The sequence below is a fragment of the Malaclemys terrapin genome, chromosome 3 (genome assembly GCF_027887155.1).
Source record: "Malaclemys terrapin pileata isolate rMalTer1 chromosome 3, rMalTer1.hap1, whole genome shotgun sequence".
Classification (NCBI taxonomy): domain Eukaryota; kingdom Metazoa; phylum Chordata; order Testudines; family Emydidae; genus Malaclemys; species Malaclemys terrapin.
Genome location: NC_071507.1, coordinates 163,766,050 through 164,054,407, shown reverse-complemented (window position 1 = coordinate 164,054,407; position 288,358 = coordinate 163,766,050). Strand labels below are relative to the sequence as shown.

Sequence of the window (288,358 nt, the reverse complement as noted above, 5' to 3'; positions counted from 1 at the left end):
AACTGTGGAGCGCTGCTTAGCTGTTCTCCACTCTCCCTAGCTTAGTTAGATCATTCGCAGTTATAGTTATAGTTCTAGTTCTAGTGTTATAGTTAAATAGTTTTAAAGTTGTTTTAGTTGTTATTGTAGTTCAGGGGATTAAGGGGGTCGTCTCCCCCTTTCTCCCCCGGCCGCGGGGCCGGGCTCATGCCCAACGCTCCCGGCTTCAAGCAGTGCGCCTCCTGCGCTAAGCCTATGCCCACGAGCGACCCGCACGACTCCTGTCTGAAGTGCCTGGGAGAGTCCCATCAAACAGATAAGTGCAAGATCTGTAAGGCCTTCAGACCAAGGACCAAGAAGGAGCGGGACTTTCGGCTCCGGCAACTCCTGATGGAGGCGGCACTTAGTCCGGACGCTCCATCTACAAGCCAGGCCCCGGCACCTAGCGCCTCGGTGCGCAGTGCCCCGGCGGCACCGGCTACGACGACCACGCGAGTGGCGTCGGACAAGCCTCCCCGGCACCGGACCTCGTCGGCACCGCAAGCACAGCAAGTGCCTCGGCGCCGGTCATTATCCCCAGGGCATAAAAAAGCCCATAAGACGGGGACCTCCGTGCCGAAGACGCCGGCTCCCCCAGTGCCGGGGGTAGAGCCGCGTCCGCCGGTGGAGCACCGGAAACAGGTGCCTCCAGCACCGTCGACTCCGGCGCCGAGACCGTTGAGTCCGGTGCAGATAACGTCTCCACCGAGGCCGGCGGTGATACAGTGCCTCCCGTCGACTCCAGAGACCTTCGCGGCGGCGAGAGACTTAATAGCTCTCACGGAGCCGGCACCGCCCCAACCACCGGCACCGTCGGCACCGTTGACTCGCCCGGTCCAGTCGAGGGGGAAACCTGCCTTGATGCGCCCTCCATCCCAAGGGCTGGAACCTCGGCACCGATCCAGGTCCCGAAGCAGGTCCCCACGCCGCTCGCAGTCCCGGCGCCGAATATCACCTCGGCACCGGTCGTACTCGCGGCCAAGATCTTCTTCGCGGCACCGCTCTACGTCTCGGCACCGCTATGATCGTCGGCACCGATCAACATCGAGATGTAGTTCTCGGCACCGCTACGGTCGACGCTCGACGTCGAGAGGCCGCTCCCGGCACCGGGCATACTCCAGGTCCTCGTCGAGGTCCAGATCCGACTCCCGGCACCGACGAGGTCATCGGCACCGGTCGCGGTCCCGGCACCGATCGCCGGCACCGCGTAGAGATAGATCATCTCCGGACCGGCACCGTGCGGCACCGCAGCCCACGGGGATCGTCTCGACGCTCGCGGCACCGCCGTGGCCATCGAGATCGGTGTCTCGCTCCTCGGAGGACCTCTCGAGATCGGCATACCCCCCTCAGGGGCAAGCCGAGGAACAGGATTTGGGCCATTGGCAGGACACGACAGAGGACCATTCTCATGGCCCATCTCACTGGTCGTTTTGGACCCCGTGGGCGTACCATCAGGCGCAAGGGGCTCCAATTGCTTCGACCTCTCGCTCCGGTCACTCCGTCAGAAGAGCCCCGGAGTCCACCATTTCTCGGCCTCCGCCAGGGGGCATGGAGGCTTCTGTGTCCGCACCACCTGACGCCCTGGACCCAGGCGCAGGTGATGCTCCGGCCCAGGAACAGGGAGACCAGGACCAGCCCTTGGATCCTGTGCCACCGGAGGCATCTTCCTCTTCTTCTCCGGATGAGGCAGTGGCGGGCACATCGTGCACAGGTCCACCTCCAATAGATCTTCGGGCTCACCAGGATCTTCTGCGTAGGATGGCCCGTAATATGGACCTGCAGGCGGAGGAGATAGTGGAGGTGCACGACCCGATCGTGAATATCCTCGGAGCGGATGCCCCATCGAGGGTGGCGTTACCCCTGATCCGCACGATACAGGCCAATGCTTCTACGATATGGCAGACTCCTGCCTCTATCCCACCCACAGCGAGAGGGGTGGAAAGGAAATACTTTGTCCCGTCTAAAGACTGCGGGTACTTGTATACCCACCCCTAGCCGTGTTCATTGGTGGTGGCATCAGTTAACGCAAGGGAGCGCCACGGTCAGCAGGCCGCAGCGCCCAAATCAAAGGAGGCTAAGCGCCTCGATTTATTCGGCCGTAAAGTTTACTCAGCCGGAGGGCTGCAACTTAGAGCGGCTAACCAGCAGGCGCTCTTGAGCCGCTATAGCTTTAACTCCTGGAACTCTATGGGGAAGTTCAAGGAGTTGGTTCCCCAAGAGTCCAGGGAGGAGTTTGGAGCCCTGATAGAGGAGGGTAAGAAGGTGGCTCGGACCTCCTTACAGGCCTCCTTAGACATAGCGGACTCTGCTGCGAGAACCCTGGCCTCAGGTATCGCTATGCGGAGGATCTCCTGGCTCCAGGTCTCGGGTCTGCCTCAGGAACTGCAGCAAACCCTGCAGGATCTACCCTTCGAAGGTCAAGGGTTGTTTTCAGAAAAGACGGACTCTCGCCTGCAGAGCCTCAAGGACTCCAGGACGATCATGCGTTCCTTGGGGATGCATGTTGTGGGCCCTCAGCGCAGGCCATTTAGACCGCAGCCTCAGCGCTTCTACCCCCCCCCGCCTCGTCAGAGACAGGACTCGGCCCGGAGGCGAGGGCGAGGTGGTAGAAGAAGGTGGACCGGCCCTCAACCTGGTCAGAACCAGGGGCCACCTAGACCACCTTCAGGCCCCAGGCAGAACTTTTGAAGGTGCGGTCGAGGACGGCGCCCCAGTCATCCCCCAGGATCCAGCCCCATCCTTTCGGGATCGCCTTTCCCATTTCCACCATGCCTGGTCCCTTATAACCTCGGACCGTTGGGTCCTTCGCACGGTGGACAGGGGATATGCTATCCAGTTTTCTTCAATTCCCCCCTCCTCCCCCCCTTCCCCGTCCCTCTTCAGGGACCCTTCTCACGAGCAACTTCTTATACAGGAAGTTTCCACGCTCCTTGCTATGGGGGCCATAGAGGAGGTTCCAGTGGAGTTAAGGGGCAGGGGATTCTATTCCCGTTACTTCCTCATTCCCAAGTCCAAAGGAGGTCTGCGACCTATCTTGGACTTGCACGGACTCAACAAATTCGTAGTAAAGTTGAAGTTCCGCATGGTCTCTTTGGGGGCCATTATCCCTTCCCTCGATCCTGGAGACTGGTTCGCCGCCCTCGACATGAAAGACGCATACTTTCACATTGCAATTTACCCGCCTCACAGACGCTTCCTGCGATTCGTGGTAAACATGGTGCACTACCAATTTGCAGTCCTTCCCTTCGGCCTATCCTCGGCCCCAAGGGTGTTCACGAAATGTATGGCTGTCGTGGCAGCGTACCTTCGTCGGCAAGGGATACAGGTGTTCCCGTACCTAGACGACTGGCTGGTACGCGGTCGCACCAAGGAGCAAGTTCAAGCTCACGTCCTCATAATAGTGCACACATTCAACAAGTTGGGTATCCTACTCAACAAGGACAAATCCACTCTAGAACCTACCCAGAGAATAGAATTCATCGGCGCAGTTCTAGACTCCAGACGTGCACAAGCCATCCTGCCAGACAACCGATTTGGCACCATCACGAGCCTCATTCAAGGACTCAAGGCCTTCCCAAGTACCACGGTGAGGTCGTGCCTTACCCTGCTGGGTCACATGGCTTCCTGCACGTACGTAACCAGGCATGCCAGACTTCGGCTTCGCCCACTCCAGACCTGGGTGTCGTCAATATATCGACCAAATCGGGACAGCCTGAACATGGTGGTCACGGTCCCGAACTCGGTCCTGACCTCCCTCACATGGTGGCTAGACCACAAGGTGGTTTGCGAGGGGATGCCATTTCACGCCCCACAACCCTCTCTGCACCTGGTCACAGACGCTTCATCCCTGGGTTGGGGCGCCCATCTCAACGAACACCATACCCAGGGCCTGTGGACTGTACCCCAGATAGCCCTGCACATCAATGTTCGGGAACTGATGGCGGTGCGCCTGGCGTGCCAGGCATTTCTCAATCTCCTACGTGGCCGCTGTGTGTTAGTTCTCATCGACAACACCACGGCCATGTTTTACATCAACAAGCAAGGAGGAGCACGTTCGTCAATTCTATGCCAAGAGGCCATTCGCCTGTGGGACTTCTGCATCGCCCACTCAATCCATCTCACGGCATCGTTCCTCCCTGGAGTCCAGAACATTCTGGCGGACCGACTCAGCAGGTCCTTTCAAACACACGAGTGGTCTATCCGTCCGGACATCATACATTCCGTTTTCCAGAAGTGGGGGTTTCCCCAGATAGACCTGTTTGCATCTCGAGACAACAGGAAGTGCCACGTGTTCTGCTCCCTGCAAGGTCGAGCTCCGGGCTCCCTCTCGGATGCGTTTCTCCTTCCCTGGAAAGACCACCTGTTTTATGCCTTTCCTCCGTTTCCTCTGGTCCACAAGGCACTGCTCAAATTGCGCAGAGACCAGGCACAGGTGATTCTGATCGCCCCAGCGTGGCCGAGACAACATTGGTACACCACGCTGTTGGAGCTCTCGGTTCAGACACCGATCCCGCTTCCATTATGCCCGGATCTCATCTCTCAGGACCACGGCCGCCTGCGTCACCCCGACCTGCAATCACTCCACCTCACGGCGTGGCTGCTCCATGGTTCACCCAGGCAGAGCAGCAGTGCTCGCACTCTGTCCAACAGATTCTGCTGAGCAGTAGGAAGCCCTCAACACGGACCACGTACCTGGCCAAGTGGAAGCGGTTCTCCTGTTGGTGCGAACAACGAGCCATGTCCCCGTTGCAGGCACCCATTCCTCTCATTTTGGAATATCTCCTCTCCCTAAAACAGCAGGGGTTGGCGATATCTTCAATTAGAGTTCACCTGGCCGCTATATCGGCCTTTCACCCAGGGGAACTCGCGTCCTCGGTATTCTCTAACCCGATGGTCGTTAGATTCCTCAAGGGCTTAGACCGGATGTACCCACAACAACGTCAGCCCGTTCAGACGTGGGATCTCAACCTGGTTCTCTCCAAGCTCACAGGTCCTCCATTCGAGCCACTGGCCACCTGTTCACTTTTGTACCTATCCTGGAAGACAGCCTTCCTTGTAGCCATCACCTCAGCAAGGCGCGTTTCTGAACTCAGGGCGCTTACATCCGAGCCCCCTTATACAGTTTTCCATAAGGATAAAGTGCAGCTTCGTCCACATCCTGCCTTTCTCCCTAAGGTGGTTTCTCCTTTTCATATCAACCAGGACATCTTTCTCCCGGTCTTTCATCCCAAACCACATGCCACTCGCCAGGATCAACGTTTGCATTCCCTGGACGTACGAAGGGCCCTGGCCTTCTATATTGACCGCACAAAGCACTTTAGAAAGACGACGCAACTCTTCGTTGCAGTGGCCGACCGAATGAAAGGCTCACCGGTCTCCTCACAACGCCTATCCTCCTGGATTACGTCTTGCATCCGGACTTGCTATGACCTGGCAGGTGTCTCAGCACCGCACCTCACCGCTCACTCCACGAGGGCCCAGGCTTCCTCGACGGCTTTCCTGGCACAAGTTCCGATACAGGACATTTGTAGAGCAGCGGTTTGGTCATCAGTCCACACATTTACAGCTCACTATGCACTAGTGCAGCAGTCCAGAGACGATGCTGCTTTCGGATCAGCGGTTTTGCACACAGCAATGTCTCACTCCGACCCCACCACCTAAGTTGGGCTTGGGAGTCACCTAATGGAATGGATATGAGCAAGCACTCGAAGAAGAAAAGACGGTTACTCACCGTTGTAACTGTTGTTCTTCGAGATGTGTTGCTCATATCCATTCCAAACCCGCCCCCCGTCCCCACTGTCGGAGTAGCCGGCAAGAAGGAACTGAGGGGGCGCCGGGTCGGCTGGGGTATATATTCAGCGCCATGAAGGCGCCACTCTAGGGGGCTCCACAGCCGACCCGCCGGTGTTGCTAGGGTAGAAAATCTTCCGACGATCGTGCACGCGGCGCGCACACACCTAATGGAATGGATATGAGCAACACATCTCGAAGAACAACAGTTACAACGGTGAGTAACCGTCTTTTCCAAAGCATGATCGGAGGTGTCACAGAAACACTAACTTGGCTGAATAAGCTAGAATTCTGTGGTCAAGAAAAGTTAACAACTCAGAAATAGAAAGAAGTCTGGCTGAAAACTGGAGAATATGGAAGTTTGAGTGTCTGTGGTAACTGGAGTCTGGTTTGTTCATTGAAAGGGCGAATAATAGGTTAACAAATTGCAAGCTGTGTACCACGTGTGTTAAGCAGTGATTTTTTTTCTCTTAGTATTATTCTCCATTTTTAGTTCTTCTTATGGTGAGAGTACCTGGGTGATTCTTCTGGAACGTTATCTGCATAGTACAAACATTCAACTTTATGGTATTTTAAAGCTTTAGGTGGGAACTAGCAGATGGTATTTTAAACTTGTTAGCTATGCTTTCTGTATAGAGCTCTTACTGGGAGCGGCAAAGCAGAGCATAGTTCTCTAACTGGCAGCTTAAACTCTTGCTCAAGACTGAGGAGTTGATGGGGTACCACTAACGGGGTACCAAAGGTTTGTTTGAAGTTTCTGAGGTGGCTTTCCTTTGCAGAGAGGCATTATCTGGTGGTTTGCAGCGTGTTGCTGGAGAGCCAATGCCCCAAAGCACTATCTGATAATTGTTGTGCAGAGGCCTTTTCTCTAAATTGTACAAAGTAACAAAAGTCCAACTCTGCCGGTTACATAAAATTGCTTTTAAAAGTCAGCAAAAATTAAATACAGAATGAATTAGTCCAAACAAAGGTCTCTCCCAGGACTATGTCAAGATTGTGAGTGGTAAACAAAGGAGAATGGAATGGGAAACTATTGGACCAAAATTGGGGTGTCAGAAATTAGGCCTAATTGGCGGACAAAATAATGAGAGGGTGGCCTATACTACCCACCAGCCCTTTTTGCCATCTTTAAAAAAGAAACGTTGGGAAGGGAGGATCAAAACACCTGGGATAGCTGGACTGAAAGAAGCAAGTTTCACCATCATGGCTGCCACCCCCACAACTGTGTGACTGATTTGTGTGTTCCTAATTAGTAGTTTAAAGATAAGGAATAGCACCAAACTGAACTCTTTATGGTTTGATCCTGCAGGGTGGTTAGAGATCATTTAATTTAGTTATTCCTTTTTTTTTTTCCCCTTTAATATTTTTAAAAAATATTTGAAATGCTAAGGGGCCAAAGTCTCTGTACTCAAAACTCAAACCATATTTAACTGGTTAGTGTTGGACAGGGACAGGCTCATGTTAACACCTTTGACTCTCTGGGCCCATTTATGCCATCAAATTTAACATGACATAGTTTATGGTACATTGCTAGGAAATCAAAATCTGGGGGTTGTACCAAATAGTTTTATGGTTACTATACAGCTTGCAACTTCAGTCTTCTCAGACTGTGAGGGTGGTTTCTACTGTGTGGATCGCACTTCAAGTATCATTAAGGAGATCTGAGGAGTTTTATTTAAAAAACATTCAGCACTTGCCAAAATGTTAGTATTTCTTTATACAGTGAAAATAAGAAAATGGTTTCACGTGTGTATTTTCCAGCTCTAGGCTGCTGGTGAAAATATGTTTTCCTCCTCTTCATGGGTACACTCAGAGGTTGGTGTTGCGGGCCAAGATGAGTTTGGGGTTGTTGTTGTTGTTGGGTTTGGGGGGGAGGGGTTGACAGATTTGTATGAGACCATCTTATTATGGTTCTGAAAAGACACAAAAAGTGGATTGTTGAAGGAAGTGCTTTGCCCTGAGTTGTTCAGGATGAAATGCCCAGAGGGGCCTGATGTCTGCTATAACCCCCCATTGTGACATGATTTTTTAATAACAGGCAAAACTCCTGAACTGGGAACTTTGAATCTCTCCAGTAAATAACCAGCTTCTGAGGCAGGTGAGACTTCTATAGATGCTACCCTTTAAGTGGTAGCAATCAAAACGTCATCATCTGATATAAAGTAAAATTGTTAAAGAAATATAGTTACTTTAACATTATGACCAGTGGAAATTAAATTTTGTCTCGTGGATAAACCTGAAAAAGCAGCTTTTCAATCTGAGAATTGTGAACTTCAATACATATTGGGTACAATGTGTAGAAAAGGAGACAGTAATAAGCTTACTCCATGCTGTTGCACACTGAGAAATTGTCTACTGATTCCAAAGATGACATCATGTCTAAATTATAATGCAGGATGTTTACATCTAAATATCAAAAGATCACAGACTGAAACACCGGGTAAACAAGGAAGAATTTGCCTTGACAAAGGTGGGAGAACTTCCTTTACATAAGGATGTCACACAGACCCTGCTAACAGAGAATGAGGACTTGTCGACAAAAGGGCAGGTTCATTCACATGGGTGCATGTGTATACACATACTCTCTTTTGCTTAAATCAAAAGGAATTATAACCAGTATATCCTATTCTGTCAGGCCCCACCCTCTCTTCATTCAAATTGCTCCAAAACCCCATTTTTTCCATAATGCTCACAAAATTCCATGATCCTCTGTCACTCAGTCCTATAATCCTGGCTCCATCTTGGACTCATCCCTCTCCTTTGAATCTTACCTCCAGATCATGTTTAAATCTTGCCCCTTCTTGCACAGCATCTGTAAGATCTAATCTTTCCTCTCTGTCAAAACGCTTGTCCAAACCCTGCTTACTGGGGTTGGTACCTGGAATTGCTCCCCACTCAAGTCCAGTTGAAATGATGCTGTTTAAGATCATTTTTCTTGGCTCATTGCTCTGACTTTGCTATGAGCTCACCCTTTAAAGTCCCTCTTACTGGCTCCCTTTCTTCCAATTTATCAGAGACAAATTTCTTGTCCTTACTTACAAAGCTGTCCACAGTTTAGTCTGACCCTATCCACCTGGCCAGTTTCTTTATCGCAGGTCACCTCCCATTTTTGATCCACAAGGATGCCAACCTTGATCACCTGATTCTCTGCTTCTCTGCTTTCTTACACACCACTTCTTGTGCCTAGGAACAGCTCCCTAATCCTTAGAGCCACCACCTCCTTCAAGTCTCTCTTTAAAAATCAGTTCTTCCTTAATGCAGACAGTAAACTGCAACCTGATAATGGCTAGGCAGGTGGAGAGCTGTGATCAGTGCTACTGACTGGCTAAGAATTGTGCACATTCTGTTAGATCTGTTGATTTGTCTACCCCATTCTCACCCCCATGACTTGTTTGTATTCTCTGCCTGGGGATGTAGCAGACATCTGGCCCCTCTGCTTAACCTTTAATTGAATTTTCTCCCTGTTTTTTATCTTGCATATGTCTGGTTGTATTGAAGGGAACTTTTCAAATGTTGACTGCCATTTGGGGGTAAGTACTGCAAGACATTTTTTTGGTGGGGAGGGTCGGAAGGAAAGCCACCCTTCAGATTTTGATGGCTCAGAGTGGAGACATAGGTATCCTTCTGGTTTAGTCACTCAAAGTCAGGGGCACAGAAAGCTCAATCAGGAGAAGTGCTGAGAGTGGTCACTTGAGTCCTGGAATAAACCTAAAGACAAAGAATGATGTGCATGGGGGACTGAAAGTGAATTGACCTGTAACACTCTGGATGCTAAATGAAGATGTCTGTCCCTACACTAAGTAAACTGAACCAAAGTCTGAAATTCTGCATCTGAACTTTTAGATGGAGAAAATTCAGGGGCATAAGTTATAACAGACAATTCTAGCAGCGACATAGCGCTTTTCTTAATGACAGTGGGGCAAATTCAGACCTGCTCTGAATTTAACCCAGTATGTTACTGCATAGGAAAACCAAGACATTTGAGACCATTACAATAAACTGTAACTTACATGTACTTGACCTTTGTGAAGAGGTTTGAAAGAGTTAATTCTTATGCCACTTTTAATGGACACTTGAAGAAATCTGATACACCCCCATTGATGGTTCAGTCTCCCAGAATAACTTTTAAAATTCACACCCATTTGAAATTCTCCTGACTAGAAATATGCTTTTTGGACACTCTCGCCATCATATTTCAGTAATACACAAAGATAGCCATTTCAGAAGTTTGGAGACAGAACACTTCCTCTTTAAAGAACAGAATTTATATTTTTCCAGACATTGCCCAGGCAACACAGGCTTGAATAAAAAAATTGTCACTAAAAGCAGAGTTCTCTAGTCTGGGAATCAATGCTGTTATTTTGTTCCCAGCTAAGTTCTGTTTCTTGCTTAATAAAAAGAGGAATGTCTCTAATGACTGTAATGATGCTGAACATTTTGATGCCCCACATAAAAGAGATGGGATGCAAATAATGGAGTCTAGACTTTTAGAAAGGTGGAGGTGGGGGGCGATTCAGTTTTCCATGTTTTTTTCATTTCCACATTTGGGTATCTCTTGAAGATAGTTATTCAATTGAATCTACAGGTCCATAATTAAGGAAGTTACTGAAAGATTTTGGGGTGCAAATTTGAATCCAGAAAGACCTCAGACTCTTGAAGATTTCAATGGTAACACTCTGACACAGTTTAACTGACAGCTAGAATCACAGTACCTTATTTATAATAAAAATAAAAAGCAAAATAAAAATGTGGAACTATTAAGACAAATGCTAAACATCACCATTCAATTATGTTACCTTGTCAATTTCCACACCCTCTTCCTTATGTTTGTTCACTGTCTATTTAAGTGGAGTCTCTGGACTGTAAGGACTTTGGGGTCTGGAGGTTGTCTTTATATCCATCTCTAAAGTGCTTGGCACTCTACTTATGCAATACAAATAATGTTAAATCAGACACTTGTACATGTATAAAATTATTATCACTAGTTAAACTTTTACATTTATAACTTAATATACGTTGTTTGGAATGTGGCAGACTTAACTTGCTATTAGAAGCTCAAGTTTGCATCTCCTGACTTTTGTCTGTGCAAATTTGCAACTTTATTGTCGTTTTTGCAGCAACGTGGTTAGAGCATATGACTGACAGGTGTTCTGTGTCCTATTCCTGATTGTGCCACTGACTGTCTGTGTGACTTTGGGGAAGTCATATATGTTTTCTGTACCTCAAGTTTATCCATCCATACAATGAACTTAATTATCGTGCTTGTAAAGTATTTTGAGATCTTTGGATGAAAAGCATTACCGAAGTGCACTGACCTTACTGTTACATTAACACACGTTTCCTGTAACTGCAACACAGTGGGGTGTTTCTTTTGGGATTATTTGTCATTAAATTTGTATTTGATTAAATTAATATTAGGGCTGTTGATTAATCGCAGTTAACTCACGTGATTAACTCAAAAAAAGTAATCACAATTTTAAAAATGTATCACAGTTAATCGCACTGTTAAACAATAGCATACCAATTGAAATTTATTAAATATTTTTGGATTTTTTTTTACATTTTCATATATATTGATTTCAATTACAACATAGTATACAAAGTAGACAGTGCTCACTTTATATTGTTATTTTTATTACAAATATTTGCACTGTAAAAATGGCAAACCAAAGAAATAGTATTTTTCAGTTCACCTCATACAAGTAGTATAGTGCAATCTCTTTATGGTGAAAGTGCAATTTACAAATGTTGATTTTTTTTGTTACATAACTGCACTCAAAAACAAAACAATGTAAAACTTTAGAGCGTATAAGTCCACTCAGTCCATTCAGCCAACTGCTAAGACAAACAAGTTTGTTTACATTTATGGGAGATAATGCTGCCCGCATCTAATTTACAGTGTCACCTGAAAGTGAGAACAGGCGTTCACCTGGCACTTTTATAGCTGACACACTACTAAAGGTCTTTACGTGCCAGACATGCTAAATATTCATATGCCCCTTCATGCTTTGGTCACCATTCCAGAGGACATGCTTGCATGCTGATGACACTCATTAAAATAATAATGCAAGAATTAAATTTGTGGCTGAATTCCTTGGGGAGAATTGTATGTCTCCTACTCTGTTTTACTCACATTCTGGCATATATTTCATGTTATAGCAGTTGTCATAAACATACAGTTAAGGGTTAATTCCTCTTTTACCTGTAAAGGGTTAAGAAGCTCCCATAACCTAGCTGACACCTGACCAGAAGGACCAATAAGGGGACCAGATACTTTAAAATCTGGAGGGGGGAAAAAGTCTTTTGTCTGTGCTGTGTGTGTGCTTTTGCCTGAGACAGAGAAAGAAGGAGCCATCCCACTCCCATAGGGTAGTGAATATTTAGAGAAGGAATGTATTAGATTACTTTTATTTTCTTGTTTGTGAGTACTTTTGCAAGTAAGAGGAAGGATAAATTTGGGTTCTTTGTAGAACTTTAAAGTTTTGCCCAGAGAGAAACCCTCTGTGTTTTGAATCTGATTGTCTGTGAGATTATCTTTCATTCAAATCTTACAGAGGTACTCCTCTTACCTTTTTTATTTAATTAAAATTCTTCTTTTAAGAACTTGATTGGTTTTTCATTGTTTTAAGATCCAAGGGTTTGGATCTGTGTTCACCAGGACTAAGTGGTGAGGGGATATTCTCAAGCCTTCCCAGAGAAAGGGGTGTAAGGGCTTGGAGAGGATTATTCTCAAGCCTGCCCAGGAAAGGGGGGTTAGGGACTTGGGAGATATTTGGGGGAAGGCAGAGTTCCAATTGGCTCTCCCTAAATATTTGGTTAACGCTTGGTGGTGGCAGCATACTGTTAACCTAAGCTGGTAAAAATAAGCTTAGGGGGTCTTTCATGCAGGTCCTCACATCTGTACCCTAAAGTTCAGAGTTGGGAGGGATCCTTGACAGCAGTCTTGGATGATGATCCAGCACATGTTCGTTTTAAGAACACTTTCACTGCAGATCTGACAAAACGCAAAAAAGGTACCAATATGAGATTTCTAAAGATAGCTACATCACTCAACCCAAGGTTTAAGAATCTGAAGTACCTTCCAAAATCTGAAAGGGATGAGGTGTGGAGCATGCGTTCAGAAGTCTTAAAAGAGCAACACTCCGATGTGGAAACTACAGAACCAGAACCACCAAAAAAGAAAATCAACCTTCTGGTGGTGACATCTGACTCAGATGATGAAAATGAACATGCATCAGTCTACTCTGCTTTGGATGGTGATCTAGCAGAACCTGTTATCAGCATGGACGCATGTCCTCTGGAATGGTGGTTGAAGCATGAAGGGATATATGAACCTTTACTTAATCTGGCATATAAATCTCTTGCGATGCTGGCTACAATAGTGCCATGTGAATGCCTGTTCTCACTTTCAGGTGATATTGTAAACAAGAAGTGGGCAGCATTATCTCCTGCAAATGAAAACAAACTTGTTTATCTGAGCGATTGGCTGAACAAGAAGTAGGACTGAGTGGACTTGTAGGCGCTAAAGTTTTATATTGTTTTATTTTTGAATGCAGGGGTTTTTTTGTACATAATTCTACATTTGTAAATTCAACTTTCATGATAAAGAGATTGCACTACTACAGTACTAGTATTGGGTGAATTGAAAAATACTATTTTGTTTTTTACAGTGCAAATATTTGTAATAAAAAAAATATAAAGTGAGCACTGTATATTTTGTATTCTGTGTTGTAATTGAAATCAATATATTTGAAAATGTAGAAAATATCCGAAACTATTTAAATAAATGGTATTCTATTATTGTTAAACAGTGTGATGAATCGTGATTAATTTTTTTAATTGCTTGACAGCCCCAAAATATATAAAAAAGTAAGTATTTATAACAATTTGTGTGGATAGTTGAGGGTTTAAATAGGAAGCTGGTGAATTGATCAGTCAGATCAGATATGTTTTAAGATGTGGTCATCTAAAGCTAGACACCTAATCTATAATTAAGCACCTAAACCAGGTAATCAGTATATATTCACACTTTCACCCTCCTAGGCACCTACATAAATTATGGATTTAGATGATTCATTTTGGGCATCTAAGCTTGAATACTTTTGGCTAATGTTTCAGAACTCAAGGTACTGAAAATAATTAATGTGGGAATTACTAGTGAAATAGCACAAAGGGGCTGGCTAGGCATAAAATTTTCAGAAGTGTTTAAGTGACTTAGCAGCCTAAGTCCCACTTTCAAAAGTGATTTAGGCAACGAGAAACTCAAATTCCATTGACTTTCAATGAGGGGCCCTACTAAATTCACATATGTGAAAAATGCATCACGGACCATGAAATCTGCTCTCCTCCATGAAATCTAGTCTTTTGTGTGCTTTTATCCTATATTATACAGATTTCACAGGAGAAAACCAGTGTTTCTCAAACCGGGGGTCCTGATCTGAAAAGCGGTTTGGGGCGGGGGTCGCAGTATTGCCACCCTTACTTCTGCGCAGCTGCCTTCAGAGCTTGCAGCTGGAGAGTGGCAGCTACTAGCCGAGGGCCCACCTCTGAAGGCAGCAGCACAGAAGTTAGGGAGGCAATACCATACCATACCATCCTTTCTCCTGCACTACTATGGGCAGCAGCTCTGCCTTCAGAGCTGGGCTCCTGGCCAGCAGCAGCTACTCAATGGCTGCCCAGCTCTGAAGGCAGCACCACCGCCAACAGCAGTGCAGAAGTAAGGGTGGCAATACCACAACCCCCCTACAATAACCTTGTGATACCCCTCCCATAGCTCCCTTTTGAGTCAGGACCCCTACAGTTACAACATCATGAAATTTCAGATTAAAATATCTAAAATCCAGAAATCTATTATTATTAATTATTATTATTATTACAATCCTATGACTGTGAAATTGACCAAAATGGACTGTGATTTTGGTAGGGCCCTATCAATGAGACTTAGGCCTGGTCCACACTAACCCCCCACTTCGAACTAAGATACGCAACTTCAGCTATGTTAATTACTAAGGTACTTCGACTTCAGTTAATAACATAGCTGAAGTCGAAGTACCTTAGTTCGAACTTAGCACGGGTCCAGACGCGGCAGGCAGGCAGGCTCCCCCGTCGTAGTGCCGCTCTCTGGATCAGCTCTGCTTGGCACCGCCCTGGCCTTTGCTGTCCCAATCCCAGTCTTTGGACTCGGAGGCAGGATCTCAGAGTGGGGCCAACACCGGTCAGGCCATGGACACTCTGAGGTGGGGGAAGGGCCGTGGCCTGCGCAATGGCAGGGACCAGCGCAGTGGACATTTTGGACGCCCTGGGCATACCGCCAGGCGCAGGGCACCCAGTCTAAAGACTCCCGATTGGTCACCTCTGAACCACAGATGCTGAAGGCTTCCACCAGTCGCCCTACCCCTAGGGGTGCCAAGGAGGCGCCATGTCCCCACCCCCCCATGGAACCAACTCCTGAGCAGGACCCTGGTCTACCTGGTCCAGCCAGCGAGACAGGACAGGAGGTTCCTGATGAGCAGGAGGGACAGGAGGACCCTGTTCCCTCCACGTCCTCCACCCAAGACGAGGCTGTTATGGGGCACTTCTGTCTCCGAACTGCCCCCATACACAGCTGCTCCCACCAGGATTTCCTTCGCAGGGTGACGCACAACATGGGAGGTTGACATTTTGGCCCCAGAGGTCCTTTGAGGGTTGCTCTGCCTCTCATCAAGACCATACAGGCCAATGCCAAGACCATCTGGCAGACCCCGGCCTCCATCCCGCCCACCGCCAAGGGCGCTGAGAGGAAATACTTCATTCCATCAAACGGGTACGAATACCTCTTCATGCACCAGCAGCCTTGTTTATTGGTGGTTTCAGCAGTGAATGAGGAGAGGCGGAGGCAACAAACCCCAGCATCTAAGTCAAAGGATGCCAAGTGCCTCGACTTATTTGGGCGTAAGGTGTACTTGGCGGGAGGGCTACAACTCAGGATTGCCAATCAGCAGGTAATTCTGTGCCAGTATAACTTCAACTCCTGGAACTCAATGCTCAAGTTCAAGGAGCTGGTGCCAACTGAGTCCAGGGAGGAGTTTTGAACGATAGTGGAGGAGGGCAAGGCGGTGGCATGGACCTCCTTACAGGCTTCACTGAATGCTGCAGACTTGACATCGCCATGAGATGCAGCTCATGGTTGCAGGCCTTGGACCTTCCACCTGAGGTTCAACACACGATGCAGGATCTGCCTTTTGATTGGACAAGACTGTTCGCGGAGCAGACTGACTCTCGGCTGCATAGCCTAAAAGACTCAAGGGATACTATGAAATCTTTGGGTATACAAACCCCGGCAACCCAACACAAACATTTCAAGCCCCAACAGCAGCATCAGCGCTCCTACCCTCCTCAGCTGAGGCAGGATTTTTACAGGAGAAGGGGCAGGAACAGCAGAAGAAAGCCTTCCAACCCCCCTTCTGGGCAGGGCCAGGGCCCAACTAAACCACTGTCAGGTTCCAAGCAGGCCTTTTGAAGGGGCGCTTGAGGACGGTGCACCATCCTCAATTCTGGATCCTTCCCCATCTTTTTTGAATCATCTGTCCCACTTCTATTGTGCTTGGTCCCAAATAACTTCGGACTGCTGGGTCCTCCGCATGGTGGAAGTGAGATAGTCTCTCCAGTTCTGCTCCTATCCTCCCTCCCACCCCCTTTCCCTGTCCCTCTTCAGGGACCCCTCTCATGAGCAACTCCTTATCCAGGAGCTGCAGATGCTCCTCGCCATGGGAGCTGTTAAGGCTGAATCTCCACTCTGTCACTCTGAGTGCAGAAGGTAGGGGCCTGCAAGGATTCTAAAAATTAATATGTGCCACTCCAGGCTTGTATTAAACTCCCAAGGTTACAGCTTTTCTCTGACCTTGGCTTGATAAACGCTGCCACCACTCAAATGCAAAAAAAACCAAAACCAAAACAAAAAAAACAACCTTGGACCCAGGAAGGCACACTTGGGAATTCCTCCCTGTGGAGTACCCTCAAACACTGGCACACACCCCTCAACCCGGGGAAGAGCTGAGAAAGAAAAGAAAGAAAATTAGCTGTTGCCACCAGCTAATCAAACAGCATATGCACAAACCAATTAGGACACCAAAAATCCAATACTGTTCTAAAAAAAGGTAAATTTTATTAAAAACAAAAAGGAAAAAAATACATCTGGAACTTAGGCTTTTCCTAGATTTTAAAAGAGCAGTTCCAAAAATTAAGCACCCAAACTAGCTTTCTTGGGGGTTCAGCTTAAAGGTTACAAGCAAGCAAAAGCATCTGGGGTTAGCACAGAGAAGATCCACAAGCCAAAATCAAAAATAAACCTGATTGTGTCTAACTAAACATTCCCTATCCAAATAATTTCTTCTAGGTATGGAAGATGAATTTTCAAGCCTTACACAGCATTGCTGCTCTGTGTCTCCTTTTCTGGAGAACAAGAGACAAAGGGAAAGTTTATTTCCCAATTTTAAAAGTTCTAGCCTTCCCATTGGCTCTTTTGGTCAGGTGCCCACTCCTTTTCTTTTACCTGTGGGCTTGTTAACCCTTTATAGGTAAAGCAAGCACAGAACAGACACCGAGAGGGATTTTTACAGCTAACTGGCTGGCGGGGTGTTTATAAAAGGGAGGCCTCCCCCCTTTCATTTATCACATGCCCCACAAATCACAGATGGTGCTGGCCAGCCTGGTTCAGGTCAGGTCCACACCGGCTGGGATTTCTTCCTGGAGGTTTAGGAAACAGAGTTAATAAGTTACATGCACTGCTAATTTTACTATTAATTTCATGAAGAACTAAACAGTACTTTTTACATTTCAAGGACTACAATGAGTTAGAATGCAGGGACATTTTTACCTGACTGATTTTGTGAAACCTTCCCTGGAGAGTGTATCAGCCACTTTATTAGAGGCTCCTGAAATGTGTTGTATCTTTAAATCAAAGTTCTGAAGAGCTAAACTCCACCAAAGAAGTTTTTTATTAGTCTCTTTGACTGTGTGAAGCCACTTCAATGCAGCATGGTCAGTCTGCAGGTGGAAACGCCGTCACCACATGTATGGGCATAGCTTTTCCAGAGCATACACAATGGCGTAACATTCCTTTTCTGAGACTGACCAGTGGCTTTCCCTCTCAAAGTTTTTTGCTGTGAAACACAACAGGATAGAATTGTTAATCTGGTCCTTCCTGCATTAAAACTGCTCCTACACCACACTCGGATGCATCTGTGGTTACAATGAATGGTTGGTTGAAGTCCAGGGTCCTCAGTACACGGTCAGACGTAAGGGCCGCCTTAAGCTGGTTAAAGGCTTTTTGACACTTTTCAATCCACTGAACTGCATTTGGTTGTTTTTTCCTGGTCAGGTCTGTCAGTGGGGTGGCAATTTGGCTGTAGTTTGGTACAAATCGTCGGTAATACCTGGCCAAGCCCAAGAAAGCCCTGCTTCTTTGACTTAGGGACAGGCCAATTTGGAAAACATTTACCTTAGCTTGTAAGGGGTTGATAGTATCTTGACCCACCTGGTGTCCAAGGTACGTTACCCTATTTAGGCCTATTTGACACTTTTTGACCTTAACAGTTAATCCTGCCTCCCTTATGCGTTGGAAGACAGCTTGGAGGTGTTCCCGGTGTTCTGCCCATGAATCTGAGAATATAGCCACATCGTCGAGATAGGCAACTGCAAATTCCCCAAATCCAGTCAGAAGGTTATCTACCAATCTCTGGAAGGTGGCAGATGCATTTCAGAGTCCAAAAGGGAGCACATTAAATTCATAAAGCCCTACATGGGTGATGAAGGCTGACCTTTCCTTGTCAGGGTCATCTAGCAGCACTTGCCACTACCCTTTAGTTAAGTCTAAGGTAGAAATGAACTGGGCATGTCCCAGTTTCTCAAATAGCTCATCTGTATGTGGCACTGGATAGTTTTCTGGGCGAGTTTCAGCATTTAGTTTACGGTAGTCCACACAAAAGCGGATTTCCCCATCTGGTTTGGGAACCAGAACCACTGGAGAGGCCCATGCACTCTCAGAGGGGCAGATTACACCCATCTGTAACATGTCCTTGATCTCCTTTTCTATTGCGATTTTGGCTTTGCATTGGGCTCTAATTGGGCGAGCATCACCTGTGTCAATGGAGTGGTACACCCGTTCTGTCCGTCCTGTGGTGGCTGAAAACATTGGTGTGAAGCTGGTGCCTAGCTCCTGGATTTGCTGTCGCTGCTTACACCCAAGGGTCATGGAAAGGCTCACCTCTTTCATGCCACCGTTGCTTTTTTCGTCATAGTAGACTCCTTCAGGGCACTCAGCGTCGTCTCTCTCCTGGGCTGAAAACTGGAGAACCTTGAGTTCTCAGGAATAAAAGGGCTTTAATTAACATGGTATACTTTAGGTTTTAGGGTAGGGTCTGGGAACGCTATGAGGTAATTAACAGCTCCCAGGCGCTCTTGGACCATAAATGGCCCCTCCCATGACGGTTCCATCTTATTGGCCTGGAGCGCTTTCAGGACTATGACTTGGTTACCTACTCCGAAGGAACGCTCTCTGGCATGTTTATCATACCAGTCCTTTTGCTCTTGTTGAGCATCCTATAGGTTTTCTCGAGCAAGGGCTAGAGAGTTTTTGAGGGTGTTTTGCAGGTTGGTTACAAAGTCCAAAATGTTAGTTCCTGGAGAAGATGTAACCCTCTCCCATTGCTGCTTTACCAACTGTAATGGCCCCTTAACTTTATGGCCATAAACGAGTTCAAAAGGTGAAAATCCCAAACTGGGATGCCGTACAGCCTTGTAGGCAAAGAGCAACTGCTACAACACTAGATCCCAATCATTGGAGTGCTCATTCACGAATTTATGTATCATAGCTCCCAAACTCCCATTAAACTTTTCCACTAGGCCATTTATTTGATGGTAGTAAGGGGTGGCAACCAAGTGGTTTACCCCATGAGCTTCCCAAAGGTGTTTCATGGTCTCTGCCAGGAAGTTAGTTCCCGAATCTGTAAGGATGTCGGCGGGCCAACCTGCCCTGGTGTTGCTTAGAGCTACTGCTTCCGGCCATCAGGTGGCAAAATCCATGATGGTCAGTATGTATAACTTTCCTCTGGAGGTCTTCTTAGGGAAAGGACCCAGAATATCCACAGCTATATGCTGAAATGGAACCGCAATGATGGGGAGTGGCTGGAGAAGGGGCCTTGACCTAGTCTTGGGACTTTCCCACCTTCTGGCACACCTCACAAGACTGGACATAGGTAGAAACTTTCTTGCACACTCCCTCCCAGTGGAATGACTTCCCCAAACGGTCCTTGGTCCTGTTCACCCCAGCATGGCCACTAGGGTGATCGTGGGCTAAGCTCAAGAGCTTTTCCCTATACTTAGTTGGAACTACCAACTGTCTCTGAGGATGCCAGTCCTCCTCCTACCCACCACAAAGAGTCTCCTGGTATAAGAGTCCTCCTCCTATAACAAACCTGGACCTGTTAGAAGAGCTGAGAGGCGATGAGTCGCTCTCTGCTGCCGTCCAAGCTCCCTTGAGTCTCTCATCTGCTTCCTGCTCTGCCTGGAACTGTTCCCTTGATGCTGGAGATATTAGTTCCTCGCTGGGTTGTGGACTTGGGCTTGGTCCCAGTGGGAGCGATGCAGGTGATGGTGTTGTTTCTGTTGACTGTGAACCACTTTTCAGGCTCCAGTTGAGCCTCTTGCGCTGGTCTAGCTGCTGCTGCAGGTGCTGGCTCCCCTGACTCTGGTGGGATTGCAAGCACGGGTTCTGGTGCTGACTGCTCCGCCAGTTCCGATCCTTGGGCTGGTTCTGGCTGGGTTCCAGGAACTGGATTTACAACAGCTGCCACGGACTCTGGTCTGGAGTCCCGTTCCAACACCTCTGGCTGGGTTCCTGTAGGAGGCTCAGGAATGGAGTTAAGTGTGGAGGCCTGTTTAGCCTGGCTGGGGGTGACCATCCCCACCCTTTTTGTTAGCCTCTCATGGTTGGCTAAGTATTCTCCCAGCAGCCTGGGAAAGGGATAATCGTCATAGATTCATAGATTCTAGGACTGGAAGGGACCTCGAGAGGTCATTGAGTCCAGTCCCCTGCCCTCATGGCAGGACCAAATACTGTCTAGACCATCCCTGATAGACATTTATCTAACCTACTCTTAAATATCTCCAGAGATGGAGATTCCACAACCTCCCTAGGCAGTTTATTCCAGTGTTTAACCACCCTGACAGTTAGGAACTTTTTCCTAATGTCCAACCTACACGTTCCTTGCAGCAGTTTAAGCCCATTGCTTCTTGTTCTATCCTTAGAGACTAAAGTGAACAAGTTTTCTCCCTCCTCCTTATGACACCCTTTTAGATACCTGAAAACTGCTATCATGTCCCCTCTCAGTCTTCTCTTTTCCAAACTAAACAAACCCAATTCTTTCAGCCTTCCTTCATAGGTCATGTTCTCAAGACCTTTAATCATTCTTGTTGCTCTTCTCTGGACCCTCTCCAATTTCTCCACATCTTTCTTGAAATGCAGTGCCCAGAACTGGACACAATACTCCAGTTAAGGCCTAACCAGTGCAGAGTAGAGCGGAAGAATGACTTCTCGTGTCTTGCTCACAACACACCTGTTAATGCATCCCAGAATCATGTTTGCTTTTTGTGCAACAGCATCACACTGTTGACTCATATTTAGCTTGTGGTCCACTATAACCCCTAGATCCCTTTCTGCCGTACTCCTTCCTAGACAGTCTCTTCCCATTCTGTATGTGTGAAACTGATTGTTCTTTCCTAAGTGGAGCACTTTGCATTTGTCTTTGTTAAACTTTATCCTGTTTACCTCAGACCATTTCTCCAATTTGTCCAGATCATTTTGAATTATGACCTTATCCTCCAAAGCAGTTGCAATCCCTCCCAGTTTGGTATCATCTGCAAACTTAATAAGCGTATTTTCTATGCCAATATCTAAGTCGTTGATGAAGATATTGAACAGAGACGGTCCCAAAACAGACCCCTGCAGAACTCCACTTGTTATACCTTTCCAGCAGGATTGGGAACCATTAATAACTACTCTCTGAGTACAGTTAACCAGCCAGTTATGCACCCACCTTATAGTAGCCCCATCTAAATTGTATTTGCCTAGTTTATCGATAAGAATATCATGCGAGACTGTATCAAATGCCTTACTAAAGTCTAGGTATACCACATCCACAGTTTCTCCCTTATCCACAAGACTCGTTATCCTATCAAAGAAAGCTATCAGATTGGTTTGACACGATTTGTTCTTTACAAATCCACGCTGGCTATTCCCTATCACCTTACCACCTTCCAAGTGTTTGCAGATGATTTCCTTAATTACTTGCTTCATTATCTTCCCTGACACAGATGATAAACTAACTGGTCTGTAGTTTCCTGGGTTGTTTTTATTTCCCTTTTTATAGATGGGCACTATATTTGCCCTTTTCCAGTCTTCTGGAATCTCTCTTGTCTCCCATGATTTTCCAAAGATAATAGCTAGAAGCTCAGATACCTCCTCTGTTAGCTCCTTGAGTATTCTAGGATGCATTTCATCAGGCCCTGGTGACTTGCAGGCATCTAACTTTTCTAAGTGATTTTTAACTTGTTCTTTTTTTATTTTATCTTCTAAACCTATCCCCTTCCCATTCTATGCATCCGAAGAAGTGGGCTGTAGCCCACGAAAGCTTATGCTCTAATAAATTTGTTAGTCTCTAAGGTGCCACAAATACTCCTGTTCTTTTTCCCCTTCCCATTAGCATTCACTATGTTAGGCATTCCTTCAGACTTCTCGGTGAAGACCAAAACAAAGAAGTCATTAAGCATCTCTGCCATTTCCAAGTTTCCTGTTACTGTATCTCCCTCCTCACTGAACAGTGGGCCGACCCTGTCCTTGGTCTTCCTCTTGCTTCTAATGTATTGATAAAAAGTCTTCTTGTTTCCCTTTATTCGCGTAGCCAGTTTGAGCTCATTTTGTGCCTTTGCCTTTCTAATCTTGCCCCTGCATTCCTGTGTTGTTTGCCTATATTCATCCTTTGTAATCTGTCCTAATTTCCATTTTTTATATGACTCCTTTTTATTTTTTAGATCATGCAAGATCTCGTGGTTAAGCCAAGGAGGTCTTTTGCCACATTTCCTATCTTTCCTACTCAGCGGAATAGCTTGCTTTTGGGCCCTTAATAGTGTCCCTTTGAAAAACTGCCAACTCTCCTCAGTCATTTTTCCCCTCAGTCTTGATTCCCATGGGACCTTACCTATCAGCTCTCTGAGCTTACCAAAATCCACCTTCCTGAAATCCATTGTCTCTATTTTGCTGTACTCCCTTCTACCCTTCCTTAGAATTGTGAACTCTATGATTTCATGATCACTTTCACCCAAGCTGCCTTCTACTTTCAAATTCTCAACGAGTTCCTCCCTATTTGTTAAAATCAAGTCTAGAACAGCTTCCCCCTTAGTAGCTTTTTCAACCTTCTGAAATAAAAAGTCATAGACTGCAACAGTCCATATCCCTGACCAGCCCTTGTACTGGACAGGCAACTTGGCTGTAGGCAAGTTAAAAGAGTTGTCCTTAAAGTGTTGCACCATCACTTGGGCCTCTGGGTCAATGAATTTGTGGTCCACCAGGGATTGGTGAATAGCTGACACCTGTGCTCCAGTGTCTCTCCACGCAGTAATCTTCCTCCCACCCAAACTCACAGTTTCCCTTTGCTCTGTTAGTATTTGCAAGACATCTGGGTCTGAAGGATCTTGGTAGGACTCTGGGGTGATGAGCTGTAGTCGGCTGGTGCTCTTGGGATAGTTGGCCTTCACATGCCCCACTCATTACATTTAAAGCATTCCTCAGCTGACTGTGGGCTGGGGCGAGGTGAGCGGTTGGAGAGTGGGGTGGTGTGGAACAAGAAGGCATCAGGGGTCTCCCTGGCTGTGTGGAGGGCTCCTCCTTGCAAGGTGGGGCTTTGGGCTGACCCCGATGGTGGGGTGTTGTCTTGGGTTGCCCCTTCTGCTACTAGCCGTCTTCTCCGCCACCTCCACCCATTTGGTTCCGATCTCCCCCCCCCTTGATTACAGTTTTGGGGGTTCCGTTTAGGATGCATCATTCTATTTCCTCAGGAACACCCTCTAAGAACAGCTCTATTTGCATTAGGAGAGACAGATCTTCCAGAGATTTAACACTTGTTCCTGATCTCCAGGCATCTCAATTTTTTACAATGTGGTAGGCGTGTCGGGAAAATACCATGTCTGGTTTCCACCTTAAGGCTCTGAATCACCAACGGGCATGCTCAGGTGTTAGCCCCATTCTAATTCTGGCCTTTTGTTTTAAAAGGTCATACTCGTTCATGTTTCAGAGTAGCAGCCGTGTTAGTCTGTATTCGCAAAAAGAACAGGAGTACTTGTGGCACCAAAGCTTATGCTCTAATAAATTTGTTAGTCTCTAAGGTGCCACAAGTACTCCTGTTCTTTATACTCGTTCATGTGTTCTTTAGGCATTTCAGCTACCACTTCTACTAAGGGTACACTGTGTTGCGGCCTCAGCTCCACCATGTACTAGTCTATAGGGGTGTTGTACCCAAGACAGGCCCTTTCAAAATTTTCTAAGAAGGCCTCTGTATCATCGCCTACCTTGTATGTGGGGGATTTCTTGGAATGGGGAGCAGTACATGGAGAAGGACTGTTAGGGTTACCTGGGTTGATCCAGCTTAGTCTTTTCCAGCTCTAAGCGCTTAAGTTCTAACTCCACCTCCAAACGCTTTGCCTGCATTTCCGCCTCCAAGCGTTTTGCCTCTCTTTTGTCCTCCGCTTTCAAGCGCATCATCTGTAGGAAGAAATCCCTGTCTTCTGTAGTCAGAACTCCATCTGGGTTAAGGGCATCCCTCCAGCTTGGCACCTGGATCTTGGTCAGGGAGGGCTGACCCTTCCCTCTTGGGAAGTTCCCGATCCCCCATCCAGTCCCTTCATTTCCATCATGAAGCTGGATGTCTGGGCTTGATCTGGGTCTGTCTTCTCCGTGGCATGCCGCTTTGGGAAGACTGGTTTTTCTTGGGTTTCGGTGCCTGACCTCAACCTCAACCCTCAAGCAGTGTGCAAAGGAGTCCCCTTCCACAACCCTCAGCCTTCCTTGTCCCTGGTTACGGACATGTTGGCTCTGGGATAAGGTGCGCATCTGGGAGACCTCCAAACACAAGGCCTGTGGTCGCAGGATGAGCTCTCCCTACATATCAATATCAAGGAGCTGAGGGTAGTGCGCCTAGCCTACCAGGCCTTCCAGGCCTGACTGCAAGGCCAGTGCGTAGCAGTTTTAATGGACAACACCACCATCATGTTTTACATCAGCAAGCAGGGTGGAGCCCATTCCTCTCTCCTATTCCAGGAGGCCCTCTGGCTGTGGGAGTTCTGCATAGCCCACTCTGTTCACCTGGAAGCATCCTTTCTACGAGGAGTTCAGAACATGCTGGCGGACCGCCTCAGCAGGTCCTTCCACACACGAGTGGTCCATCTGGCCAGATGATATACACCCTATTTTCCAAAGGTGGGGGTTTCCCCAGGTAGTTTACCACCTGACGCAACAAGAAGTGCCCAATGTTCTGCTCCTTCCAGGGTCACAGCCCAGGCTCACTCACGGACTCATTCCTGCTACCCTGGAGAGGTTTCCTGCTCTACGCCTTTCCCCAGTTCCTTCTCGTGCACAAGGTCCTACTCAAGGTCCACAGGGAGGGGGCAATTCTGATAGCTCCAGCATGGCCTCGACAACACTGGTACACTACGCTACTGGAACTGTCAGTGGACGCACCGGTCACGTTACCTCTGCTCCCCGACTTACTCTCTCAGGACCACCATGGTCGCCTCCATACTCTGAAATGTGGTCCCTCTAACTCTCAGCTTGGAAGCTTCATGGCTGAAGCCCATGGAACTTCTGTGCTCAGAACAAGTAAGGGAGGTCCTCCTCGGCAGCAGGAAGCCCTTTACTAGAGCCATGTATCTGTCAAAGTGGAACAGATTCTCGTGCTGGTGTGACCAATATCGTACACACACCCCCCTCCAGGCGCCTGTACCTCCTACACTTGAAACAGCAAAGCCTGGCAGCATCCGCCATAAGTAGCAGTACACCTCGCTGCTATCTTGGCCTTCCACCCAGAAGCATCTGGTCGATCCATCTTTGCCAAGCCTATGGTTGGTCGCTTCCTCAAAGGTCTGGACTGCCTACCTATCTGATCCCCAGATCAGGCAGCCTGTCCCTGCGTGGGACCTTAACCTGGTCCTCTCTAGGCCCATAGGGCCCCCATTTGAACCACTGGCAACTTGCTCCTTCCTGTATCTGTCATGGAAGGTAGCTTTCCTGGTCATCACTACTTCTGCAAGGAGGGTGTCTGAGCTAAAGGCCTTCACCTCTGATCCACCTTACTCAGTTTTCCACAAGGATAAGGTGCAGCTCAGGCCACACCCAGCCTTTCTTCCCAATGTGGTGTCACACTTCCTCCCCAGCCAGGACATTTTCCTGCCTGTCTTTTACCCTAAGCCTCAAGGCAGTAACTGTGAGCAGAGGCTGCAGTCCCTCGATGTTCGGCAAGCACTAGCTTTCTACATCGAGCACACAAAGCCGTTCAGAAAATCGAACCAGTTGTTCATAGCAGTGGCAGACCGGATGAAAGGGCTCCTGATGTCATCTCAAAGAATATCCTTCTGGATCACGTTGTGCATCCACATGTGCTATGAGCTGGCCAAAGTACCGGCCCGGGCTCTTGGCACACTACATGAGGGCCCAGGTCCCAATCCAAGAAATCTGCAGGGCAGTAACTTAGGCCTTGGTGCATACATTCACCTCTGACTACGCCATTGTCCGGCATGCCAGAGATGACATGGATTTCGGCAGAGCAGTGCTGCAATCAGCATTTCCTTAACTCTGACCCCACCACCTAGGTAAGGCTTAGGAGTCACCTAATTTGAATCGATATGAGCAATCACTCAAAGAAGAAAAACAGTTACTCACTTCTCGTAACTGTTGTTCTTTGAGACATGTTTCTCATATCCATTCCAAACCCACTTGCCTTACCCTCTGTCAGAGTAACCGGCAAGAAGGAACTGAGGAGGCACCAGGTTGGCAGGGTCATATATTGAGTGCCATGAAGATGCCACTCCAGGGCACTCCACAGCTGACCCGACGGGTGCTGCTAGGGGAAAAACTTTCTGACAACAGTTACGAGAGGTGAGTAACCGTTTTTTTCAGGTAGTGCCTGAACACCACTTCCTCTGTCACTGGAAATTGGTGAAGCAGAACTCTGTTCCACTGTGGCTCTGGTCCTGAGGAAATCTGGCTAATAGATTGTTGAATATGATATATTGTCACAGACTTTAGATCATCTTTCTATTGAGCATCAAGAGCAAAATCTATCGAAATCTGCAAGTACATTTTCCCATTTAAATTCAATGCTTTTCTGTGGTCAGATCGAGGAAAACATTAGTGTCTACTTATTTGCACATGAGTTATCACCTTTTCCCTTTAATGATGTCAGCTAAGTGGCGCTAATTTTTGCACCCAAAAGAAAGCTGATGGAATTCCATTTAAATTGGCTTTCCTCTCTCCACTAATTCTTTTTTCATCTGGTGTCTCCCTCCCATTGGCTAGATAAAGGAGACTTTCCTTCCACAATAGATGGCCTGTGGTGTCTCATCCCTTCCCAGTACCACTCACCTTGTGGGCTGTCTCCTCATAAAAGAGGAGTCTATAATTGCAAAATGTTCAACACAAACTACAAGTCCAACCATTCTAATTAATTGCTGGGAGAGTCATACTACTTATTTTCTGCCCTGAATTTTCAGTGACTGGCACTAAAGTTTTACTTTTACTATTTTTAATAGGTAGAGTTGATTTTTAGAATGTATGGGGTTAGTTAAAATTGTCCTCTACATCAGTGGTCTCCAAAGAGGGGTGCGCAAGAGGATCCCTTGGGGATGTGCGGCAAGAGGAGCACTTTTTTTTTTTTTTTTTTTGCTTAGTCTTAATTTCCGGCGGGAGTCTGAGTGGCTTTTTTTTTTTAGCTTTGGCAAAAATGGTAGAGCCGGCACGGCCAGGGGTGCGTGCTCAAAATTTTTTTACTGATAGGGGTGTGTGATCAAAAAAGTTTGGAGACCACTGCTCTACCTAGTAGACAGCTGCACCCACAAGGGGTGGTTTGCTTGCAGTTGGTCCTTGTGAATCACTCAAATCTCACTAGTGGCTCCTATTAGCTGTATGTTCACTGAGACCTTGAGACTTTGCTTTGGCTTGCATACTAAACCTAGTGAGGGTAGCTAACGGTAAAAGCAGCCAATGAAAGGGCATATCTGGCCTTCCGACTGCACGAAGTCTCCTATGGTGAATCTGACCAAAAAACAACTTCTAAAGTATTATAATGACAGAAACAGTGCTGGAACAAACCAGTGGATAGCTTAGAGGAGTGTTGCAGATGGACTATGATACACTGGTCAGCACAACCAAGGAGTGAACACTTGGTGAATACTAGCCCATAGAAACTGAATGAAGAATGGAAAGAGAAACAAAAGCATGTCAGTTCAGTCATCGCCAGACAAACAAGGGAAATTCACAACTCAGAAACTGAGGTGGGGTGAAAAGTCTGAGATCAGAATGAACACAGCAACATGCAGAAACAAACAACTGGATAAGTGAACAGTGTAAAGATGAACAAAGACATGAAGCTGGAACAAGACAAAGTGGTGGAAAGACTTCATTTGGCCCCATCATTGCTGCTGAACTAATGGACGCGAATAAAAAAAGAACCGTTGATTCTCATGAATATAGGGGGAAAGTGAAGTATATACTGTACCAGTACACTGGGAGAATACCTCTCCTTTGAAAAATACCTAATGTTGTCTCAGATAGTGCTCGGAGCAGTATATATATTGCTGATAATGAGGCAATAAATGGCTGCACTAGTGTCAATTAGGAAGCCCTCTGGTAAGTCAGTCTTTTAGAACACACGACTATCTAACTCCCTTTAAGCCTGTTTTTAGTTTCTTTAGAAGGTTGTGGAGCTGTTGGGAGAAATGCAGAGATATTAATAAAATGATTCTATACACTGAGGTACTTTGATAGAGAGAAAAATATATTTTTATTGCAAACATATTTGTATAAAGCTATTTGTGGGTGAACTCCTAACTCTTGCTCTTTTCAAAAGTAGAGGAGACTGAAGCTAGAACCATTTACTCACACTGACTTGTGGGGAAATAAGGGGTGAGACAAGAGTTAGATAAAATGGGACATGGACCAGAATGATGTTGACTTTGCAGAACAAAAAACCTAAGCAATGAGGTTTTGCCAAAGGCTAACCCACAGCAAGTAGTGTCCAGCTCGCTCTGAAATAGAGATGGACCACACCATCATTTATTCAACTCTCCCACATTTTCCCAGTTTGGATAAAACAGAACCTGAATCCAAGCCAGCATAGGTTTGGGCTTTGATTGTGCAAAACTAAAACTTACCACAACTTAGTTCATCTGTACTTCAGTGTTAATAGTGCAAATATAGCTGTGATGGGCTCATTCTTTCCAAATTCTGCTCTGTTACCTCCATTGACTTCCAGACCGGCCTTCAGTGCTTAGTGGTAGCATAGTCAGCTCTGGGATGAGCCTAAGCTAGAAGATAAGAGAGAAATATTATTGCTGCAAGCCACAGGGTGACCCATCAAGCCAAGCAAGGCTGCTAAGACAATGAAAATGGTCTTAATGTTAAAGATAAAAATCATTTGCATTTTAAAAGAAAACATATAAAAATAGATTTGTTCCAACTTCACTTATCTGCTAACTCCTGAGTTCAGGGTTCTATTTCCCCTCCCTTCCATTACTTACTGACACCACAGCCATCTCAGACAGCCCAGGGAGCATTCTGGGGCCCCAGCATAAATACAATAACACAAATTTCAACATTATGACTTCACTGCAGGATCCAGCAGGAAGAGAAGATTGGCCTAGAACAATAATAATCAGATCCATAGCACACTTTCATCTATATCCATTGAAATATTTTATAAAAACCCTTTTCTGACACAACCATCAAAAATAGAAAATGACGCACACAAAAGGTGAATGTCTTGTTTCAAGTATAGGTGGGTCCAAATTAGGACCCCAGATCCAATCCACTTCACCCAAACTTTGGGACAGTACAGATCTACATGGGACTTTGCATCTCGCTCTTATCTCTAAAATGGGCCAAACTGAAACTCCCCGATCCAAATGCTACCCTCAAACTTGAGGAAAGTTTGACTCCAAATCCAAACTTCACTGATCACAAAATCTCTAGTTTTTTAATTTCAGATATTTGAAATCTACCTCCTAAGAATGAAAGTTCCTGATTTAAGACACCTACTTACTGACACTTGTGTGTCTCATTTTTGGGTACGCATAAACGTTCATTGGTAAATACTAATGTGATAAGTGGGCCTACAAATTTACTCTAATTGTGAGCTCAGCTGTAAAAAGTATGTGAAAATTTATAAAATGTCACAGTAACCGATAACAAATGTTAATGGGAAAGGGAGAGACAGACTGAATTAGTCTTTTTTTTTTTTTTTAAGGACTACTGGTATAGTTCAAGGACTGTGTTGAAATCGTGTTTAGTAATAATAGAGGATGTGGAACCAGACATTAATGAACAAAATGAATATGTATTAGGTCTAACTGGTGGACAAATAACAAGGAGATGGGCTACCCACCCATCACTCCCTTTTTGGGTCCTTAAAGAAAGAGACTGGGGGGGGAGGGAGGGGCAGATGGAATAACAGACCGAGGCTCCTGAAGCGAGCTTCGCCATCATGCTGCCAGCCCCTAGGACTCCTATTTATTCTAATCCCGAGGGATGTCCTGGCCAGACCGGGCCAAAGAGAGGGATCCAGATGACATTGCCACCCCACCAGCTCCAGCTGAATCCCAGTGAAGATAAAATGGGATCGGACTTTAACAACAGCAGTTCCAGCCTATCTCAACTAACTTATTTTCTTTCCTCCAAAAGGACAGTTATTACCATCTTTAATACCATCTAAAAGACTGTCAAACAAGGGTTTTTTTTCCTTCTAAAAACTCTCTCCAGGGAAAGGAAACAAGGGATATTGTTAAAATAAAAGCCTTACTTAATACTTATATTTCATATCCTTTAACTGTTTTTCCTTCTTTATTTTTTTATCTTCATTAAAATCATTTAAACCTTTTATTGTGTGTTTGTCATGGTGCTAAGCAAGCTGAGGTCTCTTTACACCAAACTCTTGACCTTTGTTGAACACTGTTTAACGTTGGACAGTGACTGGGTTATGTTTACCCTTTGACCCATTTATTACATCTAAATTAATACAACAATACTAATAGAAGGATGTTGTGGAGGTGCTTGGTAAAGTGTTGGATTATGAAAGGCGAATCAGGTTGTATTTTTTGTATATTATATCTTCACAGTGGGGAGTAACTGAAGGCACACATTTGTCATAGTATGATGTAGTTGGCATTTTGGCAACAGAACTGATTTTGAATTGTCACAGTGATGGACAAGTTTGCTTAGTATGTTCACAAGCATTTATTATTAACAGTATTACAATATTATACATATTATAATGGAGGAAAAATATGCATGAAGATTATCAGAATAACAATATGCTATATGAGACTATTCTACTAATAAACTATATTTTGCCTTCTTTCTGTGTGAATACAACTTTTCACTTAATGCTGAGGTTACACTTTGTGTCTGATTATTTACATCACTGTTGTCAATTGTGTACTAGATAAGTCATTGTTCTGTAGTGTACTGTACAGCACTGAATGACTGGAGTTGTTGGAGTTAAGAGATGCCAATTACTTAACTGTGGCAAAATTATCACAAACTTTACATGAAAAAAACTTTTTTAAATTGAGTATCAGCAGCCAATGTGATCTGTGCTGTACAAAAATGTAAGAAGATGAGCACCTTTCTTCAATCTGTGGTCCCAATCCTGTAAACCATCTAACTGTGGAATTTATATTCCAGGAGTTGTAGGATTGGACCCTAATTTAAACAAATAAAACAAGATATAATACACGTGGTTATGCTGCAAGCACAAATCAGCAGTGATATCTAGAAAAGATCACCAACTAAAAGGCCTCCTCGAAAAAGTTCAAAAGATTTAAACAGAGAGAGGATTTGATGTATAAAAACAAATAGAGACTGTAATTTTGTTCTTAATAATTTGGGGGGGCTATTATACTATAGTTCTGCAGCTTTACAATAAAATAGTTCATTCAGTCACAATTGTTTAGGTAATTTCAGCTGGAATAACTCAGTTTACGGCAGGGGTTCTCAAACTGGGGGTTGGGACCCCTCAGGGGTTCACAAAGTTATTACATGGGGGGTCACGAGTTGTCAGCCTCCACCCTAAACCCTGCTTTGCATCCAGCATTTATAATGGTGTTAAATATATTAAAGTGTTTTTAATTTATAAGGGTCGCACTCAGAGATTTGCTATGTGAAAGGGGTCACCAGTGCAAAAGTTAGAACTACTGGTTAATGGTAACTCAGCAATAGTGGCAGTTCACCCGATATGTGGATTTTCTGTAGCAGTTGGTATAAAAAATCCTGAAGCAAAAAGCCCCCATCAAACAGTCTAATTTGCAGTTATTATGAAAAAACTGAAACCACTTGGGCCCTGATCCTTCAAGGAGCTGATCAGGCTCAACTCCTAGTGAAATCAACAGGAGCTCAGGATGATCAGCACCTCAGAGGATGGGACCCTCCAGCAGTATGGAAAAAAAAAATACTTCTTTCCAAATGTAAAGTGTATGTTTGCTCTGCTGAACACCATATGCTGTATTCATCTTGTTTCTAGAGTTATTTTTATTAGTTATCACTGTTTCAAATAGCTGTTTCCCCCTTCCCTCCATACCCTTCCTCCCCCCCCCACCCCCCCAAAAAACAAACTCTCAAACAAAACTTATTAGTTTAACTTGGATAAAAATATATGTAGATTTTTGAATAAAATTTCTGGGCTTTACCCTTTTAACCCAAAGAATATCTATAAATAGATGATAATGTCTGGGATTTCCACAGCCTATGAGCTGCTATAAATAGTTCTAAACATTTTCCCACTTCATGCTTTTGAAAAGAACATTCTTTACTTCCTTTCTTGGAGAACCCCTGGGAATAATGCTAGATCACAACTCAGAAAATATGTACATTAGGAGAGTTTAACAAAACAGAGCTAACAAACTTGCTAACAGCAGCTCTCAAATTGATTTCACAGAGGAGAAAGGGTTAAATATATTCTGTTGCAAATTCACATTCATAATTCATACCAAAATGTCCCAGCTAATCATTTGTTACTTGTGTCTATTCACTTAATCTGCAACTATCTTTTTTTTTTTCTTTTCATTTTACTAAGGAATTAGGTTTTTTTTCTGGCCTCACAAGCGATAGTAGAATTTATTTGTATTTACTTGATATATGTGCGTGCATTTGACATTCTGTAGATCTAACACTAAAGCAAAACACTTCCCTTCATATTTTTTTAAACATAAACTGGATAGCCTTCTAGAGACATCTGTTTGACTTCAACGTTGAAGTCAAACTGTTCAGACTAGATGTAAAGTTTCTATCTAAAATCTCTGTTCTCTAAGTTTTTCCCATAGCAGCAGAATCCCTAGCTGCAGGCTAAGTGCTTTGTGAAACTGCTTAAATCTCTAGAGAAAGGTGCCAACTGCCTGAATTGCAGCACCCCCTGCAGGAGGTAAGCCATGTAGCAAAGAACACTTTGAGTGTAGAAGAAAATAGTTGCAGTTGCCCTTCTGAAGTGTGACAGGGCAATGTAAGGACAGAAAGGTATAAAAGAATTGCTCTGTGACTATTTATAATAATGAAAGCCAGGGCCTTGTCTTAATATAGCATTGGTGTCACAAAATGAAAGAAAATGGACATTCACTTCCTGTGCAAATTAATATAGCTATAAAAAGGGCTTGTAAATCTGAAGCCCAGGAGGAATTAATTCTAAAGAAAAACTGTATAATTGGTGGGTGGTAAATGTGACAAATATAGCTCCCTGCCACTCTGCCCCTCACCCTTTTAGAATATCCTCTTATCTGACCCTTAAACTCTACAGTCCTTTTAATTAGACAAGCTCCAAGTATCTGTGCCAGTCTTGACTTGCAGTTATTTGAAGCAACTACAGTTGGTGACCTGAGAAGACTGAAATTTACTGTTACAGAGGACAGTAAGAAATTATTTGTCTAGGAAAGCAAATCAGGCATCCTCTCCTAATGGACGGTCCCTTGCAACATTCAACTATACAGAATAGCTTCCAGCTGAAAAATGTGGCAAGCAGAGCCTGATAGAGCAGTTCAATTTCAGTGACCGTGAATGGCTCAAAAAGTGTACATATGAAAACAAAAACTCCCAATGCTTTTAAACCATTACAAAATATAGAGCTATTTACTGGAAGTGTTTCAAGCATGGCTTACATGTATGCAAAGATCGAGATAAACATTAATGGAAGACCAGATTCAAAACACATATTTGAAAATGGGGTCTAAAAACTGGCAGCAATGTGGAGTTCCTAATGTTAGATGGCAGTAAGTTCTGTAAACAAGAAGCATGAAAAGAGAAAGTCCTAACCAAACAGGACCTCCAGTAAAACAAGAAAACCTCTGCTCTTTGAGGTGCAAAAAGTATGATCATAGACAGGGCCGGCTCCAGGCACCAGCTTAACAAGCGGGTGCTTGGGGCGGCCAAGGGAGAGGGGCGGCACATCCCTCACTCCCTCTAGGAGTGAAGGACCTGCCGCTGAATTGCCGTCACTGATCGCAGCTTTTTTTTTTTTTTTTTTGCTTGGGGCGGCAGAAATGCTGGAGCCGGCCCTGATCATAGAGATTAGCCAGTCAAAAATATATACTGGATACACCCCCCGTGGGAAATGCCTTGCAAGTCATGAGTAAGTCAACAAGGGATGCCTCGTGAATCCAGGTTTGCTTTGTTTTGTTCTGTGAGTTTTAAAAAAATGTATTGTACTGAGCGACAGAGGGTCCACCATGCTTTCAACAGCTTCCACCCCACCATCAACCTCAGCCTGGACCAATCTACACGGGAGGTCCACTTCCTGGACACCACCGTACAAATAAGCGATGGCCACATTACCACCACCCTATACCGAAAACCCACCGACCGCTACGCCTACCTTCATGCCTCCAGCTTCCACCCCGGTCACACCACACGATCCATCGTCTACAGCCAAGCACTGAGGTACAATCGCATCTGCTCCAACCCCTCAGACAGAGACCAACACCTACAAGATCTTCACCAAGCATTCTCAAAACTACGATACCCACACAAGGAAATAAAGAAACAAATCAACAGAGCCAGACGTGTACCCAGAAGACTCCTGCTACAAGACAGGCCCAGAAGAGAAACCAACAGAACTCCACTGGCCATCACCTACAGTCCTCAGATTAAACCTCTCCAATGCATCATCAGTGATCTACAACCCATCCTGGACAATGATCCCTCACTTTCACAGACCTTGGGAGGCAGGCCAGTCCTCGCCCACAGACAACCTGCCAACCTTAAGCATATTCTCACCAGCAACCACGCATCGCACCATAACAACTCTAACTCAGGAACCAACCCATGCAACAAACCTCGATGCCAACTCTGCCCACATATCTACACCAGCAACACCATCACTGGACCTAACCAGATCAGCTACAACATCACCGGCTCATTCACCTGCACGTCCACCAATGTTATATATGCCATCATATGCCAGCAATGCCCCTCTGCTATGTACATTGGCCAAACTGGACAGTCACTATGCAAGAGGATAAATGGACACAAGTCAGATATCAGGAATGGCAATGTACAAAAACCTGTAGGAGAACACTTCAACCTCCCTGGCCACACAATAGCAGATGTTAAGGTAGCCATCTTACAGCAAAAAAACTTCAGGACCAGACTCCAAAGAGAAACTGCTGAACTTCAGTTCATCTGCAAATTTGACACCATCAGATCAGGATTAAACAAAGACTGTGAATGGCTATCCAACTACAGAAACAGTTTCTCCTCCCTTGGTGTTCACACCTCAACTGCTAGCAGAGCACCTCACCCTCCCTGATTGAACTAACCTCGTTATCTCCACACTGATATATACCTGCCTCTGGAGATTTCCATTACTTGCATCTGAAGAAGTGAGGTTCTGACCCACGAAAGCTTATGCTCCCAATACTTCTGTTAGTCTCAAAGGTGCCACAGGACCCTCTGTCGCTTTTTACAGATTCAGACTAACACGGCTACCCCTCTGATATTGTACTGAGTCACACTTGGAGTAGTGTTTCTGAAAGTTACATATGTCAGCCAATTTCTCAAGGAACGGCTGATTATCTTTATATTTTTCATACCTCAAGAACCATAGTTCTTTTTCAAATCCTTAGTTAATTCATAATATGGTGTGTGAACACAACACTCACTTAAATAGTGAAGAAGTGAAGGCCTACATATTCCAAAGTGGCTCTATTTTGAGTATTTCTGACTTTGGGTACCCATGTTTATACACCTTAGGGATTCATTTTTCAGAGCTCCTCCAAATGTGATTGATTTGGATTGCAAAGATGGAAAATTCTTAATAACAAAAAAGATTTGACTCTGTATGTGAGCAGAGAAAGCCCTTATTCACTAGACTGGGGATCTCTCAGGACACTGCTCTAAACTTTGCAAATGCTGTGGTGAAAGGAAAACTTTCTTAGACTCCACTGCAGCCAGAACACGGGCACATAAAAACTCTCTCTATTACAGCTGATTGGCCACAGAATAGAGCAACTGCTAACTGCACTCTAGTCCCCTTCCAAAATACTTCATCTGTCACAGCTTACCTATACACTAAGGTGCTGTGAGGACGGTATAAAGAGAAGAATATCTTAGAACCACAGTATGGCTGGACAATGACAAATGATGATCATGATGTCTTACCAGCTCACTGGGTGAGTAGCCCAAAGGCTGAACATTATTCTCACTCAGTATTTTGCAACAACATTGGGTCTATTGGTCTACACTGGCAGACCAATATTATAGGTCTGCCATTTTGATGGTAGCAAGGTAACCCAGAAATAGAATTGGTGATGTAATCAAGACAATGCTTTGATCATCACTCCCTCTAACTTCCAACCCTACCCCGAAAACAATACAGAATATACCAACCAATGTGTTGCACCAGAAACCACCTGGGATAGTGTTATGTTTGTCCTACAAACTGTGTAGGGTCAAATAAAAACTACAGTAGAACCTCAGAGTTACACACTGACCAGTCAACCACGGACCTGGAACCAGAAGTACACAATCAGGCAGAGACCAAAAAAAAAAAAAAAAGAAGCAAAAACAGTACAGTATTGTGTTAAACATAACCAACAAAAAAAAAAAAAAAGGAAAGCAGCATTTTTCTTCTGCATAGTAAAGTTTCAAAGCTGTATTGTCAATGTTCAGTTGTAGACTTTTGAAAGAAAAAACATACTGTTTTGTTCAGAGATACAAACCATTCCCGAGGTGTTCAGAGTCTATCTGCAGGATGCACGTCACATGTAATCAAACTGGCATATTCAGTGCCAAGTTTCCCTCTCCCCTCTTGCAGAACCATCTGTCTGTCATCTGCCTATAACTAGAGTGGAGTGAAGAAAGGTAATTCCTTTGTGCAGAGGATTTTGGTATTTTGTAATCTGGTTTCATTCTGATTAGGAATGAAAACCAAAAATTTAGACATTCTCCATGAAAAGAAATAGAGCCCTGGCTCCAGAGCAGTCCACATAACGGGCTGCCCTAGAACTGCAGAGCCTGGAAGTAAGGCTCAGTAGCACTCCACTGGGGCTACCAAGGTGCTTGGCAGGTGAGCTGGTAGGAAACCAGGTAGGTTTCCATCAGAATGTTGGTGAAATCGAACCCATCTCTGAGACTAGGTTAGATTTCACCAAATTGGCGAATTTCAACAAAACAGTGTTTTATCAGAGTTTTTCTGACCAGCTCTACTACCACTTCTAATCTTTCTTTGATGCTGCTGTCAAGAGAGAAGTAATCACTAGACATTAGTAAATTTCACCTACTCCTCTCTTCCACAACCCCAGCCCCCTCAAAGCAGAGGACTGTGTACCCCACACTTAACAGGGGAAAGATGGAACGTTCCTGATCCTACAGAAACATGCTGACTCACTGAAAACCAAAAAAGTGTTGTTAAAGAATTCCAATTTACATTAAGAACTAGCTATAAGAACAAACCCCAGAACAATTTAGTGGTCCATTTAGCTCAATATACTGCTGATAGCAGTGACCAATGCCATATACTTCAGAGAAAAGCATAAAACTCCTTTATATATAAAACTGGGCAAACCAAGATAAAGTGAAAACTTCCTGATTCAGCTATAAGCCCAGTAATTTTATCCTAAATAATGTAATTGCAGAGGCTACCTAACAATTTCCTGTGGGAACAGGAATTGCAGGTGAGTTTTCAGAACTTGTAAATTACACAGGCTAAAGTAGAGCTCTTCCAAAGAAGATTTTCCATAAGCTCAAAGATCAAAATAACAAATTAATAGGATACTATTTAAAAATTCATCCACTGAGTAAAATATGGGGATAGTATAATCTACTGGTAATTTGTTATTTTGACCCGTTATATTTTTGCAAATTTCAGGAGGCAAAGTTAAGTTTGGGTGTGTGATTAAGTCAGCTGGGGTATCAGTGAGTGAAGGATGATATGGCAGTGACCGATTATTGAGATTGTTTAACTGTTTATTTCCAGACTTTCTAACTTTGGATTTTTAAACAGGTATTTAATTTTTAATAAAGAAAGGGTAATATTGTGGGTTTTTTAGATATTAGCTGGAATCAGAAGCATACTTTCAACCTTAGCAGTTCTTAATGAAAGTTTTTGATTATGAATCTTGGGGTACTGTTTTGAAGGAACTGGTTATGCGAAATGGGCTACTGCACTTGTCTGGCTGCATGGGAAATGTCTTGCTTTTAATGAGTTGCCAACCTGTGGGATTTCAACCCGTGGGATTCCAATGACCTGTGGGATTTCAAAGTTCCCTTTTTAATTTAAAGGAAATGATAGATAGATATATCTTTAAATATGATGGCATTATTGTGAAAAAGGAATTCCATTCATTCATTTTGTTTCTAATTTAAATGGGATATATTGTGGAAGTTAGACTATATTCTCTTAAAGGACTTGCCTTTACTAGTGATGCACGGCACTTTTCAAGCTGGAGAACAATGAAAATGATTATACAGTTGTGTATTTACTCAAAGTATTTGAATTCTTACTATAAAAATGATGAACATGTTTAAACAATTGTTTGACTGAATAATGTCCTGAGTGTGGAAATGAATGTAATTGGATACTAACATTAGTTTCAGGTCTCTATTAAAGTAATATTGTCCTTAAAACAAAACCAAAAAATTAACGGTCTAAAAAAGGAAAAAAGTGGTAAAATAGCAATCTTCTCGGTATATTTTTCATTGATAATGTAGCTGGCAATCCTGGTCCACAGAAGAGTATCTAGGACAAATTTGCATTGGCTGTGATATACAACATATCCAATTAATTCTTTTAGGCCCCACATCCTGTGCACAGCCCAGGTAAATGGGCTACAGTAAGGATTTTCCAATTTTGTAAATACCATCTAGTTTCTATAATACTTTTTGTTAGTAATTAGGAAATTAAGTTTGTCTTCCTGACCTTCTGTAAATGACCTGACTAAAAGATGGAACCATCTTGAGAGTATGAGTGGCCAAAACGCATCACCTGTTTCTGCTGCATCAGTTGGACCAGAAAAGCTCCTCCCATTCCAGCTGCTGTACATCAGCCCTGATTTCATGTTGTGGCTCAGATGCAATGGAACCAGGAGTTTTTCCTATCCCACTGCTACCAGACAAATATCTTTCAAGCATTCATGCTTCTCTGGAAATAAGCTATTTGATTTGACCAGCCCTTATATCTTCATGCCAAGGCCCTGATCCTACAAAAGAGTTTCACATGGGATGAGGCCTACTCCCTCACAGGGCCACACTGACCTCAGTAGAGTGCTGTATGGGCCCAGGAGTCTGCCTACAAAGAGTTCATTGCAGGATCAGGGCTCAAAACTGAAATTGCAAAATTAACACATTTTTCAGTTACACAAGCACAGAAAAGTATTTTTTTTTCTACACTAGGAAAGGGGAACACCAGCCTTATTCCCACAGTTGGATATCTCACATGCCACCTAATAGAATTTTACCAAACACCCCAAAATAATTCCCAATCTAGTTTTAGGTTGTGAAAGGTCTTTATAAGAATAGTGTTTGCCTGGTTTTGTGTGTGTTTAAAGGTACTTGTCTGCCACAGTGATAGGTGGGAAATCCTGGATTCTGCAAATATTTGCATTATGCACAGCAAGGAGCATAAAGATGTTGCTCCAGTGCAAGTACAAGTATTCTTGTATGCACTGTTCCCCCATTATCCACTCAGCTATAACATACCCAGCACCCCATGTGAAACTTTCCCAGAGCCCCATTCTTTGGGGCCATCATTGTGGTCCTATAAATCAGTGTAGCTCTTTTTGGTAAAGGAAATGTGTTCTCTGCCTGTGTCCAAAATAGGCCATGAACTATGTTAGAGGAGACAGAGCTGGCAGTGCCGCCTATTATTAAAGTTGCCTAACACTTCTCATTATAAGTCCCTGTTTTCAAATGCTTATAACTTTGCCAAATTTTAACTGTTTGGACTGAAGTTTTCCATGCCAGATGCCTGTCTCAGGCTGTTTTTGGAAAGTTTTAGCCAAAAAGGTTCAACCAGTTCCAAGAAAGTGGTTAGGGAAAATACATTGTTCTGCCCATGTTCAAAAAATGCTGGCAACCTTTTCTTTGAGCTTTAGCAACCCCATGCTTTGGAGCAAAGATTTGAAATTTGGCAAGGGGGAGGCCTTTGTATCAGAGATGTGCCTGTTGCTGTTACTGTGAAAATCTACCCAAATTTGGCCAATTTATAAGCCTTTGAAAAATCTGTGTGCACATGCTCAGTAGAAACTTTTTAGAAGTTAGCAGGGCACCAGAACTTAGAAGAAGGAACTTGTGTCTCCTGTACCCCCAATGGCCCCTCTTTTGCAGCCTAAACAGAGAAGGAGGAAGCTGCTTGACTTGAATGATGGAGTGTCCCATCAACTTTGATTGATGAACTACAGTTACTTATCGTGGCTCCTGAGATGAGATCAAAGACCAACTTCAGACCTGCAGCCCTGTCTGCAAGTGTCAGAGATGAAGACAATTGTAGGTGAAGGTGCTCTGCTTTTAACTTTATGCCTTGCACATCTTTTCTTGATTTCAGCAGTCTGTGAGCTCTCAAAATCTTTCAGTCTGAGCTGGCAGAGCTGCTGCCATGGGATCTTGTCATGAGCTAAGAGCTCCCAAGTGTTGAGGGCAATATTGCAAGACAGGAGGTTGATCTTGAGAGTCTCTTTCTAACATTTTCATGGTCTTCCCCTAAAACAAGTTCCTGTCTGTAATTCTCCATAAAAGGCAGCCTTAAGTATTCTTCTGTCAGACCTATAGGCTGCACTATTTCAGCTGTTCTCTCACTACAAAAGCTTCAATGCCTGTGATGTTGCAGAATTCAAGGACATTTTTGGAAACAAATCTTACCATTTAATTCTCATTATCCACCACAGACATAGTAGGTCAAATTGGTCCAAGCATTTTATGAGGCGTTGATAAGTATTGCAGCTGTATAAGCATGGTGATGCCGCGATAAACATCAGTTTTTGTTAGCAGTCTGACACTATGTTCATTCCAGAGATGATGCTGAAGTTTTCGGAAGGCACTGCTGGCTGCACCAATACTCTTTGTAATGTTATCATCAATCCTTGCATCTTGCAAAACTACACTGCCTAGGTAGCAAAATTTGTCAATGACCTTGAGTGGTTCATCATTGATGAAACAATTGGAGTAGTTGCAGTACTTCCCGGTTGAGGCTGGACCACGTCTTCTCTGTCTTCTTTAGGCTGATCACACTGGTCTACAATTTTTGAGAAGTCGTCTGCTTCAGAGATAAAATGTGCTATTTATTATGTATTTTGATGTGCTGAATTCAAATATGACAAATAAAACAACTGATTGGCTACTGTTTCTAAGATATTTAAGTTTTTACATTTTATGTCTATGTATATTGTGTAGATAGTTTTAATCATAAATTGTAAACCTAGGTCTTTTCATGTGTTTATGGTTGCTTTACATGATCATATTTCACCTGTCCTGTTTATGTAACACTTTAAAAATCAGCAAAAGGGTTATATAAATAAAATTTATTATGAAACAAAAGGCAAAAAACTATTATGTACATAGTTCAGTGTCTACTCGGCGCTTCTTGGCTTGTCTCTTGTATTCATTAAATGGAGCATCTCTTGTCACTGTCCAGCAATAGTCTGCAAGCATTGATGGGCTCCATTTGCCCTGATAGCGTTTCTCCATTGTTGCAATGTCCTGGTGAAATCGCTCGCTATGCTCGTCGCTCACTGCTCCGCAGTTCGGTGGAAAAAAATCTAGATGAGAGTGCAAAAAATGTATCTTTAGTGACATGTTGCAACCAAGGCTTTTGTATGCCTTGAGGAGGTTTTCCACCAACAACTTGTAGTTGTCTGCCTTGTTGGTTCAGAGAAAATTTATTGCCACTAACTGGAAGGCTTTCCATGCTATCTTTTCCTTGCCACGCAGTGCCTGGTCAAATGCATCATCTCGAAGAAGTTCACGAATCTGAGGACCAACAAAGACACCTTCCTTTATCTTAGCTTCACTTAACCTTGGAAATTTTCCATGGAGGTACTTGAAAGCGGCTTGTGTTTTGTCACTGGCCTTGACAAAGTTCTTCATAAGACCCAGCTTGATGTGTAAGGGTGGTAACAAAATCTTCCTTGATTCAACAAGTGGTGGATGCTGAACACTTTTCCTCCCAGGCTCCAATGACTGTGGGAGTGGCCAATCTTTCTTGATGTAGTGGGAATCTCTTGCACGACTATCCCATTCACAGAGAAAACAGCAGTACTTTGTGTATCCAGTCTGCAGACCAAGCAAGAGAGCAACAACCTTCAAATCGCCACAAAGCTGCCACTGATGTCGGTCATAGTTTATGCACCTCAAAAGTTGTTTCACGTTGTCATAGGTTTCCTTCATATGGACTGCATGACCAACTGGAATTGATGGCAAAACATTGCCATTATGCAGTAAAACAGCTTTAAGACTCGTCTTCAATGAATCAACGAACAGTCTCCACTCATCTGGATCGTGAACGATGTTGAGGGCTGCCATCACACCATCGATGTTGTTGCAGGCTACAAGATCACCTTCCATGAAGAAGAATGGGACAAGATCCTTTTGACGGTCACGGAACATGGAAACCCTAACATCACCTGCCAGGAGATTCCACTGCTGTAGTCTGGAGCCCAACAGCTCTGCCTTACTCTTGGGTAGTTCCAAATCCCTGACAAGGTCATTCAGTTCACCTTGTGTTATGAGGTGTGGTTCAGAGGAGGAGGATGGGAGAAAATGTGGGTCCTGTGACATTGATGATTCAGGACCAGAAGCTTCATCCTCTTCCTCGTCTGACTCAAGCGAGAATGATTCTGGTGCATCAGGAACCGGCAGTCCTTCTCCGTGGGGTACTGGGCTGATGGAATGTTTGGATAATGCACAGTCCACTTTTCTTCTTTGACACACCTTTCTCAACTGGAGGCACCATGCAGAAATAACAATTGCTGGTATGATCTGTTGGCTCTCTCCAAATCATTGGCACTGCAAAAGGCATAGATTTCCTTTTCCTATTCAACCACTGGCAAAGATTTGTTGCACAAGTGTTGCAGCATATGTGTGGGGCCCACCTCTTGTCCTGATCTCCAATTTTGCAGCCAAAATAAAGGTGATAGGCTTTCTTAACCATAGTGGGTATACTGCGCTTTTGTGATGCAAAAGTCACTTCACCACAAACATAGCAGAAGTTATCTGCACTGTTCACACAAGTACGAGGCATCTCTGCTCACTTTGGCTGAACAGAAATGTGTCCCTTTGCAAAATCAAACACTGACAAATAAGAGAGCACGACACTTTTTGATTTCTAGAGCTGATATAGGGCAATTTGTTCAGCAGAGTGCTGTAAGCTTCGTTATGAATGCATCATCCATGACTTCTAGGAATAACATGATGCAATTCATATCATGTATGACGCAATACCAGCTTCAGATTGCATCATTCATTGTTTTGCCTAAAAAGCAAGTACCGTCCAAACCCAGTCATAGATTTATTCATAGATCCAGTCAAAGATGTATTTTAGTCATTTCTGGTTTAAATTGAGATCCCTTCCCTTTATAACTCACTTATCCTCCGCCATTCCCAAGTCAAGGGTCGTATATACTGACCCAATAGCATATCTTGAAAACTAGAGCCAATCAACAATTTTAAGCATCATTTTCGTTCTCAGTGATCCAGATTTAGTAAAGTTTGACTACATTTATTTCAGAAGCATTTTGGCTGTAGAGCAGCATCATTAAACCAAAACGTTTTGCTGCATGCACAGAGCAGTCAGTGAGCAGCCATGCTCAGCTGATGTGGCAACTCATGGTGTCGGATGCCATTAGATGGTCAAGGGACATTTATCTAGAACACATCACTGGACACTGGCAATACTAGGAGAGATGAGAAACAAAATCTGAAAGTAACTTAAATATTTCTCTGATGGATTATTACTACTAAGGGACAACCTATCCTAAATGTCCAATTACTGATGGACAATCTACATTCATTTCTATATTTGCTTTCTACAACCAACTCTCTGTGTAACTTTTCATGAGTAATGTACCAGAATACTTCGATGTTAATATCTAAATTCAAGTATCAGAGGGGTAGCCGTCTGGATCTGTAAAAAGCAAAAGAGAATCCTGTGGCACCTTTAAGACTAACAGATGTATTGGAGCATAAGCTTTTGTGGGTGAATACCCACCTCGTCAGACGCATGAAATTCACCCACGAAAACTTATGCTCACAATATCTAAATTGTTTCATTAAATTTATTAATCTTATTTGGGTTATTGCTGATTATGTACTATATATATTGTATTAATTTTAAACCAACCTTTGTACGTTGGATAATTTAAGCACTATACCCAGATGTACAGACACTCTTTTCTTAACCTGTGTATTATATAATTTTAACATTAGCTTTATTTAAAAAAATGTATATCAGTACTACTGAAAAAGTGTATGAAGAATTTCATCAAGTTTTTTAACAAGCCTTATACACGTGAGCTCAGATTTTAACGCATGCACATGAGGTGGGTATTAGATATTTGACAACATGTGTGCTGTTTTAAATGGAGGCTCAGCATCATTTTACAACTCATGAGCTGATGATCAAACCACATGCATGCTCCCCACATTGCATGGGTGATTTTGATGTCCCAACAGTTGCGTTGGCATACAATGACATAGTCAATTAAATGCTAGTGACCGGAGTGCTCACTGGCATGCATTCATTTTGCTTTGTTGCTTTTGAAATATCTTATTTATGATGGCTAGCTGGTTCTCTGCACTTTTTGAGGAGTGTTGTGCCATTTGAGTTTTCTTTCACCAAATCATATTTACCGAATACTTTGGGCCAATCTTCATGATTGCAACCAATTCTAGAATTTAAGTTCCCTGGGATGATTAATTTTTTATGAAAATGAGCTGACTTTATGGTGGTGTTGAAGTCTTTGTAGAATTTTTCTTTGACATCATCAGCCCACATCATCATGGGTGCATATGCGCTAATGACTGATACATAACATGCAGATGCCAAGTTGAGGTGAAGGACTATCAAGCAATCATTTATTCCTTTGGGTACACAATCAAGTGCAATAGACATCCAAATAGTAAAGTCAACCCCTGATAGTCATCTCTCTTCTGTGGACTTGCCTATCCAGTAGAACATGTATTCAGCCCCAACCTCTTCAAGATGGGACTTGGCTGGGAAAGATGTTACGCTCAATGGAGCTACATCAATTTTGTATTTGGCCTTTCAACACAGCATCATCATAAAGAGTGCAGACATTCCATGATGCAAAGTTCAGCATTTTTTGTCTGTTGGTGAAGACTGGCCTGCCTCCCAAGGCCTGTGAAAGCGAGGGATCGTTTTCCAGGATGGGTTGTAGATCACTGATGATGCATTGGAGAGGTTTTAGCTGAGGACTGTAGGTGATGGCTAGTGGAGTTCTGTTGGTTTCCCACAGACAACTCGCCAACCTTAAGCATATTCTCACCAGCAACCACACACCACACCATAGTAACTCTAACTCAGGAACCAATCCATGCAACAAACCTCAATGCCAACTCTGCCCACATATCTACACCAGCAACACCATCACAGGACCTAACCAGATCAGCCACAACATCACCGATTCATTCACCTACACATCCACTAATGTAATATACCCCATCATGTGCCAGCAATGCCCCTCTGCTATGTACAGCGGCCAACCTGGACAGTCACTACGTAAAAGGATAAATGGACACAAGTCAGATATTAGGAATGGCAATATACAAAAATCTGTAGGAGAACACTTCAATCTCCCTGGACACACAATAGCAGATTTAAAGGTAGCCATCCTGCAGCAAAAAAAACTTCAGGACCAGACTCCAAAGAGAAACTGCTGAGCTTCAGTTCATCTGCAAATTTGACACCATCAGCTCAGGATTAAACAAAGTCTGTGAATGGCTAGACAACCACAAAAGCAGTTTCTCTTCCCTTGGTGTTCACACCTCAACTGCTAGAAGAGGGCCTCATCCTCCCTGATTGAACTAACCTTGTTATCTCTAGATTGATTCTTGCCTGCATACTTATACCTGCCTCTGGAAATTTCCACTACATGCATCCAACGAAGAGGGTATTCACCCACGAAAGGTTATGCTCCAATACGTCTGTTAGTCTATAAGGTGCCACAGGACTCTTTGTTGCTTTTTGAAATACTATGTCATCTGTGCAATATGACCATGTTAATGTTGCTGTGAGAACTTTGACTTTCCAAACTTTAAACGTTCACAGTTAAGTTGGTATTCACATAGTATTTTATATTTATGTGTTTGAATTTTGTGTGACATTATCTGGCTTCATCCATTCTAATTAATGTTTACTGGTTGTGGGTGATTAAATTTGCCAATACCATCATGTAATTAACGCTATGAGAAATACAATTTTAATATTTTAATCTGTTGCCTCTAGTGCTTTACATTTCAGGGTTCCTTCTGGAGGAAAAGGGTGAGGCTAGGCAAAATGCCATTGTATGGTATGAATTGTTTAGTTTGATTTGGTGGGTGGGGAAATTTATAGGTGGAAGAGAAATTAATACACACGCATCTGTGAACGAAACAAACCGCATTTGCAAGGCTGGAAGCCTAACCCAAATTCCTCTCACCAACAACCAAACTGCATGAACTTTAGGCACATCAGGTTGCCATCTCATCTTAAAAAAACAAAACAAAACAAAAAACACAATTTGTCAAACATGCTGTTTCATCTAAGCTGAAATGCTTTGCAGACACATTTTGATTTCAACAAAATTTTCAGCATGAAAGGGGAAGAGAGAGGGAGTGTATGGCTTTAGCCTGGTAGACACACACAAACTTCCTGAATTGAAAAACTCAGTCAAAAAATAAATTTTGACATAAGTTCATTTTCACAAAAATGTTCAAAAGCTTTGGGTTTTGTTCCAGATTTCAAAAGCTGTCATGAAATGGAATGGTCTTCTGGTCATCTCTAATACATAGCATCTGAGGGCTTGCCCCATGGGGAAATTTACTAGCATAATTATACTGATATACAATTATACTGATGTACATTCCCACATGGACACTTATTCCAGAATAAGTGCTTCCACATATGGAATTATACCAGAATAACTGTAGCAGTATAATTATATTAGTAAATTTCCCCATGTAGATAAGCCCTAAACATCAGTACAAGAATTGTACTCTTTAAATGATCATGAAAACTACATGGAAAAAGCTGAACCGTTTTGGCTGAAATTAAACAAACAACCAACCCCACAATCAGTTTGAGGCAGACACTCAGGATGTAAAATTTCAGGCTGAACAATTAAACTATGGCAGAAATATAAAGAACTGAAAACAGGGTCTTAGAATGGGATCTGTCAGGCACCTTGATAATAGGTGGCACTATCAGCCCTGTCCATATAAATGAGCAGCCCAGGTTTCCAGAAAATAACTTTTTTGATAGGTATAAACAATCCACTGACTGGGCTTAGTAAGAAATTTCCTCTGTGGGCCGGTTATTATATAAGCGTCTTCTACATGTTGTCTTGCACTTTTCTCGAAGCAGCTAGCCCCTGTTAAAGATAGCATATTGTTATTATTTATTTGTATTGCAATAATGCTGTGGACCCCATGGTGTTAGACACTGTACAAACATGGGTCAGACAGATGGTCACTATCCCAAGAAGCCTGCAATCTACTGTCTAGTATGGCAACTCCTATGCAACACAGACAGAGAAGGATCGCCAGCACCCACTGAAAACTGCATCACCAGCATCTTGCTACACTGGCATCCCAGCAACCATACGCTGGGGGAACCCTCACTAAACCTGCTCCCCTGTGAGATGAAAAGTGTCATGGTCCCTGTGCACTGCCTGGCTTCAGGGGGCTCTAGGATGGTGCTGGTGGGTGCCCAGAATAGGGGGCTGTGAGACCTGTGACAGGAAGGGGGTGAGGGTGCATGGCCTGGGGAGCTGTGACACACTGGATGGTGGTGGATAGGTGCAGCAGACAAGGGCTAAGGCTCAGGGAGGGCAGGAGGAGCTAGGTGCCCATGATAATGAGCCGAAGTGTACAATAGGAGGCAGGTACCTGGGACAGGGTTATGGGGAAGGCGCAGTGGGTGCCTGGGATGGGGCTGTGGGGGAGGGGGGACGCGAAGAGGCAGGTGACCTGGCCAGGGATTGAGACCATGGTAGGTGATTGGGAGGGGGTGGTGGAGGCTTGGGGTGGTGGACTCTGGGACGGGGCTGTATGTATGTGTGTGGGGGTGGTGGGCGCCCAGGAGGGAGGTATATCTGTGTGGAGGGGGGCAAGGGTCCAGAATAAGGGTTAAGGGAGAAAGGTGCGCAGGATGTGGGGGAGGGGGGCAGCGGGTGACTAGAACAGAGTTAGGAAGGGGGGCAGCAGGGCCCAAGACGGAGGGTAGGCGGGTACCTGAGACGGGCTATGGGGGGGGGGGGGAAACGGGTGCCCAGGATGGGGGTTGGGAGGAGAGGGTGGCCAGGATGGACCTGGGGGGGGAAAGGGAGAGTGGTTGCCTGGGACGGGGATTGGAGGCGGCGGGGGCCCGGGACGCAGCATGGAGGAAGGGGAAGGGCGGAGGCCCGGGGCGGGAAGGGCAGGAGCTGCCCGGTTCCCGCCGTCGCTACCCAGCCCTGTCCCGGGGACACACCTCACGCCGCCCAGGCTCCAGCCCCACCAGCACCCGCCGCCGAGCGGGGCGGGGCGGCGGCCTCCGGTCCCTGCCCGCCCCCGGAAGTCTCCCCGCAGCCACTGAGGAGCCACCTTGTTGCGGCCCGCGCCGCCGCCGCTGCTGCCGGGCAATCTGGTGGCCGAGCGGAGGCGTTTGAGGGGCAGCGCTGAGCCCGGCCCAGCCCCCACCGCCGCCGCGCTCGCCCTATCCCGGGCGCCGCCCCTGCCCGTGCCCGCCGCGCGGGCCATGCGGCTGGGAGCCCGAGGCGGCCGGAGGCAGACCGGACGCGCTCTCAGCCCAGCCGGGCGCGGCGCACGTGGGTGCTGAGGGGCGGCGAGGCCGGGCCGGGAAGATGCTGTTGTCCCTGGTGCTGCACACCTACTCCATGCGTTACGTCCTGCCCGCCGCCGTGATGATGGGCACCGCGCCCACCTACGTGCTGGCCTGGGGCGCCTGGCGCTTGCTCTCCGCCCTGCTGCCCGCCCGCTTCTACCGGGAGCTGGATGACCGGTTCTACACCATCTACCAGAGCATGGTGCTCTTCTTCTTCGAGCGCTACACCGGCGTGCAGGTGAACCCCCCGCGCCTGGCACCGGGGGTGGGCAGCGAGCGGGGCGGGGGCACCGGGGGGGCTGCATTTGGGGTTACTGCCAGGCTATCTGCCACGTGGAGGGCACGGGATCTGACCTGGCACTTGTGAATCCACCCATCGCCGTGCTGCTCGGGTGCCGAACTGTGCCACTACATGGACTGCTCAGAGCGGGCTGAGCCTGTTCACCCCGTGGCAAGCATTTGTTGCACTTAACCTGGTGCCCTCATAAATATACTTAGGCAGATCTTAGCCTTGCTCACCCAACTAGTTTCACTGAGATCAGAGTAGCATGAAGGCAAAGAAAATATACTCAGACCACCACTGGATCTTGTGATTGCCCACCTAACCCTCTGTTTGCACAACCTCTCCCTTCAACCTCGTTGTCACTCCTTCCTGGTCTTGTCTAGGTTTTGCAACTAAGCAAGCTGCCCTTGATTGCCGCCACTGACCTTGAAGCTCTTGAGCTGCACCCTTGGAAATCAGTGGTAAAACTCCTACTGACTTCTGTGCAGCTCAGGCCTTTCCATTGTAAGCTCTTGGGGGGCTCTAACTCTCTTATTTTGTAAAGAATCATCACAATAAGTTTTTATCTGGCACTTTTCATTCACCACTCTAAAAGTGCTAGTATTGTTATGCTCATTTTACAGGTGTGGAAACTGAGTCATACAGTGGGGAAGAAACATGGGCACAATAATGCTATGGAATCCAGACCACCACCACCCACCCCCCAGTTAGTGTTTTTAACAACTGAACCATGCTATCTCTTTTGCACAATCATGATACTAAATAGATAGTAGGTAATAAAATAATAGTTACATGAATAAGGCAAGCAGGTCTAATGAAACTACTAGATGTTGCTATTGCTACCCAAAGAAAAACTTGAGTGACCTTCCTTCAGTCCTTTGCAAATAATGGATCCAAACATATCTATAATGCTGAACACTATGAATACAGCTTGGGTCATAATTGCTCATGTCTGACTTGGATTTCAGGTTGGACTTTTTCTATTATCCCCTAATTCAAAGAAGAGAGAGTGTTAAAGGGACACCTTTGAGATAAAATAGTATGTAAAATGAAATTCCTTACTATATTGCAAATAATAGTTTAAATTATTATAACTAATGAAGTAAACATAACTTTTCAATATTTGTACTGCTCATTTGCCTAAGTTTTGGGCCAACTGAAGTTAATAGGAGCTGTGATCACTCAGCAGCTCTGAATTCAGGTTCAAGATCTCAAGTTAGAAACCCAGGATTGATGGCCTCTCTTTCAAGTTTCAGCCTTCTGTTGCCCCTGTCAATATGCATCTGTGTGCAAATAATTGTACTTCATATTTATAGAGAATCTTGTCTTAGAGAATCTCAAAACACTTTACAGATATTAATGAATGACGTCTCCTAATGCCGCTGTGAAAGGATTACATCTCCATTTAGAGTAGGAGAAACTGAAGTATAGAGATGTTAAGGCCTACATTTTCAAAAATGTCTTAGTTATGGGTCCCCATTCTGAGTCACTTATGCCCTGTTTTCAGAGAAACTGAGCACCCTTTATAGATCCAGCTGCGGTCAATAAGAGCTGCAGGTGCTCAGCACCTATGAATATAAGCCCTAAGTGTCTGAAGATGGGTAACCAAAATAACGGACGCTTCTGAAAATGTAGAACTAAATCATTTGGCCAGGTTCACATAGGAAGTTTGTTACAGAACTGGAGATGGAGCCCAGATCTCTTGACTCCAATCCTGTAACAAAACTATCCCTCCAAGTATGAGCATTCTTGGAGACTTCAGGAGCCAAGTAAGTGATGTGCATATTTTTATTTACAAGCTTGTTAGTGCCTTTCAGTGCTAAACTTGGACTTCTCCTGTGTGGAAGTTAAATGCATAAGGAGCATTAACTCATTTGATTTGTGATATAAACTAGAACAGGGAGGAAGGATAGTGCTGTGTTTAAGGCACAGGACTAGAATCTGGGAGTTCTATTCCCTGCTGTGCCACAAATTGTGTGACTGTGACCAACTCAATTAACTTCTGTCTCTGTTTCCACATCTGTACAGTCAAAAAAACAATACTTCCCTATCTCACAGGGTGATGTTAATTGTTCACTTTGTTCACAGCCTTGTATTGCCATAACATCTTCCATCCAAAGATCTCAGTACATTATTATTTATTAGACTTGATCTGGCAGAGGTGAAAGGCTAGCTGTTTAACTCAACCAATCTTAAGGACAAAATTCAAAATCAAGAATATATGTATGATATAAACCATAATAGAGTAAGTATTTGTTCACATGTCCTATTAGGAAGTTGCCCTGGGGTAAGTATTATGAACAGGACACTTACCATTGAAAAATGCCTGCTCTGTTGAAAATCTAGCACTAACTCATAAGAAAATAAGAATAGAGAATGCCAAGGAAAGACATAGAAGGGGAAGCATCAAGAAAACCACTGGCTATGCCAATACTGTGCTTTTTTCTTAATTTCCCCTGGTTGCTTCAGTGCAAGTCTATCAGTGATGGCAACATAGACCATCAGCTGCTATTTTTGTCATAGGATCAAGTAACCCTGCTAAGAATTGCAACAGTGGATGATCTTTGGAAAAAGTGCACTGCAGGCAAGGCTAAAAAGGAAGAGGGAACAGAAAGGAACCAAAGGCTAACAAAGGGGAGACTCTCCAAGACCAATGCTTGTGGGATAATGCTTGTGGCTTAAAACTATGGAAAAATAAAGGGAAGGAAGAGGGAAACAGAGTAAGAATTAGTCAGAGAAATGCCAAATACCTGGTACTCTCAGCATTTGCAGGTGTAGGAGAGAGAATCCCTGAAACTTGTTTTATGTATACATTTTACTACTCTTGATTGCATTTCGCTGAAAAATATTCCACAGCTCTTAACTTGGAGAGTGGTATGGTCATGGCATAGGCCCCAGCCCTGCAAACTCTTAAGTAGGTGTTTGCTGGATTGAGGCCATAATCTTGAAACTGCTACTTTGGGGCATATAATTAGGTTAACAGGGGCAGGCAACAATTTTTCCCTAAATGTCAAGCTCTGGTGCTTATAATAAAATATCACTAAACTAAAATCAAACAACAAAAATAGGACATAAGAATGTTAACTTTATACTTCTATAGTACTCTTCATCAGGGCATCTCAAATTGCTTTACAAACATTAAAGCATCCCAACATCCCCTCTGGGGGAGCTAAATTACTGGGTGATGAATTGCATAAATTAGCAGAAATGGAAAAGATCTAGCTTAAATCATTCTCTAGTTTTACAGACAGGGAAACAAGAGGTTAAGGACCTGATCAAGCAAAGCACTTAAGTATATACATAGTCTCATTGAAGTCAATAAAACTACACATGAGTTTAAATGCTTTGCTGGATTAGGGCCTTAAATTACTTGCTCAAAGTTGTACAGTGGGACAGTGGTAGAACTGGAAAAGATAATTTTATTTGAGACTGTGTCCTGTCCAGGATTCTTTGAAATTATTTGCATTATTTGTGGATTTTTAATGGAATAATATATCTATTCTGTTATAAATATTGGATGTGCCTGCTTTTAAAATCCTATCTGTCGTGAAATTTCCATTGCTATCAATGGGAGTTTTACTGAGTTAACACTGTGAGTTTGAGGCCTATATGTGGATTATTTTTTCAACTAAATTAAAATAATAGTGTATCTTATTTTTGCAAGAATGGAGAGGAGAGGAAAGGAGGTTTCTGTGTAGCAACAGCTGTTAATCCACAAAGAATCTAATTACGCACAATTTTTTTTCATTCCTCTAATTTAGTGTTTCTAATCAACTGAGTTTATAAAAACAAAACCCCTCCTCCATGCTGCATCTGAATTTTGACTTTACAGCAAACACTTTAAATTTAAAATTGTGAAATAAAATGGAAACTGGGATATATATTTAACTGTGTAGCAGAGCTAGTCCGATATCCTAATAACCTATAGGGATTGGGACTAGAAATTAAATTTAAATATAAAATTGTTATCGCAGAGCTCTAAAACTATAGGAACCACTGCTCCAACATTTTTGTTTTAGAGTGTGGTTCTGGTACCTTCTTACTCAATCATCTTTTCTTCCTATATTTTCTGAGTCATATCTGCTTACCTTCCTGCCAAAAATATGTTTTTTGCTCCTGTTAGCTTTGCAGATCCCATACAGCAATGAAAGAGAACTAGATTCTGTTGTGGCTCTCACGTAATCAACAAAATTGTTAATGAATTTTCAAATGCAGACTTATTACTGGTAATGATGCGTGGCTTGGCTTTCAGAACCCAGAGTGAATTTACAGAGCTGGCAATTAGAAAAAAACTTCCTAATCTGCAAATGAAGTCAGTTTAGACAGACACATTTTTGTGATTGTAAACATGAAATCCCATGATGCCACTTAGAGCCATTTTCAGAGTATAACTATATTTTAACTGATATTCATGCACTTTATTGAGAATCACATGCTATAAATATTTATTAAAATATATCCGTATGCTACATTCTGACAATGCCCAGGAGCACTAGCTTGGATTACAAGTGTATAATACTGAAATGTGTAAATGCAATCTACCGAAAAATGGGGCATGGATAATCGCCACATTCCTTTCCCTCTCACACATCTATATTGTTGCAAGATCATTGTGTTCTTAAAATACGTTTCTATTTGACTTGGCTGTTGAGTCCCCTTTGCTCTGCTGTGAGCTATAGCAGTGTTACAATATGTTTTTACTAGCTAGGACATATACAAGATGTTTAAACACTTTTTAAATATAGTTTAAAGTGAATAGAAAGTTTGACAGCAAAGGATGTTAACTGAATGACTTGATGGGTCAGAACGGCTACTGACACAAACAGGTGCAACTCCTCTGAGTCATTGGTGTAGCATTTGCTATGCTAATTGTGGATTTGGTCCCAAGTTTCTAAATCTTCAAACATATGTGGGCTGTTTGCAGTTGCTCACTTAGTGTATTAACTGTTAGGATGTCTATTGTTTCTTTTTGAATTCACCTTTATGTTGTGAAGGAGTTCTGTATCCTTGCCTTCACTTCAGGGATCCCGGAGTTTGTATGTTCTTATTTCAAGGTGTGACTGTGAAAACTAAAATGATTAAAAATATTTCTGTGATTAGAGTGCTTGAATGGCTGAAAGGATTGGTAATGGGATATGATAAAGCCTTTCACCTCTCAGTGACCATTTAGACCAGGGGTTCTCAGGACAATTTTTTTGGTGAACTGGCCTGAGAGTGTGGCCACCAACTCTTGCTGGTGGCCGGTCTCATATTTTTTTCCTAAAATACTTGTGGGCTGGAGCCGGAAGTCCTGTGTCCAGATCCTGAAGCCCCACAGACGGGGCCTGAGGATGGAGCCCGAAGCCATGTGGCTGGAGCCTGAGGCCTGCTGCCGCACAGCCGGAGCCCAAGGATGGAGCCTGAAGCCCCATGACCAGAGTCTGCCTCCCCTGGGCTAAAGCCTAGACTGAGCCTCACTGTCCTGGGAAAGTGGGGAACTCACTGGCTGCCTGCTCCTCCAGCATTGTATCTCCAGAAGGGGGCAGGGTCCAACCCCCTGCTGGCAGCCCCAGCAACCAACACCAAGGCAGTGCATCTAGGAGCAACAGGGAGGGGCTGCTACTTTGCCACTTCCCTGCCCCCCAATCACAGCACAGGAGACTGTGGCCACAAGTGGCCACGATGGCTACATTTAAGAAACACTGATTTAGACTCCTATCCCAGTTGCCATCAGGATGATGAAATTAATGCCTGTTGTGTTTATGCATGTTTTTCTGAGCTGGTGAGGGGTAAATGCTCTTGATTGTAATCTTTTCTAATTTTGTTTGGTATTTGTGTTGACTGGCAATGTAGAAATATTAAAGAAGAAGCCAGAGTGATGATTTCTTTAAGAATTATTTTCAAGCTGCAGGATTTTGACAATGATGTAAAATCTATGCCTGATTTACTCTGAATGGTTTTTTTCCCCTTGTCCAACATGCACACATCTGCCTTTCTTTCTTCCTCTGCACCCTCTTTGGAGCAGAAAATGTTAGAAGTGATGCTTCAGCTAGAAGCATTATGAAATTCTAATTTTAATAAGGCTCAAGTTACTAGGAAAATTGGATGTCTCTCATTGGTAATGCTTCCACAGTTATAGTCAGCACAACCATGTTGTTTCTAACATCCATTACAGAGTATGTGCTACACCACAAGTACACTACTTTGTGTAATAGCTTTCTGCAATGGGAGTTAAAGTTTAGTCCTGTATACATTAGTAGACAAATAGTTTTTAACACTTTGGCCTTGTCTGTACTGGGAAAACGGCAGGGTGTTAGAAAATGTGCTGACTAACACATTGTTAAAAAACAGCTTGGCATCTAGTAGACAAGGACAGCTGTGTTTAAAAATGTTAGCTGCTGATGGCCAGGAATGCCTTGTTTGTCCTAGAGCTCTCACTGATATTGCCACTGGTGATGCTATAGTAGCAGTCATGAGGCATGTTGGGGGAAAAGGTCCAGTATAGTCACAGCCTAGTATTTCTGTCTAATGCTAGAAGCTCTTAGTGAGGCAAATGGGTGGCAAAAGTTTGGGAATGGCTAAGGGGACAGGTTTGAGACTATAAAGAGTGTGTTGAGGGGAATGAAAGTTACTATCCCCAGAAAGGTTTCAGAGGGATAGCTGTGTTAGTCTGTATCAGCAAAAACAATGAGGATTCCTCGTAAGGTGCCACAAGAACTCCTCGTTGTTTTTATCCCCAGAAAGGACATCCCTTTATTGACAGGCACTATAGAGGAGTGCTGAATCTCATGATAAGGTAACGAAACAAGGAAATGTTGGGATCTGACCCTTAGTTTTAAGATTATGACCCATTTGTTTGGGTCTGACTTTAACAAACTTTAGAAAGGATCCCCACTTTTTCACAATTATTTCCCAAAAGGACATTCACAAACAGAGACTGGTTTTAGAATAAACTGTCTCACTAGGGATGTTAGATAGATCAGGTGGGTTCGGTAATATCTTTTATTGGACTAACTTAGGGATAGTCAGGAAGAGGATTCTTATTAATGAATATGTGCCTTTTATAGTACAATATTTCTTTGTGTATATTATTGTACAGGTGTTAAATGATGCTGCTTAAGCACAATGGATAAAGTTTCCAAACATAGATACCTAATTTTAGATACCTAAATCCAAAAATAGATCTAGATAGCTAAAGTTAGGCACCTGAGTGAAACTTTGGCCATACTCTGTATGTCTCAAACATGTTTTTGGATACGTGTTTCATGGTTTCATGCTACCAGATGCAGAAAATCCCACACTGGGTTGATGTATGCATGCAAGATTGTCTGTCTGTCTGTCTATCCTTAATTTCTATTCCGATTGCCTTTGACTGCCACTGAGGGTGAAAGTGGTGTCCCATTTAAACACACAGAGATAGTGTTTACCATTCAGTTGGATGCCAAGAAGAAGTTTGGTATATTGCAGCCTGTGACTGGAAGAGAATAAGTGCATGGCTACACTTGCAGATGTAAAGCGCTTTGAGTTAAACCAGCCTTTGTAGAGCGCAGTAGGGAAAGCACTACAATATGTCCACACTGACTGCTTCAAGCGCACTGGCATGGCCACATTTGTGGCACTTGCAGCGGCATTGGGAGTAGTGAATCTCAGTATGCAAGTGACTGCAATATGCTTTTAAAATGGGAGGGGTGGGGTGTAGTGTGACGGAGTGTGTTGTGGGGGGGAGAGAGAGTGGGTTTTTGGGGGAGCTGAGAACATGTCAGCATGCTGTCTTGTAAGTTCAGACAGCAGAAGACCTCCCCCTCCTCCCCACCTCTCTCTCACACACAGCATTCCACACTAATGGCTTGCATGCTGGCTGTCAGAAATGGAGCTTTGAAAGGGCATTTCCACATTCCTACAGGAGTTCAAAACAATGACAGGAGTGGCCACTTGATTTAAGGGGATTATGGGATGTTTCCTGGAGGCCGATCAGAGCGCAGCAATGCAACACTTCGTTCACACTGATGCCCGGGCATTGTAGCCAAGGCGCAGCAAACATAATTCCACTCACCGAGGTGGAGTACCAGCAGCGCTGTAGTCACGGAGTCAGAGTGCTCTACGTGCCTTGCCAGCGTGGACAGGTAGTGAGCTAGTGCGCCCGGGGCTCCTTTATTGCACTGTAACTCACAAGTGTAGCCAAGCCTTAAGGTAGGGGCCAGCGCTCAGCGCTGTGAGATTCAGTTAAACCATGCAGGACCTGACATTCGGAGGTGTTGTGTTCTTGTTGCTCCCATTGTCTTCGATTGAAGTTGTGGGTACTTAGCATTTCTAAAATCAAGCTTCTGTTGTCCAAGCCAAAGTAACCTAAAAGCTCAGGCAGTTGGCAAACTATTAAAAACTTGTTTGGATAATCTCGTAACTGCACTGTCTTTTTAATCTCCAGGTTATGACTGTACTTGATTCTTATAATGATATCAACGATCTATGGTTGTATCTGTGTCTAGTTCCAACATGTGGAATTGTCAGTAAATATAAAGTTATACATCTAAGGAAATCCTAAGAAGTCAAAAACGTATGTTGGCTATCACTAAAGAGAAAAGGATTTATGAATAATACATTGGGGGATCAAAACAAAAAAGGGTTTGTGTTTGAAAGCAGGTTCAGCTGCAAGAACAAGAAGATGAACTAGAAGGATTTGCATTTCTAAACAATCATTTAAACAATCCTGTTTGTGATTGAGAGTCAGGAGATTTAATTTAATCACAAACAGGATTGTTTAGATTGAGAGTCAAGAGATTTGACTTAATCTTAACAATCCTGTTTGTGATTAAGTCAAATCTCCTGGCTCTGTATCTAGTGCTCTGTCCTCTCAACCTCCATATAGGGATAGTTTCTCTCCTCAAATACATTTTACCCCAGTGGTGGCTGAGGAACTATCCCTTTCTGAAAGAGTGACCGATGTGTAACTGTTTGGTATAGTGAAACCACCTTCTCTTCGTTAAGCATCTGTTTTGCAGATTTTCCTACTTTGATTGACCTTATAACTCTTCAGGAATTGTTTGAACTACATTGCCCCTTTTTTGGCATCATAGTTATTAACTGGTGGATAATGGAAATATCTCCAACAGCTTTATATTTAATACAACTAAATAGTTTGTGTAAAGTCGACTGTTAATAGAATGAAAAAAGACATCTTTATATTTGGTATAGTGCCCCTCTTGCTCTGTTGTTGTGACTCACATTGTTTGAAAAAATTGGGAGTTACTCTGGATTGACAGTGAATTACTTCAGACTTAAAATGGTATAGCAGAGTAGAATTTATCCTAGGGTCCCTTAGTAGTGTTAGATTTGAAAATAGGCTTGGATGAAAGCGATCCTGACACTGCAGATATAAAGAAGTGTTCTGTTGCGAGGAAAAGGTGGATTCACCTTCTTTGACTTCCTTATCTATTTTGGATTATTTTCTAAAGAATTTTATGCAGAGTGAAATGGGGAAAATCTTCTCTTTCCCCTCCCCCTGCTTTTGTCACTCAGTATGTGCAAAGCAACCCCACTATAATAGATGGGGAGCTGGATGCTCATATGTATTGGAGGGAGAGACTAGTTTGTTTCAAGTTATTTTGATTTGCATTTAAAATTAGTCATTCATACTTGGATGAATTCTGCTTATTTGAACATATGCCTATATACTAAAAAAATAAATTTAAGACTGCATCATGTTTATAACATGAATATCATTTACAGAATCACACATTGCTATTAGACCAGAGAATTGTTGGAGAACTAAGTAAGGCACTTCTGAAAAATTTTAAGTAACACTTTCAAAAGTAACTTCGGAGCCTGAGTTCCACTGAAAGTCAATAGTATTTAGGCTTCAAAATCACTTTTGAAAATAGAGAATAGGTGCTTATGAAAATCTTATCCTGAGTCACAAATGAAGAAATTATAGCATTTTCACTATCTTCCTTTTCCATCCCTCATGATTCATTGATAAGTACACACCAGCCAAAGAGTTTAGGGGATCAGAGGTGGAGGTGGGGTTGGATAGAGGGCAGGGGCCGGGCCACGCCTGGCTGTTTGGGGAAGCACAGCCTCCCCTAACTGGCCCTCCATACAACTTTGGAAACTCGATGTGGCCCTCAGGCCAAAAAGTTTGCCCACCCCTGGTTTAGGGCATACTTTTATACAAACATTTGTACAACATTATAGATAACATTTAACCAGCTCCCTCTTCAAGTCCCTTGCAAGAGGTTAACTATAAGGTCCTGTACAAGAGTGTTTCTCTACCTAGAACTCCTAAAGATGTCTGTAAGAATGTCCCTGATTCTTGCTGTTAGAGGAGGGACTAAGGATAAAATTTTCAAAAAGCACCTAAGTGTCGTGTCGCTTTTGCAAATTTTGGCATTCTAATTATTCATTAAAGGAAGATGTGTTCTTGGGAAATAGTTCTTACATTGCATTTGAGTCACACCTCTCTTTTGAGGAAATCCCAAATTTTCTTAGGTCTTGAATGACTGTGCTACAGGATTATAGGGGAGACTATTTCAGGCATTTTTTCTATCTTAATGAAGTCCGTTGGAACAGCTTGTTCTAGGTGGGAAGTGGTTTCAAGTTTTTAAAAAATCAAGATGTTCACTTTCCAGGCAATACTCTTCAGCTGGTTCAGCAGAAATCTCTGCTTGTAAATAGATTTCCTCTCGCTTTTATATTTGCACAATGATTTCCTGGAGGGCATACTGCTGTGGTGTTCATGGAGCAGCTGCAAATGGTAGAGTGCTCCTTCTGGGCTGGAGAAGTGAGAACTGACTGGTGGGATTGCATCATAATGCAGACGTGGAATGATGAGCAGTGGCTGCAGAACTTTCATATGCAAAGGGCCACATTCCAGGATCTATGTGCTGAGTTTGCCCCAGCCTCCAGCTCAGGAACACCAGAATGAAAGCTGCATTGACAGTGAAGAAACAAGTGGTGATTGCACTGTGGAAACTTGCAACGCTGAGTTGCTACCACCGGTCAGTAGGAAATCATTTTGGAGTTGGAAAATCTACTGTGGGGGCCATTGTCATGCAGTGGTACGGGGCCATTAATTATCTCCCGCTACAAAGAACTGTGACTCTCGGCAATTTGCAGGACATAACGGATGGCTTTGCAGCAGTGGAGTTCCTGAACTGCGGTGGAGCAGTAGACAGCGCTCCTCTCACTATTTTGGCACCAGATCACCTTGCCACAGAGCACGTCAACAGAAGCTATTTTTCTATGGTTACGCAAGTGCTAGTGGGTCACTCGGGATGCTCCAGCAACATCAGTGTTCACTGGTCAAGGAAGTTGTATGATGCTTGCATCTTTAAGAATGTACGTCAGTTCAGAAAGCTACAAGCTTGGACTTTTTCCTTGACCAGCAGATTACCATTTGTGATGTTGAAATGTCAATAGTGATCCTAGTGGACCCAGCCTAACCTTACTCCCCTGGCTCATGAAGCTGTACACTGGTCACCTCAATAGCACCAAGGGAAGATTCAAATATTGTCTCAGCAGGTGCAGAATGACAGTTCAATGCACTTCTGGTAAATTAAAGGAACACTGGCATTGTTTACTAATAAGATTGGATCTCAGTGAGAAAAATATCCCAATAGTTATAGTAGTCTGCTGTGTCCTGCATAATATCTGTGAAGCAAAAGGTGAAAAGTTGTTGCCAGGGTGGTGGTCGGAGGTGGAATGGCTGTCTGCTGAGTTTGAACAGCCAGACATAAGGGCTATCAGAAGAACTCAATGCAGAGCTATAAGGCACTTGAAAGAGCATTTTAACAGCGAGCCACAATAATGCATCATTGTGTACAGTGCTCTACCTGACCCTGCAATTTGGGCACCTGTTAGGAATTGGTTGGTGCTTAGTGTACATCTGTGAATATAACACTGACAATGCACATATTAATTTTGTGGAGCTTGCTGTCCATTTTTGATTATTACACTGTGTTTGCCACTGATCCTATGAGTTGTGTCCCAGTGTGTAAAACAACTAGTGGGTGCTTTCACTACCATTAGGCATTCTGCAGCATATGTTGGGAACTAATAAAGATGAATTATTTCCAAACAATGGAATTTTATTGAGTAGCAAAAACACTTAAATTCTGTGCAAGTTAAAAGCATATACATTAAAACCTTAATAAATTTATGGAACAGAGCGTAAAGAAGAGGAAGGAACATTCATGTTCATTTTAGCTACAAATACATCAGTCATAGCTCTCACAGGTCAGTGTATGTGAAGTTGTGATTCTCCTATATTTAGTAGGGAAGGGATGCAGCCCTTGATGCCACATGGAATGTTGGAGGTGTAGGGGTGTAGGGAGGTGCTATACTGGGGTTCTCCAGGGACTGCAAAGGGAGGTGAGCCTGGAATTGTTGAGCCTATCTATCCACAAGAGTCTGCGGCATCTGTGCTGCTGCCAGAGAAGCCCCGTTGTGTCCTGGTGCATCTACCTCCCCTTTTCCTGCGGGTCCTCTTGGACCTTTCTCCTGTTTGCTGTTTCCTTCACCATATAGTTTGTGTTATTCATCTTCCAGGCCCTCTGTTCATGATCTGATGCAGCCCTGGCTTACAGAATCTCACTGAACATGTCATCCCAAGTCATCTTCTTTCTCCTCCTTTTCTGGCACAGGCATTCCCTGGGAACCCCTCAAGGCCTCAACAGCAGCAGCTACAGATAAAATACAGAGAGACTAGGTCTACATTGGGAGGGGGGGGGGGTTGTCGACCTAAGATACGCAACTTCAGCTACACGAATAGCGTAGCTGAAGTCGGTGTATCTTAGGTCAATTTACCTGGCCATGAGGATGGCGGTGAGTCGACCGCTGCCGCTCCCTTGTTGACTCCGCTTCCGCCTCTTGCCACGGGGGAGTTCCAGAGTCGACAGCAAAGCGATCGGGGATCGATTTTATCGCATCTAAACTAGACGCAATAAATCGATCCCCGATAGATCGATCACTACCCGCCAATCTGGCGGGTAGTGTAGACGTACCCAGACGTATGATTGTCAGTATAGTCACAATGGAAAGTGAAAGTTAAGATTCAGAACTCCCTTCCCTTGCTCCCCTAAAGTTTTAAACAAGACATGGTTATTACATACTTCTGCTTGGAGTGCTTGTGCATGGCGCCATAGCACCAGCCATGGTGACTGTGGGTGACCAGGGGTGAGGGAAATGTGGGGATTGCTCGGTTGCATGAAACTATGATTATAGGGCAATATACTGAATATTGGCATCATTTTCCATAGGCTGTGGTGACTTTAGCTGATATCTCACTCCTGAGAGTAACAAAGGCAGAGAGCACACAGCTGCTACAGGCATCCCGAAGCCACCCAGGCCCTTTTTACTGGAAGGTTTCCTGCCAAAATTATCGCTGACTGGCATGGGAAAGTCCTACTGTGAAGGAAGAAATAGGGCTGCCATCCTAGAAACCTTCTGGAGAGGATTGCAGAGTACCTTCATGAAAATTTCATCAAGATCTTTCAGGTAGATTCAAGGGACATTCCTGTACATAAACAAAGTGCTCCGCATGGCCCCTCCCTTGCCTAACTCTACAGAGGAATGAAAAGCAGATGACAAAGGTCTCTTTTTGTTCTACTGCTATCTCTTCTAGTACAAGTAAATTAATGAAAAGTTGATAACTGTGTCCTGCTAAGTTGGGGGTGCCATCACTGTAATGGGAAATACACTTAGCCAAAGTTCCTTTCCTGCATTGGGCTCACCCATGCTCAACTGCCAGGACTGACTGGACTGTGGTGGAGTCTCAAACAGGTCCTGGCTCATGGCATGACCTCTTCCTCCTTGTTCATGCCAACAGCCTGTGACTTAAGATTCGTGGAAATATCGGTGGTGTGCTGGTGGTAGGTATGCAGCTCTTTGTAAAAGTGGCAGATCTGTGGCTTGGCACTGGATTGATTCCCTGGCCTTTTGATATTTCTGACACAGTCTTTTCACTTTCACATGACACTGCTGCTGATCCCTGCTGTTGTATCCCTTCTCTTGCATCTCCCGTGCAATCTGCTTGTAATTTTCCATGTTTCTACGACTGGTCAGGAGCTGTGCTTGCATTCCCTCTTCTCCCCACAGGCCCAGGAGATCTTTTCTATTCCAGGGCAGAGCACATCTGGAGCATGTAGCCAGCATGGTCAGCTGGCAAGTTGTGCATGGCAAGGAAGAGCTGCTAGGTGTGGTCGCCAAGCTGGACAATCAGGACAAGGCATTTCAAAAATTCACAGGGTTTTAAAAGGCTTATGGTCTCCGTGACTTCTGGGCAGTGGAGTTCACAATTGTGACCAGAGCAGTCAGTGTTGGGCATTGTGGGACAGCTACTGGAGGACTATTACGATTGACATAGGTAACACAGCATCTGCATTTGTATGGTGTCAACCTCAGTATATTGACCATAGTTCAGCAGTGTTGGGGAGTGGTGTTACAATGTAGGTGTAATGGAAAGCTTACATCAGTGGGAGACAAATATAAGTGTAGATACATGCACAGCTTCGTCAATGCAAGCCATCTTAGGTAGACCTAACTTTGTACTATAGACTAGGCCTCACTCTTGATAGGACTCCAGTCCCAACTGCCATAGACTTTCTGAATGGCCTGGGGCAGGCCACTTGAGCCTTTATTTTAAAAAGTGTCCACTAATTGAAATTACTTGAAGATATTTGGCATGTGGTTGTTCAGTATCTCCAAAAAAGGCCTCAATTTAGTACACAAAATCAGTGGATATTTCTGAACATTTTGTTTTTCTCTCGCTTAGTTTTCCCATCTCTAAAATGGGGTCAATAAAGCACTTTGAGACTATTTAGGCAAAAAAAGTGTTAAAAGAAACTCAGGACTGTATTTTATATTTTTCTTCAGCTGCTGTACGTAGGCGCAGCAAGTAAATACTTCTGTAGCTAGCTTTCCTCCTGTGAACTTAGATAACTGAAATTAGTGGTTTAATATTTATAAAATAAGTCTTTCCTACTGTTATCATCTGCCTCTTATTATCTTCATCTTACTGAAAAAAACGAGCCTTTTTTCACTTTACATTTTCCCCCTTCCAACGGGTTATCTGCTGTGGAAATATCTTTTTACCCATTTTAATAGAAGCTTTATGATTCTAGCTGGGTAGACAACTATAGTTTAAGGCCTGAATATTTGAAAGTTTACATTTTTAGGGTCAAATACTAAAAATATATGTAGTCAGAGAAATATGAGCAGAATGAAAGATTCCAAAACTACATTTTTCATGCCATTTATAATATTATTTTATTACAATTATTTTTGTATGTTTTCTTTGTCTGACTAAAATAATCCCATTTTCTTTTAAAATGTCAATGATTCCTTTTAGCTAGGAATAGCACCTGCTGGCAAGACTAGATCAAATCCTTTGCAATTGAAACTCAAGACACATTTATGACTATGTCAGATGTTCCTGTTTAATTCAGGTGGGGAAACTAGTGGAGCAATCATTTATTTTAGTGCCCAAAACCCAGATCCTACAAAAACTTAAACATGTGCCTAATTTTATGCTCGGGAGTAATCTCATTGACTTCAGAGTGAATACTCAGGTGTGTAAATGTTTGCCCTGACTTTTATTCTTACACCCTAATCCTGCAAACATTTGAGATATGGAAGTTTAGTACTATACATCAAATGACATCAGAGTAAACAAAATAATAAATTGATAGCTCTAAATATCATTTCTAGACAGAGGAAATAAAATAAATCAAAATATCTTTTTATTAAATCCTCTGCCTCTCAATACAGCCAAGTAAAGGATTTCTCAGACATCTTAAATTATGCATAAGGCTTTCTACAAGGTGCCTGTGAAGTTCAGTCTCTAGGGTCTGGCAACAGTTTCCTTCCCTGAAGACAAACACAACACACAAGTGCACTCTATTTCTGAGTGAATTACCCGCATTAGTAATCTGGATTGGAAGTAAACTGTGACCTCATTGTCTGATGAGGCTTTCAAGCCAGGAAATTCCACATTGTGACCATGAAGTCTCTTTTCCCACTGTATTGCTATACCTTATATCTTATTAAGTGGTTGTATAAAAATATATGTGAATGTAAAGGATTTTTTTCAGGAAAAAATATTATTTAAAGCCAAGAAGTTTGGAGTTGCCTATTCATAAGAACAGCCATACTGGGTCAGACTAAAGGTCCATCTAGCCCAGTATCCTGTCTTCCGATAGTGGCCAATGCCAGGTGCTTCAGAGGGAATGAACAGAACAGGTAATCATCAAATGATCTATCCCCTGTCACCCATTTCCAGCTTCTGGCAAACAGAGGCTAGGGACATTATCCCTGCCCATCCTGGCTAATAGCCATTGATGGGTCTATCCTCCATGAACATACCTAGTTCTCCTCAAATTAATGGACTAAAAAATTAAAGGACTCTTTCCTTCCCTCTCCTTTCATCTCTTCTGTCAGATGGGGGTTTGAACAATACTGGGGGTGGGGGGAAAGGAGAGAGAGAGAGAGAGAATATTTTGTTGCTCTTGAAGCACTGGTCCAGTGGTAAGGGCATTAGCCTATGGACTGGAAGACCTGAGTTAAAATCCCTCTTCTGCCACAGATGACCTGTGTAACAAGTCATTCAGTTTCTCTGTTCCATAGTTACCCATGTGAGGGGGACAATGGGGATAATAATACTTCCCTACCTCACAGGTGTATTGTGAGGATAAATACATGAAAAGATTGTGAGATGTTCAGATACTGTGATATTGGAGGCCATATAAGTACCTGAGAGAGAGAGAGAGAGAGAGTTCTGTGTTCCAACGCCTGCAGTAGCATTCTCTCTCAAGCCCCATTACTGTCAAATGAAGGAGAAGGCTCTGTGGTGTGAACTACTTCTGCTGAGAAGCCCAGTATGGGGTATTCTTCTCATCAACTGAGTAAGTAGGAAAGAAAGAAGGGAGCCAAAAAAACCAGGATTTTTTTTTTAAGTAAAAATTTGAACAACCTCAAACATAACTATACAGAAGCTGTTGTGATTTAATAGTAAATAAGACTGACATCAAAATGGTTATAAATAGTTATTTGTTTCCTCCAGTAAATCCTTTTATAAGAGCAGTAACATCACAGGACCTCAGTACACACAGTGTATATTGGTTTCTGAATGCATACCTTACAGTTTGTTTGGTGGTTTGTGGGTGAGACTCCACTGCACACTGCTACAAAAATATCTCCATACTAATCAATTTCCATTTTAAAAGAAAGAAATAGAAACAAATGAAGTAATGCCCCCAAACTTACTGTATTGGAGTCTTTTTGTGGTAGGTGCTGTATTAAAATGAGCTGGGCTCTGCCCCAAAGAGCTCACAGCCAAAAACTACAGTATCATGATAAGCTGTAGTTATTTGGGCTGTTATTGTACAATACTAATGTACTTTTTTGGCTTGAATCTAGGCTAATGATTTTTTTTTTTTAATCATAATCGTGAGATTTTAAAAAATAGTTGCAATCGCAGTAAATTGAAAAATACGATTTCTTTTGTTTATCTTTTTTACAGTGCAAATATTTGTAATAAAAATAATATAAAGTGAGCACAGTACACTTTGAATTCTGTCGTAATTTAAATCAATATATTTGAAAGTATTTTATGTATTGAAAATATTTATAATAATTTTAAATTGGTATTTTATCATTGCTTAACAGTGCAATTAAAACTGTGATTAATCACTATTTTTTTAATATAGTTAATTTGTTTTGCATTAATTGTATGCATTAACTGCAATTAGTTCACAGCCCTAGTTAAATCTTTAGTAGATCTGATAGTTTAAAAGGACCTGATCCACTTTCCATTGAAGTAAATAGGAAAATTTCTAGGGACTAATTGGAAATTGGATTGGTACAAGTATCTCTTTATAGAAACATAATAACCTTTATATATAAACAAAAGGGAGATCAGGCAGCACTTGAAACTTACCACTGTGCAGGAAGAGAGAATAACCAGGCATTCACTTGCATGGACAGCTGACTTTTCCTATCTGGTTTATTCTCTTTTTCTTCAGCTCACTACTCTGACACTGTTTTCTCACTCTCTTTAGCCTACTCCCCATTATTGTTATGTTTCAGTGCCACTTCGTTAAACAGATAACAAAGGAGTCCTGGTGCCAGAGACCTCACAATCTTAAATTAGTAACACAGGAAAAGGAGGAGATGACAACTTAGAGCTGGGAGTTGTGGGTAGTGGAAGATTGAAAACAATAGGATCCTGTGGTTGTTTGGAGGAGAAATGCTGATAGCTTGAGTGTCTTGTGTCTATGAACTCTTTAACCCTAGACTGATTCCTAGTATTTTTATACTCTCAATTTCTCTTCCTCTCTAATTGCCATTCCCAGTGTACTCGAAACCTTATGTAACTTTCTGATTACACAGTCCGCCCTTTCTTTCTGTAAAAGGAGCATGGTGCAAAACACTTAGCTTGTTGCTGGAATAGCAGCAAAGAGGAGAAGACTGTTACTTATTGTGTATTTTAATGTGCAGCTGTCATCCAAAAGGCTAACAGAATGTTAGGAACCATTAGGAAAGAGAGAGATAATAAGACAAAAATATTATAATGCCACTGTATAAATCCATGGTATGCCCACATCTTGAATGCTGCATGGAGTTCTGGTCACCCAATCTCAAAAAAATATATATTTGAATTTTAAAAAATACCGCGAAGGACAACATAAATGATTAGGGGTATGGAACAGCTTCCATATGAGGAGAAATTAAAAAGACTGGGACTCTTTATGTTTCTATAAAGAGATACTTGTACCAATCCAATTTCCACTGAAGTCACTGGAAATGTTCCTATTTACTTCAATGGAAAGTGGATCTAGTCCTTTTAAACTATCAGATCTAGTAAAGGGTAATATAGGTCTATAAAATCATGAATGGTGTGGAGAAAGGGAATAGGGGAGTTTTATTTACCATTTCACATAACACAAGAACCAGGAGTCACCCCATGAAATTAACAGGCAACGGGTTTAAAACTAACAAAAGGAAGTACTTCACAAACACACAGTTAACCTGAGGAACTCATTGCCAAGGGTTGTGAAGGCCAAAAGTATAATCCAGTTCAAAAAATAATTAGATAAAGTTCATGGAGGATAGGTATGTCAGTGACCATTAGCTAAGATGATCAGGGACGTTGCCCCAAGCTTTGGGTGTCTCAACTTCTGACTGCTAGAAGCTGGGATTGGATGACAGGTATGAATCACTTGATAAATTGCCCTGTTCTGTTCACTCCCTCTGCATCTGGCACTGGCCACTGTTGTAAAACAGAATACTGGGCTAGATGGACTGTTGGTCTGACCCAGTGTGACCAGCCTTATGTTCTTATCCAGTTTCCTTTTACATTGGGGAAGAATTTCTGCAACTGACACTGCTGCCGTTTAACCTGTTGGGACTGACCTGCAAGGCTCTTCTACTAATGAAGATTTGCCTGTTGTGATAGATGTCTACTCTGAGCCTTTGTACCTAGAATATAATTGAGACCTGTTTATTTTCTTTAGCATATATGGGGTTTCCTATGTGCAAAGCTTTTTTATTATTATCTTTAAATATTTGCCTAAATGAAATGATTTCACATATTCTGTTAATCGTAGAAGTGTAGGACTGAAAGGGACCACAGTAGGTCATCTAGTCCAACCCCCTGCACTCAAGGCAGGACTAAGTAATAATTAGAACGTTCCTGACAGGTGTTTGTCTAACCTGTTCTTAAATACCTCCAATGCCAGAGATTCCACATCCTCCCTAGGCATTTTGTTTCAGTGCTTAACTACCCTGACAGAAAGTGTTTCCTCATGTCCAAACCTAAACCTCCCTTGCTGCAGTTTAAGCCCACTGCTTCTTGTCCTATCATCAGAGGTTAAGTACAATTTTTCATCCTCTTCCTTGTGCACAACCACCATTTATATACTAGAAAACTGTTATCATGTCCCCGCTCAGACTTCTCCACACTAAACAAACCCATTTTTTTCAGTCTTACTTCATGGGTGATGTTTTCTCGACCTTTAATCATTTTTGTTCTTCTCTTCCGGACTTTCTCCAGTTTGTCCACATCTTTCCTGAAATGTGGTGCCAAGAACTGGACACAATACTCCAATTGAGGCCTTATTAGTGTGGAATAGAGTGGAAGAATTACTTCATGTGTCTTGCTTACAACATGCCTGCTGATACATTCCAGAATGATATTCACTTTTTTTGCAACAGTGTTATATTGTTGACTAGTATTTAGCTTGTGATCCACTATATTCCCCAGATCCCTTTCTCCAGTATTCCTTCCTAGGCAGTCATTTCCCATTTTGTGTATGTGCAACTGATTGTTCCTTCTTAAGTGGAGTACTTCGCATTTGTTCTTATTGAATTTCATCCTGTTTATTTCAGACCATTTCTCCAGTTTGTCCAGATGATTTTGAATTTTAATCCTATCCTCCAAAGCACTTGCAACCCTTCCCAGCATGGGTATTGTCCACAAATTTTATGAGTATACTCTCTATGCCAGTGGTCACCAACCCGTCGATCGCGATCGACTGGTCGATCCTGGAGCCTCTGCCAGTCGATGGCAATCTCCGGGCCGCGAAAAGTCCGGTTGCGAGGCTGGGCTCAGGTAGGCTGCCTGCCTGCTGAGGCCCCAAGCTGCTCCTGAAAGCAAGTGGCTGCTGGCACATCTCTGCGGCCCGGGGGGGGAGGGAGGGGCAGCAGGTCTCCATGCCCCCACCCCTGCACTATCCCTGTAGCTCCCATTGGCCAGTTTATAATATATGGAGATATACCTATCTCATAGAACTGGAAGGGACCCTGAAAGGTCATCGAGTCCAGCCCCCTGCCTTCACTAGTAGGACCAAGTACTGATTTTGCCCCAGATCCCTAGGTGGCCCCCTCAAGGATTGAACTCACAACCCTGGATTTAGTAGGCCAGTGTTCAAACCACTGAGCTATACCTCCCCCCTGGGGCCAGATAGACATGCCAGCAGCCAGCTGCTTCTGGGAGCGGTGTGGGGCCCTGGCAGGCAGCAGGTAGGCTGTCTGAGCCCAGCTCCATCGCCAGCTGAGGCCACCTGTGGTAAGCAGCTCCTGGCCGGAGCCTGCACCCCGCACCCCAACCGTCTGCCCAGGGTCAGAATCCCCTCCTGCACCACAAAAGACACTAATAAAAAGTAAAATTCATGAAATGTCAAGTGGATTCTATGAGATTAGGTGCAGTGTGACCATATGACCCCTGCACCCAAACTCCCTCCCAGAGCTTGCATCCCTCACTTCTGCACCCCAACCCTCTGCCCCAGGCTGAGCCCTGAGCCCCCTCCCACATTCAAAACCCTTCAGCCCCAGGCCAGAGCCTGTGCCCCCTCCCGCACCCTAACCCAGTGAAAGTGAGTGAAGGTGGGGGAGACCAAGCGATGGAGGGAGGGAGGAATGGAGTGAGCTGGGCCAGGCCTCGGGGAAGGGGCAGGGTAGATTCTGAGTTGATCTTACGTTCAAAAAGTGATCATGTGCATAAAAAGTTTGGCGACCACTGCTCTATGCCATTATCTAAGTCATTGATGAAGATATTGAACAGAACCAGACCCAGGACTCATCCCTGCAGGACCCCACTTGCTATGCCATTCCAGCTTGACTGTGAACCACTGATGACTACTCTTTGGGAATGGTTTTCCAACCAGTTATTCACCCACCTTATAGTAGATCCATCTAAGCTGTATTTTGCTAGTTTGTTTGAGGAGGTCATGCAAGACAGTATCAAAGGCCTTACTAAAGTCAAGATATACCACATCTACCACTTCCCCTCTAACCACAAGGTTTGTTACCTTGTCAAAGAAAGGTATTAGATTGGTTTGACATGATTCGTTCTTGACAAATCCACGCTGACTGTTACTTATCACCTTATTATCTTTTAGGTGTTTCCAAATTGATTGGTTGGTTATTTGCTCCATTATCTTTCCAGGTTTGGAAGTTAAGATAACTGGTCTGTAGTTCTCTGGGCTGTCTTTATAGATTGGCACTATATTTTCCCTTTTCCAGTCTTCTGGAATCTCTCCCATCTTCCATGAGTTTTCAAACATAATCGCTAATCGCTCAGATATCTCCTCAGCCAGCTCCTTGACTATTCTAGGATATATTTCATCAGGCCCTGGTGACTTGAAGGCATCTAAGTTGTCTAAGTAATTTTTAACTTGTTCTGTACCCTATTTTAGCCTCAGATCCTACCTCATTTTCACAGGTGTTCACCGTGTTAGATGTTTGATCGCTACTAACCTTTTTAGTGAAAACGGAAACAAAATACGCATTTAGCACTTCCACAGTTTCCACATTTTCTGTTACTGTCTTTCCCCCTCATTAATCAGTTAGCAACCTGCATCTGTGACCTGAATGAACTGGTGGTTTGACTATGACCAAACTGGTGTTTTAAAAATGGATGAGCTAGACTGTAGGCCGCAATACCATATTGCATAGACTACAAGCAGGTCTTTGAAATAACCAAAACTGACTAACTGAGACACTTGCATAAAAGTCATGGTGAGCAATAGATTCGTAGGACTGGAAGGGACCTTAAGAGGTCATCTAGTCCAGTCCTCTGCACTCATGGCAGGACTAAGTATTATGTAGACCATTCCTGACAGGTATTTTGTCTAACCTGCTCTTCAGAATCTCCAAAGATGGAGATTCTACATCTCCCTAGGCAATTTATTCCAGTGCTTAACCACCCTGACAGTTAGGAAGTTTTTCCTAAAGTCCAATCTAAACCTCCATTGCTGCAATTTAAGCCCATTGTTTCTTGTCCTATGCTCAGAGGTTAAGAACAACAATTTTTCTCCCTCCTGCATGTAACAACCTTTTATGTACTTGAAAACTCTTATCATGTCCCCTCTCAGTCTTCTCTTCTCCAGACTGAACAAACGCAATTTTTTTCAATCCTCCCTCATAGGTCATGTTTTATAGGTCTTTTATAATTTTTGTCGCTCTTCTCTGGACTTTCTCCAATTTGTCCACATCTTTCCTGAAATGTGGTGCCCAGAACTGGACACAATACTCCAGCTGAGGCCTAATCAGCGCGGAGTAGAGCAAAAGAATTACTTCTTGTGTCTTGCTGTGCTCCAGCAGTCATATAGTTGCAATTTAAAGCCTAAAACAGTTGTCTACTGTACTTTCTATATTGTCAATCATCTTTCTGGTTAAAAACCTTAGCTCACTACATTGCTCTTCCTTTTAACTTATTTTCCTTTCCTGGCTTCACTATGCTATTTTTCTCTTCCTATGTTGTCTTCAATGTTTTTCCCCCCCTCCTTCTCCACTTGCGTCAATCTCTCTCATTCACAAGAACATACTCTTCTTACTTATGCCATTGGTCTCTCCCACTAATGCATCCGTAAGGCTTAAACACTTTTACCTGGTAGTTAGAGGACTAAACTTACTAGCCAAAGTTTGATATGAAAGGCTAGAGTGAGGGTGGGAGGTATTCTCCAGTATTACTCCGAACAGCCCATGCCTCCTCTCCCTACCTCAAGCTGTTGGGATTGACAAGACTAATCAGTTCACTTTGCTGCAGCTTGGCAAAATTATAAGCAGCAGGAAGGAGGCTGAAGCTGTCTGTCTGCAGACTTCAGAGTACAGCACTACATTGTTGACTCTCATCTATCTCACTTTGCAACCATAAATGTTAGGCTTTCTTGTTCATAGGAAGGCCTAGATTGCCTAGAAGTTGAAGGCACTTGCTGAGGAAAGCTTCCCACGCTCATCATGGGCAAGTAGATTTTTCAAAATCCCATCTCTGAGCATTAGGGTCTAGTCAGTGTTTTCAAGACCCCCAGTCAGGAACACCTGCCTCTATCTGTGTACCAGTTATATGTCATAGCTAATCCACAGTGTCGAAGGGTCAGAAATTACATTTTTTTGCTATCTGCTGTGGATCATATTAGACTGATTTGAAGAAAGATTTTTATAATGTACTTTCTAGAGCCATCTTTTAAGGTCTTTGTGAGACTCTTCAGCTGAACTTGCTAAGGAAAGAGTGTAATATTTCTGTTCAATAGAGTCCTTGAAGTCTCCACTAGTCCTATGTTTAGTGACCATGAAGATTCTAGGTATACCTCTACCCCAATATAATGCAGTCTGATATAACACGAATTCGGAGATAACGCGGTAAAGCAGCGCTCCGGGGGATGGGGCTGCTTTACCTTGTTATATCCAAATTGGTGTTACCACAAGCGTTTCTCTGTGCCCGCCCGTTACTTGTTGCGGCCCTCCCCGGGGCCCCATACCCCAGCTCACCTCCGCTCCGCCTCCTCCCACGAGCGCGCCGCAGCTCCGCTTCTCCTTCCTCCCAGGCTTGCTGCACCAATCAGCTGTTCGGCGCGGCAAGCCTGGGAGGGAGGAGAAGTGGAGCTGCGGCGCGCTTGTGGGAGGAGGCGGAGGCGGAGCGGAGGAGAGCTGGGGCACGGGGGCTGCAGCAAGTAAGGGGGGGGTGCAGAGGAACCACACCCCTCCCCAGCTCACCTCCGCTCCGCCGCCGCCTCCTCCCACAAGCACGCTACTCAGCTCCGCTTCTCCTCTCTCCCAGGCTTGCCGCGCCAAACAGCTGATTGGCGCGGCAAGCCTGGGAGGGAGGGGGGAGAAGCGGAGCTGCAGCGCGCTCATGGGAGGAGGCAGAATGGAGGTGAGTTGGGGGGGGCCCCGGGGAGGACTGCAGCAAGTAAGGAGGGGGGCGCAGAGGAACCGCTCCCCGCTCCAGCTCATCTCTGCCTCCTCCCCTGAGCACACCACCGCCGCTCCGCTTCTCCCCGCCACCCTTTCCAGGCTTGCTGGGCCAAACAGCTAATTGGCTCGGCAAGCCTGGAAGGGAGGGAGAAGCGGAGCGGCAGCGCGCTCAGGAAGGAGGGGGAGGCAGAGTAGAGGTGAGCTAGGGCGGGGAGCGGTTCCTCTCCCTACCCCGATATAACGCGGTCTCACCTATAACACGGTGAGATTTTTCAGCTCCTGAGGACCACGTTATATCGGGGTAGAGGTGTACACAGCACTGAAAACAAAAGTTACCCATCCAAAGGAGTAGTATGACATGAGTGACAACAGTGCAAGCTTCTCGACTGTGCCCTGCTGTGTCCCTCAACTCAGACCTTTTAGAGTGAGAGGGTGGCCCTGTAATTTCCATCAGGTTCTTCTTGCCAACAAGGCTAACGAGGACTTAGATGATGTAGGTTCAGTGCAGTTCCTAGCGGATGAGTGTCTAAATTCAGTTCACTAAGGCCACCAAACAGCTGTCAGATGGTAACAACCTTTTGCTCATCACTGAAATGGGCCAAATTGAAATCGGTGACCTAGAAGTGAAAGTCTTTACATCCTGTTAACCTGAGCCATCCTGTCCCTCAAGACTTGACAGTATTTGGATCCTCTCTTTCTCATTTATAAAATAAGAAGTAAAAAAGGCTGGAAATATTCTCTTCAGTTCAAAACAGGAGAATATTGATTTTATTTATATAGCTAAACAATGTATCTCTTTTATTGGATATAGCTGTATTTCGTGTTTAACGTGTGTCTTGAATAAATCAATTTTTCTTTGGTCATGTACATGGAAAAACTGTTACGGACATGGAGTATTCACTTTGAAAAAAATCTATTTAGAAAAAGCAACATAAAGGTGCTTTACCAAACTGGGATTATTAAAAATAAATTATAGGGAAAGATCTGACTCTGAAGAAATAAATAATGCAGATTTCTTCTTGGATGTGGCGGATAATCCTGGCTATAGTATAGGATGCTATCTTGGAATACAGTACTGTTTGTTTTTTAAATTCATTTTTCTAATTAGTTAGTCAAAAGTCAATCGTGTATCTCAATATTGATGTAGGGTTTGGAGGGAGAAAGGGAGGCACTAAAACTTTGTTTTTTAAAATATTTGTTTCCCACTGGATTTTTCTGTAGGTTTATCCCTCTTTTGTTGTACAAGCTTAGTGGTAATAAACAGTTTTTGTTGTTGTTCTTATTCTTCTTGCAAGACTTAAATGTTGTGAACTAGCTGGTACTGTTCAGTGACCTTCTGCATAAGTGTTTGTTTCTTAGGGATGGATTTAGATTGGGTTTTCCCTCCTCATCTGAAGCGTTATCTTTGCCAGGAAGGGTGTCATTTGATTCAGAAAAATCTACAGAATCATAATTTCAACGATGTCACCCTCTGCAGCATGGCCAGTGGAGACTTGCTGCCCTTCCTTTCCCCCTGGGTCCGAGCCCCAGGTCTTGGTCAATGTTCTTTCTAATTTTTTCCATCTATGTATTGAATGAATTTTGTTATGTGCACCATTTCGAGGTAATGTGCGGATGTGTGCCACCCGTAGAAACAAAAAACCTACATATAATATATATTTTTAAAAAGTTACCATGGGGATAATTATTCCAGCCAGGACAGATTAGGCATTTTAGAACTCACTACTCACAGAATTAAATTTAAGCGTAAGAGAGAAATAAAAACTATGAAATGCATAGACCAGTCAAAACACTAAAATAACACACTTTGAAAGAATATTATTACAGAGAATATGTGTATTGCATGAAGTATCAAGAAGTAACAACAATAATAATACAAGTATGTGTTGGGAGGTGAGTGTGAAAGACAGACACACACTGTGTGTGTGTGTGTGTGTGTGTGTGTGTGAGAGAGAGAGAGAGAGAGAGAGAGAGAGGCAGGCAGGCAGGCAGGCAGGCATGTGTTGCCCCTTTAAGTAGATCGGCACTCACCACTCTGAAGCCTACTTGTTCAGACACATCAGCAGCTGCCAGCAAGCTCCGTCCCACTCCTGAGCCCTGTCATGTCATCCCTCCTGCTCTGTGGAGATGGGGTACAGGGTCGGGGGGAGGAGGACTCCCTGACATCAGTACCCTTCCCTACCCCCCCAACTCAGCACAGCAGGCAGAACACTGCCGGGAGCAGCTAGCCAGGGGCTCCAAGGCAGAGGGCAAGGGCAGTGGGGGTAGGGGCACCTGAAGTGCATGGCACTTAATAGACTGCTGGGTGTCCATGCAGCTTAGAGGGAACTTAGGTGTTGGTAGAAATTTTGATAATACAGTGTCATCAGTCGCAGTGGGTATTATTAAAAACCCTTTCTCCCATGAATACAATGGTACCAAACATGGCAAACCTAAACAATTATGTAAATACATGTTCAAGAAATTTTTTTAAAACCATCTTTTTTTAAATGATGCTCTGACACTGGCATATCAAACATTCAGCCCTCACAAAGTTAGATTTTGGCCCTCGACTGACTGTTCTTTATCACCTACTGCTTAGAAGATGACACCACATTAATTTTTTTGAATGCTGAACAGATTACTATAAATGGAAGGAGTGTTTCAAATTGATTTGCCCTCATGGGCCAAAAAAAAAGTGGCTCAGTGGTATTATCAGATTTATTATGCCAAAAAAGTTGTAATGAGGCACCAGTTAAAACGTCAGCAGCCAACCAGAAATTACTGGAATCCCTCTGTAAACAGTATGCGCTTATTTATATAACATAATATAATTCATTACAATCCCAAAGTAATTTATTACAAAATCCCTGTTTTTTACTTTGGTCTTCATGATTTTTAGGCATCAACAGGGAGATGAACAGTACTGACTAATAGCTGAATCTTTGGAGGTTGTTTCTGGGGAGGACTTGCTTAAACACAACACTCAGTGGCTTCTTACATTCTGTAAGAAGTGCACCCATAAACTGAATTTGGCAAGGTTGGAGTGGAAATCCATCAGGAAAAAGTTGAAAATGCCAGGACAAATGCCAGCTGTGCATGAGACTCACCTTCTAGTAGGTCCCATGACATGGGTTTAGAGAAGAATGCCTGCTTCTTCTGCAGTAAGCTGGAAACCCAATGGCATCCATTAAGTATAGTTTCAATATGAGACAGGTGAGAAACTGTGTGAAGCAGTCACTCTTAGCAAGAACGCTGCATGGAAAGTACGCAGGTGCATTAACTCAAGAGACATCCGTGCATATATTGCATATCACATCATGTGCTACGCCAAGTATAAATGTAATGTGTTGCACCCAAAGGAAAAAGCAACAGAAATTAAGTACTGATTTTTTTTTACTGTAAATGGTGCAACTCAGCTGGAGTTCATAAATTGCCTCACAGAGGCTCTAATGGATGGGAAAGTGGTGGTGATGGCCGATACAGAGGTTAAGAACAGAGAAATATGTGTTTTGTATGGGATTGAAGAGGAAAAAATGCTCAGCAGAGAGGCTCTTAAAGCACTTATTGAAGATGAACTGTGGGATATGGATGTAGTTTTTAGCAATCCTATCTGCAGAAATGAATCACAGTGCATATCTTTAAAAACTGCAAAATAGGTGATCCTATCAAAAGCAAAAGAAAGTACTGATGTCAACAGTAATATGAAGACTGTTTGCACAATGTCACAATGAAGAAGCTACTGTCTCATACTCACAGGAATGAGGAGTTAACCACATACATTTATAAGAAAAAGTATTTTGTCTTATAGTATATGGGAGTTTCAGAGATTCATAACTGATGGCAAACTGAAGATATAATATTGCATGACCTGTACTAGTTGAAGTTTTGCATCGCTGGTCGCAGTGACTTCATCACCATCAGGTATGACAGTAAGCAAATGGAGCACAAGGATGCCATTTTATTGCAAAGCTTCATATACAGGAGTTTGAGCAAAAGATAGATTTCCAACACATACACAACAACTGTATGGCTTCTGCGTAATCCACCGCTACAGGTGGTTGTTGGCTTAACAATTCATTCCAAAACCCATAGCAAATTTCTTGTGCAGCTTATGCACAGGATTGGCTCCTCCATTGACTATAGCAAAGTAGTTCACCTGGAGACTGCAGTTGCATTCGGTGAAGAACCTCATTTGCAAGTGAATGGAGGAATGTGTGTTCCCCCAGAACTCATCATGAGTGGGTTTATATTTTGTGCTGCTAATAACTTAGATTTCCTTGAAGATGCATAAGGTAGCAAACATACCTTCATGCTACTGTTATGGTCTGCTAAGAGGAACGTATTAAGGGGTACCTATCCCAGTCTCAAGTCCTGTCTGGATCAGCAAAGACCATTCCATGAAGGGGCTTCCTGTCTTCATGGCTTGCTTACTTTCCTGCCAAGGTCCAAAAATTCTGAAGACAAGAAGTCCAGTTTTCAATGAATCAGCAGTTGAATTGACTATAATAGAGCTTTCAACATTCAGTAACCTTGACTTCACTTGATCATTGTGCAGAAGTCAGGTACATTCCAGGTGACTCATATTTAGCTTTTGGTCCACTATAACCCCTAGATCCCTTTCTGCCGTACTCCTTCCTAGACAGTCTCTTCCCATTCTGTATGTGTGAAACTGATTGTTCCTTCCTAAGTGGAGCACTTTGCATTTGTCTTTGTTAAACTTCATCCTGTTTACCTCAGACCATTTCTCCAATTTGTCCAGATCATTTTGAATTATGACCTTATCCTCCAAAGCAGTTGCAATCCCTCCCAGTTTGATATCATCTGCAAACTTAATAAGCGTACTTTCTATGCCAATATCTAAGTCGTTGATGAAGATATTGAACAGAGATGGTCCCAAAACAGACCCCTGCAGAACCCCACTTGTTATACCTTTCCAGCAGGATTGGGAACCATTAATAACTACTCTCTCAGTATGGTTAACCAGCCAGTTATGCACCCACCTTATAGTAACCCCATCTAAATTGTATTTGCCTAGTTTATCAATAAGAATATCATGCGAGACTGTATCAAATGCCTTACTATAGTCTTGGTATACCACATCCACCACTTCTCCCTTATCCACAAGACTCGTTATCCTATCAAAGAAAGCTATCAGATTGGTTTGACATGATTTGTTCTTTACAAATCCATGCCGGCTATTCCCTAACACCTTACCACCTTCCAAGTGTTTGCAGATGATTTCCTTAATTACTTGCTCCATTATCTTCCCTGGCACAAAAGTTAAACTAACTGGTCTGTAGTTTCCTGGGTTGTTTTTATTTCCCTTTTTATAGATGGGCACTATATTTGCCCTTTTCCAGTCTTCTGGAATCTCTCTCGTCTCCCATGATTTTCCAAAGATAATAGCTAGAAGCTCAGATACTTCCTCTGTTAGCTCCTTGAGTATTCTAGGATGCATTTCATCAGGCCCTGGTGACTTGCAAGCATCTAACTTTTCTAAGTGATTTTTAACTTGTTCTTTTTTTATTTTATCTTCTAAAATAAAGAAGATATTTATCCCCTTCCCATTCTATGCATCCGAAGAAGTGGGCTGTAGCCCACGAAAGCTTATGCTCTAATAAATTTGTTAGTCTCTAAGGTGCCACAAATACTCCTGTTCTTTTTCCCCTTCCCATTAGCATTCACTATGTTAGGCATTCCTTCAGACTTCTCGGTGAAGACCAAAACAAAGAAGGCATTAAGCATCTCTGTCATTTCCAAGTTTCCTGTTACTGTTTCTCCCTCCTCACTGAACAGTGGGCCTACCCTGTCCTTGGTCTTCCTCTTGCTTCTAATGTATTGATAAAAAGTCTTCTTGTTTCCCTTTAGGAAACTAGTGTAGCCAGTTTGAGCTCATTTTGTGCCTTTGCCTTTCTAATCTTGCCCCTGCATTCCTGTGTTGTTTGCCTATATTCATCCTTCATAGTCTATCCTAGTTTCCATTTTTTATATGACTCCTTTTTATTTTGTAGATCATGCAAGATCTCATGATTAAGCCAAGGTGGTCTTTTGCCACATTTCCTCTCTTTCCTCTCCAGCAGAATAGCTTGCTTTTGGGCCCTTAATAGTGTCCCTTTGAAAAAACTGCCAACTCTCCTCAGTTGTTTTTACCCTCAGTCTTGATTCCCATGGGACCTTACCTATCAGCTCTCTGAGCTTACCAAAATCCACCTTCCTGAAATCCATTGTCTCTATTTTGCTGTACTCCCTTTCTACCCTTCCTTAGAATTGCAAACTCTCTGATTTCATGATCACTTTCACCCAAGCTGCCTTCTACTTTCAAATTCTCAATGAGTTCCTCCCTATTTGTTAAAATCAAATCTAGAACAGCTTCCCCCCAGTAGCTTTTTCAACCTTCCAAAATAAAAAGTTGTCTGCAATGCAGTCCAAGAATTTATTGGATAGTCTGTGCCCTGTTGTGTTATTTTCCCAACATATATCTGGATAGTTGAAGTCCCCTATCACCACCAAATCTTGGTCTTTGGATGATTTTGTTAGTTGTTTAAAAAAAGCCTCATCCACCTGGTTAGGTGGCCTGTAGTAGACTCCTAGCAAGACATCACCCTTGTTTTTTACCCCTTTTAGCCTAACCCAGAGACTCTCCACACTTCCGTCTCCTATGTTCATCTCCACCTCAGTCCAAGTATGTACATTTTTAATATATAAGGCAAGACCTCCTCCCTTTTCCCCCTGTCTAGCCTTCCTGAGCAAGCTGTACCCATCCACACCAACATTCCAATCATGTGTATTATCCCACCAAGTTTCAGTAATGCCAACAATGTCATAGTTGTATTTATTTATTAGCACTTCCCGTTCTTCCTGCTTTTTACCCATACTTCTCATATTTGTATATAGGCATCTAAGATACTAGTTTGATCTTGCCTCCCATTTTTACCCTGACCCTCCTTTCTCTCTGCCATTATAGTCCACACTCCCTCTTGTTTCCGACCCATCTCTCAGGTCTCCATGTTCCCCACTTACCTGTGAGCTTTGCTCACCTGTCCCCGTCGAACCTAGTTTAAAGCCTTCCTCACTAGGTTAGCCAGTCTGTGTCCAAATAGGGTCTTTCCCCTCCTCGAAAGGTGAACGCCATCTCTGCCTAGCAGTCCTTCCTCAAATAGCATCCCGTGGTCGAGGAAGCCAAAGCCCTCCTGGCAACACCATCTTCGGAGCCAGGCATTCACCTCCATGATGCATCTGTCTCTGCCCGGGCCCCTATTTTTGACAGGAAGAATTGAAGGGGAATACCACCTGCGCTCCAAACTCCTTCACCCGTACTCCCAGAGCCCTGTAGTCAGTCTTGATCTGCTCACTGTCACATCTCGCAGTATCATTTGTGCTCACATGGATGAGTAGCATGGGGTAGTAGTCAGAGGGCTGGATAATCCTCGACAATGCCTCTGTAACATTTCGGATACAGGCCCCCGGCAGGCAGCATACCTCCAGAGATGAAATGTCAGGGCGACAGATGGGTGCCTCCGTCCCCCTCAACAGAGAGTCTCCAACCACCACTACCCTATGTTTCCTATTAGCAGTGGTGGCAGCAGACCTCCCAACCTTAGGGGTACAAGGCTTCTCCTCCTTTACTGTAGGGAGTGATTCCTTCTCCCCTGTATGAAGAAGAGCATAACGGTTATGTATTACCATGGCGGGAGGGTTCGGAGCAGGGGTGGAGCACTGCCTGCTGCCAGAAGTAACCAGCTGCCAGTGTCCACCCTGAGCCATCACCTCCTCCACCAGTGGTGTGTCAGCAGTCCTGTGTACTGGGACAGCTACCTCAGCTGTCTCCACATGGACACTGTCCAGGAATTGCTAGTGGATTCGGATGCTCCTTAACCTAGCCACCTCCTCCTGTAGCTCTCCCACCTGCTGCCTGAGAGATTCCACCAGCAGGCACCTTTCACATTGGATGTCCCCCCCCACCCCCCCAGCCTGGATATCAGTAAGTGGAAATTGCAAGTTACAGTCCCTGCAAAACCACACCAGGATTTGGGTAGAAGCATCCATGCTCAGGTGCTCTGTCTGACTACAGGCGCAGGTGGAGGAGACAGAAGCAGTGCTGGTACAGGTGTTGCGGGTCTTCCTAAACATCGTAAGCCTCCCTCTGTCAAACTCCCTCTCAAACTTCCCTGTCTGCAGCCCCCTGGTCATTCTGCCTCTGGCTTTTAAAGCCTACTTGCCTAGATCAGTCCCACCCCCTCGTGAGTCACACTGGGGAAGGCCAATCAAAGGCAATCAAGGGAACAAGGTCAGGCACTCAGTCCCAACTGCCACAGCAGCTGTAACTGAAACTGAAGTCACCTGAAATCAGAATCACAATTAAAATTCAAACAGTCAAGCAAACTCACTCGCACCAACAGCTAGTACTCTCACCTGGTAGCCTGTTCGGCAGTGGGATCTCTTGCTTTCCCTCTCAAACTCCCCTGTCTGCAGCCCCCTGTCTGCTCTGCTGAGGTCTCTTCCAGCCCTAATCTTCTATGATTCTTCTATAATTCTATGGTCTTCCTAAGCCTGACAGTGTAGCTAGGATCTTATGCCAACAGAGGTGTCTCAGCATAGTAATCGTAGATGGTATGGCTGAGGTACAAGCTTTTGACCATCCAGAAAAAGTTAATCTTCTGAGATTGCTGAATTCTTCATTATGAGGCTACAGAGAAAATACTGGACTTATGACAAAGTCCACGTTGTGTTTGACATGTATGCAGGAGAATAGATTAAAAATATTACCAGAAAGAAAAGACTCCATAGTATTGCACCTGTCCAATACAAAATCATTGACTCCACAAACATCTCCAATGTCACAATGAAGAAGCTACTGTCTCATACTCACAGGAATGAGGAGTTAACCACATACATTGCAGGAAAAACGTTCCAGCATGCAAAGAATTTTGTCACTGCATGGCGTAACAAAGTTGCTGCCTCACACTGTTGCGTGGAGTTTCTTTGTAGGTCCCATGAGTAGGCTGACACTAAAATTATCTTGCATGCCATCAATGCCACAGAGAGAGGTGCTACTTAATTCTGGATTTTTGCACAAGACACAGGTATTCTAATGCTCTCTATGAAATGCGACCAAAGATTTTTGCAAGATTCTGTTTTTGTACCTAATGTTATGGAACAGAATTGCTGGATATCTCTCAGCGATGTGTTCCTATCACTTGGACCATTTAAGCCACCACACTGCCAGGTATCCACACCCTTTCAGGATATGACACAACTGGAAGGTTGGCTGGAAAGACCAAATTACCTTTTTCTGGAAAGCATTTGATTAGCTTCCGAAGACTTTTCTTGCTCTGAAAATACTTGTAATAGCTGAGACAATCACTGATATGCACTGTGGATGACGATCCGTGTGACATATCTAGCAGTGGTTCCCTAAACTAAGATGACGATGATGACTTTGATTTGAATAAATGTTTTCAGTCCTACATGTCAAGGCTAACTTCCCTAGAATTACCAAAGATCAATATCTATTTTATGTAAGTAAACCATCCCTGTGTTAAAATATAGTTTTAAAAAGTTGATTTAAAAAAGAAAACATCTTCTCAAATATATAGCTACATAATTATTCTAGGCTTGTCGCATTTGGTACCATTGCGTTCATGGGAGAAAGGACTTTTGAGTAATACCCAACTTGATCCATTTCCAATTAAATTGTATTATTAAAATTTCCACTAACCAGAGGATCTGGAGCTGGGAGACAGAGGGACAGCAAGTCCCCCAAGCACTCTGCAGAGGGTGACACCATTGAAATTATGATTCTGTGGATTTTTACAAATCAAATGATACTTCCCTTGCCTTTCTATCACTAAATTGCCAATGGAATAAGATTTTACTACTTTATACTCCCGCACTAAAAAGACAAAGTTTAGTTTCACAAACTAGATGATTTATGATTTCAGTGGAATTCCTGTAAATGAGTTGTAGGATCAGGCCCCTAAACTGTTGCTTTGTTCCTGAACAATGTGTAATATCTACAGTTGGCATTAAAATTTAAAATTAAATTTAAAATTTTCAGTGTAATGCAGTGGCCAAAGGGGCTAATGTGATCCTGGGATGGTTAAACAGGAGAATAGCAAATAAGAGTGTGGAGATTATTCCCTCTTTGTATTTACACTGCTGTGACTGCTGCTGGAATACTGTCTAGTTCTGGTGTCTACAGTTCAAAAATAATGTTGATAAATTGGAAAAGGTTCAAAGAGCCGCAAGAATGATTAAAGAATTGAAAAACATGCCATATAGTGATAGACTGTTTAATTTAACAAGAGAAGGTTAAGTGGTGACTTGATCACAATTCATGGGGAACAAAAATTTCATAATGGACTTTTCTGTGTAGCAGACAAAGGTATAATGGGATCCAATGGCTGGAAGTTGATGCTAGACACATTCGGACTAGAAATTAGGTGCAGATCTTTATCAGTTAAGGTAATTAACCATTGGAACAGGTTACCGAGATTTGTGGCGCATTTTCCATCAACTTTTAAAATCAAGATTGGATATTATTCTAAAAGATGTTCTCTAGATAAAACCTTAATTCAGGGAAGTCTTATCGCCTGTGGTTATGCAGGAGATCAGACCAGATGATCACAGTGATCTTTTATGGCCTCTCAATCTATGAAATCCTTACATAAGAAAATGCTCAGACACATTCCATGAAGGTTTTGGAGAGCTGTCATTCTGGATATTTTCCGTGTTGACTGGAATTCAAATTACAAAGACAGTTTTAAATTGGAGTACTGACTCTTGGACTAATTTTAACTCAGTGGGAGTTACGCCCATTTATATCAGGCCTGAATTTGACGTGAATGTCTCTTTGCCATATACTGATGTAATTCTCTGCAGTCGTTGTAATCGTGTGTGTGTATGTGTGTGTGTGAGAGAGAGAGAATAAATACATTAAAGCAGTAGTCCAGTGTTTTCTCTATCTGTCTTTAGTAGTAGAGGAATTGAACGAGAATGTAATGTAGTTTAAAAAAAAAAAATGGTTACAGAGACTGTGAATAGGAAAGGTGAAAATAAATGTGGCAAAGTTCCCTGGGCCTGAACAGAGACATCTGTTCATAAGAGCCAAGAACTAAAACTAATCCACAGAAAAATGTTTTGAGACAGTTTTATTGTGGAAGTTGGTGGTTGCTCATGACCTGATTACATTTAATATGGGCAGAGGACAATCCCAACCAGTAATATATATTTAGTGTTTCAAAAGGGCTATTTTCCCAAAACTGAGGAAAATTATCAATACAATTGTTTGGGAGAAAAAATTTAGACAAAAAAACATGAATCAAAATTGGCAGCTTCTTTTAGAAGTTTATCAAATGGCCAAAAAGCACAATGCCACAATTAATAAAGAGGACATCTTTGGCTAAAAGCCCATCCTGGGTCAGTGCTAAAGCAAAGGCAGCAATTAGATATAAAAAACCAATATATAAGAAATGGGAAAAAAGGGGAAAGATGTAACAATCAGTATAAAGCAGAAGTCCTGAAGTGCCGAAAATGTATAAGGAAAGCTAAAGATAACAGGGAAAAATCCATGACTGGCAGGGATAACAATAATAAGAAGGGGTGTGTGTGTGTGTGTGTGTGTTTATAAAGTTTAAGAACAAAAGAGATCCTAGCAATGGAAGAGTTCCATCACTAGACGGAGATGGTAAAATTGTTAGTAATGATGCAGAAAAGGCAGAAATATTCAATAAATATTTCTGTTCTGTATTTGGAAAAAAGTGAGATGATGTACTCATCTCATATGAGCATTAAGTACTTTCCAGTCAATTAGTAATTAAGGTGGCTGTTAGACAACATCTACTAGGAATAAACATTTTTAAATCAACAGGCCCAGATAACTTGCAGTCAAGAGTCCTAAAAGAGCTGGATGAGGTCTCTGGCCCATTGATGTTAATTTTTAACAAATCTTGGGGTACCAGGAAAATACCAGAGAGTGGAAGAGTGGAAATGTTGTGCCAGTGTACAAGAAGGGCAAGCGGGTTGACCCAGATAAATGTATGCCAGTAGTTAGCCTGACATTATTCTGAGGCAAAATAATGGAAAATTTGATACAGGAGCCTGCCTTAAATTCAATTCAATTGATAGAGAATTGGAGAATAGGAATATAATTAATGTCAGTTGACATGGATTTATGGAAAATAGGTCTTGTCAAACCTTATTTTATTCTTTGCTGAGATTACTGAGATTGGTTGATAAAGGGAACTGCTTAAATGTAATAGACTTTTGTTAGCCATTTCATTTAGTGTCACACAATGTTCTGATTAAAAAATTAGCACTGTACAAGATCATTAAATGGATTAAAATCTAGCTAACGGACAGATCTCAAAAAGCAGTCACTAGGGAATCATCATTTAGTGGGGTTCCATAGCGATTAGTCCCAGGCCTGATGCTATTCAACATTTTCATCAATGATCTGGAAGCATAATATCAGAGTTGATAGCAAATGATGCAAAGATTGGTGGAGTGGTACCATAATGATGACGGCATTTATACAGAGCAATCTGGATCACTTGGTAAACTGGGCCTATTCAAACAAAATGTCTTAATACAGCCAAATGCAAAGTTATACATCTAGGAATATGGAAAGTAGCCCATGCCTACAGATTGAAGGATTGTATCTTGGATAGCAGTGGGTCTGAAAAAGGTCTGCGGGTCCCAGTGGACAAACAAATCAACATGAGCTCCCCGTGTAATGTTATGGGAGAAAGGGCTACATGTGATTGGGCCCAGTTCTTGTGTCCACATTTTAAAAAGAATATTGAAAAATTAGAGATGATGCAGAAAAGAACCACAAAAGTGATTTGAGGGCTGGAGAAAATGCCTTGCAGCAAGAGCTTAAAGATCTAAATCTGTTTAGCTTATCAAAAAGATCAAGAGGTGATTTGATTGCATAAATGCCTTCACAGGGAAAAAATACCAGGTACTAACATACCCTTTAGTCTAGCAGAAAAAGGCATAACAAGAACCAGTGGCTGGAAGCTGAAACCAGACAAATTCAAATTGGAAGTTAAGAACAAATTTTTAACATTGTGACACACTACCAAGGGAAATGGTGGATTCTCCATCTCTTGATGTTTTCAAGTCAAGACTGGATGCTTTTCTGGATGATATGCATTAGTCAAGCGCAGGTTATTGGGCTCAGTGTAGGGGTAGTTGGGTGAAATTGTGTAATCCAGGAGGTCAGAGTAGGTGATCTAATGGTCCTTTTTTGCCTGAAATGCTATGAATTTGTGAATCGCATGGGCATAAGGATCTGCCTGACTGGATCCCATTTCAGGATTGAGACTCAATTAAGGAAATGTCTTTCTTACTTCAGGAGCAGCATATAGACATTCCTCACTGTTTGGAAATAGATGGTACACATGATGGTTCCTGATAAGATCTCATTAGAGGTTATTTTAATTAATGGTGGTAACTGGCTAAGAAGTTCTATTGCTTATTGTTCATTAAGTTTCTTTATTAATTGAAGTAATGAATGTAAATAATGAAGTAATGTTTTATTTCTTTTTTAGATTATAATCTATGGAGATTTGCCAAAAAATAAAGAAAATGTAGTATATTTATCAAATCATCAGTGTACAGGTTTGTATTTCATTTGTTTGCACTTTTTTTTTTTTTTTAACTGAAAGGTAGAAAAGCTGTTGGGCATGCTATTTAAAGAGAAATATTTCAGATTTTGCCAGTATAATCTTAAGTATAGACAGTGATCTTAAATATAGCTAGTAACTCTGTTTTAGCTAAATCTCTGTAGTGTTTATGTAATCTGTATTTTTTAAGAACAACCTTAGCAACAAAGTAGGAGATTTTTTTTAACAGAAAGTCATAAACTGACCTTGAAAATGAGTATTATAGCCACTTATTTCTTAAATTAATTTCTTAAGAGGAGGGTGTCACAGATTAACTCATATTATTAGCGAATATGAGTCCAGACAAATATAATCTCTACATCAGAACCTGTGCTTTAAATTTCTTTTGGTGTTTCTGGACCTGAACCTGCAAAGTGTCTTTGCATATGATCCTACTTAGCACTGAGTGCAGCTAATGAGAGGCACTTGGCACCTTGCAAGGTTCAGCCCTATCTGAATTACCACAAAATCTAAGTCATAACATTTAAACTCTAAAATCCAAGATGCAACCCTAAATGGAGAAGATGAGGAGGCAGTTAAATTCAGCAAGGAAAAACTCCTGGAATTATTTCCTCTCTCAAGCACCTTTCAGGATCAGGCCCTGAGTACCTTAATTTCCATTGACTTCAGTGAAGGCACTCAGCACCTTAGAGGAGTAAGCCTTTTAGTCCAATCTACTATGCATTATAAGGTAACTTGGTTCAGCTGTGCTCATCCAAGTTTCCTTATGTCTGGATTTCTCTACAGGGAAGACAGATACCACCTGTAACTCAAGATCAAGGTTCAGTTACCTCTCTGCTAAACAATTGATTGGGTCTGTGCACCTCATCAAATAAAGGTTGTCGGAGTGAGAAATCCCACTGAAAACTAAGAATTGGTACCTACAAACTTATGTGCTTTATGGCCCATTTGTTTTAACTTTCCTCAGAGGATTTAGGTGTACAGTAGGCTGATATGTGGAGTTGTTAGTATTTGATTTATGTGGTGCTGCTTGGTACAGGGGTGAACTGATAGTATTGCATTTTGTTTTTGTGACTTTAAAGGATTGGCTGGCTGCTCAGACCTTGTGTATGAGAGCTTTTTATTTATTCTAAATTGAATGAAAAGAAATATATTTATGAAACTGTCCACAGCATAGTGTCTGGGCAATAATCAACAGTCATGTTTCTATACCTAACTTGTTGATCATTGTCAAGTCTGGATGAGTCTCACCCATCATTTAAATTATATAGCATCCCCATTAGGCAAAAGCCCAGGAGAAAACAGTCTTGCAATGTGCCCTGAAGATCAATAGAATATAGCTTTGCCAACCTAGTGAGAGCAGCAAGTCCCAGAGCTAAGGGTCCTCTACTGGAGTGATTCCACTGTATTTCTTTTGATTGATTTGACAAAGTCTGTTCTTGCTTTAGATAAGTGTTTTGTGCTTATCATCATTGGTCTTTACAGCTGATCTAAAGAGCAGCATTGAAGGACTCCGAAGGAGAAATCCATGGTGTCCTCAGAGGTAGGGGGTCATGAAGAAGAAAAAATTAAATGGCAAGGAAGTGAGGGAATCTCTCAAGTTTGAGTAGGGACATACGAAGTAGGGGACCTTCCCGGCTTGGAGGAGAGGAAAGTATATTTTTCATTCACGGTAGAGAAAACTACTAACTTAAAACAAAATTTCCTGATAAATTGAGTGCACCTGATGGCTCTTTGCACTAGCAAATTGCAGAGTCACACGCCTAAATGCCACAAATTGGACTTTCAGTTGATCAATGAAACTGGAAAACAGGCAAGACTCTTTTAAAATATATTGACTATAATGTTTAACATATTAAAATAAGATTGTCATCAAATGTCTGCTTTCCATATTGTGGGACATGTAATATGGAAATGGATTCTGATGCCAGGTTTTTCAGAAAGATGATGTTTGTGTATGCACATGTGCATATACACAAAATGTGTGTCATTTAAGGTTATTGCAAGTAACATGCCTAATGCAAATCTTCAACAACAAAGAAACAAAAAGTTAAGTAACAGTACATACCATCTGTTCCTCCACCCCGAAAGATATACCTCACCACTAGCACAACCACTGAATACCACAGATAATGTATCTCAACCTTAACTCTGCCCCATAGGGAATGCCCCTCTTTCAGTGACCACTTTCTGAAACGCCCACTACAGTTATCTTCATAAAGACCAGATACCTCCCACTATTACTTCTACACAGTTTTGGGAATCCACGTGAACTCAAGCTTTATAGAATACACATGTATTTAAGTCAATGTGGCTACTTGCGTGCATAAAGTTATGCTTGTGCAAGATCAGCCCTTTAATCTTTGCAGGTAATTGATGATAGAATTTCAAGTGTCACCAAGTTTTTGGATCTGGAACTAAATTGTTTTTTTTCTTGTTAAAGATGTAGTGAAGTGCTGTCCGTGCATGGGAAATAACTGCCTGGGAAGGAGTACTGCAGAAAAGAATCTGGGTGTTATAGTGGATCAAAGATTAAATAGGAGTCACCACTGTAATAAAAAAATTGTAAAAAAAGGGGAGGTGGGGCTTTAAAATACATCCCAGATGAGGGGACATCGTTCTGGAATGTATTAGCAGAAACAATGAAAGCAGGACACGAGAAGTAATTATTTCACTCTGCTAAGCTCTAATAAGGCCTCAACTGGAGTACTGTGTCCAGTTGTAGACACCACCTTCAGGAAAGATACAGACAAATTGGAGAAAGTCCAGAGAAGAGGAACAAAAAAGATTGAAGGTCTAGAAAACATAATCTATGAGGAAAGATTGAAAAAAATTGAGTTTAATCTGGAGAAAAAAAGACTGACGTGGGGAGGGGGGACATGATAACAATCTTCAAGTACATAAAAAGTTATAAAGAGGAGGGTGATAAATTGTTCTCCTTATCCACTGAGGATAGGACAAAAAGTAATTGGCTTAAATTACAGCAAGGGAGATTTAGGTTAGATATTAGCAAAAAATTACTTAGGGGGGTTGTGGAATCTTTGTCATTGGAGATTTTTAAGAACAGGTTAGACAGACATCTGTCAGAGACAGTCTAGACCAGAGGTGGGCAAACTACGGCCTGCGGGCCCCTCCTATCTGGCCCCTGAGCTCCTGCCCGGGAGGCTAGCGCCCGGTCCTTCCCCTGCTGTTCCCTCTCCCCCCGCTCTGAGCTCGCTCTGCTGCCGGCGCAATGCTCTGGGAAGCGGGGCTGCGAGCTCCTGTGGCAGTGCAGCTGCAGAGCCGGGGCTGACCTACACGGTGGCATGGCTGGCCGCCAGCCGGTGCTCCAGGCAGCGCGGTAAGGGGGCAGGGAGCGGGGGGGTTGGATAGAGAACAGGGGAGTTAGGGGTGGGGGTGTGGATAGGGGTGGTGGGCAGTCAGAGGGCAGGGAACAGGGTGGTTGAATGGGGCCAGGGTTCCCAGGGGGCAGTCATGAAGGAGAGGGGGGGTGGATTGGGCAGCGGGGGGCAGTCAGGGGCAGGGGTTCTGGGGACAGTCGGGACAGGGAGAAGGGGTGGTTGGATGGGGCAGAGGTCCCCGTGGGGCAGTCAGGAATGAGAGGAGGGGTTGGATGGGGTGGCGGGGGGCAGTCAGGGGCAGGGTTCCAGGGGCTGTCAGGGGCAGGAGTCCCCGGGGGTCCATCGGGGGTGAGAAGCAGCAGGGGTCAGATAGGGGGCAGGGCTGGGCCATGCTTGACTGTTTGGGGAGGTACAGCCTCCACTAACTGGCCCTCCATACAATTTTGGAAACTTGATGCAGCCCTCACACCAAAAAAGTTTGCCCGTCCCTGTCTAGACAATACTTAGTCCTGCCTCAGTGCATGGGAATGGACTAGATGATCTGTCAAGGTTCTTTCCAGTCCTACATTTCTGTGATTCTATGAAACTAAAAAAAAAACCCAACAGCCACCTCTTGGAATGGAATATTTAAAGTTATGAATGAACAGGAGTAATTAACATGTCAGGAAAAGTTGACAAGGAAGTAACAAATAAACATGATTCTGGGAAGATTTCTTAGTATTGTCATTGAAAAATATCAGTCATCTTGAGTGTTTACTACATGCTTTTTTCCTCTCATGTGATTTCTGTTATGAACATCAGAAGCATAATTACTGTTTCAGCAGCACTTTAGTTCTATCCTGTGTACAAAACGTTTTTTGTTTCCTCAGGGATATTTGAGGCCCAGTTTGACTAAAGAGTTCTGGGTTTTTGTCTTTGCAGTTGACTGGATTGTTGCAGACATGTTGGCAATCAGACAGAATGCTCTTGGACATGTCCGATACGTTTTGAAAGATGGGTTAAAATGGCTTCCCTTGTATGGGTGGTATTTTTCTCAGGTAACTCCCATTTGTTTGTTTTTCCTTGTTTGCACATGTAGTGTAAAATGTTATTATCTTTCTTTACTGTGTATTTCTAGTACTACTTGTCCAAAAGGAATAGCAACGAGTCAAAATGTTCTTGGTGTGCCTTTATTTTAACAAGAAAATTGATTGGTCTCATTCAGAGGGGTGTACATTTGAACATTTTTCTAATATTGATGTAAAAGACAGCTGTTTATCAGAGGATTGACTCAGCTTTTTTAACTAATATTTCTTAACTAATCTTTCTAATTAACAAAATACTGTGTTTTAGAGTAATATCAGAATTAAAATCATGGGGCAAAATTTAGAGGTGGTGTCTAATTTGGGGTCCTTTATGCTTGTTCTCCCTTTCAGATATTTACATACGTGTGCTTGTCAATGTGTAAGACCCAGATTCTCCTTTCATCCTTCTGTAAATTGGGGGTAATTTCATTGAAGACAGTGAAGTAATACTGATGTAAAACCAGTAAGAGAGGAGAACTGGGAGAATATTCTCAATCATTTTATCAAGGGAGGTTGAAGTTTGCCTTCATTCTATTGCCACTACAGAATGGTCAGGGTTGCCTTAACATGCAGGTGTCATGAGATCTGCACAGTTCTCATTACACCAATAACGGACTATGGCTTCTGCACAATTGTCTAGGCCAACCTCTCCCGCATGACAGCATGGCTCCTTTAGTACAGTAGAACCTCAGAGTTACAAACGCCTTGGGAACGGAGGATTGTTTGTAACTCTGAAATGTGCACAACTCTGAAAAAAACATGGTTGTTCTTTCAAGTTTACAACTGAACATTGACTCAATATAGCATTGAAACTTTACTACGAAGAAAAAAAATGCTGCTTTTAACCATCTTAATTTAAATGAAACAAGCACAGAAACAGTTTCCTTACCATGTCAAATCTTTTTTTTAAACTTTCCCTTTATTTTTTTAGTAGTTTATGTTTAACACAGTACTGCACTGTATTTGCTCTTTTTTTTTTTTTTTTTTGGTCTCTGCTGCTGCCTGACTCTGTACTTACAGTTCCAAATGAGGTGTGTGGTTCACTGATCATTTCATAACTCTGGTCATAACTGAGGTTGAACTGTAACTACTGCCACTGGCTGGCATCTCCACAGCTTTGGAGGAGTAGTTGTAGAGATGGTTTACTCAAATTCAGTGCTGCGTGGAGCAAGCATCAGTTCTCAAACACCCTGTGGATATGGAGGAGAGCATGCCACAGAAGGTATCTGCTTCCTTACTCCACTCAACTCAATATACACAGAGCCCAAACCCTATGGTGCTCCAGGGAAGGGGCTTCTATTGGGTCCTGAGAACAGGGGAGAATGTGCTATGGAAACAATGACCCATCCTTCTCTGTTCTCTCCCCATCCACTTGAACCCCCACACCAAAGTGACAGTTTCTGATGATCTTTTATTTCTCCTCTGCCATGCATTAGCAGAGTGCAAGAAGAGAATATGATCCATGGAAAGAGCACTACTGTTGCCTTTGCATCTAGTCACTATGTCTCTGGTGGTCTAATTCTGCCTTTATTATAATGCTAACAATTTAGGTTCTCTATTGCATCCAGTATCACTTGGTGTCCAAAGTAATTTTTGTAATTTTCCAAAATCTTGCAGTGGCTCTCTGGAATATTCTGTGTTCAACTTCCTGACTACTATACTGATTGTTAATAGACTGTTCCTCTGGAAATTTGTGTGAATGTAGGCTACACTTTTATACAGAACGTAGTTATTAACTTAAACCTGTGTAGTTTTGTGTGCCCCACAACACTTTTCACACTATTAAAGACATTAAACAGAGATGGATATATTACTAATCCAGGGACACAAATGGAAGACTGTTTACAGACACTAGTATTGTGTGTATTTAAGAAAATGTATTTAAATTACTGAAAAGGGATACACCAGGACTGTAGTGCAAGCTAATAGGTATTTTTATTGTCTTTATCACACAAAACACTTCCTCCTCTTCCTGTTGATGCTCTGTCAGTGATGTCACTCACACTCCACTAAAACTTTCCAGTGATATGTACTTACGGAATACTCACGGAATTTATATTCCCTACCTCAGGTAAACATCCTGTTTGGAATATACACACATTTTGGCTACCTAGTTGTGCAGAATTCAGGCGCTAAGGAAACATAGTTGTAAACATAGTTTATTGTTGACCTAGAAACATGTTTTAAAGTACAGAGGGAAAAAATTGAAAATATAGACAGTGTGCTTATGGACTTCCAGAAATCTGTTTTGAGCCTACACATATATTTTGATATTATTCAAAAGCAGATACGTAGAAATTCAATATAAATTAGGGAACTGGATCTATAGATGATTGCATAGCTAACAAATTCCTTTTTTTTTTTTTAATATGTATTTCTAATGGTAACAAACAAAGAAGCTGCTTACATTCATCTGCTATGGCACAGGATTGTTCTATTAGCTAAAAATATAATAGCTGTGTATCTAAAGCTGGCCTTAGTATTTTTGTGTGCATCTGCACAACAGTTTCTGCCCAGTCCTTCTCCACTAAAATGCAGCCATGCTGGATAAAAGGTCAGCAGAGAATTTGGGGAAAAATTAAGCAAAAAATATTATATATGCTTTTTTTTTCTGTGCTTCCTTCCAGTCCCCTACTAGCCATCACTGCTTGTCTGGGTAAGTAGCCATGCCTCAACTGGCTATTAGCCTGTGGTAGTTTTGTGATTCCCTTCTGAGTTGGACAAAACAAGTAATGAGGAGTTAATGCACCATTGAATTTATGCTCCATTTTGATGCTATTTTTTGGAGAGCAATATGCTAACTGTGGCTCTCACTCTTCAAACAGAATATCACTGTTAATACTAGGTGGGCTTTTGCAACCCACAAAGTTCATTTGGGCAAGTTCATCCTCAGGTTAGGCAGTGTCTAAAAAGATGGACAAATTATATAAATATTTACCCCAAAAGGATTTTTCAGACTCTTCGGTAGTAGAAGCTGCTGTTCAGAGACCTAAGGGTGGATTAGTACACTCTATTTACTCAGATAAAAATAGAAAGAAAATGAATTTATTGGGAAAAAAAGTCTTCTCATCTTTCACATTATGTTAAATTCCATGAATTACCAAATCACAGTGCGCTAACAATACCATCTTTGGAAGAAAATGTCAGTGTTTATTGACTTGCGCCTGAATGAACAGAGGAAACTTGCACATGCTGTCATAACAGAAGGTCTCTAAGTAGCATGACATGCCTTGATAGCATCTATCGACTTCAGATGCAGCAGCTAGAGCTGTAGCTACTACAATTTCTATCAGAAGGTATGCTTGGCTTAAATCTTTGGGACTGCCTCCTGAGAGCTAAAGTGGAGGATCTTCCTTTTAAAGAAGGAGGCCCATTGGGTACCACCACTGATGAGTTTCTGTAAAAGATGGAAAATAGATACACTGCCAGTTACTTGAGCATCTATCAACAGCACAGGAAAAGGCCACAAGTACTAGGTTTTAAATACCAAAGACAACATTACCCTTGATTGTCTTCTCACTTTACTCAAAGGAGACAGTAATATCACCAGCAATAGCCTCCTTGGCAGTTTTCTCAACCAAAGAGAAAGAGCTTCAAACTGAGATCAAGAGGCAATCAGGCATCTTGAGTAGCTGTGTTATTGGGCAGTATGTCAACTTTGTGACCTAAGGCCCGAGAGCTCTGATCCAGTCTTAATTCAGGTTCACTCCCCTCCATTTGGAGACTGGCTATATCATTTTTTCCCACTTGGACTTTTATAACCATGGATAAGGCTACGATTTGTTCATGGAGCTCGCAGAATTCACAGAATCCATGACTCCAGCAACCTCTGTGAATTCAGCCATGGCAGCCGGGAGCTGCAGGGTCCCTTGCCGCCACAGTTGGCGGGGAGACCCCTGCAGCTTCCAGCTGCCACGGGAGGCAGGACCTCCTGGCCACTGCGGGCGGTGGTGGGACCACGCCATAAATTCAACCAGAGCTGGGAGCAGGCTCCTGCAGCTGCCCAGCCTCAGCAGTCAGTGTGGGGGCCCTGCAGCTGAGCTCCCCATTTTGTCATGGATATTTTTAGTAAAAGTCACGGACAGGTCACAGGCTTCCGTGAATTTTTCTTTATTGCCCATGACCTGCCCGTGACTTTTACAGTTGGCGGGGAGACCCCTGCAGCTTCCAGCTGCCACGGGAGGCAGGACCTCCTGGCCACTGCGGGCGGTGGTGGGACCACGCCATAAATTCAACCAGAGCTGGGAGCAGGCTCCTGCAGCTGCCCAGCCTCAGCAGTCAGTGTGGGGGCCCTGCAGCTGAGCTCCCCATTTTGTCATGGATATTTTTAGTAAAAGTCACGGACAGGTCACAGGCTTCCGTGAATTTTTCTTTATTGCCCATGACCTGCCCGTGACTTTTACTAAAAATATCCATGACAAAATCTTAGCCTTACCTATGGACAAGTGGATTTTAGAGATTGTCCGCAGAAGATATTCAATACAATTAAAAAAAAAAAAAATCCATCCTTCCAATCACAAGAACCTGCTGAGATCGGAGATTCTAGCTCTAGGAATAAGGAGGAGTTAATATGTACTGCACCTAACAGAACCTGCATCACTCAATCCTTGAGATGGTACTTCTAAAAAAAATTTATAATCTAATTTAAAATAAACCTGCATGCTTATATAATAGTAAAACTGAATAAAATAATAGTGCTTTACACTGACATAATACCATTCACTTGAGGGCCACAAAAGGCTTTGTAAACATGAGTCGCATCAGTATCATGATCCTGCTATGAAGTAGATGGCCCTCATGCTCCAGGACTTCCACTGGTTGCCTAGAGGGGTCAGGAAGGAATTTTTTCTGCAGTACACAATTGGCTAGGTGTAGTGTAAGTTTATTTATTTAGCCTTCCTCTGAAGCAGAGACTGGCCAGAGCAGGAGACAGGATAACAGATGGTTTGGACTAGTGCTCTGAGGTGGTACCGAGAATCCTTTTTCTATATGTTGGACTGGTGTGTCTTGCTCACATGCTCAGGGTTATAACAGGTTGCCAGATTTTGGGTTGGGAAGCAACTTACTGGGGTTTTGGTGTTTTTTCCCCTCCCCCCACCTTTGAAGCAGTGGGCATGGTTCATATGCTGGGATCATCTGGGCATCTCACCTAATCAAGTCCTTGCTATTGCAGAAGTCTTGGGTATTCATGGCACTTTGGTCTCTCACAATCTCTCCCTGTGACACACACAAAAAGGTGGAAGCCTTTGCCTTAATTAAACCTCAAGAAGCTCAATACTTTCATCAAGACATCTTGTTTCTGTATTCTACCCTAGCCTTTATCATATCCTCCCTTTGAAAGATTGGCTTGCAGTCGTGATTAAAGGACAGGCATTTACATATTTCCTCTTGTTCTTATTGCAAATACCTTAGTTTCATAGTGGGAGAGGATTACTTCCAGTACAGGATCCTTCCATTTGGACTTTATGCTGCCCCCATAGTATTCTCAAAATATCTATCAGCAGTGGCAGCTCACCTAAGAAGAAAGGGAATTCTCGTGTACCCTTATTTGGAGGATTGACTAAGTGTCATTAAAGGAACATCTTTGTAATGCTCTCCTCTGCACATGTACTCTCTTCAGAAGTATGGTTTCATGATAAACCCTAAGAAGTCACTTTAATAAATCAGTTATGAAATCTTATCTCTGTTAGACTCTGAGATAAGCAGAGTGCTTCTTCCTCAAGAGAGGTTCCTGAATGTAAAATCAGCAGTAGAAACTTGGCACTCTCAAAGGGTAATGTTCTATCTCAAGTTGATGGGACTCTTAACTTCAACAATATACGCATGTCTCAAAATAAGAACTTTACAGCATTGGCTGTCAGCCAACTACAGACAAAGTACAGACAGATGAATCAACAGCTTTCCATTCCAAAGAAAGTGCTAATATCTCTAGATTAGCATGGTCATCCTTATGATGTCCTCAAAGAGGTACCATTCAGTCCTCTTCCATCCATAACAGATACTGAATAATCCAACACAGAATGGTATGCTCACTGCTGCAGGTTCACAGTACAGGAACATTGGAATCCCCCCAAAGACAACACTACATTAAATTACATTAAAACCTTATAGAACTCAGAGCAATTTGTTGGGCATTTAAAAACATTCTAACCTCATGTCCAGCATAAAGTTGTTCAGGTGCTTATGGACAATATCTCTAATTTATATAAACAAGCAGGAAGGTGTCCATTCTTAATTTTGCAGTGAGGCAATGGAAATGGTGCCCTCTCCACAACATGTGGCTATGCATCTAACAGGGAAAAACAGCAATCTGGAAGACCAGCTAAGCAGAATCGTGATAGCCACTGGTGAGTGGTCACTGAAAACTTCAGTGATACAGGAAATCTTCACATGCTAGGGACATCCATAGACAGACTTCTTCACAATGAAAGAAAATGCAAAATGTCAGAAGTTTTGATCGAGAGCAAAGACAGACAGACACATTCAATTTCAGATATGTTCCTCAGATAATAGAGCCAAAGTCTCCTATATGCTTTTCCTCCTATTATGTCTAATAACAGAGTGCTAGGGGGGACATGAAGAAGATAATTTTAATAGTGCCTATTTGGCCCAAGCAGCAATTGTTCACAGATTTACTACACATCTCAGAAGGGATGTACAAAACTCTGCCTGTCATTCCAGATTTGCTTACTCAACAGGATGGTTGAGACTGCCATCTAAACACAAACTCTGTTCACCTTATTTAGGTTTCTAACGGAACTGAATGTATTGCCTATCTTGTTCCACTTCTGTTCAGGATATATTAGTGAGCTCTGGAAAACATTACATTTTAAAATGGAAAAGGTTCACAATGTGGGCAGAGGATGACGATAATGATCCCATCTCACGGCCTCAACCTAATGTATACCTGAGTACTTCCTCCAGCTCAAAATAGCAGACTTATCACTCTCTTCAATTTAAGGTTCATTTATTAGCCTTATCTGCCTTCCATTCTCTCAATGATAATAAATTGGTGTTTGCTATTAGACAACGTTTACTATCCTATTGAAAATCCAGCATCCTCTTGGGATCTTAATTTAGTTTTCATATATTTAATGAAACATCTATTTGAGACTATAAAAGAATGTTCTTTACTTATGTGTTTAAATCTCTCAAAGATTTTTATTGAAAAAAATCAATGCAAGTAGTCTAGTATAGTACTTAGAAAAAGCAGTAAATGTGCAGCAATGATGAAAAGATGATTTGGTAAGATAACAGATTTTAATTTTGAACATGCAAAAAGATTGCTATTTATAACAATGAGGAATTTATTTTTAAGAGGCAAATTTTATTTATATCCTCTTTTTTATCTTTTTTGCTTTAGTTGTGTTTCTCTCTTTTCAATCTTAATAGTGCGATCAGTCTCTCAGTTTTAAAATGTTAATAGTAATATGTCTGGAACAAGCTATAAAACTAATCTTTTCCAGGAAATGGTTTAGTTTTTCATAAGATTTCCCAGTGAAAATGCTATTATTGTAAAGAATCTTTTGCCTTCTAAAACAAGTAGTTATTTTAATTTATCTGAGTATCATCAGTATCTAACTTTCTCTTTGCAATTACCAGACTTTCTTTTATTTGTGAAAGTATATAATAGTATGATATGATCAGTGCTGCTTGTTACTACATACGCACATACATACATGTATCTACAATATGATACCTATTACATGTCTTCAGTATTTGTCTTCTGTTGCTATTTACAGCATGACGCCCAGATTTGAAAATTCTGATCTGCAAATAGTTATGCAGATGAATAACTTTACTCATGTGAGGAGTCCTATTAATCTCAGTGGTACTACTTGCATTAATAAAGTTACTTCTGTGTGTGTATTTGTAGGAATAGACCCTCGTGTCAGTTCCAGTGTTGTCTTCTGATTCAGTAACATTGTTAAACAAGACAGGTCAGGTGTTTTCTAATTATCTGTGTGGACATTGTGATCTATATGTATAGCACTTCTCCTTATATGTAACTTTGTTAAAGAGTATGTATTGCTTATGCAAATATAAAATGGTGTGTCTTTCATCCTGAGAGAGAATGTTCTCTACTATGCAGGCTGCTAATTTTATCTCAATAGATGCTTCTAATGACCTGTCACCATAATATCTAAAATTGTTTTTATCCAAATTCAAACATTTGTTTTTTCATCAAATGTAGTATCTGATAAATACTAAATACTTTTCATTTTAAATTTTTATGTCCTAGCATGGAGGAATCTATGTAAAACGAAGTGCCAGATTTAATGAAAAAGAAATGAGAAACAAGCTGTGGGCCCAGGTGAAAGCTGAGACTCCAGTAAGATTACACTTTTTTCTCTTTATTTTATTATTATTATTTTTAAATAATCAATATTTGTAACTGTAATGACTGCATCAGAGGGATTAGAAATAACTAGTATTTGTAAATTACAAGACAAGCAACCATATGCATGTTTTCTTTATGTATTTTCACAGACTATTCTTAGAGCTACCATTACAGCAGCTGAGTTTCTTTCCAGAAACAGCCAATTTCACTGTTCCCTATATTTTAAAATATCATCTTGCTTACTGTAGTAATGCCTGTCAGACTGATTTTTTTAACTGTATATCAAATTAGTTTGATCTTTTGAAAGTCAAGAAACATTCTTACAAAATGTTAATTAATCAGCTATCAGGATGATTAATCATTTTTAATGTAAATGACATTTTAAAACTGAATAACTTTGTCTGCTACAGGGAAAATCTCTTGATAATTTTCTATTTGAAGAACAACTGTTACTGCCAAGTGACTTTTCTCATGACTCCCTCTATGGTCCGTGGTTCAGTGGTTGGAATCACTATGCTTTCATTTGTATTAGTTACTGTACATTAATATCTTGTGTTTTCCCCCTTATTGGCTTGGTGCATTATAACCCACTTGGTAATACTTGAGATATCTCAGTTGATCAGCTATGCTTTAAATTATATGAAAAAGGAATCCTACAAAAAGTAGAAACATGGACAAATTGCTACGGATGAGAACAAAAGAATAGCACAGCATGTAGGGACAAAATCAGAAAGGCTCAGGCACAAAATGGGTTACACCTACCAAGGAACATAGAAAGGCATTAAGAAGAAGTTCTATGAGTACTGTAGGAGCAAGAGAAAGACAAAGGAAAGTGTAGGTCCTCTACTTAGCGGGGAAGGAGAGCTAATGATGGATGACATCAAGAAGTATGAAGTGTTTAATGCTTATTTTACTTCAGTCTTCACTAAAATAGTTAATTGTGTCCAGATACTTAACACAATTAACCTTAATATTTAGATAAGTTAAGCCTGGTCTACACTTAAAAGTTAGGTCAACATAGCTGCATCCAGTCAGGAATGTGAAAATCTATACCCCTGACTGAGGTAGCTATGCCAGCCAAACCCCCAAGATAGACACAGTTATGACAACGGAATAATGCTTCTGTCAACATAGCTGCCATCATTTAGGAAGATGATGTTTGTACACTGATGGCAAAGACCCCTACCATTGATGTAGGCTGCATCTACTCTAACAGAGTTTTGCTGCCATAACTACAGCTATGTGGCTGTGCCGGTATAGTCTCTGTAGTGTAGGCATACTTCCAAACGTATACAAGTTGATGGAATTCCCCTTTGGGTACTTAAGGAACTAGCTGAAGCAATCTCAGAATTACTAGCTATTATCTTCGAGAACTCATGAAGGATGGGTAGGATTGGAAAAGAACAAACATATTGCCCATCTTTAAAGAGGGGAACAAGAGGACCCAGGGAATTATAAACCAGTTCGCCTAACTTCGGTTCCTGGAAGGATACTGGAACAAATCAGTAAACAATCAGTTTGTAAGCATCTGAAGGATAATAGGGTTATAAGTAATAGCCAACATGGATTTGTCAAGAACAGATCATGCCAAATTCAAATTCCGCAAATCCAGCCAGAAAGTTATCTACCACTCTCTGGAAGGTGGCGGGTGCATTTCACAGTCCGAAGAGAACACATTAAATTCATAAATCCATACATGGGTGATGAAGGCTGACCTTTCCTTGGCTGGGTCATCTAGCAGCACGTGCCAGTATCCCTTAGTTATGTCTAAGGTGGAGATGAACGGGACACATTCCAGTTTCTCCAATAGCTCATCTGTGCATGACATTGGATAGTTTTCTGGGCGAGTTTCAGCATTTAGCTTACAGTAGTCCGCACAAAAGCGGATTTCCCCATCTGGTTTGGGAACCAGAACCACTGGAGAGCCCCGTGCACTCTCAGAGGGGCAGATTACACCCATCTGTAACATGTAATTGATTTCCCTTTCTATTGCGGTTTTGGCTTGAGGAGCCATCCGGTAGGTTTGGGCAATAATTGGGCGAGCATCACTTGTGTCAAAGGAGTGGTACTCCCATTCTCACCGTCCAAGGGAGGCTGAAAACATTGGCGTGAAGCTGGTGCACAGCTCCTGGATTTGCTGTCGCTGCTTACACCCAAGGGTGATGGAAATGCCTCTTCTATGCCATCGTTGCTTTTTCCTTCATAGTAGACTCCTTCAGGCCGCTCAGCGTTGTCTCTCTCCTGGCCTGTAAACTGGAGAACCTTGATTTCTCAGGAATAAAAGGGCTTTAATTAACATGGTATACTTTAGGTTTTAGGGTAGGGTCTCTCAGGTGCTCTCGGACCATAAATGGTCCCTCCCACGACACTTCCATCTTATTGGCCTGGAGCGCTTTCAGGACCATGACTTGGTCACCTACTCTGAAGGAACGCTCTCTGGCATGTTTATCATACCAGGCCTTTTGCTCTTGTTGAGCATGCTGTAGGTTTTCTCGAGCAAGGGCTAGAGAGTCTTTGAGGGTGTTTTGCAGGTTAGTTACAAAGTCCAAAATGTTAGTTTCTGGAGAAGATGTAACCCCTCCCATTGCTGCTTCACCAACTGTAATGGCCCATTAACTTCGCAGCAATAAAGAAGTTCAAATGGTGAAAATCTCAAACTGGGATGTGGTACAGCCCAGTAGGCAAAGAGCAACTGCTGTAACACTAGGTCCCAATCATTGGAGTGTTCATTCACGAATTTATATATCATGGCCCCCAAAGTCCCATTAAATTTCTCCAGTAGGCCAGTCATTTGATGATGGTAAGGGGTGGCAACCAAGTGGTTCACCCCATGAGCTTCCCAAAGACGTTTCATGGTCCCTGCCAGGATGTTAGTTCCTGAATTCATAAGGATGTTGGAGGGCCAACCTAACCTGGCAAAAATATCTGCCAATGCCTGGCTCACGCTTTTAGCCCTGGTGCTACTTAGAGCTACTGCTTCTGGCCATCGGGTGGCAAAATCCATGAAGGTCAGTATGTATAGCTGTCCTCTGGGTGACTTCTTAGGGAAAGGACCCAGAATATCCACAGCTACACACTGAAATGGAACCTCAATGATGGGAAGTGGCTGGAGAGGGGCCTTGACCTGGTCTTGGGGCTTTCCCACCATCTGGCACACCTCACAAGACCGGACATAGGTAGAAACGTCCTTGCCCATTCCCTCCCAGTGGAATGACTTCCCCAAACGGTCCTTGGTCCTGTTCACCCCAGCCGAGGAGGGCTTTAAACTAGGTTCACCGGGGGAAGGAGACCAAAGCCCTGAGGTAAGTGGGGAAATGGGATACCGTGAGGAAGCGCGAGCAGGTGAGTGTAAGAGGGGAGGACTCCTGTCTCAGACTGAGAAAGCGGGACGATCACCGAGTTATCTTAAGTGCCTATACACTAATGGAATAAGCCTGGGAAACAAGCAGGGAGAACTGGAAGTCCTGGCACAGTCAAGGAACTATGATGTGATTGGAATAACAGAGACTTGATGGGATAACTCACATGACTGGAGTACTATCATGGATGGTTATAAACTGTTCAGGAAGGACAGGCAGGGCAGAAAAGGTGGGGGAGTTGCATTGTATGTAAGAGAGGAGTATGACTGCTCAGAGCTCCGGTATGAAACTGCAGAAAAACCTGAGAGTCTCTGGATTAAGTTGAGAAGTCTGAGCAACAAGGGTGATGTCATGGTGGGAGTCTGGTATAGACCACCAGACCAGGGAGATGAGGTGGACGAGGCCTTCTTCTGGAAACTAGCAGAAGTTACTAGATTGCAGGCCCTGGTTCTCATGGGAGACTTTAATCACCCTGATATCTGCTGGGAGAGCAATACAGCGGTGCACAGACAATCCAGGAAGTTTTTGGAAAGTGTAGAGGACAATTTCCTGGTGCAAGGGCTGGAGGAACCAACTAGGGGCAGAGCTCTTCTAGACCTGCTGCTCACAAACCAGGAAGAATTAGTAGGGGAAGCAAAAGTGGATGGGAACCTGGGAGGCAGTGACCATGAAATGGTCGAGTTCAGGATCCTGACACAAGGAAGAAAGGAGAGCAGCAGAATACGGATCCTGGACTTCAGAAAAGTAGACTTTGACTCCCTCAGGGAACAGATGGACAGGATCCCCTGGGAGAATAACATGAGGGGGAAAGGAGTCCAGGAGAGCTGGCTGTATTTTAAAGAATCCTTATTGAGGTTGCAGGAACAAACCATCCCGATGTGTAGAAAGAATAGCAAATATGGCCGGTGACCAGCTTGGCTTAACAGTGAAATCCTTGCTGATCTTAAACGCAGCTTACAAGAAGTGGAAGATTGGACAAATGACCAGGGAGGAATATAAACATATTGCTCAGACATGCAGGAGTGAAATCAGGAAAGCCAAATCACACTTGGAGTTGCAGCTAGCAAGAGATGTTAAGAGTAACAAGAAGGGTTTCTTCAGGTATGTTTGCAACAAGAAGAAAGTCAAGGAAAGTGTGGGCCCCTTACTGAATGAGGGAGGCAACCTAGTAACAGAGGATGTGGAAAAAGCTAATGTACTCATTGCTTTTTGTGCCTCTGTCTTCACGAACAAGGTCAGCTCCCAGACTGCTGCACTGGGCAGCACAGTATGGGGAGGAGATGACCAGCCATCTGTGGAGAAAGAAGTGGTTCGGAACTATTTAGAAAAACTGGACGAGCACAAGTCCATGGGGCCAGATGCGCTGCATCCGAGGGTGCTAAAGGATTTTGCGGATGTGATTAGAGAGCCATTGGCCATTTATCTTTGAAAACTCATGGCGATCGGGAGAGGTCCCGGATGACTGGAAAAAGGCTAATGTAGTGCCCATCGTTAAAAAAGGGAAGAAGGAGGATCTGGGAAACTACAGGCCAGTCAGCCTCACCTCAGTCCTTGGAAAAATCATGGAGCATGTCCTCAAGGAATCAATTCTGAAGCACTTAGAGGAGAAGAAAGTGATCAGGAACAGTCAGCATGGATTCACCAAGGGCAAGTCATGCCTGACTCACCTAATTGGCTTCTATGAGGAGATAACTGGGTCTGTGGATGAGGGGAAAGCAGTGGACATGTTATTCCTTGATTTTAGCAAAGTTTTTGATACGGTCTCCCACACTATTCTTGCCAGCAAGTTAAAGAAGTATGGGCTGGATGAATGGACTATAAGGTGGATAGAAAGCTGGCTAGATTGTTGGGCTCAACAGGTAGTGATCAATGGCTCCATGTCTAGTTGGCAGCCAGTTTCAAGTGGAGTGCCCCAAGGGTCGGTCCTGGGGCCGGTTTTGTTCAATATCGTCATTAATGATCTGGAGGATGGCGTGGACTGCACTCTCAGCAAGTTTGCAGATGACACTAAACTGGGCGGAGTGGTAGATACGCTGGAGGGTAGGGATAGGATACAGAGGGACCTAGACAAATTAGAGGATTGGGCCAAAAGAAATCTGATGAGGTTCAACAAGGACAAGTGCAGAGTCCTGCACTTCGGACGGAAGAATCCCATTCACTGTTACAGACTAGGGACCGAATGGAAGGACCTAAGGGTTACAGTGGACGAGAAGCTGGATATGAGTCAACAGTGTACCCTTGTTGACAAGAAGGCTAACGGCATTTTGGGCTGTATAAGTAGGGGCATTGCCAGCAGATCGAGGGATGTGATCATTCCCCTCTATTCGACACTGGTGAGACCTCATCTAGAGTACTGTGTCCAGTTTTGGGCCCCACATGACAAGAAGGATGTGGAAAAATTGGAAAGAGTCCAGCGGAGGGCAACAAAAATGATTAGGGGTCTGGAGCACATGACTTATGAGGAGAGGCTGAGGGAACTGGGATTGTTTAGTCTCCAGAAAAGAAGAATGAGGGGGGGATTTGATAGCTGCTTTCAACTACCTGAAGTGGGGTTCCAAAGAGGATGGATCTAGACTGTTCTCAGTGGTAGCAGATGACAGAACAAGGAGTGGGGGAGGTTTAGGTTGGATATTAGGAAAAACTTTTTCACTAGGAGGGTGGTGAAGCACTGGAATGGGCAACCTAGGGAGGTGGTGGAATCTCCTTCCTTAGAGGTTTTTAAGGTCAGGCTTGACAAAGCCCTGGCTGGGATGATTTAGTTGGGAATTGGTCCTTCTTTGAGCAGGGGGTTAGACTAGATGACCTCCTGAGGTACCTTCCAACCCCGATATTCTATGATTCTATGGCCACTAGGGTGATTGTGAGCTAAGCTCAAGAGCTTTTCCCTATACTTAGTTGGAACTACCAACTGTCTCTGAGGATGCCAGTCCTTCTTGTGCCCACCACAAAGAGTCTTTTTGTATAAGAGTCCTACTTCTATAACATACCTGGACCTATTAGAAGAGCTGAGAGGCGGTGGGTCGCTCCATGCCACAATCCAAGCTCCCTTGTGTCTCCTTCCTGCTCTGCCTGGAACTGTTCCCTTGATGCTGGAGACGCTGGGTTGTGGACTTGGGCCTGGTCCCACTGGGAGCGATGCAGGTGATGGGGTTGTTTCTGTTGACTGTGAACTGCTCTCCGCTGATGCACTAGGTGGTATTTCAGGCTCCAGTTGAGCCTCTTGCGCCCGTCTAGCTGCTGCTGCAGGTGCAGACTCTGTGGCGCCCTTTGGTGCTGGCTCCCCTGACTCTGGTGGGATTGCAAGCATGGGCTCTGGTGCTGACTGCTCCGCCAGTTCCAATCCTTGGGCTGGTTCTGGCTGGGTTCCAGGAACTGGATTTACAACTCCTGCCATAGATGCTGGTCTGGAGTCTCGTTCCACCACCTCTGGCTGGGTTCCTGTAGGAGGCTCAGGAATGGAGTTAGGTGTGGAGACCTGTTTAGCCTGGCTGGGGGTTACCATCCCTACCCTTTTTGTTAGCCAGGGATTGGTGGATAGCTGACACCTGTGCTCCAGTGTCTATCCACGCAGTAATCTTCCTCCCACCCACACTCAGTTTCCCTTCGCTCTGGGGGTATTTGCAAGACATCCGGGCCCTAAGGCTCTTGGTAGGACTCCGGGGTGATGAGTTGTAGTCGACTGGTGCTCTTGGGATAGTTGGCCTTCACGTGCCCCTGCTCATTATATTTAAAGCATCTCCCAGCTGACTGTGGGGTGGGGCGAGGTGGGTGGTTGGAGTGTGGAGTGGTAGGACAACAGGGCATCTAGAGTCTCCCTGGCTCCTCCTTGCAAGGGGGGGCTTTGGGCTGACTCAGATGGTGGGGTATCGTCTCGGGTTGTCCCTTCTGGTATCCACACCAACTGCTACTAGCTTTTTTCTTCTCCGCCCCTCCACCCATTTGGTTCCAATCTCCCCTGCCTCAATTACAGTTTTGGGCTTTTCATCTACGATGTACCTTTCTATTGCCTCAGGAACACCCTCTAAGAACTGCTGCACTAGGAGAGACAGATCTTCCAGAGATTTAACACTTGCTCCTCATATCCAGGCATCCCAATTTTTTACAGTGTGGCAGACGTGTCGGGAAAATGCCACATCTGGTTTCCACCTTAGGGCTCTGAACCGCTGACAGACATGCTCGGCTATTAACCCCATTCTAATTCTGGCCTTTTGTTTAAAAAGTTCGTACTCATTCATGTGTTCTTTAGGCATTTCAGCTGCCACCTCTGCTAAGGGTCCACTGATTTGCAGCCTCAACTCCACCATTTACTGGTCTATAGGGGTGTTCTATCCAAGGCAGGACCTTTCGAAATTTTCTAAGAAGGCCTCTGTATCATCGCCTACCTTGTATGTGGGGAATTTCTTGGAATGGGGAGCGGTAAAGGACTGTTAGGGTTACCTGGTGGACCCAGCTTAGCCCTTTCCAAGTCTAAGCACTTCAGCTCTAGCTCCGCCTCCAAGCGCTTTGCCTGCATTTCTGCCTCCAAGCGCTTTGCCTGCATTTCTGCCTCCAAGCGCTTTGCCTGCATTTCTGCCTCCAAGCGCTTTGCCTGCATTTCTGCCTCCAAGCGCTTTGCCTGCATTTCTGCCTCCAAGCGCTTTGCCTGCATTTCTGCCTCCAAGCGCTTTGCCTGCATTTCTGCCTCCAAGCGCTTCGCCTGGTTCCTCTCCTCCGCTTCCAAGTGCATCATTTGTAGGAAGAAATATCCCTGTCTTCTGCAATCAGAACTCGTTCTGGATTAAGAGCATCCCTCCGGCTTGGCACCTAGATCTTGGTCAAGAGAGGGCTGACCCTTCCCTCCTGGGAAGTTCCCAGTCCCCCATCCCCTCCCTTCATTTCCGTCAGGGAGCTGGATGTCTGGACTTGATCTGGGTCGGTCTTCTCTGTGGCGTGCCACTTTGGGAAGACTAGTTTTTCTAAGGTTTTGGTGCCTGACCTCAACCTCATGCACAGGGCGGTCCAACCCTAGCCTAACTATTTCATTGCCATGAAGATAGAAAAGAAAAGAAAATAAATGGCTTGTTTGACTCCCTGGCTTTGCAGGCCGATCCCTTTGTGGGCCTGTTTCCCCTCAGGCAGCAAAGAAAAGAAAAGAAAAGAAAGAGGGGGGGAAAAAATCCCTGGCTTTCAAGCAGCCAAAAGGAAAAATGTGTCCTTTTAAAATCCTGAGATCTGTGCTTCTGGTTCAAAACTATCCCACCGTGCTGCCACCATGTCAAGGCTGAATCTCCACTCTGGCACTTTGAGTGCAGAAGATAGGGGCCCGCAAGGATTTTAAAAATTAATACTTGCCACTCCCAGCTTGTATTAAACTCCCAAGGTTACAGCTTTTCTTTGACCTTGGCTTGGTAAACACTGCCATCACCCAAATGCAAAAAAAAACAACCCAATCCTTGGACTCAGGAAGTCACCCAAGAGTTCTGAAGGAACTAAAATGTGAAATTGAAGAACTACTAACTGTAGTCTGTGACCTATAATTTAAATCAGCTTCTGTACCAAATGACTGGAGGATAGCTAATGTGACGCCAATTTTTTAAAAGGGCTCCAGAGATGATCCCGGAAATTACTGGCCGGTAAGCCTGACTTCGGTACTGGGCAAACTGGTTGAAACTATAGTAAAGATCAAAATTGTCAGACACATAGATGAACATAATTTGTTGGGGAAGAGTTAGCGTGGTTTTTGTAAAGGGAAATTATGCCTCACACTCTACTAGAATTCTTTGAGGGGGTCAACAAGTATGTGAACAAGTGGGATCCAATGGATATGGTATACTTAGATTTTCCGAAAGTGCCTGACAAGGTCCCTCACCAAAGGCTCTTAAGCAATGTAAGATGTCATGGGATAAGAGGGAAGGTCCTCTCATGGATTGGTAACTGGTTAAAAGATAGGAAACAAAGGGTAGAAATTAAATGGTCAGTTTTCAGAATGGAGAGAGGTAAATAGTGGTGTCCCCCAGTGGTCTATAATGGGCCCAGTCCTATTTAATATATTCATAAATGACCTGGAAAAGGGTAAACAGTGAAGTGCAGTATTTCCTGACGATGCAAAATTACTCAAGATAGTTAAGTCCTAGGCAGACTGCGAAGAGCTACAAAAGGATCTCTCAAAACTGGGTGACTGGGCAACAAAATGGCAGATGAAATTCAATGTTGATAAATGCAAAGTAATGCACATTGGGAAATATAATCCCAACAATACATATAAAATGATGGGGTCTAAATTAGCTATTACCACTCAAGAAAGAGATCTTGGAGTCATTGTGGATAGTACTCTGAAAATATCTACTCAAAGTGCAGCAGCAGTCAAAAAAGTGAAGAGAATGTTGGGAAGCATTAAGAAAGGGATAGATAACAAGACAGAAAATATCATATTGCCACTATATAAATCCATGGTACGCCCACATCTTGAATACTGCATGCAGAAGTGGTCGCCCCATCTCAAAAAAGATATATTGAAATTGGAAAAAGTTCAGAAGAAGGCAATAAAAATTATTAGGGGTATGGAACAGCTGCCATATGAGGAGAGATTAATGAGACTGGGACTTTTCAGCTTGGAAAAGAGACGACTAAGGGGGGATATGATAGGGGTCTATAAAATCATGACTTGTGTGGGGAAAGTATTTAAGGAAGTATTATTTACTCCTTCTCATAACACAAGAACTAGGGGTCCCCAAATGAAATTAATAGCAGGTTTAAAATAAGCGAAAGGAAGTATTTTTTCACACAACGCACAGTCAACCTGTGGAACTCCTTGTCAGAGGATGTGAAGGCCAAGACTGTAACAGGGTTCAAAAAAGAACAAGATAAGTTCATGGATGATAGGTCCATCAATGGCTATTAGCCAGGATGGGCAGGGATGGTGCCACTAGCCTCTGTTTGTCAGAGCTGGGAATGGGCGACGGGGATGGATCACTTGATGATTACCTGTTCTGTTCATACCCTCTGGAGCACCTGGCATTGGCCATTGTTGGAAGGCAGGATACTGGGCTAGATGGACATTTGGTCTGACCCAGTATGGCCGTTCTTGTGTTCTCGTGAAAGATTGAAAACATTGTGTGTGGTTAGTCTGGAGGAAAAAAGACTGAGGGGGACATAATCTTAATGTATGTAAAAGGTTGTTATAAAAAGGAGGGGTGATAAATTGTAATCCTTATCCATTGAGGACAGGACAAGAAGTGTAGGGGGCTTTAATTGCAGTAAGGGAGATTTAGGTTACATTAGGAAAAAACGTCCTAACTGTAAGGGTAGTTAAGCACTGGAACAAATTACCCAGGGAGGTTGTGAATACCTGAGATTTGGAGGTTTTTAAGAACAGGTTAGATAAACACCTCTCAGGGATGGCCTAATACTTAGTCCTGCCTCAGTGCAGTGGGCTGGACTAGATGACTTACTGAGGGTCCTTCGAGTCCTATGATGCTATGACTATGACCACTCTACTCCCTGTCACTCTGGACTGGTGTCATCTTTGACTCCTCCTCCTCTTTTCCTCTACATATCCAGGCTGTATCCAAGTCCTGTCACCTTTTTGTCTGCAATTAAATTCCATCCTATTTTTAACTCTGTCCATGCAGCTGAAGCTTTCTTAATCAAATCTTTCTCATGACAATCAAGATGTTGCCTCTTTCTCTACACTTTTGCAAACCACCCAAGTTGCTCCCTCCAGTTAGTTTAAAATGTAGCTACTAAGATTTTTGCATGTTGCCTTGACCATATCACCTCCACTTGCTCTCTAAGTTCCACTGCATAAATCTTAAGCTTCTTTTCCTACCATTTAGGGCTCTTCATAACTTTGACCTTCGATAATGGTCCATTCCTGTCTCTTATCCCATCACTTTTCCCTCCAAAGACTTCATTCCACAGATGCCGGTCTTGTCTTCTCAGGTGTCAGCTTCTGACTCCAACCTCTCCGTAACTTCTTCTCCACTGCTCTTATGTATGGAACACCTTCCTTTGACTATCTGTAAAGCCACTACCTTTTTTTCTTCCTTCAAATCTTTTTCCAAAAGACCCACCTCTGCTATGACACCAGAGAAATCAGCTATTTGGGTTAACCACAACTGGCTGACATGATTTTACACTGAGTAAAAGAAAATCCTGTTTAATTTCATGCTAGTTAACATTTGCTATAGCATGGCATTTCCAATGCATATTATGTATGATTTTAATGAAAATCCAATCAAAGGTATGCAGCATTGTCATTTAACATTGTGGAATTTATATTGGTCAACTAATAGACCTTCTGGTGATTATGGGGTCTGAGATAACTTTCTTCATTATGTTAAACTTTAAGTTAAAAATAACATCAGTGGTAAAGCAGAAAATCCAGTTTAGATCGCCTGTGATATATCAATGGAAAAGAGTAAACACTTTATATTTAGAGTTCATTCTGCCGTTGTATTTCAAGTTGAATACTACTAAAGATTATTATGAGAACAAGAATTTTGTTCTTAGCTCAGCTGCTCCTGCTGTTTATTTCCTCAATTGATTTCCTAATCTGCCTTTTGGTATGTGGCTTTTTTATCTTTCCTCTTAAAATTTGTTAAATCACCTAATGGGCTTTTTACTGCAGACATATAAAACCCTGAAAATTGGGTTAATGACTGAAAATAGTTTTATACCCTAAACTGTAGCATTGCAAATGAACCAGCTATGTACGTGACATAGTTAAAGTAAGCCTCCTATAGCTTTGTAATGAGTGTTGATTTTCTTCCAATACTTGCAGCTGTATCTGGAATGTGATGTTAATCTCATGTGTAAGCCCAAAATTGTATTAATGTTTTTAGAAATTATATGCTATGTCTGATTTTAGAAATATGTGCATATATATTTTTTTTAATCCCACAGATGTATCTTGTGATTTTTCCAGAGGGAACTCGTTACAATCCAGAGATGCCAAAAGTCATTGCAGATAGTCAGTTATTTGCTGATAAAGAAGGTAAGCAAAACTTCAAAGAACTTTGGTGAATGAAGAGGGAGAGAACATTATTCTGTTATAACATCACATGTTATAACTGTTGGTGTGTGTATGAGTGAGATAGAGACAAGGGAGACTTTTTGTGTATTTTGTAACATATAAAAGATTACTACAAATGTCTTCTGATTTGAATTAGGAATTAAGTTTGTCCACTCCATAAATCATTCTTAACAAAATGACAACCTTCATGTGGTGCTTCTGTAAAGTGCTGGTTTTTTTTGTGCCCTGTGTTTTGTACAAATCCACCAACATACCAATGTCGTCAATTGGCCACTGGATGTCATTTTACCGACTTCCAAGTGAACATAGCAATGATTATACTTCCTCATAAATTTGTAGTTGTTGCTACCTATCCAAGCCATACGAACGAAGAACAACAAAATCAGCTACCATTTTTATCTTATCATCATTGATTTACTGATGTTTTTTAATAAAGAAGTAGTTTACTTTTTGAAGTTTTAATGTATGTATGTTTGTACAAGCCTGTGTCCATTTTCACAAACAAGGTTGTCTGTTTGATTTTTGTCTATAATAGCTATACTTCAGGGGAATTACTTTAGATTTAGAAGAGTTTTTAGGAACATGGATCAGACTACGGGTCCATCAAGTTCAGCATCCTGCCTCTGATGGTAACCAGTACTACGTGTGTAATAAACCTATCATACAGAATGACTCGCCCAAGGGAAAAGTTTGTTCCTAACATTCGTTCCTAAGAGCCCTCGTCATGGATCAGGACCCCATTGTGCTAGGCACTGTATAAACAAACAAAGGATAGTTCTTGTCTCAAAGAGTTTACAATCGACGTACAAGACGAGAGTACAGATGGTGGAGTATAAAGGAACAGTGAGACAGTATCGGTCAGCATAATAGGCTGTGGTCTCAGTGCACCAGTGGTCTAACTGTTGAGGTTTTTGTAGGCATTATGACAGATGAGAGTTTGAAGGAGGATAATGAGTTAGTTTGGCAGAAGTTTATGGGGCGCTCCTCCCATGTGGGCAGGGAAAGGAAGGGAAAAAGCATGAAGGTGCTTGTTTGAAAATTTAATAAGTAGGCAATGGAAGCTGGCATCATGAGCCAGTTGAAGGCAGGAGTCAACATCTCAAAATGTTTACACTTTTAAGTATAGCTGTTGGGAAAATGCATTTCCTGGGTTTTGTTTGTCTTTTTTCATATTTTTTTTTCCTGTTGATCAGAAGTGAAATAAAAAATACAACAATGGTTCTCAGAAAGTCATTTTTGTGACACTGAATTGAATTCAGAAGTATGTGAATCGGCATGCTTATATTGTCAGGCTATTGAACTTTGGTTAATTTTAGCCCAAAGGGATATAATTTTTTTTTCTGCTTCTCAGGAAGAATGGAATTTGTGTGTGTGTTGTGTGCATGTTTAAGTCATAGTGTATACATCTCTTCAGTTTCCTGTTGAAAATGAATGATGGGTGTTAGTGATATTTTTTTCCTGGTCTTAATTATATCTCTGCTATTTTGTCGCTATTTTGTCACTTTATGATGTTTTTTTTTTTTCATGGTCCTTGATGTTTCATAGCATCTGTTTACTTATTCCAGCACCTTCTGAGTGATATATTCAGTTGTTGTTCTAAATCTTAAGAGAAACTCTTGTTTAAAAATACTAAAAATTTATCCTTTTAATATAAATATTTCTAGGCTATTGTCATAAACATAAAGCTAAGGGTAGCATAAAATCCCTCTTTACCCTGTAAAGGGTTAATTCCTCTTTTACCTGTAAAGGATTAAGAAGCTCAGATAACCTGGGTGACACCTGACCAAAAGGACCAATAAGGGGAAAAGATACTTTCAAATCTGTGGGGGAAGGTTTTGGGTCTGTGTCTCTCGGAGCCAGCCAAGAAACCAGGCAGGGAATTTAAATCTTCTTAAGTATATCTGAACTAAGCATCTAGTCTTGCAGAAATAGTAAGTAATAGCAGAAAATAAATGTGTTAAATTACCTTTTGTTTTAGCTTGTGAATTCCCCTGTCTAAGTGGGAGGTTTAGCCCTGGTTTTGTAACTTTAAGGTTTTGCCCAGAGGAGAGATCCTCTGTGTTCTTGAGTTTTTTGTTATTCTGTAAAGTACTTACCATCCCAATTTTACACAGGTGATTCTTTTACTTTTTCTTTAATTAAAATTCTTCTTTTAAGAACCTGATGGATCTTAAAACAATGAAAAATCAAAGGGTTTGGGTCTGTGTACTGTACCAATTGGTGAGGATATTATTCCCAAGCCTTCCCAGGAAAGGGGGTGTAGGGACTTGGGGGGGGGGGGATATTTGAGGAAGGTAGGGCTCCAAGTGGCCCTACCTGAATGTTTAATTCACTTGGTGGTGGCAGCATACTGTTCAAGGTGGAGTTTGTGCCTTGAGAAAGTTTTTAACCTAAGCTGGTAAAAATAAGCTTAGGGATTCTTTCATGCGGGTGCCCACATCTGTACCCTAGAGTTCAGAGTGGGGAAGGAACCCTGACAGCTATAAAATGCTTTCAGTTTTAAAGTAGAATCTTCCTCATCTGCATTTTTCTAATTCTCACATTTTGTTGGGGAAAAAAATGGTCTTTCCTCAACCCCTCAGCCAAGATATAATAGCTCAGTGTAGATTTGTTCCTGCTTCCATTCATTACAATGGAAAGAGTCTTAAAATAAAGTTTACTAATATGTTATGAAATATCATAAAAATGAACTACAGTTGTGAAATTAGTGCATTTTGTTTGCAGTATCCTTTTTTGTACACTTATAATTTCACAGAATTTAGTAATTCAGAATTCATTACCTACTGTTTAAACTTTGCTTGACTTGGACAATAAAAATCGTCTGGTCAGTTTTATCTTTTGTTACAGTCAGTTTCACTTTGATTCTTATGCACTAGCACAATGCACCGATGTTTGGGTTGCAAACAGTGTAGGAGGTTTGTTTGTTTTTTGTTTTTTTTTTTAATTGAAACTTGAATAAAAAGACAAGGAGACATTTCTCATGATAGTTTTTTAAATTTATTTTTGTTAAACTTAAATTTTGATACCAAATTTATTGAATATAATTCTCTTAAAATATTTGTTCAGAATCAGTTGAAGTGATGAGACCTAAAGCATAAAAAAGTTTGCTGTAACTACTATATGAATATACAAAATTGTTGAAGATCACAAAGCTGTCCCAGATCACAGAAAAAAGCTGTTCTTTCGTACTTTGTACTGGTGTCTGAGCTCTGGAAACATTGATTGTTTTGAACATGATTCTGAGTATACCTGAGAAGTTTATTTTGCTTTTACAAAGTGAGAAGTATGAAAAACTTTCTCTATTTTTATCTTCTGTAGGCCAAATTGATTGATTCCCTGGAGAAGGTTTCTGAAAACAGGATGAATTTATTCCCCCTCCCCTCCCCACCCCAATCTTTGGTGTATAAGATTGATATGTATCTTTGTCTGATTATTGATATTAGTTAAACATCAGTTATAAAAAGGCTGCAGTAACTACACATTCAAATTGACTGGATTGCAAGATAGTTTTGGGACTGGAGAGGAAAAAAATCAGACACTTTGATGAACATCCAAGGTCTTGATTTGCAGGTTACTAACCTCAAATACATGCCCATGGCATAATGCAATATGAAAATGTAAATAAGCTTAACTGTGCATGGATAAGATGGAAGAATATCAAACACAAAGAATTTAAGCCAGTTGAGATCTCTGGGGAAACAAAGAGGTGATTTTTTTTTTATTTTAGTTTTATTAAATAGACTTCCATGTGATGGTTTGCTGAACCATGAAATTTGGGATCTTGTCTGCCTGATTTGGTTAGGAAGCCTCCTGTTTCTAAAATAGAAGCAAATGAGATGCATAGAATTGTTTCTGCCTTGTGGCAGTCTGGGTATGAAGAAGATGATACTAAAGATTGTATTCCAAACTTCCCTGGAAGGAAAATGGGCCTCCTCCTTACCCCAGTGCTCTCAGAAAAAAGAATGGGGTTCTTTAACATGAAAAATGAGCTTAGTGAACTGGATTTGAAAATTGCCATAATGCACTCTGCCAAGTTCTCAATTGAGTATACTGCCAGGTTTTTTGTTTACAAAAATCCAGAGGATGCCAGAAACTTCTGGAGGCATTAATATTCCTGTTTGGGGGGAGAAACTGAGATGGACACACACTGATTAGACAGTACAATCAAATATTCCTGTATATCTGATGAAAAATAATATAAATTGTTCCACATCCTTAAACCTGTGTGTACAAATAGGAGTTAATTTATAGCCTACAATCTATCCCATAGGCAGTATCTGTAGATATGAAAGGGGAAGGATGAGGATTTGTTGATTTTAAAGTATGAAAAGTATGAAAGAACAGCTTTTTTCTGTGATCTGGGACAGTTTTGTGATCTTCAAAAGTTTTGTATATTCGTATAGTAGTTCCAGCAAACTTTTTTATAGCGGACTTGCTTCAGAAATAACTTATCTCCATAGCATTCCTGCAGTACATCATGCTGGATGCTGTAAAGTATTTCGGATGGAGGCTATGCCTCAGACTCAAGTTATGCCCCAATGAGTGGGGGGCTGAACCCTAATGGGCTGCTGTGAAGTTAACTTTTTTGAGCCAGGGGAAGCAACCTCCATGACATTGCCTACTAGCATTTTGTCATTAGAGAGGCTTTCAGAAAAACTGCAAAAGACCTATATACATTTTTCCCATGTGTTCATTTTGTTGTTTATATTTGAGCAAGGAAGCATTGTTATTGACAATTGGTGAAATAGTCAATGAGAGTTTTATGACAGAATTCATTTGGGACAGGATTTCACCCAGTGCTTGTAAGGTACTTTTGAATATGTAAAGGACTATAGAAGCACTGTTGTTTATAAACATTTGTTTTTTGGATTTTAAAAATCTTTTACTCATCAAGATCTGAGATAAGTGTTGTATTATTTTTTCACTTTTTAAATTATAGGCTGAGATTTTAAAAGGAGCCTAAAGAAGTTAAGCACCCAAATACCATTGTAATTCCTTTTGTGTCCATTGAAAATCCCAGGCATGAGTGTATTCTAAAATACTAAATATAGGCATTACTTTATTGAGATGTTGATTATGTTGTGATATGGTGAGATACTTGTATAATCAAATACTGAGGTGACATCAACTCTAAGGAACTAAAAATATTTACTATTCACATTCAGTGGGTGCCAGAAAGTTCTAGACAACCTTTTACATTTTAGTTGGAATAAGAATAGTCAACATTTTAAAAACAAAATCAGATATTTGATGGAATTCAGTGCATTTCAGAAGCGAAAAATGTGCTCTCCAGAAAGAAGTATTTAATGAGCCCCAGATATAAAAGTGATTTCTGGGAGGCATGATACAGCAATACTCAAGAGAAATGAGGAAGTTCTGTAGAGAGAGGGAAATCATTTGAACCTTTCATTCAGCTTGGTGCCATAAATACAACAGTTCCATTCAAGAAACCTTATAGGCATGACAATCTATGCAAGTTTTGCCAGAGTGCAAGAAAAAGGCCCTGAGGTATCTGTCAGAGGCAGACACAACCCACCCATGATAGGGTTACACACTATGTCTAACAAATTTATTAGAGCATAAGCTTTCGTGGACTACAGCCCACTTCTTCGGATGCATATAGAATGGAACATATATTGAGGAGATATATATACACACATACAGAGAGCATAAACAGGTGGGAGTTGTCTTACCAACTCTGAGAGGCCAATTAATTCAGAGAAAAAAAACTTTTGAAGTGATAATCAAGCTAGCCCAGTACGGACAGTTTGATAATAAGTGTGAGAATACTTACAAGGGGAGATAGAGTCAATGTTTGTAATGGCTCAGCCATTCCCAGTCCTTATTCAAACCGGAGTTGATTGTGTCTAGTTTATATCACATTGGTAGGTACCAATGGTAGGTACCAATGTGATATATGCCATCATGTGCCAGCAATGCCCCTCTGCCATGTACATTGGCCGAACCGGACAGTCTCTACGCAAAAGAATTAATGGACACAAATCTGACATCAGGAATCAAAATACTCAAAAACCAGTGGGAGAGCACTTTAACCTGTCTGGTCATTCAGTGACAGACCTGCGGGTGGCTATATTACAACAGAAAAACTTCAAAAACAGACTCCAACGAGAGACTGCTGAGCTAGAATTGATATGCAAACTAGACACAATCAACTCCGGTTTGAATAAGGACTGGGAATGGCTGAGCCATTACAAACATTGACTCTATCTCCCCTTGTAAGTATTCTCACACTTATTATCAAACTGTCCGTACTGGGCTAGCTTGATTATCACTTCAAAAGTTTTTTTTCTCTTAATTAATTGGCCTCTCAGAGTTGGTAAGACAACTCCCACCTGTTTATGCTCTCTGTATGTGTGTATATATATCTCCTCAATATATGTTCCATTCTATATGCATCCGAAGAAGTGGGCTGTAGTCCACGAAAGCTTATGCTCTAATAAATTTGTTAGTCTCTAAGGTGCCACAAGTACTCCTGTTCTTCTTTTTGCGGATACAGACTAACACGGCTGTTACTCTGAAACCTGACACTATGTCTGGATTTGATCCCCTGTATCCATTTATTGTCTATTCCTGACATGGTGTGGGTGACTGTGTGTAATACAGTGCCATATCTCCTTTCTCCTAGAGTCAGGCACAATTGTTTTCCTCATCACTTTCTGATGATATGTCTTTTTATGATTCCTGATAATTTGAGGAAATTTCTTTCTCACACTTCTTTGTATTTGGGGTATTGGAGTAGAAAGTCCATTTCAGTTCCCCCTTTGTCACGTCGTGTGCATAGTCACTCCTTTCCAGGTTTAGACTATGGTTTTTGCCTCCCACTTTCCACAAATTCCATATTTCAGTTTATGGTCACTGATTCTGCAGGTGGGGAAAGTCTATCTTACTTTTGCACATTGTGGTGAGGTAGTCAGCTACCTAGTTTTAATAGATCTGTGTATGATCTGTAGTAGTCTAGCTTGTTGGTGTCTTTGATTTGTTCTTCCCAATGATGTGTATACTGGTATTTTAGGTAATGATCTAGCATCGTAAGCAGCTTTCAGTTTTTATTGTTGACTGCACTGGTCGCAGGTTTTGAGTTGTTGAGCCTGAGGAGCAATAACATATAGGTGAGGATTGTATTTTCATTTGGATTTAGTATTTGATCATTTAGTCCTTTGTAGTGAAAGTAGCGTTTACTGCCTTCTTTGGTAAAAATCTACAAACCCTTTATAGCATATTACTGGCCCTCCGCTGGAGACAAATATTTCTGTAAAAGGCACAAAATGAACATACATTTTTCTTTACACTTTTACATCTAAGCTAGTAGCTGCTCTACACTTCACTATGGATACCATGTTTAATTGTGATCTTTCTCTAGCAGTTAGGCCTCTACCATCACAAACAGGAAAGCAGGACCTCATTTTCAACATTCCATTAGGTTTAGTAAAACATGAAATTCACTAGATTTCATAAAGGGCACTCAGAAGTTTTGAAAACAAATGGCAATGAACTTGAGCCTTGCCATTCTTAAAATTTCTTTAGTAACTTTTGAAATGATGAGCAAATATTCTAAAATGATCAAAAATTAAACTTGGCTTACCGTTACCAAACCAAGACAAAACAATCTCCCCTGGCAAAATACGTTCCGGAATTTTCTAGAAATGTCTATGCCAGAAACTAGACACATTTTTGCACGCATGTTCATACCCACACCATTTAAAAATTAATTTATTAAATGAAGAGAGTTGAAAATATTTATTTTAAAATGTTATTTAAAGGTAAATATTATCTTGATTGAGATCACTCTTTCAATTTAATCTTATTCTGCATGTACAAATATTTATCTTAAATTATCTGTAAAAGTAGTATGTGAAAGTGATATTTCAATTGACTTAATTAGGTCCTGACACTTGTTTTGGTTTGCATTTAAAATAATTTGTGGTATTTTTATATCTAGAAATGATTATTTGGAACCCCATCTTACAAAAATAGCAGCTTTGGTGATATCTTGCTTTTGCATACTTTCAACTCTTATATAAGCAAATTAAATAAAAAATGCAGCACAAAACGTGGAGAGGAAGATGTAGAATAAATTGACAGTGTGACTCCTGTGTTGCATTGGAAACATTGGAGAGTCATGCTTAGGAAAAAGAACATAAGAGCTCCCTAGTGTCCTTTGTTTCTTTCCATGGGGGTGTCTAATACTGGCAACGGTACGTTAAGCAATTTTGTCTGGGGTTGGTTTGTTATGGGAAAGCCCTGCTGCTTTGGGTGTTAGTTTCTTTCCTTGTAGTTAAGTATGTAGTAACAGCAGTCTATCTTACCTAGAAGGGTTTGTAATACTCGTATTAATGTCTTGAATTATCATTTGAGTCCCAGCTCTTGAAATTGGTGGGAAGGCAATGCAGAAATGGCATTCTTGACTGTGGCAGGTTGTTACACAGCACTTCCCTTTAGAATTGTTCAGTGTCACAGACAGGGTAGAATAGGGGCATTCTCATTAGCTTGTTCTAAAAGAGACAGTAATAAGGAAGGGACATTGTTATCCCAAGCCATAATCAGAGGCTAAAATGTTTAACCTAAGGTTCCATACTTGGGCACCTACATTAAGTAATCTGATTTTCTTCTTCGAGTGCTTGCTCATGTTGATTCCATTCTAGGTGTGCATGCGCCCATGTGCGCAGTCATTGGAGATTTATGCCTTAGCGGTATCCGTCGCATCAGATGTGGCGCCTCCTTGAGTGCCATGCTCATGTGTCAGTATATCAGGTGCTGCTGGTCCTACACCCTCTCAATTCCTTCTTACTGCCCATGGTAGTTAGTCGGCGCACCTTTCCTTGCATAGCAAGGGCTAGCGGTTTTGTCTCTTCTGACTTCGAGCCTTAGGGCCTTGTAAATAGTTGTTTATAGTAGTTAGTGTTAAGTAGTTGTTAAGTGTAGTTAGAAGTTAGAGTCCCAGTGGGGACTTTGCCCCAGGCAGGGCATGCCCCAGTCTCTGGGGTTTAAGCCCTGCGTGGACGGTAACAGGCCTGTGCCTGTAAGTGACCCCCACAACAGCTGCCTCAAGTGCTTGGGGGAATCACATGTGAAGGACAAGTGTTGTATTTGTAAAAACTTTTGACATAGGACTGAGAAAGAGTGGGATATTTGTTTGAGGGCTCTCCTCATGGAAGCTGCCCTTTGTCCGACTTCAGATCCGTCCCACCAAGACTCAATTCCTAGTATCTTGGCCTCGGTGTGGCAGTGTACCCAGGGCACCAGGTTCCACCTGGCACCACTCCCCATCGCTGGTGCCCAGAAAGAAAACTAAGAAGCAGGGCTCTCCGGCACCAGGCAAGAAGGGCCACAGGACATCGGGCAAAGGACCCAGTTCGGGCTGCCCAGTCACTCCAGAGCCAAGTGGATGTGCCTTCCCGGTCGGGGCCCTTAGCCCCTTAAAGGATCCACCACCAACTCCCAGGAGCAGTAGGGGACCCAGACTTGTGGCAACATTGATGCCTTCCCAAGCTCCCCTGTCGCCGAGAGAGAAGAGGCCTCCACCCGTGCCACAAGATGCATCAAAGTCTCCCTAAAAGGGCAAGCCAGCCTTTAAGACCGCCCCAGGCGGCAGTGGAGCACTGCTGATCCCGCGAGCCAAGGCAGCGCTCTCTGTCTCCGCACCACAGATCTCCATCATAACAGCTCAGATCCTCTGGGGTTCGCCCTTGGTCACCGGCATCGTGTTCATGATTCCTGCCATCTCAACGCAGATCGCCTAGGAGGAGGCACCGGTCTCCATACTACCGGCAGTTAGCCCTCCCGCTGGTCGTCCTTTCAGCACAGATATCCATCGCCTGCCCGTGGGAGCGCTCCCCGTCATGATACCAGCCCCCCCTACACCGGCACCAATCCTCCCACTCCAAGCACCAGTCTCCGGTGGCGACGGTCAGCAAGCAGACACAGGCTGTGACAGCCCCACCATGGTCACTGGAAGGAGGTTCCTCTGACAAAGAAGGCAGTTTAGCCCCTCGCTGAGACTCCACCAGCATGATTGGCCACCTGAGGCTGCGTTGACTTCTACAGCACCACCTAGGCAGCACGGCCAATGGCCAGTGCAGCAGCCTTATTGGAGTGCGTGTGGTATGCCAGTGATGACGATGCTCCCTTTGCACTGCTCATCTGCCACCACCTTGGAGCAACAGTTGGCGCACCGGGCTCAGTGGGTCGGGGTAGAGGACACAGCACCCACCCCAAAAACCCCTTCCCCCATAGGGATGATGCCTCGGGGCCTGCCCCGGTGGTACAGTCATCGTCCTCAGCCCCGGATGAGGCGGTCATGGGATCCTCGAAGGCCAGCCCGCTGGATGATTTTAAAGAACACCAGACCCTGCTTCGATGGGTGGCCAAGAACTTGGGCCTAGAGGGGGGAGGGATAGCTCAGTGGCTTGAGCATTGGCCAGCTAAACCCAGGGTTGAGTTCAATCCTTGAGGAGGTCACTTAGGGATCTGGGGCAAAAATCAGTACTTGGTCCTGCTAGTTAAGGCAGGGGGGCTGGACTCGATGACCTTTCAAGGTCCCTACCAGCTCTGTGAGATAGGTATATCTCAATATATTATTATTATTATTTATTTATTATAGAGGTGGGGGAGATGGCAGAGCAGGCAGACATCTTGTTCAGTGTGCTCCCAGCCTCTACCCCTGCCCGTGTTACACTACCAGTGTATGACGGGGTCCTGAAAATTGCCAAGGCCCTCAAGAAAACCTCATCATCCATCCCTCCCACCTCCAAAAGGGCCAAAAAGTACTCCGTCCTGGCCAAAGGGTTGGACTACCTTTATATCCACCCACCTCCGGGCTCACTGGTCGTCTCTGCAGTCAACGAGAAGGACAAGCGGGGGCATACCAGTTCAACTCCCAAAAATAAAAAGGCCAAAAGACTGGACCTTTTCAGGAGAAAAATGTATTCGGCAGCCAGCCTACAATTCCGGCTGACGAACCACAAGGCCCTCTTGGGCAGATACAATTTTAATTTATGGGACTCTCTCTGTAAGTTCAAGGAGTCCCTCCCTCAAGGTTTGGGCCAGGAATTCAGCACCCTGGTGGAGGAGGTTTCCGCGGCAGCAAGGTGCTCTCTCCAAATGGCATGTGACACTGCAGACTCGGAGGCTAGGGTGGTCGCTTTGTCGGTGGTCATGAGGCGCAGCTCCTGGTTTCAGACTGCCAGCCTGTCCCAAGAGATGTAGACCTCGATCCAGGATGTCCCATTCAGCGGGAATGGACTCTTTGCAGAGCAGATGTATGTGAGGCTGCATGGATTAAAGGACACTCGGGCCACCCTTCGTTCACTGGGTATACATACGCCACAGTCTGCAAGGAAGCAGTTCCAGACGCCCCCACCAACAAGACCTTGGCAGACTCGTCAGGGGTCTGCAAGGAGAAGGGATAGAGACATGAGCTTTAGTCATCACCATCACCAAAACATTCTGTGGGCCAGTAGCGCTCATTTTGAAGGTGCGCTCAAGAGCGACACCCTAGTCAGCTCCCCAGATCCACCTTGTTCTTTCCTCGATCGTCTTCGTCCCTACCGTTCAACTTCATTGCGGACCACTGGGTACTAGACATAGTTTCTTGGGGCTAAACCCTGCAATTTTCATGGCCCCGTCCCTGTCGCTGACTCTGGTCTCCGAAGCTTTGGACCTGGGTGGGGGAATCCACCTGAGCGAGCTAAGCACCCAGTGCCGCTGGTTGAGGGATGATCTGGCCCTCCATATCAACGTCCGGGAGCTCAGAGCGGTTGCCTGGCCTGCCAGGCTTTCTTTTTCCACCTGAAGGACAAGGTGGTGCAGATCCTGATGGACAATGCTGCCACGATGTATTACATCAACAGGCAGGGTGGAGCCAGGTTGTCAGCCCTTTGTCAAGAAGCTCTCCACCTTTGGGATTTTTGTTTATGGCGTGCCATTCATCTGGTAGTCCCACACCTGCCCAGAAGCAAGAACATCTTAGCTGATCACCTCAGTAGGACCTTCTCGTCTCGCCACTAGTGGTCGCTCTATCCAGAGGCGGTCAGCATAATCTTCTAGATGTGGGAAACTCCCCAGGTGGACCTGTTCGCATCGAGGCAAAACAGGAAATGCCACCACATATTCTGTTTGATCCGGGGGATGGACAGGGGCTCCCTATCAGATGCATTTCTCATCCCGTGATTGGGGCCTCTAATGTATGCCTTCCCGCCACTGCCGTTGATTCACATGGTTCTTGTGAGGATCAAGCAGGACAGGGCGAAGATTATCCTAATAGCCCCCATGTGGCTTCACCAGCACTGGTTCAGAACGTTGCTGAACCTTTCGGTAACCATGTTGCCGTAGCTGCCCCTCAGGACAGATCTGCTGTCCCAGAACCACGGACATGGGCGCGCGCACACCCAGAATGGAATGGACATGAGTAACACATCTCGAAGAACTACAGTTACAAAAAGATAGGTAACAGTTGTTGTTTTTTTCCCCAGAGGGAGTTATGCAACAGTAATTCCCATTAAAACCACTGGCAACTACGTTTTCTTGGCACTGCTGAAAATCTGACTACTTTTTAGATGGCTGGCTTTAGGCGCCTACATTTGAAAACTTCAGATTTATCATAATCAGCCAATTCCAGAGTATGCTCTTTTTTTTCCTTAACATAATATCAATTTTTTCATTATGAGTATATCCTTTCAACTATGTGCAATTAATTTTGCCTGCCATCATCAAATTACTGGTATATAGTAGAGAAGATGGGCAGGCTCATGAAGAATTTAGAAAACAGCTGCTCCCCGAGGTGTGGACCATTGTCATAAGAACATAAGAATGATCGTCCTGGCTCAGACCAATAGTCCATAAAGCTCAGTGTCCAATCTTCCAACAGTGGCCAATTCATTATCAACATTGAATTTCATCTACCATTTAGTTGCCCAGTCACCCAGTTTTGTAAGATTCCTTTGTAATTCGTCACATTCTGCTTTGTCTGCTGATCACCTGTTCTTGGAACCTGAAGATCAAAGGCCCAAGCTGTATAAAGAAAAGACTGAATTATTCATGGTTGTGCTAATTATGAGCTCAGACTGTTATGAACTTGTAACCACAGAAAATACTCTTGGTGGGGTATGAAGGACTGACTCCTTCCAGAGCCCTTCAGGTGTGACCTTTAGTAAGCTTATTAACAGAGGCAACGTGTGGGGGGGGCATGTGGGGTCCCGTGCCCTCTCCCTGACTTCTGCCAGTGTTTGCCAGCCCTGCTTAGCCACATGGTGCAGCCAGACCCCTCCTCCCTGTCAGCAGCTGCCAGAACCAGCAAGCTGCATGCCATGGGAAGAGGCAAGAGCAACAGCTGGGAGCTGCAGGGAGGAGCTGCTGCTTTCTGGGAGGGGAGATTGAGGTACGTCTCCCAGGGGAAAGGGGCAGAGCGGGACTCAAGCTGTTCAGGGGGCAGCCAAACCTTTAAATTGTGGGCCCCCCATCAGCAGGTACAAGTCGTCTCTGCTTATTAGCGTGTGTATAGGTTCTTTTATTTTTATTAATATTTTTCCTCTGCGGTGCTTTCACCTTACAAATAAATGTGCTTGCTTACAAGGAGCTGTATGGTAACTTGTAACTGCTGATAGTTACATTGTTCATAGCGCTCAAAAGAGAAAGCAGAGCACAGATGCTGGCCGTCTGGCTTGCTGAGGAAATCACAGTGTGGGCAGGGAACTGTGGAGCCTGGAAAAACCCCAGTCAGGAGGGCAAGAGACGCGGATCTCTACCCAAAGGAGGTGATGGCTGAGGAGCCAGGAGCCTAGAGTTGGGTGCCATTGATAGACCGCAGATGGGGAAAACAGATTTAGTTGCCCTGAACTATGATATCTGGTAATGCAAGTCCAGCCCTACATTGGATGTCCCAAAGTCATGAACAAATGACATTGTCACCAAAGTAGAAGTGTCTTTCAAAGACAGCAGTGAGATGGTTTGGTGTGTTATATAGCCTATCTGACATACGGTATGTTCTGCATCATGGTTTGCATTTTAAGAGTTCATGAAACAAAACAACTTTCACTTGCTACTTGTCTGCATGTTTTCACACATTTCCTTGATATTCCCCCTTCACCTTCTTCCTCTGTCTCCAAAGTCCCTCCTCCAGGAAGTTGCATATTTGTTCCTTTCTTGGGGATTTATAAATTTATGATGCTCGACTCATTTTAAGATTGTGGCCTAACAAATGGTTTTCTGTCTGTGTGTGGGGTCTGGTAAAGTGTATCTTATTGGTTGGATAGCAGACAGTGTCTTTATCTGAAGATACTGGAAGCAGGAGATGTGAAATTACCACAGAGCAGCTAACTTACCCACTGTGGAAATAGCTGTGATATTTTTGTAACCTCGCTCTTGATCAGTTCTCTAGCATAGTTATTGACACAGTTCTCTACAGTCTATTCCAGTAAAGGGAGAGTATGTGACCCTAATAATATAAGAGACTCCCACCCACACATCCCAGGTTAGCAAGAGCTGCTTCTTCCATACGTAACTTAGAACTATCTTTCTCTGTTTAACTTTTAAAAACAAAGCTGTTAACTATGTAGAGAGAAGAAATTGTAGGATTAAAGAAGTGTTATTACTAGGTGGATAAAATGCATCTAGCTTATCCAGCTTGTCAGCAGAGTTTATCCCTTATCAATAGATGTAACCATACAGTAGAACCCTGATTTTATGAACATCAATCTTTGAATGATCAGTTATATGAATCATTTTTCTGCTGTCTAAGTCAGGTTCCTGCTGCCAAATATGACTTCAGTCCTTCATCCAAAGTTCAAGCAATTGTACAGGTTTAAAAACTAAGAGATTTGATAGCAAGGGATTCAGTTGTCTCAAAGAAAAATCATTTTTATTGTATACATTTGTTACCGTTCATTATGTATACTATGCAATGTAACTTCTGTAATTTTCAGGTGTTCAATGTTATGAACTTTTTGATTTATGGACTGTTCAATTCTCAATTAGTTCATAAAATATGGATTTTACTGTATATAAATCCAGACAACTGGATACTGATCTATCTGAACCCATTAGAAAATATTTGAAAAGGGTTAAACTAAATGATTCTCTCTCAACTTTTCATCCACAGAAAACACCATTGTGGAGTTTTAAAATTAACATTACCAAATCTTGTGTTTTTCTCCATAAGCCTCTAAATTGCTCAAAGCCAGTCTGTGAACCATGATAATCTGGGTGGGGATTGGTGTGAGACTTTAGAATACTTTGAAAGTGTCCATAAATGTTGTTAGAATGTAATGAGTATGTCCATAGATTTTTCTTACTCGTTGGTCTGTTGGTTGGGTGGAGTTTCCCATAAGTACGTTTTGGAATTTCAAAGGGTCCCTGAATTTTTGGTAATCACAGTAGTGATTTTTTTTTTCGTACCTTGCAAAGAGAAGACTTTTCATTTATCTCTGGAGGAGGAAGATTGGAGGGGAAGGGAGGTGTTTGTATTTCCTGTGTTCTTACCTCATGGTATGCTCCACAGTTGGGTTTGTTTTGGGTCAGAGACTGTGTGAGAACTCTAATGTGTAATTTTTGGAAAAGTAGATTTTGGACTACTTCAGAGAGTTTGTGAAGATGTTTGTTTTACAAGTTAAAAGTCTTATGGATTTTGTCACCATGTTAGACAGTGTCTCTGTCAGTTCCTCTGGGAAGCCTTTGGTGTCTGATTTTTAGATTAGAACAATGTCCAGGTTAGTCCCTTTGGACTCTCAGTGGAGATACTCAAGGGAGTCCAATTCAAATTAGATTTTCCTGTGTCTGAACATGGTAGGAAATAATATCATGGCTCCTTTCCTCCAGATATGTTAAGTTAAATTAAATTAAATTAATGGAGAGATCCTATCTCCTAGAACTGGAAGGGACCTTGAAAGGTCATCGAGTCCAGCCTCCTGCCTTCACTAGCAGGACCAAGTATTGATTTTGCCCCAGATCCCTAAGTGGCCCCCTCAAGGACTGAACACCCAACCCTGGGTTTAGCAGGCCAATGCTCAAACCACTGAGCTATCCTTCCCCACCCCACCCCACCCCCCCTTTGGTCTGTGGTGAATACAGTTTCTGGGGTAAGATTAAAAAGAGGGGAATCAGCTGACCTAACATTAGACCTGGATGATCACTCAGCCAGGTTTCTTGTCCAGTGATTTGTCTGCAATCAAATTATGAATGGTAAAAGGCATATTAGACAGTGATCTTTAGTTGATCAACCTGACTCTGAGGTCTAGGTTTCAGTCTGTTTGGGCTCTGGTGATATAGGCATTCCAGATTCATTATAACTATCCATTGATCTTTCCAGGCTCTGGTTGGCATTTTCTCTGTTCATTGCCTTCAGATACGACTTGTATGGAGGAGGAATACAAGTGAATTGTCAGACATTTATATATCTATTTTTAATTAAAAAGTTAATTTCTGAAGATGGTGGTGGCTTAGGCCTTAGTACTCATGAGGGAAAGCTTCCCATTCATCTCTGCTGAGTAGTTATCTTTTCTGGGTTGAAATAATCTTGATTTTTACTAGAATCTGTTCACCAGAATGATACTTGAAGCATCATTGTGCTCTTGATTTTCATTAGATTATCTGACCGTTTTAATAGACGCCAGTTCTTTTTCGGATTTATTGGCCTTCCTAGCTTGTCTGTTAAGACTTTGTATTTTTTATAATAGTTTATGAACTTGATAAAATTCAAAAATTAGCATCTCCTCTATATATTAGCAATGAGAATAGCATTACAAGGTAAAGTCTGACATTAGATATTTAGCTTGTTTTCTTTGGCTTTTAAAGTAAAATCTCATGACCTCAAATACTTTAACATAGAGTCTTAACTTTGTATTGCCCAATATTAAAAACAGTTTAAGCATAGCGTGTTTTGTGAATTGGATGCAGACAGGCTGTCAAAATAATTGTAATTAGTTGATTTTAAATTATGGTATGTTGACTTTAGCAAAGATTGTCAAGTGATTGCAAGAATATCTAACATTTTTATAAAACAGATACTTTTAAAAGATGTGTTGTATGCCCAGTACTTTCATTTGTCTACAATATTCTGAGCTAGGCATATTAAATAGTGCATTACTGTTTTTATTTTTTAAGATATTTCTTGGACCATCTTCATTATTACCCAAATGGCAGGCCCAAAATCAGAGCTTACTTTGTGCTTTGGCCTTAGAGCTCACCAGTAACTCCTGGAATGGGAAGGAACTTCATTCTACTTTCACAGTTAACAGCTTCCCAGTGACCACCCTAATCTCCAAAACAGGATCATATTTTCAAAATTTTGTATTCTTCGAGTGCTTGCTCGTGTCCATTCCACGTTAGGTTTGTGCGTACCACATGCACCATTGCCAGAGATTTTTCCTCAGTGGTATCCATCAAGACGACTTTAGCACCCTCTGGTGTCACACACTTATGTGCCGGTATACAGGGTGCCGCCGGCCATGCACTCTCTCAGTTCCTTCTTTCCGCCCATGACAGTTGCTGTAACAACCCCTCCTGCTTTGGCAAGGCTTCCCTCTCCCTATTGGCAAGGGGCTGGGGCGGGGCATGCCCCGGTCCTTGGGTTTCAAACTTTGTGCCTCCTGTGGCAAGCCTATGCCCATGAGTGACCCACACTCCAGGTGTCTGAAGTTTTTAGGAGAAACTCACATGAGAGACCGGTGCCAGATCTCTCTAGACTTTTGACCCTGTACAAAAAGGGACACAGAGATTAGAGGTTATCCTAATGGAAGCCGTGTTCAGACCAGCCTCAGAGCCAAGCCGCTCCCATTCTGCACCAAGCACTTCAGACTCAGTACAAAGTGCCCCTCTGGCACCACATGCTTCCCAGCACCATTCCCCATCTCTGGTGACGAGGAAGAAGCACAGTAAGCAGCACACTGACAGAGGGTGCTCACCGATGCAGAAGGAGGACAAACATGGGAAAGGCAGTAGTGTGACGCGCGCCAGGCCACTCCTCCAGCCCAGGTCCCACGGCGGCACCGTCAACTCCATTCAGAGCATTGAGTCTATCCACCTTGAGGTTTCACATCTTTTGAGAGCTCGGAATGCACTGGCGGGTCACCTGAGCAGATCCTTTTCCTGTCACCATGAGTGGTTCCTTCACCCAGAGGTCACCAGGTTCATCTTCCAAAGGTGGGGGTCTCCCCAGATAGACCTGTTTGCGACCAAGCAGAACAGGAAATGTCATCAGTTCTGCTCGCTATGCAGGCACAGCCCGGGTTCCTTCTCAGATGCCTTCCTGCTTCCCTGGACAGAGCTCCTGTTATACACATTTCCCCCAGCCACTCTGGTTCACAAGGTCCTCCTGAAGATCAGATGGGACAAGGCAAAAGTTAGTCTTTTAGCATCAGCGTGGGCATGTCAGCACTTGTTCGTCACGCTACTAGATCTATCGAGAGCAACCCTGCTTCCACTCTGCTCTGGCCTGATCTCTCAAGACCATGATCGGTTACTCCACCCAAATCTTGATTCCCTTCACCTAACTGCATGGATGTTACATGGCTGAACCCAGAGGAGCAGACCTGTTCGTAACAAGTTTGGCAGGTCTTGTTAGGTAGTAGGAGGCCATCCACTAGGGCTACCTACCTGGCCAAATGTTAGCATCTCTCAATATGGGCATCCCAACAAGGCCTCTCTCCAATTCCGTTTTCCCTTTAGTCTATCTTGAACTACTTGCTACATCTAAAACAGCAAGGTCTGGCCCTCGCATCTATCAAAGTGCATTTGGCAGGAATTTTACCCTTCCACCCACCAGTGAATGGCAGGTCAGTGTTCTCTCACAAGCGGATGGCCCTTTTTCTTAAGAGACTGGAGAGACTTTATCCTCAGGTCCATGAGATGATTTCCCCCATGCGACTTAAACCTGGTTTTCTCAAGGCTCAAGTCTTCACTTTGAGCCACTAGTGTTGTGCCCTCTACTACTTCTCTCATGGAAGGTCGCCTTCTTGGTAGCAATCACCTCACTCAGAAGGGTCTCTGAAATCAAGGCCCTTACATCAGAACCACCATACCTGGTGTTCTTCAAGGATAAGGTCCAACTACGCTCCCATCTGGCCTTCCTGCCAAAGGTGGTTTCACAGTTCTGTAGCAACCAGGCCATTTTCCTGCCAGTCTTCTTCCCAAAGCCTCATAAGAACTCAGAAGAGCAGTTGTACGTTAGGCATGTCTTCACCTTCTATATCAAGAGGACTAAATCCTTTCGCAAATCCACACAATTCTTTGTAGCAGTAGCAGAAAGGATGAAAGGGCTTCCAGTGTCAGTCCAGAGAATCTCATCCAGGATAACTTCCTGCATTCGGCCATGTTACGAGCAGGCAAATGTCCCACCTCCAGTCATCTTAACCATTCACTCCATGAGAGCTTGGGCCTCTTCAGCAGCATTCCTCACGCAGGTTCCAATCCAAGACATTTGCAGGACTGCAACTTGGTTGTCGGTGCATACCTTTGCAGAGCACTACACCATCACCCAACAGGCTCAAGACGATGCCAGATTCAGAAGAGCAGTGTTGTAGTCAGCATGTTCATGAACTCCAAGCCCACCTCGTGAGGTACTTCTTGTGAGTTGCCTGAATGGATGTGAGCAAACACTTGAAGAAGAAAAAACGGTTACTAACCTTCCATAACTACTGTTCTTTAAGATGTGTTGCTCATGTCCATTCCGTGACCCAACCTCATACCCCTCTGTCAGAGTTAGCCAGCAAGAAGGAACTTGAGAGGGTGCGTGGCTGGCAGTACCTCTTATACTGGTGCATAAGCGTGCAGCACCAGAGGGCACTAGAACTGGCCTGACAGATACCACTGAGGGAAGAATGTCCGGCAACAGTCGCACACACACCTAATGTGGAATGGACATGAGCAGCACATCTTGAAGAACAGTAGTTACGGAAGGTTAGTAACTGGGTTTTTTCTGTAAGTACCTACAGAAATATGGAATAATGGGCTCTTCTATCTAGCAGAGAAAGGGATAACACAGTCTAAGGCTGGAAGTTGAAGCTAGACAAATTCAGACTGGAAATAAGGTGTAAATTTTTAACACTGAGGGTACTTAATCATTGAAACAATTTTCCAAGGGTCATGGTGGATTCTCTATCACTGGCAATTTTTAAATCAAGATTGGATGTTTTTCTAAAAGATGTAGTCTATGAATTATTTGGGGAAGTTCTATGACATATGTTATACAGGAGGTCAGACTAGATGATCACACACAGACTAGATGATCTCCCTTCAGCACCCAATAGCTCCCAAATAGACACTTAAATGAATGACCAGGTCATGAAAAGAACTGTGTTCCCATTTAAGCCTGATTTCCAATAGTACTCCTCCCCTATTGAAACTAACAATCCCATTCATGGTCATACTTTTTTAAAAAAAAAACTAACAAAACACATGCTCCTCAGTGAGTACCGTGTAAACGCAGAGTTTGAAAATCAAGTCAGAATAGAGTTAATTGAACATGCGCAAATTATAGAGTATTCCTTGAATGTAGAGAGAGTTGGGCTTGTGTTTTTTTGTCTGAATGGATGTAAATGTTTCCAGAAAGATCTACGTGGTGATGGTAGTAGGGGGAATGACAAATTTCAGGCCACAAGGAATATATTTGGGAAAATTGAAGCAGCATTAGGTGTGTTGAATGGAATGTCCACACCCATAACTATATAATTGCAGGTACAATACTGTAATATTCAGCAGTACATTTACAGAATAAATATTTTGAAACATAACATAGTGACATGATTTGAAGTGACAGTTCACAAAATAAAAAAATATGGCAACCATATTATGCTTCTAAATATTTACATAATTGATATAATATTGAATAAACAAATATCACTGGGGCAAGTAGGGCTTGTTGTATATGTGGTGTACCTCATTCAGTGCACTAAATGCCCCGATAACTACTATGTAGGTGAAATGAGAGAATCATTACACTCTCAAAGGAACTTACACAGAAAAATGAAAAAAGTCAAAAATACTGTATCACCTGTGGGTGAACACTTTTTTCGCAAAGCGATCGCTCTATAACTGACTTCTGAGTCCTCATTCTCAAAGGATGCAGACTTCACTTTCAAAAGTTGAGCCTGGGAGCTTAAATTCATAACTTTGCTAGATACTAAAAATCATGGACTGAATAGAGACACTTGATTTATGACTTATTACAACAATCTATAACCCATTTAACCCTCTTCCCCCCCCCTCCAGCTTTTTTTTTATATGATTATTCCTTTCCCCCCTGTGACTGGAGAGGTGTTAATGGTCTACTTCACCTTGAATGATCTCTTGAAATGTGTTAACTACTTATGGTAAACAATCTGTTCCACCTTGTATTTAGCTGTGACACTCTGGGTATGTCTACACTGCAGTTAAAAACCCATGGCTGGCCCATGCCAGCTGACTTGCGCTCGTGGGTCTTGGGCTTGCAGCTGTTTAATTGCAATGTAGATGTTCGGTCTTGGGCTGCAGCGACCCTGTGAGATGGGAAGCTACCAGGGCTCGGGCTGCAGCCCAAGCCCAAACGTCTGCACCACAGTTAAACTGCCCCTTACCCTGAGCCTTGCAAGCCTGAGTCAGCTGGTTTGGGCCAGCCGTGGGTGTCCAACTGCAGTGTAGACATACTCTTTGAGTACCTTTCCAAGACCTGAAGAGCTCTGTGTAAGCTCGAAAGCTTGTCTTTCTCACAACAGAAGTGAGTCCAATAAAAGATATTACCTCACCCACATCGGCTCTCTAATATTCTGGCACCAATATCGCTACAACATTGCATACTCCTAAAGAAGCAAGATAGGGATAATGACTTACACAGATCCTTTCAACTTTAAGGATCCCAGAGCACTTTAGAAATGAATTGTTTAATAGCACTCAGCAGTACTACAAGGCAGTTTCACAATGTTAGGTCAGGAAGTGAAGGAAATCCCAGAAGTTCTCCCCAGAATACTTCAAGGTGTCTCAAACTTTGTCCTAGAGTTCTTGTAGCCTTCTGCATTGTAAAGATTTATTTAAAGAATGTGGGGTAACAGACAGTCACTGGCAAACCTTTTTAATGTTGCAATGATTTTGTCAAGTCCTAAGCAAAAAGAAACTGTTAATATTTTAACTCTGTAAATTCAAAAATTCCTTAAGCAGTACTGCAGTATTTAATATGTTTACTCTCTGCTTTGGAAATTCTGGTGTTCAGTGAGCAGGCGGCATGGGGAACATTTTTGAGACAGAACCAACAAAAGATAGAATATCTCCTTGGAACAGTTGAGGCTAAAAGTGAGTAATCTCCAAAGCGTTCTAATATTTTACTTGGAGAAGAAGTTTTGTTAACAGCAAGAGACTGGAATTTTTCACTTCACATGCGGTCCATTTTATAGAAGTATTTTTAAAACATCAAAACACTGACTTCAGATCATCTGTTTCTGAGGTTCAGTGCACGTTCAAACTCTGTGGAACTAGACCATAGTTTCACTATCAAACACAGATAAAAGTACATATATTCTGGGCATGCTCAAAAGTACGTTTTCTTACATAGAAATGGGTATGGTCAGCCACAGCAATCATGGATTTTAAACTTTTTGGTTAAAACTTTTACAGTGCTATGAAACTATGTACTTTTTTGTGTCCAGTCACGTAGATCTTCAGACTGAACCAGTGTGCAAGCCAATGGGCAACTTGGTGTTCCTCAGGAAAACTCTGAAGGTTTAGCTGTTCAGGGAGTGTAGATCTCTTGACATTCCTTCACAGTTGTTTTCTTAATTCCACATTTCCCCAGCCACATCTGCTCAACCTATCTTCTGTTATGCACCTGTTAGCTGGAAGTAAGCTTTTTTTTCCAGTTTTTATCTAAGCCATTTCTAAGGCCTCAATTCAGTGTCTGACTTTAAGCAAGACATAGTCCCATTAAGCAATAGTCAGTGAGATTATATGTTTAAGTTAGACACATGCTTGAGTATCTTTTGAATTAGACCTTCATCTGCTCATCTTTGCTGTGTGTGAAAAATGCAGCAGGTATTCTAGCATCCCCAGGAGGAGTGAGTGTTCTATCCACCTCACTATGTGCCTGCCTGCCTTAATGGAGTTAGAGTAAGTTATCTTTGAAAACTGTTTTCCCATGAATTGTTGAACTAGTCTTAAGACATATTTGCAAATAACAAGGTGTTTGTTTGCCTGGGGATATAGTCTTCTGGAGACCACATAATACTTTACTGACTTTAATGGGAATTGTTATAGTTTATTGATGGAAGGCTATGGGCCCTCTTAGCAGTCATTGGCAAATACCATTCATTAGTTCTCGTATCTTGAGGTTTTTTTAGCCTTTTTCCTCCTCTCTGGTGGGCAAAGAATTCTTTCCCAGTCGTATACAAAGGAAGATACAGAATAAACTGGGAGAGTGTTCAAGGCTTATGAGTTCTTCAGTTAGCATGAAGAGATATTTTCTAATGGAAACTTTTGAAAGCCCTCTGTTTTTAATTTTTTTTTTTTTTTTTTTTTTAAAGCACAGGTGAGGAGTAAATTTCACAAGAATAAAACTTCAGTTTCCAGTTGCTAAACAGCTCCCAGGTCAGATGTGCAAAGACTTCATTTTTCATGCTTGAAATGCAAAGTGTTTTTAAACAAATATCTTGTCAGTTACATTATCAAAATTATACATCAAATGGCTGTCCTGAGCCAATCAAAACACACAACTGCATTACTACTGTCCTAAGGATGGGTTGTTTAGTGATCCAAATGGTATAATTAGCAATAATGGAATAGAAATGAGGAAAGAACAATTCAGGTTGAATTGAAGGGATAATACACTGTAAGAGAGATCTGTTAGACTGTATAGTAATCTCTCAAGTGAAGTTGTGAAAGCCCCACTGCTTGAGTCCATTTTAAACTGGAGTGATCAAAGCATTCAAGTATATTCTCTAGGGAACAGTTATCCTTGTCTCTTTTCAGTCTCCGGCTTCTGTGACGCTCCATGATTCACATTATTATGAAAATATTATTTCTGTAAAATAAATGGGTAGTGATATTTCCTGATACTCATTTCACACCTTCGGTATTATCACTTTCCTTCTAGCCTATCTCAACATGATATCTCTTATCTGTTACTGGCTTGATTTTATAAAAGTGTGGAAACAGGATTAATCAAATATCTCCAGGTTAAATGTGATGTGGAGCTGGAGAACGTGCATGTTTTTTCTGTCCGTCCTTGCTTTTTTCAAACTTCCTTAATAGTAGAATCCCATTTGTGATGCTGCTGCTATTTCAGACTGTGCTCCCTTGGCAGTGATGGTATAAGCAGCAGTGATGCTATGTTGTGCAAAGTGAAAACAAAATCGTAGAGAAAATGGGATGAGGAAGGGCCAGGAACAGAAGTTGCAAAGATGTATGTGCACACAGAGAGGGGGACTGCACCATTAGTATAGCAGCATCATTTTAGTTAGGAACAGAATTTGGTTCCTCATATGAGGAAAGACCTTTGATTGCTCTTAATCAGCCTCTTCTGGCAAACTGAAAAATTGGAGTTGATGGGCTATCAGAATAACCACACTTTTGACTTCTCAAACAGTGGGATGGTTGCGGTTATACAATGCCTTTTGAAAGAGGGAGAATTAGTATTTAGGGAGGAGAAACAATGTAAGCATATTGAAATCACCAATTACACTTTGACAGTGCATCCAAGAATAGCATCCTGTCTAATCACACATAATTTGAATAGATTTCTATGTCACTGGTGTCGAGGAGTAATGGAACTCAATATGTAGTGGAGAAAAAATTGGTTGCACACAGGGAGTAAGATGTTGGGCAAATATTAAACTTGTTTGAATTTACCTGTGTTTATGTTTTGCCTTTTGAGTTAGTTCCAGGATACAAAATTTCAGGAAACAAACTTTATGTTCTAACATTTCTTCACAATTTCAACTCACTTTATACCGCTGAGAGTCAGAAAGAAGCTATAGAATGACATTTTTCACACACCCCGCTCGCAGAATTTAAATGGTGTTCGTTACTACTTACAGAGGGTCCCAAACCTTTCCACAGTGAACCATATCTTTGAAATTTACTCCTCAGAGATTGTTTTGTGGACCAGCCTCCCTTTCCATTAACAATCACATAATGTCTCTATTGCAACTACAGCAGTTGTTTAGGTAAAAATACATTAAATATGTTCTGTCTTTTTAATGCAGTTTAGCAAATGGATATCAGTAGGAGAAACCAGCAATATGTAGCCAGACTGCTCTACATAGACCGTAGTTTGGAAACCCCTGACCAATCGTCTTTTGAAAATGACTTTTCCTTTGTATATTTTCAGTATTTAAGTCCAGTTAATTGTATCCTTCCAATGTGTGTTTGTGCTCTTTCCTAGGGCTTGCAGTATTAAAACATGTGCTGACACCACGTGTAAAGGCAACTCATGTTGCCATTGACTCAATGAAGAATTACTTAGATGCAGTTTATGATGTTACAGTAGCATATGAAGGTACTGTGGACCACAAAGGGCAAAGAAAAGTGGCACCGTCCATGACTGGTGAGTTGACATTATTATTTATTAATTCATACATGCACTTATAAAAATACAGGGCCAGATCCATCACACAGCTCAGTTTGCGCTGTTCAGATGGTTAGCAGCAGCAGTAAAGCTTGGTGGATCCAACCCACTGAGGACTTCGCCCTGGGGATCTGTGGATGATGAGCATATATAGTGACTCCTACACAATTCGGTAGGAGGTTCCTAAACTGTAGGCTCCTACACCAGGTCACCACTTCTGGCCCTCAATTCAGGGAATATTCCTGTGGCCAAGTCGTACCAAATGATTAAGATGAACTCTTGTGGCCATTGGCAGCCAGATGACATTAACTTTTAAGCTTGTGCTGACTCCAGGTTTGGGAGACTATAAAACTCGCTTAAAGCCTTCCTCTCTGGCCCCCCTATTTTTGTCATGCCTTTGGTTTTCTGTGGAACGCCTTAGAATATAGCTGGTAAAATTTACAAGGGAAAGTATACACTTTATTTGAAAAATTACAAATAAAATTATTACAGTTTAATGTAATCTAAAATCTTATCAAAAATATAGCATTTTGTCTCCTAGGCCCAATCTAGTCATATGGACACATGTCCAGGAAAACTTTAAACAGTGTCAATTTTAAATGAACATCTTTTATTGCACTGTAGCTTTTCCAGAGTTTTTTTTTTTTAATATAACCGTCTGCTCTCCTAAAGTTCAATTGCTTTCAATGATCATGTTCTATTAGGATGAATTAATGGAGATTTCTAACTAAACTAATTAGTAGTAGTTCCTTTAACTCTCTTAAAACAGGAGACAGGATTTTTTTTTACTGTAACAAAGTAACTCAAGTTTCAGAGCAGCAGCCGTGTTAGTCTGTATCCGCAAAAAGAACAGGAGTACTTGTGGCACCTTAGAGACTAACAAATTTATTTGAGCATAAGCTTTCGTGTGCTACAGCCCATGTAACTCAAGTTTACTTGCAACGGTATTGACATGCCAGATGTTTTCCTTTCGCCAGCTTCAATTGGTGAGTTATCATCACTTCTGGGCATCACTATCTGGTTGCATTAAGTTGCATCTGTCAGTAATGAAGGCCAAAATGTTCATTGTCAAACCTGTTCTTTAATTGTAATTTGTCTTTTCAGTACATTAGAAATCTGACTTTGCATACTAGCTGAACAAGCCTTTTTGACTTCAGAGTCTGCTTTGGTGCAGAGTTGTCTTTTTCAGTCGGAGCAAGGGTAAAAAGGATTGCATGAGCATTCTAGCTCTATGCTATTTGAAAGAACTGTATGCAGTATAAAGTATGCAGTTGAACTTTGGGTTGCTCTTCTGTGATAGTATGAAGGAGGAGCCTGGATCTTCATCTAACCAGTATGACCATTGTTTTGTTACAGTTTAGTGGTGGGTTTCTTGTACAAATCTTAAGTGTGACCAACACATTTTTTTCAAAATAATTACTCAACATATTCCTTCATTGCAAAAATGATGTATATAAAAATCTGTCTTTTTAGAGACCTCCTTATTCTTCTTCCATCTAAGAATAACTCATAGCTGTAGACAGAAATGTAGTTCAGCTGTTCCCAAGTCCAAATTATTTTTTGTTCAATTATAAAATATTTTCAAGAATATGTGAAACTTTTTGCTGACTTGCTTTCCCCCCCCACCACCACCACCCCATTTAAAAAAATGTTCAATGTTCTGAACTCGAAGCATTTTGTCTCCTAGGCCCAACGTAGTCATATGAACACGTCCAATAAAACTTTAAACAGTGTCAATTTTTAATCAACATATTTTATTGCACTGTAGCTTTTCCAGATTTTTTTTAATATAGCTTTCTGTTCTCATAAAGTTCAATTGACTACCCCATTACTGTTATAATAGAAGTTTGTTTATTAAATATCTGATATTATTTGTCTAGTTATTTTAAGAAAGAATTCCGTACATTATTACTTGTCATCTTAAAGTTCTCTTCAGACTTTTATGGTAGCTCCCTAGTACTGAGTATTGCCAAGGTGCACTTTTGTAAAACCTGATTCAGTTTGTAATTCTGCAAGCCTGATGAACATCTGTAGTAAACATTTTGAGAACACTATTTTCCATTCAGTTCTTCAATCTTAACATTTAGCTTTCTCTCTTTTTTTTTTTTTTTTTTTTTTAAATCTTTTTGAACTTTTATCTTGTCTCAAGTGTTATGATCAACTAATATATTCTGTCTGTTTGTAAAGTGCTGCGTAAGTTTATGGTGATAAACAAATATATAAAAAAAATTTAGATGTATCCTTCAGCCAACTAATTGTGAAGGTTGAGATGATTATGGCTCACACTTGTCTGTACTTTCAGCAACAGAAAAACTAACACATGTGATAAACATTCAGCTAAATAATTATTTTATTCATAACCAAGTAGCCATATGAAACATCTATCCAAAACATACCAGATTCTTGTAGTAGTCACATAATCTACATAATTTATTATTGAACATATAAGAACTAGGGCTGTTAAGTGATTAAAAAAATCATGATTAATCGTGCGATTAAAAAAAATAATCACGATTAATCGTGCTGTTAATAATAGAATACCATTTATTTAAATATTTTTGGATGTTTTCTACATTTTCAAATATTGATTTCAATTACAACACAGAATACAAAGTGTACAGTGCTCACGTTATATTTATTTTTATTATAAATATTTGTGCTGTAAAAAACAAAAGAAATAGTATTTTTCAATTCATCTCATACAAGCACTGTAATGCAATCTCTTTATCTTAAAAGTTGAACTTACAAATGTAGAATTATGTACCCAAAAAATAACTGCATTCAAAAACAAAACAGTGTAAAACTTTAAACCCTACAAGTCCACTCAGTCCTACTCCTTGTTCAGCCAGTCATTTATACGAACAAGTTTGTTTACATTTGCAGGAGATAATGCTGCCCGCTTCTTGTTTACAATGTCCCCTGAAAGTGAGAACAGACATTTGCATAGCATTGTTGTAGCCGGCGTTGCAAGATTTTTACGTGCCAGATGTGCTAAAGATTCATATGTCCTTTCATCTTCAACCATCATTCAAGAGGACATGCGTCCATGCTGATAACAGGTTCTGATCAATAATGATCCAAAGCAGTGCAGACTGATGCATGTTCATATATATGGAGATATGCCTATCTCATAGAACTTGAAGGAACCCCGAAAGATCATCGAATCCAGCCCCCTGCCTTCACTAGCAGGAACATCATCATCTGAGTCAGATGCCACCAGCAGAGGTCAATTTTCTTTTTTGATGGTTTTGGGTTCCGTAGTTTCCGTATTGGAGTGTTGCTCTTTTAAGGCTTCTAAAAACATGCTCCACACCTCATCCCTCTCAGAGTTTGGAAGGCACTTCAGATTCTTAAACCTTTGGTCGAGTGCTGTAGCTATCTTTAGAAATCTCACACTGGTATTTTCTTTGCATTTTGTCAGATCTGCAGTGAAAGTGTTCTTAAAACGAACAACATGTACTGGGTCATCATCTGAGGCTGCTATAATATGAAATATGTGGCAGAATGCGGGTAAAACAGAACAGGAGACATACTATTCTCCCCCTAGGAGTTCAGTCAAAATTTAATTAACACATTACTTTTTTAACGAGCATCATCGGCATGGAAGCATTTCCTCTGGAATGGTGGCCTAAGCATAAAGGGGCATACGAATGTTTAGCATATCTGGCACGTAAATACCTTTCAATGCCAGCTACAAAAGTGCCATGCGAACACCTGTTCTCACTTTCAGGTGACATTGTAAATAAGAAGCTGGCAGCATTATCTCCTGCAAATGTAAACAAACTTGTTTGTATGAATGACTGGCTGAACAACAAGTAGGACTGAGTGGACTTGTAGGCTCTCAAGTTTTACATTCTTTTGTTGTTGAGTGCAGTTATGTAACAAAAAAAATCTACATTTGTAAGTTGCACTGTCATGATAAAGAGATTGCGTTACAGTACTTGTATGAGGTGAATTTCTTTTGTTTATCTTTTTATAGTGCAAATATTTGTAATCAAAATAATTTAAAATAAGCAGTGTACATTTTATTCTGTGTTGTAATTGAAATCAATATATTTGAAAATGTATAAAACATCCAAAGATAGAATACGAATTGAAATGTATTAACTATTAACTATTAACTGTACGATTAAAACTGCGATTAATTGCAATTAATTTTTTCAGTCGTGATTAATTTTTTTTAGTTAATCACGTGAGTTAACTGCAATTAATCGACAGCCCGAGTAAGGATATATGAAAAATTATGAAGATGGTCATATTTGTCATTCTCTTGAACCCTCAAGCCACAAAATAGAAGAAAAGTATATGTTCTGAAAAGACCATTCTACCATTTGCCAGGCAATAGCCTAAGAACTGTTTTGTTCAAGAATTAATATAACATGGTTTGAGGGCACTGGGAATCAATACAAAAAAATTCCTAAAATTAGTATTATAGAACATCCAATATATGACATGTACATATTCATGTCAAAATTAAAAAGAAAAAAATGTAATTCACATCGAAAACAAAATGGCAGCACAATCATGTTAACTTTCAAAAGAAGATAAAGTTGACATTTCTTTTTCAATTTAGCAGCTTTGATTGGAATTTATTGTATGGAAAACAAACTTTTGATAAGCACAACTCTAATTGAAGGCAGTAGATTTATTATGTTGAAGCATTATTTCCCATGTGAATAAAATTTGACTTCCATATAGTTAAAACATATTTCTCAAGAAATCCAACATGCTTTCATAACTGTAAAACAAAATTCTTCACAAGAGCCCCTGTCATTGTCTCAGATCCCATATGTGTCTAGGGACTTGGTTAATTCTTTGCTCACAATTTGTGTTCAGTGGTAGTCATGAGTAAGGCTACATTTTAGTCAAGGGTATTTTTAGTTAAAGTCATGGATAGGTCACGGGCAGTAAACAAAAATTCATGGCCTGTGACCTATCCATGACTTGTACTATATATCCCTGGCTAAATCTTGAGGGGAGGTGTGGCTTGGGGGTGCTGTGGGTGCTTGTGGGAGGGAGGCAGCCCAGGGGGTGCTGCGGGTGCTCAGGGGCGCCAGGGGTGCTCAGGGGGTGGCCCGGGACCCCGCTGGTGAGGGGGGGTTGATTGGCGGGGCTGGCAGGTTTCCTACCCAGCTCCTCGCAGCTCCCTGGAAGCGGCAACATGTCCCTCCCTCGGCTTCTAGCTCTGTGCGCTGCCCTCACCCCAAGCATTGACTCCACAGCTCCCATTGGCCAGGAACCATGGCCAATGGGAGCTGCGGGGGCAGTGCCTGCAAGCGGAGGCAGCGTGTGGCGCTAGGAGCTGAGAGGGAAGGACATGTCCCGCTTCCAGGGAGCCTCTCAGGGTAAGTGCCACCCAGAGCCCTCACCCCCTCCCGCTCCCCAGCCCTGAGCCCCCTCCCACACGCACCCAAAATCCTGCTGTTGCGGGGGTGGGAGGGAGGGGACGTGATGGCCCGAGACTGACCCAGCAGTGGCTTGTGCGGCTGGCCCAGGGGCTGCCCGAGGTCCTCAGGTGAGCCCCTGGGCCAGCCGCTCCAGCTGCTGCAGAAGTCACGGAGGTCCCGGAAAGTCACGGAATCTGTGATCTCCGTGACAAATTCGCAGCCTTAGTCATAAGAGAGAGAGTAAAGTGGGCACTACTTACTCTATGGTTAAAATACAGTGCCTCTCCAGACAAACAAGATGTTGGCAGTGTAAATGACTAAAGCAACAGAACCTAAGAACAACTGTACTAGATCAGTCCAATGGTCCATCTAGCCCAGGGGTGGGCAAACTTTTTGGCCTGAGGGCCACATCGGGTTTCTGAAATAGTTGGAGGGCCGGTTAGGGGAGACTGTGCCTCCCGAAACAGCCAGATGTGGCCCAGCCCCACCCCCTGACACCCCTTCCGCCCCCCAGGACATCTGCCTCATCCAAATCCCCCGTTCCCTGATGGCCCCCCCTACTCCAGCCACCCTTATGTCCTCTGATGGCCCCTGGAACCTCTGCCCCGACTGTCCCCCGCTGTCCCATCCAACCCCCCCTCTTTCCTGACTGCCCCCTCGGACCCTTGTCCCCATTCAACCCCCCCTGTTCCCCACTCTCTGACCGCCCCGACCTCTATCCACACCCCCGCCCCTGACCACTCCCCCAAACTCCCTTGCCCTCTATCCAACCCCCCCGTCCCCGTCCCCTTACTGCGCTGCCTGGAGCACCGGTGGCTGGCAGCACTACAGCCGTGCCTCCCAGAGCACCAGGACAGACAGCCGTGCCACCCGGCTGGAGCCAGCCATGCCACCACGCCACACAGAGGCTGGGTCAGGCAAGAGCTCACAGCCCCGCCGCCCAGAGCATTGCACCAGCGGCGCAGTGAGCTGAAGCTGCAGGGGAGGGGGAACAGCAGGGGAAGGGCCGGGGTCTAGCCTCCCCGGCCGGGAGCTCAAGGGCCAGGCAGGAGGGTCCCACAGACCAGATGTGGCCCCCGGCCTGTAGTTTGCCCACCTCTGATCTAGCCCAGTATCGTGTCTCTGACAATGGCCAGTGATAGATGCTTCAGAGGGAATTACAGACCATTTGACAGAATTTACAGTCAATTCTGAAAAAAAAAACGAGGAGTCCTTGTGGCACGTTAGAGAGTAACAAATTTATTTGGTTATAAGCTTTCGTGGGCTAAAACCCACTTCATCAGATGCATGGAGCGAAAAATACAGTAAGCAGTATATATATACAGCACATGAAAAGATGGGAGTTGCCTTACAAAGTGGCGGGTCAATGCTAATGAGGCAATTCAATTAAGGGGGAAGTGGCCTATTCTCAACAGTTGACAAGAAGGGGTGAATATCAAGAGACGGAAAATTACTTTTGTAATGCTAACGAGCCAATGCAATCAAGGTGGATGTTGGCCATTTCCAACAGTTGACAAGAAGGTGTGAATATCAGCAGAGGGAAAATTACTTTTTATAATCAATTCTGAGTCATCCTCTGTCATCCAGTCTCCGCTTCCGGCAGTTGGAAATTTAGGGACACCTGGAGCATGGGTTTGCGTCCCTAATAGCCGTTGATGTACCTATCATCCGTTAACTTATCTAATTGTATTTTTAACCCGATTATACTTTTGGCCTTCACAACATCCCATGGCAACAAGTTCCACAGGTTGACTATGCATTCTATGGAGAAGTACAGTAACTCCTCACTTAAAGTTGTGCTGGTTAACGTTGTTTCGTTGTTACATTGCTGATCAATTAGAGAACATGCTCGTTTAAAGTTGCGCAATGCTCCCTTATAACATTGTTTGACAGCCTCTTGCTTTGTTCACTGCTTGCAGGAAGAGCAGCCCGTTGCAGCTAGCTGGTGGGGGCTTGGAACCAGGGAGGGCCGGCAGCCCCCCTATCAGCTCCCTGCTCCCCTAAGTTCCCTGTGAGGCAGCCGCAGGCTATCAATTGCTGGCAGTTCAGCTGTCCCTCCCCCCACTGCTGTGTGCTGCTCCTGCCCTCTGTCTTGGAGCTGCTCCCAGGAGTCTCCTGCTTGCTGTGCAGAGGGGGCAGGGAAGAGAGGTGCTAATGTCAGGGTGTTTCCCTCCCCCACTCCTGCCCCCCCGCCTCTTATCTCTACGGGAGGGGCGGGGGACATGACAGGGATCACAGGACGGAGGGAGCTTGCTAGCAGCAGCTGCTGTCTCAACTTGCTAATCTACTTTAAAAGGCAATGTACTTAGAGTGCGGTCAGGGTACTTAAAGGGGCAACTCTCTCACATACACAATGTGTCTCTCTGTCTCTCTCTGCCATGCTGTCTCCCCTATCACCATTTGTGCCGCCTTGTAGAGTGTGAGGCTACATTAAAAACAATGTGTTAACCCTTGAGGGCTCAGCCGAGTGCTAGTTCATCATTTAGCAGTAAGGCATTCCCTGGGAAATATACCACCCTCTGACTTCACCACCTCAACCAAGCTTCACAATCATCATTGCTGTGTACAGTATTCAATTGTTTGTTTCAAACTTATACTGTTTGTGTGTGTGTATATATATTATAGTCTTTTGTCTGTCGGAAAAAACTTTCCCTGGAACCTAACCCCCCCCCCCATTTACATTAATTCTTATGGGGAAATTGGATTCGCTTAACATTGTTTCGCTTAAAGTAGCATTTTTCAGGAACACAACTACAAAGTTAAGTGAGGAGTTACTGTATTTCTTTTTATTTGTATTAAACTTGCTGCCTATTAATTCCATCAGGTGACCCCCCCAGTTCTTTGCACTTTTCAACATAGAATTTCATTTGCTCTTTTGCACTCAGTCACCCAGTTTAAATAAGAGTCCTTTGTAATTCTTCACTGTCAGCTTTGGACTTAACTATCTTGAATAATTTTGTAGCATCTGCAAATTTTTCCACCTCACTGTTCACCCACTTTTCCAGATCATTTGTGAACATGTTGAACAGCACAGGTTCCAGTACAGATCCTTGGTGAACCCTGCGATTTACCTCTTTTCACTGTGAAAACTGACCATTTATTCCTACCCTTTGTTTCCTATCTATTAACCAGTTACGGATCCAGGAGAGGACCTTCCCTCTTATCCCATGACAGCTTAGTTTACTTAAGAACTGTTGATGTGGGACCTTGTTGATGGTTTTCTGAAATCCAAGTACACTATAGCCACTGAATCACCTTGTCCCCATGCTTTTTGACTCCCTCAGAGAATTCTAATGGATTGGTGAGGCATGATTTTCCTTTACAAAAGCTGTGTTGACTCTTCCCCAACCTATCATTTTCATCTATGTGTCTAATAATTCTGTTCTTTACTTTCAACTAATTTGCTTGGTACTGAATTTAGGCTTACCAGCCTGTAATTGCCAGGATTGCCTCTAGAGCTTTTTTTAAAAATCAAAATTGTATTAGCTACTGTCCAGTCAGCTGTTTCAGAGGCTGACTTAAGTGATAGGTTACATACCACAATTAGTAGTTTTGCAATTTCATCTTTGAGTTCCTTCAGAGTTCTTGGGTGAATACCATCTGGTCCTGGTGACTTATTATTGTTTAATTTATCAATCTGTTCCAAAAACTTATCTATTATCTACATCTCAATCTGGGACACTTCCTCCGATTTGTTACCTAAAAAGATGGCTCAGGTATGGAATCTCCCTCACATCTTCTGCAGTGAAAACTGATGCATTCATTTAGCTTCTCTGCAGCAGCTTTTTCTTCTTAGAGTGCTCTGAGAGCATCTTGACTGTCTACTGCAGGGGTTCCCAAACATGGTTCGCGGCTTGTACAAGGTAAGCCCTTGGCGGGTCACAAGATCCTTTGTTTACCTGAGTGTCCGCAGGTCTGGCCACTCGCAGCTCCCAGTGGCCACAGTTCGCCGTTCTCAGCCAATGGGAGCTGCAGGAAGCGGCACAGGCTGGGCCACCACTTCCCACAGCTCCCATTGGCTGGGAATAGCAAACCACAGCCACTGGGAGCTGCGAGCGGCCGTACCTGTGGACGCTCAGGTAAACAAAGCGTATTGCGACCCACCAGGGGCTTACCCTGAACAAGCCGCAAACCAAGTTTGGGAACCCCTGGTTTACTGGCACCACTGATTGTTTGACAGACTTCCTGCTTCAGATGTACTTAAAAAAAAAAAAAAATGCTGTTAGTTTTTATGTCTTTTGTTAATAGCCCTTCAAATTCTTTTTTGGCCTGTTTTATACTTTTACACTTGACTTGCCAGATTTTGTTCCTTTCTATTTTCCTCACTACGATTTGACTTCCAATTTTTAAAGTATGGCTTTTTGCCTCTTATCACCTCTTTTACTCTCTTGTTTAGCCATGGTAGGATTTTTTGGTCCTCTTACTATTTTTTGTTTTATTTGGGAAATACATTTAATTTGAGTCTCTATTATAGTGTTTTTAAATAGTTTCTATGCAGCTTACAGGCATTTTGCTCTTGTGACTGGTCCTTTTAATTTCCATTTAACTAGCTTCCTCATTTTGTATAGTTTCCCTTTTTGAAATTAAATGTTATTGTGATAGGTTTCTTTGGTGTTCCCCACTCCCACTCCCAAAGGATGTTACATTTAATTACATTATGGTCGCTATTGCCAAGTGGTTCAACTATTGTCATCTCTTGGACCCCATCCTGTGCACCACTTAAGACTAAATCAAGAATTGCCTCTCCCCTTGAGGGTCCCAGGACTAGCTGCTCCAAGAAGCAGTCAGATGGTGTCTAGAAATGTTATCTGTGCATCCTGTCCTGAGGTGAGGGGTACCCAGTATGGGGATAGTTGAAAGCCCCTATTACTGGGTTTTCTTTTTTGTAGCCTCGCTAATCTCCCTGAGCATTTCACAGTCAATGCCCTCATACTGGTCAGGTGGTCAATAGTATATTCTTACTGCTATATTCTTATTTTTCAGGCATGGAATTTCTATCCATAGGGGTTCTATGGTACTTTTGATTCATTTAAGATTTGTACTATATTTGCTCCCATTCTCCCATCCATAAAATGCCCCTCCCCTTCCAGCAAGCATTTGCATGTCTAATTTTTTTTTTTGCTAAAATACTTTGATTACACCCACACACACCCCATCAGAGACAGATTTTTAGCAGTATGCCTTCTGCTTGAGGTGGTACTCAAACTGACGCTCATTGGATGTGCCAGTTTCAGGAGTAGTGCTTATCTTGAGCCACCCAGCTGATGTGAAACTTTCAGCACTAAATCCCGTTGGCTCCTCTGTCTGTGTATGCTCAGTGTAATCTGTTTGGTGCAACGCCAAACATTGCAAAGGTTGAAGTGCCTAATTAAATAACTAAACTCTTTGGCTAATAATATTTTAAAGGCTAATGGATGGCATGCACTCTATTGGAGTCGCTCACAAGCACTTGAGACCCTCGTGTGATTATGTCAGCCTTGGTTTGATCTTTATCTGCACAAAAATTTGCTGCCAGAACATGTTAGTTTTAAGAAAAGCTGTTTGATTCCAGGGCTATGTCTTGAGAACTCCTTGTTTAAATAGCCCCAAATTTGGATCACTGACCAAACCCCATGCCCCCACAAGGCACACAAAATTTAAAGGCAATCTGAGTAACCACGCAGATTTTAGAGTACTTAGAAGAGGCGAGCTTTAAACATAAAGCTGGTTTTAATCTTAACTATAGCAGAGTTGGTGCAGGGCTCCTTACCTCTGTCGTACTGCATCACATCCAACCCCAATCACTGACTGAAAGTTCTTTCTATTTTGTTGGTTATTCATTGCCTCTTGTGACATGAGTGAGTGGTCTCAATCAAGTTTCTTGGGGACATCACATCACTGCCTGGAGCCGTCAGTGCAAACAAGTGGTGGTTACACAAAACTATCTTCTCCCACACCTCTAAAGTTGGTATCTCCTAGTAAGGGATGAGAAAGTTTGGTGGACCAGTGTGGGGAAGCTTGCACTGCTAGTTACCTGTTTATTTTTAATAATCTCTATTAGACTCCAGTGTTGTCATTGGTACTTCAGTGAACACTAAATTCATATTTGCATCTTTATATACTCTGCCTGGGGTTTTTAACACAAGCAGATGGTATTTATCTGGGGATTCTAGATTAAATAAAATGTGAAGTAGTAGCGTCTGACAATGATAAACACTGAATAAAAATAGCAAGTGACATAAAGATAGACTCTGTGTTAAAGGAGCCAAAGGAAATCCTGAGAATTACTGACAGCCCTATGGCAGTTCCAGACAACATGGTCTGAAAGGTTTTGTTTTGTTTTATAGTTACTGCAGCATTTTGATCAATATAACCTGAAAGGATTAAACCAGTTTGACATCCTTGAAGGAAAATGATGCCTTTCTTATTCCTTAAATTTTTGGTACAATCTAATAAAATGGTAGATAAGTTACCCAGTGAGAATAATTTCCAGGATTTTTCAAAAGCATTTAGATTAAAACCTTCAGAAGATGATTAATGAAGATTGAATTGCTATGGGTTAATAGTCAATATCTTGTGAATTAAGAGATGGCTAAGAGATAGGAAATAGTCATATTGAGGAGGTAATAGTGGGTTAGCCGGAGTGCAGCGGCAATAAAAAGAAATCAGAGATATAGAAAATAATCCTCATCAGGAGCACTGTCCAAATTTTATTTCACCTTTTATGTCTTAAGCTCCAAAGAAAGGTAATCGAGATAGCTAGAGATACGATGTAAGAATCTGAAACTAGATGATTAACCTGTTAAAGAGAAGAGTGAGAGGGGCTTGAATAGCTAATTGGAATGATGATGTTCACAGTGAGAAATGATCAAGCCACATCACTTCAACCTGTCCCTTAATATAAAAGAGCAAAGGGACACAGCAAAAATCAAAGAACAATGAATTTAGAGCAGGGGAAGTAAAGAAGACACTACCATTCTTGATGCTGCGTATTGTCGGCATGTGGAATTCAGTGCTGCAGAAAGTAATTGACCTGAGTATGTGGCTGGCTTTTAAATATGACTAGATAACTAGATGCCATGAACAACCCATGAATATGTACAAGCTACAATAAAAATAATGCTCATATTTCCTGGTGTAAACTTTCCACTTGAAAGATGCGGGAGGAATTTTCATTTAAGAAACTTTTAGCTTGAATGTCAGTTTTGCTATATTTTACCATATCACATGACATTTTAAAAAAACAAAAACCACAGTTTTACCCTGAGAGAGGTATTGGAGAATATTTTTTTTAAATTAACAGAGCTTTAACCTGGGGTAGGTAAAAAGATAATATTAAAGCTTAAGTGGTAATATGCTGTGTTTATTCTATATAGGAATAGAGACAGAATGGTAGAACCATATGTTAAAGATTAATTCCGGCAACCTGGTGGTTAATGAAAATGGTGGTATCCTTGTATGTATGTCATTGATGTAAATGGAACTATTAACATGCATACATTTAGGTACATGCATTAAGTTTTTGCCAGTCAGGATCGTAACAAAAGTAATGTGTTGTGGTAATATTCATATGCTAAGTCTTTCAGCAGTTTAACAATGAATAATGTGCTTCTCTTTGGTCATATGAAAATAATCTAATAAAATACTTTCCCAATAATATCAGTTTCTGGAGTGTGCATATGCCCTGTGGTAGTCTTTTCTATAGAAAATCCATTCAGATTAATGGAAAAAATCAGGCTTTTCTGGTCATGTCTGATGTCTGTCACAGTTTATGGAGCTAGCTGCTGCACCTTTGACTCCTTACTGGTCTCTGAGTGCACACACTTCACCTCCCCCGCTCCCTCCCCCCAGGTGTGAAGCCTCATACCTTTACCTGTCTTGAGTGGAATTTAGCAATTACACCTCTACCCCGATATAACGCGACCCGATATAACGCTGTAAAGCAGTGCTCCGGGGGCGGTGCTGCGCGCTCCAGCAGATCAAAGCAAGTTCGATATAATGCGGATTCACCTATAACGCGGTAAGATATTTTGGCTCCGGAGGGCAGCGTTATATCGGGGTAGAGGTGTATCACACTCTTAGATTAGGACCTGGGCTAAGGTACCCTGTGCATCAACCATTATTATGCTGCAGGTCTGACTGAGTTTGGACACTTGTGGTTTTTCCCTTTGGTAGTCTGTGGCCAGTGGTATACAAAACAACCTTCTGAAATATGTTTTGTTTTGCAGTAGGAGCCACACAAAAGGATTTTGAAGCAATAGTCTACACCGCATCTGTTTTACCCAAAGGCTCATAATCCTCTGATGATAATCTAGGCAGGCCTGACTTCTTTAGGCACCCCAACAGGATCCTGTGTGTGGCTGGTTCCCCTGAATAACAACTGCCCCTGTCTTCAGGGAGTGTCTCTTTTCAACCTTGCCAGAGTTCTGTGTTCCTGGGCCTTTTCCGGAGCTGATCAGAATCAGTTTTGTAGGTTTGCTGGAGGAGAGGTAGAAACATCAAGCTAACAGTTCTGGCATTGTCCATGAATGATGTTTGTTAAGAGGTGGCAATCTTGAGCTATTCTTTTCCTTCCAGCCTGTTTTTTCCAAACAGCCTTCTATTGAGCTAACCCAGTATATTCACACAGCAAGTTTCCCAGTAATCTGCCCAACATACAGTATTCATATGTTATTACAGAGCAGCTTCAAATCTCTCACAATGTGTCTCTACACTAGAGGAGAGTATTTACTGTATATTTTCAGTCTATCTGACAGAATGGAAGGGGTTTATTCAGTGAACAAGGCCCTGTAAATACTACTGTTCTCTGTCAAATATTGTCTTGTTTCAGCTAAACAGTTTGCATTAGCCCTTTCAACTGTCTGATCTCCTGTGCTAATAGCGTACCACTTACCTTTTTAGAATAGCAAAATCTAATTATTTGACAGCCTCCATCTCTAGAGCTACATGTCTTGGGAACCTCGATCTACATGTAATTTCCTGAAGAGATCCTGTAATTTAGAAGTTTCTAATTACCTGTTTTCTTTGGCCTTAAGAGATTAACAATTTCATAATGGATTTATCTTTAATCAAGTAATTGTTCCCTGGATTGTCAGACAGAATGTCCCCTTCCCCACAATGCTATTTCCCTGTACAAGGTTGCTGCCTTTCAGCAGCCAACATTGCAATGGAATGTCGCCATTTTTCATTAGAACCAGCCGTGAAAGGGTTTTCTGTCAACTGGATTCAAGATGGTTACAGATGTCAATCTGAGAGATACTCTGGCACTCATAATTGATGTTTGATTTACTTATTGGTTGCTAATTTTGGATATAAAACAGTAAAAAGCAGTGAGATAATATGTCTTACTCTACAAATCAAATCCGTTAATAATGGTTTGAGTCTAAAGGTTCAGTCTAGACTAATGATTGTATGAACCGCAAAGTAAAAAACATTATAAAATAACTAACGGATGACACTTGCAGTTTGGACAAGAGCTTTATTAACATGAGTTGTCGCCATAACAGGCAGGGCTTATATACCACAACTTTCAATATTCTATTGCTAAAAGGTTACATTTTGAATTTTATTTCTATTAATAAAATCTGCTTCGTCAGATTTCAACCTCCTGTGATGTCATGTTCAGTGTGTTCCAAACATTGCCAAGGTCCTTCAAGGTTAAAGGGGAAATCCGGATCTGATATTGATATATATTGTAGTATATAGGTAGGAACTGGTTATTGTGTTTTAAATAGTTTGGGAGCTCTCTAGTAGCCCTCTATCTTCAATTGCAGAAGCCATTAGAACCCTCAGAGCAGCGGTGAACATAGGTACCTAGGTCTTTTGGTTTTACATAGTTAATAAACACGGTTATGTGGAATGCCAATTTTGCCAGTGTGGTTTCCCATATTCTTAATGTTGTACTGAAAGCAAGGATGCAACAATTGGCATTGAGGATGTGATGATCCTCATCCAGGTATACAGGTTAACTGGAGCACATGAAACACCTTTGTTGTGCCAATGCTGAAAAAGAATGGGGCTCTCCTTATCTGTGAGCATTTCAAGGTTACCATTAACCCAGTATTCTTTACCTAGAATAGAGAATATGTTTGCCTCAATAACTGTTCTCCAAGATCAATCTAGCCCGAGCCCATCTAAAATTGGGGATTGAAGACGGTGAGAAGAAGTACCTCACAATTAACACACAAAAGGTCTTATTTCAATATAACAGGGTAGTGTTTGGAATAGTCAGCACCCACTTTTTAGTAGCAAGACCCGTATCAGGAATTAGGGTGTTCCGAGTACTCAGTGTTGTTTGGATGATTAACTGGTCACAGGATCTAGTGATGTACACCACTTTGAGAACCTCCCAAAGGTACTCGCAAGGCTGGCTGAGTATGGTCTTGAAGCAACTAAGAGAAAATGTGAATTTTTCAAAGATTCGGTAGCATGTAGTGGCCACATCATTGACAAAGATGGTTTCTGTAAATTCCAAGAAAAAGTTGAAACTATCCTTAAGACACCTGTAATGCAAAATGTGTCAATCACACTCCTTTCTGAGGATGATCAGTTATTAGCATAGGTTCCTACCTCATGCAGCAACAGTGTTACACCTCCTGAATGAATTGTGACCCAACGGACAGAAATAGCTTTGGTCCCTACAGTGTAACAGGGCTTTTGATGAAGCCAAGAAGCTCATATAATTTGAAATGGTTCCTACTCACTTAAAGGCATATTTTCTATTAATTTAGTTTGTGACACTTCCTTGTATGGAATAGGATCAGTAATTTCATGTGTAATGGAAGATCATACTGAAAAAGCCTATTGTCTTTGCTTCTAGATCTCTTACCTCAGCAAAATGTAACAATGCTCAAATTGATAGAGAAGCGCTGAGTTTAGTCTAGGGAGTTAAAAAGTTTTACTAGTATCTCTATAGGAAACAATATACTTTTTGTTACAGATCATCAACTGCTATTTTCAGTTTTTAGAAAAGGAGTACAGGCAATCACTGCAGCACAGTGACAAGAAATGGGCAACATTCTTGGGTGCTCACTGTTCCAATATTAAGTTCAATGGTACCAGCCAACATGGTAATGCAGATTGTTTATCACACCTGCCATTAGAAGTGGCAGGAAAGGATAATGAAGTGGAGGCACAGAGAGTAAATATGTTCTATATGGCACAAATTGAGCCCTTGCCAGTAACAAATGCCATGATACAATGTGAAATTCAAAATGATCCAGTGCTGGCTAAAGTTCATGACATTACAGTGAGTGGATGGACTCAGGCACACAAATAACTGTGTCCAGTTTTCTTAGCTTGAAAAGATTGCATATTATGTGACACTAGAGTGGTTATTCCTATTTAGCCAAAGTCTCTCAAACTACAAGAATTACCCAAAGGACTTTTGGGAATTGCAAAAGTGAATGTCCTGGCCAGGAGTTTTGTGTGCTAGCCTGGGATTGATAGACAAATAGTGAAAATGGCAAAACAGTGTCAGGGTTGTCAGCAAACTCAGTACATGCTCCATTGCATCCTTTGGAGTGTCCAACAACCTTGTGGCAACAAGTCCTTACAGATTGTTTGAACCATTTATGGGACATATGTGTTTGGTTGCAATAGATGCTCATTTTAAATGGCCTGGAGTATTCTGTATGAATTGAGCTAGTTCAGTGGAAGTGTTAAAATTTTTGTTTTCAAGGACAGGAATTCCTGAACAGACTGTAAGTTTCAATGGAACTCAGTTCACATACAAAGAGTTCCAGTTGTTTGTCTGAAGAAATGGTATCAAACATGTTGACGTTGCATTGCATATGTTTTATGGAAATATGCTTATGCGTGTGAATATGATGTAACTGGAATATGCTTTCTGCAAAAGGTCTCTTGTAAGGTATCATAACAAAGGTTATAACCTACTGAATATATTCCTCCTATTTGTATGTATGTATCATTCTTGTATCTGAAGCTAGAAATATGAAGTATAACTCTGAGATCCTATTGTAAATATGCAAAGTGTGGGCCATTGATGGTGGTTTAGAATCTTGATGGCTCCCATTGACTAGGACAATTGATTGTAAATGTGGGTAATGAAGAATGAGGTCTCTCAGAACATGTGACCATGTCACATGATACTGGAATCCATCTTAAATCTGGTACTTTTCCATTTAGAAGGAGGGGTGAGGACCCAGAGAGACAAAAGATTCCCACCTTGTGCCAAAGCTATAAAAGGGAATGGAACAGAACAAAGGGGACTGCAGTCATGAGAAAAACATCTTAGGTGGAAAACAGAGGCTGTTGGAACTAACAAGGACTGTACTGGCGGAAAGGACTGGGCCCAGATTAAGAAGAAGTCTAGTCTGTGAAAGAAGCTTATTGGAACCCAGTATAAGCTTTATACAGAGTAAAACGGATTTATATGGGGTTTGGATCCCATTGGGAACTGGGTGTCCGGTGTTAGAGATAGGTGACCTGCTGAGCAGTTTTTGGTTAACGTCTTCAGCTTTGGGGGCATGGACCAGACCTGGGTCTGTGTTACAGCAGGCTAGAGTGTCTGGCTCAACAAGGCAGGGTTCTGAAGTCCCAAGCTGGCAAGGAAAACGGGCTCAAAGGTAATTCCAACACATCAGGTGACAGTCCCAAGGAGGTCTCTGTGACTGAACCTGTCACATATGTCACATTATATTTTTACAATCCTGCCACAAAGGGATCAGTCGAAAGATTTATTCAGATACTCAAGCAAGTGATTCATGCTACAATCCTGGATGAAGGTAGCTTGCAAACAGGTTTGTAGATTTTCCATTGGCCTATAGGAATTCAGTACATGCTACTACAAATCAGGGACCAACAATGTTTATGGGTCATAATTTAAAATCTCACCTAGACTTGTTAAAACCTGATCTACAGAAGGACATTTGAAAGAAACAGTGTGATCCAATGGCCACAAATAGTCCCACTGCACACCTTCATGGAGGAGGAAAAAATCTTAGCAATTTCCAAGAATTCATGGAAGCCTAGTGTGATTACATCACAGACAAGTCCCCTGTCTTATTGGGTAGAAGTAGCACCAAATATGTAATGGAAAAGACACATAAACCAGTTTTTGAGCACAAATTCAACAGGATATTCTACACCTGTGATGCCTATTGAAAATACTGAGCCTTCAGTACAGCTATAGACAGTGACTTGTGATAGTGCCAGTGAGCCTTGTGTCCCTGTTTCTTCTACAAACGACCCTAACACTTCAGAGCAGGAAGATGCTGTTGATACAGCTATACCAGAAAGTGCAGGCACTTTCAGAAACTGTTGCTATGCCTATGAGACATTATTTAGAAAGAAGTCTTTAACCACCCCTCAAACTTAATTTGTAGCTTATGTATTAGTACTTTATAAAGTAATACATTTATAATATTTTGTATGTCCTTTCATGCAAAGGGGGAAAGACTATATAGTGTATAGAAATTGGGTAATATTTCTTTAAATAGTTTGGGTGACCCACTACAGGTCTCCCAGTCTTCTATTGCAGAAACCACCAGAACCCAGTCACAGCAGCAGTGTACATAGGTAGCTAGGTTGTGTATATTTGTACATAGTCAATAAACACAGTTATTTGGAATCCATCTGTGACGGTATGAGTCCACAAAAAAATAATTTCTGGGGAGAGAAGAGTTTGAGGCTTTTCATATACATCATTCAGTTGAAGTTTTATATTTATATAAACAGTGTTTTTGTGTTTCGGGGAGTGTTTGGTTTTTGCTTTGCAGTTCATCTTTTATGGACTCGTCTTTGCCTTCCTCGATACAGAAGACTGAAAATGTTAATCTATTTTGAAAATATGGTATTAATATATAAAAAGTGGTGGAATTTTACTGGAGGCCTAGCTAGTGAAATACCATTGACTAGATATTTGTTTAAGACTGAAATACATTTGGGATCTGATTGTCCCTTGGAGACTATCAGTGACGTTTTTAAGAATCCAAATAATACATTATAACTCTGTGTGCTATGTTACCATGAATTCTTTCTTGTATACTGGGCTTGGAATTTCACTGTGTACTAATGAATTTAACATTCTTGCCCTTAAAACATAGTAAATTGCCATATTTTCCTTCCTCTTGCTTTGATTGGTCATTAGTATCATTATAAAAGTTTTGTACTTTTAGATCTTAAGTTGCTGCTAAATCATTTTGTAAGACTCAAAGCTTTTATTAGCAAGTTATCTCCCATATGAGAGTCAGTACACTTTGGTCCCATGTGAATTATTAATGTTCATTTAACACATATTATACTTGGTTCTTGATTTATGATCATAACTAAAGTTGTCCCTAATCAAAAGTTTGATACAGTGCATGATTCTCAATTATGTTGTATCTTTTGCAGAAAAGTTCAGACTTGTTTGTTCCTCCTGTTTATTGTAACAAATTCTGGTGCTATCCGAGATTTGCAAAGCCTGTCAAATGTTGGTTTTTAGGGCCAACAGCCCTAAAGTTGAATTTAATTTGTGCATAATAAATTGCTACAATAAGGTTTCTTAGCTTAATTACAAAAGCCTTTTGGGAGTTAAACTGATGTGAAATTAAGGGTCATGGGACTACCACAAATTTCTGGAGGTTATAGTGATAAAATCCATCTGTTTCTTCTCAAAAGCGACAGCTCAATAAATTGTTCTTATCCATTGGTGTACTTAAGTAGTTGCAGTGACATTGAATGTCTAAAAAATAAAAAAATGGATTAGTCACATTAAAGCCTAATGAATAGCATAATAAAAACAGCTCAAGTAGCTGGCATGATTGTTTGCATTTGAGCATTTTGTATAGATGTCCTGGAGGGCAGTTTAAAAATGGTCCTTGGGCTGAGAGCAAGGGGATTAGGGTGGGGAGGAAAAGGATCTTTTAACACTTGTAGCGACAGATAAGAAAGTAGCACAGCAGCCATGGATGCAGGCCAATCTGGCCATCCAGTTGCAAGGATGAGTTTGATGCAGATATGAGTGAAGGAATTAGGTTTACATAGTGAGGAAACCTTGATGAGTAGGAAGGTTTAGGACACATGCATTGGCACTTGCTGGGGAGAGGCAGCATCAGTGCTCAGATATATGGAATTTCTTTGCCAGGAAAGAACAGTTTCTTTTTAGGTTTGATTAAAAAAATCACATTGTTTTTGAGCAGCAAATCATGAGGAATCAAATCCTCCTTTGTTTAGCTATATGGCTAAAACTACAGAAACTTTGAAACATATTTTTCTGTTTGCTTCTATTGATCTACATATGTTCTATTCCCTTTTGTTATCAGTACAGTAATGGGGTAATATAGTCCTTTGCTATTTTACAATGACATTGGGAGCTAATCAATATTCTTCTACAGAGTTTGATAATAGTTGTAAAAATGCCATATGGCTGTTATCAATGGTTTTGAAATGCTTTTTTAGACTGGTTGGGGTTTTGTTTATGTTTTTACTTAATTGTTTATAAATAAATGTCAGGGAAGAGCTATTTGTTCCTTTATAGAATAAAATCATAAAATAAAACTTGAAATGATAAATGTACACTGTAAAAGTTCCACCATACTCCAGAACAATATTTTTAATATCTTTTAAAGGTAAATGGATACATTTGTATATAGCGGCGGTTCTCAAACGTTAGCAACCCAAGAACCCCCATTTTGAAGTAAAATTTTTCGGGGACCCACCAGCCCCCCTGCTCAGGCCACACCCCCGCTCCAGCTCTTCCCACCCCCTCACTGCATTCCCCCTCCCTCCATCACTCACTCTCCCCCACCCTCACTCACTTTCACCAGAATGGGGTAGAGGATTGGAGTGCAGCAGGAGGTGCGGGGTGCAAGCTCTGGGAGGGAGTTTGCTTGTGGGAGGAGGTGCAGGGTATGGGCTCTGTGAGGGAGTTTGCTTGTGGGAGGAGGTGCAGGGTGTGGGCTCTGGGAGAGAGTTTGGGTGTGGGATCCGGTGCGGGCTCAGGGCTGGGGCAGGGGGTTGGGGTACAGCAGGGGGTTCAGGGTGTGGGCTCCAGCCGGGTGGCGCTTACCTCGGGCAGCTCTGGAAAGTGACCGGCACATATCTCTGGCAGCGGCTCCCAGGCGGAGGGGACCAGGGAGTCTCTGCGCCACGCCCCCGCCCGCAGGTACCACCCCCGCAGCTCCCATTGGCTGCAGTTCCTGGCCAATGGGAGCTGTGGAGTCGGCGCTTGGGGAGGGGGCAGCGTGCAGAGACCCCCGGTGCCTCCCCATCCCCAGAGGCCATAGGAACGTGCCGGCCGCTTCCGGGAGCAGCACGGAGCCAGGGCAGGTAGGAAGCCTGCCTTGGCCCCGCTGCGCTGCCAGATGTTTAGTAACTAAAATCTCCCGGTTTGGCTTCAGTAGCCCCCCGGGGGATGGGGAGGCGTTGATCAGCGGGGACCGCAGACCCCCTGGAGTACCCTCGGGGACCCCTAGGAGTCTGGGGACCTGAGTTTGAGAAATTCTGGTATATATGGTAAAATGCTGCATAAAATCAAGTTGAAAAAAGACTTGATATGACCATTTGTTTTGATACGACCATTCCAACCATTTGTTTCCTATAATCCATTTTTGCATATTTTAGAAAGTTCCACGTTAAGGCTTCTCTCCCTTGCCCAGAGGATGAGTTGTTCCCTAATGAAAGTTAGTTATTAGCATTTATTAAGACACAGATAAAGCCCCTTTGGTTTTAAAATATGAATTGTGTACTCTTAGGCATCCCCATTCCATTAGTTTCAGGATTAGAATCTAAGATATGGATCTCTCATTTGTTTTGTTAAAGTATTTCAAAATCTTAAATGTGTGAAAATTGAAATACTTAGAAACTGTTTTCCTCTAAAGAGACAGTCTGTGCCACCTTCTAAAAATTTTGTCCTGTATCTCATATTCCCACATCAAGATGTCATGTGTGGTTTCATTGTCCACCCTCCCCATCCTCACATTTAAAAAAAAAATGTCAGGGAATACTAAGATCTGGCAAGTATAGTTTTTGCAGCATGGTACCACATAATAGATACTGGTGTGGTTGCGCAAGAATAAGGATGGGTTTCAGCTGTGACAGGCTATGATGTGGTGCATATGCCTCTGACTCTTTGCTCAAGTTTTAACTATACCTCAACATACCCCATATCTTGCATGGCTACACTGTTCACAAAGTAAAATTACAGCCACTTCTTATATGCACCGTGGCCATCTGTTTTCCATCTGTTGTCCGTCTATAATATATAAAGGCATTTTTGTACCCTTTTCAAGTTTAACATTGTCCAAATGTTGAGGTACTGCCACCTTCCCCAAAATGCAGTATCGGGATGAAAAGGTGTGTTAAGGGTTTCTGTTGGTGGGACACCATGGTTACTACCTTTTAAACTTACATTTTCATCATTATTCATGAACACAAAGTGATATCAACAAAAAATCCAATACAGGATGTAAGAGCTGTTAGTATCTAACAATTTAAACACTTTAGTTGAGGTAATAGCTTCCACTAGGCTGTTCAGAAAATTTAGAGTTCTATTCATAATTGGCTTTGTATTTGCGTAGTGAACTGCTCTAAGCATAAATATGAGGTGAAAAAAAAAAGATGAGAAGCAACAATCAAGTAACATAATGCTCTCTATAAAAACAGAAAAGTAAAGAGGTGTCAGGGGATCTGTCTCCTAAGCAGCGGGGGTGAAATAACTCCAGGTGACTATATTTTAAAACAAGTTTACTGCCATTGAGATGATATTGATTATCAGACAAAAACATAAGTATACCCTGTTCTCTATCAAGAACACAGAGAAGCCAAGATTCACCGCCTACAATTAACATCACCTACAACTTGACTCGGGTGATGCCAGCATAAAAGAGTCCTTTATATATCTCAGACAGCCACATTAACTAAAGGGAAAAAATACCCAAGTCCTGTGTAGTTCACTTTCCTTTAACAAACTATGATTACTGTGTTCTGACATTAGGGTGTAACTTATTGATTTAGGATGCATAACAAGCCACTCAGGCTATTGCCCCAGAATCTTATTGAAGTATTTTCATTCAGTGTACATTAAGTAAATGAAATACCTGATCTGGGAGTAAAAGATACTATCAATCCTACACAGTCCATTCCAACTAAGAATAGGTTGGAATTTTCACTCGCTTTACGCTGTTCTATCAGGAATGACTTGATATTGAAATCAGTAGCATTATACAATGTAAAAGTATGTAATCCCAATTAAACCCAGTGACTATTGGCAATTAACAGAAGACAGAAGAAGTGCATGTTTTGAGGACTGCATTTGATTTTTAGTTATACACACTTAAATTATCGGTTATTTTGAATCTAACCCACATCCTCTTAGAGATGTCCAGGGAAGTTACAGTATAGTAGTTTGAATTTTGTTATACAATATTTCAAGCTAGGAGCTATTTTTTTTTTTAAATCTGTAACTTTTGATTTTAAAAGGGACAAGAAATGGGTATTAGATCTTAAACAGTTTAAATCAAAATCTAAAAATCATAGGCTGGATAATTTTATGACCAATAACATGTAATAAAATATGCTGAAACAGAGGTAATCAAATCACGCAATACAGAACATCAACTGATTACTACTCGGATTTGGAAGGAACTTTCTCCATGTTGTACAATTGGGTCGATGGATTGTTGGAGGGTTTTCCACACTGGATAAGATAATGAATAAAATTTTCAGAAGCACCTGGGTCACTTAGAAGCCTAAATTCCCCCAGTGACTTAGGTGCTTTTGAAAATGGTACTTAGGTTCCAAAGTCACTTAGACATTTTGAACATTTTGCTCTATATCTATCTTTATTATTTTGTATTTATTTGGAGAATGTTTTTTCTACCATGTAAAAAGTACTTACAAGACTTGGTTGTGGGTTTTTTGTTTGTTAGAGTTTCTGTGTAAGGAATGCCCAAAAGTTCATATTTACCTTGATCGGATCGAACTGAAAGATATTCCAGAAGAACAGATGTATATGAGAAGATGGCTTCATGAACGCTTTGAAATAAAGGATAAGTGAGTAGCGATAGTCATGTCACAGCTGAGACTTAAGATTTGATATGCTTCAAAGTAACTTATTTTTAGTATTAACACAATGAACAGTCTTACACCTCCTAAACATTTCCATGGACCAGCTCACCCACTCTGCTAAGAACCCAATGGTAGGGGTCTGCTGGGGGACCCAGTTTCCCCCAAATTGTTCCATCGATGGGGGTAGATGGTGTTTCCCACATTGGTATGTCCTATGGGGGCACGTACACACAGTGGATCCACATGAGAGTCTGGCATACTTACAGAGGTCTGTGCCTCCACATCAGCTCAGATTCCCCTCCAGTTCTCTCTTGTTCCCATGCAGCATAGTTCAGCAGGAACTGGCCTGACAGAGTTTCCTCAGTTGGCAGCTGCTCTTAGATATAAATAGGTGATAACTAATTCATCTAGTGAGTTCCTAACCTTCTGTATACCGGCATACATCCTATAAGCGAAAGGCTGCCACTTGTGACTCAATGGGTTCTGTAGGGATATATACCATTTCAAACTCACAAGGGTATAATTGTCCCTGGTGTAACTTCACTGAGGTCAATGAAAGATGAATTTGATCTTTGAGCCCATGTGGAAGGCAACTAGATCTAGGCATATATATATATGGCCCTCATCACCATAGTATCTGAGCATCTCACAATGATTAATAAATTTTCTCTTCATCACACTCCTGTGAGGTAGGAAAGGACTGTTATCCCTATTGTGCAGATACAGAACTGAGTCACAGGCAGAAGAAGTGACTTCTGCAGGGTTACACAGGAAGTGTGTGGAGCCAGGAACTGAATGGAGGTCTCTGGCCCAGTTCAGTGCCCTGTTCATTAGATCATCCTTCCTACCTAATGACAGGTTTCAGAGTAGCAGCCATGTTAGTCTGTATCTGCAGAAAGAACAAGAGTACTTGTGGCACCTTAGAGACTAACAAATTTATTAGAGCATAAGCTTTCGTGGGCTACAGCCCACTTTTTCGGATGCATCCGAAGAAGTGGGCTGTAGCCCACGAAAGCTTATGCTCTAATAAATTTGTTAGTCTCTAAGGTGCCACAAGTACTCTTGTTCTTCCTACCTAGATACATTACTGCTTGGCATGTGCATATGAAACATTCAGTATTTTCAGAATTTAGTTACATACTAAAATATTACTCTCCAAAAACAGTAGAAGGAAACTGTTTTTGTTGCTGAGCCAATAAAGCCACTGTTAGGGTTACCATACGTCCTCTTTTTCCCGGACATGTCCGGCTTTTCGGCAGTCAAACCCCCGTCCGGGGGGAATTGCCAAAAAGCCGAACATGTCCGGGAAAATGGCGGCTCTGCTCCTCCCCGACTCTTCGGCTCTGTTTAAGAGCCAGGCTGCCCGAACGCTACCGGCTTCGGGCAGCCCCGTGCCTCCAGACCCTGCACCGCCAGAGCCCGGGAGGGGAAGTGCCCGGCTGGGGGCGCAGGGTCTGGAGGCAGGGGGCTGCCCGAAGCCGGTAGCGCTCGGGCAGCCTGGCTCTTAAACAGAGCCGAAGAGTCGGGGAGGAGCAGAGCCGCGGCGGCTGGAGCCTCCAGCCCCCGGGGCTCTGTGTAACTGACACAGTGTCAGTTACACAGAGCCAAAGAGGAGCAAAGCCTCCAGCCGCCGGGGCTCTGTGTAACTGACACAGTGTCAGTTACACAGAGCCGCAGCCGCTGGAGGCTTTGCTCCTCTTCGGCTCTGTTTAAGAGCTGGGCTGCCTGAGAGCTACCGGCTTGGGCAGCCCCCTTGCCTCCGGACCCTGCGCCCCCAGCCGGGCACTTCCCCTCCCGGGCTCTGGCGGCGCAGGGTCCAGAGGCACGGGGGCTGCCCGAAGCCGGTAGCGCTGGGGTAGCCCGGCTCTTAAACAGAGCCTGAGAGGAGCAGAGCCTCCAGTTGCAGGGGCTCTGCTCCTCTTCGGCTCTGTGTAACTTATACAGTGTAAGTTACGCGGAGCCCCGGAGGGGAAGTGCCCGGCTGGGGGCGCAGGGTCCGGAGGCATAGGGGCTGCCCAAAGCCCGAGCGCTACCGGCTTCACAGTTTGCTGGGCAGCCTCCAGACCCTGCGCCCCCTCCCGGGCGCTTCCCCTCCCGGACTCCAGCTGCGCTGGGGAAGCGCCAGCTGGGGGCGCAGGGTCTGGGGGCTGCCCGGGAAACCATGAAGCCGGTAGCACTGGGGCATCCCTTTCCCCCTGGCTGGGAGTGGGAGAGAGGAGGGGGCGGAGTTAGGGTGGGGAAGGGGCGGAGTTGGGGCGGGGCTAGGGGTGGGGAAATGGGCGGGGCCAGGGCCTGTGGAGGGTCCTCTTTTTTTATTTATGAGATATGGTAACCCTAGCCACTGTAGACATTTTGACTTCAACATGTAAGAATAAAATGTTCGTGTTTATTTCCAAAATCCTTTGAGTCTCCTGAGACTTCATTATCTTCCCTGTTTTGTTACATGCAGACACCTTTCCTTTTGTTCACAGAGTTGCTTTTGTTATGAATTATTGACAATAAAATATTATTTTATTTAATATTATTTTACAGGATTGGGGACTTGTTTTGCTAGGTGCTGAGTAAATATAAATGTAGGCACAGTAATATACATTGAAAAGAATTGTATGACTGCAAAAATAATTTGTGTTGTTTTAAGGGATTAAGTTTGAGAACCCAGGTACAGAGCATAAGTTTGTTTGATTGTCAATATACCTATAGCATGTTGTCTGTTGTTACAAAACTGTTGCTATTCGCACTGCTAAATAAGTATTTGATAGGTAATAGAGGATAAGATATAAAATTATTAGATGAAAGAAAACTGCGTTAAACATGAACTAACACATGAATTTGTCTCTCACAGGTTACTAATAGAGTTTTATGATGCAAAGGATTCTAAAAGAAGAAACAAGTTCCCAGGGAAATGTGTTCATTCCAAACTAAGTCTCAAGAAAACTTTACCATCCTTGCTGTTTCTAGGTGGCCTGACTGCTAGTATGCTTCTGACAGAATCTGGAAGGAAACTTTATGTAAAAACATGGATATATGGGACTTTAATTGGCTACCTTTGGGTTAGTGTTAAAGCATAAATAGATGCTAGTCTCCAATGAGAGAAATGTGCTCTCTTGTCTTGCACATTGCACCAAACTTTTTCCTGAATTTATAAAGAAATGTAAATAAAGCCTTATTGATTGAACATTGGATAAATTGGAATTTCTGACTTACACCTCTGTGTGGTTGGTCTGGGGAAAATATACTTAGTTTTACAAATTTGCTACTGATTTTGCTGTAAAAATGACAGATAAACTGAGTTTTATTACACATTGCTTTCCCCATGAATGAACATCCATCTGTATCTGCTGAAGATTAGTAGAAGTATGTCTTTATAGATACATAACTTAAGTGGACCAGTGAATGTATTTACTAACATTAATTTAGGGGATATATATATTCTTCTACTACTATTATTCATGTTTAGTTTTTGTTACTTTTCAATTCATTGCAGCAACTCAGTTATATCTATCCTAGCTGCATTACAGCTAACAGCAAAGCTAATGTTCTTCAGTATCTTGCTTTTCAGTTTTATATAAATATGTTCCTCAGAAGCTGATCAAGTAAATTCATAAATCATGAAATGTTATGCAAGGCAGAGAAAAAGTTCCTAAGAACAGTTGTTCATCGGGAAGAAGTTTTGTTTATCTAGTGCATGGTCTTTTGATTGCATTATTACCTGATTTAATTATTTTACATATGCAAAACATTTAATTATAATTAATATTATTGAACCAACAGCTTATTTTGTGCACCCTATGTTTGTGCAGAAGAAAATATGTGCAGTATAATGAAATGTTAAGTTTAATTGTGGCCTAACCAGATTGTAGCCTACCTTATGTCTAAATCGGCAATAGTTTGTTGAAGATTCAGCTCAGCTAATAGAACTGTAGAGTGTATGTGCCATAAACAGTATGAACATTCAGAAGTTTCCTGTTACCTCATCATTATCTCGAAGCAAATTGATGTAATCTGTATAATACATAGTAATATTATTATTTCAGCAGAAGTGTAGATTATGGTAACAAGGAACTTTCAGATGTTCCTACTAAACTTAAAGCATGTGCCTTTGTCTGCTAATCTATGATTTAGCCTGATATTCATTGTCAAAAAATCATTTAGTGTTATATTACATTAGACTTTCACTGCGTCCTAGTTGATGTACACGTCAGATGAATTGAAGATTTTGGTGTTGATACATATGGTTTGCACAGTAGAATAATTGTTAAAGAAATGCATATCTGACTAGTATGTCACCTGCTTGCAAATATATATTTTAAAAACCCTTGTTGTCAGCAGGCCTGTGGTTCCCGTGGCTATTGTGCCTGAGTGTTACGTGGGGAAATTCCATTTCCTCTTTTCCAGGGAATAGGCTATCTGCACTAGGGTCCAGCTAGAGAAGAGGATCCTGTATTATCTTCTTCCACTAGGAAATCAGACTCCCAGCATCAAAACACAAGACCTAGAGTACGCTTTTATCTCACTTCTCCAAGCTTTAAATGTGCATCTCTTATTAGCTTTAATGGCATTTACATTGCATAAACTCCTTATGCATTAAAATAATAACATACATCTTGAAATTATCATTGTTCTCAAATTCCATCATAGTCAGAATAATTGAACCAAGTGCTTGCTTTTAATACATATTTTTTTAAAAAATTTATAGAAGAATATTTACAAGTCCACCTTAAAAATGATGCAGTACAATTGTCAGTTTGCAATTCTGTATCCTTCCATAATGGATTTTGTCACTGGACATATTTATATCATTCATTTATGCAGGAGGTGTTGATGAACCATCTTAAAACAATGACAGGGAACAATGTTTAGAATAGCATTGTTGTAAGGTTCTGAAACCATGGAAAAATAAGCCATTTTATGTAACAGGTAAACGTGCTTCCCATGTGCATCATACAGCTTGTGCTGTTCTCAACAGAATGGCCAATGGATACAATCAGAACACAGTGTTCTCCTGTTAATCTGACTTTGACGTATGAAATGTAAATTTACAATGAATCCTTACTGTGTCATGATTTTGTGTAACAGTCCAAAAGTTAAGAATAACACTTAACTGTACAACAAAAATAAATGCAAACTGCTTAACTCACTTGTAGCAGAATTACTGTTGTTTTGGAGGTCCTAATGACTACAATTTTGGATCTCTCATGTTAAACTATCTAGAATATAATTGAGTCAGTGAAACAAAGCAACTGGCCTGTTTATTTTGAATGTCATTCTCCTGGCTATTCTTACACAATTTTTTTTCTCGCAATTAGTTTATACATTTTTGAAAATTGTTATGTATTTGCTCATGTATTGGGTGTTCAGAGCATTGTATGCTATTTCTTAATATGCACTGATGTCAACTTGAAATATTTCTTTATTAAAAAGAAAAGAGCCAGATGCTCATTCAACTTTTTTGCTGTTCCTATTCTTGTTTGAAGTATTTTTTAAGCTTATGTTTGTAACTGTTTACAGCTGAATTATTATTCTTTACAAAAACAGTCAACATGCATGATTCTAACACTCTTCAGTAAAAAGGTTTGTGTGAAGAAAAGTCAAATAAAAATGCCCTTGTCTTTCTTTTCTGTGCTGCTAAAAAGTTTCAGAAACTTGGAATGTTTTATAAATGCCCATGTTCAGTACAGTACTAAGGAAATGGTTAGACCAGGATAGTAGCTTCGGAACTGAGAATACCTGCAAGATTGCGTATATAATATTATTAATCATGTTTATTACGGCAGTGCCTAAGTACCAATGAAGAGTGGAGTACTGTACAGAGTAGTTGACAATCCCTGCCCCCCGAAGACCTTGCAGTCTAAATAGGCCAGGCAGACAGAGAGTGGGGGGCGGGGAGGAATAACATGCAAAGCAGTGTGATGGCACAAGCCATCACTTCAATGCCATGACTTTTTTGGGAGGGGAGGGGACTTAGGAGGGGATAAGCTAAAGGGAAAGGAAGATGAGTGAGCACGACAGGGCAGGAGAAGGGGGGGCAGTTGTGGAGTGAAGCTGAGATGAGGAGATGCAGGTTTGGAGCAAACAGCCAATTAGCACAGAGCAGAGGAAGTCCAGTCAAAACTGTAGCTGCTTCTGTTACTGCTCCTCCAGAGGAGTCTCTGGCTGGCTCCACTGTGGAATTCTTTTTCACGAAGACCACGGTGGGAGTGGGGGAGTGGAGAAGGGAGGCACCATCTGTGTCCTTGTGCCCCCAGAGTTGGGGAGGAGCCTTCCTTGCAACATTCTTCAGCTTTGTGTAGCTCAAAAGATATGACTGCTCTCTATAAATGGATCAGAGGGATAAATAGCAGGGAGGGAGAGGAGTTATTTAAGCACCAATGTGGATACAAGAACAAATGGATATACACTGCCCATCAACAAGTTTAGGCTTGAAATTAGACAAATGTTTCTAACCATCAGAGAAGTGAACTTCTGGAACAGCCTTCTAAGGAGAGCAGTGGGGGGGGAAACCTAATTGGCTTCCAGACTGAGCTGGATACATTTGTGAAGGGGGTGGTTTGATGAGGCTGCCTACAATGACTTGTATCCAATCTGCAATTGCTAATAGCAAATATCCCCCATGCGCTGGTAAGGTCACTAGATGGGGAGGGCTCTGAGTTACAATGAAGAATTCTTTCCCAGGAGTCTGGCGGATGAGTCTTGTGAAAATTGTCAGGGTCCAACTGACCACCATATTTGGAATCAGGAAGGAATTTTCTCCCAGGTCAGATGGGCAGAGACCCTGGGTTTTTTCCCCCTTCCTCTGCAGCATTGGGCATGGATAACTTGCAGTTTTAAATTAGAGTAAATGGTGAATTCTCTGTAACTTGACATCTTTAAATCATGATTTGAAGACTTCACTAACTCAGTCAGAGGTTAGAGGTCTATTACAGGAGTGGGAGGTGAAGTTCTGTGTCCTGCAATGTGCAGATCAGACTAGATGATCATGATTGTCCCTTTTGGTCTTAGTCCATGAAAGCTTGTCTCTCACAAACAGAAGTTTGTCCAATAAAAGATATTACCTCACCCACCTTATGTCTTAGTTTGGCATGTTCAGTACTGCTAGATTTTGTGAATGGTCCTATATTTTAGGTGTCTGTGTACCAACAGTAAGAACGGAAGTGGAGGTTTTGTGGGGCATGTTTATTTGGTGAGAAATAAATAATGGAAGGTATTTAATTTTAATTTTTAATTTAATTTTATTTTTTTCCCCTCACACAGAGAAGGAATTCCCTAGTCTGGGGACTGTAGGATTAACTATGCCCACAAAGGCCATAGAAACAGATAATAGGCTACAGATCTTATCACCTCCCAGCCTTATAAGTCTGGGAACTGCAGCACAGCCTTTGGGCTGCAGTGAACAGATCTACTCCAAGTATAGGAATTTAAGTGGAAGTGGTGGCGGTTTTTGTGAGCTCACCCTTGCCAGTATTTTTTCTTCTTTTGTTCTTCTGGCCTGTCTCACTGATGTGGAGTCCTGTGGTTCCAGTGAGAAGGAGCCTGGAATGTTTTACAACAACTTGCTGAACATGAAATAAACAAGAATATTATAGTTATGTTTGCACAAGTCTGGTCCATGATGCAATTCAAGCAACAAAATATATAGAGAATCGAGTGAGTGAAAACCAGTGAAAAATACCAGTGCATTTCATTAATTTAAAATATCTACTGTAACTTACGGTAATTGAGTTCCCTATTTTGTAGTTCATGCAACCTTGTCTTCTGAGAAATGGTTTGGCTTCTTATACTTTCTATTTTATGAGCTGTGTCCCTGTTCTGAAGGGGTCATGACCCATAGAACAGCAAAATCCAATCCATTACTATGTGTGGAAATTAAATATTTACACCAGGTCTATATTAAACATACATTCCACTAGAAATGAGGGTGTGGGGGGAATAATATCAAAGGAACATACTATTGATTTTGAATGTGCACAATGATAAGTAAATATTGAAATTGGAACCATCCCTTCTAAATGGTCACTTGTATCTGGTTCATGTTTATACAGTGAAAACTTATCCTTATTAGTTATTCTTGTACAAACTGAATATTTCTAGGCTGCTCTTTAATTTTTTTTATCTTGTATAAAATTAAGTCTCCAGTAGAAACAACTCTGCTTTTTGTTAGCTTCTCAATGTGACTACAAATGCGATGTAGGATTTTCCATCAGACCAGAATTAACCTAACCTACAAACCTGGTTGTATTATCAGTGTGTGTTTTAGGGCAGCCATGGCCAGGGGAGTCCCCAACAGTGCAGCTCTATTGGTCAGAGCTACTGCAGAGGATCTGTGCAGAATATCCTGGCCAGCTGTTGATGTCCCAGAAGTCATATGGGGGGATGGGAGCCTGCTCTGATTTCGTATTCTCTTGAATTCAGTGGACTTTATATCAGACTGACGGAGGAGAGTCAGTGGAGTATCCAGCTGACACCAGAAGGCTCTCAGATTTGGCAGATATCCTTGCATTATCTTACCAGCACATTTTCAACATGGTGCACAGGTAATTATACACACTAAGTCTTGGTGTTATGAGCACTTTCCTTTTTTTAAGCCTTTGGAACCTTGATTTCAGAGGTTTAGGTCATTTATTTAAAAAAAAAAATACTGTGTGTTTGAATTTGTGCTAGTAAAATACAAGATTGACAGCTCTGCAGAACAAGGGATGTGCTGGTACAAGCTTCCCTGCTGATGTGCTTCAACCATGACCTTAGAGAGGGATTGCCTCTAGGGATGAAATATTAGTTCAGTCTCTATAGAGTAGCTATAAATCTGGCTGGGCATGACTACGCTTGCATATAGCTTGATTTGAGTGCAAGGTTAAACTGTAAACAGGGTGTGACAGGCTGTGTGCAGGAGATGGTGTTTTCAGGTGAGTTGAGGTAATTGGGAACTCCCTGAACTGATAAGCTTCAAATGCAGATAAGGTGAGGACACAAGTGATTGGTCCTTACATGATTTGCAAAGCACATGGTCCTTACATGATCTATACGATGTCCAAACCAATTAGATTCAAGAAGTATAGATGTTAGTAGCTAGTAAAAATGTGCATTGTGTGTGATATGGTTTGGAATTATGGTGTTACCCTGTACCTAAGCCACCTGTATCGGGGCCTGGCCAGCATGGGCTTAGAGCCTCTCTTTTAGGACTACTAATAAAGAAGCCAGTTAGTGTGATTAATGTGTGTGCATCTTTTCACTAGGACATGAACTTAGCCTGTATGAAATGACTGACTGGTCTATCTACCAGCCATCCCATAGTAACCACTTTCAATCTCTACCTGCCCAGGCTTCATTAGAACCAGGAACTTGGAGCTGAATGCTCCTTACTGTCCTGTTACCCTCTCCAGGGCCTGTGCAGTCATCTGGGTTCAGCCATTTTATGAAACCTGATTTCATGTTGCAGTTCTTGGCTGGGGGAAATTGCTGGGCTTTGGTGCACAACAAGGAAGGAGTGGAAGGAAATTTCTTTTCGTGACTTAAGGGTTAACTCTTTGTACTTTAAGGAAGCATTTACCTATTCTCAGTAAAGTGTAGTGAGGACAGGTATACTCCACCTACCCATTTTAATGTTCTCGTATATCATCATGGCACCTGTGCCCCCATGGCTCCCCATTACCAGTTTCTGTGAAAAGGTGTGGGTGCGCGCGCACACACATCTCTTTCCCCCTCTCCTGGTCCCCTACAATGCTAGTAGGAGAGTTCCAATTACCCAGCTGGAAGCCAGCTGTACTCTTCCTGCCCAGCTGTTTTCTGCAGCTGGCCAATGCTTGAGCATGCAACCACTGTGGGCCCCATGGCAGGAAGCATCTAACCCTGTCTTCTGCTGCAGGCACATGCCATCTCCCCAGTGCTGCTGCTCTACAGTCAAGTATTTCTCAGTCAGGACTTTTGAGTTCTGTTCCCAGCTCTGTCACAGACTTCATGAGTCTTTCCAAAGAGGTTTTATTTGATCAAATCAGAGCCAAATGTCGCGTCTACTTTCCAGTACTCAGGAAACTAAACTGTTCTGTGGCAGGCAGAGAAGAGAGCTCAAGGTGCTGCCAACACCGGAGGTCTCTACCGCATGGCAGGGAATTGATTAGGTGGGATGTTATGCTGAGATGATCCTAGCAGGTGATCCCTGCTCCATAGAATATCAGGTTTGGAAGGGACCTCAGAAGGTCATCTAGTCCAACCCCCTGCTCAAAACAGGACCAATTCCCAACTAAATCATCCCAGCCAGGGCTTTGTCAAGCCTGACCTTAAAAACCTAAGGAAGGAGATTCCACCACCTCCCTAGGTAACCCATTCCAGTGCTTCACCACCCTCCTATTGAAAAAGTTTTTCCTCATATCCAACCTAAACCTACCCAACTGCAACTTGAGACCATTACTCCTTGTTCTGTCATCAGGTACCACTGAGAACAGTCTAGATCCATCCTCTTTGGAACCCCCTTTCAGGTAGTTGAAAGCAGTTATCAAATCCCCCGTCACTCCTCTCTTCTGCAGACTATGTTTTGGAGGAAGCTGAACCTTCCTTCCACAAGTCCTTGCCAAGCTGATATTGGGAAAATTCCTCATCCCTGATGCTGATGAGGAAGATGAAAAAAAACAACAACCCAGGATGCATCTGGCCAGTTGTGCATAGGCAGGAGGGGGAAGGATTCTTCCTGACCCTTGCAAATGACCAGCTGAAGTCCTAAAGCATGAGATTTGATTACATTATTTGAATGCAGAGGTTATGAGTATGCTGAGAGCAAGTCTGAACTTCCTGTTCTCTCCATGACCTAGAAGGGAAGGAAGGAGGCAGATGGATGTGGGGAGGAGAGTGATTTGTGGTCTTTGCTTGGAGCTAAAATGGAATTCATGTCAGGGGTGGGATTAGAGCACCTCATAAGGATAGGGCTTTAAATGCACTCTGCCTTTACACAAGACAAATTCAACATGTCCCTGACCTAAGGAGCTCACAGACTAAATAAGGGAAGATACAGAAGCAGAAAAATTCCATCTGATTGTATCTCTGTTGTGTGAGAGCAAAACAAGCTCAGTGCACTGTCCTTGTGGCGTGAACTAGACTTTGCTGAGGGACCCCAATCTCTCTCTCTATGAAGTGAGGATGCTTGTGGACTCAGGGTATTGACCGAGTCTCCTCTTTATCATTCTGACTCCCAGTGAAAGCTGTGCCATCCCCAGTGGGATATCAGTAGCAACAGAAACAGGCTGGTCCTGACATTGGGCTCAGCATGACACTAAAACTGAAGGAGAGAGGGCTGGTCCTGACTGAAAAGAGCATTGTGAAACCCCTTGATCAAGTCAGCTGCTCTGAAGAGTTTCTGCCGAGTGAAATGGCTGTACTTTGAGTAGCACTGAGAGCAAATGGTAACTCCTGGGAGTTGTAGTTATGGTGCCTCTTGCTCCTTTTCTCCCCTATGGGCATGGCTCTCAGGCTGGACTCTGACAGTGCACCTGCAGTCACAGGACTCCCATGATGCACCACACAACTCAATGAGAGATGAGATCCCAATTCATTTTGGATCCTTAGCAGAGAATGGGGACACAAATCCCCTGAACTACAAATTCCCTGGCTTCCAGTGTCCTTGCCCAGCCAGTCACAGTCTTCCCATTCCTCTCCAAGGCCCCTAGTCCCAATCTACCCCCACCATCCTCACAGGTACATCTCTTACCCCTGTGCATTCAAATCAGGAAGCTTCCACCTCCATGCTGCCTGAGCCCAGCAGAGGGATCAATGAGAGCACAGGAGAGGCAGTCTCCATGCTGCCTGAGCCCAGCAGAGGGATCAATGAGAGCACAGGAGAGGCAGTCTCCCTGCTTTCAGTTCTGGTGCCCAGCCCTGGTCTGGCCTGAAGCAACCCAGAGCAGCAATTCCAGGGAAAGTCCTGTTTAGCCCTGGGCTGAATCATGCTCAGTGTGAATGAATCTTTGGAGATTTTAGCTGCTAAAATCTAATAAGGCTCTAGTGAGAATGTCCAAACTGAGATTTTTCAAAGGCTGATAATTTTGCCAAATTCGATTGGGTTTTCATGGGGACAGCAAAAGGCACATCCCTGTCACATAGCCCACCCCTTCTGTCAAATTTCAAGTCCCTGCTACAAAGCAGGGGAGTGCTAAAACTTTTCAAACAAAAGGTTGCTGGAATTTTGCCAAAACAACATATTTTGCCTAGCTTTGTTCTCAGAAATGGCTACAACATTTTGGCTGAAATTTTCTAAAAAATTCAACCTGAGGCACTTGTCATATGAAATTTCAGCCAACATGAATAAAGTTTGGCAAAGTGATAGGGAACGGAAAACAAGGTTTTATAATGGGAACTGTTGGGCAACAGTTCTGCCAGCTTTATCTATAATACCTCTGTTTCTGACACTGATGATTATTCTGGCATCTAGCTCTTCCCCAAGTAGTTTCCAGAATTAGGATGTGAACACTTGCTATACCAATTTTTCTGGTTTCTAAATTACCCATTGGTATTAAACTTAAAAACTTTTCTTCCTTAACTCCTAGGAAACTCGCCACTGGATATAACCTTGGGTTTGGCCAGTTTCAGGCTTTAAAAGTAGGCCACTAAGGAGGTCTGTGTCAGAGGAGAATAAGGGTCAGGGGCCACAAGAGGAAGGAGCTGTGTAGAAGTCCTTCCTACAGCCAGTCCTGCTTTGCCTTGCTACTTCTTCTTGGTGGGAGCTGCCTCCCTCCTCTCCTCGCCTAGGGAGCTGCAATGTAAGGCAGCATGTGCCTGTAGCAGAAGCTAAGGGGCTTCCTGTCAGGGAGCCCAGAACAGCTGCATGCTGAAGAGCAGGACCACTGCTAAACACAAGTGAGCAAGGAGCATAAGCCTGATATCTTGGGGTGGATGGGGCTCTTCAAAAACTTGTAGTGGGAGCTAGCAGAGGGCTTAAGAGGAGGTGATCTTATTTACACAGGAGAGAGAAAGAGAGAACTGTGTTAGCATAGGACATAGGCTATATGCAAGGGAGGCTGCAGGTCCACAGGATAAGTATATTAGTCTGAGGCATTACAGGATATTGTAGTCTACTACTTGTCCTGAGGGAGGGAGAGACCTTGCTCACCAGGTGATTTCTTTCAGCTCTAGTATTTACTACCATCTAGTGGTGAGATGGAAAATACCAGCTGTAGTCAATTTCCATTTAACCCTATGAATAACAGGGAAAGGAAACAAGTTTTTCTCAGTCTCCAAGCTTTAGAGATGCTACCCAGCTCCGTGCTGTCCCGAACCATCTTTTCAATTTCCTGACAGACAAGAAGGTAGGCAGCTGCTGGGAAACATTTTCAAGTTAAGTTGTTATAGTTAATATAGATGTTGTTTTTCGGTGAGTGGTGCTACAGTGGGGAAATTCTCAGCTAGGCTACGGCCCTGACTTGCTGTTTGCAGATGGAAATTGTGTCCATAAACAAGGCCTCTATATGAATTACAAATGTGGGTCTTAGCAGTTTTACATGTCTACTACCTGTTTTGTACCTGCCATGAAACTATTAGGATTTGTGCCCACAGTTCAACTGCAGTGCAAAATTGTGCGTGCAGATTTTGTGCTTATAAAAGTCATGGGTGCAAACTGCCTTCAAAAAAGGTGCTGATCTTTCTTTCTATGAAAGTTTAATATATTTTTAGCAAGAAGCCATTATCCTAAATCTCCTGTGTCTTTATTCTCAGCACTTATGAAATTCTGTTTCTCCAAACTGATACCAGAAGCACAGGATTTCTATAGGATTCCCTTTCATTGTGGCACAATAAAATTGTCTCATATCTGGTGCTGGTTTACTATTAATGCCATAACAACTTGTATTACTATTCCATAGAAAGGTAAGGGGGATTCCTCTTACTCCCAACATCAGAAATTTAAAGTGCTGATACACTGAAATAATTGACTGCTCCAATTTTGTAAATGGACCTTGAAAATGCACAAGAAACATACTTGACTGACAGTTCAGGCTGGATAAAAGCGCTATATTAAAAAAAACCCTGAATAAATAATTAACATTTTTTGTTCCATAAATAAAAGCACACACCTCATATTTTAATATCAGTAGTCTTACCTTTCTAAGGTGATGGATGTGCCCTTTCTCCCCTGCTGCAGAAGCTCCCGAGCTGGGGCTGGGAGAGAGGGGGGTCTCTCCCCCACCACAGCAGCCACAGAGCTGAGGCTGGGAAGGAGGGGGTCTCTCCCCCACCACAGCAGCCACAGAGCTGAGGCTGGGAAGGAGGGCCAACTCTCCCTGGCAGCCGCAGCCCTGGAGCTGAGGAAAGTTGCCTCTTTCTTTGGCCACTGCAACCCTGCACGTTCCAAATTCCCCCCACCCCCTCTTCTCAGCCCACTGCCCCCTCCCACCTACACCCTATTCCTCCAAGGCCACCACCTCACCTTACATCTGCATCTTCTCCAGGGTCTAGGCACCTAATTAATGGAGCCACACCTGCGTGGCTCCACTAATTAGGTGGGAGGCCCTTCATTCTCTCATGTGCAGCAGTCCAGGCACATACCTTAGAGGGAACTATCCGCGGACCACAGTTTGAGAACCTCTGTATTAAACCATTTGGAACCTCCTTTGCTGTTGCTTTTAGAAAACAGTGGTACAATGATGAATCTTATTGCACTATATTTTATTTAGGAAGCCTGCATAATGCACAAAGGGATAGATTTAATGTTTGAGAATCACTTTGGCTTGCTAATAAATCACAAAATTTCTCTAATGTTTGTTTTGCTTGGTGTTTGCTTGTTAAAACCTGAACTGGGTGGGTGATTGCTGAGAGAGCACTAAGGAGCTGCAGCCACAATGTGTTTTTACTGACTGATTTCATTAATTGAAAGCAAGTTTTTAAACAAGCCACCTGGCTCATGGGATGGACTTTTAATAGATAGTTTCTCAATGTGGGGCAGTTGGACCTGCATTCATCTCACATTCTCCATTGTACCATTGAGCCCCAAACAGCTAGCCGCTCTTATGTGCTGCATCCTGGCTTCCAGAGCTCTGTGGAAATCCATGGAAGGCCACCTGTCATCATGTACTGTTCCTTCAATCTGAGCGCTGAGAGCATTTTGCAGACGTCGATGGACTGAGCCTTACAGTGCCCTGTGAGGTAAGGGGTAATGTTGTTCCTGCTCTGCATATGGGGAGGCTGATATTTGGAGAAGGTGATTGGAAAGCCAAGGTCACACAGAGAGTCTGTGGTAGTGTAAGGAATAGAACCAAGTATGACTCAAAGGAATCTGTGTTTGTGTGGAGAATTAGAAGATAAAATCTTGCCTTCGAAGGCTCTAAATCAAAATATCCTTAAGCCCACAAGCACTGAGTGCAAATCCATGCCTCACTCTTCAGGACTAACAGTTTCGTGGGTTATATCCCACAAAAGCTTATGCCCAGATAAATTTGTTAGTCTCTAAGGTGCCACAAGGACTCCTCATTGTTTTAACTTTCTATTATGTTCTCTATTTTTGCAACACCAGAGAGAGAAGGAGGGAGGAAAAGAATCAGTTTCCCTGACTCTGACTTTCATCACTTATAGCAGAATACTGTAGGGATATTCCCCTCCCAGTAGTGTGTGGGGAAGGGATACAACCGCCTTTGTGAACTGGTTTGCCTCCAGATCCAATGTTAAACACCTCAGATTCTGCACTTAAGTCTTTGACAGTTTATCTGTATTGTGGGGTGCCCTCAGGGAGGATGTATTAACAGGAGTATCCTATCTAAGACCCAGACGCTAATTGTACCATTCTACTCAGCACCAGTGAGGATTCAGCTGGAATATTGTGTCCAGTGTTGGGAATCACACTTTAAGGAAGACGTGGACAAATTGGATAGAGTCCAGAGAACATCAACAAAAATAAGAGATTTGGGAAACCTAACCTATAAGGAAAAGTTAATATAGTTGGGCATGTTTAATCCACAGGAGAGAAGACTGAGAGGGGACATAAGTCTTCAAATATGTTAAGGGCTCTTTTAAAGAGAATGGTGATCAGTTGTTCTCCATTTCCACTGAAAGTAGGGCAAAAAGTAATCATCTTAGTTTGCAGCAAGGAAGATTTAGTTTAATTATTAGGAAAAGCTTTTTAATGATATGGATAGTTAAGTACTGGAACAGGTTACCAAGAGACATTGTGGAATCCCCATCATTGGCAGTTTTTTAACAGGTTAGACAGCCCCCTATCAGGGATGGTTTGGGTATGCTTAATTTTGCCTCAGCACAGGGGATGGACTAGATGACCTTTTAAGATCCCTTCCCTCCTTACATGCCTATAATTTTGTGATCTCTGATCCATAGGTCCTGTGCTATATCTGAGTAGTAACTATTCTGATTACCTTCAGGTGGCACTGGGGACCCTGGTTCTCTTAGCTCTTGGACTTTGTGATGGGTCTGCTCTGTTCATCTTAATCTTCTCTTCCAAGGAAGAGTCTCCTTGCACAACTCTGCCTTCCTGTGCTTTATGGTTTGGAGCTCAGAGGAACAAGTTCAGAGAAGAAGCCTTCTCCCAAGAAGTTGTGCAGATTATGGCGCGGGAGCCAAAGGAAGCTCAATCAACAAATTGTACCCAGACAGTTGATCCAAACTCATAACTGTGAAGCACACAGACATACCACACCCCATGCTGGTTTGGATTTAGGAATAGATCTGCCATTGTATATGCTCTACTTTTCACTAGTTCCTGGCTTCTTAATAGTTGGTGCCATAGTGCTAGCTGAATTGAATCCTATCTGAAGATAGGAAGACCTAAGAAGAGGGTTGCCAACAAACTCACTTGCTATTAAGATACATTCCCAAATGAAATATTAGGGCACAATTCATCTTCTGGGAGTGCTTACTGTACTTCATACACTGAAAGATGGACCACTGCTGTGATCCAGGCTGGCAAGTAATATGTTCCTATTGCCAAACAAACAAACAAAAAAAGAATAAAACTCTCAAACATCTGCAGTTTGGTCTACATAACTATCGGGGAACACTCTAAAACATAAAAATCATTGTTCCACAAGCTATATTTACAATATTACCACAGATATCTTTAAAAGTTCTCTTTAAGGTAATAAAAGGCATTGTATCAATAATCTTGTAGGATGGTAAAAAAAAGATCAGATGGGCATTAACAATGTTAACAGCTGTGTATAGTGTGGGGGGGATTGGGATTCCCAGGTTTTGCAAAATATTCCTTAGAGCCTGATATCGCATCCTGTTGCCAACGGGTTCCAGCTATACTGTTCCTTTCTACTTGTGTTTGAAACTTTGTGTAAATAATAAGCTTGTTATGCTGTTGATATGAGTTATTTGTCCTATGTGGAAGGCTCACTTTCTGTTTGGTGTTGATAATCTTTTAAACATTGCTATTGTTTGACTTTCCATGCAGAGTGATACACGATGAAAGGCTGCATTGTATTATGTTACATTTTAATAGTGTTTCTCACACTGACATAATGAAATACCTGCAGTGGAGCCAGAGTGTCCAAGGCATCCTGGTGTGTATTCAACAATATACGAGATGCAGCTGTGCATATTTCAACTATTGGTGGTCAAAGAAAACTGAAGAATCTAAAATGGAGGAACTTGTCTAGTCTAACGTTACAGAATTGGACGCTGGAACAGTTCATAGTTTATTTATGGAGAGACTTGGGGCCTGTATTAAGTTAACAGCTGAACAGTGGAAGGATAGACCGAGTAGACTGATCTGCCTAGAATAGATAACTGTTGTAATTTTTATAACAGTATGTATCCTTCCTATAACCCATAAGCTATACTGCCTGCACTGTGCTGTATCCCCTTATCTGTGTATCTAACGCCCACTCTTATTGCTTATTCAAATAATAACTTGTACTGTCAACAGCTTAGTTTAATAGTTATTTTAAAAGTGGGAGGAAAAAGCAAAAGAAAAGGAAGAAAGTGGTGCTGGGAAGAGCCCTGCACTGCAGGGGAACAGACTAATTGACCTAATAGGTCTCTTCCATCTCTCATTGCTGTGATAATCCCTGCTGTTTAGAAAAACTAATACGAATAGAACGAATTCAATGCACAATTGTGTTAAGTTTTTCTGTATTTGTTTTGGGTTTATCTTGCTATTTCTCATCCCATGCTCTCATCTCTCACCTTTGTCTCTCTGTTGGTAACTTTTCTAAAGGTTTCTTTCACTTTCTTCAGGTCTGTTATCTTCCCATTTCTTGGTCCCCTTCCCCTCCATTGGTTTCCACATCATCTTTCTCCTAACCTCCGCTCTTTCTCCCATTTGCTTTGTGTCCTATTCTTGTTCCTGTGTGCCATCTTTCCCAGCTCCTTTTCTCTGTTACTTTCTCTCTCCTCTCCCCCTCTTCCCACTTCTCCCCTTCTCTTTCAGGATGGTTTTTTTGCTCTGTCTTTGACTGGTCTTGTAATTTTCTTTAAACCAGGGATACCTGATCTTCCTCTCATAATCACTTTTACTCCACTGAATTCAATGTCACCCCAGGCACCTGCGCTGGTGTGAGAATAGGAGAATCCAGCCCCTGGCACAGCACAGTATTTGAGTAAAGGAGAGGCAGCAAAAATCTCTGGACTAAATGCTCCCCTCTTGTGGGGGGAGGGGGAAAATCCTTCAAAAGGGTAAAACCTGCTAGAACCCTCTCACAGAGACCCTGTTGGCATTAGTGCCATATTCTGCACCCAGTGGAGCACAGGGGAGAAGCCTTTAAACTCATTTGAACATGAGGATCCAACTCAGCAGACCCCAGGACATAGTGGTACAGCTCTTTTGCATGGCTTCCCCTAGCTATTGCTTAGAAGTAATATTCCCCTCCCATAATCCTCCTACATTCTAAACCCGTATTTGGGGCTCCAACCACAGGATCTTAGGAAAGGAGGAGGTGCCATGTAGCCCCCTTTTCTCCACTCATTCCATTGGTGGCAAATCATTTTAGTTACTTTTTCTTCCATATTGTCTGCCTTTTTGCTCTGAAGCAGAGGGAGTACTTGTCCCATGGGTCTTTTTTAACAAAAGCCAGATCTACTCACAGTTTTTGTACTTAGGGTGACCAGATGTCCCAATTTTATAGGGACAGTCCTGATTTTTGGGTCTTTTTCTGATACAGGCTTCTATTATCCTCCACCCCCTGTCCCGATTTTTCACACTTGCTCTCTGGTCACCCTGTTTGTACTGGCATAACTACTTTGGTTAGGGAAGTGATTTTTTTCCCCTAAAATAGTTTTACCAGTACAATACCTGGTGTGAATGCAGTTATACTGCTATAAAGGTGCCTTATATTCTAGCTCATTCCCCTTCTTGTATTTGTTTAATTAAGGCTGTGCCCATCACAACCTTTTATTGTGGCAACCATCAAGAGTATTTTTAATTTGTGCAAAAATGTGTAAGAGCAAAATTGAGGAAATAGACCAAATAAAAATGCCATTAAAAAAAAAACCCAAACTCCTATTTTTAAGCCATTCTCATTTTTCAACTCCTAGGGTTGGTAATGCTGCTAGCACTGCATTAGAAATCAGAGGAAAGGCTCCCAAGAAGTAGTCAATCAGTCTGCAATCATAAAAGTTACATACAGTACACCCTTCTTTAGTCAGAACTATTTAATATATGAAACATGGTCATCTCTCCTGATGCCTATTAATAATATTAAAAATTCCCTCCGTCATCCAAAAACTTGATTATCCAAACCCAGACAAAGTCCCCCATGACAGTGGGATAATCAAGACTGTACTGTAGTTTCTTCAGCTGCTCTGTTTCCTGCTATGCAGGGCCATCCTTACTTTTCAGACTCCAGACTAAGAACAATATTCATGTGTTCAAGTTTCGTTTCCCACATTGTGTGTGGGTTTTTTGTTTGTTTTGGTTTATAAAATTGGCAGTCGAGGGCTCTGGAGAAATGATTTTCTTGGACCTGACACTTTGAATCACCTTTAGTTTGCAAGTACAGCCCTCAATGACAAAGATCAGCTCAATGGATGTTGACCCATTTGAAGTGCAGAACAACTGTGGTTTGGGTTTCTGAGAGTCACGATAACTTTTGAATGCTTTCTGAGCTGCAGTGTGTATTAGCAATTGACACTGATGATCACAAGTGCTGAGGATCATTGTACGTTAAAATTGCTACAAAGAGCTACTGTAAAAATTGGAGCTGCTCTGTGACCCCAGCAAAATAGGAAAAGGGACTTGAGAAATGTCATGGATATATATGTCACCCATATGGTCTCAAGTTGCAGTGGGGGAGGTCCAGGTTGGATATTAGGAAACACTATTTCACTAGGAGGGTGGTGAAGCACTGGAATGTGTTACCTATGGAGGTGGTGGAGTCTCCTTCCTTGGAGGTTTTTAAGGCCCGGCTTGACAAAGCCCTGGCTGGGATGATTTAGTTGGGAATTGGCCCTGCTTTGAGCAGGGGGTTGGACTAGATGACCTCTTGAGGTCCCTTCCAACCCTGATATTCTATGATTCTATCCCAATGCTATCTGCACTAGAAGTCTGGCTTGACAAAATCCATGATGAAAATAGCCTGCAATTTTTGAGGCTTGTATATAGAGTAATTTTAGGGAAATATAAATATACCACAAATCTGAAATGCTTAACATTTATTTTGGTGATGTGCATGAAATAAATACTATATTCAACTTACAGTATGTAAATTTTTCAAGCCAGGAAAAACATTCCTTCCCTCTCCCACCATGTGGGCTTGGGAGAAAACTGCAGAGAGGAGCCAGCCAGAGACTCTAGCTGATAGGGGCAGAAGCTGCCAAAGCAGGGACCTTTGGTTCGTTGGACACTCAGGGTGTGTCTGCACAGCAATGTAAACCCCTGGTGAGTGGAACTTTAGTCATCTGACCCTTACTTAGAGAGCCCAGAGCTTGAGCATCTACACTGATTGTTAACCCTATGGTAAGAATTTTCTAACACAGGCTGGAACCTGGGGCTCTGGCGTTCGTGCTGCAGCATGGAGACCTGAGTCAAACCAACCATACCCCAGACTCCATAGTACCCTCCTGAAATGTGGCTATTCTAGCTCTTTGACTGTTGTGCATTCTGGAAAAACTTGACCGTTCACCCTGCAGGTTAGTGGAAGTTAGAACAGCTGCCAACACAGCCTGCTGAGCAGTCCTTTTGGTCTGAGAGTTCCCAGATACCTGAGCCAGCAACACGGAGGAGGCACCTTTTGAAGAACTTCTCTTGCTTGTGCTTTCACTCCTGTGTCAGGAAATGGGCAGAGCACCTGTGAGGTGCTGGTGGACATTTCAATGGTGTTTTCTGACCCACCAAATGTACCTGACATAGTTTATGATGGAGCAGGAGGAAGAGGGGGTGGCAGAGGAGTGACCCTAGGCCTGGCAGATTCGAACTGGCTGATGCTATTCATGACACTCAGTGCAGCTGCTGATGCCCCCTATGTAGACTGGCACTTCTGGCGCAGGGCCACAGGCACTGACTGGTGGAATCACATCACCAGGCAGACCTGGGATGACCAGCAATGGGTCCAGAAGTTTCGCATGAAGAAAGCTATATTTCTGGAACTTGGTGAGCAAAGCTTTCCCTAACCCTCCAACATCATGCATGTGGGTGGCCATCACGATCCAGAAGCAGAGTGCTATAACTATCTGGAAGCTGGCTACACTGCAGTGCTACAGGTCTGTTGCCAACCAGTTTGATGCTGGAAAGTTGGGTAAGGTGGTGGAGGAGGTTTCTGAGGCAATCAAGCATGTGGTTTACCCCAAGGTGACAGCATAAAAGATATTCCTGAGGTCATTGCTGACTTTGAGACAATTAGATTTCCAAACTGAGTTGGGGCCATTGATGGGACTCATGTACCCATAATTTGCCCTCCTCGAGGTGCACAGGAGTACATAAACAGCAAAAGGTGCTATTCCGTTGTTACACAGGCCCTCGTGGACCATAGAGGGTGATTTATGAATGCCAATGTGGGTTGCACTGGGAAAGTTAATGATGCCGGGGTTTTTTGCTGATTGAGATTCTACATTCCCCCCTGGGGACGGCCCTGGCCCTGGAATTGCTGTTGCCAGGCCTGGCTGCTCCTTAGAGGGGGCATCAACCAGCTCCTCCAAATATGGCCCTAGGAGGTGCTGCTGCTGCTTCTGCTCCTGCTCTAAAGCTGCCTTTGGGTCCAGTTTAAGCAACAGAGTGACTTTCAGTGCCTGCTGCTGGCTCCCATCAGTCCCCCTGTTGGATGCTGGGACCAGCAGGTTACCATCCTAGCTGGTCAGCTCATCATGCACACGCACCACTGTTGGCACCATGCTTGGTGCAATGCCCAGCACACCTCATAAAACAGGCATGATGTTGGTGAGTTGCCCAACGTGTGGTTCTGGTCCATGGGTTTCCTATGCTCAGTCTTGAGCCACTTAATCTGCTCTCTGCACTGTTCACCGGCATGGTAAATTTGCAATGCTGCTAGCTTCCTCGCTATTTGCTGGTATGCACGGTCATTCCTGGTATTCTTACTAACGGCAACTGTTTTGCAAGCCTCACACCAGAGATTTACCAAAATCTGGCTGTGCTCCCATGACCATGAAGCAGCACACTTTGCAAAAGGCTTCTTCTCTTCAGTCTCCTTTGTAAACACAGAAGGCTCTCCGATGGCGTGTTTGCAGCTCGGTGGTCAGAAGACAATGGAAGGGTTAAACGCTGACTCCCCAAGCTGCTGCAGACACCAAAAGATGGGGGGGCTTTCATTTTCACTGGAGTTGGTTGGAGATTCTTGGGATAGAGACGACAAAGGAAATTGGCCCATGGGATTGTGGGATACTTTTGGCAGACACCCAGTACCCAAGTGGGTGGGGGAGATGCATTTACACTGCAAAGCAAGAGGGTTTGAAGCCTAACTCCTGGCCTGATTCTGGTCTTGACCATCCACCCCTGCAGTGTCGTAGAACCCAAGTTCAAGCCCAACTCTGACAGATTTGCGAGTACGCAGAGAGGAGTTTGGGCTCAAGCCTGATTCTGAGCCTGGGCTTACATTGCTGTGTAGACATACCTACAGAGAACTTGCTACAATTTTGACTGGACTTTCTGTGCCCTTTCCCTCACAGTCTTTTGACCTCATCGTCACTCCACACCTGTCCTGTCTTCTCCCCATTCACCCTTCCCTTCCCTTTTCTTTCCATTTAGCCTATACGCTCCTATACTCCTATACTCTCCCCCAAAACAAACACAAACACTGTGAAACTAACATGATGCTTGCTGCCATTACATTGTTCATGTTGCTTGCATGTTACCCATTCCCCCGGTCTGCCTTGTCTGGTTAGACTGTAAACTCTTCAGGGTGGGGACTGACTGCTACTCTGTTTGCACAGTGCCTAGCACAGGGGGGCCCCACTTAGGTACTACCATCATAAACATGTTAAATAATATCACTTTTATGACTATAGCATATAAGCAGGAGGGGAGCTCTCCCATGTTCCTCTACTATCTTATTCTTGCCCTCCGGTGACTAAGGGCACTGATTTACAGTGAACAAATTGCCATAATTCCATGTTCAAGCTTTGCAATCCCAGGACTGGAATGGTCTCTGATGAACTTGTGGAGGGCTGTGGGGGAGGAGAGGGTTGCTTATTATTCAGTTCTCTGAAATGTTTCATGTAACTCTGTGCCCTCTAATCCCCCATTCATGTCACTCCTCACGCATGGCCTGCTTTCTTCTTGCTCCTACTGAACACTGAAAAGTGCCTGAGTGGCACTTTGAGGGGGGGGAGGTGCGGTGTCCTTGGCCACGTGGTCCAGGATAGGTGCCATTGGCTCCCTGACTCAGTCATATGCTTCTACTCAGAGCATATAATGCAGTGGTTTTACCTAGAGGGAAAGGATGTTCTGGTGGTTAAAGCACTGGACTGGGACTTGGGAGATGTGTGTTTAATTCCCAACTTTGTGATCTCAGGCAAGTCACTTTAATATCTCTGTCTTAGTTCTAGACCTACTTCACTGCAAGTTCTATGCAGCAACATCTGTCTCTTGCTGTGGGTATCTATGGTGCCTATCCATTGGAATCCCAATCTCAGCTGAGACCCCTAGATTCTACGGCAACACCCCAGCTACTCATAATAAAACAATCTAAGACTCAAAGGATCTTACTAAGAAACCAGATTTATGATGAATAGCTGAGAAAAAATCAGATTAAAACAAAAGAAATGGTGCAATCCCTGTAATCTTCAATCTAGGTGTAATCTGTACAATCTGTGTAGTTACCATAGAGACGGAAAGGATTACTTGTCTAAAATAATCCACTCCCCCAACCTTCAGTGCTCCTCTGACCCCTTGGCAGGTCAGAATGTCAGAATTCCCCCTTGGGATAAAATGTTTTGTTGTGATCTCGCTTTGCTCCCCAGGATCCAAATCTTTTATAGTCTGTGTCCCTCTAGATGATGCAGGTGCAACAGTATGCATCCTCATATCAGGCAGGAAAGTGGAGAATCACATCAGCATTGCAATCTATGTAATGTTTGATCAGGTGCACTGTCTGGGGGCTGGGAACAGGCAGAGTTCAAACAATCTCTTATGTGTACAATAGCTATTGTCCCCTATATCTGTTAACTCCAGAGCTAGAAAGGGGAGATGTTGTTTCCCAATTTTCTCTCTCAAAGTCTAGCATTCAAAATACCCCTTTGATCTTGCCTTTACCTAGAGCGTCAAGGTAACAGGATCCTGGTTTGCCTATTAAGGGCTCTCTTTCCTCACTTGGAGCATTAGAGCTAATAAGATTTGGGGCCTGGGTCTCTATTGCCTTCCCCCTCATGTTGTCATTTATACTTGTTCAAAGAAGGTGTAAAATGCTGCCATTTTGATCTGGAATATTTTATACCCACTTTGCAGAGCTGTAAATGGTTGTTCAAGGCAGTGGAGCAGCAAGCCCTATAGGGCTCATATTTCCTAATCATCCTATTTTCCTCTCCAAACCCTCAGTTTCACATGATATAAACTATTGTTCCCTTTGTCAACCCGAGCAGCGAGTCAAAGTTCAGGGCCCTGGGGATGTTCCAGTTGGAAGTAGAAATTGATGGAGTCTGGTACTTTCTTTGATGCAGTTTTGTTTAATTACAAGATACATACAAAGTCCTGCTTCTCCAAATGCAGGAGGCATCAAGGACAAAAGGAGCATTTTCTTAGCTTACAGTCCCAAGCCTCTTTAGCCAACAGACCTAAAAACACACTCTTTAGCTTTTTCCAGGGTCACACAGTGTTCACCACTTGTTCCCCTCTTTCTTGGCTTTCTTGTTCCCCTCTCCCTGTTTCTATTTCTCTGTTCATGTCTGTCCTCAGTTTCTGTGTGTTTACACACACACACACACACACACACTCTCACTCACTCACTCACTGCCATACTGCGTCAGATCAATGGTTCATATATTCAGAGTCCCAGCGCTTCAGGGGGAGTGCACAGAACAGGGCTACTGGCATGACCCATCCCTGTCTTCCCCTTCCAGCTTTTGGCAGTCACATGATACTCAGACAAAAAGTTCCTCCGCCTACACAATCCAAAACTCCTGGGTGGGGTCTATTAGGCTTTATTTTAGGTATGGCCCCTTAACTGTCTCACAACTATTTTAAGTGAAAGGAGCATTCACCCATCACTTCCAATGAGGTGTTTGTCTTTAACTCCTCTCTCCCACTCTCTCTTTGTCTATAAATTATCTAAATTGATTGTAAGCAACTTGGTTCAGGGATCTCTCTCATTACATGTAGTTCTTACTTTGTAAAGAAAGTGGTGCCAGGGCTAAAAATGGCATCCTCCACAGAGTGTGACCTCACATGCACTGTAGGGGCGAGGTCACGCCTTGCATGGAGGTGTAGCTTGCATGCATTACTAAACACTGACAGAAGAGGTGCCGAGGCTCAGCACCAGCAAGCCTGGCACAAATTAAGCTCTGATTACATGTCTATACAATGCCTAGCTTGCTTTTGGGTGTAACAGGCTCCCTGGAAGGAGGGTGGTCTACTGCACGGGATTGATGCCCAGGATTCCTGGGCTCAATTCATCACTCAGATGCAGACTCCCTTTAAGACCTTGGTAAATCACTTAATCCATGTGTCTCCGTTCCCCATCTGTGAAATGGAGGCAATACTTCCTTACTTCACAGGCGTATTATGAAGGTGAATTAATTAATGACTGTGAATTGCTCAGATACTAATGGCAAAGGCCATATTTAAATGGATAGTGAATGTGCTGGGTTATATACGCTCTTTGAGGCTTGTAAGCGGAACACTCTTGTTCCAGGTCTGGCTGTAGTAATAGCTGTATCACAGGGAGGGAAAGCACTTCCAAAAAGGGAAAGGGAATTGTCTTGGAAAAGCAGACTGCAATTTATAAAGAAGCCCTTCCTGCCAACCCCTGCTTCACGGCCCAAGGGCAGAGTTCCTTGAGGAGGGTGGGCTGAAACTCCTCTCTTCCCTCAGTAGGGAAAAACAACACTGGTTATTAGTATCTTCCAGCTGACCTCTCTCCCATTATCGTGGAATTTATCATGGACTGGGGTGGGAGAGCCACGCTCCAGGGGTGGAGGGGTGACGGGCGCGGGATGGGGGTGGGAGAAACAGGCTCGAGAGTGGAGGGATGATGGGGGGCAGAATGGGGAGAGGGGGAGCCCTCCTTTGAGGTGGAGGGGTGACAGGAGCGGAACGGGGGAGGGAGAGCTGTGCTCCAGCGGTGGAGGGGTGACAGAGACAGGATGGGGGAGGGAGAGCCACGCTCCAGGGGTTGAGGAGTGACTAGGGCAGGATGGGGGAGGGAGAGTGATGCTCCGGGGGTTGAGGAGCAATGGGGGCAGGATTGGGGAGGGACAGCTGTGCTCTGGTGATGGGGGGATGACTGGAACAGGACCAGGGAGGGAGAGACATGCTCCAGGGATGGAGGGGTGACTGGGGCAGGATGGGGGGCAGGGCACAAAAGAGGCTGAGACTGAGGCCTGGAAGGTGAACCCGGCCACTGACCCTGCTCCTCAAACGCCACACGCTTCAGGATCTCTCCACCGGAGCCGGGCAGTTCCTGAGTGATCCTCCAGCTCCAGCAGCAGCTGCTCTTCCTGCCCTCCTGGCGATGGAATGGAAGCTGATTGAGGACCAACTTTTGGTGTCTGGTCAGTAGTACTGACAGGACACTGTCAGGTCCCCTTTTCAACTAGTCAAAAACTGACACCTGGTAACCCTAAGCTGAGACCCAAGAGAGCCAGACAGGCTGCGATATGGCATCCATGACAGCCATATTTGTTGTCCTGGGGTTGGCAAGGCCTGCTGGGAAATAGGAATATGTGTATATAAACATCACCCTTCTCACAGACCAGGCAGAAATTTGGAAGGCGCCTGCCTGACTGGAGGAAGAGGCATCTTTTCAAGAAGTATTGGGTAAGCAACTTATTGCTTGTTTTATCGAGTAATATTTCTTTGTAAGGACTCTGGGACAGATACTTCAATAAAATGTGTGGTGCAGACCCTGAGACTGGATGTAGGGATGTTTCCTCTTTTTTCATTTAGAACCATATGAACCGGAGACCCTGACAATGGGAATTTTTGTTAAAAAATTCAGGGACTTTCAGTTTTGTGGCTTGGCCTATAATCATAAATGATAATGTATCTATCTATCTAGGTACTTGTATGGCCTTTCATTTCTTTGGAATCCTTTGTCTGTCCTGCTGCTGCACAGCACAGTGTCTACCCTTTGCCACTCAGATCCCTTCTGGAGCATCAGTGAAAGGAAGTGCTGTGTGTGTCCCAGAAAGCCGTGTTAGCACATTGTTGCAGCCACACTGGCAGACTACCACCAACAGGGCTGGTGCAGTAGCAGAAATAATCTTTTTTATATCATGTGAGTGAAATGGCAGCCATCATGCTGTAGAAAGCAGCTGGTGGAAGGCCTGGTTCTGATCGGACCTAGCTAGATTAGGGCCGGGGTACACTTCAGACATGTACAAGGGCAGCAGCAGCAAAGGCTTAGGGATGGGAGTGGGCCTGGAAGTCCAGAAAGGCAGCAGTAAATGTTTGGGAATTTGATGTTTATACACCAAACAAGAATGTCACATTCTCCCTAGGGTAAAATTCACATGTTGCCTAGCTTACATTTGTTTGTGTGCAAAGAAAAGACACTTGTCCCTGATAAGTGAGCGTCAAAGCTGAATAAAGATAAAGTTCCAAATACAGATGCAGATAGTGAGAGCAGCTGTCCAACCAGCCTGCTGGAGAAGATATAGCTGTATAAATACAATACATCCCTTTTATCATGAAACAGCATGCAGAGGCCAGTTATTTATTTAAAACGTTTGCTCTCAGAGAGCCTGCCTTGTTGAGATACACATCTTGCTTTTATGAGAGTCCCAGGGGCCGCCGGTTAGTTATTATTTCACGCAAGCATACTTCAACGGGCACTCAGATAATTACAATGCATACCACTCATGCAAAAGGTGCAGACAACACTGTGCAGTCGTGATGGCGCTGAGAAGCTTTCTAAATGAAGGATTAAGATTTTCTTAAAGTCAGAAAACAGGGTGCTTGTTCTAATAGACTAGGGAGCTGACTCCGGCTTTCTTGGGTACAGCAACTCTAAAGCCTGCCTCCCACAGTCCATTGGAATGCTGGATACTTTAATAATAATAACACTTAAACCTTTTAGACTGTGGCTTCCAAAACTTTACAAAGGGAGAAACTGAGGCCTGGAGAGAGAAATAATTTAGCCAAGGTCACCCAGCATCAGGAACTGAACCATGGTCTCCTGATGCCCCATTCATTGCCCTGTGCACTAAGATGCATTGTTTCCTTTAATACAGATATATATTACAATTTTTGAGTGTTATCAAAGCTGGCTTTCAGTCTGCATGACCTCTTTCAGGTGATCTGCAAGGGGGGAAAGTTGGTTACAATACCCTTTTGGTGTTTCTTACCGACGGACTAAAAGGCTACCCTCTGGATAAGGGCAGGTTTTTTACAGAGCCATAGCGGCTCTCTTTCTCCCACCCTTTAGAGGAGTATCCTGAGAACACTTTACACGTGGAGGTTAGTACTTCGCTACAGTACATCTGTGCCACAGCCATTACCCCACCGCTCAACACTCCACAGGACAGAGCTTTCTAACTGAGGGGTACATTTCCAGTGTATAGAGGCTCAGGAACAGAACTTCCATTAACAACACTAGCTAGAGCTGTGCATCTAATCCCTTGTGCATTACACCAATCCTGACCCCATTGAATTAAATGGCAAAACACCCATTGACTTACAGGTGACAACTTGCCTTATTTAACTATTGTGGCCACATGCAGACAATCTTTAAAGAATATATTTGCACACAATACTTTAGTGAAACCTAGCCAGGTTAATGGAGTTACACCAGTGTAAAACTGGAGTAACAGAAGGGTGAATCAGGACTCCCCCATGTGCACTATTTCCCCCTCCCCTTCATTTTTATAGTTGCTCATCTTAAAGCTACAATACAGTATTTCCCACAGAACTTTCATACTTCCCCCTTATCTGGCTGCTTAGCAGGCTTCGTCCCACAGAAGTCATGTACACTGCTACCAGTGGGTAGGAGCAGGCTGCAGCCACTACCCCAGGACTAGCTAGGCAATTACTGAAGAGCTTGGGGGGGGGGGGGGGGTGATAAGAAGTGGTGGAATACTTTCAATTCCCCTTCCTCCTCCCCCCCCTCCCACCCCCCCAAAAATGAGGAACATGCACCAACACTTAGAGGGCTTGAGTTGACAGGACGGGGATAGGATCTGTTTTATGAATTAGATATTGACCAGAGTGTTTCCAGGACTGATGGAGACTGGTTCGCATGTGGCCCCAATCTCTTTTGTATTATTTCTGGTAACTACCATCAGTACAGAGGGGCTGAGTCAAGCCTTATGTGCATATATGGTCTTTGACTGTGCAAGGAGATCGTGCTGAGCTCCCCAACAGAATTATCATGGAAAGAAGAAAACTGAGAAAAAGAGTAGCCTAGTGGTTATGGTAATGGTATGGGCCTCAGGAAGGATCTTTTGGGTTAAAATCCTAGCTCTGCTGTAAGCTTCCTTTGTGACCTCTGGCAAGTCACTTAATATCTCTGTGTATTAGTTCCCCATCTGTAAAATGGGAATAACAATATTTCCTTTCTGCTACCTTTTGTTTTATCTATTATTACCAACTGTAAGATCATTGAGGCAGGATGACTATGTGTCATCCAATGCCTAGAATATGGGGGGGGGGTCCTCACTTTGTTAGGGCCTCTTGCACTAACATAACACTCCTACCATTAATAATGATGGAAATGAAAAAGGAACACTGGGAATGAGCAAATCTTGGAGCACATGTAAAACCCCTGTACAAAAATGTACAGGGAAAATAAGATAATGAATTTCCATAATTTTCAAAAGTCTGTCAGTATTTTGTATGGCTGCCGACTTTAAATCTAAACTGACATGTTTCTTATGTTACTCTGTGTAGGGGGAGATAATTGCATCTCATTTCTCCACGGTACACTGTGTAAAATGCTGAACCGCATTTCCACTCTGTCTGTTCTTCTTAACTCTGAGGAGCTTTAACTACTTTTGATTCTTGAGTCCCAGAAAGCCACTATTTAGCAATTAACTTTTTTTATGAACTATTAAACCAAATATGACTGAAAATGCCAACAAAAATATGTCTGAAAAGATAGATAACATGGCTGTGCCAATAGAAACAGATTGTTGCACTATATGTTTCCAATGTATTTAATGAACATTTTGTCAAATGAAAAGTTATACTGATTCTTCCTCTCTCAAAATAATTGTCTTAAAACTGGGAATTTTTAAAATACAAATAATAATCCTATGCAGCAGCTTTAAAAACATAAATTCTTCAACTATTCATATGTGCTTCTTTTGTGATCTGGAGTTCAAATTTCTCTGCTGTTTCTCTGCCTACGAACATAAGTTTAACAATTAAAGTGAAGCCGGAAAAAGCATGTTTGGTTTTGCGCTCTAGCACTGTTACACAATCGTGAAGGCCGAAGTTCCTTTCTGTTTTCCTTCTGTAAGCTGTGAAGGGAAATAGCTGCCTAGTCTTGTGTTTCAAAAAACATTTGTAGGCCTCTCTGTAATATCAGTCTGTACATGAAAAAGGGATTCTTCCATTCAAAGGCACCTGATTAGAAAGATTCATTTAGGGTTTTCCTCACTTTATTACTTTCATTATAGAAGACTGTTCGCAATGCTACATGGTCTTTCGCAGCAAGGCACAGGGGTTCTTGTTTGTAAATGGTCTTGGTAGCATAATTTTAGTTAGGTGTTTGTTTGTGCATCCTAAATACCAGGTAGCATGCTCTGCAATGTCTTGCCATTGCAATGTGAATTACAATATCAGTAGAGTATGTTTTATTGAGGAGACCCTTTAGTACACTTCCAACCTAGTTTCCTGGCAGGTTGTGTTCCTACTAATCTTATCTCCCTCTCCCCTAGCCTGCACTTTTCTAATGTAAAGCACTGATAGATTCTTTCCTCTGGATGTTAGTGGAAAGAAAGCAAGTTGGCTTACTTGGACAGAAATGGTGATTTATGAAGGCTGAATGGATGTGCCCCACAGAAAAAGTGTCACTGATTCACTCTTTGTCCAAAGCGGTATAAGGCTAACAAAATTATTCTAGGCAATGAATTCCCCTTGAAGTGTGAATAGATATCAGAATCACTGATATAGTCATAGCAATTAAACGTAGTTTGTTGTATTTAAATTCTACTTTTAATTTTTAAACACTTCTTAGCAATCTTTGTTCATCTTAATAGTGTGACAGCCAATGTAGGTGATGTACATATGGAGACATTACAGTTGTTTGCAATATTTACCAGTTGAAACCTGATGATATAGTCCAGATACAATAAGTTAGTCTTTGCTTCATCCAGCCCACTAGACAAACAAAGTAAATTGATGAAAAGTTATAGTCTACGAATACAGGAAAACTGAAGTAGTTTTCACTAATTGTCAGGGACACAGACTTGGCACTTGAATAGGAAACATTGTCCAATATTTGCTTCTCTTTACAAAAATTTGGTGACAAACACCCATGCTAATTTTAATATGATAAAGCACTAAATCATCTAAGTAATGTCCGCTACTTCTGAAAGTCATGTGTATCTCTTCTAGATAGAGATTTTCAAAGACCCAAACTGGAATTATATGCCCAATAACCATAGACTCTCAAGGGAAGTTACAACTTTTAGAAGTACCTATGTAATGGGGTGTAGGTATACCTTCTTTGGAAAACTAGTGGGATTTGTGCTCCTAAATCTTTCTGGTAAATCTGAAAATCACCTTTATGTGAGTTTTTCAAAGGCACAGAGGGGGGTTAGATACTTTAAAATTCTTTCCCATAATACACAACTACATAGGGTTTTCAGAAGTCCCTAAAAGATTTAAGAGCACAAGTCCCACTGGTTTTCCAAAGAAGGTATAGCTACACCCCATTACATACAACTTTTAGAAGTACCTAACTCCCCATGAAAGTCTATGGTTATTGGGCATATAACTCCACTTTGGATCTTTGAAAATCTCTATCTAGAAGAGATACACATGACTTTCAGAAGTAGCAGACATTACTTAGATGATTTAGTGCTTTATCATATTAAAATTAGCATGGGTGTTTGTCACCAAATTTTTGTAAAGAGAAGCAAATATTGGACAATGTTTCCTATTCAAGTGCCAAGTCTGTGTCCCTGACAATTAGTGAAAACTACTTCAGTTTTCCTGTATTCGTAGACTATAACTACAAGTGTAACTGGAATGTGAAATAAATCCTACATATTCAGCAAAGTTTTCAGAATGAGTCAGCTGCAAATTGGTTATGATCCCACAGAACATAAGTGGGGGAATTAAAATCCTGGAACATGATTTGTCAAACAAAAGGGAGGGAAATTTAGTCAAGTAAATATGAGGTTAGAGATGACATTTGGCTGTGAGGTCATCTTTAAAACTTTTCCAATTTGGTTTGCAGCCAGCACACTGCCTAAGCTACACATTTTTGTTTAATAGTTTACATGATATGTGCTTCTGCTTGCACGTTCTTTCCTACCATTTCAATCACTGAAGGAACATTAAATGTTAGCTGTGGAATACTTTCTTTTAGGCACAACACATATGGTCTGAGTTGCTTTGCTTAAATGTTTGGAAATACAGAGACCAACTGCCTTGACAGAGGTATGGTACCTGTCTTGTCCACTCCTTCCTGTTATGAGGTTCTAAAGATTAGAGGTATTTGGAATGATTTATATTTTGTCCCCATGCTTGGGTAACTCGTCTTTTGGTTCAAATATGGACCTGTCTGTGAGTAATACCAGTGATCATTTTGACCCTTTGTGGATAGCTATCATGCATGGAGCATTAAGATCTTGAGAGAGGATCATATCAGTGGTCAGTCAAATCCTGCGGGCCTCTTTTCAGTTTTTTTTCTGGAAGAGATTTGTAACATAGCATTGAGATTAAAGGGCTCATTCACGCTTTTGATTAGATTATGGGGGAGGGTCTGGGATTGAAACAAGTGTAAGGAAATATAATAGAATTTTCATATACACACACACACACACACACACGCACACACTATGAAAATTATATATATATATAATATAGTGCTTTTCACTCAAAATAATCTCATGCACAATAAACCTACACGACTGCTTTCACCCACAACTGAAATGTAGCCACTTCTCAGGTAGAGTGCAGAAGTGATTTAAGAAAGGAAGCAAAGAATACCATAGACAATGGAAACTGCGGGGAGAATTGAAGTAGGCAGAATGTTCTTAACTAAACTAGGTTGGCCAAGACCCAAAGATTACCACTCAATTTACAAAAAGAGCTTAAGTGACTACAGTTGGTCAGGATCTTGGGAAAGACATCTCCTAACAGCACAGTGACCCCTAGCACCAGGCTGGGATACTGCTGTAGTACTAGCTCAGAGGAATGAATGTCATTTACTAAATCAACAACACCACTTCCTGTGGCCCAGTCCTACAAACTCTCCAATCCTGACCAATCTCCCAGCTCCACCCAAGCACACTGCTAGATGAATGTTCTGCAGCTTCTTCCTACTGCCAAAAGTAGATACTATGGAACGTCAGAGGAGCCTTCTCTCAAGTGGGATCCGTATTTTGGAAAGTTAATGTCACAAAAGCTCATCTCAAAGCTGGCATATGGTTTATCAGTGTGACTATGGTTTCAGCAGCAGCCGCCAAATGCAAAGGTGTCAGTTTCAGGGTTTTGCCTGAAAGTTTGGTGAAATACCATCTATATCGCTATGCAATTGTCATGATGCCCATCCACATATTGGGGGATGGTGCAGCAGTGATAGAAGATGCAAACTTCATATGGCAAGTTCAAATCCAATTAACTCATTTATGTTTGGATGCAGTTTGGCTGATACAAATGTGTCTGAAACAGACACATTCAGCTTGTTCCTGAATGGTACATGAAACCCTTATTTTTACCCAATTTTACAGCTAAGATGGCTAAACTACAAAGTCAAGTAGCTCGCTGAAGGTCATATCTTGAGTCATAGGAATAGAACTCTCCCATTCTGGGCTCTAGGTCCATTGCTGTAATCTTTAGTATACAAAATGTAATGAAATGTTGGCATATCCCCAGAAGAGAGTTTTGCTTAGACCACTTCCTCTGTAGTTCACTGCCACTGATCTCAATTCTGGGTTTAGGCACATTTCCAGCTCAAATACATGATCTTAAACAGCAGCATTTTAAGTTAAATTTCAAGCAGGATAATGAGCATCTACAGTATTTCAAAATGCAATCATTGTTCTAAATGTAAATATAATAGCAAGGGAGAATATTCATGAGACTAAACAATATATAGGATAGGAAAATATATGATGGGCTCATTGTTAGTCACTACTTAACATGTTTAAAAACAGTTCTTTGCATTTAGTAATGTCTGTTTTTCACCAACTTTTTTCACATAACAAATATCCCTTCCTCTTCCCTCTGTCCCAGGATAAAGTGAAAACTGAAGAGTTGGTAAAGCTAACTGGCTATGCTAACTTGCTGAGAAATCATTGATAGCAGTAGACATTTTATTAAACTTTTACTATTTAATAACATAGTGTAAAGAAGTCTTCATTTTATAAAGTCTTAGGGTGTTGCAAGGAAAGATGTGATAATTCCCATGTAGCCTCATAAATTCTCTTTCTAGTCAATCCTGAGTCTATGAATGCTAATAAAATTCTCATGAGAACACAGTATCCGTCCATAAAAACTCCTGAACTCCCCATGGGAATCGGCTGGTTTAGAAGGGTTCAGGGGATCAAGTCTGTGGTTTATTTATTAAAATTTTCTCAGTAAATAGATCATGGTACACTAGATAACACTGTTCTGTACAAGGAACAACCATCCTTTATATAATACATGAACATTAAGCCTTAAAAATAGTAATATGGAAGAAACTTAAGCTAGATTGAAATGAAAATATATTGGATTTTCTCTTTAAATAGAGTCTCAAAACACAGGAGAAGGGTTGATTTTGTTTTAAATACAAGAAGCTGCTCAAATTTTGCTATATGTTAGGTTATGAAAAGAAAATTCAGTTCACCTGTGTTGTTGTTAATAGATTGTGATGGGGCTAGGTGCTTACAACATAACTGAGTCAGAGAAGACAGTGGTGAGTTGAAGCTAAAAAACAAGGACTAGTATTAGAAGAGTGTTTCTGATCCAGAATCTTGGAGGGAGCCTGCCAATACCAAATGCTAGAACTTTTGTGTATTTTGTGGTTACAGCTTTTCCACCATAATGGGTATGACTTAGACCTGCCCACCTCTCAAAAACCAGAATTCCAAGCAGATCCTCCTACAACTGGGGAAGAAAAGTAGAAGACTCCATTAAGTCCACAAGGAACCCTCTACAAGGATTTAATTTACCCAGGAGGCACTGAAATAGTATGGTGATTAGTCTGATGGTTAGATTATATAGATCTAATTACTCTAACATTAGCTCTAGATATTCATTTCCCTGTGTGAAGACGTGTATCACCAAAATACTTATTGATATATTATTTTTTGCTGAAAAAGCAAAACCTGTTGGCCTAAATCCTGAACCTCTTGTTCCACAGACATGAAGAACACTCACAGACATGCATCCCGAATCAGTCCTCCAGGAAGCATAGAGATGCCACACACTCCATACACTCTAGATACAGTCTTTGGTTTCCTGGGACACGCTTCCAGCTGGTGCAGAAATGAAGAAGCCCAGGACAGTTGCAGGTTGCAGCTTCACAGAGCAGTAGAAAGTCTAATCTAATTTCTGTACATAGCTCTGTTCAGAATACAGTGCTTCTCTTGATGCCAGTCTGCTTGTCAGTAAGATACTACAAGGCACAATGTGCTAGGAGACCCAGTGAGAGACAACATTGCAATGGCTGCTAACAGAGCCTGTGCATTGCCACTACTTCCCCTCACCCCTGAGAATCAGGGGAAATGCTGAAGATGCCTGGAAACAGTCAAACCGCAGTTTTAGTAGTATATGAAAGCCATGAAACTGGAGGATGAGCAAAAGATTGCTCTGCTCTTAACAGTGTGAAGCACAGAAGCCCTAGATGTCTACAATGCATTCCACACAGAAGGGGCGTGGGGTTGATGAGGGCAGAGGAAAGCCTTGTGGAAATAATTAAAATATTTGAGGACCACGGTGTCCCTAGAAAAAATGTTACTTATGTTCAGGATGAGAACACAGAATGAATGAGAAACAGTAGAGAACTCTGTCACAGTCTTAAAACTAAAAAATCAGTCCTGTGAATATGGAATATTAAAAGGCTCTCTCAATAAAAAGAGAAGTATAACAATAAAAATTCCATGAACAGTTACTAAGGGAGAAGGATCTGACACTAGAAAGGGCAATATGTATATGTCAAGCAGCAGAATGCATAGGAACAGAAATAAAAAGCATAGACAGGTACAGTGCACATGACTGTGAGTACTATAGCTAAACCAGCCAGGGAAAAGTTCACAGAAATTAAATTGGCCAAGGATAGAAACATGGAAAGCAGGAAACAATGCCAGAGATGTGGCAACCAGCATGAGTATAGGAAATGCACAGCATTCAGGCAAATACGTAGACACTGTCATAAAACCAACCAGTATGCTAAACTGTACAGAGAAACAGGAAAGAGCATGTATTAAGTGCAGAAAGGGGTTACTTAAGTGAAGAGGAAGAGCTGTCTTTAAGCACAATAGCAGAGGATGCTGAAAATGCAAAAGATTGGCTACTTAAAATGTGCACAAATGGCACTTATGTGATAGACAAGATAGACACGGGGAACAAGTAAATGTAATAACAGAAACTGAAATAGATGTAAGGACCATATGAAAGAAGAAAAGTTAGAAGTGTTTGTGAAATAGACTAAATGAAGGAACAATTCCAGTGTTGGGAGAGTGCACACTGACTCTTTAATACAAAGGGGAAATGATAAAACAAGAGTTTGTGGTGGTACACAGAGGCAAGCCACCAGTCTTGAGCCTATACACGTGTGAGAGCTTGGTCTGGTTAAGAGGATGCATACCATGGAGAGACAGAAAGACAACACAGAACCAGTTATGAGAGTATTAATAGCATTGTAGGAAGATGTATTCACAGGCAATAGGTGCCTCCCAGTAACATACAAGATTTAGTTAAGAGAAGATGCAGAACCTGTTGTGTACATGTTACCTGAAAAGTTCCACAAGGCTTAAGAAGGAGGCTGAAGAAGAGCTGCAAAACATGACAGCAAATGGTATGCTTTGGAGTACAGTGGACCCAAAAGATTGGGTTAACTCCTTAGTAATTGTAGAGGAAAAAAGGAGGGGGACTATCAGTAGGGTGACCAGATGTCCTGATTTTATAGGGACAGTCCTGATTTTTGGTTCTTTTTCTTGAATAGGCTCCTATTACCCCCCACTCCCTGTCCCAATTTTTCACATTTGCTGTCTGGTCACCCTAACTATCAGGCATGCACATGTACATTGATGATGTAATAATTTGGAGCAGTACTGCCATTGAACATCGAGAACGACTGAGGAGAGTACTGGAAATTGCGAGAGTTAATAACCTTAAACTAAATAAGGCCAAATGTCAATTTCAAACAACAGGAATAACATCCTTGGGAGAGAGACTGACCTCCAAGGGAATCTTGCCTGATAAACCAATGATTCGAGCAATACTGAACATGCCAAGTATTCAAAGAGTGATAGGCATGTTGAATCATGTCAGCAAATTCATACCTAACTATACAGCTTGCTCAACTCGCCTCTGACATCTCCTCCGCAAGGTCACCAAATGAGCATGAATGCAAGAGCATAACAGATAGATAGTTAACTGTTTTAAAGCTGCAATTTTTTAACCTGTTGAAAGTCATCAAACTCTCCACGGATGCCTCAGAAGGAGGGCTGGGGCCAGTACTATTACAGTGTCAGGAGTGGTGTATAGATATACACAATCTATAGTTGTAGCTTCAAAGCAGAAATGGATCACAAGCCACTGATTACAATACACAAAAAGGGACTTGGAGAAGCACCTCCAAGGATACAGCATCTACTATTGAAAATACACAAGTATGATGTGACCCTAGAGTTCCTACCTGGACACCTTTTAGTAATGGCAGACACACTCTCAAAAGCATGTGCTTCACCTGATGATACACAGCCTGATGATCTGGAAGAAGCAAAAACATATATGTGAACAAGATTAAAGTGTTATGTGTTGTATCTCCAGGCATATGGGATGAACTGGAGACAAACAGCTAAAGATGAAATGCTGCAAGCAGTGATACAAGCAACAAGCAAAGAAGGAAAAAATCAATACTTCCCACCTACATATTCCCACTATACACATGAGCTTTCAGTGAGCTCAAGAATGCTCTTGGAGAAAACACAGATTGTGGTTCCCACAGTGATGAGAAGGAAAATATTAGAACCAATACAAAGAGGGCACTTGGGAATGACCAAATGAAAAAGGAGAGAGAGAGAAATTTTCATCTGGCCACAGCTGAATAGTACCATGAGAAATGGTGAGCAAGTGTGGAACATGTCAGAAGTGCAGAGATTCCCAACAGAAAGAACTAATTATACTGCATGAACAGCTCTCAGTTTATGAGACAAAGTTGGAACTGACATGTTCTACTTGCGAAGACACAATCGCCTGGTTATAATGGACTATTTCCCAGTAGTCAGACTTAAAGATACTACTGCAGCGACAGTTGTCACAGACATTAAATCTGTGTAATGCCACAGATGTGGCATTAAATGTTGTGTAATGCCAACAGAGCCCAGCCATTGGCAGCTGGGATCAGACCTGGGACCTCTGGAGTTTAATGCATAAGCTCCTACTGCATGAGCTAAAAGATGAATCTCTTATCCAAGGCTGTAGCAGACTCATCAATCTCTAGCTGGTCTAGATGCCACTAGAGGAGGACAGAGTGTCACACCAAGCAGGCATGGGTACTATTGCCTGTCATGGAATTCCAGGAACAGTAATAACTGACAATGGACCACAGTTCAAGAATAGGAAATTACTGGACTTTGCTAAAAGGTATGACTTTCATCATGAGACATCTAGTTCCAGATATCCTCAAACCAATGGATTAGCTGAATGTGGAATACATATAGTGAAGAATTTGCTCAAAAAAGCAATGGTTGCAAGAGAAGATCCATATTTAGTTTGCTTCAGCTACTTCCTTAAGTATCCAACAGTAAATTTCATCAGGTCCTGCTGACTTGATTACATCTAACTTATCTACATATTCTTTAACTTGTTCTTTCCCTGCTCCAGCTTATTGTTCTTAACTTGTTCTTTCACTTCCCCCTTATTGTTAATATTAATTGTGTAAAGTATCTACTCATAATTTACCTATTTAAAGACTGAAGCAAAATAGGCATTAAACACCTCAGCCTTCTTTATGTCATCTATTATTTGCTCTCCTTCACTGCTAAGTGCAGGACCTACACTTTCCTTCATCTTTCTCATGCTCCTAGTTTATTTACAGAACCTGTTCTTATTGCATTTTATGTCCCTTGCTAGGTGTAACTCATTTTGTGCCTTAGTCTTTCTGATTTTGTATTTACATGCTTGTGCTATTCTTTTGCACTCCTCCTCAGCAATTCATCTATGTTTCCACATTTTCTAGGATTCCTTTTTGATTTTCAGGTCATTAAAGACCTTGTGATGGAACCATATTTGCCTCTTACTATTTTTCCTATCTTCCATTTTCATTGGGCTAGTTTTGCTGTTTGCCTTTCATATTGTCCCTTTGTGAAACAGCCAGCTCTCCTGAACTCTTCTTTTCCCTTTGATTTTCCTCCCAGGGGACCTTACCTACCTGTTCTCTGAGTCTATTAGTCTGCTTTTTAGAAGTCCATTATACTTATTCTGTGATTTTAACTCCTTCTTCCTGTGAATCAGGTTATTAAGGCCCAGTCCATATTACAACTTTCAAACAAGTTTGTTACCATCTATTTATAAGATTTGTGTCTATAGACAACATGGTTAAAATGGTGGCAACTAACAACTTTTTGTCCTTGCCAGAGACCCAGACTGGCTCATGGCAAGTTGTCTTCCTATAACTGTAAAAAGCAACAGAGGGTCCTGTGGCACCTTTGAGACTAACAGAAGTATTGGAGCATAAGCTTTCGTGGGTAAGAACCTCACTTCATACTTCTGTTAGTCTCAAAGGTGCCACAGGACCCTCTGTTGCTTTTTACAGATTCAGACTAACATGGCTACCCCTCTGATACCTGTAACTGGTTCAGCACACTCTTCTTAGCAGCGTGGACAGGCCTTCTTAATTGTACCTGTGTAAGTGGTCTGGCCAATTCTCTTTCCTACCAGCTCTGCAGTAGGACATTCCAGAATTCACTGTCTCATGTATTGCTGCTGCTGTTCTGTGTGCATGTCATCTGGGACCTGTATCCTCTGCTAATGCACTATGTGATAGCTGCCTACATTTTCCCAGCTGTGGATATATACTGACCTGTGTTAGTTGCAATCAGATCAGGAGACCATGCTTTTGAATGGTACAAAAGTGCAGTTAAATATTACAATGAGGACAGGGCCTAAGCAAGCAATCAGTAATTGTCTGTCATTTTGAACAGAAACAATTTTGTTTGAATTTGTAAATGAACCAAAAAAAAATTGCTGTTGGGCTGGGAATCTGTCTGCTGGGTATTCCAGCTGGAAATAATTGTATTTCACAAAATTATAAACCTCAAATTAGGGTTTATAGTGGAAATACTGACTCGCCATTATCTGTATCATTGTACTCACAATGTTATAATTACACTCATTATGGTGGAGCTAAGACTTTGTGGTTAAAATGATGGCTGAAGTATGGTATTTTTCCTTGGGATATTTCTTCCTTAACAGATGTTTAACTTGAAATCTGGAGTATAGGCTGCAGTTTTATTTGGCATCATTTTTCTGGTACTCACATACATAGGGCCTGCTTATTTATTTTTTATTTTTTCCTTTTTAAAAGCCTCGAGTTGGGTTCTCCTTTTGTGTCTGCAAATAAATGTAAATGCACAATAAATTGCAGGTTCAAATAAAGGTGTGTAGACCTCATATGGTAATTTGAGGTCAACATGCTGGCATTTGGACCCTCAAAATTACTTACACAGTTATTATCAGTCACAAAAAGTGCATTTCAAAAATTAGCTGACTAATGTTGTTATGCCAGATCTATGGGTCTGACCAACGTGCACTCCCTCAATCTTGGGAGCAGTTTTGGGGCTGCTTTGGCCTCTGGGGTAAGTTAGAGCAGACTCAGGACTGCTCTAACCTATGTTGGCTGGTAACAACTCCCATTGGGTGCTGGTTTTACCAGCTCTATGCCAGCCAGACATTCTCTCTGGCCAGAAGAATCGCTAGTTGCCTTGTTAGGGCAGCTTTCTGGCTCCTTTGCACTGTGGGAGTGGCACAAAGGAAATGGAGCAGGGGCTCAGGGTCTGGCCTTATTACTGTACTAACCTGAAATATGGTACTATCAAACAGTCACCATTGTATCTGGTTTGGCTGGGTTTTGAAAGGGGAGGATCAGGGAAAGAAAATTAGTATTTGAAAATGTTCAAAAATGATGTAGGTAGCCCCCATCATTGAAAAGTTGAGGGAGTATTGACTGAAATGGCTGAGTCATATGAGACAACAAAATGTGGGATATGTTGGCCAGAGAGTACAAGAGCTAGTAGTTACAGGACAAGACCATGAGGAAGACCTAGAAAAAGGTGGTTGAAGAAGCTGAAGGAGGACATGAAGGTTGGTGTCAGCTTGGCAAACACGCTTGACAAGAATACTTGGAGATGAAGAACAAGAGCTGTCAACCCCGACTGATGGGATAAGGCAAAGAAAAAAAGAAGAAAAAGTTCAGAAAGGTCTGACAGTCTTGGGGGATGGGGTAAGAACCATTCACAGATGTAGCTGAGTATTGGTATAGGCTCTCTCCCTCCAAATGTCCCAGCTATAATAAGTTTTGGATAGAAAACTATACCAAAAAACTCACTGAGAAAAGAACTGGAGCATAGAAATGGCTATACTAAAACAAACTAGGAGCCCAGTCCTGTTAAACATTATTTACCTGAGTAGTGTTTATGAGAGTAGTCAGTTGGACTACCTGAGAGAATAAATACTACTCACATAAGTAAGAGCTTTCAGAATTAGGTCCTAATAATCCATCTGTTCTGGTATCCTTTCTCCATATTGGCCCATGCCAGATGCTGCATCAGAAGGCATATCCCTCCCATAATTGACTCTAGATAATTCATCTAAAACATGTCATGAATTTAAAATAGTAATATCACTGGGATCTCTGAAATCCCTATGACATCAATGGGACCCCATGCTGGCACTTGAGTCTGTCCACATAGAATTAGTTGTAGGATAAGAGACTATATTTGTCACAAGGATTTTTGGACTACAAACACCAGAGTGTTCCCAGAGAATCCTTCCCAGATTTTACATGACCCCCATTGGGACAGGACATTTACTGATGATTTCATTTACCACTATGGGATACTCAACCACTGCCGACAAATCTCATAGTTAGGGTACATTAAGAGAACATTAAGGTTGTAAAGTCAAACATGCAGAAGTTAGGAAATGCCAGAATTAAGGTTGCCCATGCAGGGGAACACACCATGAGTGAGCTTTGAAGAAACACTTACAGCACTTTAATAATACAGACCCTTTGATCCTCTTTTTGGGGGCCATATAGTAACACCATCATCTCCTGCTTTTCCTCTTCTTGTCTGGTCCCCTCCTGTGATGACCAACAGGAAAAAAAGGGTTTGCTGCCACCTTATGGGAAAAGTAGGGTATTACCTGCTCAGCAGCACCCACAATGCACATCAGTAAAGCTGGGCAAAAAAAAATTTCTGGCGAATAGTAAATTTGCTGAAGAATGTATTTTTCAGGGCACTGAAACTATTTGCAAATTTAGGCTCAATTTGGCAAATAGTTTCAGCCGAAAAAAAATGGGGAACATTTTTTAAAAAGTCAAAGCGGTTCATTTCAACCATTGTGAAACAGTTTGTTTCAACTTTTCATTTTGAAACAGAAATTCAGCTAATTTTTAACAATTCAGTTTAGAAATTTAACATTTTTTAAAAGAAACAAGTGAAATACAACATCAACAACAAAAGGCAAAAATCCCCAAACTAAAAATAAGAAAAAGTTTGGTCAACCAAAACATTCTGTTTGACCCAAAATGGATTGTTGTTGTTATTTTTGGTGAGAATAAAGGGGAGGGAAATCAGTTTTCATTTGAACTGAACCAAACAAATGTTTCAGTTCAGCCCCCAAACTGGTTGGTGTGTCTTCTGCAGTGTCCTTTTGTCATTAATGTCCATTCCTGATCTGGTGGCCATTTGCTACCATTGGTTCAATGCCATCTCTGTTGTCTTTCCAGTAATATCTGAAATGCTTCCAGTTCCATGTGCAGGACCAGTTAGACAGGCAGAACTGCAGGGTCTCAATGTGTGACTGAGATGATGGTGTAGGGAGAAGAGTTTTAGGTTTATTAGGAAAGGAGGAGCCAATACAGGAAGGATGGGCTCCACCTCAACCAAAATGGAACCAGATTGCTGGCATGTAAAATTAAAAAGGTTTTAGAGAAGTGGTGCCCAATTTTTTCCTGGGGCCAGAGCTGGGCTGGGGACAGAGCAGGGGGCGGAATGGGACTGGGGCTGGAGCTGGTCTGGGGATGTAGTGGAGTGGAGCTCAGCTGGGATTGGAGCTGGGTGCAGAGAGGGGCTGGTTGGCACTCCCTCCCTGCCCCCAATGGGGGCTGGCCCAGGCCCCACCACACACCCCCACCAACCGTTAGGGGAGTGCACCCCACAGTTTGGGGACCACTATTTTAGAGGATTTTTTAAACTAAGCTGGGGAAAAGCCAACAGATGTGGAGGAGTACATGGTTCGGGCAGAGACATCCCTAAGGGATGAATTTATTAAAGCAGGAATTCTATCTCCTAGTAAATGGAATAGGTAAGAAGTTGGTAAAGTACAGGCAGGAGCTAGTGGGGAACAGTCAAAAGTAACCGCTCAGTAATAGTGACCATAATGTAATTAAATGTAACATCCTCATATAGAGAAAAATATCAGAAACCCACTACAGTAGCATTTAACTTAAAAAAGGGAAACTACACAAAAATGAAGAAGCTAGTTAAATTGAAATTAAAAGGAACAGTCATAAGGGTGAAATGCCTGCAAACTGCCTGGAGACTGTTTAAAATCACCATACCAGAGGCTCAAACTAAATGTATGCCCCAAATAAATAAAACAAAACAAAACAAAATACCCATAAGATGTCACCATGGCTAAACAGCAGAGTAAAAGAGATGGTTAGAGGCAAAAAAGGAACGTTTCAAAAATTGGAAGTCAAATCCTGCTGAGGAAAATAGAAAGAAGCATAAACTCTGATAAGTCAAGTGTAAAAGTATAAATAGGCAGGACAAGAAAGAATGTGAGGAGGAACTAGCAGAGGACACAGAAACTAATAGCAAAACATTATGTAAGTATATCTGAAGCAGGAAGCCTGCCAAACAGTCAGTGGGGCCAATAGATGATCAAGAAGCACTCAAGGAAGACAGGGCCTTGCACAGAACCTAAAATTCTTTGCATTAGTCTTCATTGCAGAGGATATAGGAGAGATCACCTCCCCCTATCCATTCTTTTTAGGGGAATATATAAGGAATTGTTCCAGACTGAGGTGTCAATAGAGGACATTTTGGAACAAACTGATCAATTAAACACTAATAAGTCACCAGAAGTAGATGCTTACTCCCAAGAGTTCTGAAAGAAATCATTTATGAAATTGCAGCACTTCTAACTGTGGCATGTAACTGTGAAGGGGTATACAAACCCCACACTGGGCAGCCAGGGATTAGGGAGTTGGTCTGGGCCCAGCCAGACCTGCCCTGCCACACCTGCAAGAGATGCACAGGCTAGAGAAGGAGTTAAAAGGGCACAGCAGCTCATTTGTGGGCTGACCTGGGAAAAGAAAGGATCTTTAACTTGCAGCTGCTGAGGGAAAGAAGGATCTCTCCCATCAGTAACCGCCTGATGGTCCCTCCCTGAGGAAAAGGAGGACTTGTGTCTGATAGATCCTGACGGAGAGGCATTTCCCCCTCTTGCATACCGGCTCAGTTTGCTTGTGTTCATTTCCTTTGTTTTGTTTATGGACGCCAGGGATGGATTACTTGATGATTACTGGTTCTGTTCATTCCCTCTGAAGCACCCAGCATTGGCCCCTGTGGGAAGACAGGATAATGGGCTGGATGGACCATCGGTCTGATCCAGTATGGCTGTTCTTATGTTCTTACCATGGATAAGAAGATACTTGAAACTTACCTGGCTGGAGGCTCAAGTCACAAGAGGAGACAGCTGCTGCACAACAGGGAGACAGTTGCCACACCACACCTGGCCACAAAGAGGCCTCAAATGGTGAACTGACCTCTTTCAAACTCTCTTGTTATGGACAGCAAAATTCCAATATTAGAGGGGTGATAGGAAGTGGCACAGAGAGTGCTCCTGAGGCCAGACCCTTTTGTTATCCCTCACAGGGCCCTGGGTCCAAGTCTGGTGGAGTGAGAGGGCCCAGGCTCCCCTACCTCTCCTGCCGTCAGAGCCGCTGAGAGCAGGTTTGCGCCCTGGTGAAAAAATTTTTGGGGGCCCCCCAGCAAGGGCAGACTGGCTAAACAGGGCCAACGGGGGGTGGGGGGGCAGAGGAAGCCGGGCCCTGGGCCCCCTTCCAGACTGCTGGGCCCCCAGTAATTTGTACCGGCTTCCCCCCTCCCCATCGTCGGCCCTGCCTGCCATATTTCAAAGGGCCCAACCCTTTGACCACTAGGCTATGCTCCCCATGAGCACCGGCCCTCACAGTAACCTATGGCTTAAATCAGCCTCCGTGGGAGACGACTGGAGAATAGCTAATGTAACACTGATTTAAAAAAAAAAATAGGCTCTACAGGCAATTCTGGCAATTACAGGCCAGTAAGTCTAAATTCAGTACCAGGCCACTTGGTTGAAACTACAGTAAATAACTAAATTTTCAGACACATAGATGAACACGGTACGTTGGGGAAGAGTCATGAGAGCTCTTGTAAAGGGAAATCATGCCTCACTAATCTATTAGAATTCTTTGACGGACTCAACAAGAATGTGGACAAGGGTGATCAAGTCCATATAGTGTACTTGGACTTTCAGAAAGCCTTTGATAAGGTTCTATACCAAATTCTCTTCAGTAAACTAAGTAGCCATGGGATGAGAAGGAAGGTCCTCTCATGGATCAGTCACTGGTTAAAAGATAGGAAACAAAGTGCAGGAATATTGGTCAGTTTTCACAATAGAGAGAAGTAAATAGCAGGCTTTCCCAAGGATCTGTACTGGGACCAGTGCTGTTCAACATATTCATAAATTATCTGGAAAAAGGGGTAAGCAGTGAGGTGGCATAATTTGTAGACATTACAAAATTGCTCAAGATAGTTAAATGCAAAGCTGACTGTGGTACAAAGAGCTCTCACTAAACTGGGTGACTGAATGAGACAAGGTGTGTGAGGTGATATCTTTTATTAGACCAACTTTTGTTGGTGAGACAAGCTTTTGAGCTCTTCTTCAGGTCTTGGAAAAGTACTCAGAGTGTCACAGCTAAATAATTACATTAAACGGGAGATAAATATAACAGAACGGGGTAAAACACTATTCTCACCGGGATCACCGGTGCCCATACTGAATTTCCCCAGTCACGTGACCTCATATAGCAAACATACAATTTGTGTCCCATTGATACGCGTACTTTGTGGGGGCCCTTGATGACCTGTGACCACAACATTGACTGTGCAGAAGTTAGCAATGTGGCTCACTGGGTTTAGTACAGCCCAAAAGACTCACAAGTAGGATAAGGTGGTAAGTCCCTCCACAGATTTAATAGGCAGCAGATAATAAAATCCCCAACCGCTTATCACGTGTCACTAGCCTTTGTTTGCAAGAAGCTGGGAATGGACAACAGGGGATAGATCACTTGATGATTACTTGTTCTGTTCACTCCTTCTGAAGTACATGGTTTGGCCACTGTCAGAAGACAGAATACTGGGCTAGATGGACCTTTAGTCTGATCCTGTAAGGCCGTTCATAAATATATGCTGGAACAGATTGTTTAGCATAAGTAGTTAACGCATATTTTAAGGGAACTTTCAAGGTTAAATGGCTTGTTAAAATCTAGTCATGGGGAAGGGAAGGTGGCCAAGTTAGCTGATGGGGTTTGTTAGTGGGTTATAGGTTGTTGTAATAAGCCATAAATTCAGTGTCTGTCTTCAGTCTATGATTTTTAGTATCTAGCAAAGTTATGGGGTGTTGGGAAGTCTAAAAGTATAACTGGGTTCAAAAAAATTAGCTAAGCTCATAGAGGATAGGTCCATTGATGCTATTAGCCAAGATGGTCAGGGATGCAGCATCTCTGGGCATCCCTAAAACTCCAACTTCCAGAAGCTGGGACTGTATGACGGGATGGATCACTTGAAATTGTCCTGTTAATTCCCTCTGAAGCATTTAGCACTAGTCACAATACTAGATTAGATGGACCATTGGTCTCACCCAGTATTGTGATTCATACGTTCTTCTTTTCCCAGGGTCAAGCTCTCTTTATAAGGAGCTGGGGACTAGAACCTCTGTTTGCAAAGCCTGGGGTGGTCAAGTGCCGCTGGATGGCCCTGCAGAGGCAGGGCAAGGGAGCACTGTGGAGAGTAGGCACTGCAGGAAGTAGCACCCACGAGACACAGAGTGACAGTACCTGCGTTCCTCTGATTGGCCAGGTGCCCCTACTTAACCCCAGGGGTTGGTCCAAGAAGTTCTCTAGGCAGTCATACAGATCTTGGCCTGCTACATAACCAGACTTTGCCTTGTCTCCTGGTCTCTGATTGCAGCCTGACTTTGACCCTGATTCTCAGTTCTAACCTAGTACTACCTCTGATCTCTGGTCCTTGGCCTGACTCTGACCCTGACTCTTGTTTACAGAACCTGGCATTGTGATTCCTCTAATTCTGGCCCAATGATTCCTCTAACTCCTGTCCCTGGTGGGCAGACCTCAGCCCAGCTGTGACCACTAAGCAAAACCACCCACGCCCTGGTCCCTTACATTCATGGCCTAATTCCTCCATTTGTGGAGCTAGTAACCCTCTTCTTCTGTGGAAATCAGCCAGTTGTAAGACTATCACAGGAAGATTAAAGGAAGATCTGGAATGAAGAATGGGGGGGGGGGGGGAACAACCTGTGGTTGCCATATTTTAGGTGATAAAGGTAGTAGTACCTATTGCTAAGGTTCCCTGATACTTCCCATTATAAGACCCTGTTTTCAAATGCTTATAACTTTGCCAGACTTTAGCCATTCTGGGCCGCACCTACTGGCTCCCTGGATGCCTTTGAGGAGCAGTGGGTGCTGTCTGGGGTTCCCTGTTTGGTGTCCCACTCTGGCTCCCTGCTTTTGACTATGTGACCCTCACTCCTGTCCCTGTTTTTTCATTAGTTCTCCCCTTAATTTACTTGAGCCCTGGGCTCAGTGGCTCTTCCCCATAGACTGAGGGAATTTCATCCTCACCAACGAAGCCACAATTTAGTCTGTGTAACAGCATCTCTTGGCTAGGAGTTCTGTTGGTACCTCACAGTGTTACAGATGCCCTAGACTTCCAGCCTGTCCTTGATCCTGACCCAGACTTGCCTGAGCCTTGTTCCAGCCAACTTCAGTCTTGTCTGAGTCCTGCACCCAACCCTGCTCCAGCCCTGCAGCTGCCTCCTGACCCTATGACTGACTCCAACCTGGCTTTGACCTTTCATCTGTATTTAGGCTCTGATTACAATCCTGATTTGGCTTGTTCATGGACTCTGACCGCAGTTCTGATCCTGACCCTGGTTTCAGAGCTGTCCTTGGCCTGATCCCAACTCTATGTCTGACTTTGACCACCGCTCCAGCCATCAGACCTGACCACCTAGAACGCAGAGCCTGACACTCCTGTGTTCTCAGTGCCCCCAGTGGATGCCCAGGCAGTTAGGAGAAGGAGGACGCAGCCTCACTTAGAATGCAAAGGAGTGATTAGAGATGGAAGTGGAGGTTGCAGGAACCAAAGGGTTGAGGAGGTGACACTAGCTAGAAAGATCAGAGGGGGACAGAAGGGGAAAGAAGCTGGAGGGGGGACAGCAAAGTAGGAGGGCTGGATAGAAGGAGAAGAAGAGGGGAAACAATCTGGGGGTACATAGGCTTGAATGGGGGGTTAGACAGGGCAGGAGCTGGGGAGTAGATGGGGCAAAAGGAGAGGGGCAGGAACAGGGCTGTCCCCAGGTGGGTGCGGGCCCCAGGACAATAGAAATTTGGCACCTATCTGTCGGGAGGGTACTCCCCCTGGCCCCGCTCAGGCCCCGCCCCCACTCCACCCTTTCCCCCAAGGCCCCGCCCACCCTGCATCTTCCTGCCCTGCCTGTTCCCCATAGTGTGGCCAGATAGCAAATGTGAAAAATTGGGACAGAGGGTGGGGGGTAATAGGAGCCCATATAAAAAAAGTCCCAAATATCGGGATTGTCCCTATAAAATCGGGACATCTGGTCACCCTAGTTCCCTGCCCAATTTTGCTCCCTCCCCTGAGCGTGCTGCGCCCTTGCTCCTTCCCGTTCCCCCCCAGGGCCTCCTGACGCCGCAAAATATCTGATCCGCGGCACTGCTATCAGTTATTTCATTAGCTCAAGTGGTAGAGGATATGCTGTGAATCTAAAAGTCCAAACACTGGTGATGACCCAAGCTGGCAGTCAATATGATGGAATTTCTGTTTATTCAGGTTGGGTTTTTTAAATCAGGAATGATATCCTGAAAAGCTGCATTAAAAGAACACCCAGAAGTTAGGAAATGCCAGATTTAAGGTTTCCTTGCAATCTTAATTAAGCCCCCTTGTGTGTAATACAGTCTTTAATTACATGCTAACATATTATTTGTTCCACAGGACCCCTACCTCATTCAAAGTACAGAGTGAACTATGCTCTGGGAATGAATCAGCATTGTATAGAGAAGGAGGATGTTGTTTTTAGCACCTTTGCCTTATTTGGTGCAGAAGTTGAAAAGTGTGTAGTGAATGAGAGGGATTACAGAAAGAAAGGATGGTGTTGGTTGAAGAAGTTGAATGCTGCCCTGGAGAACTGGATGAATAGATTGTAAGGCCAGAAGGGACCACTGTGATTATTTAGTCCGACCTTCTGCATAACACAGGTCACAGAATTAATAATTCTTGTTTCAATATATTAGAGCATATATTTTTGAAAAACATCCAATCTTGATTTTAAAATGGCCATCAGTGAAGAATCTACCACAGGCTAGTGCATAGCAAGCTGGGGTGTAAAATCTACAGTGCTCTAACAGGGCACTAACTGGCTTTACAGACCCTTCTACCATAAACTAAAAGTTCTGTATTGTGCTCTTACCTCTGCTGTTTCAAACTGAACGTTTAGTATGTGGTCACAGGCTCCACATAGCCATATGTAGATTTAAGAGCAGTTTAGACAAACACCTATCAGGGATGGGCTAGATAATACTTAGTCCTGCCATGAGTGCAGGGGACTGGACTAGATGATCTCTCGAGGTCCCTTCCAGGTCTATGATTCTATGAATTAAGAAGATAAAAAGAAATAGTGAATGTAATCATTCACTGACTGCAGCAGGGGTTGGGCCAGTGGAAAAAATAGTATGTGAGCGTATAATTAGACTGTATCAGAAAGCATAGGCACAAGGGAGCAACCTGAAGTCTGGCCGTGTGTGTGTAAAAATATTTGATACAGACTTCTTCACCTAAGGCCTCTGTGTTAGTGCAGGGCAAAGCACCAGTTGCAGGCAAAAAAAGGCTGGGCAGGGTGGGTGCTGTTGGCCTGACAATACCTTACGTTTCCCATGAGGTGGCAGCACGCCCCTGTGTTTTTCAAGCCGCTGTGTTACTACCACAGAGAGGAATCAAGTGCGAGGCCTGGAAGTGTTGTTAGCAGGCTCGCTCCGGTGCACGCCCCGGGGCCCTCCCACAGGCAGGGTCAGGCGCTCAGCTGCAGCAGGAGGCGCGCGGAGGAGAGTGTAGAGGGCGCTGGAGGCTGGAGCCGGGGAGGTCTGTTAAGGTACAGAGGGCTCCTGGGCTCGGCCGGGCTGTAGGGGCGCTTCCCCCTTTTCACCAAGGAGCCCGGACGCCTGGCTTAGGGGCAGGCGGCGTCGGTGTCTCTGCGCCCTGCGGAGGCGCGGGGAAGGGGTGGGAGGAGCTGCAGTCCTCAGCCGGGACGCGGGAGAGGAAATGAACGCGCCGCTACTAATGTCCGGCGGAGGCAGGCGCGAGGTGTGCGGGGAGAGGTGCCCAACTTGTCCCCCGGGATCCCCGGCTGCTCAGACCTCCCTCCCCCCCGCGCGTGATGGCGAAAGTACCCGCGGAGCCAGAGCCGGGGTCTCTGCTGCAGCCCTGCGGGGTCTGCAAAGCGCGACTCCCGCCCTGCGCCAGCGCTTTGACATTCCCTGGGGGGGCACGGAAAGGGGAGCGCCCCCTGCCCTCTCCCATCACCCAGCTGTGCCTGAGAGCGGCCCCGGCCACACCCCGGTTTGCACTGGGCAGAGCAGGGTCTCGGCAGGCCTACGCAGCAGGCTGAGACGCGCAGTATTGGCCTGCGTCGTTACTAGAGCACCCTAACCAGGGGGAGCTGGGCTGCTTTCGGGTTCACCCCCTTCTAGAGTGCGCACTTGTGCCCCCCTCTCTAGTGCTGACAGGACAAACACCACTGGACTTGAACAACCCCGTCTCAGTCCCACTTCTGTCCAGTAAAGCGACTCACCGCTTCAGTGTTGGTGTAATGGGGCCTTTGGGTAGTGAGCTCTGGGCAGGCAGACCACAGGACACATCTTGGCAGCTTTGGGGCTCTCTGCTAGGGCAAAGGTGTGCCCGTGCTGATTCATTGCAGGACTAGGAGCCCTAGATTGTACCCTCTTCAAACCATGTCTCTACCTGTGTGGTTTGTAGGCCTCTAGCACATAATGTTGGTGATTAAATTATAACATATGCTCGATCAGCTCTCTCCCTGCCTATTCTGTGTTTTGTTTTTTAACATTTAAGAAAACCTCCCTTCCCAGGACACAACCCAGGGTAGATGGGGGAAAGGAGTGAGCAGAAAAGAGGAGGCTCTCTCTTCAGTTGGGAAGGGGGGAGATTTTATCTACTTAGGAATAGCAAATTTTTGCATGATTTTTTTACACATTTCATGTTGTTACTACGGGATTTTTAATGTAATACTCCGTTATTTGTAATTCTGTATTTGGTGAATTATATGACTTATTTGTATAGCACCCAAAAGTGTGCAAGGAACTTTGCAGAAGGAACAGAACAGTAATAATACCTAGCTCTGTTATAGCACTTTTCATCAGCAGATCTCAAAACATGTTTTTATATCATGCTTTACAAAGGAGGTCAGTATCATTGTCCCCATTTTACTCATGGAGAGATTGCTTGTTCCCCTCCCTGTGCCTTCAAGGGCAGGTCTTCACTATGGGGGGGGGGGGGGTCGATTTAAGATACGCAAATTCAGTTACGCAAATAGCATAGCTGAATTCGATGTATCGGAGCCGACTTACCCTGCTGTGAGGACAGCGGCAAAATCGACCTCCGCGGCTCCCCATCGACGGTGCTTACGCCTACCTCCGCTGGTGGAGTAAGCGCGTCGATTCGGGGATCGATTGTCGCGTCCCGACGAGACGCGATAATTCGATCCCCGAGAGATCGATTTCTACCCGCTGATTCAGGCGGGTAGTGTAGACCTAGCCTGAGAGCGAGCTCCCTACCCCAATCAGCTTACTACTTATAGCTTCTAAGGCCCTAATCTTGCAAGGATTTACTCATGAGCATAAGTCTCTGAAGGACTGGAGCCTAATTTTAGATATGCCATAATGTGTAAGGTTAAAAAAATGGTGGGGGCATAGACAGATAGGAAGATGTGAGAAGGGACAAGGGTTACAGTCCACACACTCAGGCCTGCCAACAGCGGGGGACAAAGGGGACAATTGCCCAGGGTCCCGGGCGATTTAAAAGGGCCTGGGGCCCCCCGGCCACCGCCTCTGTGCCAGCGGTAGTGGTGGCGGTCAGGAGCCCTGGGCCCTTTTAAATCACACAGGCAGGCTGCAAGGCTCAAAGGCCCGCCTGCCCTTTCCAGACACCTGCTCGGGCAACTTGTCGACCCAGCAGCCAGTCCCAGGTGGGGAGAGGAAGGGGCAGGGCCAGAACCTCTCCTTCCGGCCAGGTGAAGTGCAGCGGCTGCCCTGGGGTTCAGCTTCTCTAGGGACAGTGGCCCAGCGAGCCGGAGACCTCCCTGACATGCTCAGAGTCAACTCCTGTCCCCAGAAGCTGAGCCTGGGCAAGGCAGGGAGCGGCAACAGTGGCAGCCCTCTTCCCTCCCTCCCCTCCCCCCGGCTCAGCTTCTGGGGACAGGAGCCAACTCTGAGCATGCCGGGGAGGGCAGGGGAGCTACAGCTCAATGGGCCACTGTCACCAGAAGCTGAACCTGGGCGGGCGGGATGGCCTCCTGCTGCTGCAGCCAGGCACTCTCCCAGGCAGCTGCTGTGCTGCACCAGGAAGCATCCAGGAGTGGCTCCAGAGCCTGGCTACCAGAAGAGCAGCCGAACAGCCTGGGGGAGCCGGGCCAGCGCAGCAGGAGGACAGAGCCCCATGCCCATTGTGAAAGTAGAATGAATTATATTGTAAAAATAGAATGGATTAAAGAAATGCTGTATGTTCCTTTAAGCAGGAAGAAGGAATGTTGAAATATAGTTGTCAGGAAGAGAAACATTAAAGTATGAAACAATGGGTCCACTTAAGCTAATGGTGGGACATTAACAGGAGATCGGTAATAGTTAGTAAGGAAATAAGATAAGTTTACCTGGGGCTAGATATACATATCAGTTCTGCTTCCTTGTTAAGTTCGCGCCCTTTTTTTTTATAAATAAGATAGTTTGAGTCTTGCATGGTACTCACATTATCTGGGTGTATTAGCAGAACGCTTTGCTAATAAACAGAGTGGTCTGACAAATTGTGACTCCTGAATCTCACTTTGTCACCAGCTAACTTGGTATGGGGAAGAGGGGCGGGGAGAGCGTGAGGGCCCCAGGCTGGGGGTGGGATGGGGAGGAGTCACGTTGGAGGTCATGCAGGAGGGGTTACGTGGGGGTGTCATGTGTTGTCTCCCCCCCTCCCCCCCACAGCTAGTGTCCCCCTTTGTGTCCCTCCCACTAGTCGCCTCTCGCTGGGCCAGTGCAGGTGCAACACTGCCCAAATGTCAGTCGGACCAGGGGCCCATTGACTGTTGTGCTGTGGGGCCCGGAATTGCTGTCGGCGGGCTGCCAGTTTAAGCCCATGCACATTTTGAGTATTGTCGCAGTACTGAAACTTGTAACTCATTATTTATTATTGTTTGGAGTGCTCCTGGATAACACTTCATAATCCTAAACAGGAAATCTATTTTTTAAAGCAGAATTTGTTCTTCAGTGTTGCAATTTGTTGTCTTTTTTAGATTTGTGATCATGGCGATTGACTGGATTGGTTTTGGTTATGCGATAGTGGTGGCTCTTGGCGGTGTTGTAGGATATACTCGCAAAGGTAAATGCGGGGGTGGCAGGATTTGGAAATGGAGGGATTGATTCTCTACTGTCTTACACCTTGTGAAGTCATTTACATCAATGCAAAGTGGGGATAAATTGCTCCTAAACCAGAATGATGGTATTTTAAATCCACTTCGCACAAGTGTAAATGGCTACATGAATCAGATCCTGACAAGTAGTTCAGACCAAGTCAGGAAAGAATTACTGCTTCTGCTGTCTAGATCAGTGGTGGACAACCTGCAGCCCATCAGGGTAATCTGCTGGCAGGTCGCGAGACAGTTTGTTTACATTGACCGTTCACAGGCACGGCTGCCCACAGCTCCCAGTGGCTGCGGTTCGCCGTTCCCAGCCAATGGGAGCTGCAGGAAGTGGCGCGGGCTGCGGGGGAGAAGGGGCATGGCTGCAGTATGGGCCAGTCCCCATAGGGGGCGGGGAGGGGAGGGAGTGTGACCCAGCTCCGCTCCTGGCCCTGGTCCCAGCTGCCGGCCCGGGGTCCCAGCTCCCAGCCCTGCACCCAGGGCTCCACTCCCGCCCCCAGTTGTGGTCCCAGCCTTGGCCTCCTTACCCCTGTCCACGTCCCTCCCCTCCCGGAGCCGTGGCCCCACTCCCTGCCCTGGGTGGGGGAGCATGGACCAGAGTAAGGGGTGGCGTTAGGTAAAAAGTTTGGGGATCACTGTACTATAGTAATGGAAGAACCCCTTTTGTCTCTGCAGCTGTGCCGCCATAGTGTTTCTAGTGTAGACATACCCTAAAACAGAACTCAATAGAGAACCTGGGGTATGGACTTCACAATACCCAGCATTGGAACTTTATTCTTATCAGGCTGTTATACAAGACCTACTCATTGAAACATTACATAGTAAAAATTATTCTTTTCCAGAGTAATTCATAGCCAAAATGTGGGAAAACTCCAGTTCATCTCAGATTTTAGTTGTAGCAGCAAAATAGTAAATTGTCTAATAATAATGAGAAGAAGAAGAATATTCTGTAGTCTGTTTTTTCAGTTGTTCCTCACATTTTCATTTTCATATTCCTTAATGGTTTACTGCAGGAAGTATAGTCTCTTTGGCTGCGGGTCTCTTCTTTGGTTTGATGTCTGGTTATGGAGCGTATTGTGTAACACATGACTCCAAAGATGTGAAGATATCATTTTGTAAGTATTAAAATGTGTACAGTTTAAAATAGACTTTTACATGAATTAAAGACTGTTCAAAATACATATTCTGTTTAATTTTTTGCATCATATGACACCTCAGTCTGCCTGACAATTTAACTAGTTAGACACTTTGCTTCAATTTAGGTTTTTAAAGTTGGAAGCTTTATACGTACAAAATACAGGTAATAGGATATGGCAGAGACTAGATGTTTGAGGTAATGCCTTTTATTGGACCAACTTCTGTTGGTGGAAGGTACAAGCTTTCAAGCTTCACAGAGCTCTTCTTCAGGTCTGGGGAAGGTAACCAGAGTGTCTAAGCTAAATACAAGTTGTTCACATATGCTGCAGGAGACCACTTAAAACAGGGGTGGGCAAACTTTTTGGCCTGAGGGCCACATCTGGGTATGGAAATCGTATGGCAGGCCATGAATGCTCACAAAATTGGGGGTTGGGGGGCAGGAGGGCTGTGGCTGGGGGTGCTGGCTCTGGGTTGGGGCTGGGGATGAGGGGTTAGGGGTGCAGGAGGATGCTTCAGGCTGGGACCGAGGGGTTCGGAGGGTGGGAGGGGGATTCAGGGCTGGGGAAGGGGCGCAGGAAGCGGTCAGGTGCAGGCTCTGGGCAGTGCTTACCTCAAGCAGCTCCCAGAAACAGCGGCATGTCCCCCTTCCGGCTCCTACGTGGAGGTGCAGCCAGGCATGTCCCCCCCTGCGGCTCCTACGCATAGGGGTAGCCCGGGATCTGCCCGCTGCCCTGTCTGCAGGCACCACCCCTGTAGCTCCCATTGACTGTGGTTCCTGGCCAATGGGAGCTGGGGGGACAGCGCTTGGGGTGGGGGCAGCATGCGGAGTCCTCTGGCTACCTCTACACATAGGAGCCGGAGGGGGGACATGCCGCTGCTTCTGGGAGCCGTGCGGAGTGGCGCAAGAGCCTGATCCCACTCCACAGCTGGAGCGCCAGAGCGGGACAAGCCTCAGACCCCACTTCCCAGCGGTAGCTCAAGGGACGGATTAAAACATCTGGAGGGCTGGATGTGGCCCCCAGTTTATAGTTTGCCCACCTCTGACTTAAAATGAAGTGGGCATTTAAGGGTTAGCTCACCTATCCCGTCTCTCTCATATCCTGGAACTATCAAGGCTACAGCAGTGCTGCAGACCGGTAAATGTTCTCTTTACACAGGGCCGGCTCCAGGCACCAGCTGAGCAAGCTGGTGCTTGGGGCGGCAGATTGTTGGAGGCGGCATTCTGCCCAATCCTAGGGCGGCACGGCCGCTTTTTTGTTGTTGTTGTTGTTCTTGTTCCGCTTTGGCCGCCCTGTAGGGGGCGGCGGCGCAGAGAACCAGAGCGTCCTGCAGGGCAGTCCTCTTCCTTCCCTCCCCGCTGACCGGAGCGGAGCCCTCGCAGCAGGAGGCGGCGCAGCGGGAGGGGCCGCGTGGCAGTGCCCCTGCTGTAGCCCTGGCCGCCCCCTTCTCTCTCTCTCTCTCCTGCCCGCTCTCCTTCCCCCTCTTTTCCCCCCCCAGCCGGTCCCCCTGCACCCGCGCTTCGGTCGCGCCGCAGGTTATTTTTTGGGGGTTTTTTTTTTGCTTTGCCGTTCTGGCTGCCCCGTTTTTTTTTGTTTTTTTTTTTTCTTGGAGCGGCCAAAAAGCCAGAGCCGGCCCTGTCTTTACATATATTTTAAAAACTCTTCTACTATTAGATTGGGGGCAGGGATAGCTCAGTGGTTTGAGCATTGGCCTGCTAAACCCAGGGTTGTGAGTTCAATCCTTGAGGGGGCCACTTAAGGATCTGGGGCAAAATTGGTACTTGGTTCTGCTAGTGAAGGCAGGGGGCTGGACTTGATGCCTTTCAAGGTCCCTTCCAGTTCTAGGAGATCTCCATTTTTTTGGTGGGGGGAGGGATAGCTCAGTGGTTTGAGCATTGGTCTACTAAACCCAGGGTTGTGAGTTCAATCCTTGAGGGGGCCATTTAGGGAACTGGGATAAAAATCTGTCTGGGGATCGGTCCTGCTTTGAGCAGGGGGTTGGACTAGATGATCTCCTAAGGTCCCTTCCAACCCTGATGTTCTATGATTCTATGATTTTTTTTAATTGTTTTTGACTGCTTACAAAGTAAGGGCCTGAGCCTGGAAAAACCTACATGCATGTTTAACTTTGCGCATGGCAACAGTCCCAGTGAATCTGGAGCTCAATGGGACGATGTGGTGTGGAAGAAAACAGTCTTCACTCTTAGGTTGTTTGCAACAATTCAGAGACAGTTTATTCTCAAGCAATTGCAAGAGAGAGAGTGCACACAGACAGGGATTCCCCCTTCCTAGGCAGGTCTCCGCTAGATAAACAATTACGGCAAGCATTTATACCTTTTGTTGCGTACAGTAATGATCAGCAGCCGTGTCTTGTTTATACATATTCCTCCCTGATATCTTACTTTTCTCAGCAGTTCCTGCTACAGTCTGAGTTCCATTCTTATCTAACACAAGGTCAAAACAGTATCTCTTACAGTTTTTTTCCCATTCGCCCAGGCCCTGCCTTAAAGTCTCCCATTATTACAGTTAGTGTTAGCCTGACTCTTGCTCTATTCCTAGAAACTAAGATATCTGCGTCCAATTTCCCTTTATCCCCTTTTCCACTTCCACAGTGGGATAAAGCTAAGCATGTGCATAAGTGTTTACAGGATCTAGGCCTAAAAAACAGTAGTCACTACTTTATCCATCTCCAACTCTGATTGTAACAAGGGTATTTAATGCTTTGCTAGGAAACCAGAATAGTAGCACTCTTACTTTTTACATGTACGGGAAATTATACCATACAAACGCGAAAGGTGTGTGTTACCAGATTTGCCCATTACTTTGGGGTACATTCATTTATTAGGGTTACTCTTCAGGGTGGGGGCGGGGGGAGTTTTGTAATTCTATCACCGTACTGCTTATGTCACTTGTGTTTTCATATGGAGCTCTACTTCTCCCTTCTGCAAGTTTCCTCCCAATGGAGCTATACTGCAGGACCTACGTTCCCCAGGGCTGGGTTCCTCCAGCCCCAGAATCAGATGAAAACACGCATGCACGCATCTGAGCGGACCTGGTCAATCAGCACTCCCAAGCTGAACCCCTTATGTCCCTGGACTCACTAGGCTGGGTCGTGCAGAACTTCCAAGCTGACACCCTCATATGCCATGGGGTGGGGGGGGGCAACCAGCTTAATCATAAAAGTTATTTATTGCCAAGTAATAATCATACAAGAAGAGCCAAACAAACAAAACAGTTACAATATTATATCTAGCTTAAATTTGATTACAAAAGTCAGGTTTAAAAAACTATAACTGATCACACAAGTCAGGGTTAGAAAGCTATACCTAGAGTGGGGGGGGTGGGAATAGCAGAGAGAGAGAGAGTTGGCTTCTCATCACTCTGTGAAGCTTGAACCGGTCAGGGTTCCCAGGTGATAGTGGTAGCTGAGGGTCCAGAGTGCTGGAGACAGGCAGAGCCCCCACCACGATCAGTCAGGAGAGATGAAGTCCCAATGGAACCAATGCAGATTTTGGATCCAGAACACTAACTTGAACATGGATAGGGGGTTTTGTAGGGAAACAACAGTGGTTCCAGAGAGAGCACTAGATTTGTTTATGGGTAAACTGATGGCTCAAGGGAGTATACCAATGTTGTTTTGGTCAGGCTAGACAATAGGAACTGATTATTCCTGGCTATGGGCGGTGTTCCTTCGAAGGAGCTCACAATGCAATTAGGCAGCTTCAGTATTTTTGATACCAGTAAAGGATTTATTTATAGAATTGGTCTGATAACTATTGAGCTGGCTGTGGGCAGACGTTGGTTCATTAACATCTGGAGCAGAGATCCCCCATCATGCAGTGCTCCCCTACTTTTCTGGTCCCAGAGTTCAGTGCAGTTCTTGCCTTGGAATCTCTGTTCTCTATTCTGTATGCTAATAGAGATGCCTCCCTGTCCTATCTTCTATGCAGATGAGGCTAGGGGAGTTGTCTTAATCCTGTCATCCTTGTCCAGAAGGGTTTAGGTGTGTCTTTCACTGCCTTTTCACTGTTTTTTTTTTTTTTTTTTTTTGTAAGTCTCTTTCTTCTGATTGGTTTTGGTTCAAGCAGAGGCTATGGGGGGGAGGGGGGGAAGGGGGAAGATGTCCTTCATGAGTCAGACAGGCTGGATACTGCCCCCGATTCCACAAGAACACAAAGCTGACAGGTAACATGAGTTTCCATTTTCAGTGTTTTTATAAATAAATTGTATATGTTGTCCTGACTTCCTTGAACTCTTGAATTCAGATTTCTGTGACTGGAGCAGCAGTGGGAATTTAGGCCATCATTTTTGAGTGCCCAATTTGAGACACCTGAAGCCTGATTTTTCAGAGGTGCTGATGCCTACAGCTCCCATTGGCTTCACTTGGAACTGGGGATGCTCAGCACTCATGAAAATTGGACCCAAGGTGTCTCAGCATTCTTGAGTAATCCAGGCATTAGTGCCTGGTCAGTAGCACCTTTGTGGAATGGACACGCTTTTTAACCTGGAATGATGGTAAGTATATTCAGGGCTATGGGGAAGCTCATGTGGTGGAGTGGTCTTGTTTTTGCTCAGGCACATGCCTGAGGTTAGATTATGGTAGCATAAAAGAAAAGCGGTGATTAGAAATCACTTTTGCTTCATTGCTTAGTGAATGGAATTTCATGATCTGTGTTTAGCTGTTAGAACTTGTCTTGTACGTCTTCACTTACTGGAGGGTCTGGCGGCAGGCAATCGATGTTCTGGGATCGATCCCGGAAGTGCTCGCCGTCGACGCTGGTACTCCAGCTCGCCGAGAGGAGTACGCAGCATCGACGGGGGAGCCTTCCTGCCACGTCTGGACCCGCGATAAGTTCGGACTAAGGTACTTCGAATTCAGCTACGTTATTAACGTAGCTGAATTTGCGTACCTTAGTCCGAAGTGGGGGCTTAGTGGGGACCAGGCCTTAGTATTGTGGGATGAGCCTACAGAACACGTTTATGCTCCCTTCCCAAGCAAACATAACTAATTCTTGTCCGCTGTGACTACACTGCTGTGTGACTACACTGCTAGCTTGTGGGTTCTGGAAAGGGATACTTTAGGTTGCTCCATAATAAAAAGAGGAGGAATTTAGCATCACTTCCAGCTGCAGGAGACGTAGAGGTCGGCTGCCTGTGCTGAGACCCATGCTCTTCCTGACTCTTAAAAATTATTTCAAGTGATAGTTCTCCCCCCACCCTCCCAAATAGCTGTCTGTATTTTCTGATGAATCTTTCCACTCATATAGCGTTCTACTAATGTATCAAAAACCCCTATGACAGGCAGTTAAGGATTCTTTGGCATTTCCATTTTACAAATGGGGAAAGAGTAGCAGGAGCATTGTATGATTCCCACAGTAACCTTAATTATGCCAGTGTTGGAGTTGGGGTTAGAACCTATATTACGCTGCATCAGATACCCTATCACACTACTGAGATATCCCATCTCTTTTAGGCCAATGTGGCATTGTCCAACTTCAGAGGAACCTGCTGGGCTGGAACTTTTGGCACTCTTGATGCCTTTAGTGGCAACTCAGATGGCACAACCCCTCACAGCGAAGAATTGGTGTCAGGTCTGCCCCTGTGAACCAAAGAGCCTGTGGCCATGCCATAGGCCATATCAATAACAATGTTCTTTGGGGAAAATATGTGACAAGCAGCTGTTTATATTTTCAAGGCAACCTTTCAACAAAAAGACTTAACTTTTTTTATTGCAGAGATTAGCCTTAGCATTTATAGGCCCCTGAAATTGGGGGTTGGGAAAGGCGCTATAATGGTATATGATGAGGGGATTTGTGAGGCAGTGTTCAGTCAACTGGTACAATGTGTAGTGGCTTATACTACTCTCCTGATCGCTCCTTACATGCAAATGTAGCAGAATAATTCACACTGTTTGACAGTGTTATGAGTGTCTGCAAAGTAAGATTCTGCATGTTTCTATATTTAGAAATGTTACTTACAGCTAAGAAAATCAGAGTACTGTATTTTGAAAGATTTTCGGGGCTGTAGGTTAAAATAACGATGCACAGTTGTTTCATCTCTAGATCTCAAAGTACTCAACAAAGGAGTTAAGCATCATTATCCCCATTTTACAGATGGGGAAACCAAGGCAAAAGGAGTTGCCAAGTGTCAACCAGCAATCTAGTGACTGAGCTGGGACAAGAACGCAGGTCTCCTGAGTTCTAGTCTGGTGCTCTATCCATTAGGCTATACATGTAGCTAGTTACAGTATGCTGTTAGACCAGGGGAAGTTGTATCACATGAAGTTTCACAGCAGAAGGTAGTGAAAAGTGTATTTGGTAGTCCTTTGATAAGTAACCACAGTCTTGAAAATTCCACTGCTCCATAGCTTGGGGAAAACAGTAAATATGGTGTTTATTTGTCTGTTACAGTTTCAGCTTTTATACTGACCATTGTAATGGGAATGAGGTTCAAGAGGTCCAAGAAACTAATTCCAGGTGGACTAATAGCTGGTTTAAGGTAGGTGTGTATATCTATGTTCAGTTCCTGCTGCAATGATTTCAGCCTGTTTCAAATGGTAGCCAGTTGACATCCAATCCAAGAACATGGTGATTAAAGTTGTTACCATCCAGTGATTGTTAGATGGGCTAAATGAAATGAGCATGAAGTCCAGTTACCAGTAGACCGCTATCCACAAAAAATGCACATCTAATAGTAATTGGGAGCCTCAGAAAAGAGGATACTAACAGTATGTATTGATGAAGGCCTTAAAAAGTACCTGAGGTAATTATGTGCCAAACTTTTTGAACACGAATACTTAAATTTGGGCTCTTAAATTCATACTCAGTGACCTAAATAAAAATGGCCTGGCTTTTCAGTAGTTCTGAGCAAATTTCACTGTAGTCCATGGAAGATGTAGGTGCTTTGAAAATAAGGCTATCTTTATTTAGTTGTCTTGATTTAGGTAGCCAGGTTTGAAAATTTTGGCCAATATTACTGCATATGATGAGTCAACTATTTCATTACTCTGCTGCTGTTCTTTATTTTTACATATAAAGAACATTTTCCATATTTATTCCATAATTTGGTTCCATAGTAATTCCAAACTTATTTTCTGTGACTCCATCTCTCAAAACATTTTTCACTTTGCAAGTACATTTTTTCTAATTGTTCACACTTCAAGATGAACGTGCAAATCAATTTTTTCCTACATTTTACATCATCATTATTGAAAGATTTAGGTGTGAGAACTTTCATTGATGGTACATGCGTTGGAATAAAAATTATCCTCCTTTTTCAGAACTATAATGTCTGTGCATGGCTAAAAAAGATACACCTCAACCAAACTGTCAGCTCGGTTCCCATGGTAGAATCTTCGGTAGTGATTCATACATTTTAAGGCCCCAAGTAAACATTATGATCATAATGAGTCTGACCTCTTGCATAACACAAACCACAGAATTTCACCCAGTAATTCCTGCCACAAACCCTTAACTTCTGATGGAGCTGAAGTATTGTCAAGTGATGTAAGAGGCAGAAAGTATTCAGGTCGATATTCAGGTCCTAGGTTGAATTTGCAGGACAGATACTTAGAATACTTATCTTTTTGACTTGTAAAAAGAAATTTTATAAGGTGTCACTGAGAGAATAAGTATGGAACTCTGGTGTCACTTTTCTGACAATAACTGCATTTCATGCATGCAGGCCATGAATAAAACAATCCCCTTAGATTAATATTTGTGCAATATCTTTATTAACATCTAGTATAGAACTCTTTGTATGGCTAAACCAGCTCACCACTAAAACTAAACATACCAAATTCTGCTCTGAATTCACTGGGGCTACCCAGAGTGCAAGTCAAGACTGTGTTTCAAAATGGAACCATTGCTGGCAACCGTTATCAGCAAACTTTGCAAGTGAACTAGTGAAGCTGCAAGTGTAGATAAGGCAAAACCACGTTCAGCATCATTTCAACTAACTGTTGTAAACAACAGCTCAATTTCCAAGTGCAGACACAGCCAAATATTCTGTTTTAACCCATATAGGGTTAAATGGTACTTAAGCGTTTCACACCACTCTTAATTAAATCTTCCTTGTAGCAACTCTGTGTTGGACCATGCCTTTTACTGTATTTATTGAAACAGTGTGAAGACTATTTCAGTTAGAACATGAACTTTATGCCTGGCATGAGCACTTTGTCTGGAAATCATTAATATATGCAAAAGAATTTTGGTAACTTTGAAACCTAGAACACACTGGAAAAGCAATTCGGTATTTTTGTTTTCAAAAATCTCTCCCTCAAATGGATCAAAACTTAGAGGAGTGGTGTCTCCACTCATGTATACCTGACTTATATTCATATAACTCCATTCACACAAATATAGGTGACAGGAGAATCAGGCCCAAAAGCCTTAGAAGATTGTGCTTTCTCGAACCTGTAAGTCCCGATTCTCACTAGTGTTACATTCGTGTAATTTCATTGACATCTTCCAAAGTATGTTGGCATACAACTGGTAAATGCAATGGAGAACCAGACTTTAGAAGTGTTTTTAAAGATTTTAAGTTATAGGCTACAGATTCTCTCATCTGTACCCAGTAGCAAATTCATGAATGGGCTTTATGCTATTTGATTGTTCATACCCGAACTTTACTGTTTCTTTTACTTTTGTTCTGTGTTTTGATGCAGCCTTTTGATGATTTTGAGATTGGTTTTTCTGCTGCTGTAAGAGACAACAGCAACTAAGGACTGAAGTACGAATATCATTTCCCTTCAACAAGCAGACAAGCTCTTTGTACTTGAAGTATGTCTGTCTTTTTTTGTTGTTTTTGTATTTTTTCACTGTAAAAGTTAATACATCTGAAATTTAATTCCTCAAAGTTCTTTGATATGTTGAAAGCTTTTTTAATTAAATAAGAAGATTTTTGATAGTTTCTTTCTTGTATCGTTTTCATTTAAGCAATTTATTGGCTGGATTTTTTTTTCCAGAGGTGCTAAGAGAGCATAGCACCACTAAGAAATCAGTGGATGTTAGAAATGTTCTGCACCTTTGAAACCCGAGCTATGTATGGATGTGTCACTAAACTAAAAAGGGGATAGTATTAAACCATAATCTTGTAAGCGTCTAATATCAGGTAATCCATAGAAGCTCAATGTAACATGCAAACTAACATCTTGTCAGTACTAATCATGTAATGCACTGTGTTTTATCAAAATCACTAACAGATGAGGGTATATGCTTGTGCTCCATATTGCACTAGAATATATTTTGTTTCTAAACATGTAAATATCTCCTTCCAGGGGCTAGAAAATGTATAAATTGTTACCAGTAATCAAATAAAAGATGGAACATATTAAGCAGTTTCTCTTTTAATCTTTCATGTTGACCGACCAACTCCAGAGACACTACATTATTTATAGTGTCAAGTGAATGGAAGAGTTTTGATTGGTAGCTGTGTACGCCTTTCCTCCTGAGTCCAATTCTGTAAGGTGCCCTCAACTTCTGTTGAAATTAATAGAAGTTGAAAAATACTGAACATTTTGCAAGATTGGGTCTTAAAATCTCACTTCCAAACAAAACATGCTCAGTTTGCAGTTGTGATATGAAACCGACTCTTAGGATTGAGTGGAGCTACACAGGGATTCACTTCACCTCTTTACAATAATACTCCCCCATCAGCAACTGGATATTTCCAGCAACAAATTGTAGTTGGCTTCTGGCTGATCGGAGAGGGCTGCAGCTCTCCCTGTAGCTTCGAGGGATGACTGACTGGCCTTGTCCTAGCTCTTCATAGGGCAACTTTGCTACTTGCTTCTTGAACATTTTGAGGAGGTGCCAGTAAGCCTGTGCCTCCCTCTTCCCCACACACAGGGGTTCCTGGGAAGAGGAAGGAAGGCAGAACTCCTGTTCCTCAGAAAGATTGGCTGAGAAGACTTTTTAAACGAAAAACACAGTGGTTCTAATTGTAGTGTGGTTAGAACAGCCGTTCTCAAACTGTGGGTCACAACCCCATTTCAGTGGGTTCACCAGGGCTGGCTTAGACTTGCTGGGGCCAAGGGCTGAAGCCAGAGTCTGAGGGCGTCAGCCCTGAGCGGTGGGGCTCAATGTTAGTATATAGGCTGATGTGTTAGCCTGAAATAGAATTTGGGATGTGACTTTTTGATACTCTTAACCTTATACTAATGTTTGTGAACACAGACACTGTGTGTGTTGCTTCTGCCTAGCTGGATGGGTTTGTTAGTATAATGGGAACAGATAAGAACAGTTAAAGTGTTACTGGGCACGGTGGGAGTATAATATACGAGTGCACACTGTGAGACTGCCTCAACTCCTATCTCAAGGTCAAGCAACCAGTTGGGAAGGGCAAGGGATGATTGGGGGGGTGATGGGGAAGACATAAGAAACACTAAAAACCAAAGAAAAGCCTGGCCTTGGCCAGTACACAACCTCACTCCTTACCCCTCCCATGGGATACAAAAGAGGTGGGAAGAAGACCTCCCGCCACAGACTCATGCACTTTCAAAATGGAACATGACCGTAAGTTGTAAGGGGTGGGACAGGGGCATGCATTGCAGGTATATTTGGGCCTGCTAAGGAAGAGAAGGTGGGAATGAGGAACAGAGACACAGACAAGGCTCTGTGGCATCAGAGCTGGGAAGGGGGATATGAGGTAAATGCTTTGCAGCATCAGAGCTGGGAATGGAACACTTGGAAACAGACTCTGCCAGCTTGTAGAGCTATGGATATGTTTACTTACAATTAACCCCAATAAACATCGCATTGCCTGCACTTCTGACTTCCGGTCTTCTGCTTTTTGTCTGCGTGACAGGAACCAGGGGAGGAGGTGAAGGGGAAGCTCTGTAACACTCAAGTTCCAGGCCCCGTGCCTGGTGCTGAAGCGCTTGGTTTTCCACTTTGGACCCCGTATCTGGGACTGGGTGGGCTCAGGCTTTGGTCTTCCCTACTGGGGTCATGTAGTAATTTTTATTGTCAGAAGGGGGTTGCAGTGCAATGAAGTTTAAGAAGCCCTGGGTTAGAACATTGGATGAAAAGGCTTTAGGTGTTGCTTGTTTCCACACACTACTCAGAGCTGTGAATCCTCTCCTGCAATTAGGAGCCTAAGCCAGGTCAGCCATTTCTCAAAAAAACACCATATATGCCAGTCACCCCCAACCTCCACCCCATTGTAGCTAGTAGGTCTCTAAGATCCTTGTTTTCAAATCCCACTTCTGCCTGCTTTGGGGCAAGGACTTGAAGTTGGGTCTCCCATATCCCAAGGGAGTGCATCCTGACCACCAGGATACAGTGCCAATCTCTCTCTCTCTCTCTGAACCAGTGAAAATTTGATACAGCATGGAACAGCTTCAACAGGGAGATCGAGATCCAGCCCATAATACCCAGGGGCTAGGATACTGGAGAACTGGATTCTAGTCCCTGCTCCAAAACAGGTCACCCACATCCAGGAGAATGCCTTGATCACTGGTTCTTATTACCCAACCCCCTTCCCATCTTGAAGTAAATGCCCAGTTGGTTGCTCATGGGTGTGTTTTGGGAAGATGCTCTGAATATATAGGCAGGGACGGTGTAGTTTGAGAATCCCCTAGGGTATTATCCGGCCTTAGTCTTGCATCTGGCCAGCAATGGGCACCTAGGGGACTTTGCCAGCAGAAATTTAGGGCCCTAGGGACTTAGGGCACCTCCAGGGTTAGGCAGCAGCTTTTGGTGGCAGGGGAGGTGTGGTTAAAGAAGGGAGGTTTGAAGGTGTTAAGTTCCTTTGTGGATCTAGCCCATAATCAGCAAGATTTGTCTCTTGTAGAGTTACAAAGTTAACCCTTGGAGTAGCAAGAGGAGCTAGCCCCCTCCCCCCATTTAAAAAGTCCTTGTTTTTTCATTTTATTTACATGGTACATTTATACATATGTCCTGTATATGCAGAGGAAACAGTGTAGCAATCAGTCAGATCCACCCTCTTGAAAAGACCACCAGTAAAGAAATAAAACCAACCCCTTTATGTTCCCTGTACTCATTAAAGAGATCACTGGCAGACTGGAATTTACTGAAATTAGCCAAGGCTCAACTGTAGTTGCTGAAAGATACTGAGTGCACTTTGGGCTTGTCTAAATGGCTTTCAGCCCTGGGTGATGCACCCATTAGTGATTCTTGTCAGGCCCAGGGAAATCTCCTCTTGGTAGCAAGTGTCATAGGGCAGCCACCTGTGGAGCTCTCCAGTGTCAGGTCACAGCACAACCAGTGCACCTGCCTCAGGGTTCCCAGAAATAGTCCAAACAACTGAGTAGGAATAGCCCTTGCAGGGTTAGTTTATTACAAAGGAAAGCTCCATCATCTCTCCTCACCTCCAGGTGTCACACTGGCATGTCTCATTACGCCTCCCCTCAGCTTTCAGCTCCCTCTGGCTTCAGCTCTCTAACTCAGGCCTGGTCTACACTTTGGGGTGTGTGTGTGTGTGTATCGATCTAAGATACGCAACTTCAGCTACGAGAATAGTGTAGCTGAGGTCGACGTATCTTAGATCAACTTAGAATCACTTCGTGTCCTCGCAGCACGGGATCGGGATCGACGGCTACCGCTCCCCCGTCGACTCCACTTCCGCCTCTTGCTGGGGTGGAGTGCCGGAGTCGACGGCAGAGCAATCGGCGATCGATTTATCACGTCTACACTAGATGATCCAGCGTGTAGTGTAGCCCTACCCTCAGAGGCAGCAGGCATCTCCCTCGGCTGCTCTCAGATTGCAACCCTCTCAGGCCATGGTCTTCTGGTTCAGGAAGCTCAGCAGGCATCACCCTCTGCTGCTTCCTGCCCATTCCTGCCTCCTTCCAGGGAAGGGCTGCATAGCTTCATGCAGGTTTTCCCAGGGCAACTGTCTGCTGTACCTTCTGTTTCTCCTGTGTTGAGAGAGGCCTCACCTGCCTCTAGAGCCCAGGTGCCCTCTTACGCCGAATTGGAGATCAACTGACCAGACACACGTGCACTGGCTTCTTCCCTCTTCAAGGGATGTTGCTGTCACAAGGTGACACTAATACTTCAGAGGCCAGCAGCCATCACATCTCTCCCCCCACCCACCATCTCTTCAAACTGGACTAGCAGTGGGGAACTGAGCTCATTGGGAAACAGTAACATCCTTCCCTCGCCCACCTTGGAGTCAAGGATGATATGCAGCATGGCTGGCTGTTCCTCAAATCACTCATCTCCCCGTCAAGTTGCCTCATGATGGGCTGGGAAGTCAAGGAATGTGGTCAAAAGAAGAGCGTGAACATTTGCCAGCTCCCTTTGGTACTCAATCAGCAGGGCCGGTGCATCCACTAGGCAAACTAGGCAGCCGCCTAGGGCGCCAAGATTTGAGGGCGCCAAAAAGCGGTGCCCAAAACGGCTAGGATGCTCACCCGGCACCGGCTAAATGTGTAACCCTCTTTGATCAGCTCCGGCCGGCCGGGAAGTGATGTCATTCCTCCTCCGGCCGCCAGGGGCGCTGCACTGCTCCTTGCTGCTCTGGCTCTTCCCCAGGGCCCCAACCCTGCTCAGCCCCGCCCTGCCCCCACTCCCCTGAGCTCTGCAGCAGGGCCGGGGCTGCACTCACCGGTAGCAGGAAGTACACAGACCCAGACCCAGCCACGCCGCCGATGAGTGCTGGGGGGTGGTTCCCCCCTGCTCCCCCCAAGAAAACCAGGCCTCCCCCCCCTGCTCCCACCTCCCCAACGGAAGCCTGGGCACCCCCCCACGTGGGGGGGCTGTGTAGGGCCCAAGAATATCTAGGGATGGCACTGGTACCTGCCAGCCTGCCCTCAGCCAGCCCCACACCCACTGCCCTGCCTGCAGCCAGCCCCACACTCCTGCCTCCATCCAACCCCTGCAGCACCCCCGTGCCCCAAGCCAGCCAGCCCCACACACCCGTCTCCAGCCAACCCCGCACCCCATCTCCAACTAGCTCCGCATCCCCCGCCCTGCCCGAAGCCAGCCAGCCCCGTACCCCCCTTTCGCCAGCCAGCCACTGCTGCATCCCCATACCCGAAGCCAGCCAGCCCCACACACCTGTCTCCAGCCAGCCCCTGCTACACCTCCGTGCCTGAAGCCAGCCAGCCCCCACATCTCCCTGTCTCCAGCCAACCCCGCACTCCATCTCCAACCAGCTCCACAGCCCCTGCCCTGCCCCAAGCCAGCCAGCCCCACACCCTGTCAGGTTATTCATTTATTTTCATTAAATATGTAATCTAAATAATGAAATTAATAAATTTTCAAGCTGAATATGTATTAATTCTAATGAACAATGCCATATTATGCAGTATTCATTTTTGAAAGTTTATAATAAGCGATGCTCCGGGGGAGAGGGATGGGGGGGGGAGGCGCAAGGTGGAAGTTTCGCCTAGGGTGCAAAATATCCTTGCACCGCCCTGTCAATCATGTGATTTATTTCATTAGTTTGGTATGTTAGCGAACAAAACATTTTAAATGAGAGTTTAACCCAAATTTTGAAAACTTCAGAGATTCAAATGGTTTTTCATTTCTGCTTACAAAATACCGATTACTGAGCTCGGCATATTTTCTTGTGTATGGGAAGTATTTCATGCAGCAGAAAAGGTTTTAGAATCTGTATGAAAAGCTTTCAAGGACATTGTTGGCTAGGAGCACCGGTGTGATCAAAATCCAACAGCCATGAAATACTAATGGAGGTAGCGTGGTCCAGCGGATAAGAAAATGGAGAGGGAATCAGGGATTGGGTGCACCCACTTTTCTAAAGCACTTTAAGAGGTATAGCTATGCGTACTAACCTACATGTGTTATAAATAAATGAGCTCCAACAGAAAGTAATGAGTGTTTTATTTCAAGTAAATGTATCTTTCAATTACAAGATTATTTAACAAGTTACCCTAGTCTACAATTCATTGTAATCTAGTTATAGCTATTGCAGAGACATTTTTAAAGTGTTATGTTTCGGCATGCTAGCATTTAACATGCTAAAAACTTTCAAATCCAGTTTCACAGACTAAAGCCAGAAGAGCCCATTATCATCTAATGTGACTTCCTGTATAGCTCAGGCCATAAAATGTTTGAGTTATGTGAAGTTTACAGCTATATTAAGCATGGCTGAGCTACTATACTGTAGGTGCAGTGATTTTTAGTAATCTCATAGATTAGATGTTGAATATTTTCTTCACCTGTGCAATGAACTTGTCATCTGCTGGTGGTTTCCTTTGGCTACCAGGCTGCAAGAATTTCTTAATTGTGGGGATGTTGCTTATTCTTCCTTTAAAAGCCTAAAAGAAGAAGCAGTAAAAAGCCTTTGAGAGTAAGGAAATGACATTCAGCTTCAGAGATTAAAATGCACAGTGTATTTAACAAACAATTTGCATGAGCAAAAAAAAAAAAAGGCACAAAACAAAACAATTGGTAGCTATTTGTGGCCAGATTTCACAGGTCAGTACTAGAGCTGGCCAGAGGATGACCTTTCTTTTTTGGACCAACTTTCAAGGTTTCAAAATTTATTTTGTTCCAGACCGGTGTTCACGCAAATGAAATGGTGTTAATGTCTGTTTTCAATTTGTGGAGCAACAGGGTGTGACAGCACAGTGATTTGGGCACCAGCCTAGGACCTAGAAGACCCAGATTCAAGTCCTTGCTCTGCTTTGAGTTGGTCAAAGCAAGGACTTGAACCTGGGTCTTCCACATCCCAGGCCAGTGCATGAGAGTGTTTACCTCTAAAAAACAGTCTTCATCAAAACTGAAACATCTCTAATTCAGCATTTTGGCTTCAATGCAGGTTTTTTTGCTGAAAATGTTCTGAGCAGCTCTACTCTTTCCACAGCATCTCCCACTGAGACTAACGAGAGCTCAAGTGCTGCAGTGGCTCCAAGGGCTTAAATATCAATACTTTACACTGGGCATCGGAGTCTGAATATAAGTGTATGTTCCTTGGTGAGATCAGGCGATTCAGTTACCTGTAACTGAGGGAATGGGGAGAGTATATCAGGCTTGCACTCTTCTGTCATTAAAATGGCCTCAAGCAGATGGACATCCGCCCAGCTAAATTTGTTACCAACAAGAAACTGCTGGCCATGGTCTTTTAAAACCTATGGAATATGAGAAAACAGAGAGGTCTTAGGGATACAAATGGGAAATAGCTTACTTACTTAGTTAGATGTGTATTTGTCAGGACTAGTCCAAGCAAGAGGTCTGAGGTAATAGAGGATTGTGGGCAATCAGAATGCAAAGCCATTTAATTCAACTTGGGTCCACGATTCAGTGTATAACCTTCTCCTAGGCCAGGATAAGTGCAGGACTTCAGTCCCCAAGAAGGAGATTCATGGCAATGGTGCAAACAAAAGGGGATTATTTGTAGAAGTGGTTAAGAAATAGTGGATGGAGGATTACCTGTGATGTGTCCCAGCCTTAATTAAAATAGGAGGCCTTCTGATTACCCACAATGTTTAATCTATCCCACAGGAATCGCCGCATGAAGCATCTTAGCTGTAGAGGCCCTCCCATGACTGGGATACAACACTTCTGCAGATTGTTAATAGCAGGTAGTTCAGGAGAAACATGACCCATCTTCAAAGCTATTAAGAGCATGGCTTGGGCTAGCAGTTATTACGAGTTTCTGGAGTCCCACCTTATTTCTCTCCCTTTTTTGCTTTGTAGGAATCTCTGCTTTAGTCAAATATCCAGAGAAACATGCTGCTGCCTAAGGAAACTCCAGCGGGGTAATTAGTCCTTGAGGAGCAGAATCTTTACAGAAAACAGCAGCTGGTACAGTCTGTGCCTAGTGTAGAACCTGGGTGAAGCAGCAACCTCCTGTGGGCCCTTGCACCCATCATTTCAAGGCTGGTTAGGAAGCAGAGGAGCAGCAACAGCAGCACCACTAGAAGATTGGGAATCAAGTGCACATTGTATGCTAAGAAAACCCCTGGACTGTGGGGTTAGAGTCCATCAGAACCAACCCTCTTGCAGAATTAGGTCTAACAGCATTTGTAAAGAGCCCATCACTGTGCTAGCCAACTTCTGGATGCCAGTGTGAACAACTGAATATTACTAGTCACTCTACACTATATAAACGAGCAAACATATCTCTGTGAGAGCATCTGTCCTGAATAATTAACAGGTCCCTGCCCTTACAAATACAAGGCCAAGTACAATGTAAACACATCTTATGCTTTTGGCTCTCTTAAGTCACCCTAGAAGAAACAAAGATACAAAATCTTTAAAAGTAGGTAATACAATTGGAACAGGCAACCATTTAACCTCACAGCATAGATCCTGTGGGGGCATCAGTGCAGACTTGTAGGAACTTTGATTAAACTAGTTACTAGTTGAAGTTACTCTGAATGAACTTAAAAGTAGCCACTGAAAGATTAAAACAACAATGCATCACCAGGTGAAGATCAAATTAGAGCAGAGCTACTTACGGCATGTGGAGAGGTCACCATGAAAATCCTGCTATGCCTCTTACATTTGGTATGGGAGAAAGAACACCCTTCCCCCCAGAAGAATGGAAGAGGAGGATTATAATCAAACTCCCCAAAAATGGAGATTTGAGTGATGGTAATAACTGGCACGGGACTGGGTGCCTTCAGCCCCAGAGAAAGTATTCTGTGCAATCACCCAAATAGAGCAGCTATACATAGCAAACTTAGAGAACAATCTGGTTTTCACTTAAATCAATTTTGTATTGACTGAATCTTCATCCTGAGAAATACTGTAGAGCAAAGCAATGAATGGCAACTGCCAGTGACCTTGATTTTGTAGATTTCCAAAAAAAACATTGGATTGTGTAGCTAGAGAACCATCATAGTAAATAGTATGAATCTATGGAGTCTCCAACAAAAGCATCCAAATTATTAAAAACCTGCATCAAAACACTCAGTGTGAAGCAAAGATAAACCAGGAGCTAACAGACTGGTTTAATGTTAACATTGGTGTCAGACAAAGTAATATCTTGTCCCTCATCTTGTTTGGAGTTGCTATTGAATTTAAGTGACAGATTGTCAGTATGAAAATGAGCACTGCATGGATAAATGGCAAGCTTGGAGATTTAGACTTTGCAGATGACATCTGTCTTCTAAATAAGACAGCTGAAGATAGCCAGACAAAGACAGATGGTCTTGCAAGTTCTGCCAAGCAAACAGGTCTTATCACTAAATCAAAGATGGAAATTATAAAAATTAATTCACCTACAATGATTTTCTGTACTTGAAAGGTGAAGCCTTGAAAACAGTGAATAAGTTTACTAATCTAGGCAGCATCAATCCCAGTACTGGTGATGTTTGAAATAGAATCCAGAAAAGGTTAAGCAAGTGTTGTATTTAAAAGTCTCAAATCCAATGTGGTTAGCAAAACAAACTTAAGTTCTTTAAAAGCAACATCCTAAGCATCCTCCTATATGGAGAAGAGTCCAGCCAATGCAAACTGAATATCTTTCTGTGCAAATGTATATGTAACATATTCAAAGTAAAATGGACTAAGAAGAAGTAATGAAGAGCTCCTAGAATGGGCACAACTAGCTACAACAATACAAGCAGTAAGGAAGAAGAGCTGGACTTATTTGGGAAACCTTGCCCAATAGGAGGTTACCTAAACAAGCACTATTTGGCAACCCCAGGCAAGAGTGAGAGAGGCCAACCTAGAAACACACTCTGTAGCACCATAATGGCTGAAGTGGCATTATTACAGCTCAATAAAAAAGACCTGGAAAAATGAACCCAGGACGGGGATGATTGGCGCTGTTTGACTTCGAACTTATGCAGCTGATGACTGAATTTCTTGCATATTGCAAACATTGATTTTGCTTGTGCAATCTGAGGTTCTGCTGAGGAGACATCATGTGAATTACTGCATAATTGAGGTTTTGCATTCTTACTGACAAATCCACCGTTGGGCATTTCTGCTTTATGTGTGACACTTCCTGTACAACTCTCTTCCAGTCAACTCTCCATGAACTGCTGCTGTGTGCATATTTTGTATGGTACCCAAAGATTTTAGAAAAGGTTGCATATTTGTGTACAGCTCAAAATAAGTAAATAAAGAGATAGAACTCATGTACCAAATCCTGAAAAATGTACTCAAACAAATTTCCTCATTACTCCCAGGGTGACTTCAATGGGAATTTTAGTAACCATGACTAGGGCCCTACCAAATTCACGATCCGTTTTGGTAAATTTCAGTCATAGGATTTTTTAAATCTGAAATTACACAGTGTTGTAACTGTGGAGGTCCTGACCGAAAAAGGGATGGGAGGGAAGGGTGCAAGGCTATTGTAGGGGGTTCACGGTATTGGCACCCTTACTTCTGAGCTGCTGCAGGTGGCTGCGCTGCCTTCAGAGATGGACAGCTGGAGAGCAGTGGCTGCTGGCTGGGAGCCCAGTTCTGAAGGCAGCTTCACTGCCAGCAGCAGCGAGAAGCAAGGGATATGTATGGTATTGTCACCCTTACTTCTGCCCTGCTGCTGGAGGTGGGTCTGACCCAGTCCCAGGAGCAGCCCATGCAGGAGAAGAGGAAGTCCCGTCCCTCCACAGACTGGCTGGGGCTAGCAGCAGGAGTCTGGCACATGGTCAGAGCCCCCAGCCAGGGTGCCCCAGCCCTGCTCCTCTCCAGCACTTGGAGGCTAAAGGGGCCTTGGGCTGTCTGTGTGTGTGTCAGGGGGAGACCATAGCACCCCCCGACCAGGCCACCCTAAGTGGTTGCCCATGCCGCCCACCCATAAGGCTGGTCCTGCCACCCCACCCCCCCAAGATGATGACCTCCATACCATGCCACCCTCACTTCTGTACTGCTGCTGGTGGCAGCAATGCCTTCAAAGCTGGATGCCCAGCCCAGCAGCCACTGCCCACCCAGCTCTGAAGGCAGTGCAGAAGTAAGGGTAGCAATATCACAACCCGCCTACAATAACCAGATTTCATGAGGGAAACGAGATTTCACGGTCTGTGACACATTTTTCTCGGCCATGAATTTGGTTGGGCCCTAACCATGACAAAGGGACCCTCAATCCTGACGGGAGCCACTAGGGGCTATTACAATACAAATAAATAGCTATTAACACTTCTGAATCACAACTATATTTAATTCAGAACAGTAGAAACACATGAACTCCTTGGAAAAAATATACTCTGATATATGCTCTCATGACTGTATCCCAGCCATTGATGTGCATGCACTACCATCATGGTGCTAGCGAAGAGTCGATAACACTGTGTTACCATAGTCTAAACTACTTTAGAAGAGCTGGATTCTGCCATCCCTGCTCACAGTGAATTGCATCCTACTCTGAGAGTGGTCCTACTGAGGTCACTGGGGGCTCTCTGTGGCAGAATCAGCACCAGGCTGTTTGGTGGCCCCCTTTTCACATCATTCTATGAGGTCTCCCCGAGCGGTCCTGGAGTCCTACAATTCCACCTGCCCTGAGGAGATTTCCTCCTGTACAAGGGAAATTTCAGCAAACACCATCATACAAACTGTTCTTCTTTATGGTCTGTCATATCTCACTATCACTTACCTTTTCATAGACTGGGAAGTATCTGGTTTTGGCCCTCTCGATGATTAAGGCAAAATTCTTCTCCTTTGCCTCGGGCGGTTGCAAAGGGAGTAACATGATCATTCCCATCAGATCTGTTGTTCCTTCCACGTACATATCAATCCTGAAACAAATGTTTTTTATTTTCCATTTAGAGGAGTCCATTTATTTCTGAACACTTGACTTTTGTCCAGTCAGCTTGTTATTGTATTGTATTGTAGTGCAATGGCAGGAGTACTCAGGAGGCTAACTCAGCCATTGCACTACAACAAAATTGATTTGACCTCTTGATCTTTACTATTGGTAATACTTTAGATTAGAGGTTCTCAGCCTTTTTCATAGCATGGATCTCATATTAACAGAGAGATTGTCCCTGTGGCAAGAACAGCAATAGTTTACATGAAGAGTAATATTAGGAACATATCTATGTATTTTTAGTTGTGCTATTCAAAAGCTGTTTACATTTTGAAACTCAAAAAAAATAAATAGGAAAAATTTCCTCCCTGTTTTTCAACCAGCTACACTGCTGGTCAAAAAAACTTTTTGAATTTTGACAATAAATGGGAATTTTGGAAGAGGTTTTCAACCTTTGTTTTCTCTTTCAACCAGCTCCGATTTTTTTTTAGTAGCAGGAAACAAAGAGGCACCAGCACTATATAACCAGCAAGAGCTCTACTGAACATTTTGAGAACCAGCACTTTAGGTTTTTGACAACAATAATGCTGAATAGGTAGCAAATGGTGGAACTTAGATTTACATGATAAATCCTATTCTAGTCAAGGATTGAATATAGCCTTCAGAATCATTAATTTGTTGGTAATGATGCTGAAAGAGTTAGAGCCGAAACTGAGTTCACGGGGCAGGGGAGGGTGGGGGAGAAGGTTTTCCTCGTAAAATGAGCACACTTATTTGGATATAATTGATATCACAAACAGTGAATCCCATAAAAGGATTCCCACTGAGTTACTTTTCAGGAGAAAGCACACTTAGTATGTTCTCTTAACACTGATGTTTTTGTTGTAACTTCATTAGGAGGGGTGGACAAGGAAAATTTCATTGCTCACATGTTAAGCTATAGCACAGCAGTTCTCAAGCTGTGGGTCAGGACTCCAAAGTGGGTGGTGACCCCATTTTAATGGGGTTGCCAGGGCTGGCTTAGACTTGCTGGGGCCTGGGGCCGAAGCCCGAGCCTGGGCCCCACCTCCTGGGGCCGAAGCCAAAGCCCAAGGGCTTCAGCCCTGGGCAGTGGGGCTCAGCATACAAGCTCCCAGCACAGGGCAATGGGGCTCAGGCTTTGCTCTCCCCCCTCCCCCTCCCCGAGGATGGTGGGGGCTCAGGCCGGCTCAGGCTTTGGTCCCCCCATCATGGGGTTGTGTAGTAATTTTTGTTGTCAGAAGGGGGTCGCGGTGCAATGAAGTTTGAAAACCCCTGCTAATGCTGTGAAACTAGAATTTATACAATGAAGTCCTTGTCTAAGCAACAGAGTATCAGGAAATTGTTTTGCTTTAGGAGATTGTTATTTGTACATATGCACTATACAATCTATGGTAATTTTTAAAGTGAACAGAAGTTTTCAGCTGCAACGGACTGTTTTTAAATTGGGCCAACAGGCACAAACATACCCCAGGCTGCCTCCAAAGATTAAGTTCTCTGAATTGCTATCATTAAATAGGAAAGAAATCAAAGTAAGCACCAAGGCATATGAGGCCTTTATTATTATCCCATTAAGGATTGGTAGTTGCCTCAGGAATTTAACGTGCTTCTGGTCTCTATGTAACTGAAGAAACTCTGTGGAGGGTCTTAACAGTATCATCAATTTGTTCACTAGCAGTCATAAGGAACAAGTATTTAATAATGGGCTCTTCAATCTAGCAGAGAAAGGTATAACATGATCCAATGGCTGGAAGTTGAAGCAAGACAAATTCTTAATGGGAAATAAGGTGTAAATATTTTAACAGTGAGAGTAAGTAACCATTGGAACAATTTACCAAGGTCATGGTGGATTCTCCATCACTGGCACTTTTTAAATCAAGACTGGATGTTTTTCTAAAGGATATGCTCTAGGAATTATTTGGGGAGGTTCTGTGGCCTGTGATATACAGGAGGTCAGAAAAGATCACAATAGTCTCTTCTGGCCTTGGAATGTATGAATCTACCAGGTAGATAATGACCACAAATCAAAACTCTGGGTTTGAGATGTCAATGGTGTATTGACAGGTTTATAATTTTAATATCCATGTGGGGGAGAAGGGGGTTAAATTTTAAAGCAGTACTCTTCTCTATTTTAGGTAAATGTTCAAATAAAGACAGTGTATATTAATGAGGGTAGTGCTGTTACAGTACAGTGCTCTCTCCCTCAGGTCCTTCCCATAGAGGTTGTATTTCCCTGCTATGTAGTTGAGAATGGCTCTGGTCTGCACCATCTTCATCCCGTCAATTTCCACCATGGGCACTTGTTGAAACAGCAGGGATCCATCTTTGGAAAGGAAAAGAAGTTAAGTCACTCAGTCCTCACAAACTGTTGTATCATTGCATGGATCTGAGAGAAAATGCCTTATAATTTACATGGACATTTCCAGTTATATTTCAGAGATCCTAAGCATCTATTGCCAGAGTGAAGGAATATGCAGTACACCTCTCATGCAGGCCACATTGCATTAGAGAAGTTATCTCTTGAACAAAACTCCCCTTCCATTGACAATCCAGATTAAGCCAAATAGAAGAAAGCAGTTTTTAAAATATGACTGTCCAGACTGTGGCTCTCAACCTATTTACCAATGTGGGTCACCTATGCAGCTCTCTGTGTGTTATGTGGGCTACATCCACCCTATATATATATATATACTACCTGTACATCTACAAAAAAATATGGTTTAGTATTTGTTATATGACAGCAATACAATGCAAATCGATATAGTACCTTTCTTTTCAACACTGACAAATATCTACCAAGAGCATTTTAAATTAGCAAAATAAGGCAAAACATCAAACTGTTAAAATGAATTAATTTACCGCAAGGGTGGCATGGCATGGTGTATTGTCACCCTCACTTCCGCTCTGCTGCTCATAGCATAGCTGGGCTGAGTGCCCGGAGAGCACAGTTGCGGAGCCTGTCTGCAAAGATGGGGAGCCCTGCCTGGTGCAGGGCACCCACCACCCAGGGGCTGCTCCTACAGCCAGGGAATGCTCCCCCATCACCCAACCCCCCTGGGACTGTCCCCCCAGCAGCCAGAGCCCCCAAACACTGGGCTTGCACACGTGCCTGCCCTGCAGAGACAGAATGCCCTGTCCAGGGCAGAAAGGTCCCCCCCCCAAGGACTACCCCCCATGCACCTGCCCCAGCGCCCCCAAGGATTACCCACCAGCACTCAACCCCCACATCCAGGGACTGTGCCCCAGTATCTAGCCCCCATCCAGAGACTGTGCCCCAGCCACCTAGAGTCCTCCATGCACCAGCGGCACCCCCATCCCTGAAGCCCTAGCCTCCTGCACTCCCTCCCCGCGCTCCTGCCCCCTGTACCTCCCTCCTGTAGCCCTAGCCCCCTGCATCCCCCTCTCCGCACCTGCTGGTCTATCATCTCACCTGCATATAGCTCAGCTTTGCAGCCCACCCTGCACCCTGCAGTTCTAGTGCCAGGGAGCCTGCTCCAGCCAGGGTCACTGGCCTCACAATCCTACTGGGGTGGGAGGGGGGAGCTAACACCTGGGCCTGGTGTTGCAACACCCTAGTTTTGCACCCCCCAGGGCAGGTGCCCCTCCTGCCCCACCCTAGTTATGGCACTGAGGATGTCACATGGGTCACAGCTGTGTACTGACTGAGCCACAAGAGGCCCACAGGTTGAGAACCACTGGTCTAGACACAAACTTGCACAAGTTTAAAAACCATATCTTTAAATTAAATCAGTGCAAGTTTGTGTCCGGACTAGGCCATAGACTCACCCTTGCGTAACTTTTCCAAGTCTTCCTTTGCTTCCACAAACTCTTCTTCAAACTGGAAAACAGAAATAAAGGGGGTTGATTGTTACATTTCATGGATCATGAATGAACTATTAGTGGATATTTGCCTTTGGGTATTTTATTTAAAAAGCAGCTGATGCCACATGGAAAATGTTGAGAAACTACAAGATACAATTCTGCCTTTATGTTTCTTGCCTTGATTTCAAAAATAAAAATAAAAGACATTTGAATGAGAATAGGATCTTTGTTGCTACATAACTTGTTCTCTAGCAGCTTATCTCTCACAGTAACATACATCACTGAAAGTTATAAAGATTTTTCACTTCAAGTGCTGAGAAAGCCAAAGAGGAAAATGAATTCCTAGGAAATGACGACAATGCTTTCAAGCAAAAATTCACCACAGAAATTAAGTCATGCCACATTTTTGCTTGATGTGAATCAGGGTAGCTTGGCTGGCTTCGAGAGAGCTATGCTAATTTATACAAGTTTGAGGATCTGGAAAAAAAGTATACAAAATTATCTCTAAACAAAATGTTTTTCAAAGTTATTCATGTGATGTGACTGGGTCTTTAAAGCAAGAGTGAATGAGAGACAATTGCAAATATCAAACATTCAAAAGAACCTGGAGAAATTCCTGACTTTAAACAGCAGCAACAATCCAAGATCTCTTCAATTTAATTTTTCTGAACAAGACGACAGCCAAGGATATTTTCTCTTTGGAAATAGAAACCCTTGTTATTGCAACGAATGAAATCAATACATTCTACAGGACACGAAATGCCAGTTTCACTAATATCCGTACTGAATACTATTAGGACCGTGTAAGTAATGTATACGAGAACTGACATGCAGAATTTACATCCAGCTTTTTGTGACTCTTGTACACATTGATGTAATCACGTGTGTGTTAGGAGATGGCGCTAACTAGTCATTAGTCATATTTTCAAAATAGAACAGTCATTTCAACCATTGATTAATTTGATTACTTTATAAGAAGTACAAACCTCAACCCCAGCTGCTGCTAACAGCCATCGGATAGATTCCATTTTACCTCTTCCTTTAGTGTAGTGCAGTTTGGGTTTTCCAGCCATGTTTTCAGATTTCTTGTTGCCTGACAAATACAGCAAAGGAAAATTATTTAAAAAGGAAGTATTTAATTTCAAGGGGGGGATTTTGAATTTTACCTGCCAATACTGTAAATATTGCTGAGAGTCTTGTGATGGAGATGCACATGAGGAAGAGAGAGGTAATCATGACCCAAATATCTGGGCTTGACTCATACAAGCCCTCTATGGGCTCAGTGGAGAAAGAGTACCCTCTGTCTGTTTATTGAAGGGGAGAGTGAACTGTTTCATAGGGAATCATGGAGTTAATGCTGAACTGGCATTGTCTTATTGATCTGCTGTTTTAAATTATGATTTATTAGGAATAAGGCAGCAGTGACAGTTTTTTTTGCCACTGTGATATTCAGGGATGCAATCTAAACCAGTAAGTGTTTATATCACTGCCCGCCCTATAACCCTGGGTGCCTTAAATGCTCTACTGATGTGGTTTACAGCCCAGACACCAACAGCTAGCAGACAAGTAGGCAGTCCTCTGAGTGTCTGTATACTTTGCAGATCTAGTTCAGCACCCTGACCCCAGCAGTGTGCCTACCACACATCAGCCACATAGGTCAAGTGATACTAAGTAGAAGTAATAAGGGTTAAGAGAGGGTTACAAACAAACAAAAGTAAGAATGTGCTTCTAAACTAAAACTTAATTTCAGCCAGTTACAATCTTTGCCTAAGCAGGTTTCTCCCTATAATCAATTTCCTGAGGCTTCAACACTCTTTAATCATTTTTTACGCATCTGGGAATTCCACACCACTGTGCGCATGCAGAATTCATGTCCCCCGCAGATTTCTTTGATTCCATGGATAAAAAATGACTTTCTGATGGGGAAGCAAAGGGAAGCCACAAGAGCAGTCACATGCCCCTCCACAGCAGCACGGACATGTGGAGCAGCCAGAGCAGCCAGAGGACAGGTAAATCGCTGTGGAGGGATGCTCACACCGCGGCTGGGTCACACCCACCTGGGGCTGGGTCATATCCACCTCCCGTCCACCCAACCCCCATGCATTTGGACGCCTCCCATGAGCCTCACCCCCCCTGCACCCGAACCCCCACCCTGCTGAGCCTGAACCCCCTGGCATCTGGATCCCCCATACCCAGACCCCCCCCAAACCTCCCATTCCCAGACTTCCACCCTACCAAGTCCGATCCCCTGCACCCAGAACCCCACATCTGCACCCAGACTACCCCCCGCTGAGTCCCCATCAATCAAACCCCCACCCTGACAAGCCACACTCCCTGTGCACCTGGACCACTCTGACAAGCTCCCCACACCCAGATCCCCACCCCACCAAGCCCCAATCACCCAGACCTGGACCCTCCTGCTGAGCCCTCCACACTCAGACTCCACTGCTGAGCACCGTTCCCCCCATATGCAGACCCCCCATTGAGTCCCAACCACCTTCACCAGTACCCCCATTGCCGAGTCCTATTGACGCTCACTTTGGCCTTATAGCCTGAGCAGATCTGTAGGATGTACTTGGATAAACTACTTTGGCCGGAGCCTGAAGTACTATCCCCTCATGATGGGATCTAGGCCAGGGGTGGGAAAACTACGGCCCGCGAGCTGGATCTGGCCCCTCAGGGCTTTGGATCCAGCCTGCGGTGCCGCCCGCACCATGTCCCTGCCCCCATGGGTGGAGTGGGGGGCAGAGGGCTCCATGCGTTGCCCTTGCCTCCAGGCACCACCCCCCGCAGCTCCCATTGGCTGGGAGGTAAGTGGGGCCGGGTCGGAGCCCGAACCCCTCCTGCACCCCGCTCCCCAACTCCCTGCCCTAAGGCTTTGCCCCCCTCCTGCACCCCAACCCCCTGCCCTGAGCTCCCTGATGCACCCTGCACCCCTGTGCACCCCAACCCCCTGCCCTGAGCCCCCTCCTGCAGTTTGTACCCCTTCTGCACCCCTGCCCTCAGCCCCCTCCTGCACTCCAACCCCCTTCCCTGAGCCCCCTCATACACTCTGCACCCCTCCTCTGCCCCAAACCCTTGACCTGAGCTCCTTCCTGCACACCACACCCCCTCCCACACCCCACACTCCCTCCCGCACATCAACCCTCTGCCCTGGCCCTGCATACAATTTCCCCACCCAGATGTCGCCCTTGGCCCAAAAAGTTTGCCCACCCCTGATCTAGGCTATCCAGTCTCAGCCACCCACCTATAAGCCAGTACCTGATACAACAATGTTTAAATGTGGCTTTGGGATGAGGCTGTGGTCTTGCTCTGTAACTCTGCATCTTTTTCACCAATCTGTTCTACATCTACAGCTAAAGCAAAGGAAGCTGCATGCATGGTCCCCACCATTTCTATAAACACCAAATGGCAGAATACTTAGGGGAATGACTATGCAGGGATGGCTTCACTCACACCCTGTGCTTCTCACTTCCCATCTGATATCTCAGATATCAGCAAGGGGCAGCACTGAGCCTGCAATGCATTCAGTAGTTTCCAGTTTTGTTAACCGTGCTCAGCTCACAGCAGCCTTTGCATTCTGCTGAGTCACCTCTCCAAAGACACAAAGGAAAAGATTTGGAACCCTTGAGGATGACTGGCCTTAAGGCTGAGGGCAAACTCAACACGTTGTACACAATGTAAATGAATTATTCCATTGTTAGAGATAAAGTTTAATTATTTATGGAACAAATTTTGCAACAATTTTTCAATCTCTTATCAGGGCCCAAAGGTTAACACTGTAGCAGACAATAAGAAAAACACAAATGAAATGGAGGCCATGAACAAGAGTACATGCCAGTTGGGTGGTGGGGTCTTTTGCATCATTGGCTGTCCCTACTCAAGTCTCCCCATTGGATGTTTTCCTCAACAATTCCCAAATTAATGACTACTGCAATCACTAGAAGTTTTGCCTGAGTAAAGACGACAGAATTTGGCCCTCTCTCCCAGCCTCTATTTTGATTTTCATTCTTTCTGTCTTTTCCTCTGCTGATAGCCTTCTTTCCTGTTTCCTAACAGCCTGCCTGAAACTGCTCCCCGACCCATTGCTTCTTCCCAACCCTCTCTCCAAGGCCCTTGATCCTCTTGTTCACATCCACTCTGCTTCCACACACCCAAGGCTTCATTGAGCTAGGGTTACCATATTTAAAAAATAAAAAAAGAGGACACTCCACGGGCCCTGGCCCCGCCCCTTTCCCACCCCCGGCCCCGCCCCTACTCCGCCCATTCCCCCAAAGTCCCCGCCCTAACTCCCCCTCCTCCCTCCCAGCCACGCGAAAAGGGCTGCCCAAGCGCTACTGGCTTCACAGTTTGCCGGGCAGCCCCCAGACCCTGCGCCCCCGGCCGGCGCTTCCCCTCCCGGGCTCCAGTTGCTCTGCTCCTCCCCTGACTCTTCGGCTCTGTTTAAGAGCCAAGCTGCCCGAGCGCTACCGGCTTCGGGCAGCCCCCCTGCCTCCAGACCCTGCGCCGCCGGAACAGAGCAGCTGGAGCCCGGGAGGGGAAGTGCCCGGCCGGCGGCTGGGGTCCGGAGGCAAGGGGGCTGCCCGAAGCCGGTAGCGCTGGCTCGGGCAGCTTGGCTCTTAAACAGAGCCGAAGAGTCAGGGGAGGATCAGAGCAGCTGGAGTCCAGGAGGGGAAGCGCCCAGCCGGGGGCGCAGGGTCTGGAGGCTGCCCGGCAAACCATGAAGCCGGTAGCACTTGGGCTTCGGGCAGCCCCCTTGCCTCCGGACCCTGCGCCCCCGGCCGGGCACTTCCCTCCCAGGCTCCAGCTGCTCTGATCCTCCCCTTACTCTTCGGCTCTGTTTAAGAGCCGAGCTGCCCGAGCGCTATGGGCTTCGGCAGCCCCCTTGCCTCCTGACCCTGCACCACCGGCCGGGCACTTCCCCTCCCGGGCTCCAGCTGCTCTGCTCCGGCGGCGCAGGGTCTGCCTCACATGGGCAGGTTGGTCGCGTCGCAGGGGCCGCTCGGAGTTGTAGTTCTCGGCCGCTCCCCCCTCCCAGCTCTCCCTGGAGAGCGAGGCCCGGCCGGACTACAGCTCCCAGCATGCCCTGGGCAGGAGCCGAGTGTCACACCGAGATGATGTCACAGTGGGCGACCCACACACACAGATTCGGAGATCCTAGCCTCCCTATTTCCCCGGACATGTCCGGCTTTTTGGCAATTCCCCCCGGACGGGGATTTGGGGATCAAAAATCCGGATATGTCCGGGGAAATCCGGACGTATGGTAACCCTACATTGAGCAGCAAACTGAAGCTACCAGAGAGCAAACTGTAGTTATCGGTTGAACAGGGCCATCCCTACCTATTCTGGAGCCCTATGCAGCGCCCCCAAGTGGCCACTTGACTTAAGGGGATTATGGGACGTTTCCAGAGGCCAATCACAGCGCAGTAATGCAACACCTTGTTCAGACTGACACTGGGGTGTTTCAGCCGAGGCGCAGCAAGCGTTATGCTTCTCATGAGGTGGATTACTAGGAGCGCTCCAGCTGCAGAGTCCAGGTGCTCTAAGTGCCTTGCCAGTGTGGATGGGTGGTGAATTAGGGCACCTGGGGCTGCTTTAATGGCTCTAACTTGCAAGTGTAGCCAAGCCCTTAGACACAAAAGCATGTTAATATCAGTTGGCTGCTCCACTCAGAACAGCTGGGGAGTGGAACAGAGCAGCAGGAAAGAAATTTGGCTTAAAAAGAAGTGCCTGTACTGATACAACCAGTACTTGCCCAATCCAGTTTCCTGCAGGAGGAAATCAGCCTGGAGACGAGTCTATTTGCATGGGGCCCATGTCAAGGCGGCTTTGGAACACACGGGAATTATGCAAATTGTCTTGAGATTGCCCCACTCCATGATTGGTTTAGGTACGTCCAGCCTGAACATCTGATCATGGCTTATAGGAGCAAGGCAGTTAAGTGACTCTGTAACTACATTTTGTGATGGATATATGTTTTTAAAACATTTATTAATGTAAGAGAAGTTAAGCCATTGTTAAATTGCCTCTGACTTGATAAGATACTAAATATAACCTTTATATTTTGAAAATCTCAGATTTCCTATCCATTCTAATGAGATGTATTTTCTGTGTCTCAACCAGCATTGCCAGATTCTCAAGGTCCCAGATCCAAGTCTGATTGTTAAATATAATTCACACATACTTTTTTGTTTAACCTGATTTAGGTTCTGATCCTGCAATAAGCTCCACACAGGTGGACCCCCAGTTATACAAAGACCATTGCATGGCCTTACTCCATCTTTCTAATCAGATGCAATGTTCAGAGTAGCTTTTATATTGTAATGCAATGTTCCTTTAACAAAGCCTTACGAGGACTGTTCCAGCAGAGTGATCACATGGCATACATCCCACACTAAACCAAATCTGACTCAGTCTAGAGCAGGGGTCTCAAACACGCGGCCCCCATGTGGCCCATGGGGTTCTTTCATGCGGCCCGCCAAGCTCCCCGCGCCCCTCCCCCCCGCCTACTCTGTGTCGCCGCAAGCCCCGCACCACTCCCAGAAGCGGCTGAACTACTGTATGTCCCTGCAGCCCCGGGCAGGGGGGTGGGAGGCGAGTAGAGGGCTCTGTGCTCTTACAGCTCCCATGGGAACTGGGAACTGTGGCTAATGGGAGCTTTGGGGGAGGTACCTGGATGAGCAGCAAGAGCAGCACGAGGTGCCGTTTCCCCTCTCCCCCCAGGGACTCCAGCTGCTTCCTGCCCTGGCTGTGGTGCGCGTCGCTGCCACCTCAGATCCACTCTAGGTAAGCGGCGCCGGGCCCCATACCCTGAATCCCAACCCCCTGTCCAGAGCCCCCTGCCATATTCCACACCCCTCCTGCACCCCAACTCCCTGCCCTGAGCCCCCTGCCACATCCTGCACCCCTCACCCCTCCTGCACCCCAACCCCTTGCCTGGAGCTCCCTGCCACACACTGCACCCCAATCCCCTGCTGCACCCCTCACGCCTCCCGCACCCAGGGCCGGCTCCAGGGTTTTTGCCCCCCAAGCAGCAAAAAGAAGAAGGGGGGAAAAAAAAGCTGTGATCGCGATCTGCGGCACTTCAGCTCTACCGCTGCTGCTTCAGTCTTCGGTCGCAATTCGGCGGCTGGTCCTTCGCTCTGAGAGGGAGTGAGGGACCTGCCGCCAAATTGCCGCCGAAGAGCCGGACGTGCCGCCCCCCTCTGTTGGCTGCCCCAAGCACCTGCTTGCTGGGCTGGTGCCTGGAGCCGGCCCTGCCTGCACCCCAACTCCTTGCCCTAAGCCCCCTGCTGCACCCTGCACACCTCCTGCACTCCCTGCCCTGAGCCCCTGCCGCACCCCTCACCCCTCCTCCACCCCACACCACAATTCCCTGCCGTATGGTGCACACCTCCTGCACCTCAACTCCCTGCCCTGAGCCCCTGCCACACCCTGCGGACCCCTCCTGTTCCCCCTGGGGGCAGGGAGTGGGCAGAGTTGGGGTGAGGACTTAGGGGAAGGGGTTGGAAAGGGGGCAGGGAAGGGGCGGGGCAGGGCCTCATGGAAGGGGTGGAGTGGAGGTGGGGCCAGGGGCAGCAAGTGGGGGGTGTCAGTGATGCGGCCCTCGGGCCAATGCACTAGTCCTCATGCGGCCCTCAGGGTCATCTGAGTTTGAGACGATGTGTAAACCAGTGAACTGATCTCTGGTGGGACTTGGACCAACAGGGTTTGGATCCAGAAACAGCAGCTTGACCACAAAGTGCCCTAATAGGATTAAGGGTAAATTACCCCTGAAGGTTTAAAACTTTAATTACAAGTGGTGATAAAACCTTAATCTCTCTTCAGATCTGACTAAGAGCTAGAGCCACACTCCTCCCCAGGTCAAGCTGTACAGCTCCATGCCTCAACCCTGCACGATGCTGAGCCCCATAGAGTCAGTGGGAGTTGAGGGTGCTCGGCCCTTTGCAGGAGGCACTCTGCACCACTCAGTACCAGCTGCCAAATGAAGAATCTAGTTTTTCTATAAATCCAGCCTTTTGCTTTCAGGACAGCCAAAGTACAGTTCAGCAATGCACGGGCGATTCTGTCTTTTCATGGAGAGTAAAGTCCCTGTTAGATCAAACACCCAAAGTTAAACTCAGTCCCAGACATGTCTGCAGAGAAGAACTATCAATATGTAACAATGTTAAACAACTCACAAGTTATGCCGCAAGTTATGCAAAATAAACTGTCCTAAGGCCAGACTGCAATTTGGGCTACATGCTTGTTGGGGAGAAGGAATAAGAAACCCACCACCACCACACACACACACATTTATGTAGGCTACCTGGAACTTGGGTCCAGGTGCATAGAAGTAAGCAAGGTTACATGCCTGCTTATTTCCTCCTCTGAGTATGTAAGCAGGGGATTGGACAGAGCCTTGGCTACACTCCCTACTTGCTGGCCAGAGTAGTTGAGCCAACAGGATAGTAGATTAGGGCCAGGTCCACAAAAGAATGTAGGCACCCTGCTTGGCTGCCACCTAACCTTGCAGGCACCTGAACTCACTAAGCACCTACATTTCTGCTGTAAAAGACCCCAAGGCCCTTAAGTTTCTGCCTCTGGGCAGGCTCACTGATGCTTCACTCTAAGGTTCTGTCTACACAGTATTTGGGAGACCGAGGAACAAGCCTCCCAGCCCGGATCAAGAGGCTTATGCTCTAGTTGTGTAGACAGTACTTTGGAGCTGTGGCTTGGGCTGGAGCTCAGGCTCTGAAGCCTGTGGGGAGTCTTCAGAAGAGCCCAAACTGCAACTTCAAAGCACTGTCTACACAGCTATTTTTAGAGCCCGAGCATGAGTCGGTCAACCTGGGCTGGGAGGCTCACTCCTCCGGGCTCCCAAATGCTATGTAGATGTACCCTAAAAGTTCAGATGTCTGTCTCATGCCTAAGCCCCAGGTCAATCCACAAAGTGGGGAAAGCGAAGCACGCACCTCCAAGGCACAGGAAAAACAACCACTGGCCACCCCTCCCACCAGCAAAAAGGATCCTAGTGACAACGACTGCTAAGTATTACTAAAATTAGTGAGAGAACCATTTCCCCCTTCTCCTCCCCCCATCCCATTTTTATGTTATTTTATCATTTTTCTTACCTTATCATAACACAGTGCCACAGTCCACATGTCAGGCATGTGAACTGTGAGCACTTTAGTGTGTCTCAAGTGAAAAATACCTTGGCATAGTAAATCTACAAAAACTGGCCAAGTGGCAACCCTAGAGAAGCACCTGTCTCATCCATGGGGCCCAATGCAGTAGATGTGCTCAGAGTATGCCTAATGCCACACACAATAGCAGGGTCACAAGGAGGAGGCAGCCTCTTTCATAACCTTTAGCCCAGGGTACTCCACAAGGATGTGGGGAAACCCTGGTTCAATTTCCCCCTCTACCTGATGAAGAGACGGGATTTGAACAATGGTTCTCCAACTCTCGGATGAGTGTTCTAACCACTGGACTATGGGATGTTTCCTATTTAAACTGTTTCACTTTAATTAATACCTGATAATTAAATATCAATCGGATCAGAGTAAGAATCACACTGTAGCCCAATGGTTCGGACACTCACCTAAGAGATGGCAGATACCTCTTCAGATCCTTTCTCCTCAATGGGCAGAGGAGGGAACTTAACAGGGGTGAGTATCCTAACTGCTGGGCTAAAGATTAAGGGAGGAGGCTGCTCTCTTCCCCCACTCCAAAACTATTTTGTATGGAGTTAGGCAGGCAACTAACTCTCTCTTGCAAGCAATTACTTAGATGGCTAAGCTGCCAGATTCCCAGTCGTGGATCGCAAACAGAGATAGGACCCTCCCTCAAGCCTAGATTTAGGCAACTAACTCTATGGGGGGGGGGGGATTTAGGACACACCTGTCTCATTAGCAAGCATCTCCAACTGGCTATTTTAGGCTATGTCTACACTTAAAATGCTACAGTGTAGACACTCACTATAGCAATGGGAGAGGTTCTTCCATCACTGTAGTTAATCCACCTCCCCAAGAGACAATAGCAAAGTAGACAGAAAAATTCTGTCTACACCAGGTGCTAGGCTGGCTTAACTACATCATTCAGTGGTGTGGATTTTTCACACTTCTGAGTGACATAGCTGGCTTGACCTAACTTTTCAATTTAGACCAGCCCTTAAGCTCTACCTAGCATGCTGACTCTTATGTATCCATTCTTAGGCTCCTGTCTCCATAGGCACTGAATTCTACCCCCCCGTTCCCCAAGCCCCCGCCTCACCTCTTCCTGCCCCTGCTCTGCCCCCACCCCCACTCCCACGCCACCTCTTTCCGCCCCCTCCCCTGAGTGCGCCCCAGTCCTGCTCCTCCCTCTCCCGCCCAAAGCCAACCTATTCGCAGCAGGCGGGACGCACTGGGGGAGAGGGAGAGGAGTGATCAGCAGGGCCGCCGGCGGGGGAGAGGCGCTGGGGGGGAAGGAGGAGGTGAGCGGGGAGCTTGCCTGCTGGTGGGTGCTAAGCACCTGCTAATTTTTCTCCGTGCACCCACGGAGTCAGCGCCTATGCCTGTCTCTCCCCAAGCATTGTATACCAAGCCTAGGCACCTAACTCAGGCTTTGTGGATCCCATTATTGCTCCAGTGCTTTTTTTAGACATCTAAAAGTTAGACATTACAATCTGAGCACTGCAACACCTAAGTCCCTTTTATAGAACAATGTCTTAGTGCTAGCTTAAGGAGCAAGAATCATAGAAGTGCAGGACTGTAAAGGACCTCGAGAGGTCATCTAGTTCAGTTCCCTGCATTCAAGGCAGGACTATGTAATAACTAGACCATTCCTAACAGGTGTTTATCTAACCTGTTCTTAAAAACCTCTAAAAGAAGGAAGCAAATATGTCTCATAAGGGTGTCAAAATGCCTTCTGGGGCAGTGCAGTTCATGCAGCCCTTTGCTCAGGCCTGAAGACAAAGTCACAGTCCAAAACCCTTAAAGGTATTTATTTAGTGCCTAACTCCCTAAACTTTGAGGATCAGGGGACCAAATCCTTCCTGTTAAATACATATACATGCTCTCCAGCAAGGTTCAAAACATACAGAATGGGCATTTATGACTTGGTTGACGTCAGTGAGAGTTGTGAGTGCTCAGCATCTCTGAGGATCAGGCCCTTAATTCAATGTCAAAGTGTTGAAACCTATGCACAGGAAGAACAAAACTCTCCTGGGTGAGTTCAAACAATGGAATTAGGAGCCTGGACTAGTTCAAAGAAAGAGTTACATAATGGGACTACAGCTATTACATTACTGAACTCTGCAGCCATAACTAGAGGTTATGAAATCACTGTGTGTTTTGCAAGTTATATAGTCTGACAGGGCTCTTCAGGTAACAGCCATACAGAGGGCTGAAGACAACAGTAAATGCAGAAGCAAACTTTTTGGAGCAAAGGGTCAGTTTCAATGTCTTTCCTATTTTGGAAAAAAGTTTCAAACTTGTTAGTGTCCCATTTTGACATTTTTCAGTTTGAAACAACATTCTGTTTAGAAATTTAAGTTTACCATAAAAACAAACCAAAATGATTCATTTCAGCAGATCCAATTCTCCCTCCCCACCTCAACCCCCTTTCAGATTTATGGTTTATGAAAAATTGAGATTTTGACTTTGCCCCGATTTGGACTAGCAAAGTTTTTGAAACTTCAAGAATCCATATAGGTAGGGTTGCCAACTTTGGTTAGCCCTCTTCCTGGAGGTTTCATCACATCACATAATCTTTAATTAAAAAATAAGCTTTAATTCCTGCAGACGCCAGAACAATCCAGGAAAGTTGGCAACTGAGAGGAAAGTAAAAAGAAGAACAGGAGTACTTTTTGCGGATACAGACTAACACGGCTGTTACTCTGAAACTTGAGAGGAAAGTCATTTCCTGCCCAGTGCTAGTGGGATCACAGTACAGCCCAGCCCACCCCCACGCTCGCATTGCTGGGTAAGGGGGTTGGAGCAGACAATCGCCCTCTCCTGCTGGAGGCATCTCTGCACCAAACCCTCCCTGGGGCTGGAGCTTTAATCCACAGCCGGGCTCAGAGCTCAGCCCCCCGCACACAAACGCTTAATGACAGGGGCTGCCTGCGCCCCTCGCTAGGCAGTGTTGCCTCAGCAATTTCTCACTTGCGCAATCAGTAAACACCGCCTGCGCGATAGCCAGGGGAGCAGGCACTGGCCAGCGCTTCCCCCAGGGACTCGGGGCCCTGCCTCCCCTCAGAGAGGGCCCGGGGGACGCTGACTCCCGCCCTGCTCTCCTGGCCCCTTTCCTGCCCACTGCTCTCCCACCACACGTGCCCTCACGCAGCGAGCGACACAACCATCATGTGTTGCGCCTCCCAGCGCCCATCACCTACCCGCGCCGCGCTCCTGCCCTCGGGCCCCCTCTGCTCTTAGGGAGCCCCCCGGGAGCCACTAACTCCTGACTGGCCCCACACGTTACAGCTGCAGAAAATCCAGAGCCAGCCCCGCAAACACGCGGCGTAACCACCTGCAGCTCCCCGGGAGCAGAGCCGCTCCCTGGCCGTTTCTGAGCACTGACCTCGGACTCCCGCCTCACTCCTCCTTAGACACAGACAGTAACAGTGTGGCTGCCTTCAGCCTGTGACCGACCGGCTCCACCTCCCGAGGGGAGTCTTCTCTCGGACCCTATGAGGAGGAGAGGCTCCCACCCAGTCCCACTGGAGATCAGTTTACTCTAGCTCCTCTCCCAAATCTCTCTCCCCTAGCAGTGCAAAGGGGAGGGAGGCTGTGTTTTGTTTCAAACGATTTGTTTGTTAACAAACAAACAAACAAAAATGAATACGATGTTTCTCATGCTGCTGGACTCTGGCCTGGTCTACACTAGGCGTTTATGTCGAAGTTAGCGCCATTACATCGAATTAACCCTGCACCCGTCCACACCGCGAAGGTATTTAGTTCGACATAGAGGTCTCTTTAATTCGACTTCTGTACTCCTCCGCGACGAGGGGAGTAGCGCTAAATTCGACATGGCCATGTCGAATTAGGCTAGGTGTGGATGGAAATCGACGCTAATAGCTCCGGGAGCTATCCCACAGTGCACCACTCTGTTGACGCTCTGGACAGCAGTACGAGCTCGGATGCTCTGACCAGCCACACAGGAAAAGCCCCGGGAAAATTTGAATTTGAATTCCTTTTCCTGTCTGGCCAGTTGAATCTCATTTCCTGTCTGGACATCGTGGCGATCACGGCAGCACTGGCAACGATGCAGAGCTCTCCAGCAGTGATGGCCGTGCAGTCTGTGAATAGAAAGAGGGCCCCAGCATGGACTGATCGGGAAGTCTTGGATCTCATCGCTGTGTGGGGCGATGAGTCCGTGCTTTCTGAGCTGCGCTCCAAGAAACGGAATGCAAAGATCTATGAGAAGATCTCAAAAGACATGTCAGAGAGAGGATACAGCCGGGATGCAACGCAATGCCGCGTGAAAATCAAGGAGCTGAGACAAGGCTACCAGAAGACCAAAGAGGCAAACGGACGCTCCGGATCCCATCCCCAGACATCCCGTTTCTACGAGGCACTGCATTCCATCCTCGGTGCGGCCGCCACCACTACCCCACCACTGACCGTGGACTCTGAGGATGGGATATCGTCCACGGCCGGTTCCTCGGACATGTTAGCGGACGGGGAAGATGAGGAAGGAGATGAGGAGGGCGAGGCAGTCGGCAGCGCTCACAACACTGATTTCCCCGACAGCCAGGATCTCTTCATCACCCTTACAGAGATCCCCTACGAAGCGTCCCCAGCCGTTACCCCGGACACAGAATCTGGGGAAGGATCAGCCAGTAAGTGTTGTAAACATCTAAACATTTATTTTTAACAGAACAGGAATATTAACAATTAAAAGAATGGGTTGTTCATGATTACTTTGCCCTAGGCACTTAACGGTTCAGTCATGGGCAGTGCAAGTTTTGAAAAAAAATCTAGCAATGTCCGGTTTTCCGTGATTGTCCTGCCCAAGCCGCTCTACTGTTTAGTCCCTGCTACTGCAGCTAGAGTAAAATGCGGTCTATATGTGCAGGGATAGAGCAGTAATCCTCCCGGGACATCTCGATGAAGCTCTCCTGGAGGTAATTGGAAAGCCGTTGCATGAGGTTCCTGGGGAGAGCGGCCTTATTGGGTCCTCCGAAGTACGACACGTTGCCGCGCCACGAGACTATCAAGTACTCGGGAATCATTGCTCTGCACAGCAGGGCGGCATACGGCCCTGGTCTTTGGAGGCTTTCCCGGAGCATTCTCTCTCTCTCGCTGTCAGAGATCCTCATCAGGGTGATGTCGCCCATGGTGACCTGCTTTGAATTAGGTAGGGGAATGTTAGTGTTGGGACTGCTTGCTCGTTCCTTTACAGAACTGTAACCGCTGGTTTGCAGCCACGCGGTGGAGGCGGGAGAGGGGCTGCCGAAAGGGATCGTTCCTGGGGACAGCCGCGAGGGGGTGGGACAGGGGCAGAGTTCCCGCTTGCCGGATTGCTGGCAGCAGGGACTGACATTGCTTTAAATGTGAAATGAGGTCAGTGGTAATATAAAAGTTTTAAACTGCCACAAGTCTACGGCTTACCATGTCTGCCTGCAACAGAAATTCCGTTGTGCTGCCCCGCTTCTCAAATGTGCTGTGGAAGACCCCAGGCACTGAATGCGAAGGCCGAGAATTCGACCTTGTGCTGAGTGCACATGTGATAGGTGCTGTGCATGGTCTTGTTCACAGAGAAAGACTATGTTCTTTGTTCACAACTACATTTATCTTTCTGAGGAATTCACTCCCTTTTTCCCATTCCCACAGCCACATCTGCGACTGTCTCACAACCTAGCCTGGCATCACACTCCCAGAGGCTAGCGAAGATTAGGCATAGGAAGAAGAGGACACGGGAGGACATGTTCTCTGAACTTATGGCCTGTTCCCAAGCCCAGGCAGCACAGCAGTGGCGGGAGAAATTGACCCAAATGCAGCAAGAAAACATGGATCGGGAGGAGAGGTGGCGGCAGGAAGACCAGCAGGCGACTCAAACGCTGCTTGGACTACTGAGGGAGCAAACAGACACGCTCCGGCGCCTTGTGGATGTTCTGCAGGAACGGAGGCAGGAGGACAGAGCCCCGCTGCAGTCCATCTCTAACCGCCCTCCCCCGCCACCAAGTCCCATACCCACCTCACCCAAAGTGCAAAGAAGGAGAGGCGGCAGAGTCCCTGCTAACTGTCACTCCACCCCTGCAGAGAGCTCTAGTAGCAGAAGGCTCTCATTCCCCAAAACTTGAAAAGTTCTTTCCTTCCCGCCTGACACAAGCCCCCGTCCAAGTTTCACCTCCCAGTTCCATGTGTAGTTGATAATAAAAAATACGTTCATGTTAAGTACTGTTTCAATGATGTTCTTTTGGAGGAGGAGGGGAAAGGGGGTTGGTAATTGGACAGGACAGTCGCCTTTGGCAGGGTACATAGGCGGGGGCAGGCACAGCAGCAGGGCACATACACAGTGCAGTGATGCAGTGACTAGTTACCCTGGTTAGTCTGGGAGGTTGTTTTCATGTTATGTGGTGGGGGGTGGGTTGCTCTGTGACTTTGTGGCGGGGGAGGGCAGTTACAGATCTTAAGCGGCGGTCCTTATGCAGGATCACAGAGCCACGCAGCAGGGGATCTGTAACCGTCCTCCCCCTGCCACAAAGTCACATAGCCCCCCCATACACACAGTCCCGATCAGGAGGGGTGACAGGCTCCGTTGAAACAACCATCCCACCGCAGCGGAGCCCGTCAATCCTTGAGTTTAGAAGCTTCATTCGCGTCACTACACTACACCCGCTCCGCACCACAGTCTGCGTCCCAGTTTTAAAAAATTCCCGCGAAAACAGTATTAAAGAAAACGGTGTGCATTAACAAAGTAGAACTATTTTTATTTCGAAAGGTGTGTTGGAAGGGGGTGAAGGGGGTATGTAACTGGGTAGGATAGTCAACATTAACTGGGTAAAGAAACGGGGGCAGGTACAGCTTCTCTGTACACAAACTTAAAAGTCACAGGTTACCCTGCTCACTCAGGAACTTTGCTTTCAAAGCCTCCCGGATGCACAGCGCTTCCCGCTGGTCTCTTCTAATCGCCCGGCTGTGCGTAATCAGCAGCCAGGCTATTTTCCTCAACCTCCCACCCCGCCATAAAGGTCTCCCCCTTGCTCTCACAGAGATTGTGGAGCACACAGCAAGCTGCTATAACAATGGGGATATTGGTTTCGCTGAGATCACAGCGAGTCAGTAAGCTTCTCCATCTCCCCTTGAGACGGCCAAAAGCACACTCCACCACCATTCTGCACTTGCTCAGCCGGTAGTTGAAGAGTTCTTTTTCAGTGTCCAGGGCGCCAGTATAGGGCTTCATGAGCCAGGGCATTAGCGGGTAGGCTGGGTCCCCGAGGATGACTATAGGCATCTCCACATCCCCAACAGTTATTTTGTGGTCCGGGAAGTAAATACCTTGTTGCAGCCGTCTAAACAGACCAGAGTTCCTGAAAACACGAGCGTCATGAACCTTGCCCGGCCATCCCACGTAGATGTTGGTAAAACGTCCCCTGTGGTCCACCAGTGCTTGCAGCACCATGGAAAAATAGCCCTTTCGGTTAATGTACTGGGTGGCCTGGTGGTCCGGTGCCAGGATAGGGATGTGAGTTCCATCTATGGCCCCACCGCAGTTTGGGAATCCCATCGCTGCAAAGCCATCTATGATCGCCTCCATGTTTCCCAGGGTCACTACCTTTGGCAGCAGTACATCAACGATTGCCTTGGCTACTTGCATCACAACAACCCCCACGGTAGATTTGCCCACCCCAAACTGGTTCGCGACAGACCGGTAGCTGTCTGGCGTTGCAAGCTTCCAGAGGGCTATGGCCACTCGCTTCTGTACACTCAGTGCAGCTCGCCACCGGGTGTCATTGCGCTTCAGGGCAGGGGACAGCAACTCACAAAGTTCCAGGAAAGTTCCCTTCCGCATGCGAAAGTTTCGCAGCCACTGGGATTCATCCCAGACCTGCAGCACTATGCGGTCCCACCACTCAGTGCTTGTTTCCCGTGCCCAGAATCGCCGTTCCACGGCATCAACATGACCCATTGCCATCGTGATGTCCTCGGCGTTGGGTCCCCTGCTTTCTGAGAGATCTGTGCTACTCTCAGACTTCAGGACATCACCGCGGTGCCATAGCCTCCTCGCCTGACTTTTCTGCATCTGCCTCAGGGAAAGCTGTATGATAAGCTGCGAGGCGTTGAGAGCGGCCACAACTGCAGCGATGGTCGCAGCGTGCTCCATGCTCGCAGTGCTATGGCATCCGCGCTGTCAATGACTGGAAAAGTGCGCGAACTGATTTCCCGCCGGCGCTTTCAGGGAGGGAGGGCGGGAGTGATGGACGGATGACGACAGTTACCCAAAAGCACCCTCGACACATTTTGTTACCCAGAAGGCATTGCCGGCTACACCCAGAATTCCAATGGGCAGAGGGGACTGCGGGAACTGTGGGATAGCTGACCACAGTGCACCGCTTCGAATGTCGACGCTTTCACCGTTAGTGTGGACTCACAAAGTCGAATTACTGTCCTTAGTGTGGACACAGACGTTCGACTTTGCAATATCGATTCCAAAAATTCGATGCAAGTAAATTCGAACTACTCTCGTAGTGTAGACAAGGCCTCTGACTCCAGGCCTTGCTTGGTTTGAGAAACTGAGTGATACTGAGGCTTTGCTCCAAACTGTTAGTTAGACAAATGCAGAGAGAAATGCTCCTGGATTCTGAGTGTTGGGGTTACTAGGCTTGCCTGAGCCAGAGTTCTTCCATGTTTAAACTCTGTCCTTCCATGTTTAACTCTAATCGACCTCAAAAGCCAAGGACAGGAATTGGAATGTGTAAACAGTCAGTTAGCAATTACGACCTTGCTCATACCAGGTACCAAACAATAATGATGAGGTTTGCATGTTTCTAGATAGGGAAGGGGTAATAAACAAAGGTAAACAGAACCAAATAACAGTTTAGGGAGAAGTTACTAACAAGCTAGATTTATAGCCCTAGAATGATTTAATTGCTTAAATGTATAAACATGCCTTCGGTGTGGGGGGGTGGTGGTAGGAAGGGGGAGGGGGGGGCTTAGTTGTAAAATGTATAAAGAAGAGAGAAACTGTTTTTGCTGGTGTGCTTGATTTGAGACTTGCCTGTCTCCTTGCACCACTTTGAGATCTCAAATAAACGTTGATTGTTTCTCCACCCCGGTATGTTTATTGACGCAAAGTACTCCGGGCAACGAACCCCACTGTTGCTGTCCTCGGGCCTCTGTGCCGGCAACATGAGGAACAGGCAGATCAAACATACTGGTGGCTTGGCTTATATTCTGTAATTGTCAGGTTCAGTTTCCCAACACAGTTCTGTATTATGGTTAATGCTGTTTGGTCCTGTCTACCCAAGCAAGGCTGCCGGTGCCCGGTTGTGACGTTATTGACATAAACTGGGACCGTATAGATCATTGTTGCAACCAAGGTCCTGTAGTGGCACCCAAATCTGGTATAAAGGGGGTCAAATGGGGTGTCTAAGACAAGGTTATGGTTTACTGGTTATGATTATGCTGTCTATATGTGTGTATCAGTTTTGTGGTCGAAGTTATGAATATTGGCTCTAGACTGTCGGTATGGCAAACTTATGCTATGCTTCTGGGTGACATCCCAGACAAGCTGAGATTAGCTCTGCCTAGCCTGCTTGATGGCCCATTAAGGACCATCAGCTATACAATGGACCCATTGAGAGAAGGCAGATACGCCTTGTAACTCAGCAAAGTATGCAGGGACTGGCCCATGTGACTCCAGACTCCATTTTGCTGTAATTTTCCATGGTAAAAACAAAGAGGTATTCTGACACCTGGAAAAGACTATATAAGGCGGATGCCTCATCTCCATCTTGTCTTCAATCCTGCTTCATACCTCTGGAGGAACTTTGCTACAAACTGAAGCTCTGAACAAAGGACTGAGGACCCATCCCAGCGGGGGATGTATTCCAGAGACTTGATTTGAACCTGCAGTTTATTCCATCGCTGCTGCAAGCCTGAACCAAGAACTTTGCCATTACTGTATGTAATTGATTCCATTTAACCAATTCTAACTCTCATCTCTATCTTTTTCCTTTTATAAATAAACCTTTAGATTTTAGATTCTAAAGGATTGGCAACAGCGTGATTTGTGGGAAAGATCTGATTTGTATATTGACCTGGGTCTGGGGCTTGGTCCTTTGGGATCAGGAGAACCTTTTTCTTTTACTTGGGTACTGGTTTTTATAACCATTTGTCCCCGTACGAGTGGCACTGGTGGTTATACTGGGAAACTGGAGTGTCTAAGGAGATTGCTTGAGAGACTTGCGGTTAGCCAGTGGGGTGAGACCGAAGTTCCCTTAGTCTGGCTGGTTTGGTTTGCCTTGCCTTAGAGGTGGAAAATACCCCAGCCTTGGGCTGCAACTGCCCTGTTTGAGCAATTTGTCCTGAGTTGGCACTCTCAGTTGGGTTCCGCCAGAACCGCATTGTCACACCGGTGTCTTGTGATAATCAAGGAATCCATTTTATAACAGTCTCTACAGCACACACACAGTCAATCTGGGGCTAAAAGCCACCCTTCAATGTGCGAGGCCAACATGATAACATCAATATATAAGCTGTCTGTATGTGTATATGTAGGGCAAGGTATACAGAATCTGGGTTCAGTTCTGGACATTAAAACCAGAATCCTAAACTCATCAGACAGCCCATACACAAGGTGAAAACCCCTCAGCTTAACCTCCAATGCTAATCATGCTGCTTCCTTCCTCCTATACCAGACACCTCAACTGCTCTACAATCTGTGCTGTTTTATCTGGAGCTGCTTTTGACATGTTTTCACCTTCCTGCCTCTGTCCCCCTCTCTTACTCCCTGTTAAGCTCTGCATGGTCACCCGTGTCCCTCAGTCTGCCTACCAAGCCTATCTAGGTTTTCATACTGTATTCATCTGGGCTGGTGGGTGCTCTGTATGGGATGGAGGCCTGAGTGTTGGTGCAGCAGGAGGAAAGCTAGGAGCTGCAGTGGGGTATTGGAGCTGGACACTTAGGAGCAGCTCTTCAACAAATGCTGAAATGAGATGGCCCAATGGCTGTTGCTACAGGAGCCTGCTGCTCCCCAGGCAGAGTCAGGGTGGGGAGCTTTTGTATTATTCTTCAGAGGGGTGCTGTCTGATAACAATACCTAGAACCCATTTCCAAATTAAAGTCATGGGCAGCTAAGGGGGAATCATATCACTCGGAGGAGTGGATTAATGACCCCCACCATTTTACTTTTGCTGTAGTTACAAATGGTAACAGAGGTGGGTTCCTTCAATGATCCAGAGAGCCCTCTGCATGATTTCAGGAGCTGCTGGATAAGCAGAGCAGCAGCTCTGTTGTAGAAGAACTCATTCCATTGCTCTGTCAGAGAGCTAACAAGGACACAGCTCCTTGCTCAATCTTCAGTCTTCTTCATCAATTCAGGCAGAGATTTCCAACACAAGCTTTTGACAAACAAACAATAGTTACACTGCATTATTAGGCACCTTACAAATGCCACAGTAAGAGGGATGTGAAATTAGTTGTCACTATTGATTAGAAACTTTTGGCAGGTATGTGAATTCTGGTTAATACACACTCGCTGCTGCAGAATTCCTTTGATCCTCCTTTCTTTATGTTGGAAGTCAGCTAGTTTCTAAAATGGGAAATGCCATGCAGGACCACCCTCTATAAATATTAAAATCTGACAATAACTCTCAAATGATTGTCAATGGGATTTTTATTGCCCTGAACTTGTTCTGCTTCAAATCTATGGTACTAGTTCTTCATTAAATGACTTTGAAAGAGGATTAGGTATTGCAGATAGTCACTGTTCGTATCAAATACATTTATTTATTGAATTGTCTTGCTAGTATTTCTGTATTATAGCTTGTTTCACATTACTTCATTTTTGAACTGTACAAAGGCATCCATTACTTACCGAACATCAATATGAGCCAGCAGAAGAGTGCTACATCTCTGGGCAGAGTCCTAGCACCTGACACCCAATCAAGCACCTCTTTTCTCAAACAGAAACTTAAGGTTAGAACTACTGAACTTGCAACAATAAAACCACATTAGCTGCTTAAAACGTGCATATATATATAACGTACTGAAGTCGAAGTACCATATATATATATGAGAGTGTTGCAGCAGCAGAACCAGCACTGAAAAGAGGCTCACTTTAAAAAGATAGCATTTGGGACACATCAATAAACCAATAACTGCAGAGGGAAAGGTAGTTAAAAACAATTACTAGCCTGAACCATGACCCCAGACCTGAATACACTTGAACATCAGGAAGGTTGATTCTTTATCCAAATGTGTCTCATGCCCATTTGGCCAAGGACTACCTGTTCTGCCTGTTTTCTCTGGAATTATAATGTGCTCTGACTTGCAATTAGGGTGTTCTAGGACTTCCCTGAACTGCATCGTGCTACCTAGATGGCTCATGAGAACACGGTACGCTACCAGAAAGAGACAGCCGTAGGGAGCCCTGATCGATATAATCAAAGCCCCGCAGTCATAAAATAAATTGCACTCAGACAACAAGAGTAATGAGATGTTTTATTTCATTTTATTCTCTTAAAGCTAGTGGTTTAATGCCACCCCTTTTACTCTGCGCAGCCTATAATTCAGTGAACCATTTCATGTGCTAGCGCAGTTATTTGGATTTACTGTGGACATTTTTGCATACATAATTTCTAGTTTGTATTAACTGATTCTGTCACTATAATTTTCACACTTCGAATTGACTTCACTTTGCAGTTTTACAGCTAATACACAAAACAGCTGCCATGTAGTAAAACAGCTGCCATGATTTTAAGCCATCATTCATTGCCAATGTTGAAAATGCTCATCACTTTTGGAATTGATTTTTCATCTAGCGGTGGTTTCCTCTGGCTGCCAGGCTGCAGGAATTTCTTAATTGTGGGGATGTTACTTATCCTTGCTTTAAAAGCCTGAAATGAGAAACAGTACAACATTTAACAGCAAAGAAATAACAGAGCAAAAGATACTTGGATTGGACATATGTTAATCATGTTTTAAAAAGAGATCCGCTAGCCTGACCCTGCAATGAATTGTAAGTGAGCTGTGCAACAAAGCCCCATTGACTACAGGGAGGCTCTGTGCAGGTGCAGGGCACTGTCCACCTGGGACTTATTATAGGATCATGGCCTCAGAGCTGGTTGAAATTTTCTTAAGAACTTATTCCTGAAAATTTGGCTTTTGACAGCAACTACAATTGTCCTGGAAATATTTCATTGTCATCTAATATTCTGTGACACTGAGCCAGAAAGGGTTAAGCAACTAGCAGGCTACATGACCCAAATTCAGCCTTTAGAGACATATTAGAAAAGTATGTGAATGGTAATGTTAGATTGACTAGAGCTTTGAAATGCAAACCTGTATTGTTAGGCCTGGTCCACACTAACCCCCCACTTCGAACTAAGATACGCAACTTCAGCTACGTGAATAATGTACTGAAGTCGAAGTACCTTAGTTCGAACTTACCGCGGGTCCAGACGCGGCAGGCAGGCTCCCCTGTTGACTCTGTGTACTCCTCTCGCGGAGCAGGAGTACCGGCGTCGACGGCGAGTACTTCCGGGATCCATCCGGGATCGATTTATCGCATCTAGACAAGACGCGATAAATCGATCCCAGAAGATCAATTGCTTACCGCCGGACCCAGAGGTAAGTATAGACCTACCCTTAGAGAATTAGAGGTAATACTAATTGTATGTGTTTACTTATATCTTGTTAGATGCTAACCATATAAAAAGACGGTTCCTGTCTGTTACTATATTCTATTGATTCAGAGGTCAAAAAGGTAATGGAACTTGGATGTAATAATATTGTCTATATTTCTCTTTGAAGTTTGTAGAAAACTGTCTATGAACTGGTTAATGGATAATTACCTTATGCTGATGAATGCAACTAGTTACCTGTGTATACATAGGAAATTGGAGGTTTTACTTCAACGCCACAATGCTTCACCCAAGGAATGCCTGCTATCAAGAGGCTGCCAGAGAACTATAAAAAGAACTCTAGGGCCCTGATCCTGTATCTGAGCTCTGCTTAAGTTTAATCAGGGGAAATTTGAGTCGCAAGACTGAGGTCTTCAGCTCCAGTCTGTATTGCCCTGATATTGACTGTAACCTATGGAACTAATTCTGAAAGAACTATTTGCGTCTCTAAAGCTCACCATCTCTACTATGAACTGACCTAAAAACTCTAGTTATATCTCTATGTATAATGACCTTTTAACCTATAGTCTTTCTCTTTTCTAATAAATCTTAGCTTAGTTAATAAGAATTGGCTATAAGCACGTATTTGGATAAGATCTGGAATAGTCATTGACCTGGTGGGTAATGTGTCCACTCCTTTGGGATTGGTAGAACTTTATGATGAACAAGATTTTAAGTAATCCTCATCATATTTGACTTCGCTGTCTGGGTGGGAGCCCAAGGCTGGGTTGCTTTAAGAGAACTGGGTTTTGGCTTCTGGGACCAGTAAGATATTGTAGAAGCTGTTTTGTTGCTGGCTTGGTGAATCAAAGTATTAGAATAAACCACCAGTTTGGGGGATCGTCTGCCCCATTCTTTGCAGTTTGCCCTGATTGAGCAGTCTCAGCGTGGCCCCCCTGGGGGACACCAATCACAGTTTCATTTTGACATTGTGAAGAAAACCCTACTTTTGCTTTCTTATTGTAACTTTTTTCCCCACTCTGGAAAAAGGATGGAGAAACGATTCTCTCCTCCCTCCTACCCCAACATACACTAACTTTTTTTCTCCACCATTTTCTAGTACCACTTTTTAAAAAAATAAGTGGGATTTTCCCTGACCAAAACCAATTTTGCTTAGAAACTTCTCATTGAACATATTTTCTTTTTTGAAGGAAATTCCTAACAGTTTTGCAAACATTTCCCAACCAGCTCCAGTGGCCCCAGATAGGTAAAGGCCAAAACTTAGATTTTTTTTTTTAACAAAACAAAGTGTTATAAATCCTAATATAAATGTTTTAATACATTTTAAAATCTAATTCAATCAATATTTTTGTTGACATTTAGACCCACCCTTGCTGTGTTTGCAACCCAAATATGGCAACTTTGCATGAGAGAGTGGAGGAAGCAGCTGCTGGAGCTGGCAAAGGAAAGCTGTGGAAGGAAATGCAGTGGAAATACTAGTGGAAACCTTGCAGTGGAAACCTTTAATCTGAGCTGTTCCTGAGCACCATGTTAGCACAATGTTGGTGCTGGAGGATTGAGAATACAAGGAAGCACACAGTAATTTGTAGGCCAGTAGGCACTCCTTGGGATGATCTAGCCCTGCAGGTATCTCAGGCCCATTTAAGGAACTCTCTGAATACTGTCTGGTTCCTTCAAAGGAGAATTACCATATTTCTAGTTATCTGTTCTATTCTGATTCTAAGAGAACCAGGTGAGGGATGGTTATGATATTGCAATCCACCAGGTTCAGATCTGATTGCAAATCTAATTTTTCTCTCATGTTTGAGCAGATTCAAAACCAATGTTGCTCTTCTTTTCAGGTGAGGGCTTTGAAAGGTAGAGATGAATCCAAACTTCACAGCTTGGACCTAGATCCAATTTTTTCCAGAGCTCTCATAGGTTCAGATCTGCTGTTTTAGTTCAGGCTCATTTCTCATTGCAAGGCAAAGCACTGCTTGGGCTCAATTCTGCTTTTGTTTACACTAATATAAATCAAGAGTAGCTCCACAGATGTTCATGTACCTACTCTGGTGTAAAGCTGAGGGCAGAATCAGGCACTCTGTATCTTTATCTCAATGCTGTTTAAATCATCAAGCCAAATTCACCTCCATTGGCTTCAAGGATTAATCTGACCCCGTATTCTTATACTACATAACATGATTTGATCAGTAACAGTTTTTAATTTAGGCAATATCTGTAACACTTGTACATGTTTAAGAGCCAAATTGTCAGCTAGTGTAAAGCAACATAGCTCCATTGACTTCAGTGAGGATCTGTCCCTACACATTTCATTGACTGTTAGAGCTGTTAATTCTTTTACCTGTAAGACAGGGAATTTGGAGAGTATATCAGGCTTGCACTCTTCTGCCATTAGAATGGTTTCAAGCAGCTGTACATCTGCCCTGCTGAATCGGTTGCCAACAAGAAAATCCTGTCCATGGACTTTCAAAGCCTATAGGACAGGAGACAATGAATTTATGGCTATAAATGAGACATTCTGTGCTCTGGATAAATACATAAAGCTAAGCCTAATCTGACATTTCAAAAGCACATCTAGGTCTGTGTAAGAGTTACCCTTGAAAGGAAGCAATACAAAATACAGCATTGTTTGAACAATTAGAAAACTCAATTTCACCATTGTGTTCAAAATAAGGCCTTATTCAAAATAATATAGCTTTGGGTGTGACAGGAAGGTTTGGTCCCTTTGATAGTAGGAGGTTTTTAAAATCTGTAGCTTTTATGATCACAGCTGAAATGGTTTGGGCATGGGGATTTACTAGTCCCGTTCTGTGGTCCTCCACCTCAATGCAAGAGTGACCAGGCTCAGAAACCATTTGAAATAAATAAGTGACCTTAAGCAATTCCAGCTAATAGTTTTAGTGCCAGTGCAGACAAAGCATAATCCTTTAAAAAAACCCACAAACATTTTATAGACCAGGTGGAAAGACACATTATTTTAATAGTTGTTGTTATTATAAATAATATTGTATAGTGTTCTATAGCTGTGTGCAGGTGCCAACTGAAAATTGATCTTAAAACGTTTGCACAAGGCAGTTTCCAAACACTATCAATGGTGCGGTGCAGACATGGCACATCTGATGAAGCCTCCTGATGCTCCGTGCAAAATTATAGTTATTCCAAATAGCTATAGGGGGTTCACGAGAAACTTGGAGAATCCCAAGCCACTACGACTTTCTCAGTTCAGTGAATAGTAGAATATATTGGACCCCTTCACCTATTCCTGCACATTGCGCACCCTTCTTTCCTTTCTCCTCAGTAAGGTGCGAGTTTGGTGTTGGAAGCTTTACATAGTTATCCAATGCCAGGTCTGTTCTTGAAGCCCAACTAGCACTTAGCTCCCCACACTGGGTGTGCTACAAGCAGAACTATAATGTACTTTATGTAGCACATACATTGTACAGACGGCACCATGTACCAAGAATACTTCAGGAAGACACCTAGCACAGAAGAGATGCTGATGCTACCTTGGCATCAAACATAAAGTCTCTCTTAAAGGGACTTACTAAAAGATGTCACTGGAAATTTGGAGTACAAAAATTATCCTGGCTCGTGTGCAGCATTTGCATTATGAGGCTAAGAAAATCCCATCAAGCAAGCTCATAAATTTATACTTGCCTTAACTAGTTTTCCCATGGGCACTCCAAATATATCTGTTCTCCTACAATACAGGCTGAATGTGCATTTACTAGCATAGATCCAGGCAGGGCCGGCTCTAGGATTTTTGCCGCCCAAAGCAAAAACAATTTTGGCTGCCCCCGCCTCCGTTCTTTAATTACCCCACCCCCAGCCCCACCTCAACTCCGCCCCTTCCCCAAATCCCCAGCCCTGCCTCCTCCCCGCAGGCTCTCAAGCCTAGGAGGGAGGGAGGGAGGGGAAGAAGCGGCGCCGCACCGCGGCCGCTCGGGATCTCCCCCTCCCTCCCAGATTTGAGAGCCTGGGAGGGAGGGGGAGACTCCGAGTGGCCGCGACACAGGCGCCGCTTCTCCCCCTCCCTCCCAGGCTCTCAAGCCTGGGACGGAGGGGAAGCAGCGGCGCGCGAAACGGCCGCTCGGGATCTCCCCCTCCCTCCCAGGTTTGAGAGCCTGGGAGGGAGGGGGAGACCGCAAGCCGCCGCCGCGCGCGAAACAGCTGATTCGCGCGCCGCTGCTCCCCCTCCCTTCCAGGCTTGAGAGCCTGGGAGGGAGGGCGAGTAGCGGCGCGCAAATCAGCTGTTTCGCGCGCCGTGGCAGCAGCAGCGGAGGTGAGCTAGGGCGGCCGGGGCACATTTTTAGGGGTGGCATTCTGGCGCCGGCCATGCCGCCCCTAAAAATGCGCCACCCCAAGCACCAGCTTGTTTTGCTGGTGCCTAGAGCCAGCCCTGGATCCAGGATATATTATCAAGTGACCAATACTCCAGGTTGTAAATTGTTGCCTTACTGCTACATACCTTTTCATATACAGGGAAGTACCTGGTTGTGGCCTTCTCAACGATTTTGGCAAGATGCTTTGCCTTTGCCTCCGGTGGCTGGATAGGATAATGCATCATGAGTTCATTCAGATCCATTGTTGCTTCCACATACATATCAATCCTGAAAGGCAAAGTGTGTTCACATTGGTTTGAACAACTAGTATTCATGTAGATTCCTGCAGTGAAATAACTCCAGGGTCGGGAGGCTAAATACCAGAAGATTTACCACTGACTAATTTGTATTTGCTGTTTAAAAAACAAAACAACCCCCCCAATAGATATATGACATCACCTCCTTTTTCAGAGATGGTTGGAATCATCTGTACTAAAGATGGGCAAATATTTTCATACTTAGCTTCTAAAAGTTAAGCATAGCTATCTAAATCACCCAAATCTCTATTTAGGCACCTAAGTGAAATCAGTCAGAGGGCAAGACCTAATATTAGTGACACACAATGTTTCCCATTAAGAATTAAGTTGGGACATCACTTTAGCTATAAGTGATATTTGTATCTATCATACAATAATACAATTTATTTGCACTTGCTAATTAATCTGAGGAATTTGGGGACACATAAGGAGAGTTCTCTGTCTGCACAAGCATCCTTCCCCTAAATATGCAGTTCACGGGGACAAAGGGCAGGGATTCCCTTGGCTCTTAGCTTGCAAGAACTGTTTGTTGCTTGCACCTGTGGGAGACAAGTAATGGGGTTGTGTAAACCAGCAGTCTTCCTGGAAATGGAGAGTGATATTAGGAGAAATACTGACCTCTGCAGCTACAGTACATTTGTTATCTGCCTGGCTGAGTTTTGAAAACTGCAATAACCTCTGATGAGATAATCAAGATGAACTCACATGTACTTTTTTTTGCATATCTCTAATCTAATCTAGTTATTTAACATTGTTCCAGACCTTAGTATTGTTGACCTTGGTTGGAGGTAAACAGAAATGTGCTGGTTCATCATATAATTTAGCAATAATCAGGATTTTTCCCCCTTGTACTGCACATAGAATAATTATTTTTATTGCTATCAGAAAAAGGTAGTGCTGTTACAGTACAGTGCTCTCTCCTTCATGTCCTTCCCATAGAGGTTGTGTTTCCCTGCTATGTAGTTGAGAATGGCTCTGGTCTGCACCATCTTCATTCCATCAATTTCTACCATGGGCACTTGTTGAAACAGCAGGGATCCATCTTTTAAAAGAAAGGTGAGAAGTATGACTCAAATAAATTATAGTCTTTTTCCCCAAACTATTATCATTGCAGTGGAGTCGAGAAAACCTCTAACTTGCTATTTTCTTTTTAATTTGAGGGTCTTTTATCTTATACTGTGAAGTGAAAGAAGTTTCCAGTAAAATGTGAATGCTATTTCTTGTGGGAAAGGGTAAACATACTAATAGCTTGAATTATAACAATAAACTTCTTAGAATTGCTGCAAATCCAATAAAGTCTCCAAAATAAAACCTTTAATGCTGATTCAAGAAAGGGACAAACCGTGCATTGTGTAGTTTACTCGGGTAAAGTTCCCACTGAGGTCAATAGGGGAACACTGAAGGATTTGGCCCCTAAGAAAACTTTTATCATGCTCCATATGAACTTTCCAAAATAATAACTTTTTATACAACATCTCTAATCTGACCATCTCAAAACACTATACCAAGCAAGCTATAGAGTAACATATGTTACAGTTATAAAACTGGTATAACAGAGTGGAGGTTGGCCTCCAATATTTGAGTGAAACAAAATGGTCTTACTGCAATGTGCAATTATGATTCATCATGTTCATGAACCAGTCCAGATTTTCTTTTAAAAAGACAATTACATTTTCAAGAATTCCACATTAGGATCCACAAACAGTTCTAATAAAAAACTAATTAAAAAGCTCACCCTGCAGTAACTTTAAAAGCTCTTCCCTTGTTTCAAAGAATTGTTCTTCAAACTGGAAATTAAATGGGTAAAAGAAGTAAAAAGGGTCTCATTGTTACTGCATGGGTTAGGTTAGGAATCACTTGAGAAAATAATGATTAACGATTATTTGCTTTTAGAATTTTTCACATAAAAAGCAGTTGAAGACTTTAAAATATTCTGTATTTAGATAAAATCCTGCCTCTGTCACGTTCTCCCTTTACCCCATTATGCTTAATTAAAATGCCTTTTGTGTAGGAGCCTTTGTTAGATTGTGGCTAGCTCTGCCAAGGTGTGTAAGGTGACCAGAGAGCAAAACAAACTTTCTTCTGTGCAAGAGGCAGCCACAATGTTCTTGCACTCATGACTGGCAACGACTGGGGTGTCTAGTTCCCTGAGGTGAGCTGAAAGCAGAGCTAAGCATGGGGAAACTAGAGGGAAAGCACACACAGTAGCTGTTGGACTATTCTATGATTTTTTTGCTATAACACATGGGTGGCAAGGGAAGAGAAAGGGTTGTGCAGCGGCAAGAATCCCCAGAGGCTTCCTGGCTGACTGCCAACAGGCAGGTCAGAGCAGCCATATACCCCTCTGGCATGGCTTCCAGAGTTAATGTTGAAAGCAATTAGTTTCACAAGATACTCACTAATATTAGTATTGTGTAGGGCATAGAGGCCCCAGCCCCACAATGATAGGCATATCGTCTCCATCTTAGCCAATATCAGGCACTGAAATGCGGACTTTCAAAGTTGGAAACACGCATCTTTATGGCTTGAGGTAAAGAGCCAGGCTCACAGGTGAAGCTGTGAAAGACCATATTCTCTGTGCCCTGGGAACAGAGGGGGGAACATATAGAATACTGACTACAATGGTCGTCAGTCAGTATAGAACCTGGGCCCTACTATTTGACCTAATGGAGCAGCTCCGTTAACTGTAAGTATGCCCATTGTCGCCAGGGAAAGCCACTAAAGAGAGAAGTGATCACACACCTAGTTATAAGTTTACATGTTGGCTGTATAGTCACTTGTATACGTACAGTTCTGGGCACTGCATTTCAGGAAAGATGTGGACAAATTGGAAAAAGTCCAGAGAAGCGCAACAAAAATGATTAAAGGTCTAGAAAATATGACCTATGAGGGAAGATTGAAAAAAGTGGGTTTGTTTAGTCTGGAAAACAGAAGACTGAGAGGGGACAGAATAACAGTTTTCAAGTACATAAAAGGTTGTTACAATGAGGAGGGAGAAAAATTGTTCTTCTTAACCTCTGAGGATAGGACAAGAAGCAATGGGCTTAAATTGCAGCAAGGGAGGTTTAGGTTGCACATTCGGAAAAACTTCCTAACTGTAAGGTTGTTTCAGCACTAGAATAAATTGCCTAGGGAGGTTGTGGAATCTCCATCATTGGAGATTTTTAAGAGCAGGTTAAACAAACACTTGTCAGGGATGGCCTAGATAATACTTAGTCCTGCCCTGAGTGCAGGAGACTGGACTAGATGACCTCTTGAGGTCCCTTCCACTCCTATGATTCTATGTGCAGTGAGTTCTGAACTAATGACTTCCAGTTGGTCACATCTGCAATATGGAACAGTCATTTCCACCAAATTATGCATTGCCAACTTAGTTTCTTTATAAAACAGAAACAAACCTCGATTCCAGCTGCTGCCAACAGCCACCGTATTGTTTCCATTCGGCCTCTTCCATTGAAATAGTACAGTTTGGGTTTCCCAGCCATGCTTCCAAGTGTCTGGCTTCCTGTTAAATTAAATAAAGGAAAAGATTTCAAAGAATCAACATGAGAGAGATCAGTGTCTGTGACTCAGGAAGTCAACACTTCATTCTCAAGTCTCCCTGCTCATTGTATTTAATATAGCTGAATTTCTCAAGCACTTGACACTAGAGCTCCTACTTGCTACAATTATACAAATAAAAAATAATAATAATGCTGGATGCTGGCTATAAAACAAACAAAACAAAACAAAACACCAAGGACAAGACAGGAACAGTAGCTTTTCTCAGAATGCTGGAATTCTTCTGCACTGCTACAGACTAGGGACCGAATGGCTAGGTAGCAGTTCTGCAGAAAAGGACCTAGGGGTCACAGTGGACGAGAAGCTGGATATGAGTCAACAGTGTGCTCTTGTTGCCAAGAAGACTAACGGCATTTTGGGCTGTATAAATAGGGGCATTGCCAGCAGATCGAGGAACGTGATCATTCCCCTTTATTGGACATTGGTGAGGCCTCATCTGGAGTACTGTGTCCAGTTTTGGGCCCCACACTACTAGAAGGATGTGGAAATATTGGAAAGAGCCCAGCGGAGGGCAACAAAAATGATTAGGGGTCTAGAGCACATGACTTATGAGGAGGGGCTGAGGGAACTGGGATTGCTTAGTCTCCAGAAGAGAAGAATGAGGGGGGATCTGATAGCTGCTTTCAACTACCTGAAGGTTCCAAAGAGGATGGAGCTCGGCTGTTCTCAGTGGTGGCAGATGACAGAAAAAGGAGTAATGGTCTCAAGTTGCAGTGGGGGAGGTCTAGGTTGGATATTAGGAAACACTATTTCACTAGGAGGGTGGTGAAGCACTGGAATGTGTTACCTAGGGAGGTGGTGGAATCTCCTTCCTTGGAGGTTTTTAAGGCCCGGCTTGACAAAGGCCTGGTTGGGATGATTTAGTTGGGAATTGGTCCTGCTTTGAGCAGGGGGTTGGACTAGATGACGTCCTGAGGTCCCTTCCAACTCTGATATTCTATGATTCTATGATTCTCTCTCAATGCTGGAGCAAAAGGCTCAGAAAGGCACACACTGATGGAGGGATTTGTAGCTAATGCTAGAACCACAGGCTTAGAAAAGTGCCTGGTAATATTGTGGGGAAGGAGTTGCATTACCATAGATGCTGAAATAAAGGCCTAAAACATCTCAGGTTAGGGAACCTTTTCTTCTTCTTTCTTGTGTTCCCTTCTCTCTTTCCCTGTGTTGGTTGTCCCCTCCACCCACCCCAAAGGGAAGCTAGCTGGCTCCCTGCCCTATTGCTGCTCCTGTTGTCTCATGGAGAGAAACTCATTTAAATGGACTGAAATGCCATGAGATCAACTGCTTTTTGTGAGATTTTTGCTATTTGGGGCCAATATCAGGAACATAGCAAGTCTTGTAAGATTTTGTCCAGTCCCAAATCAGAAGTGGATAAGGGCTCCACAAAGAGCACTGGATTCAGTTTTATTCATTCCCTAACAGCTGTGAAGAGTTCTGCCAAAAGATCCTAATCATACAAAACACTTGTGCAATTAACTGAATGTCAACCCTGTTGTTTCAAAGTCAACAAAAGGACGAGACTAAAACTCTGAAGTTCAGATTAAGCAATGAAACATGAAATATCAGGAGACTGGACTAAAGAGCAAATCGAATAAGTTGCGCAATGGCATTAGAAGCTGTTGCAATGCTGGACTCTGGGAGCGCACCTATATGTTCTTTTTGCAAACTATAATATCCACCAGCAGAAAGGATTTACTATAGGTTGAGGGGAAATAAAGGTGATTCCAAAGAGTATAAATATAAACGTTAAAGGCCTGATGATTGGAGAAGCTTCTCTGAAAGTGCCATTGTGGAACTTGCTTGACCTTCAATCTTCTTTTAGCTCCTAATCTCAAGGGACAAGTTACTGTCATTAATCAGTAATTTAGTGGGAGTTGCTTTGCTGCTCAGAGCCTTTGATAATCTGGCCTTCATTTAAAAAAACAGATGATGTGTTATCCATGGTAAATGAAAGCCTCACTTTTTAATGAATTTGCCACCTATGCTGATAGTTATCTGTAATTCATTCAAATGGCTGCTCTCAAACTGCAGTCTGTGGTTACAGGATGCTGACTCTTCTTGTTTGCATTTGCTAATCCATGTGATAACAATGCTAAATACACAGGAAATACCTTTCTAGTATTACTTTTTCATGCACGCAATTGTTATCCTTGCATCTGGAATGTTATCCAATTACAAATGGGAAAGGTGTGTATGTGTGCGTGCAATACACCCCGGTAAAATATGGCGCACACTGAAAAGTTTGAGAACCCTTGCATTAAAATGACTAAAATGTAACTCACTGTGACAATTGTAAAGCCCAAAATATTTCAGTCCTAATTAGTAGAGTGCTTTATAACTGAGAAACTCAAAATACTGTACAGATGAGACCAAATATCATTATGACGCTTTTACATAGAGGGGAACTGAGGTATGTATGGGCCTTTCCCAAGACCACCCAGCAAATCAATGACGTAGGCAGATAAGAATGGTCATAATGGATCTGACCAATGGCCCATCTAACCCCATATCCTATCTTCCAACAGTGGTCAATGCCAGGTGCTTCAGAGGGAATGAATAGAACAGGCAATCAGGGAATGATCCATCCTCTGTTGCCCAGTCCCAGCTTCTGGCAATCAGAGGCCAGAGCATGGGGTTGCATCCCTGACCATCTTGGATTAGCAGGTGGAAGCAGGGACCTATCCTCCATAAATGTATCTAAATTCCTAATCCAGGGTCCAACCACTGGACCACATTATCTCCCAGTATGTGCCATTTAAAAATAGAACATGCATGTAACAGCATGCTAGTGCATAGTAGTAGAATTAATTAGTCATTTCTAGTGCTCATTAAGCTATTATGATATTTTTTCATCATTTCTATTGGTAACACATTTCTGTCAATAATTATGAAGTGTAAAACTCTTAAATGTAACAAAAATCAGAATTGTGGGACCGATCCTCAGCCATTGAAGTTAAGGGAACGATAATGATTTGTACCAACTGACCCTGTGTTTTCATTAAGTGTAGTAGTGAGGAGGAAATTAAAATACTATAAATATAACACTGTTCCTTCAGCATTTTCTCTAATAATTTTGCCTTCACCTCAAGAGGTCTGATACTTGCAGCATGTTATATAAACATAGTGTGTTTTAGCGTGTTGCCACACGTCAGAGAATGACCAGAATAAATTAAGATTCAGAGTCCATTTACAGAAAAACTCCCCCACAAAATGCTTTATTCTAACCAGAAAGCTGTGGTGTGTTCTGTATGCTTTGGCAAACCTTCAGGTATTCACCAAGCTAGACTTTTCCCTGTTTTATAAATAAAGGAACTCAGACAGTAAAGACTTAGAAGAGACCCTCCTTAGATACATTTTCTCAAGTAGCTATTTTGTTGTAGTTGCAGAAAAGAAAGTCTAAAGCAAAATGATATTGTCCTACCTTCTACATTCAATGAAAAGATCTTTTTCACCAGCCCCAACTGCCTCCTCTGTCCTCAGGAAGGTGTTATGGTATTTGTTATGGAAAAGTTCAGTTCTTTTTTATTTGATCATTTTAGATTATCTCCTTACCTCCTCTGCTCTGTCAGCCAGCTTGTGCAGCAGCCAGGAGAGTCCAGTGAAAATACTTTCTTCATTCCAAGTTTATATTCCTGTTATTGCTGCCTCTCTCCCTCGCTCCTTCCCCTCCCTCAGCTTGTGCTCCCAAACTGTATCCATGCTAGCCTCTCTTTTCAGAAAAATGTCCCAGCGCTGAAGAAGTAATCAATTTAATTTGCAGCAAAGGAGATTTAGATTACATGTAGAAAGTTTTTCCTAATATCAAAGGATAATTAAGCACTGGAACAGGTTACCGAGGGAGGTGAGGAATCCCTGGCCTTGGAGGTTTTTAAGAACACGTTAGACAAACACCTGTCAGGGATGGCCTAGGAATTCTTAATGCTGCCTCCTGGCAGTGTGGAGGCTGGACTAGATGACCTCTTGAGGTTCCTTCTAGCCCTATGTTTCTATCATGGCTAACACCAGTTCAGGATCCACTAGCAGGAGGAACAGTGTGAGCACTAGTGTAGATAGATCTATAGGCAATCACCAGCATTTTTAGCACTGTGTCATCTCACTCTGCTCAGAGCAGGTCTACCTGATTTAGTGGAAAAAATGCTGGCAGCACCTAGTTTATGCTAGCTCTCCCATAGTAGCTAATGCCATGGCAACAATGGAGCTTAAATGGTGTTAGCAACAAATGCCCAGTGTTCACTTTGCCCTCAGAAATGCCGTGTCTTGAGCCTTCCTGAAATCATTATTTTTTAACTTTCTCCTCTTAACACTTCTGATGTCTGGATTCCCCTTTTCTCCCTGTGCTACAACACCTGAACTACTTTAATGCACATCAACCTTATCATACAGAAAGTCAGCACAACAATTCTATCAATATTTAACCCATTAGACCCATTCACTGAAGTTACTCTTAAACAGTTTGGTCAATTCCCTGTACATTTCTAAAGATCAGTACTAACCTCTGTGACTCCTGATCCAGTCCAAACTCTTCTTGAATAAGAAATCATGCCTTTGAGTTATAAGGTTTTGTAGCTCCACCTACTGGGAGGTGAGTCCAATTTTGTCCAACAGGTAAAGGAAACGCCCACTGTTAAACAAATGAAACCAGTTGGCTCTGGCTGCTTTCTGACTTGTCACCTGAAACAGAACCTTCCTAATACACACTGGGCTAATCCACAAACCTAAAAGTCCACAAAAAACTCATGATGGATTGGGACAGTTGTTTCTGGAAAGCATCACTCATTGTTTTTTCAGTATTAACCCTTCTGGACGGGAGGCAGCATCTCCCATCTAGCGGTTAGGGCCCACGGTGACGGCTACACCTAATGGTTAGTCTCTGGCAGCAACCCCGGCTAGTGGGCACAATTCTTCCATGGAGTAGGAGAACCTCAACCCTGCCACTCCACCGGGTTCTGACTCAGGGCTCTGGGAGGCTGGTTTGGCTTCGCTCACCCTGCAGTGCCTTGGGTCAGCCTCAAGTCAACTTCCCTGAGTCACTTTCTCCCTTCCTTCGCATCCCAGCCGGCCATCCCCGGGGACTGCTGCCTTCTGGGCTCCTTGCCATGGTCCTAGTATCTTGCGGGTTGTGGCTCCCCCCATTCCCAGGCTTATTGCAGGATCCAGCCATGTCTCCCCTGGAGCCTCCAGAGCTCATCCTTCTCCTTGGCCTGCCAGCGCCAACTGAGCTGTCTGGCTGCCTTTTAAACCCTGCCTCCATCCCAAGCATGCTTGGCACAGGCGGAGGGGCAGGGCCTCCTGAACCCAGAGTTGCTTCTTAATCCCCTTCTGTCCAGTGAGGAATTTATACACCCCATCACACACCCTCCCTCTTCAGAATCAGGGCTGGGAAGCGGTTCTGTGGTTCTTGCAACCCCCGTCTCTCAAGGAAAAAAATCTGCATTTTTGTGATCCTTCCCTAGCAAGTGAAGGATTTCGGAGCTATACAGCTGCAGGGAGACGTACCACTGCATAATTCTGGGGTTGGTGTTCTTTCAAGGTGTTCAGCCTCTGTAGCAGCACATGGCCAGTCACTCGCTGAAAGACATTCCCCCAAAAGTAATACTTTAAAGCATCCACTGCCCATTTCATTGCTAGAGCCTAATTCTCGGGGTGCAAGTAGGCAGTTTCTTGCAGAAACAACTTCTTCTCCATTGATGTCTAGGGATAGCATCTCACCCAGGCCTACCTTGTAGGCGTCTGTTTGGAGTGTAAACTTCTTGTTGAAGTTGGGATGGGCAAGCACGGGTTCTTGGCTCATCCACTCTTTTAGCTCCTAGAAGGCCCTCTTGGAGACACTGACCACAGGATCTTCCTTGGGCTAGAATTCTTTACCAGGTCTGTCAAGGGCACCACAATGGTAGTGAAGTTGGGTATGAAGTACTGGTAGTACCCCCTGAGGCCAAGGAAGCAGTGTACCTGGCATTTTGTCATAGGAATGCTAGATTGTGCCAGGGCCTGCACTTTGTCAATGAGCAGTCTCAACTGCCCCCATTCTACTCGGTAACCCAAGTAGGTCACCTCTTGCCGGGCCAGCTGGCATTTGGTTGGTTTGGCTGTTAGTCCTGCCTCCTGAAGGGCTTGTAATGTAGCTGATACATACCTCAGGTGCAGGAGCGGCGCCAGGGTTTTTGCCGCCCTAGGAGGCAGTGCTCCTCCTCTGAGAATTCAGGGAGCCTGGGGTCTTCGGCGGCAGGGGTCCTTCCACTCCACGTCTTCGGGGCACTTTGATGGTGGGTCCCAGAGCGAGTGAAGGACCCACCGCCGAATTTCTGCCGAAGACCTGGAGCGGAAGGACCCCCCGCTGCCAAATTTCTGATGAGGGCGGCAAAATGCCACCCCGCAGATCCTGCCACCCTAGGCGACCGCCTAGGGTTGCCTAGTGGAAGCGCCGGCCCTGCTCAGGTCATCTTCTCAGCTCTGGCTGTAGATGACAATGTTGTCAATGTATGCCAAGGTGTACAACATGTGTGGGCGGAGCACCCAGTCCATTAGACGCTGAAAGGTGGTCATGGTCAAAGGCATGATTTGAACTAAGGTAGAGAAGGCTGTATTTTCCCTGGACTCAGCAGTCAAGGGGATCTGCCAGTGACACTTTCTGAGATACAGGGTTGAAATGCACTGGGCAGTCCCCAGTCTGTCAAGCAGCTTGTTGACCTGGGGAATCAGATAGGCATCGAATTTGGAAATAGCATTTATCTTCCAAAAGTCAATGCAAAAGCGGGTCAATCTGTTGGCCTTTGGCACCAATATGATGGAGCTTCACCATTCACTCTGGGATTCCTCGACTACCCCTATCTCCATCATCATCTGTAGCGCCTGCCAGACCATTTCCCACAGCTTTTACAGCAGGAGTTGAGGGTTTTCACAAACTTTCTTCCCTGGCTCAGTGTCTATATGGTGCTGTGCCAGGCATGTATATTCCGGTCGTGCTGATATGACCACACAGAAGGCTTCTATCAGCTGTTGTAGCTGGTGTTCTTGCTCTGGCAGGAGTTCTCCCAATGGTACAAGTCCAGAGTCAGGATCCCTGGAGATCTAGCTCCGGTTCTGGTTGGTCTGGCACTATTAAGAGCGCCTCTTGCTCCCACCAGGCTTTAAGCAGTTTGATGTGATAGATTTGTGTTTCCTTACATCTCCTGGGCTGGTGTATTTTGTAGTTAATGCCCCCAACCTTTCCCACTACTGTGCCATCAGCTTTCACTCTGACATTGGGAGGAGTAGCAGGACCCTATCCCCAGCTGCAAACTCTTTCAACCGGGCCCCTTTGTTGTAGGTGTGTTCTTGCTCGGCTCTCAGTAAGTTCTCCTGGGTGAATGCCCTTAGTCTCTCCAAGTCTTCCCACAGGCGACTCATGTTCTAGACAATGCAAGAACTCTTCCCAGGTCTCTTGGAGGAGGTCCAGCACCCCCAAGGGTTGATATCCATTCAGGTGTTCAAGCAGGGAAAACTCTGTTGAGGCTTGCAGTATCTCATGGATGGCGAATTGGAGGGGCAGAAGCAACTGGTTCCAATGTCGTGGGTCTTTGGCTATGAATTTCAGCAGTAACTCCTTCAGGTTTCGTTGAAGCCTTCCACCAGTCCATCCATTTTGGGGTGGTAGATGGACGTCTTCAAAATTTGATCTTTATAGGGGGGCACAGTTCTTTCATTAACTGGGATGTCTTATTAGTCCCCTGGTCCATTAGGACCTCCTTGGGTTCTCCTACCCATGCATACACCTTCATCAGCTCAGGTGCCATATGGCTGGCAGTGGTTGATTGGAAAGGTATGACTTTGGGGGTTTGGCTTCCTAGCCTACAGGCATGTGGAGTATTTGGCACTTTCCATATTTACCTTCTTGGGCCAGCGTTAGAGACCAGCATCAACCAATTCTCATATGAGTGGAGGGTGGCAAGTAGTGTGAAGAATGTGTTCAGAACCCTGTAGAACCTGGTCCCTATTTCACACAAGACTTGCATCAAGACTAGACAGTGAAAAATAAACAGCAAGAGTAAGAAGTTTACTTCACAGGGAGACATTTATTTCACCTGAATACATTCTCTTCACAGATTACTACCTTTTGATTGAATGCCATACTTCAGTGCACATGCACTTATTTCCTGAACTGCTTCCTAATTCCTATTTTTTGGTACTCATATCATAACCAAAACACTTGATTTCTCTGAGCGTTACATCTGTGTCTGCTAATGCTGAGTGAAAATCTTTATTGCTGTTATTTTAACTCTTTTTATAATTGCAGAACTTTATTCACAGTCTCTACAATTCTGTCATCGGGTTCGGTCCTCCTTTGGCTTCCAGGCTGCAGAAATTTCTTAATTGTAGGGAGGTTACTTATTCTTGCTTTAAAAGCCTAAAATAAAGCGAACAGAGAAACAAAGAGTGAGGAGTCCTCCTGTCCCTATATCTGGCCTGATGCCTCCTCCCTCTTTTGAGTAAACAAAGACAGGAATACATCAGGACTATAGGAGCCCCCTTTGGGACCCCAAAGATCATGTACTGATGTAGGCATCACTCCTGCAACTGCATCCATACAGAGGGATCCCTATAGTCCTGTGTAGCTACATTTACTTCAGTGGGGTTCCATGATGTGCAAAGGTCCACCCAAGTGGGTTCTGTTGCTCTATTGGGCACATGCTCATATATTTCAGCTTTGAAGCCAATCATTTTATATAAAATATTGTCAACCCAGCAGAAAAACTTTGACCATCAAGCCATCTATGCAAAAGTAAAAAAGTTTTGAAACATAGTAGGCCCTGAATATAGATTTATATTTGTTTTCAGATTAATTCTACTTAAATCCATTTCCTCTGCACTGCATTTTATTGGGGTAACCTTATTGACATCATTTATCATAAATGCTAATGGACTGTGAACTTACACTGCCTGGTGGAGTCACTCTGGTTTTCAATATGCCATTTTCTAAAATATGCAGTTAGATATATATAAAGATATAAAGCCAATATTGCTTAGCACTACACAGCTTTTCAAACCATTGATCTCCAAGCATTTTACAAAGATGAGTAAGTATTTTACAGATGGAGAAACTGAATATGACAATTTGGAGATAGCGTGCCATGCTGTACCTCAAAATGGCATCCTGTAACCCCCATATTTATCATTTGTATATCGTTATGATATTTCATATAAAACATGCCATGTAAGATATCATATGCAAGGTCATGATCTGCTGAAACCCGTTGTTCTGTCCAAATATGTTTATCATTAGTGTGTATAAAGTTAAGACATTGTGCTGTATGGTTGTTACTGAAATCTGCTGTAAATTTGCTAGTGACATACAAAGAATCCCTGTGCAGGTAGATATTGACCTCCCACTAATCAACTGTATGATTCAACTATGCAAACACCACACAATGGGAACTGCTTGATCACTGTGACTTGGGAACTGCCTGATAACTGTGACTCAGCAAAACCCACATGCCTGGGCTAGTGTCTGCCAGTGTAGGGATATAAAAGAAGGTACTAACAGTGATTCCCCCAAGTGACAGTGACCCCCTCATAATTTGTCCCCCCACACTTTAAAATCCAAGTTTCACCAAGTACAAAAATCTCTTGGGTCTTCTGTTAAAACTTGTAAACTACTGTCTGTAGAAACCATTGATTATATCTATCCTGTGAAAGATACTTTACTACTATGTAAAACTTACAAACAAGTTAACTAACTTTGTTCTTGAAGTAATTGATACAAGGTAAACAAACACTATAAGCCGTTAAGTGACTTTCACTTCATTCAACGGCTCCTAGGACAGACCCCCACCCTCTGTGATTAAAGGGCCGGGAGTCTCAAATGAATTAGCACACACCCTGAAAGTGGTGGAGACAGTAAATTGAAATATGGTTAAGGTATGGAATGTATGCTGATGAATGCTTGATATACATGGATGGTTAGGGAGGTGCCAGTCTAGAAAGGGAGTATCCATCGGCCGAAGAATGTGTCAAGTGGATGACCAGAAAACCCCCAGACGGTAAACTGGGATCCACCCCATCACCTGGAAGGATGAGAAACACAAACTTTGGACAGTGTGGAGCCACCAGGAATGTGCCACTTTGGACAGGAATGTGCCATCTGCTGATTGAGTCAGCAACAGCAGGATGAAACAGCTCCCATAGACTAACATAGGAATTAATTCCTATAAGAATGGACTCTAAAGACTGATAACTTTGAGTCTCTGGTTCTGCTGCCAGCCTCCAGGAGCATCGGCTCCATCCTCATGACCAAGATACCTGGCCGGTAACTTGGCATGAGCAACTTCTAGGCTGGTAACTATAACACCTATACAGAACTTGAATGAATGATTGTGTAAATGAATCTCTCTCTCTCTATATATATATGTGTGTGTGTGTGTATAAGAAATAAGAGTCAAACAATGTTGTTTACTTTTATCTTTTGCTTTATCAGTATATTTACAATAAATGTGGCATCTTTGCCTTATCCCTCTTAATAAGATCCTGCTGGTTTTTATTCTATTGGTATAACACCAAGCACATGGGCCCAGGGTATTGCAGCACTCTGTGCCTCAAAACAGCAACCTGGAACTCCCATATTCACCACTGTCATATAATTATGATATGTTTTAAACAAAATATGCCTTGTGAGGTATCATTTTAAAAGTCTTCATCTGTTGAACATTAATATCTTGTTGGATTATATGTGTTATCATTGTATGTGAAATGATGAAGTTTTGCTATGTGTGTGTTACTGAAATACTGTATGTTGAGAGGTTGGGAACACCCACAACCAGCCTTTCATGTACTACAGTGGAGGAGCCAGACACGCTGATGGCTCATCAAAGGGAATCCACACTCCCAAGGGTCATCCTAGGAACTGTATACAATGGAGACTTCTCAAAGATAGCACATAGACAATGGAGAATGCTTGACCAATGGAGGTGGACGGACCCCTATGTCACAAGCAAAGGCTCTTTCCAGCAAGCTGGAAGAAACTATAAAAGAGAGGAAATGACATAATCACTTGGCCTCATTGCCCCCACAACTCCACACCTGGAAACACGTCTGGAGGACAAAGACTGAAAGGGGGAAGGTGGTCCCGGGCTGGAGGAGAATTCCAGCCTGTGTATTGACGATCTGTAACCAGCTTGTACTATATCAAGGGGACACTCCGCTTGATTCAAATCCTGTTAGTTTATAGAACTTAGATTGTATGCTTATTTTTATTTTCTTTGGTAACCTTCTCTATCCGTCATGCCTACCACTTATAATCACTTAAAATCCATCTTTCTGTAGTTAATAAACCTGTTTTATGTTTTACCTAAAACAGTGTATTTTGCTGGAAGCACTTGGGAAACCTCAGCTCAAGAACAAAAATTTCTGCCTGTCCTCTCCACATTGAGTGGGGGCGGACTGGGTTATAAATGTATACTGGTCAGGCTTCTGCTAAACAGAAAGGCTTGGTGGATCACTGCCGCAGGCTCACAGACATTAATGGTGGTCTGGGAAAGTTCACGATGCTAGGATCAATCAGTTATTCTGGAAGACCTGGTTTATCCCTGGATGCCATGGCTAATGAAGCCATACACAGGCTGTTTGGACAGAAGGAAGGAACATTTTAACTATCACCTGAATAGTTGCAGAATGGTAGTCAAGGATTCGTTTGGACTTTTGAAACTGAGCTCAAAGTACAACAGTAAGAAAAATGTCACATACAACAAGTGCGAGGTGATGGTGCATAAAGTTAAAGAGGAGTAAAAGCCTTGCCTCTGATTCTTCTTGTCCACCTAAGTTCTGGGGTTGAGTTAATATATGGAGATATACCTATCTCATAGAACTGGAAGGGACCCTGAAAGGTCATCAAGTCCAGCCCCTTGCCTTCACTAGCAGGACCAAGTACTGATTTTGCCCCTGATCCCTAAGTGGCCCCCTCAAAGACTGAACTCACAACCCTGGGTTTAGCAGGCCAATGCTCAAACCACTGAGCTAATCCTTCCCCCCCTCCCCCCCCTTGGCTCAAAATTCTCAGGGACTTTGCAGGGCTCAAAAGAGCTGAGCCGCCATGTGCTAGTGCTCTCTGTGCTTAGAAGCTGGATCTGAGAGGTCAATGGGAACCACTAGGAGCACTGCTGTGGGGATGTGGAGGTTAGAAGTTGCTGAAGGTCCCAGTAGCCAGCATTATCTAGGGGCTGAAGGGCATGTCTGATTCCCAATTTAAGGGACTGAAGGGCCTGCTGGCCTAGAAAAGCATGTTTTGTAGAAGAGATTCTGGCTCAGGCTAGCATCCATGACTTGCCTCTGCATCTCTCTGTCTTTTTCCATGCTCTCCTTCACCATGGTGATGCTGGCCTTGGCTACTGCTACAATCTCTTGGGAGAGCTGCATTTCTTTCTCCCTCTGTGTCCTTATGTACAGCCTCCACCTCTCAGCCAGCCTGGTTTCCCCTGTGACTCTGTCATGAGTTCGGCAAATGTCTCATCGCAAATCTTTCTTTTTGGTCCCTTCAGGTTGATCAGCCTCTCAGCAGTACATAGAGGCCCTGTCCTTAATAGTCTGGCTGTTGCAGGTGGGAGCAGGGGGAAAAACCCCATCACTTATTATTCATATCCCAGACAAGTCATGATAGCTTTTTTTAGTATGTATATGTGACCTTGCTTCCCTGAGCTGACCTTGCTTCCCATCTCTGAGCTTCCCCCAAGAATGAGAAGTGGTCTGTGTATACAAAGGTTCCCTTCCGCTTGTCCGGTTGCCGCACCTCGTAGGTGACGGGACCGACCTTACGCACGACTTCGTAAGGTCCCTGCCACCGGGCTAACAATTTTGACTCACTAGACGGGAGGAGGAGTAGGACACGGTCTCCTGGTTGGAACTCCCGGACTTGGGCTCCCTGATCGTAGGTCCGTTTCTGCCGTTCCTGCGCCGTCTTCAAATTTTCGCGGGCCAGGGCACCGGCCTGGGCAAGGTACTCCTGTAACTGGATGACATATTTCAGGAGGCCCTGGGCTGGGGACGCTGACTGTTCCCAGGTCTCTCTCATCAGGTCTAAGAGGCCCCGCGGTCTGCGTCCATACAGCAGCTCGAAAGGGGAAAATTTTGTTGAGGTCTGCGGGACTTCTCGGATGGCTAGCAGCAAGGGTGGAAGGAATTGGTCCCAGTGGCAGAGGTCCTCTGCGGGGAATTTCCGCAACATGCTTTTCAAAGTGCGGTTAAACCGCTCCACCAACCCGTCCGTCTGCGGGTGGTACACGGACGTCCGGAGTTGTTTGATGCCTAAGAGGGCACAGACCTGTCGCAACAATTGGGACGTGAAGTTTGTTCCTTGGTCGGTCAGTATCTCTCTCGGCAGTCCTACTCGGGCGAAGATTTTCAGCAATTCCCCCGCGATAGACCGGGCGGTAATACTTCGCAGGGGGATGGCTTCGGGGAACCGAGAGGCATAGTC

General features: G+C 43.7%; 5 protein-coding genes across 12 annotated transcripts; 3 read left to right on the top strand and 2 right to left on the bottom strand.

The window, feature by feature from the left end:
* The first annotated feature begins 49,345 nt into the window (after window positions 1-49,345).
* AGPAT5 (1-acylglycerol-3-phosphate O-acyltransferase 5) lies at window positions 49,346-168,655 on the top strand. Its single transcript, XM_054023129.1, has 8 exons — window positions 49,346-49,854; window positions 88,101-88,170; window positions 92,438-92,553; window positions 100,823-100,912; window positions 113,164-113,254; window positions 138,648-138,809; window positions 163,069-163,192; window positions 166,050-168,655. The coding sequence occupies exons 1-8, from the start codon at window positions 49,636-49,638 to the stop codon at window positions 166,273-166,275; spliced, it is 1,098 nt and encodes a 365-aa protein (XP_053879104.1). The 5' UTR covers window positions 49,346-49,635; the 3' UTR covers window positions 166,276-168,655.
* A 45,998-nt stretch (window positions 168,656-214,653) lies between these two features.
* TMEM14A (transmembrane protein 14A) lies at window positions 214,654-228,805 on the top strand. 3 transcript variants are annotated; one of them, XM_054023545.1, is made up of 5 exons: window positions 214,654-214,783; window positions 218,214-218,299; window positions 219,353-219,454; window positions 225,886-225,973; window positions 228,141-228,805. In XM_054023545.1, exons 2-5 carry the CDS (start codon window positions 218,224-218,226, stop codon window positions 228,178-228,180), a joined length of 306 nt encoding a protein of 101 aa, XP_053879520.1. In that variant the 5' UTR covers window positions 214,654-214,783; window positions 218,214-218,223; the 3' UTR covers window positions 228,181-228,805. The 3 variants fall into 3 exon arrangements, with proteins under 3 accessions (XP_053879520.1, XP_053879518.1, XP_053879519.1); XM_054023543.1 differs by having other exon boundaries at window positions 214,656-214,793; XM_054023544.1 differs by lacking the exon at window positions 214,654-214,783 and adding an exon at window positions 214,920-215,005.
* A 5,463-nt stretch (window positions 228,806-234,268) lies between these two features.
* On the bottom strand, window positions 234,269-256,625 carry LOC128834878 (glutathione S-transferase-like). Of its 3 annotated transcripts, none has more exons than XM_054024036.1 (7): window positions 256,436-256,625; window positions 244,930-245,036; window positions 243,908-243,959; window positions 242,312-242,444; window positions 239,951-240,092; window positions 235,404-235,535; window positions 234,269-234,722 (listed from the first exon to the last, which is right to left on the bottom strand). In XM_054024036.1, exons 2-7 carry the CDS (start codon window positions 245,014-245,016, stop codon window positions 234,600-234,602), a joined length of 669 nt encoding a protein of 222 aa, XP_053880011.1. In that variant the 5' UTR covers window positions 245,017-245,036; window positions 256,436-256,625; the 3' UTR covers window positions 234,269-234,599. The 3 variants fall into 3 exon arrangements, with proteins under 3 accessions (XP_053880011.1, XP_053880010.1, XP_053880013.1); XM_054024035.1 differs by having other exon boundaries at window positions 256,487-256,625; XM_054024038.1 differs by lacking the exon at window positions 256,436-256,625 and adding an exon at window positions 256,302-256,409.
* Window positions 256,626-256,932: 307 nt separating this feature from the next.
* On the top strand, window positions 256,933-259,564 carry LOC128834788 (myb/SANT-like DNA-binding domain-containing protein 1). Of its 2 annotated transcripts, none has more exons than XM_054023879.1 (2): window positions 256,933-257,747; window positions 258,742-259,564. In XM_054023879.1, exons 1-2 carry the CDS (start codon window positions 256,964-256,966, stop codon window positions 259,209-259,211), a joined length of 1,254 nt encoding a protein of 417 aa, XP_053879854.1. In that variant the 5' UTR covers window positions 256,933-256,963; the 3' UTR covers window positions 259,212-259,564. The 2 variants fall into 2 exon arrangements, with proteins under 2 accessions (XP_053879854.1, XP_053879855.1); XM_054023880.1 differs by lacking the exon at window positions 258,742-259,564 and adding an exon at window positions 257,984-258,421.
* Window positions 259,565-265,562: 5,998 nt separating this feature from the next.
* Window positions 265,563-279,487, bottom strand: LOC128833790 (glutathione S-transferase-like). 3 transcript variants are annotated; one of them, XM_054021930.1, is made up of 7 exons: window positions 279,411-279,487; window positions 274,755-274,861; window positions 273,092-273,143; window positions 272,266-272,398; window positions 271,186-271,327; window positions 269,059-269,190; window positions 265,563-265,970 (listed from the first exon to the last, which is right to left on the bottom strand). In XM_054021930.1, exons 2-7 carry the CDS (start codon window positions 274,839-274,841, stop codon window positions 265,839-265,841), a joined length of 678 nt encoding a protein of 225 aa, XP_053877905.1. In that variant the 5' UTR covers window positions 274,842-274,861; window positions 279,411-279,487; the 3' UTR covers window positions 265,563-265,838. The 3 variants fall into 3 exon arrangements, with proteins under 3 accessions (XP_053877905.1, XP_053877906.1, XP_053877907.1); XM_054021931.1 differs by lacking the exon at window positions 279,411-279,487 and adding an exon at window positions 278,470-278,566; XM_054021932.1 differs by lacking the exon at window positions 279,411-279,487 and adding an exon at window positions 278,339-278,403.
* Between the last annotated feature and the right edge of the window lie 8,871 nt (window positions 279,488-288,358).

Bases quoted from the DNA above. Each gene is read 5' to 3' on its own strand.
- TMEM14A (XM_054023545.1), top strand. From the start codon at position 218,224: ATGGCGATTGACTGGATTGGTTTTGGTTATGCGATAGTGGTGGCTCTT. The intron at 219,455-225,885 runs GTAAGTATTAAA...TGTCTGTTACAG, and splicing joins AGATGTGAAGATATCATTTT to TTTCAGCTTTTATACTGACC. The intron at 225,974-228,140 runs GTAGGTGTGTAT...GTTTTGATGCAG, and splicing joins GGACTAATAGCTGGTTTAAG to CCTTTTGATGATTTTGAGAT.
- AGPAT5 (XM_054023129.1), top strand. From the start codon at position 49,636: ATGCTGTTGTCCCTGGTGCTGCACACCTACTCCATGCGTTACGTCCTG. The intron at 138,810-163,068 runs GTGAGTTGACAT...TTTGTTTGTTAG, and splicing joins AGTGGCACCGTCCATGACTG to AGTTTCTGTGTAAGGAATGC. The intron at 163,193-166,049 runs GTGAGTAGCGAT...TGTCTCTCACAG, and splicing joins CGCTTTGAAATAAAGGATAA to GTTACTAATAGAGTTTTATG.
- LOC128833790 (XM_054021930.1), bottom strand. From the start codon at position 274,841: ATGGCTGGGAAACCCAAACTGTACTATTTCAATGGAAGAGGCCGAATG. The intron at 273,144-274,754 runs GTTTGTTTCTGT...TTTAATTTCCAG, and splicing joins TGGCAGCAGCTGGAATCGAG to TTTGAAGAACAATTCTTTGA. The intron at 269,191-271,185 runs GTATGTAGCAGT...CCTGTCCTATAG, and splicing joins ACTTCCCTGTATATGAAAAG to GCTTTGAAAGTCCATGGACA.
- LOC128834878 (XM_054024036.1), bottom strand. From the start codon at position 245,016: ATGGCTGGAAAACCCAAACTGCACTACACTAAAGGAAGAGGTAAAATG. The intron at 243,960-244,929 runs GTTTGTACTTCT...TCTGTTTTCCAG, and splicing joins TAGCAGCAGCTGGGGTTGAG to TTTGAAGAAGAGTTTGTGGA. The intron at 235,536-239,950 runs GTAAGTGATAGT...CATATTCCATAG, and splicing joins ACTTCCCAGTCTATGAAAAG to GTTTTAAAAGACCATGGCCA.
- LOC128834788 (XM_054023879.1), top strand. From the start codon at position 256,964: ATGGAAATCGACGCTAATAGCTCCGGGAGCTATCCCACAGTGCACCAC. The intron at 257,748-258,741 runs GTAAGTGTTGTA...CCATTCCCACAG, and splicing joins ATCTGGGGAAGGATCAGCCA to CCACATCTGCGACTGTCTCA.